The sequence below is a fragment of the Lygodium microphyllum genome, chromosome 1 (genome assembly GCF_053477565.2).
Source record: "Lygodium microphyllum isolate KBCC chromosome 1, Lygodium_microphyllum_v1.1.10, whole genome shotgun sequence".
Classification (NCBI taxonomy): Eukaryota; Viridiplantae; Streptophyta; class Polypodiopsida; order Schizaeales; family Lygodiaceae; genus Lygodium; species Lygodium microphyllum.
In genome coordinates this window covers 184015746-184304103 of record NC_141135.1, presented here as the reverse complement: position 1 = coordinate 184304103, position 288358 = coordinate 184015746, and the positions used below count along the sequence as shown (strand labels likewise).

The following is a 288358-nucleotide window of genomic DNA, read 5'->3' as shown; positions in this document are numbered from 1 at the left end:
CACAACATCCTTAAGCATGTCCCAAGTTTCAGAAATTCCTTGGTCCTTGCACCACTATTTCCACCAGAGATGGGCATCCCTTGTCAATTTCAATTTTGCAATAAAATGATATTCCATAGATTCTATCCATGTTTCTACCTTGGTTGGAGTATCCTTCCCCTTATCACATCGAATTCTAGTGGCTTATACTATTTGAGAAGACATTTCTTCTCTCGAGCTTTTGTGCTATTGAGGTTCTAAGTAACATCCTGGAAATTCAAACAATTTTCATGATCAAATATGTTAACTTGCTTAATGTGGTCACATTAATTTTGGAGAGGAAGTATATATTATTTAGTTTATCTAATGATGATAATCAAGGTTTGTACATCAAAAATAGAATTTTAATTATAGATAGAAATTGTTTCTATCTTTCGACTTATTTGTGGGTCTTGGGTAACTCAACGAATCTTATCAGTTGGAGTTGTGGCATGTACATCCATATTTTTGTATTTAGTGGGAAGGTCTAGATATCCTTCTCTATAGCTATGACCTCAAGGAAGTTACTATATGTATATCACCTGCATCACGTGTGTTCAAGGCCTATTTATAAATATCATTATTTGTGATTTTTCTTGAATAAAGCATAACCATTTTCTATTCAATACATAAATAATCCCTTTATATTACACCCTTCTATATGTAAAAAATGTATAAAATGGTATTTTAAAAATACCTCATTTTGAACCCACATGATGCATACATATATTCATGAGTAACTTACCTGAGGCTATGATGAGGGTCACTTCCTTGAATAACAAGTCTATCAATTGGGACAAACTTAGTTAGTTCTTCATATAGGTAATGATTTTGGCAATCTAGTCAACCATTAATATGAAGAATCAGATTCTATTCAAAGTCATCAAAGAGAAATAGTTCAACGAGATTTAAGCTCTCATCCATTGGATTCGCCTAAGATTGATCTTGATATAGTTGAGACGATCAACCTCAATATAACAATTTGTCCCATACCTCTCCTAATGCCATTTTGGATAGGAGGGATAGGGACCATACATGCTCTCTAAGATAGTCATAGAATTCTTTCACCATTTGTAATCCAACAAATGCATGGCGGATACACACATGACTTGAAATACGAGGAATTTCTTCTAGCTTTGTTACCCTGAAATACCTTGTTCCCACTAGTGTGTAACAAATCTAGACTTTTTAAACATTTGAAAAAAATTGCAACAAAACTTCATTTTTCAACCAAAAAAAAAAATGTAGTTCATTGCATGCTATTCTCTTTTTTTTCCTAGAGCCAAAGGCTTTATCTTGTAATATCCATGCTTTATGTGAATACTTGCTATGGCCTGTAATTTCCCCACCAATGTGGTGAAATTCATGGTAAATAAGTGAGATACACGACATATCATAATCACACATTTTAGAGATAGTGTATGTGTGTATACTGCAAAATATATAAGATACACTTAGTCATCGAGTAGGAAGTAGCTTAGCTAGAGTATGCCCACTAAGGAATATACAAAACTACGGAATGCCCTCAAGAAAATCCATCCCACCATTGTTTTCTATGTGTGGATGATATATGTCATGATTCTAACATGGCACCTGGATGGCTTGTTGGGTGGGTATGAGCCTTTTTCAAGAAAATACAATGCTCATAAAAGAGTGAGTAGCTTTAAATTTTTGTAGGAGAAGAAGAATCAATAATTTCTCTCCTCTATATCTTGAATTTGGATGCCCAACAAAGAAAGAAGATAGTGGAATTTCATGAATCTTTTTGGGACTTACTTCATTGGTTCTATGTGAGCAATAGAGCACTTTATAGAAGTTGTGCAAGAAAATGATGGCTTGATAGCTCTTCATTGTTTTAGTGATAACATCTAGCACTAGTAGTGTGACACCTAGGAAGTCTAAGTGTGCCTTAGTGATTGGTGGTGGTCAATGTAGAGGAAGATGAAACACATAAGGCCATAATAGAGATCAAGGTCATGGTGGATAGCCACAATATGGCGAATGACATTGAAAAATTCATCATGCAAATCAAGCCACTTTAGAGGTGGACATACTAGAGGACATGGTAATACCCAATAACAAGGAAGCTAGGCTAATGTAATTATTATGGTATTATTATTGATCATCATTAACTATGCAACATGCATTTGGTGATATGTATATGACTAATGAAGAGTGGTCCATTGACTTAGGGACACATAATCCTACAATGCTACATGTAGAGTGGTTTGAAGGGATGAAACTAGTGTCTCAAACATCTTTTTGTACATAGGAGATGATAGAAAATGCCACATTTCACATACAAGATGTCAATTTATTAGAGATGGAAAAAAAGAATCTTGAAGATTTCAACAAGCATGGGTCTATGGTATTGGATACATAGCATAATATGCATCTAGTAGATTGTGGTAAGAAGAGCAATTGCACATTAAGTAAGTGACACTATTCCTAACTCTCAATAGGATAATTTGGCTTTCTTCATGCTAAAATTTCTCATATAAGGAAGTGGCACAAAACTTTGGACATATGAATTTTGAATGATTTCAAATAGTGCTAGTACATAAAATGACACTAAAAGAGGCATACAATGGAGTGAAGCCCAATATTTTGCACTTGAAACTACTTGCCTAATTGTTATGTTCATATCCCTTATGAAAATAGAAAAAATCTTAGTCCAAAAGTAAATAAATCTAAGTTTGTGGGAAATGCTTTAGAGATAAAATGCTACAGACATTACAATATAGTCACAAAAGAGTGAAACAATAGGTGGGATGTAGTCTTTGATTAGTTGAGTACTCGATACAAACCTCTCATTGTTGTGTGCGATTGTCATGTTGTTATGACTAAAAATCCACATCTTAGATAGCCAAATGCTAGTAATTCATCTAGAATACAAGTAGATATATGTATGTAAAAAACAAACCCTTGATTGGATAGATTGATAGTAATCTCTCACAACTAGATTGTGGTGAGAAATCTTTGAAGTACAATTGATATTACTATCATAATTAGTCACAAATAAATGATTTTGGTGGCATAGTATGTAAGGTATCTCTCATCCAAAGATTAGAGGGGTCCTTTTTATTTGTATTAGTTAATCAAATCCCCTAGTTTGATGAGTAGCATAATGCAGACCGCCTTGTACGAACATTGGACTTAATTGAAGGTGAGAGTTCTATTCCTACTTAATAGAATATGTCAGATGGTCATTCTAATAGCAATCTAACACCCATATGAAAATAATCACTTCACAACCAATCAAAGATGAGAGTCACTAATATTGCACTTGGTTGATAGAGAAGAGTCATGTAAACTTCCACCATCTCAAGGACCAATACTCTACCATACTATGTTTCCCTAAGATAGTATTAGCTTGGGATCTATCCAAATGAAGGCATTCACAATCACTCATATCTAATCTTAACATTAATGTAGAAGGCCACCCAACTAATCAAGTCCACCCATCCATAGGATGGGGTTGCCAGGACCTCCACCCTCCTACTTCCCAACACTCAGTTGACTAAATGGCTTATTTCACCACATTGGTTTGACATATACAAACAAACTTCTTAATCAATCCATACATAGGTTTAATTGCACAATTTTGTTAGATACAACACATAAATCAAGTAATCAATGCATAAATCAAGCAATCAATGCATAAATCAAGCAATCAATGCATAAATATTCTTTAATAGCAAAATACAAACATTGACAAAACAAAATTATTGGCAACCTAGGATTTGGCCTACTTTTTCACCACTACTCTTTTAGTCCACCACTAGGTATGCCCTAAGGGATCGCACATCTTGTCCTAGTTAGTGATAAGGCAAAAAAACTTGTTGCTAACTCTTGTCGGACCTAACATTTCCTTTTTACTCCTCTAAGGGGTGTCACCACTACGGTTGGGATTTCATATCACTTGTCTTGAAATGTGAACCTATGCTATAATAATTCCCTTATGAGGCTTAGGAATTTAGTTATTGGATGGAGCCATGGTTATCATTCCTCCACTTGGGTTGTTACTTGCATCTAGAGTGGTAGTGATGGTAGAAATGATATGTCACTTTTGGGTCATGAGGCCATTAGTCATGATAACTTCAATGGCATTAGGGGATCAATCCTTGCTAACATACACTTTGAATTAGGGACAATAGTGTCACAAGGTGGTGCTTAACATCTCATGCTCCTCTCAACTCCTGCAAGTGCTCCTTGCTCAAGTAGCAATAGTGGGGGTGGGAGTACATTGTGTGTTGAGAATAGAGGAGGTGAGTTGTGTGTTGTGTGTGAAGGGTAATTGTGTGCTAGAGAGTTCAATGGTTTCTCTTAAATAGTTTTAAGGTGGTATGCTTTTCCTTTAAACATAGAGGCGTAACCCACTAAAGCAAAATGCAAAGGTAAAGTCTAAAGCTTATGGGATTTGAGAGTGAGGAAAAGCACGTTTGTTCCCTTTAAAAAATGATCCAAAGATTCAAAAATGTGTTTTTTTGCATTTGCACATAGGATAGAACTTTATACAACCACAAAAATTGATCAAGAACTCAGAATTCATATCCAATCAAAGTGTAGGAATCACATGAAGAGATCTACAATCATATCTTCTCATTTTAAGTATTTGAATAATTTCGAAAAAACCAAAACCTTAATTTCTATCTACTTTGCAATTGTGAATCTTTATCAATATGAGAAGTATAACATAACAAACAAGTTTTTTGAAATCCTTATATATTATCAATCGAGAAGCTTATTCATTGCGCAAAAAACCTTACAATATGACATCTAAAGTACCAATGTGGGTACATTACATCCACTCCTCTTGAAATAAAGTAAGATGTCCTTATCTTAATAAGATTTGGGCCATTGTCGCTAGCTCATCTAGCTAGCCTAGTATAGTAGATCTCACCTGAAGTAAGTTTTCACAACTCATTTTTCACCTCAATCTCTCTCATTTAGCTTTTTTCAAGAGAAGCATCATGTTTCTTCCTTTGCCCAAAGAATTCTCTTCCCCAACGGATGAGAGACTCATAATCACTGGTACCCAAAAGATCCTCAAAACCTTAGGTCCTAAATACGATTTAATAGATACTTAACTACAAGATCAAGAAAATTGGCAACTTGATTCACCTTCCTTATTTAAATAAGAATTTTCCCTCAAGATATTTGATCATCCAATTTTATTATTAAATTTATAATTCAGTCTTTTGTATGGTTTTTGCCTTTGATATCATATGTAAAGTACAAAAGGGGGTTCTTTTTACTAGTAGGTAATCAAATCTCCTAGTTTTGTGAGCAATATATAATCTAATCCCTCTTCCAGGACAATGTACTCAGTTGAATGTAGGAGTTCTAGTCCTACTTAATAGGAAACATTGAATAGTGACCTAATCATTAATGCCCATCTATAAGAAAAGTCACTTTGTCACCCATCACACATGAGAGTAGCTAGCACTACATTCAGTTCTTGGATATTGGGGTAGTCTTTTAAACTTCCCTGGCCTTAAGGACCAATACCTACCATACTCTATTCCCCTTAAATAGTGTTGGATTGGGTTCCATTGAATTGGAGGTGGTGATGATGTTGCTTTGCTCCTCTAATCTTAGCAATAATGTGAAAAGCCACTTGAATAATGAGGTTCACCCATCCATAGGATGGGATTGTTGAGACATCCACCCTATCACTTTCCACCCATTCACCCAAAATTCTTTAATTGTCTAAGAAATTTGTGCTACTACACTATTTTAACATTTGCAAATAGCTTCCTTATTTGATATATTACACAACATTCATTACATGATTCCTTTAAGCATGTCACATCATTAATCAATGTGTGAACATTTTTTTACTAGCAAACCATAAAGTTTTCCAATCCCACAATGGCAAAGAAAAACTAAAGTGTGCTTTTATTCATGTGTCATGCATAAGAATTCTTACATGTGGGAAAAAACGTCAAATAGTCAGGAGGATAGGCGTCCCCGTCAACTTCTCGCGTAAGGAATCCACCTTATGTATGAGCCACGGTCAACAAATAAATTTTTACAGAATCCACCGTAAAATCTCACAAAATCCACCATGACTATGCCTCCTGGCATCACGAACAAAAGAAGGGGGAGGGAATGGCCACCCTACCATTGGATGAACCCATCGGGGGCTACACCCATGTGCTTTTCTTTGATGATGTAATCATCTTTAGTTTTGTAATTACCTACAACACATTTATTGGAACATATACAACCATCTTTCTTAATTAGTCCATTGAATCACAGGTTTCTGCATGTAATTTATCTCACGAACATGCATACAATTCAAACAACCCTTGAGTAAAATAATTTTCATTATTATATTGGAAGTTTATTATAATTTCCATCTTTCTAACCTTGCAAAAGATATACAGAATTCCACGATGATATTCTGCCCACCAAGATTCCATCCTTGTAACTAGTATTTAGGGTTCTAGGATCCCATTTTGGGTCACAAAGGGGATCATCAGATTCTAAGAGTAATGCAGAAATTATGGCCAAAGTTCCCCCCCTGGCACCCACATTTCCTATTGCTCAAGGCTATCCCTACAGACTGACCTTTCGCTCTACGGAGCTGGTCTAATCCTTTCGAACCGATAAATCTTGGTCTTTCATCTCTTGCACTCAAGCTCTAACATACTCGTTCAAGAAATGGTTGCTTGCTAACTACAATTACTTTATCCACATCTACCATCACAATCTATTCAAAAGGAAAACCCTTTGTTGGCATGAATGATAATGACAATTCACAGATAAGGCAAACATAAACTCATGATTTACAACTTCAACAATTATGCAGTCTCTCTTTTCCATTGAGATCTTTTCATCATAATTGACCCCAATGAAAGTAATGAAAATAGTTCTCGTGTTAGAAGTAGCTCAAAGGGGTAAACAAATCCATATGAAATCCAAAAGGAGAGTAAGGGAGGGAGTACATATATGACAACCAAAAAAGCCAATTCAAGGTACATTAGTAGGCTGCGTATTCACCATCATGCTAGATGACACTACAAGAAATAAGGAGTCGCATTGCATCAGAAATGACTTGATCCTTATTTGAAAGTAAGATGTACTAGAACAACATATATGATAGCTATAAGAACAAAGATGTTGTCTACACATAGATTCATTACACCTATCACCACATTTGCTTACATTATTCAAAGATTCGTTAGACCTACCACCACGTTTGCTTAGTACACTATACATAGATCCATTAGACGTGTCACCACATTTTCTTACACTCAAATAGGGAATAGTTGATGAAATGAAGGGCAATTGTTTAATATAGTGGATAAACATTTAACACGTACATGCTTATGAGTAGGCCTCATGTTCTTCAAAGAAATTAAACTATGCCAAATGTGTGCCTCATGTTCTTCAAAGAAATTAAACCTTGGGATAGTTAAACTATGCCAAATGTGTGCCCATGTTGGAACTACCAAGTTAATTGGTTACGCTTATCGTGACTACCATCTTATTTGTGCAGCTCACCTCTCAAGGCTATATAATATAAGTACAACAAGGGTAAGTAAAGTTTACCGATTTGGTTGACACAGGCAAAGAGAGAGCGAGTGTTACACAAGTGAATTAGATTCCAAGATAGATTGGCTTGGACTCATAAATATAATCTTGTGTAACAAATTGACACTGACAAGACATTGAGCGAAAGTACAAAGCATCATGATATTGTATTTATTCAATGTGAAAGTGATAATCAAGTACAATGCTTTATAGAAATTGGATTTGTTCCACTCTCCTCGCTATGCATATGGGATTCATGACATCTCTTCCTGGAGCATACATCATTTGTCTATTTCTCAATAGTGGGTTGGTTTGAGGATAAGCTAGGATTGGGATAGCAAGCTGGAAAATGGCTATCCCATGTCATTATGGCTCATAGCATTTTACTAAAAGAACACCTTAGCCACTTGATTACTTAGACATATTGAAGCACATGATTACCTTATGAACTTAGGTAATATATAAGGCAAATTTTTCACGATTCTTGGACAAGAGTGTAAACACATTTACACATTGTAGATGCGTTTGTACACACACTTTTTTAAAATTTGAACTCTTCTTCAAGCTTCTATCTAGTTCTTTGAATATGATATAGCTCTCTTATAGATTAGAAACCCTTCACATTAGCAAATGTTATAGGAAAAAAGATAGCATGCAATCTATTGATTTCAGTGGGGATTAGAAGAATAAGGGTATATAGCACATGAAAGATAGTGTGGAACAAGAGGTTTTACTAATGGCTAGTAGGGTTTTGCATGTTTTCTACCTAATTAGCTATCAAGCCAAAGAAGCTTTGTAGGACCTCCATTGAGGCAACATGATGCATATAGATATCATCAAGATAAGGTTTCTTAAAAATGACATCTATGTTGGCATTGCCCAACTCTATGTGTATTCCAAGTGTGTTGCACTCGCAAAAGGAAAAGAAGTGTTTGACAAGTTCCCAGTACCAAAACACAAACTCTTGGAGTGGCTTGATCACTAGAGATAAGCAAAGCATGGACATGGTGCTGAAGCTTTGAGATGTTTTGGCAACATTTCAGAGGCAAGTGTCACTGTTTTCTACTCGCCTCCTCTTCTGTGATCATGGAGATCACCCCCACATAAGATTTTTGTGTCATCCTAAACAATCTCATTACCAGGGATTACACTTCATATTTCACAAACTCGATTCCTCTTTTGTCCATAAATTCATAAGGATCAACAAAATTGACCGCCTTATTAGAATACATACTTCAATCCCTTTCAGATTCACATAAGCAATTGGTATAAATGAGATAGCTCACCCATAGCTAAAAGATCTTGATAATCCTTTTTAGAACAGTAGAAAGGTGATGCAAAAAATTACACCACTCTAGAGTATGCATAAATGCTCTAGAACATTAGAAAGGTGATGCCAAAGACTACATGACTCCAAAGTAAGCACAAAAGCTCCAAAATAAGCCAACAAACCGATACAAAATTTAATATTGCACTTGTTGGTTGTAGCTGCCAATTGGTTGCTCTTGCAACTGCCTAGTACATACTTCAATCCAATTCAAATCACACAAGCAGCTGGTATAAATGTGATAGTTCACCCATAACTAAAAGATATTGACAATACTTTTCAAAACAACAAAAAGTTGATGCCAAAAACTATACATATCTTCAAATACATCCATGTTGAGGTATAAAATTCAGAAACATATCTTCAATGTGTTTTAGAAGAATGAAACACTGAAGAGTTGGAGAATAGATGACCTCCAAACACAAGTCTTCAGTCTTTAGGTACTTCTACAGTAAAAACATAGCAACTCCATCCTCCTCGTTGTCCATCCTCCTCATTTTGTCTATGTCATTGGTCATGGATTTCTTCCCCTTAGTCTTGCTTTTCTTAGGGAGAGGAAGGGCAAGCGACACATTATTGGGTGCCACTACACGCTTCTTTGTTCCCTGAGAGCTTGGAGGTCATTGAGGTAATGGCACAATTGCCTCATGATGATCTAGATTGTAACCTTGGGTAGAGAAGGGTTGAACCCCTAGCAGATTGTGTAGCTTGAGGTGTTGACCTTGGTAGCTTGAGAGAGAGAGAGATGCACCGATTCACATTGTCATAGAGAGAATGCACCTAATTGAGAGAGAGAGAGAGAGAGAGAGAGAGAGAGAGAGAGAGAGAGAGAGAGAGAGAGAGAGAGAGAGAGAGAGAGAGAGAGAGAGAGAGAGAGAGAGAGAGAGAGAGAGAGAGAGAGAGAGAGAGAGAGAGAGAGAGAGAGAGAGAGAGAGAGAGAGAGAGAGAGAGAGAGAGAGAGAGAGAGAGAGAGAGAGAGAGAGAGAGAGAGAGAGAGACGCCGAGACCGTTCCCATGGTCATGTGCCCCAAGGAGGTCAAGGGCTATGGCACACGCAAAGCCATCGAGGGCATCTTCCGCCCTGGTCACAGTCCTATCTCATCATTGAGGACCTCGTCACCAGTGGCGCCTTTGTCCTCGAGACTGTCGCTCTGCTTATCAGTGATGTTGGGCTCACGGTCTCACCGATGTTGTTGTGCTGTTCGACGGACAACAAGGGGCCATGCAAACGTGCACTAGAACGGCGTGAAGCTTCATGCTATGCTCAAACTAACTCAGATGGTGGAGGTGCTCATGTGGTATGGGAAGCTAACGAAAGATGTGGCTACCTCAGTGTGGCATTTTTTGGTAGATAATCAGACTTCCTTATCATGCCCAGCACAAGGATAGGTTCCCCATTCTCCAAAGAGCAGGATGTCTTTACAGCCAGCGTTCTCTTCTTGCACAGAATGCAACAACAAAGATACTTTTTGAGCTCATGGAGAGAAAGAAGAGCAACTTGTCATTGGTTTTGTAGATGTGAACACAGCAGAAGAGTTGTTGGCTATTGCTGAAAAGGTATATATAAGATTCACCATTCTTCAACAAATATCAAAGAGGAAGGAGGATCATCGCAATTCACCATTCTTCAATGTGGGACTTACATTCAAGATCTGAATGTGCAATTGCATGGTGATAGTTCCTGGTTTTATCAATGGTATGATGTGTCAACCATTTTTTGACCTGTTTTCTGTAGTTGTTTCTTCAAACAGGGCAATGTACTATTTTCTAGTTACATATATTAGCTTACATTTTACGGATCTCCCATATTTATGTCCTTATGTAGCTGAAGTACTTATAGCTAGTACAGTGGGTTTGTGGCTAACTCTCTGAATAGGCGTGCAATGTGAATGAACATTGAGACATTTAGTGCACAAGCCTAATGTCAAAGATCCAAGATCCAAGTGAATTGTCATATCAAGGGCTTTGGCCACATCAGGGTTAGTTAGTGACAACAGAAGCAGTTGGATGCAAGAGTAAATGCAAATACATTATTGAGTTTGGCAGCTAAATGTTTGAAGATTATGTCGGCTATGTCATTTGTATTCAATCCAGGGTATAAGGTGAGCCTACCATGATGGGAGATGCCATGAGTTCCATCCTGTTATTAAATCTCTTAGATTATTTAGTCTCGCACCTGAAGTGTTAGTCACATTGGACACTTTAGTTTTTAAGTCGGTTTAGGCGTTTTGGGCTGCAACAGGGCCAGTCCCAGTAGAGGCAGGAGCCACAACAACATATTTTAGTAAGCTACATGATTGAGAGGATTCAGTTAGATGCAGTAAGATTGTTGTAGGTTTAAGTTGGTTGGGCATCGGTACTGTATATCATTCTTTAATGATTCTTGTAGATTATTCAGTAAGGTAGCTGAAATGATGGTTTTTTTGCATGCAGTTTGTTTTGTATTTTTCACTTTGGACTCATATTGGACCTATGTTCTTGCAAAAACAGTTTTGCTTATTGAGCTATGTTAATATAAGTGAGCTTTTGGTGTGAACTCGATGGAGAAGGTAGGCATCTAGTGGGCATCATCATATCATGACGTGGGATACATTTTACTTCCATTTTTAATCTCCTTTGGTCATAGGAGAATTTGCATACTATGGACTTGGGTGTACTCTTGTTTGGCATAATGGAGTGCCTAGATGGGTTGATTGTTCAGGATTGTTGGATTGCTATAGTTTGTATGGGTGCTGAGTTGGTGGGTTGGCACAGCATAGTCTGGAAGTGCAAGGACAATAGTTGAGCGCCCAAGCACAAGGACCATCTAGAAGAACATCCCCAGGCGCAACAAGAGGCCAGGACACTCTGATGTCTGGCAAGCCCTTGGTCAACTCACATTTGGGGATATCCTGAAATACTTGTAAGCTTCTTCGATGTACTACTATTGCATTTTATGATCCTTGTAGTGCATTATGACAATTTTGAAGAGCCCCTCTCATGCAATTTTCTAGAACCAACAACTGCTCACATTTGGGGATATCCTAAAATCCTTGTAAGCTTCTTTGGTGCACTCTTGATGCATTTGTGATCCTTGTAGTGCATCATGACAATTTTGGAGAAGAGCATTTCTCATGCATTTTGTAGAATTACCAATTACCTTGAATGAAATAATGCCTGGAGGCATTGGAGGTCTCTAATAAGCATAGAAGTGGGGACATTGATTCACACCAAAAATCGCGCAAAAGATATGTAAGCAAGGTCATTCGCCTTCTTATGTGCAACTAGATGGTGCGAAGCTACAGAGAAAGAAGGATGCAATTCCTACTGTATATGTTGATTGCCTCCAGATTGTCGCCTCTAGATTGCTGAGTTGTGCAACCTCATCCAGAGTTTGGAACGTACCATACATCCATAAGCCTGTTGACAACAGATTATTCAAAGGCAGCACAAGTTGGTTGTATCTTTTGAGAAACTCTGCTACAATCTTCAGGCTGCCAGTGGCCAATATTAAATGAAGATCATTGTATCTTTTGAGAAACTCTACTACAATCTTCAGGCTCAAGGTGTGCCAGTGGCCAATATTAAATGAAGATCATTGTAACTTCAGTTATGCTTTTGCATGTCTTGGACATTGTGGATAAGTAATCCAATGCTTCTTCTAGCTGATTTTTGGCTCTTCATGCTATGTTTCATATAATTTCATCTATATTATAGCTAATGCTATTGAAGACTTTGTCTTATAGAGTGCTTCTTATGCTATTGAAGAGTTTGTCTTATAGAGTACTTCTTTGAGCATGCTAATGCTAATGCTAATGTCTTATGCTATTGAAGAGTTTGTCTTATAGAGTACTTCTTTGAGCACGCTTGATTTTTGAATTTAGGAACTTTGATGTCATCGAGACATGAGATGATAATTCATCTTCAATCAGCGCAGCAAAACTTGCTTGTGGTGGTTTCAATTTGCTGAGCGCTAGTGCAAACAAGTATGGCTTCCTCCTAAAGTCATGGTTTTTACTTTGAATTTTTAGATTCTCAAGTTTATATTGTTTTGGCTCAACTGTAAAACCACTTACCTGTAGATTAGTGGTGTTTTGCAACATAGAGGCAAGAACAATGGGCATCAAGAGTACACATTATCATCAAGAAATGGCTTCTCATGGCATAGTTTATGATATGGATATTGATCCATACAACAAGATAGCAGTAACTGTTGGACAGGTTGGAAGTTCTTTTCATGGAAGGTTACCACAAGTTTTATATTGAAACATGATTGGCTAATATGTTAAGTTATTTGTCTTGTATGGTTTTAGGATAAGAAGCTGAACATGCTCAATCTTGCTAGTGGGAAGTCTGTAAGATGCTTCAAACCAGAAGGAGAAGTTGGTGAGCCCATAAAAGTATGAACAATGAATTCCTTGTTTTCACCTGCTCAATTTACTGTCAGATGGTGTAAAGAACAGGGCAAAAAAGGTATGTGTGTTTTGATCTTTTACAAATGGTGCATAAGATCAAATTGATGTTGTTTTGACAAGGATTTCTGCTCTCTTCAAATAAGAAAGCTCAATATAATAAGGATTGAACCTTGTTCTTCTTAAGGTTGACCACTTGAAGATAATTGGCAAAGCCACATCTCTTTATATCTCACTTTTTCTGTCTGCAGATTTGCTACTTTTGATCTTTAAGACATTGGGTTTGTGTACAATATTTGTCATCATAGTTTCTGATGTCTTTTGCCCCTTTCTGTGGTAGGTTCGCATTGATCCTTGTGGGTCATAAGTAGTGTGATCACATTCTGATAAGAACATGCACATGTATGACATATCAGATGGAAGCATTTTATCCCTGGGGCAAGGTCATGCTGAAGTAATACCAAGGATAGCTTTCATGCCTGATTGTAAGCGACTAATATCAATAAGTTTAAGGTGGCCTTTAGAGTTGTATATATGCTGACCTTGGCTTCTTTACTATAACTTTTTCACTTGGTGATGCTAATTTATGGTTTTCAAAGAGTTCAATGGAGAGAGTTGCATATTTGTTTGGAGGCATTGGAATTATAGCAACAAGATCTACAACCAGAGGCTTGGAAGCATAAATACTTAACCAATATGAGAAAGAAATTTAAAATAGAAAAGAATCATGTTGTGTAGATCACAAATCCATGCCACAACAACCAAGTAAAGCTCAAATACCATCCTCATGTCGACATATAAGGAGGTTTTATAAGCATGATGGTTATAGATAATTTGTATCATCTTTAAGAGGATACAAAAAGGTGCAAAAGATATGTTTCCTAACACACCTTAATATAAAGAGACCAAGGCTAGTGAGGCACAATGTATATGATTCATTCAACTATGATGCTAATGTCCACAACACTAGTGGGGTGTGGATTGTGGAAAAGTATAATTTTGGGGGTAATATAGAGAAACAAGTTTCCATACTCTGATCTTATCACACCTTCATAAGGGCATGGCTAAAAATAATTAAAGTATAAGTAAACTTAGGTTTCCCACAAACACCTCCAAGAACTTTCTTGTTTTGCTTCTAAGTTAGTTGATCCCTAACCAAAATTGGGATATATGTAACTATACAAATAGCAAAGTCAATAGGTCCATTAGATATTTCACCTTGGTGTTTGGCAACTCATATTATATATATTGTCTACTTGGAATGGTATACTTCAAAAGTATACCCCTATGAGGTCCCTATTCAAGATGTTTACTTGGCCTACAATCTTGCTAGCCTTCATTACATTATACAAAAATTGAGAGAAAACAAGAATAGAAGAAATTGGAAGAGAGAAGAGAAAATCACAAAACTTTCATGATATAAGATTGGGTACATTCTTCCCCATGCATGAGTGAGCATCTCTCCTATGCATGTATTTATAAATTTGAATTAAGCTTTTGTGCTCAAAGTACATTGAAGGCATCTTTTTGTGTTCTTACTTTTCCTTTTCTTGCACAACTTGCTTTTGTGCAAATAAATCTAACATACCCAATTCTAAATAACTTTACAACAAAAAATAATATTTAAACTTATCTAATAAATATATCCAAAATAATATATCTATTATACATGTGTGCATGCAAAGTCCTTGTGTTACGAGTGCATATAAAATAGAATATTCACATTTTGTAGCATATACTTTCTAATAATATTTCCACATTGTGGCATGCATAATTTTTGAAGCATTAGAATGAGTATCCCAAAATAATAGTTCCACATAATTCCATTTAATAATCTATTCATCACAACAACACAAAACGCAATATCATTTCATCTATCTACTAAACATAATGCAACTAGTATCACATGTGCACCTCATGTAAGATGTCATGGAGCATGTGACAAATAAATAAAATCCATAAAAAATAAAAATTAAAAGAATATATTTTCATAATGAATTTTCACAAAATAACTAAAACATGGAATTGTCTTTTTCAAAAATTTCTTTGCAACAACAATAATAACAAAATTCTACTGCACAATATGATGATGATCATATTGTTTGAATTTTGAAAGGAGTATTTGATGTGTAACAAACCAAGAAGGATTAGAAAATAAGCTGTGAGTCTTTCTAATTTTCTAAAGTTGATAGAGACATTATGACAATTTAATTTTGTCTTGCTTGAGCTGGTTTGATAATTACTTTAATAAAGAAGCTTTTCTCAAGAAGGATAAAATCAGTTGCACAACCAATTATTTGATGGACAAAGCATTGCTTCGGTGGAATGTTCTTCACCATAGCATGGACTAGTCGAAGTCATGGATAAAGGATATTTCCTTCCACCTCCATTTCATATTCAATCAGTGCATAATTGGTCAAATTTATCTTCGCAAGAAGGTAATAATGTATCTATCTACACAGAAAGATTTTGACAAAGACTTTTGCTATTGTGCACACTTAAGATGTTTCCAAGAGCATGATGTAACACAAATATAAAGATGGTCTTGAATTCAATATCCAAGCTATATTGAATTCTCTTAAACTCACTTACATTCCTTTCAACAATAACTACAACTTGAAGAACCTTTTTATGCCTTATCATCCTAATTCTTTTCATGTAACAAGTAATCCAACTTCCAATCAAGAAGTGGCAATGTGCAAAGTTATGTAGACAACAATCCAAATAGTAAGGGCTAAATTCCTAAATTTTTGAATGCTTGAAAACTTGCAAATCCCTAATCATGTAAACTTGTAACCTATAATTTGAATAGCTAAAGGCTTGGCATATATGGAACAGGTCATGCAAGAAGGGTTATGGTGTGTTTGCTATAGTGCTTGCTTGGATCAATGGTTAGTATGGAGATTTTCGACTTTCGTCCTATGGAATTGTGTTCGGGGCTATTAGAGGCCAGCCATTGAATCTTTGACTTCTATATGATAATTGAGAGCGCTTTTGTAACAATCAATATACCACACAATCTTCAATGCAATACATAAACAAAGCTCATGTAACGAGACTAGTCAAGGACAATAGTTGGGCAATAACCTCTTGGAGAGCAAGAGTACTATGGTACTCTTATTGCAACAAGTGATATAAAACTTGTTTTTTTGGTCCTAACATATGCTCTTGCATTCCAAGAAGGAAATTTGATCTTCTTTTACATGGTAATTCTGTGCAAATTAATCTTCAAGTGCTCAAAGAGGAGCATACATATTGGTAAAGTTCCATGCATTTTCAATAAATTTCTTAAGGGAACTTTATAATAAAAGCACCCCCTTCATCCTCTAGTTTCTAAACTTATTTCTTCTTATCCATGTTTTTTTGATGGACTAATGTTTTCTATATTTGAAGTCTCCCCAATCATTTAGGGATTTTAGGATTATCTTCTTGTAAAACTACCATTCTCTTGGCAATAGTGGACTTTCTATTGAAGAAGAGGGGACAATTATCCTTTAAAGCGAAGAGGGATAATACGAATTAGGACTCATGTTATTGGGCTAGGTGTTTGGGGGGAAAGGATAAGGGTTTTGGCAACGAATGTGATATGTATGAATATATTTATGCAACACCCCTTTGGCTTAAGTAATTTCTTCGTGTCCCCACAATGATGAAGTAAACAAGGCAAAGAGGAGGCTAGCATCTAATCCTAGTATATGAGACATATGATGCTTTGAGAGAGAGAGAGAGAGAGAGAGAGAGAGAGAGAGAGAGAGTATGTGTATGTGCGTGCTAATATATTATATTAACTTTCGTATAATACATACATACATACATACATACATATGAATGAATAACATGATATATTTTATTATGTGATGACACTGAGATATACATATAAAGGTGTAGAGTGTAAATATTTAAAATATATCAATAATAATAATACATATTATATATTTATATGTATAATACATTAATTAAATATATAATATATAACATAACATTATCTTAACCTTTTATATATTATCTCATATAATCATATATATGTATATATTAATAATTATATACCCCTTAATAAATAATGTATATTTCTTTATTAACATTAATATTTATGTGCAAGGAATGTGTTCCTTGATGTCTAGCATTCCTTGCATGAATATATATAATTCTCTTTCTCTCTCTCTCTCTCTCTCCCCCTTTTCTTTTTATTTTCTCTCTCTTATCCTCTTTTCTTCTTCTTCTTCCCCTCTCTCTTTTTTTCTCTCCATTTTTAATTTTCTTTCGTATGTATTGACATAAACCGAGTCAATATCACCCTCTTAAATGAGATGGTAATCATTCCTCTCTCCTAATTTCTCCCCTTTTTTCCTCTTCTCTCTCCTATTTTTTTCCTCACTTTTTTCCCCCCCTCTCTCTCATTTTCTTCTTTTTTTGCTTCCTCTTCTCTTTTTCTCTCTCCTCTCTCTCCTCCCCCCTCTATTTTTCTTTCTTTCTTTCTTCCTTTATTCTCTCCCCTTTTTCTCTCTCTATCTCTCTCATTTATTCTCCCTCCCTCTTATTATTATTTTTTTCTTTTTTAAACATACGGGTCCTCTCACTCACTCACTCTCACTCGCTGGTACACACACACACACACACACACACACACTCCCCCCCGGCGCCCCACTCACATGCTGTCGATCTCCAACAGCTCAAGTTGTCGTGCTCATTGGCGCTCTTGCCTACCATCACTCTGGCCATTGCTCCTACCTGTGACCAGTCCGCCGGCCGCTGCTCTAAGACAATATCAAGGCTAGCTTTTCAATAACTAAAAATCCTAACACTAATCTAATAGAATCCGAGTAAACAATATCCTACCAAAAATGTGAGGCATAATGCCAAATAAGAATGTTTATTTGTGCACAATATCCTTATTGTGTTAGGAGTTTAAAGATTTGAGATAGGGTTCTAGATTGAGCATTATGTACAAGCATCAAAGACAAAAGAACTAGCATGCTAGATTGGCTAATATATGTTAGCACATGTTCAAAATACAGTGTTTGTCATGGACATATCTCAAAACGAGAAAATAAGAGAAGAAACTTATTGATGGGACACCCAAACATATTATGGGTTACTAACAAAAATAGGTTTAATAATGGTATTTACAAAAAAGAAAGTTCTACATATGGTGCATTGTGCAGACCCATGCACGTGTCCAATTCATAGATACATGACTTGTGTATGCACAATGCATTTGCATGTGGAAAAATGACATGTCATGTAGACATTCGCGCCCATGATGGGACACAACACTTTCTTTTTGTAATGCGATGACACATATTAGAAAAGTAATAAACAGGTAAGTAGTTTGTTCAACAAAACTAATGTACACATCAAGAGTCTATTCATGAATATTGGCCTTGGATGTTCTCTTTGCATTGGGACACAACACTTCATAGGCAAAGAAAATAATAAAAGGCCATCGGTGTACAAGTGACATATCATGCATGGAAAATTTAGTGAAAGACAAAGGGGGTCATACATCTGTATGAACTTTGCATATTTTTGTCCATGTCAATACTTGATAATTCAAAACAATCAAGAGCAATTCATGTAACAAAACTTAGAACATAAGCAAATAAAGGGGAATCTAGTGATATTGACTTTCAATGTTCATCCATGCCAAAGTGGAATTTTAATATGGTCATAGCACACTGTTTCTTGAATTCTACCTTCTATACTAGTGCAATCTATAATCCATCGGAGATATGAATCTTCTAACTTTTTATTTATTGACATGGCTCATATCTCCATAATAACACTACATTTTTCATATCTCCATAATGACACTACATTTGAGAGCTTGGAGATGTATCAAATATAAAATGTGAGAGACAATGAATGGGCTCAACCTTGTAATCATAAGCTTTTCGTTTGGTGATTCCCAAATGAAATAACATGCTGAACTTTTTTGAACCTTTTCTTTTCAGAAAATAACATGGCAACTTGAGAAGCCTTCGTTTTTAGTCATTAACCATCTCCACTTGGATCAAAATGTCATAGATCTCAAAGTGCACATGGCAATGATGAAGGTTGTTTTCACATACTTGTAACCCATTTAAATCTTTTTTCTGTGGCTATGCTACTTTGTATTCAATGTTTACATGCCCAATCCCATAGTTTCCACAACTTACCCTCTAGATATATATGTTTTTTAAGCACAAAAGAATGACATTTATTCAATTGAAGAAAATGATGTCATGAATGAAGATTTTTTTAGATTTCAATTTGATCAATAAGGTTACATCCTAAAGTACAATGAGAGAGATAAGCATCAAAATAAACATAAAGGCACCAATCTATAGAGGGTTTTTAGACTCCTTTATGAATTGAATCATGAACATCTAAGCTTTGTTACGTTTTGGATTAAAGTCTCAAATTACATGTTCCAAACCATTGGGTTTCACATTTGTGCCATATGAAAAAGGTGTGATTCTCAAAGATATTAATTACTACAACAAAACGTTTAGATATTGGGCTTATACAAATTTTGAGTAACAATGATATGTTTTACATGATTAAATGTATTGGTTCTACAACACTCAAAATTAAGGTCTCATTTGGAGGAGGATGATCATGATTGTAGAGGCGATCAACCGTTGAGACCCACGGACCGCTTATTGTTTCAAGCGTTCCAAGTCGAGCACTAATGGATACCTCTCACATAGCCGACATGCTATCCATCCCTACGAGTGTAGTGAGCTTACCTCCATGCCCAATCAAGTTGCCTCCTCTCCCGAGTACTCTGGTAGCTCCATGATCCAAGTACAAGCTTCAAGTGAACTCCATCCTCAAGCTCCACGCTCCAAGCTCCATTGCCGCGAGCTAGACAAGAGGAGAGAAGAGAAGAGAAGAAGAGAGGAGAAGATGGAGAGCTTCTCCGCCATGGTCCCTCACCCTCACACACTCACTCCCTCACACTCTCATACACTCTCTCTCAAGCACAAGCTCAAGCAAGCAAGCAAGCAAGCAAGCAAGAAGAAGAAGAAGAAGAAGAAGAAGAAGAAGAAGAAGAAGAAGAAGAGAACTACTTTTGGCCACACACAAGAATGAGCTTCTCATTCACTTTTCAACTTTATATACAAAACCCTAAATCCCTTTTGGGCAGTCATCCCCTTATTCTCTTTTTTACATGGGCAATCGTGGTCTAAGCCCTTTTTCCCATTGTTCTCATATCTTCCTAGCTTCCTTCCTACCGCCCATCTACCTTTACAAATTGCACGGGTGAGAGCCCGACGCTCTTAAAATAAATCATGGTGTGCCTTGTGCTCTTTTACAAAAGTATTGACTTGTGCTTTTTCTTGTGCGCCTTTCTCCTTGATTTAGGACTATTTTGCAGTTCTTGTGTTTCCAGATTCTTCTTTGGCACACCTTCGCCTTCCATTTCACTTTCGCCTTAGCCTTTTCTTATGCTTTGGATTTTTCAGATTTTCCACCTTATTCGTTTGAGGGTTAACATTACTCCCCTCCTAGACGAGTGCCAGTCCCATGGCACTCACCGTCGTAGGTACCAGGTTGGCATGCACCGAAGACATGGGGGAAAGGGACTGCTATGATGTGCCTTGGAGTTTTGGTGGTGTGGATGAAGGTGGTTGGTGGCACTTTGTTGGCCTAATTAGTTGGTGATAGGGTTGTTGAAGTTGGTGACAAGGCTAGTTTTTGTTGGGAGTTGTACTCATGGGTTGGCACAGGTGTTGATGTTCTGGGGAGTTTGCAGTGGGCAATGATGGGCTTGCAGGATGATAAAGGATGAGAATTCAGAGATGAGTACTGATGAAGAGCTAACGGTGCTTTCATTGGAGTTTGCAATTCCTGCAATAGAAAACCTCTCATATGTGGGCTCTCCCTAGGGTAGTGCTAGTCTTCTTATCATGCACAATATGTAGATTGATTAGCTTGGGAGACATGCCAAACTCTAAGCAAGCTGAGAGTATTGTCCTGCACTTGAGGACCCAAACGGTGTATATATTGTGGGTAGATATTATGTGAGTGCACGTGCATACTTAGATATTACATAGTTGGAAGACTGTTGGTATGTTCCTCATAGCAATGGATGGATGAAGCAAGGGTTTGATGGGGTGGAAAAAGTTGTCGATGTTGAGGAGAAGTACACTTGAAGGCTTCTCAAGACATCATTTGTGCTTTTGACAACACGATGTAGCATAAGTGAGCTCATTGATGCCTTAGCTTTGGTGGGCTGGTGGCTACGTGTAGTGGGTGATGAGTATGGTGTACTTTCCACGGTCTTTCGTGTATTGCTTACCACGATCAATTGCAATGGTACTGAGGTGGGGTGCAAAAAAGGAATCGTGCAAATGGGTCAGGGTGACATGTCTAACCATAAGGCAGGACAAGCTCCCTAGGTATGTCCTGCCCTTGCTGTGTCTTGAACAATTGTGGGGGATGTGTAAAGGGCTAGGGGACTAGGGATGGAGCCAGCCGACTAGGGTCACTGGACATACCTAATTGGAGGACCCCTAGGTGTTGTGCTATGATTATGAGTGCTTTTATTTTCCTTTTTTTTGTTATTTGTTATTTGTTATTTTATTTTCTTTTTTTTTTTTGCTCTTTTGTTTGCTTTTTTAAAACATGAATACAACCATTGCAATATGTTGAGGCTATCAGCCTTTCATTTGGATTGGAAAATGTTGAGATTCAAAGGCTGTGAAAATGGATATTACAACAATGATCGTGTTACCGGCCTCATTGCTAGGGGAGCAGTTGTTGAGATGGGGAGATACACTTGAGATTTTGCAAAACCTCTTTGTAACATGCGATGTCGGTACAATTGAGGTAATAACTACCGTGAGCCAAAATGTAGAGTTTGACCTAGAAGGAGAGAGTAGCCCTTGACTATGCTTTGGGCCATGCGATGTGGGCGGGCTGCAAGGGTGATTTTTGCTTTCGGTAGTGAGGCTTCTGTCATGGCTCTTTGTGGGGTTGGTGGTCTTGTGGTACCTTGGACATTGAATGCTTTCGTATAGAGACCTGTGTCATCCTGTATCCACCTGACAACTCGTGACGGTACATGCAAGTCATACGTTTCAACTATAGTGAACAAGTGCAATGCAAATAGACATCACTTATCTGAATCCCATGGTGTTGACTTAGATGCATATCACTTGTGCTTGATTATCTTTTTTTTTGTTAAAGGAGTGAAATATATTAAAAGTAGATATGGAAAGTTTGCACAATGGAGAAATTGCCCCTTTTAACCATATAACGACAAAAAGTCATGGCCAGATAGCACTTGGTAGGCATCTTATACAAAATATGGCTATTCTATTTGTATGAGGTGAGGCGAGTTCGGGTGACCAGGCAATTGGGGCATTGTCGGTGGGGGGTTCCTATTAGGCTAGGCAGGGGAGATATCGGCTAGGAACCAAATGGTGTAGTCCCTGGCCACTGCCATATCAAGAATGCTCTGAAATAGTTCAGTAAATTCCTTCTTATTTTTAGCTTCTCCTCTTTTTCAAGCATCTGGTGCTTGAGCATCTGGGGAAGGATTGCACGTTAGTGGTTACTATCCCCTGGGCGTTCCCTTGAGCCTTCCTCTTCTGGGCTTAGGGGAGTGTTTGGCCTGCGTCCTGGGCAATGTTGCTTTGGGCCTCATCTTGGTGCATACCTCTTTAGGGTGGGCATGTAGCATTTTGGTGGCGGAGCTTGTGCCGTATGCTCCCTTCTACAGAGGAGACCTTCTTTGTAGGCCAGCTACATGGGGTGCTCCATATTGGGTTACTGTGGAGGAACATACAATATGTGAACCAAGGGTTAGGCCTTGAGGCACGACAGAGCTATTTGCATGAAAGGGATTAAACAGTGGATTATCAAGCGCATATGATGAGGAGGGGTGAGGTGAGGCATGCAACGTTTGCTGTAGATTTGCAGCCCCCATGATGATGTTTGTCATGCCTCAAATATGGGGCGGGGATTCCAGTGGATAGTAGATCTTTGCTCATGCCAAGTTGCACAGGCTGGTTGTGATGGAGTGAGGCAAGGCTTGTCCCCAGAAAAATAGATTGAAAAGGGAAAATGCTTGTAGAAGGGGACAACAGCCCGTCTACACCCTTAGAGGTGTTGGCTAGGGCTTACATGGTGGCAATGAGGGCTGCACGCCCTTCACCTGGAGGTAGAAACAGTCACAACTTCTAGACATGTGGTGAGGGGAGGACCTGAGGAGCTCAGCCTATCAAACCCAATTTTTTCTTCTTGCGCCGACTATCATTGCTTGTGTATGTTGGTATTATTTATACACAGTCACAAAACTCATTGTTTATTTATGTACAATTTATGCATCCATGTCACTTCAAGAGGATAAAAACCATTTGTAGAACTCACGGTTATGTTGGAGTGTGACGCACACATCTAGTACTCGTGGCAGCTTACTCAATAACAATAGATATTTTGCAACATCGAGTAGCATGGTACCTTGTCCAATTCTATTCGCAACATGTAGCTCCTCCTCAGTGAGAATATTATTAACCAGAGAGTTTTCTTGGCTAGTTCCAACTAAGTCCATACCCTGAATGGTAGTCAGTACTCAAAAGGACATTGGCGCCACATAGGTTGGGTCTCTTTGAGATTGCCGTTTGGCCAATCGCTCCTCTGAAACTGTCATAATTTGGGCTCCAAGTTTGGCCATTGTAGCATAGTTTTCAAACCAACATTTTTCAAATTGACTTTGACCTTCTGATTGTCGCTTTAGTTGCTCTATCTCTAAGAGATTTGGTTGGCAAAGCACATCGTTGAATGTCACAGCTAGGTGTAAGTCATCAGCTTCCTCGTCAGAGATGAGTTGCATGTGCTTATGTAGGAGCTTGTCATAGTGCTCGTCAAGTTATTCTTGCTCTTCCCAGGATAGAGGATATGGCAAGTATTCCTCAAGTTGCTCCCTAGGGAATGTACCCATGTCTGCAAGGACATAGACACGTGCGAATATTTTGAGTTTAGCATCTGACTTAGCCAAGCACTCTATGACACTTCTATTGTTAACCCTCAAACGAACGAAGGTGGAAAATCCGAAAAAGCTAAAGCAGAAGACAAAGACAAAGGCCAAGGCAAAGAGAAACGGAAGACAAAGACGCACAAGGAGAAGAGTCCTAAATAAGGGAGAAAGGCGCACAAGGAAAAGCACAAGTCAAAACTTTTGTAAAAGAGCGCAAGCACATCATGATTTAATTCAAGGAGCGTCGGGCTCTCACCCGTGCAATTTGTAAATGTAGATGGGCGGTGGAAAGGAAGCTAGGAAGATAGAAGGACAATGGGAAAAATGGCCTAGGCTATGGCCGGCCATGTAAAATAGGGGAAAAGGGGATGACCACCCAAAAGGGATTTAGGGTTTTGTATGTAAAGTTGAAAAGTGAATGAGAAGCTTATTCTTGTGTGTGGCCAAAAGTAGCTCTCCTCTTCTTCTTCTTGTTCTTGTTCTTGCTTGCTTGAGCTTGTGCTTGAGAGAGGGAGTGTGAGAGTGTGAGGGAGTGAGTGTGTGAGGGTGAGGGACCGAGGAGGAGAAGCTCTCCATCCTCTTTTGTCTTCTTCTCTTCTATTCTCTTCTCTTGTCTTGCTCGCGGCAATGGAGCTTGGAGCTTGGAGCGGGAGGATCGAGCTTGCTTGAAGCTTGCACTTGGATCATGGAGCTATCGGAGTGCGTGGGAGAGGAGGTAACTCGAGTGGCACGGAGGTAAGCTCACTACACCCGTAGGTACGGATGGCGCGTCGGTTATGTGAGAGGTAGCCATTAGTGCTCAGCTTGGAACGCTTGAAACAATAAGTGGTCCGTGGGTCTTGGTGGTTGAGTGAAAGCTCCCACATTTTGGTTCCGTTGCCGGGACCAACGGATTCAAGCCTTGAGCACTTGCGCACTTTGAATCGAGCATTGGAGTAGGGTTTTCCCCAAACCGGTGCTTGAGGTAGATAGGTAGGAAGCGAGGGGGTTGAAGATGGTATTCGATCTCCTTGGTAAGTAGGTTTTTTGATTTTTTGAGACTTATGTTATGAGATAGAGTAGTGTAGGTATTTACTTTGTGATTTGGATGCATTTAGGATAGGAAAAAACAAAGAAAAAGAAACAAACAATAGGGTTCTCTGTTGCTGTATAACAGGCTAAAACAGGGAAATAGGGGCATAGATCCTTGGAGTGCCATTTGATTCGAACACCACAGTGGTTCCAGGCATGTTTGGCATTCCCTTGTAGTGACTTGCACCTATTTGGAAGGCGCTGGATGATTCGGCGTAGTAGACGTCAGTCTAGAGGCATCGCGTGCAACTCGCGGGCCGTCGGCCGCGTAGTTAGACCAGGCCATCCGAGTCCCAGAATCGGACCATTCCAGAACACCAGGATCGGACCAGCAAAATCGGACCAGATCATAATCGGACCATCCTGTCCGATCGGACCACTCGGACCACTCGGACCACCAACCCGTCCGATTTTTAAAATCGGACCACTCGGCCACTCGGACACTCGGACTCAGACCACTTGGACCACCCTGTCCTATCGGAGGCTCGTCCGATCGAGGAAATCGGACCACCTTGTCCGATCCGATCCTCAGAATCGGACCACTCCGAAAATCGGACCACTTTTTTGATCTGATTCCCAGAATCGGATGTGACCAAAATCGGATCACTGGGCCGATTGGACCACCGAGAATCGGACGTCCGATTCTGATAATCAGACTCCTGAAAATTGAACATCTGAGAATCGGACAAAAAACTGTCAAAATCGGATAGGTATCTAGAACACAAATTTTGACACATCTAAACCCCGAGATTGACCCCAAAGGCTACGTAGAGCTAAAGGCACATCACAGATCCATCACTGGGCTAAAATTTAGAGCACGTAGTTCAAAATTTGGCTATAAACGGTTCTCCAAATTGTGCATGGCTTTTACCGTAATGGTTCTGCCCCCTCCGCACCTCCCCCAAGTAGGTTGGAGGGAAAACACGCGTCGTGACAGGCCCTCCAAATTGGACCCTAGTGAAGTAATGGCTCTACACGAGCATGGATTCTCACTTGCAAAAGAGCAGCCAAAAGCCCATACCCGAACAAAGAGAAATAGAGACCCTAGAACATCAATGGGCCAATCTAGCCATCAAGGGCAAAAAGGCCACACCACGAGAACACAAAGACATTGTGTTCATACCATTTCTAGTCAGAGCAAAATGCAACATCAGCAAGCTACAAATGCCAAGATGACTAGACATGACACTCTTGACGAGAGATGTACCTTGAGCAACACTGCATAGGCAACCCAAGACATTGGTGGAGAATCCATGTTTGGTCATGCAAGTGGGGACTCAATGGCATCTGCTAGAAGGCTTAAATTTACAAGCCAGGACCCAGAAGATGAAGACATAGTACCGCCTGCTTATCTTAGGGTCAAACTCACCGCGAAAAGAGAGCATACTATCGATGCTCTAATTGATGAAGGAGCAGATTTTAACATCTGGACCCATGAATCATGGACCCTACTAGGCCAACCAGAGCTCACACCGACTAGTGCAACTCTTAGCCCTTATGGGGGACACCCACAAGCACTCATAGGGAAGTGCAAAATCCTTGCGACAATTGAAACAAAAAGCTTGCCTATCCTATTTCATGTTCCTCCAAATAGTGCTAGATGCGGGAAAGAAACCCTCCTAGGAAGACCCTTCAAAAGGGCAACCAAGTGTGAGGCCGACTATGTAGCACAGAGGATACACCTGACACTACTGGGTGTGAGGATAGTCACAGCCTTTAGCAAGGGTGACCTCATCAAACCTCAAGGGAAAGGCAAGGAAGGTGCTGACAAAATAGTCAAGCCTACTAACGAGAGCAAGGACTTGTTGGAAAAACTAATACAAGCACAGGTCGAATAACGAGAACTAGTGAGTGAGGCCAGGCCTGAAAAAAGAAGGTCAAGAGACAATGCCAAGGATGGGCTCTAGACTTACAAATATCATAGAAGACCCCAAAAGAAGCCCAAGCCTTATGGACGCAGGCATCGATGGAGAGTCAATGCAATGCTGCGATGGACATCCAAAGCGTTGCTACGTGCTCAAGGGTATTATGCAGGCAACTGATGGATTTGGGTACCAAAACCCCTTGTTAAACCTCCTTTGTCGATTGAAGGCCAGGACGTATCAAGAGCAAAGAAGCGTAGGAGGAGATCTAAATGAAAAACCAAGCCCCAAGTCAAAAACAGTGGAGTGACCGAGCCCCTCATGGTCAAAATCAAGAAACCCAACATGACCAATTGGAGGGTAGATCCTCAGCCTAGTGTGCTTGACGAGCAGACATCAGATGTAATCGTTGAGGATACGCAAAAGCCACTAGTGTCCAAGGAGCCTTTGATTCCCCAAGAGGATAGCAGGCATCATAGGCACAACATTGCTCATGGCAAGGTTAAATGCTCAACAAAGCAAATAGCAAAATCATCTAACAGCCATGAGCAAATCTCCAAGCCAGTGTCAAAGCCACTTAGGAGTCCCAAGTCTCCTACACCCTCTTCCCCTAAACGGACACAGGAAGCACAACACTCGTCAAGTGCAGCTACTCAATCCCAATCTCGACCTACATCAAAGCTTCCAAATGTCCAAGAGACAGGACACGACACCACCCTTAGCTCTCAACCTAAGGATGTGCCTGTGCAATCCACCGCGGCTAGATCAATGGATACTCAATCTACGCAAGTGAATGCTCTAAGGGTAACAAAAGGCACGACCACTTCTGATCTGCCTAAGGACTTGACACCGCAGTCTACCAATGGTAGCCAGTCCACTGAACTAGCCATCACTACTTTCAATTAGGGACCACAGCAGTCACAATCTTTGGCCGTGACAACACCCCTTGCGAAACGTGTCCTTAGTGGTTTATCTGTGGAGGAGGTGTCACAACCAACTTCATTGACAACTCCAGCACTTCCAAAGTTCCTAAAGCCTAGGCCGGAGGAGTTAACCACAAGGGAGTGGCTGAAGAGCTAGACTCTCCAAAAAGGGAGGCAGTTGTATCCTCACAGCCGGAAAAGGCTATTCAGCAGGCCATAACTGTGTCCCATGAGGACACACTAGAGAAGGAAAACGCTGAGACCCAACCAAGCACATCACCGGTTGGCCTAGTCCAGAATCCTGAGTCGACAAGAGATGCACCTTCACGGACCAGGAAACAAAGGAGAAAACAACGAAAATAATAGCAATTGCAGGTGGCTGTGGACCCCAAGAACATTGAGACGAAGAGCGCTGGAGAGCCGATGAATAAAGCATCGAGTCCATCCACCAATGAACCCATTAATGCCTCTCCTAATAGCGGTGAACCCTTAGACACATCCGTGTGCTCTGAAAAACCAAAGCAACCGTTGCCATCAACAGTTGTTTGCAACACTCTATCCATTGACAATAGAACTTACATTGATCAATTAAGAGTGGATACAACGCTGTCACAACAGGGTGACAAGGTCATACCAGTCACATTCGAGAAGAACCATGACAAAATAGTAGCAAAACCTCAGGAGAAACGTGAGAACCCCAAGAGCATAAGAAATCCTAGCGTTGACCAATCGTGCTCATCTAGGCCTACGCCCCCATCCATGCTAAAGCCTAAGGAAATTCTTAGAACTTTGCATGAGATAGCAATCGAGAAAGCCCTCGTTGAACATAGAAGTGTCACAGAATGCTTAATTGAGTTGGATGCTAAGCTCAAAGTGGTCGCACGTGTCTACGTCCTTGCGAACATGGGCACAATTCCCAAGGAGAAGCTTGGAGATTACTTGCCCTTTCCTCTATCCTGGGAAGAGCAAGAACATCTTGACGAGCACTATAACAAGCTCTTACATGAACGCAGGTGACTCATCTCTGATGAGGAGGCTGACGAACTGCGCTTAACCGTCACATTCAATGAAGTGCTCTGCCAACCGAATCTCGTAGATATAGAGCAACTAAAGCGACTATCTGCAGGCCAGAGTCAATTTGAGCAGCGTTGGTGCAAAAGCCGCGTTGTAATGGCCAAACTAGGGGCTCAGATCATGACAGTCTCAGAGGAGCGATTGGCCAAATGGCGGTCTCAAAGAGACCCAACCTATGTAGCACCAACTTCCCTTCAAGTGCTGACTGCCATTCGGGGTATGGACTTAGTTGGAACTAGCCAAGAGAATGCTCTGTTTGATAAGGTTCTCACTAAGAAGGAGTTACATATAGCCAGTAGACTCGGACAAGGTTCCATGCTACTCGATGTGGCAAAATATCTATCGGTATTAAGTAAGCTGCCACGAATACTAGATGCCTGTGCCACGCTCCGGTAGAACCCCGAGTTCTACACTTGGTTCTTATCCTCGTGAAGTGACATGGATTCATAAATATATATATAAATAAACACTGATTTTTGTGTTACCGTGTATAAACAATGTCAACATACACAAGTAATGATAGTCAAGCGCAGGGAGAAGAGTTGGGTCTGACAAACTAAGCTCCTCAAGTCCTCCTCTCATCACACATTTAAAAGCTATGTGACCATCCCCACCTCAAAGTGAAGGGCATGCAACCCACATTACCGTCATAGGAAGCCTTAACCAACAACTCTGATGGCGTAGATAGGGTGTAGTCCCTTTCTATACACCTTCTTCCCTTTTTGGTATATCCTTTCGAGGATATGCCCTGTCCCACTCCATGACAACCAGTCCACACAACTTAGCATAAGCCAATATCTGCTAATGACTAGAGGCAAAACGAACATCATCATGGGGGCCATCCCTCTACAACAAACACTGCATATCTCACCCCTCCCCTTCTTGTCATATGCACTTGATAAACCACACTAAAATCCCTTCCATGCGAACAGTTGTATCCTGTATCAAGGTCTAACCCTTGGTTCACACCTTGCAGGTCCCCCTACGAGGAAAACATGGAGAGCCTAGGGCAGCTGGCTTGCAAAGACGCTCTCTGCTGCCGACGGAAACATGCAGCACACGCCCCTCCGCCGGTGCGCTACGTGCCCACCCTCAAGAGGTATGCGAAGAAGTGAGACCCTAAGCGACACCATCCCAGACGAAGGCCAAAGAACCCTCGGGCCAAGAAAGTCGAGACTTGAAGCAACGTGCAGCATGTGGCAATGCCAGTGGCACAAACCCCCAACATACACTTGGGCACCAGATGCTCAAGGGCAGAAAGGGCAGCCATGGATAGGGCAGAATTTAATGAATTGTTTAAAGACATTCTAGAAACGGTAGCCTCCCGGGACTACACCATTCATGTCCCAGCCGACATGTTCCCTGCCCAGCCTCACGGGAGCCCCGCACTAGCACCGCCCCGGTCGTCTAGCCAACCGGACTCACCCCGCCTAGTACCTATCGACTAAGCCCCTATGCTGTACAAGTAGCTTGGCAAGTCATCATGACATAACTTTTTGTTTTTGATGAGTAAAGGGGCAAGATCCCCACTTGTATACACTTCCTTCACCTACCATTAATGTATGCAACCTTAACAAGTAATGGGATAGGCATCATAGCATTCTGAAAAATTATGTCTTAACATGATTGCATTGGTCCGATGTACTTAACGCAAGCGAGCATGTACTCTCACGAAGTGACAAGTTGATGCAGAATGACACAGGTCAATGTCTAGAAGCGTTTTATATCCAAGTCACCACAAGACCACCAACCCCACAAAGAACCATTATGGAGGAAGTGACAGGAATACCAATAAACAAAAGCCATGACGGAAACGCCACTGGATGAGAACCCAAGGACACCTCTACAGAAAAAGCACATATCGCCAACTGAGCATGCCCAAAGATTACCTCCTCCTTCTTGGCCAAACTCTATGTTTGGGCAGGAGCCACGCTCTCAACAAGGGGGAACGTCTCTTCATCATCCAGGATTCAATTCACACGATGCTCTGCCCTTGTCCATGCACAGCTCACTCCAAGTGCTACCTCAATTGTTCGATGTCTCACATGTTACAAAGAGGTTTGCAAAATCTCAAGTGTATCTCTTTATCTCAACAATAGTTCCTCTAGCATCAAGGCTGGTAACACAATCATCTCTGTAATATCAATTCTTCATAGCCTTTGAATCCCAACATTTCTCAATCCAAATGAAAGGCTAACAGTCTCAATGTATGGCATTGATTGTATTCACTTTTCCCACAAAAAAAAAAAACAAAAACAAAAAAAAAGGAAAAGAAACGAAAAGAAAGAGAAAGAAAGAAAGAAAGAAAGAAAGAAAAAGAAAAAGAAAAAGAAAAAAGAAAAAAAGCACACACGATCACAGCACCGCACCTAGGGGTCCTCAAATTAGGTACGCCCAGTGACCTTGGTCGGCTGGCTCCGTCCCTAATCCCCTAGCCCTTTGTATGTCCCCCACAATTGTTCTGGGCACATTAAGGGCAGGACATACCTAGGGAGCTCGCCTCGCCTATGGTTAGACCTGTCACCGTGAACCACTTGCACAATTATTTTACACTCCATCTCAATGCCATTACAATCAACAGTGGTAAGCAAGGCTTGAAAGACAATGGAAAAGTACACCATACGTTCCAAGCACTACAAGTAGCCACTAGCTAGCAACAACTAAGACATCAAGAAGCTTAATTATGCTACATTGCCTTAACAAGACCATAATGATGTCTCAAGCAATCTTCAAGTGTACTCCCTGTCTTCATTGACAAATTTTTCCATCAACTTAGCCCCTTGCTTCACTGATCCATTGCTATGCAAGGAACCAGGCCGACAGTCTTCTAACTAAGTAATATCTAAGTATGCACAAGCACTCACATAATACCTGCACCGAAGTATATACATAGTTTGGGTCCTCAAGTGCAGGACAATACTCTCAGCTTGCTTAGAGTTTAACCTGTCTCCCAAACTAATTGCACTATGTCTTGTGCACAATAGAGAAGACTACCACTATCCTTAGGGAGAGACCACATGAGAGGTTTTCAATTGCAGGTGTTGAAGACTCCAACGAAAGTGTCGTTCGCTCTTCATCAACACCCAACTCTGAATGCTTATTCCTTACCATCCGACAAGCCCGCAAAGAATCGTCATGTGCAGAATCCCCAACAAACCAACACTTGTGCTGGCCATCAATGCAATCCCCAACACAGAATAGCCCTACCATCAACTCCAACAACCTTCCACCAGCCACCTTGGCCACCAACAGGCCCCCAGGACCTTCTGCCACACCACCACCAACACTCCTCCACGGAAACCACAAGCATCCTTGTCACCCACGTCTTCGGTGCATGCTACAGCCTACTACCTATGACGATGAGTGCCATGGGACTGGCACTCATCTAGGAGGGGGGTAATGTTAACCCTCAAACGAACGAAGGTGGAAAATCCGGAAAAGCTAAAGCAGAAGACAAAGACAAAGGCCAAGGCAAAGAGAAACGGAAGACAAAGACGCACAAGGAGAAGAGTCCTATATAAGGGAGAAAGGTGCACAAGGAAAAGCGCAAGTCAAAACTTTTGTAAAAGAGCGCAAGCGCATCATGATTTAATTCGAGGAGCGTCGAGCTCTCACCCGTGCAATTTTTAAATGTAGATGGGCAGTGGAAAGGAAGTTAGGAAGATAGAAGGACAATGGGAAAAAGGGCCTAGGCTATGGCCGGCCATATAAAAAAGGGAAAAATGGGATGACACCCAAAAGGGATTTAGGGTTTTGTATATAAAGTTGAAAAGTGAATGAGAAGCTTATTCTTGTGTGTGGCCAAAAGTAGCTCTCCTCTTCTTCTTCTTGTTCTTGTTCTTGCTTGCTTGAGCTTGTGCTTGAGAGAGGGAGTGTGAGAGTGTGAGGGAGTGAGTGTGTGAGGGTGAGGGACCGAGGAGGAGAAGCTCTCCATCTTCTTTTGTCTTCTTCTCTTCTATTCTCTTCTCTTGTCTTGCTCGCGGCAATGGAGCTTGGAGCTTGGAGCGGGAGGATCGAGCTTGCTTGAAGCTTGCACTTGGATCGTGGAGTTATCGGAGTGCGCGGGAGAGGAGGTAACTCGAGTGGCACGGAGGTAAGCTCACTACACCCGTAGGTATGGATGGTGTGTCGGTTATGTGAGAGGTAGCCATTAGTGCTCGGCTTGGAACACTTGAAACAATAAGCGGTCCATGGGTATTGGCGGTTGAGTGAAAGCTCCCACATCTATGTTCCATGAAGGTTTGCTTAGTTGCTATCTCATGCAAGGTTCTGGGGGTTTCCTTAGGCTTTATCATAGCTCGGGGCTCAGGCCTAGATGAGCAAGTTTGGTTAATGCTAGCATTGCTTATGTCCTCAGGGTTTTCATGTTTCTCTTGAGGCTTTGTTGCTATTGCGTCATGGTTCTCCTAAGATGTGATTGGTATAGTTTTGTCACCTATTGTGACAGTGTTGTATCCACTCTTGATTGGTCAATGCAAGTTCTATTGTTGGTGGATTGAGTGTTGCAAGCAACAGTTGATGGTAATGGTTGCTTTGACTTATCAGAACACATGGATGCATCTGAGGTTTCATCGCTGTTAGGAGAGATGGCTATGGATTCATTGGTGGATGGACTCGATGTTTTATTCCTTGGCTCTTCAGTGCTCTTGGTATCGATCCTCTTGGCATCTACCGCCACTTGCAATTGCCGTTGTTTTCCTTTTTTTCTCCTCTTTTTCTTGGGCAATTGAGGGGTATCCTTTAAATACTTAAGACCTTGAACTAGGTCATTTGTTGATGTGCTTGGTTGGGCCTTAACATTCTCTTTTTCTAATGTGTCCTCATGGGACATAGCTGCATCTTGCTAGACACCCTCGCTAGGTTGTGAGCATAAAGTTGCCTCTCTTTTTGGAGAGTCTAGCTCTTCAGCTAATTCTCCTGTGTTTAGCCCCTCATCCAATTGCATTGGTAGTTGCTCTTGGTCAGGTGTTTGCTTTAGAATCTTGTCCTTACCCATTGGAACATGCCTCCATCGCTTCATATTAGAGCAGATGTTGTGTTTAGAGCTATTTTCTTCTTTCTCTAGGGGTTTGGGTGACTCTAACATAGAACCAGGAGACGGTTTAGGGTCTATACCATATAGACTTGGACAAAACCAACTGAAGAAGTCAAGGTTGTATTGATGGGAAGCATAGAGATATAGGATTGCAGGATCTTGAGTGAGGCAGAAGACATATGTGCTGACATCAAGAACCATGCTCCCTACTCCTAGCTTGCTAGCCACGTGTAGATCTTCTTCTAGAAGCAGTTTATCATACAAGGGATGTTTTCAGACAGTGGAAGAAAGCTGGACCTCATGGACCATTGCCAATACTCTTAATGAGGTCGGGGCACCATACGTGGGATCATGTATTGATGTCCAAAGGGCTTTCCTTTGCTCGATGAGTGTCATTAGTCGGTGGCCAATTTTTCCCCCTAAACTTTGATTGGAGTACCATTTTTGTACAAAGTTACTTCATCTTTGGTTCGTTGGTCATATGAGCCATCTCCTTGGCCAAATTTTTGAGAGATTTCTCCTTAAGCCTAGGCGTTAGGTGCTTCGGCCATGCTAGAGGTGTCAAGGATGTTGGTTGTGACACCTCTTCCACAAGTGAATTGCTAAGGACACGTTCCGCAAGAGGCATCATCACGGCCAAAGGCTGTGACTACTATGATTCCTGATTAAAAGGAGTGTTGAGATATCGAGCTCCACTCGTAATATGCCAGGGTGACCGTTGTGCATTTATGTCACTGACTTGTTAGTTGCAGATGCGGTTGGTACACCGCCCATGAATAATAGCTAGATGACAGCTATCCTTATCTACTCTAGTTCGTGGCTCAGTTAGTATGCCACCTTAGTTAGTTGAGTTTGGTTTTGAGACCCATATATAGGGTTCTTCTATTTCTCTGTATTGGGGTTCTTTTTGTCTTACACAACTAAGAAGAGGAAAACTATTTTCAGCCTCCACCTGTGTGTGTATTCCCCCATTGTGCAAGTGAGAAAGCTACAAGTGAGACTCCTTCCTTCTCGCCCACAATCTTGACATGGTATTAGAGCCTGGTTCGTGGTAAGGAGCTCAAGAAAGCAAACCAAGTTTGCGGTGTTCTGGTAAGAGGACCAATGTTGCTTTCATTTTTCGAGTTTGGGAGCAAGTCTCTACAGGTAGCACAGCCGGAAAGTGCAAGAGTGCATTGTCTCAGATTGAGATGCCCTATGCGGTGTAGCAAGAGGGCAATATATGCTGTGGGAAAGGGATTTAGGCCTTAGTTACCTTGTTTTTTTGATTCGAGGCCATTTTGGGGCCTATTTTGGAGGCAGAAGTTTTCCGCATGCACCCAAGAAAGGCCCTGTTTTTTGTTGTGCGACCATTGTTCTACAGGTCGGTGAAAAGTTACCGTAGAAATTGCATTGTATGCCTGTGCGCAGAGACATTGGGAGTTACAGAATCATCCTTGTTGCCTATTGATGCAAAATCACTAGGAAGTGACTGTGTGGTCAAATACCACTTTTGTGAGTTTTGCAGATTTGCCCTTGTGAGGCTGAAGCTGTGTTTTTTGCAGTGACAGAATTTTTTGCAGTGTTCTGTAATCGCATCTGATTCTCTTTCACAGATTGTCACTGAAAAGCTTGACAAGAACAACTTCCAAGCATGGAAGTTTAGAATGACGAATTTCCTTATGGGAAAAGGATATTGGGAATTCGTTGCAGGAAATGAAGAAGAACCAGTTCTTCCTGATGTTCCCAATCAACAACAAATGCAGGCATTTAAAGGATGGTATGAGAGAGCCAGAAAAGTTATGTACTGGCTGTCTATTAGTATTTTAGACTCTATGATTGTGCATATTCAGGATGCAAGTACGCCAAAGGAGGCATGGGATACTTTGTCAAAAATTTATAGCACAAATACGCAAGGCAAGAAAATGCAGCTCAAGCAAGAGTTGCACAATGTACAAAGAGAAAGTATGAGCATCAATGACTACCACATGAAGGTGAAGAAGATTGCAGATGCACTTGCTTCCATTGGGTCGCCAGTGGAAGATTATGATTTAGTTGCTGTGACCTTGAATGTTCTAGGAAAGGATTATGCACAGTTCTGAACATCCATTTCTGTCCGTGAAAGATTTTCTAATTTTGAGGAGTTGATTGCTCTTCTAATTTCTGAGGAGCAGAGAAATGGTGGTGCATCTTCTTCAGGAGGAACTTCAAAAGAAGCTGTCTTCTACTCAAATGCTGGAAGAGGTAGAGGCAGAGGTAGAGGAGGCCGATCTGGAGGCCGTGGTAGAAATCAAAATATGCAGCAAACTCAAGAAAACTAGTCCTATGGAGGAGGACGTGGTAACTCTAGAGGCAAGGGGAGCCAAAGAGGTCGTGGTGGATGGCAAAGAGGCCAAAATGCAAACAGCAATGTTGAATGCTACTACTGTGGTAAAATGGGTCATATGGCTAAAGACTGCTATAAAAAGCAGAATGACATCATGAATGGAAATTTGCAACAAGGGAATTATGCATCTTCTAATAGACAAGGTGATGACAGAAATGAGCATTTGTTTATGGTGCATCACATGACCAATTCTATGACAAGTGCAAAAGAAAGCAACGATGTGTGGTATGTTGACTCAGGTGCATTAAACCACATGACAGGTCATGCAGAATGGATGCAGGATGCAAGGAAAATGGAAAAACCAGGATTTGTGGAGACTGGTGATGATACTGCACAAGCTATTGTGTAGATTGGAAGAATTCCTTTGTCTATGCAGGATGGGAAAAAGAAATACCTGTCAGATGTATTTCATATCCCGAATATCACCAAGAACCTGGTTTCTGTTGGTCAAATGGTTAAGCAGGGCTTGTAGGTCAGATTTAATCCTCATGGATGCTTTGTTGAGGATATGAAAAATAAAGGTCGCTTGATAGCAAAAGGAAAGAAGAAGGACATAATGTTTACGTTGGATGTAGACATGCCTGAATTGAGTGTAGCAATGTTTGCACATGGGACCGATGTAGTTGCAGATATTGATATCTGGCATAAACTCATTGGTCATGTTAATATACAGCGACTTAAATCAATGCAAGCCCAAAATATTATTGCAAGATTGCCTAAATTCAAGGTTACAGAAATTCATAAGGTATGTGAAGCCTGTCAATTTGGCAAACATGCAAGGAAACCATTTCCTAGACATGTTCAAGAGAGTAAGAAGCCATTGGAATTAATCCACCCTGATGTGTGGACTACTAAAGCTGCATCTATTGGAGGCTGTCATTATTTTGTCACTTTTATTGATGACTATACCAGAAAATTTTGGGTGTATTTTATGAAAAAGAAAAGTGAAGTTTTTGGGCATTTCAAAACTCTTAAAGCTATGGTTGAAAAAGAAACAGGCCTGCAAATAAAATGCCTAAGGTCAGATGGAGGGGGAGAGTACCTCTCAAATGAGTTTGCAAGGTTCTTGCAGGAGCATGGTATAAAGCAACAATATTCATGTAGTCATATCCCATAGCAAAATGGAATTGCAGAAAGAAAAAACAAGCATATTGGAGAGGTATCTCGTGCCATGCTCAATGAAAAAGACCTGCCAGATTTTTACTGGGCTGAGGCAGTTGCTACAGCAGTCTACATAATGAACAAGACTCCCACTCCAGCAGTATATGGCATGACTCCAGAGGAGAGGTATACTGGTAGGAAACCAGATATTTCTCATTTGAAAATTTTTGGTTGCATTGCCTATGTTCATGTGCCAGATGAGTTGAGATCCAAGTTGGGTCCAAAAGCTGAGAAGTGCATCTTTATTGGTTACTCTCTGAAGCAGAAAGGGTATAGATGCTATAACCCTTCTACTCGTAAGTTTACAATGAGCAGAGATGTTATTTTTGATGAGATGAGTAGCTGGTATAAACTAGTAAATGTGATTGATAATGTAGATGCACAAAATGGTAATGTTGCACAGAATTCACAGCAGCAGTCATCACAAGATATTAGTGGACCTGGAGTGTCCTCTAGCAGTTGTTCACATTCTTCACCATGGACAGGCAGATTGAGATCAGGAGAATCTTCTCAAAGCAATGCAGATAGTGGTATGCAGATATCACGAAAAGAAAAAGAGAAGGTAGATCAGTCCATGTTTGATGTGAATGCAGGTCACTCTTATGTGGATGGTGAATCCAGTGGCTCAAAATAGAGCATTGATGATGAGTTGGGTATTTCTTCTGTTGTTACACTTGGAGTAAGGAAGACTAGGGATGTTTTGAGAGCATCTGGAAGTGAGCCTACTTTGCGCAGGTCTACTAGAGCTAGGTATCCTATGGATAGGCTGAAATATGATGGATTTACAACTATGCACTATGCCTATATAGTCAAAGTGATATAGGAACCAGAACCCACTTCTTTTGAGCTGCAAGCCATGGGAAAAGAAAAATGGGAGAAAGCCATGGATGAAGAAATGGGTGCCTTGGAAGCAAATGCTATATGGGAATTGGTACCTTTACCTAAAGATAAGAATGCAATTGGTTGTAAGTGGGTTTATAAGGTGAAGGTGAAGCACAATGCAGATGGTTCTGTGATGAACAGATATAAGGCAAAATTAGTAGTCAAGGGGTATGCACAAACATATGGCATTGATTATGAAGAAACATTCAGTCCGGTTGCAAGGATGGCAATCGTAAGAGCAGTCATTGCTATGGCTACATCAAAGGGATAGCCTTTACATCAGATGGATGTAAAGAATGCCTTCTTGCATGGTGATTTGCAAGAAGAGGTCTATATGGAGCAGCCACTAGGTTATATGCATGCTGTTCATCCTGAGTTTGTTTGCAGGTTGAAGAAAGCCTTGTATGGGTTGAAGCAAGCACCTAGAGCATGGTCTGATGAGATAGGACAATACTTGTCACTATTGGCTTTCAGATTTCTAAGGCAGATTTCTCACTTTATGTGAGAAAAATAGAGATGCTGCTTGTCATTTATGTTGATGATTTGATTATCACCGGTGATAGTGATGAAGATATCCTTCATGTGAAAATGCTATTGAAGTAGAAGTTTGAGATGAAGGATTTGGGAGAGCTGCGTTATTTCTTGGGCATTGAGGTGATTAGATCACCAAGTGGGATATGGCTCTTGCAGAGGCAGTATGGATTGGACATGCTATCCAAATATGGGATGACAGGATGTAAGCCTATTTCAGTTCCTTTGGAGCAGAATGTGAAGCTCAGCGCAGATGCATGTGAGCTTCTCGAAGACCCTACTATGTATAGACGCACATTATGAAGTTTGATTTATATGACTATTACCCGGCCAGATTTGAGCTATGTTGTTGGATTGGTAAGTCAATTTATGCAGGCTCCAAGGAAACCGCATTTGGATGCGGCTAGAAGCATACTCAGGTATGTGAAGTCCACATTGCAGTATGGACTATTTTATGAGACTGGGGTTTAGATATAGTTGCATGGATACACTGATGCTGATTGGGCTGGTAGTATTTCTGATAGACGATCTACCAGTGGATATGTGTTCTCTTTTGGGAGTGCTGCAGTCACTTGGAGCAGCAAGAAACAGCCTACAATTGCCTTGTCGAGCACAGAGGCTAAGTACATGGGTGTAGCAATGGCTGCATGTGAGGTAGCTTGGTTGCATAAGCTACTTTATGATATGCATCAGCCTACAGATGGGCCAGTTGTCATTTCTTGTGACAACATGAGTAGTATACACTTGGCAAATAACCCAGTCTATCATGCTAGAATAAAGCACATTGAAGTGCATTATCACTATGTGCGGGAGAGAATTTTACTAGGTCTTATTGATCTAGTTTATGTCAGCATAGAGGATCAGGTAGCTGACATATTCACGAAGGCATTGGGCGCAGAGAAGCTACGCAAGTTCAGAGACCTACTTGGTGTGTAGCAGTTGGGATTGAGCTGGAGGGGGAGTGTTGAGATATCGAGCTCCACTCGTGATATGCCAGGGTGACCGTTGTGCATTTATGTCACTGACTTGTTAGCTGCAGATGCGATTAGTACACCGCCCATAAATAATAGCTAGATGACAGCTATCCTTATCTACTCTAGTTCGTGGCTCAGTTAGTATGCCACCTTAGTTAGTTGAGTTTGGTTTTGAGACCCATATATAGGGTTCTTCTATTTCTCTATACGGGGGTTCTTTTTGGCTTACACAACTAAGAAGAGGAAAACTGTTTTCAGCCTCCACTTGTGTGTGTATTCCCCGATTGTGCAAGTGAGAAAGCTATAAGTGAGACTCCTTCCTTCTCTCCCACAATCTTGACAAGGAGTAGTAGCTAGTTCAGTGGACTAGCTACTATTGGTAGACTGCGGTGTCAAGTCCTTAGGCAGATCGAAAGTAGTCATGTCTTTTGTTGCCCTTTGAGCATTCACTTGTGCAAATCGGTGAGCTAGCCACGGTGGATTGCACAGGCATATCCCTGGGTCAAGAATTAGGGGTGTTGTCATGTCCCACACCTTGGAAATTTGGACGCTTAGATGGAGATAGAGATTGGGATTGAGCTGCTGCACTTGATGACTACTGTTGTGCTTCCTGTCTTCGTCTAGGGAAAAAGGGTGTAGGAGATTTGGGACTCCCAGGTGGACTTGGCACTGGCTGGAAGATTTGCTCATGGATGCTAGACGATTCTGTCATTTACTTTGTTGAGCAATCAACCGAATCATGTGTAGCATTGTGCATGTGGTGCTCCTTATCCTCTTGGGGAGTTAAAGGCTCCTTGGGCACTAGTGGTCTTTGTGCACACTCGATGATTATACCCAGCATTCGCTTGTTAGGCATGCTACCTTTCCAATAGTCGTGTTTTGTTTCTTGCCTCAAGACTTGGTTTTTCGTTTATATTTCCTCCTGCACTTCTTTGCTTTTGATACGGTCTGGCCTTTAGTTGATAGGGGCGGTTTAGCAAGGGGTTTTGGTACCCAAATCCATTGGTTACCTGCGTAATAACCTTGAGCACGTAGCAACACTTTGGATATCCATCACAGCATTGTACTAGATCTCCATTGATACCTTCATTTATAAGGCTTGGGATTCTTTTGTGGTCTTCTACGATATTTGTAAGTCCAAAGCCTATCCTTGGCATTGTCTCCATACCTTCCTATTTCAAGCATGGCCTTGCTCACTGGTTCTCTATGTTCAACATGCGCTTGTATCAACTCTTTCAACAAGTCCTTGCTCTCATTACTAGACTTTCTTGGTGTGTCAAAATATTCCTTGTCTATCCCTTGAGGTTTGATGAGGTCACCCTTGCTAAAGGTTGTGATTATCGTTACACCTGGTAGTGTCAAGTGTATCCTTTGCTCTACATAATCAGCCTCACACTTGGTCACCCTTTTGAAGGGTCTTCCTAGGAGGGTTTCCTTTCCACAATTTGCACTATTTGGAGGAACATGGAATAGGATAGGAAAGCTTTTAGTTTCAATAGTTACAAGGATTTTGCACTTTTCTATAAGTGCTTGTGGGTGTCCCCCGTAAGGACTAAGAGTTGCATTAGTTGGTTTGAGCTCTAATTGGCCTAGTAGGGTCCATGCTTCATAGGTCAAGATATTAAAATTTGCTCCTTCATCGATGAGAGAATTGATACTATGCTCTCTTTTTGAAGTGAGTTTGACCCTAAGATAAGCAGGCGGCATTACGTCTTCATCTTCTGGGTCTTGTCTCGTAAATTCAAGCCTTCTGATACATGCCTTTGAGTTCCCAATTGCACAACTAGATGTGGATTCTCTAGTAATGTCTTGGGTCATTTGTGCAGTGTCGTTCAAGGCGTATCTATCACCAGGACTGTCATGTCTAGTCATCCTCTCAGTTGTAGCTTGATGTCGTTCCATTCTGTTTTGACTAGATGCAGTTTGAATGCAACATATACATGTTTTTGTGGTATGGCCTTTTTTCCATTGTTGGCTAGATTGGCCCATTGAGGTTGTAGGGTCTTTGTTTATCTTTGTTCGGGTATGGGCTTTAGGTTGCTGTTTTGCAAGTGAGAATCTATGCTTGTGCAGAGCCCTAACTACACTAGGATCTAATTTGGAGGACCTGTCACGGTGTGCGTTTTCTCTTCAACCTACTTGGGGGAGGTGCGGGGTGGTAGAGTCCCCTTTGTTGCTGGGGAGGGGGGGAGGGGGGCAATCCCCCCAACCCGCAGGGCCATTATGCTAAATACCACGCGTGATTGGAAGGATCGTTTGTAGCCAAGTTTTGAACTACTTGGTCTAGATTTTAGCTGAGTGATAGATCTATGATGTGCCTTCGCCTCTATATGGTCTCTCGGTCTATACTTTCTTATTCTGGTTTATCGGTCCGATTCCCAGAATCGGAATGTTTGATTCTAGGTGGGGGTCCGTTCTTAGAGTCGGATGGTCCAAGTGGGCTAGTTTGATTTCCAAGGGTGGTCCAATTGATAGTTGGGTATGGATCCTATGGTTGGTCAACTATAGCGCGATCCGATCATTGTGCGCATCCGATTGGACAAGTGGGGTGTCTGATTGGATGATTGGGTATTCAATCAGACGGTTGGTTTGATTATCGTGCGCCCAATTTGACAAGTTTTCGATTCTGGAATGGTTTGATTTTGAAAATCGGAGTGGGTATGTTAGATCTGACAAGGCTGCTTGTCTCATTCTGTGGTCCGAGTGTCGCGATCGGATGGGTTGAGCATCCGATCGGACGGGTCGTATGTTCGATTTTCAAAATTAGACAGGGTGTCCGATCGAACCAGGTAGGGTTGTCCGAGTGGTCGGACTCTAGGGGTTGGATAGGTTGCCCGATCTTGGGAGTCGGGACATTGTGGGGGGCATTCAATTTCATCGGCCGAAATGTGTGTTGATCACTTATTTGCCGAAAAAATCCAGGATAGATGTCTCTAGTGGCTACCAAAACTTCTAGGAATCAAAGAGACGTGTGGGCCAAGGGCGTTCCATACCTGAAGCTCACTAGAAGTCCCATACGCTTTCATCGAATTGATGTAGGCCTAGACTTGCAAGCTCTCTCTTTCTCAAGCTCTCCTTAACCTTTTAAATGCAAACTAATGTCTTCCTTGTCACTCCTAGCCTCTCATTACCCTGCCCAGGTTTGCACTCACCTTAGTCTTGCTCCTCTTACCAACATTTAACCCATAATTTCATTTTTTTTCCTTCTTTTCCCTGTTTCAGCTTGTTACATAGTAGCAAAAACCTTGTTGTGCGCTCACACTATTTTGTTCCTACCCTACCTAAATGTAAACAAAAATCATAAAGAAAACACCTACACTACTCCAACTTACTTTTCCAAATCCAAAAAACCAAAAACCTACTTGCTAAGGAGATCAAATACCTCTTCAAACTCCATTGCTTCCTACCTATCTACCTCTAGCATTGGTTTGGGGAAAACCCTACTTCAATGCTTGATTCAAAGCATGCAAGCGCTCAAGGCTTGAATCCGTTGTCCTGGCAATGGAAACAAAATGTAGAGGCGATCAACTGCCAAGACCCACAGACCGCTTATTATTTCAAGTTTTCCAAGCCGAGCACTAATGGCTACCTCTCACATAGCCGACGTGCTATCCATCCCTACGAGTGTAGTGAGCTTACCTCCATGCCTGATCAAGTTGCCTCCTCTCCTGAGCACTCTGGTAGCTCCACGATCCAAGTGCGAGCTTCAAGCGAGCTCCTTGTTTGTTCGAGGGTTAACAATCATCCTCACAAAAATTGCACTCGCAATCTCATTAGCCAACAAGCATACTACAACATTTGTGTGATCACAAATTGCAAGCAATGATTGAAATTCACTAATCACTTGCTATCTTGAGGAGTTAACATTGATCATGATTTTAAAAATTTTAGATGATATAATGCATGTAAATATGTTTTAGTGGCAAACATACATCTAAGAGGAAAATTTAAGGTATTAAGGTAGGGGGCTTAGAAAAGGGTAGTAGAAATTCCTTCTTTCATTTGAAAAAAAAAAATCACATTAAATGAGCAACACTTCAACCCATGTACCCTTGACCCCTCAAACACAACCACATACAAACTAATACTAGTAGCTTGAATATTATCCATTTTTCTATCTCTTCTCTTGGAAACCTCCATAGCATATAAAGAAGAATTTAGATGACTAGCAAGTGGCTCTTCTTATGTGCATTCATCTATTGCTTATTTCCTTGCTCAAGGTATGGATACTAACTTTAACCCTCTACATGCAATGGATGGTGAGAAAGTGAAATTACAAGAAGACTTAACTATTCTCTCAAAGATCAAAAGTACTATATTCAACCCAATACTTGGTTTATGCCATAGTGGATGATAGGAAATATGTTTATGAGAAGGCTATCTCCATGCCATAGTGGATGATAGGAAATAGGCTTATGAGAAGGCTATCTCCACTATCCTCCTCTCTATAGGTTTCAAACATGTGTATTCATCCCACACCTCGATCATACTTCCTAAACACAAGGGCATGGAAGATGATAGGTAGCTAATGCCTACACAATGGATGTAAGGTCCACTAATGGGGCACTCAAATCACATAGCCCATCCTCTTTGAATGAAGTAACCCTAGTACTCCCACAATCCATGCCATTTAGCTTCACTACATCGTGGTCAAAAATAAAATCAATTAGATGGTAAATTTAACATAATGCAAATAAGATAATAATGGATTCCCATAAGAAAAACTTGTGGCCACAAGTTTAAAATTGTTCACATAGCTTCTTTTTATGATTTATTTTGCAAGTCTAGGCTCAAACCTCATCACATCTCTGCTTCCACCTTGCTTGCATGTTTTTATTATCATGTAATCATGCTCCCGTAGACTTGTTCATACCTTAAAAATGCCTTCCTTAAATTTGACACAACCATATTCTTAAAGATATTTTCTTTATTCTTAGTTCATAACAAAATGCCCCTTTCTTTTTGTACTTGATAGTGGAATGTCATATAGAATTTTGATTAAAGCTAGTATGAATCTATTCATTTGATATCAAGAAAAATGTATGTGGAAATGCTAAATCAAAAGAAGTCCAATAGGATCCATAAATATAAGTTCTTTCCCTTCATGAATGAGAAGCATTGTGACATGAGTCAAGTGCAAGTTGTATCGGATGAGGCAAGAACCTAGTTTTAAAGCTCAAAGCTCTGCAACATTATCTACTTCAATTTTGTAAATAGTGAGGAATGTGGTAGGATTTTGAAATTTATTATTAATCTATGACTATTTTAAATGATTCATGTGTAGGTCTCCTAAGGCTACAATAAATGCCATTGTCCAATACTCTAGTGTGATACTATATGGTTAAAGATCAATGGTAATTTGGGACTCCTCCATGAATGCAAAAGATCCACACATCTACTGTGAGATTATAAATTACTCCTCTAGGCTCCATCATTAATTCCCAACATACAAGGTTATAAAAGTCAAAGTCAAAGAGTTGGTCAAAGATAATTAAAGCTAACTTCAAATGAGTCAATGAAGGTCCACTAATAAGAAGAAGCAGGCTTGCATCAAAAGGAAGCTAGTTAGAAGTTTAGGAAGGTACTAACAACCATTGCAATAAAAGTTAAAAAAGTTTAGAGAAAATTTTAGGCTATAGATTGTTGTTTTTGAATGAGACAATCATGCCTCGTTGGGATTAATCTTCTTCATTTATTCATGTAGTACTTGTTTTTTAGACCTAGACACTTTAGTTCCAAGTTGAAATATATTCTCTAATCCAATAAATTTGAGTTGAGTCTTCATACTTCACTCACACAATTTATAGTTCCTCTTTTTGAATGGATTACATTTGTATTATCTACACAAAATATTTTATTCTTCATCATCTTCATCACTAAAAAGTGGATTTATAGCCATGCTTTTGTTATATGCTATAAACATTTATAATATTAGGATTTGTAATTGCAATAAGAATATGGAAACAACATGGTCATTGTGGCAAGAGACTGATTGTAATCGGTGGGAGATCTTGGGAGGTTATAGGTATGCATGGATTGAATATGCTTCGTTAGAAATTCTCTGTGAATAGCATCCATGAGAATCCTCTGACCATCTACTGCTTCCCTTAAGTATGGATACAACAAGAAGATACTAGAGAGGTGCATCTATTGAGTATCTATTACAATATCTTATAATGGATGCCATTGTCACCCACTTGCAAGGAACTACAATTCATTAATGCAAAAAATAACATTATCTAAAAAATCATGTCTCTTAGTTTGCCAACCATGGCATCCACTCAAGTCATGCAACCCTTGAGTCTAGGTGAGTGCATTTGGAAATAGAATAGGTCAAACAAAGAAACAAATAGAATGTGAAGTATATTGCACCTACAAAAGTGTTCATGGGCAAACCCCACTACAACCTTCTTGTAGAGCTGATGCAACAACATATACACACTAACCTCATGACAATGCACAAGGAGGAAGCCACAAAGGTTGGAATGGGCTAGAGAAGGGAAGAGAAGGAAAGCATAAGGAATGAGAGAGAGAAGGGGGATTAAAAGCTTGATGAGGATGCATCACCATCTCTAGGTGTCACATGCATGCCTTTGATTCCTAACTCATAAGCTATTAGATTGATCATGTGCATTGTATTGGTTCATTGGCTTGAATGGTCAATTGATTACATAGCTACGAATAGTAAAGTGCTTCTATCCTAACCATAACACTTAATAGTATGATCATGCTCATTGGATTTCGTACATGATTAGACCACTTGACTCCACCAACTCCTCTTGATCCCATGATCTCTTGATTGAATTCCCTCAAGTCAATCATCTACCATCCCTTGCTCAAATCGCTTGAGTATTCCAACTGTCACTCTTGCTTGATTCCATAATGCTCAAACCACTCTCACTTGAGCAACCACACTATACTCAAGCCAAGCATCTAAGCCATGCCACCAAGATAGACCAAATCCACTTAATAGTCAAGTACACCTATCACCACACTTGTCCATTACCTTTTGCACATTCCTCTTGAGTACACCTACCATCATATTTGGTCCAATTTACTCAAGTCTTCAAACATTCGACTATCACTCTCAGACTCGAGTTCACCTAGTCACACCTTTGAATGCCACTTGAACACTTGGTCACTACCAATGCTTGGTTCCATCACTTGATTGCCGCCCTAACACTTAAGTGATCACCATCACTCAAGGTCACAATCACTAGACCTACAAGCCACCCACTTGAGTCCTTAATAATCAAGCTCATTCACCCACACTTGAGAGTTCATAATGCTACCATGCTTGAATTGTAATACCTATTGATTGAGTCACTTGAGTTGTATCCCATGAAGCTGAAAATCGAGTACATCACTCATGTTGAGTGACATCCTTGAATTGACACTTACTTGAGCCCGCATTTGTGTCACTCAAACCAGGAGACATATCGTTTGGGCACATTATACTGCATAACCACCTTCAAGTTTGAGGACTCACACTTCACTCACAACTCACTCGAAGGCACCTTGATAGTATCATGCATGTGTTCCCTTAACAAATCACTTAGGCACATCTATTGACCCCCTTAATCACCACCCACTTAGGAGCACCACACTAGTCACTTTTCTTAGCGCATTCTTCTTAGGATAGGTGCACCCTTACACATTGAGGGATAGGCTCACCCACACTTGGGTTAGGAATTATAAATCACATAATAAGGCCAACACATGCCATCTTAGGAACTCTAATCTCCTCCCAAAAATACCCTGTTGTAGATAGGCCACATATTATCCTTCTAACACACACAAATATAGGCCACATTACCTTTTTGCTTATAATCAAAGTTAGGGTAGGGCTACTTGACCACAACACCATCCACAATTAGGGCCAACTCACCCCTTATCCATTCATTCCTTGGTCCTCTTAGATTCAATAGGTAACTGGATACCTAGACCTTAGGAAATTCATGTATCTAGGACACATCATCTTAGGGTAGAAAAATTGGACCGACACCACCTACTATTAGAATCACCCCATGAATACCATTCTTGTGTTATTCAAAAACTCAAATTTTAGGACTAACCCTAAGTTGCACTCTTAAAGACTCATGAATATCATTCCACAAAAGCAACACCCAATTGTAGTAGATTACATGTAAGTTCACCCCATAAATATTCACCTCACGCCATGAATATTCACCTCATAAAGCTTAGATTTTAGGACTAACCCTAAGTTGCACTCTTAAAGACTCATGAATATCATTCCATATAAGCAACATCCATTGCAATAGATTACACGTAAGGTCACCCCATATATATTCACCTCACCTTTAGCCAAATCATCCACCCACTTATAGGTACTCTTGAGTTAGAATAAGACTATTTATCAAAGCTGTAGTAGGATCATCATGATTCGTTCAACCTATCTAATTACCTAACCTTAAGTTTCTTGACATAGCATAAGGTAGGTGCCCACTAGGCACCAAGGTCACACACCCCCAATTTAGATCTCGTTATTCCATTAGGTGCACAAGTAAGGGTACACATAAACTTGCCTTAGTAGGGATCATTAGATGAAAACTCAATGAGGCTAAATGATGAACATGAGATGAGTGAGCAAACAAGTGATGACTAGAACTAACCATAGAGTAAGAAGACCAAAACACCCTAGAGCTAACTTACATGTCATTGAAAGGTAAGATTGTGAAAATAACAACTTGGTTTTCAAAAAGTAGAAAGCTTTAGCAAATAAGAACACATACATAGTAGAGTTGATAACTCTATATTTTTCAAATCATCAGTGGCAATTAAAACCAAACTAAAGAGTGAAAGAATTGAAAATTTGAGGTGTAAATAAACAAATTGACAAATTCAACCATACATAAATGGACCTCACAAAGGTACATGAGGTACACATGCAAAGAATTGGATTCATATCAACCTTCTAATAATGAATTGGGCTAGTAATAAGCAAAGAAGGATTAGATGCATGCATAGTGCAACAATCGATAAGTCTTGGCTCTTGATAATAGTCAACACTTAAATGAATATTTAAGGAAGCTAAGTTCACAAGCACACTGGTACCTCTCCTTATTGGATTAAGAGGGTTGTCCAACTTCTAGAATAGTAAAGACAAAAGCACAAAAATAAAAAAAGGGAAGGGGAAAATTCTTAGGAAATGTCCCATAGGACTTACACTAGTCCTTAAGCAACTTTCACATTATAGTAGACTTGGAATTAAGTAGACCAACACACACTCAATTTGGGATAATAATATCGGATATTGGTAGGAAAAATTAAAGGCAATCTTATCAAGCTCATGGATATGGACATATTAGCACAATATAAAATAGCTAAAATGCAACAAGAGATGGATGATATCAGAAGGATGTTGTTAAATAGATGCTTAGAGAGGATGGCTAATACACTATTGAATGCTGAAATGACTTGGTTTCTTGGTTGATTTTTGTTGTTTTTGAGGCCTGAATGGTTGATTTTTGATGGATTTTGAATGATGATTAGTTGTTTTGGAAGTGTTTGAGAGTGTTTTGGATGAGGTCAATTATGTTTTGGAAGCTCATGATGTTTTTCAGCAGAGATATGAGGCTCTATGATGTTTTGATAGGTTATGTTGAGGTTCTGATAGCTTCTGTTTTGTCTGTTTTTCTTTTGTGTGGAAGGATGGAGTAATGGTTGATGAAGTTTGAGGTTGTTTGAAAGATAATTGAATGATTTTTGATAGTTTGGAATGGTTTTAGTATGAGTTATGTGTGTCTGATGCTTTCTGTTGACCTTTTGTAAACCCTATGTGAGCTTATGTAGAGCCTTTGTTCCTATTTTGTTTTGTTTTGTATGCCTCTGTGTAAGTGTTTTGTGGAATGTATGTGTGAATTTGGAAATTTTTTTTAGCCTTGGAAAGAGGTAAATGTAAGTTCAAAAGAGATCAAGGAAGTGGAATAAGTAGCTATTGAAAACTCAAGAGAAGACTGGAGTGAAGTGACAATGATGAGCTATGAAGAGTCATTGTAGTGGCTTTGCTGACCTTTTATATCAGACACACCTCAAGGGCATCCATGACCAAAGAAGAATTATTGTGAGGGATTATTGAGTATTTTAGTGAGGAGATGATGTACTATTGAGAGAGAGAGAGAGAGAGAGAGAGAGAGAGAGAGAGAGAGAGAGAGAGAGAGAGAGAGAGAGAGAGAGAGAGAGAGAGAGAGAGAGAGAGAGAGAGAGAGAGAGAGAGAGAGAGAGAGAGAGAGAGAGAGAGAGAGAGAGATGGCCAAAATAATGTATTTATGAGTGAGAGATTGTGAGAGAAAGCTATGGAATCTTTGAAGATGAATCATATGTGATATTTTTCCATTCAAAGTGGAATATTATTTTGTGTTTTCCATATCTATCAAAGAATTCTATGAAGAATATGAAGAGAATGATGGATTTTGTTAAAGTTAAAACCATGGGAGAATTGTTTCTATGAAGTTGCATGAAGATTTCTTGTTCCTGGTGTTGTTTTCCTTGTTGTGATCACATAAAAGATGAAAGAGATGGTTGTTGATGATACAAAATAGACTTTCTTGTAGTAGAAACCCTGTTTCCTTGGTATTCCTTTTGGGGATCCATGTTTTTGGTGCACAGCCAAGGAAAACCGCCATCAACAAGCATCATAAGAGGCTGAAAATGAAGGAAATGGCATTGCCAAGAAGAGAAGAATTGAGATAGAGACAGAGACAGAGACAAAGATAGAAGTAGAAGTAGAAGTAGAAGCAGAGGACACAACAGAGAGTTTGTTATTCTCTTACATAGCCCCCACAGAGGTAGAAACATAATCTAAAGAGGATGAAAATGATAATGTAGAGAAAGATTATGAAAGCAGCCTAGAAGAGTGTATTCTCCTCATAGAAGGCAGAGATGAGGAAGAAGTTCCAGAAGTTCCAAAAGCCTTAGAAGTAGAAGATCCCTTTCTGCTCGATAGAATGACTATAGTATCCTTTGGATTGATCAATGAGTCATGTCATAAGCAAAGCCTTTGTAAGAAATGGATTAAGAAGAATCAGCCTTTCTTTAGTAGTGGCTCTTGTCGCCCAATGTTACCATTCCTATGAGAAGATGATGGCAATGCATCGTGCCAACAACCCCTAGTTCGGTAGCTTAAACGGAATGTAGAAGGCTCTTGTTATGTGACGTTCTTAGATGTATCCTCGAAAGACGAGTCTTTGTGCCAAGAAGTGACTCATCCCCAAACTAAACTTGAAACCGCTCTAATACCCTTTCAGCTTCCCAAGGAGCAACCTAAGACTCCACTAAAATAAGAAGTCAGTTCTAGTGGATCATTAGAAGAGGAGAATACTCCCTTTAAGGAGTCAGATCTCTACCCAAAAGCAGTCTGTAGGACATTCATCCGCAAAGTGGAAGGTGAAAAGAAACTAACCTTCGTGGATGAAAAAGGTACTAAACGTCAATTGAAGGTGGGAATTAATCTTCCAGAAGAAGAACTCTTGGTCTTGCATGACCTATTGAAGGAGAACTTGGACATGTTTGCATGGTCGGGGACAAAGATTTGAAGGGAATTGATCCCACAGTATGCCAACATCACATTGACCTAGAGCCTAATGCCAAACCTGTGAGGCAAAGACAGAGGCATATGAATCCAAATTATTCTACTTTAGTGAAAGCTAAATTAATGAAGCTCCTTGAAGCTGAGTTTATCTATCTAATGGCCAATAGTGAATGGGTTTTTCCCATTGTGGTAGTACCCGAGAAGAATGGAAACCTACGAATATGTGTGGATTTCCGAAAGCTGAATTCCAAGATGAAGAAGGATCATTTCCCTATCCTTTTCACAGACCAACTGTTGGACACAGTGGCAAGCCATGAGCTCTATTCTCTCATGGATGGATTTAGTGGATACAATGAAGTCCAAATCGTAGAAGAAGACCAATCCAAAACAACTTTCAAAATAGAATGGGGAACCTATGCTTATAGAGTGATGCTGCTTGGGCTTTGCTACTTTCCAATGATTGATGATGACTACATTCCAAAACCACTTGCATGAATTTGTTGAGGTGTACCTCCCTGACTTCTATGTCTATAGCCTAATCTGTGAGCATTGGGGACACCTAGAGCAGTGCTTTGACAAATGTCGAGAGTATGGGATTTCTCTCAACCTTGAAAAATGTATCTTTGGTGTCTTGTCAGGAGTTCTTCTAGGCCACATTGGCTCTGCACAAGGAATAACAACAGATCCTGCCAAGATTGAGAAGATTGCCACCTTAACAGCCCAACCAACCTTAAACAATTGAGGGGATTCCTTGACCATGTGGGCTATTACAGAAGGTTCATTGTGCACTTTGCAACAAAGGCAGCCCCTTTGTATAAACTCCTTAGAAAAGATGCATAGTTTACATGGATCAGTGATTGTGATGAGGCATTCAACACCCTGAAGCAATGCTTAATTGAAGCACCTATCCTGCAGCCTCTTGATTGGAGGAAAGAGTTCTATGTACACACTAATGCATCAGTTGAAGGCCTAGGTGCAGTCTTATGCCAAAAGGGACCCTAAAAGTTAGATCAACCTATCTATTATGCAAGCTGGAAAGTAACTGACAAAGAGTGAAACTACACAGTGATAGAGCTTGAGTGTCTAGCAATGGTGTTTGCCTTGGAGAAGTTGCAACACTATCTACTATCGACACACTTCAAATTCTATGTGGAACATGAAGCTTTGTCCTTCCTGATGAACAAGGCTGATGTGAAGGGAAGAATGATGAGATGGCTCCTTCTATTTCATGAGTTTGATTTTGAAGTGGTTACCAAACCCGGTCACTCTCATGTTCTGGTGGTTGATCATCTGTTGCAAAACCTTCAAAGCAATGATGAAGAAGAGTAGGATGATCCAGACCTCTCTGATGCTTCCCTCTTTCTAATTGAAATTGCTAATCTCCTGGAAACCTCATAGTATCCCCTTGGCATCTCAAGCCTTGATAAGAAGAAACTTCTGTTGGAATCAGCCCCTCTATACCCTCTTAGGTGGTGCTCTCTGTACAAGAAAGAAAAACATGAGGTCTTGAGTAGATGTGTCATATGAGAGGAGATTAAAATCATGCTGAAAACATGCCATGATGAGCCTTGTGGCAGACACTTCACAAGAGAAGCAACATGCAGAAAGGCCTTGCTTGCAAGATATTGGTGGGTGGCTGACCCTCCAAAAGGATGCCTATGACTACTGCAAATTGTGTGATGCTTGTCAATTGAATGGGAAAGCCTATCAAATGTAGAACCATGCCATTACAATCAATTCTTCCTTTAAAATTGTTCGAGAAGTGGGGAATTGACTTTGTGGGTCCATTGATCCACAACCAGAAGGAAATAAAATAGATACACCTTGGTCTGTACAGACTATGTGGTGTGAAGTCAAAGCTCTAAAGCAGGATAATGGCAACATCATGGCCTTGTTCCTATACGAGAACATCATCACCCATTTTGGCAGTCCCCTAGAGTTCATCAGTGATAGAGGTACGTACTTCCTTAATAAGATTATGGAGGAATTAACATAACTGTAAAAGATTTGCCATCATAAGTCCACACCCTATTACCCTAGAGCCAACAACCAAGTTGAAGTTACCATTCGCATCATCTACTTGATTCTGACAAGAACAATAGCTGCACATTGTTGTGATTGGGATGATCGACTTACACAAGGCCCTCTAGGCATACAAAACCTCTCATAAGGCTACTACAGGACAGACCCCTTTCCAACTGATGTATGGAATAGGAGCCATCTTTCCTATTGAATTTGAGCTACCATCTTTGTGCATGGCTATCAAAGAATACTTGGGAGATGATGAGTTTCTGTATCACCATCTCTTGCATCTGGAATGTCTTGATGAGACTTGGAGGATGGCCCTACAGTGCATGGAAGCCACGCAAGCCCATAGAAAGGCCTATCATGACAGCTTCATCAAGCAAAAGGAGTTCAAGGAAGGCGACTTAGTCCTAGCATATGATTTCCAATTTGGCAAGTTTTCAGGCTAGCTTCAACAATGCTGGATGGGCCCTTATAAGGTACTTGCTATCAACCCTAATGGCTTTGTTCAAGTTCAGACATTCAATGCTTTAGATGATCCTTTCCTGATTAATGGCTATTTCCACAAGAAGTATTACCCTCCCTTGGGATCCTAACAATCACCGTTGACAGCTTCCTCATTCCTCGCATGATGGTTGATACGGATTTACCTAATGCTCATGATATTTTTGGGCTCCATTTTATTGTTTTTTCCATGTGAATGGCCCATGTACTCGAAAATGCATTCTGACCTAATAGCCTTGTCATCCACCCTTGTCCTGACATTTTTCCTTTTTATTGCCCTCTATTCCGCTACACGGATCTTCCTATATTACTTTTTGAGTTTCATTATGTGTGCGTTTTTCTTGTTTTTCCCATGCGAACGCACTTTACCTCCCCCAAAACCACATTTCCCCTTACTTATCATGTCTGACCTCTTCCTATAGACATTTTTTGTGTTCACCTTGCTGGGTTTCGACCCCCGGATCTTTCCATATTAAATTTTCTTTCTAGTTTTGGCTGTGTTTTTATGGTTTTTTCCAAGTGAATGGGTCCATCTCTATCCAAACGGCATTTTGGATATCATACCCCTGTCCACCATGTCATTCTACACAAATTTCCTTCTTTCCACACTTTGTATTGGTGGACAGATTTTTTGAAATTAATTTTCATTTAATTTTTCATTGAAGTGGTGCTGGTTTGCTCACGAATGCCCGTGTTTCTGTCTTTTGACACACGTTGCCGCATTCATAATGCCTTCCTCCATCCCTCTGCATGATCGCACCCTCTATCATTCCTGGCAATGCAAAATTTTTTACCCCCCGCCCATGCATGTGCACGGGATAGGGGGATGTTTGTATTTATATATATATATATATATATATATATATATATATATATATATATACATATATATATATATATATATATATACATATATATATATATATATATATATATATGTATGTATATATATATATATGTATGTATATATATATATATATATGTATGTATATATATATATATATGTATGTATATATATATATATATATATGTATATATATATGTATGTATATATATATATATATATATATATATATATATATATATATATATATATGTATGTATATATATATATATATATGCATATGTATATGTAGATATATATATGTATATGTATATATATATATGCATATGTATATGTAGATATATATATGTATATGTATATATATATATATGCATATGTATATGTATATATATATATGCATATGTATATGTATATATATATATATATATGTATATATATATATATATATATATATATATATATATATATATATGTATGTATGTATATGTATATACATACATATATATATATATATATATATATAGCTATGTTAATTAAATATTTAAAAAATCAAATTTCCTCCTAACTACCCTCCCACATCTCCTCATTTCCCTCCTCTCTCTCCTATCTCTCTTTTTTTCTCTCTCTCCTCTTTCTCTCTCCCCTCTCCCTCTCCCTCTCCCTCTCCCTCTCCCTCTCCCTCTCCCTCTCCCTCTCCCTACCTCCCTCTACTCACCCCCTCTCCCTCTGCATTTGACCCCTCTCCCTCCCTCCCTCCACCTCCCTCCTTCCCCTTCCCTCTCCCCTTCTACTCCTCCCTCCCCTTCTACTCCTCTCTCCCTTCTAGCCCTCTTCCTCATCCTCCTCCTCCTCCTCTCCCTTCTTCCCCTTCCCCTACCCTTGCCCGCCCACCACTGCCACTCTGATCGTGGGGGAGGTGATGGGAGGAGGAGGTGGCCACCACCACCTCCTCCCACCCCTCACACCCCCCCAACCAAGCCCCCTTTCCCCCCAGTTACCCCAACCCACCTCCAATTGCCCCTTAGCCACTCCAATCGTGGGGGAGGTGATGGGAGGAGGAGGTGGCCACTACCACCTCCTCCCACCCCTCACATCCCCCCAACCAAGCCCCCTTTCTCCCCAGTTACCCCAACCCACCTCCAATTGCCCCTTAGCCCCCATTCCCACCCCCCCAATAATTCAACACAACTCAAAGAAAACAAAACCAAAACACACCCTCTTGAGGGCCCCCTTTCCCATCTTGCACCCTCCGGGCTCCCTTGCTGGTCCTTGGTCACTCCTCGGTCATGGTTCCGCATCCCGCCTCCATGCTGTCCATATGTGGAGTCATTTTTGTGGCTATTCGTGTGCTAGTTCGTGTGTTAGAATTTTTTGCGTGTTAGTTGCTGTTGTTCATGCCCTCCGCATGGTCGCGTACATGCGATGTTCAAGCCCTCATTCATGTGCGAGGACACGCATATGGTTTCGCTTATGCCGTGGAACTGCTGTTCACACGCTGTCATCGTGTTGGGGGTTGAAGGTCTACCACCAGGGTTTAGAGTAGAAGAAGAGTGTGGGATTCAAGGTTTGGAGAAGGAGGAAAGATTGGGGTTTGACAAGATTTGGGTTTTAGAAATGACTTAGTTGAAGAAGAAGATATCAAGCTTTTTCTGTTTATTTAGCATACATGAATGGAATGAAAGACTTTGTCTTGATCACATCAAATGCATATGGGAATAATAAGTCTTTACATTAGGGATAATCTCAGATTTAAACCAAATGCATATTCCAAATGTAAGCTCAAATGGTTTTCATTTCATGAACATGGATGGATAACAACTCCAAGAAACAAGTATTTTGATGGTAGATACAAGTACATTCAAGACATAGATCAAAAGCTCATGAAATGCACTGATAAGGCATAATTTTAACTTCAGCCCTGTTTTAAAATAGTAAATTTCAGCCCATAATCAAGCTCCAAAAGTGTACATAATCTCAAGAATAAGCTCCTCTAATCATTCACAAGTAAAGCCCTGATGTTAAGAGGTCAATTTCCTCTATTACAACCACATAGATCACTTATTTACTCATCAAAATGGACAAGAACAGTGGGATGCCCTATTTATGACTGGTTTTTTCAGTTCATAATAGCCCATACACCTTCAAAATCCTCCCCTTTACTTGCCCCAAAGTCACTCAAGTACTTGGGTACAAGATGGGTTTCATTGGATCATGAATAAGGTAAAAAAATGAGAGAAGACGTATATAAGAGCAAGTTGAATACTTTTTCTCAGGTTTTTTCCCTTTTATGGACTGTCATACCATTCATTTTTGTCATATCAAATGGACGGGTAAGAAGAGCTCTCACCTTCCTTGTTTGTATCTCCTTCTTCAGCTCTAGTTAGCCTTGAGATTGCATGCTTTGGAGCATGCACCATAGCCCACAACTCATTCTCCATCTGCCATAGGTATGCAAGTCCATTTTTTGCGCCAAAAAATGTGGGCAGCATCCTGCTTAGCTCCCACTTTTCACTTTGACCACTTAGGTCACTTATAGGTCATTTTAGTCCATTATTTCAGGTCCCACATGAACCTAGTGGACTTTTGGCACTTCTCTTGATTTCTAACCAAATTTTCCTCTTGAACCAATGTGACTTAGCTTGCAAACTGTCAATTACTTCCAACTGATCAAGTTGTGGGTTCCCATAGACTTGATTTTTTATCAATATACATGATACAACTGAAAATTGTATGACAGATACAAAAGAACTTATGAAACTAAGCGATATCTAAGTTGGTTGTTGGGTAACAATGATTGAGTTATGTATGAAAATTCCTCATATAAATCCTAGTAAAGTTCTTCTGTATTCATAAGAATTCCATGATTTATATTATGAACAATAAACTTTCTGACATTCACCCCCTCCTAACTTGGCATGTGCCATTTCACAAGATTACAGGTTAAGGAGGGTCTTCTTCTGACATCTCTTCATCTTCATCCTCTAAGTCTTCTCCATCTTGCTTGTCTTCAAGTAGATGGCTCATATCCAAGTCATCAAGCTCATAAGTAGAAGACTCTCTTCGTTTGTAGAGCTTGATACGTTTACCGGCTATTGGTACCTTAACCATGGTCCCATCCATTTCAGGCAAAGTATAAGTAGCATTATGATGTACTAATTTCACCACATATGGTCCAAACCATCACTTGGCTAACTTCCTATGAGCACTATATTGATTATCCAGACTGCTGTCATAGACAAGTACCCAATCATTCTCTTGAATAGCTCTTGGACGGAGTCGATGATGCTTCTCAAACCTCTTCTTATTCTTCAATCTTGTTGCCTTCAGCCTTTCAATGGCTGTCTTGACATCTTCTGGCCTTATTTCAAGCTGCCTTATGCGCAAGATCAGCAACTCTTCTCTATTTATGCCTTCATCCCAAGGCAAGATACTCCATGTGACAATAGACTCCTCAATAGGCATAATAGGTGGTTGCCCATATATTAGTACAACTGGCATATAACCTGTTACTGCACTATGGGTAGTTCTATCAACCCATAATGCGAATGGAAGCATTCTTGATGCCAGGAGGCATATTCCACGGTGGATTCCGTGAGGTTTTACGGTGGATTCCGTAAACTCAGATGACCGGGGCTCATACGCAAAGAGGATTCTTTGTGCGAGAAGTTGATGGGGACGCCTGTCCTTTTCGGGCGTTTCATTAATTTAGTGTGTACATGGGTGATTCCATAGCGGGTGATTCCGCAAAATGCATATTAAATTAATAAACGTTTATGAGTTTAGAGTGCGCACTCGTAATAAATTAAGGTTAGGATTTATTTCTAACCAGTTGATTTATTTATGTAGTTGAAGACTGCTAGGTATTCACTTTTGTCGGTTTAATTGTGTTATTTTACTAACGATTGTGAATGCTTCAGTTGATGTGTAGAGATAGCAGCAGTGGCGGAGGAAAGCATTGGAGTCTAGCGGGTTTTCGACCTTTGGACTATATTTTGATAGGTGCCACGCCTATATTTTGTTATGTCTATAGAGACATCGATTATTTATTATTATTTTGTATGCGCTTATGCGCCTGGATATGTTATTTCTATTTGGACATTGAGATTGGGCGTGCCAGACTCTATGGGCACCGTCCATTAGCTTTATTTTCCTATTTTTGGTAGAAAGCAAACTCAAAAGCTAAAAGCTTGTCATATTTTTGTAATTGGGCTATTATTGAGCGTGAAGATTGGAAATATACATTAAATACATGCTTTGTGAAGCGCTCACACAAGGCATGGGGGAGATTGAACCCAATTTGTCTCTTGCCTCTTGTCGTGCTTGCTTTTACATGGGTTTTTGTGCTAAAAAGTAGAGTACTTTGTTCTTGGGGACCTTCCGGGATTCACCACGTGAGCTATCTGCGTCCGATCTGCGCACCAGTGGTATCAGAGCGGAGCAGAGATCAAGGGCTTCCAATCGCTACCAATCTCGGGCGAAGGCGGAGCTCCAGGAACAAACGGCTTCTACAGTCAATCTCGTCGCGAACCGTCGATACAGGCAGACTTCTGGCGATCAAGAACCCCTGTTTCCACTGTCAGATCGTGAAGGACCAATCTCAGCAGGCGGAGGACCACTCCCTCATCTCCATGAACAAGTCGTGGATAAAACAGTAAGAAGCCATATCTATTTCTTCAAAAAGCTTAGTCTTCAAGCTTAAAAGACTTAGGAAATTAAAGAAGCTCCACAAAAATTCTCCACGAGGTATCTGAGGACGTCCGAAAAATCCGCGTCGTCATCAAACACCTCCTCTCGTCCTCCACGAATCACGCCGTTTTCAGTCGACTCTTCTTCTCTCATAAGCCTAATCTACTAAGCTTATTAAGCTTAAGCTTAATTCATTAAGCTTAAGCCACAGAATACTTTGCAAGTTACACAGGGCAGAGAAGTCGATATACTCCGGGTCCTGCGCTCCAGAAGTCAAGTTCAGTAAGTCACTTGGAATCAAGTTCTGCAAGTCGGTCTAAGTCCAGCAAGTCAACAACTCTACAAGTCTATTAAGTTTGCAACTCTGCAAGTCAGACTAAATCAAAACTGACTAGTGCTTAAAACTCATAGAAGACTTGTTCGTATACAAAAACTCTGAACTGGAAAGTTGTTCGCAGCAAGCTGTTCTACCTATCTACAAGTTTGTTGAAGTACTTTCAGCAAACGAAGATAGAAATATTGCAGAATTTCTGAAAATTGAAGAAGAAAATACCCAAAAATACATAGCCTTGTAACCCCAAATTTGAGCTACGCTCATCCCGCTAACTGATTTTGAGTGAGAAAGGTTTGTTAAGTTTTACAGGATGACTACCCCACATATGGATGATCCTATGGCTGAAGACGATCTACCCGAGCCTACCATGGAACAAAAGCTGGATCTTATCATGCTGCAATTGGAAGAAGAGCGAAGAGCTAGGCAAGCCTTGCAAGCGCAATTGACAAAGCTACAAGGAGCGTCCACTGACAAAGAAGAACCGCAAGCTGAAGATTTGATTCGCCGTACCATTGACGCCACTCTTGAAGCACAAACCATTCGCAAGGAATCCAAGATAAGTAAACGAAGTTTCAAGTTTCGCACTTTCAATGGCATAAGAGAAGGAAAGACTGTTTTATCATTCATTAGCCAGTTTGGTGACTATTTCCATGAGGAAACTTATCCCGAGAAAGATAAAATCAAGTGTGTTACTAATCATCTGATAGACAGAGCATCACTTTGGTGGACTGTAGTCCGCAAGAGCATAGAATGTCCTGCTACATGGGAAGATTTCAAGAAGAAGTTCATGCAAAATTTCCTACCACCGCAATTTCATGAGAAGGCTATCAAGCAATGGGATTTACTCCAACAGTGCGATCGTGAGCCTATTCCACAGTATACAGAGCGTTTTTGGAATGCACTCCTATAGCTACGCATTCTTGAAGACGTACCAGAGACGACACATAAGCGAAAGTATATGTCTGGACTTCTTGGACATTACTACGCTGAGGTGAATATGTTCAAGCCTGCTACCCTTGAAGACGCCATCTCCTTAGCTCACGACACTGAAGATAAGTTACGCGGAAGAGATCGACGACCACAGCCATTCCAAGCAAACGGTAATTATGGATCTAAACAATTCAATTCCAATTTCAGAAGATTTAATCCAGGTCGTTTCTCATCACCATCTTTCCGCAAGAATTGGCCTAAACCACCTACATTACCATCCACTGTCAATTCAAATCCTAAGCCTATTCCACAAGCAAATCCAAATATACCCAGACTCCCAGCCATTGCAAATAATGTGACCAAAGCCAAGCCCATCGTATGCTACAAGTGTCACCAGCCAGGGCATCTCGCAGCAAATTGTCATTTAAAGAAGCCATCAGCACATATCAACTACCTTGGAGCTATGGACGAAGACGAGCATGAGGATATGCCGGATTTCACTGAAGAAGAAGATGATCCTACTACTACTTCCGACACTTTACCAGGTATGCCTACTTCACATTCATTGTTGACTATGAAATGTATGGTGCATGGAAAAGAAAGAACTATATTGCATGATGACGGTAGTACCCATGACTTTATTTCAGCAAAATTGGTAAAGGAATTGAAATTGCATACTGTACCTACGCACTATCGCATAAAAGCTGCATTTTTAGGCACTAGGTACAATGGCACACAAGAAGTTCAAGATTTAGAAATTCAAATTGGTCCATATATTGAAAGAAGAAATTTCTTAGTTGTCCCATTACAGTGTAGCGACATTATTCTAGGAATGCCATGGAGACACCAACATAATCCCAATATAGATTATTCCACACACACAATGAATATAAATTTTCAAGGAAAATCTATTACATTATTTGGTATACATGCATCTCATATGTTTCCACTGCTTTCGCATACTCAAGCAAAACGTGCACTACGTAAGAATACTAAATCATATCTCGTTTGGGTGAATGAATTGCATGCAAAGGAAAATCATATGCACCCTAGGCATAAGGAATTTCTTGCATATTTTAAGGACTGTTTTGCAGAAGACCTACCACCAGGTTTACCTCCATCACGTCCAGAAGACCATAAGATTGACCTCATACCTGGCACACAACCACCTTGCAAAGCCCCATATAGGCACAATCAAATAGAGCAAAAAGAAATCCAGAGTCAAGTAGAAGAATTACTAAATAGAGGCTTAATTCGACCTAGCAGTTCTCCATTCGGTGCACCTGTGCTCTTAGTCAAGAAAAAGAATAATACTTATCGGATGTGTATTGACTACCGAGCATTAAACAAGATCACTGTAAAGAATAGGTATCCTATACCTAGAGTTGATGACCTTATGGACAAACTGCAAGGATCTTTTATATTTAGTAAAATTGACCTTAAGTCTGGATATCATCAGGTGAGGCTTGATAGATCCGACATATTTAAAACTGCATTCAGGACACAGTTTGGCCATTACGAATTCTTAGTCATGCCATTTGGATTAACTAATGCACCTGCCACTTTCAATAGAATGATGAACCGTATTTTTCTAAAATATCAATATTGTGTGATTGTTTTCTTTGATGATATTTTAGTGTTCAGTCAAAGTGAAAAAGAGCATTATGAGCATTTATCATTAGTTTTTCAATTACTGAAAGAAAATCAATTGTTTGCAAATCCTGACAAGTGTGAATTCTTTAAGACAGAAATAGAATATCTAGGTCATATTGTATCAAAAGAAGGAATAAAAGTTGATCCTAAGAAAATTGATGCAATATTGCATTGGCCTATTCCTAAAAATGTACAAGAATTACGCTAATTCCTTGGTCTTGCTAGTTTCTATAGGAAGTTTGTACGTAATTTCTCATTACTTGCTTTACCATTGACCAAACTTCTTAAGAAAGGCATTGTTTATCAATGGACTGAAAACCAGCAGAAATCCTTTGACTTACTCAAACGTGCATTAACCAATGCCCCTGTTCTACAATTGCCTGACTTTAACAGACCATTCTTTTTAGTTGTGACCGATGCTAGCGGATCAGGAATAGGAGCCGTGCTAATGCAAGACAACCATCCAATAGCATATTCTAGTTCTAAGCTGAAACCCTCTGAGCTTAAATATTCCACTTATGACAAGGAACTCTTAGCAGTTGTACAAGCATTAAAACAATGGAAGCATTATTTAATGGGTTCAGAATTCATGATAAAGACCGATCAGCAAAGCATTAGACATCTACTTAGCCAACCCCAAATTTTTGACCGTCATATCAAATGGGCTTCATTCATTCAAAGTTTCCATCCTATCATTCAATACCAACCTGGAAAAGAAAATGTAGTTGCTGATGCATTGAGTAGAAGACCTGCAATTCATAATATATCTATCATATCTTTTGATTCTTTGATTGCTATGAAAGACACATATCACCAGGATATTACTTTTCATTCTGATTGGCAAAAATTAGTTCAAAATAATTTCATTCCTGTTGATTCATTGTCATATAATGATGGATTCATGTTTTTTGAAAAGAGACTGTGTGTTACTATTCCATTCCGATCTTTTGTTTTGAATGAAATTCATTGTCCCCCATATCAAGGTCATAGAGGTATCATCTCTACATTACGCATGTTAACTGAAGATTTTTATTGGCCGCATATGGATGCAGATGTATCTAATTTCGTTTCTGAATGTTTGATTTGTCAAAGAATAAAGAGACATCATGGTAAACAGTATGGACTATTAATGCCTTTGTCTATTCCATCTAAACCTTGGGAACATATATCTATGGATTTCATTACTGGCTTACCAAATACTAAATCTAACCATGACATGATTTGGACAATTGTAGATAGATTTAGTAAGCAAGCATATTTCATTGCATGTAAGAAAACTTTAACAGCATCACAAGCAGCACAGTTATTTTTGAAAACTGTTTTTACTAACCATGGATTGCCGAAAGTGATTATTTCAGATAGAGATTCTAGATTTTGTAATAATTTTTGGATTACAATGTTTGCAAATCTAGGCACAAAGATTGATTTCTCATCTGCATTTCATCTAGAAACAAATGGACAAACAGAAGCCACAAATAGCACCATTCTAGATCTTTTACGTGCATACACTATCTCTAAACCTCAAACATGGGATACTCATTTACATTTATTACAGTTTGCATATAACAATACACCGCACACATCTACAAAGAAAGCACCTTTTGAAGTTATTTATGGATATAGATTATCTACACCTGTTTCATCTTTGTCTAATAGAATACAAAGTGCCCATGATATTGCTGTTATGCATAATACTATTTTTGATGAGGTAAAGGATATGATTGCTAAAGCCCAACAATCATATACCAAACAAGCCAACAAGAAAAGACAAGCCATGAATTTCAAAGTTGATGATTATGTTTGGCTTAGAATAGAAAAGCATAGACTGCAAAGTGTAGATCGACATCCAGTTGTCAAATTAGCTCCTAGATTCTACGGACCATTTAGAATCATTCATAAGATTAATGACAATGCATTCAAGTTAGAATTGCCATCTCATTGGAAAATTCATAATACATTTCATATTAGTTTATTGAGACCATTTAAAGGCCAATTACCTATCCACCCTGTCTATGAAAACCCACCTTTACTTGAAGAAGAGACTGAAATACTTGAACCAGAAGCCATTATAGACACTGACTACATGACCACTAGAACTGGCCAAAGGTATTCTAGATATCTAGTAAAATTTAAGAACCATCCTGTAGAGGAAGCACAATGGATGCACGCTAGAGACTTAAATGCTTTCCCCACTCTGTTAGCTCCACATTGAGCTAATAGCAATTGAGGTCAATTGCTATCCCACCCCGGGGGTATGATGCCAAGAGGCATATTCCACGGTGGATTCCGTGAGGTTTTACGGTGGATTCCGTAAACTCAGATGACCGGGGCTCATACGCAAAGAGGATTCTTTGTGCGAGAAGTTGATGGGGACGCCTGTCCTTTTCGGGCATTTCATTAATTTAGTGTGTACATGGGTGATTTCATAGCGGGTGATTCCGCAAAATGCATATTAAATTAATAAACGTTTATGAGTTTAGAGTGCGCACTCGTAATAAATTAAGGTTAGGATTTATTTCTAACCAGTTGATTTATTTATGTAGCTGAAGACTGCTAGGTATTCACTTTTGTCGGTTTAATTGTGTTATTTTACTAACGATTGTGAATGCTTCAGTTGATGTGTAGAGATAGCAGCAGTGGCGGAGGAAAGCATTGGAGTCTAGCGGGTTTTCGACCTTTGGACTATATTTTGATAGGCGCCACGCCTATATTTTGTTATATCTATAGAGACATCGATTATTTATTATTATTTTGTATGCGCTTATGCGCCTGGATATGTTATTTCTATTTGGACATTGAGATTGGGCGTGCCAGACTCTATGGGCGCCGTCCATTAGCTTTATTTTCCTATTTTTGGTAGAAAGCAAACTCAAAAGCTAAAAGCTTGTCATATTTTTGTAATTGGGCTATTATTGAGCATGAAGATTGGAAATATATATTAAATACATGCTTTGTGAAGCGCTCACACAAGGCATGGGGGAGATTGAACCCAATTTGTCTCTTGCCTCTTGTCGTGCTTGCTTTTACATGGGTTTTTGTGCTAAAAAGTAGAGTACTTTGTTCTTGGGGACCTTCCGGGATTCACCACGTGAGCTATCTGCGTCCGATCTGCGCACCAATTCTAGGCCATTCTCTCATATTTCCTCTACAAGATTTTGCCAATGCTTTGAGAATTGGTTGATGACCTCTTTCACTCTTACCATTGCCTTCAGGATTGTAGGCTGATGTAAGAGATAGCTTGATTCCCAATTGAGCAAAGAAATGGTGAGCCTCATCGGCATCCAATTCTCCTCTATCAACAATTACTTTGGCAACACAGCCATACCTGCAAAATACTTCTTCAAGTAAAAATCTACAAATGGCTTGAGTAGACTTTGTTGTCAAGGCTTTTTCTTCCACTTGATTTGTGAGATCTTCTCTAGCAAGTACTAGATATCTCATGTTCCAAATTCCTGTAGGCATGGTTACTAAATCAATAACCCATCTATAGTGAATGGATAAAGGGAAGGTAGGCTGAAGCCCATCTCTATGCTTAACCATAGAGTACATTTCACAAATATGACAAGACTCAACAAAATGCTCAATGTCTTTATACATGTTTTGCCACCAAAATTTCTCTTTTATTTTGGCAAAAGTGCCCCATATGCCTCTATGACCAGCCAATAGGCTTTTATGAAATTCTTGCATGACCTGTCTTTGAGTCTTCTTGTCTCCTAAGACACGAACATGCGCCCTTCCTTTCTTTTTCGCATGCCTCCAAAGGTAACCATCTTTGAGAAAAAAACCATAAGCTTTTCTCTTGATTCTCTTGAACTCTTCATTAGGCCAATCTTCCTTCTTTGTCATAGTGCTCAGAAATTGGCCAATTTTTAGCCAATCACCTGCATAATATTATTCTTTAAAGTGTGAACAAACCATAACAAAACATTGAGCATGCTGTCTTTCAGCTGCCCACTGTCCTTCTATGGTTGTTTCTTCTTTCTTTGCTGCTATAAATTTTGTTTCAGTAGCTGAACCTGTTGTACTTGCTGTAATTAATGTTGTACCTACATTTTTGACAGTTGAATCATCATTAGGTACAGTTGTACTTGCTGTTTTCAGATTTGAACCTACAATTACAACATCATTTTTAGCAAATATAGACTCTGATTCTTCCTCATCCATCATCTCTTCTTCATCCTTATATCTGGCACGCGAAAGCATGTCAGCAACTAGATTATCTCTTCCTGCAATATGTTTTAAATCAGGATTTAAGGATTTAATATAGGCTATCCATCTTAGCATAACTATGTCGGGAGTGGAGCAGTTGGCAATCATGCCCAAGAGTGGAAGACAATCTGTTTCAACTATTACATGTGCGCCCATGAAGTACTCCTGGGCACATTTCAATGCAGTTACCACTCCCCAAAGTTCTCTTTTAATTTGAGCATACCTTCTTTGACGTTCATTAAGAACCTTCGCTCCAAAGCGAATTGTATATCTGTTGCCTTCAAGGTCGTCTTGACCGACTGCCCATCCTATTCCAATAGGACTTGTGTCCACTATGAGTATGATAGGCTGTCCATTAGAGTAATTAGCCCTCTTTAAGGTGGGGGCTGAAATCAACAATTTCTTCAATTTTCGAATAGCTTGAGTATGCTCTTTTTCCCATATAAACCTTTGGCCTTTTCTTAGCAGTTGATAAAGATTTTCAGCAACATGAGCGAAATGTGGAATCCAAATAAGGTAGAAGACACATGCTCCAAGAAATCTTCTCACCTCCGAAACATTTGTGCATATTTCCCGCATTTTGCTGATAGCATCAATCTTGGTTGGAGAAGGCTTTTAGCCATATGGACCACACATATGCCCTACCACAAAAACTTCTTCGACTCCAAAAACGGATTTTGCTCCTGAAAGAGTAAGATGGACTTCTTCCCATTTAGCCAAGATTTGAGCACAATCATTAATATGATCGGAAACAAACTTGCGACATCCAAGTTCATTGAGTTCTTCATTCTTCTCATGAACTTCACATCCTTTGATCGGTATATCATCGAGGACAGGAAGAGTTAGTTGGGGAATATAATCTCTCAATACTTTATGCATGGCATTCATCATGTGAGCTACTTAATTTGTAGTTCCTTGAGGTAGAGTACACATGCGGACTAAACCAAGAGGTGTCTTCATTGTGATAATGTCTCGGCTCTCCAAAGCAAGCTGAAACTGGTCATAACTCAAATATAAATCTCCCATGGAATAAATTGCTCTGCCTGCAAAAGCCTTAGCAAATTCATCAACAATTGGCCCCGAACCAACATTTCTAATAGTGACTTTATTGACAGGCTATAAATCTTGAATGAATTGCAAAGATCCATTCTTCTTAGGCACGGTAAACCATCGGTTGGAATATGGAGCTAAAGATGGCTCCAATATTCGCATTTTTATCTTTTCATTTAAAAGCTCTAGTAACTTAGGCAAATGAGCCCTTGGTACCAGAATTGGTTTAAGATTTCAAGGAACGTGTGGGACCGTGAAAATCACCATTGGTGCCACAACACTTGGATCCACACAACCAATTTCATGTGGCTGAAATGAAAAAGCTTTTCCATATTTCTTTAATATCTGCATGAAGCTTTGCTTTTCAACTGGCAAGAGAAAAGAGTCTTCACCAATTTTTAGCTCTTGTAAACTTTCAGCTGTAAATTGGTGACCAATATCTTTGGGATCACGAAGGCTTGGCTGTTTGGATGCCCTTTCCGCCAGTCTTTCACTTTCGGGAGGTAGAGGAGTAGCCACCGGCTTGACCTTCTTGTCAAATGTCTTATATTTTGTTTCTACTCTTACCTTATCCTTGTTTGGCTGTCCAAAAAACTTCTTGATTTGCAAATTCTTGAATTATGTCATACATATCCAATGTGCATACCTATATGGACTGATTTCCAGCTTGATTTTCTGCATGAACAGCTGCATATATTTCAGCCAATGTATCATTATAAATCAGCCCATGAAATAGCCCAGTAATTTCTTCATTTTTAGCCAAAACATTAATTTGCTTAAGCTCTTGTTCCACATGACATAAATGCTTTCTTTCAGCCCTATTCATGGCTGAAAACTATTTATAATAGGCCACACTATTAGCCATAAAAACCTGCAAGTTAGCTTTTGGCATAGGCCCCTTTACATGTGGAGGCAAATTTTTATTACATGAAGCACCGCCATAGCCTCCACTTATAGCAGTTCTACCCGAAAACCCTTAAATTCTCGAGCATTAGGAGTACATGATGATCTCTCAATCGATCTCTATTCCGGTGATGATTTACACATATAGTAAAAAATTGGACAACTTTGTCATTATCCTTACTTCTTATCCAAGCATATGATGAACCATCATCAAGGGCCTTTGTCTCCAAATGAGACTCAGAAATAAAAGGTTGGTCAAGAATGATAGGATAGCTACAAGAAACTTGAACAAAGAAATGAAATTCATCTTTTACATTACCAATGGTAACTTGTACATAAGGGCATGCCGCATAGAGATCGCCAGAGGAGTTATTGGCTGCTTTCATGCGCCATCCTGGGTCCACATCTATGGGCCATCCGCCATTCTCGTAGAGACTTCTTGACATGACGTTGATTTCCGAGCCATGGTCTATAAGGGCAATGCATGGAGTCTCTTTTTCTCCAATCGTGACAATGGTTTTGGTAGTCGCCCTTGCCCAATGGGTACGGGAGTAGTGACTACTAGGAATAAAGTGAGCATCATTTTCTTCTTGCATGTTGTGAAGATGAATTTCTTTCTTATGCATGGGCTGCACTTTGGATTGAGAAGACCCCACCATAATAGCTTCTTCAATTTCTGCTTCATAGATGTCTTCATCTTTGGCTTCTATGGCTGCAATCAATTCTTTGATTGCCTCCAATCAAATCCCTTGAGTTTTCAGCTTCTCTTCATCCTGCAAATACACATGAAGTGCTTGCAAAAAAGCATGCACAGATTCTTCAGTTTCTTCACCAACATATTGTCTTTTTTGTTTAATTACATCAATTATTACATCATGAAATCCTCGCTTTGCAATTCCGAGAATTTCACCTAATGTAAATTCAAATCTACTTCCAAGAATTCTTTCTTATAGGATCCGCTTGAGATCCGTCACAGTCTCTATGTCAGACTGCAACTTGTAGCCGGGATGTTTGCCTTTTCTTTTTCCTTCTGTCTTCTTTGCTTGAGGGGCATCTCCCATATCAAGCTCTGTCGGTGGTGGATTTTCAGCAGCCTTCTGCTGATCCGGTTTACTTCTTGTCACACGTTTAGTTGGCCCGAAGAGGAGGGACCGGCAACATCTTCATCTCTTCTTCTCTTTTCTTCTACCATAGCTTCATGATTATTAATATCAGCCAACCGAGCGAAAGCTGAAAATGAATCAACTGGCTCAGTCCATCTGGTTCTTCCTCGGATGCATTGACTGGCAGTAGTAAAATCATCTTTGGTTGCCTTGCCTTGCCTTGCATCCACACTTTAGATTTGCATCAGTTTTACATGCTTTAACAATTTCATTAGTTGGTTCAATTTGTAGCCCATAGGTTGCTGCATCAACAGCTATTGTTCTTGTTGCCAAATCCTCCAGTCTTTTCTTTATGCCACCACTACCGAAATTTGGCTCAAGAGGAAGCCCGGTTTCAGTTGCATGAATTTTACCATCCTTCCAAAAGACCAATTTTTGCACTTCAGCTTCACGGAATGCACCGCACTCCCTCTTATCATGCTGTAGTCTATCACACCAGATACGTCTTTTGAAGCCTTTTCGTACGGGACTTTGGGCAGTTATCCGTCCTCTTTCTTCCACTTTCACATCAAGCCTTTCCACCTTGAAATTAATCTCCATTAGATTAAGATGGAGATCCTGCATGCTCTTAATTAACTTGTCCATGACATCCTTCTTTGGAGATGGAACATCAGGATTTCTTGGTTGCTCAGCCATAGAGACAGGAGGTCAAGAAACATGAATATGCTCCTTCATGGATTCAGTTGGTGCAGAGGTAGATCCCCATCTTAGGCGCATTTGCTCTCTTCGAGCAATCATATTAACTGCTTCAGTGACATCACTCCAAGCAGTCTTCAATCCCGTCTCAGAGTTAGGATCTTCAAGCCGATTAGCTAGCTTCTCTTGAAGGAAAGGATCCGCAGCCTTTAGAAATAATTCAATCTTCTGGCTTTCCATACCCTGTTGATCGTCACGATCTAGTTGAGCAAATTTGCTTTCAAATTCGCGGTGAAGAGCAGTGGCGGTTAGTCCCTTATTGGGCCTTTCGACCCATTCAGTGAAGACTTTCTTCATCATAAGGCCAAAATCTTCAAGAAAAAATTCTTCTCGAAGAGCCTTCTTGAAAGTGAACCATCCCGTGTCTTTTTGGAAAAGACCATGAATTTGGTCCTGGAGGCCATGCACAACCAAACGGGCAAAATATCGGCTCTAGGCATGATGAGGAACTCCAAAGAAGACCATCTTGTCGGTATAGAGGCATATAAAAGAGGACACATTTTGCCCATTAAATTGCTTGAGCTCTTGCCCAACTGCTTCCAAAGCTTTAATGGCAACAACATCATTCTGCTCTTCTTCTTGTCTCCGCTGTTGTTGCAGTTGCAACTGCTGCTGAAATTGTAATTGTTGTTGTTGGCTTTCTTGCATTAGATGTACCAACTGTTGCAAGGCATCTCCTCCCGAACTTGATGATTCTCCCATTGTACTTCCTCTTCCGGGGCTAACCTTCACGTCGGGTTCACCACTGTCGTCGTGTTGGGGGTTGGTCTACCACCAGGGTTTAGAGAAGAAGAAGAGTATGGGATTCAAGGTTTGGAGAAGGAGGAAAGATTGGGATTTGACAAGATTTGGGTTTTAGAAATGACTTAGTTGAAGAAGAAGATATCAAGATTTTTATGTTTGTTTAGCATACATGAATGGAATGAAAGACTTTGTCTTGATCACATCAAATGCATATGGAAATAATAAGTCTTTACATTAGGGATAATCTCAGATTCAAACCAAATGCATATTTCAAATGTAAGCTCAAATGGTTTTCATTTCATGAACATGGATGGATAACAACTCCAAGAAACAAGTATTTTGATGGTAGATACAAGTACATTCAAGGCATAGATCAAAAGCTCATGAAATGCACTGATAAGGCATAATTTTAACTTCAGCCCTGTTTTAAAACAGTAAATTTCAGCCCATAATCAAGCTCCAAAAGTGTACATAATCTCAAGAATAAGCTCCTCTAATCATTCGCAAGTAAAGCCCTGATGTTAAGAGATCAATTTCCTCTATTACAACCACATAGATCACTTATTTACTCATCAAAATGGACAAGAATAGTGGGCTGCCCTATTTATGACTGGTTTTTTCAGTCCATAACAGCCTATACACCTTCAAAATCCTCCCCTTTACTTGCCCCAAAGTCACTCAAGTACTTGGGTACAAGACGGGCTTCATTGGATCATGAATAAGGTAAAAGAATGAGAGAAGATGTACATAAGAGTAGGTTGAATACTTTTTCTCAGGTTTTCCCCCTTTTATGGACTATCATACCATTCATTTTCGTCATACCAAATGGACGGGTAAGAAGAGCTCTCACCTTTCTTATTTGTGTCTCCTTCTTCAGCTCCAATTAGCCTTGAGATTGCATGCTTTGGAGCATGCACCATAGCCCACAGCTCATTCTCCATCTGCCATAGGTATGCAGGCCTATTTTTTGCGCCAAAAAATGCAGGTTGCATCCTACTCAGCTCCCACTTTTCACTTTGACCACTTAGGTCACTTATAGGTCATTTTAGTCCATTATTTCAGGTCCCACATGAACCTAGTGGACTTTTGGCACTTCTCTTGATTTCTAACCAAATTTTTCTCTTGAACCAATGTGATTTAACTTGCAAACTATCAATTACTTCCAACTGATCAAGTTGTGGGTTCCCATAGTCTTAATTTTTTATCAATATACATGATACAACTGAAAATTGTATGACAGATACAAAAGAACTTATGAAACTAAGTGATATCTAAGTTGGTTGTTGGGTAACAATGACTGAGTTATGTATGAAAATTCCTCATATAAATCCTAGTAAAGTTCTTTTGTGTTCATAAGAATTCCATGATTTATATTATGAACAATAAACTTTCTGACAACATAGCCGCTTTTGGGTACCCTGATATCCCGACTTTAATTATTTTAATCCCACATTTTTACAAACTTGAAAAATCATTAAAAATTTGAAAACCTTGCAAACTTCAATGCGAATTCATTGAAAATTTGGAAAATATTAACGCAAGAATTTTAAAAAAATTCAAAAAAATCCTTGAAAATTCAAAACACTTTCCTTCATGAAAATGCACCCCCCAATAATATTAAATTTCAAAATCCGATGGCCAAATAATAAAATTCAAAAAACACTTGAAACACAAATGAAACCTTATAAAAACCCTAAAAATTCCATATCATGCCAAAAATTGTTATAACGTGTCCGCTCGTCCGCTTGTGGGACATGTCTTAGCAGCCCATCAGGAGGAGGTTCTAGAAGGCTCCGTCTGGCACTCGCAAGGAACGTCACAGGATTTGTGATCTAGGTCTTCCCGAGTCTGCCTCAAGCGGAAGTGTCCGGCCGTTCCCACTTATGATCGACCTGAAGTCAGGGTTCCTTTTCTATCAGCAAGGTCTCTAGGAAGTAGCTAGTGTCGAGCTCCAGATGAACCACTTTGCATGGGAACAATAGAGTCGAAGCGGATTCATGCTGCACTTGGTTCATGGAGAATGGGAAATGAGAGGGATGTGAAGCTCAACCTCTCTGCCATAGGGCATAGTCCCATCCCTTTCCCCTAAAACAGCATAAATCGGGATTCTAAATCTACTGATACTAGGTCGTCATAGACTCGATATCTCATCGTTTGAGAAACATTCCCAGCAGCTAACCGGGACCACCCTTCAGTAGGATGGACCCAAGTCACATCCATAGCACTTTCCTCAGTTTGCTTGAGTTATTTAATTACCTACCACATTACGTTTGACATGCAAAAGCAACTTCCTTAATTAATCGAATTAATTACAGGTTCCTTCACATAACTTAGGCACTCACACAAAAACAATATCAAGCAAGTACCTTTACCTCAAATATCTGTTCTTTATTTATCATAATCCCGGAGTACATCAAGTATCATGCCTGAAGGCTATCCCAGCAATCTACAGGATTGTTGCTCCAAGTTTCGCTCGTAGACTAGTACACGGGCCTCGAGATCCCATCTCAAGTCACATCGGCCTCTTGTGTGAGATTCGGAGGCAAGGGATTTACAACTAGAGCCTCCCTTGGCACCCAAGCGTCCTCTCGCTCCAAGCAGCACCCATGGAGAGACCTCTCGTGGTGAGTTAGGTCCATATACTTGGTGTGGCTAACAACCCCCTTGGATAGGGCCAGGCAGACAGTCGGAGGTAACTATTCTTGTCTCTCCCTCCAGGCTTCTAACCTGAAGCATTAAGTGTTTTTCCTCAAATTAGTTCCTTGAGCAAAGGAGATCAAATAATGTACCTAAGTGTACAATCACAAACATTTCGGAGGCTGTTTGTACAACCAACTGCTAAGGTGTGATTCCTTTTTCCTGGATGCTTCCAGCATTCGATCCTGTATCTTTTTTCGGGATGCTCCCAGCATCCAATCCTGGATCGTTCGAGACTTGACGAGATCCCAATAGTCTCAAACAAGATCATGCAAGCAAATGTTCTTGGTAGGTTAACTTATTTTAACTTGCTCTTCCCCTTGGGTTTTACCTTATGGTATCTTAATCTTAACCCAAAGCATTAACTGGTCAACCAAGGCAACGGACATGACTTATCCGTAACCCAACCAAGGGTCTTTTATTCTTCCAGTCTAACCAAGTTCAATTAACACACTTGGCAATGCAAGATTCTTCATCTAGGCCTTCAGGATACAGTCTAGATGCATGCGTCCCTTCCATCTCTCTTAGTGTGGTACTATGCAGAGTTTTCCAATCATCCTTACCCATCATGCACATGGTGCATTTAGTATATTTGTACGTCCTAAACGACCTTTAACTCTCTTCATACCCGGCAATGAATACTTATTCCTAATGCACCGGATCTCATATGACTTGCGTATATGAAAGTCTAGGTTTCTATCCATCGGTGCAATTGCATCTTACGAATGAAAACTAGCATTTCATGTGTTTCTTTTAATCATGATTGCGAAACATGAATTCTAAATGACTATTCATGCACTGAATTGGTTTAAAAACTATTATTTTATGTGAAATAATGCAAAAACCTTATCATTCTATGTGTGTAAAAGCTATCATTCCGTGCATATAAACTTATGCGAACTCCATACTCTACCATTTCATGCATGCAACCCATCACTTGGAGTAAACACAAAAACCTAAGGCTCATTCTTGTTCCATGCATGTAACTACCCCTTTTATTTCTTCTTCTCGAAATAATTCAAAATATGCTTAACCAATATTAGTTATAAAGCCTAGACTATTCAAAAGAACCTGGGTTTGATTCGTGATCGTAGGGGCATTTGTTGCATTGGTTGATCCGTTCGCCTCTCCCGCATTACCGGTACCAATGGTAGCTTTGGCACTTACACTTCCCGCGACTCTCTTTTTGGGAGCCATTTGCCATGCGGAGTTTGGATAGTCCTGACCTTAACGACTTCAAGTTGACAGGCTTGGGAAAGGAAAGGTCGTGAGAAGGGGTCCCTTCGCCGATGAGGGGGTGGCTTGAGAGTGGCTACTCGAACATGGCTCTCGACAATTTCTCCACTTTCCTCTTCTTGTTCTTCTACTCTTCTTCTCCTTCTCCTACTCTCTCTCTCCCTCTTCTCCCTCTTCTTCACTTCTTCTTCTCCTTCTCTCTCTCCTTCTCCTTCTCTTCTTCTCTCTCTCTCTTCTTCCTCTTCTTCTTCTTTTCCTCTTCTTCTCCTTCTCTCTCTCCCTGTCCTCTCAACACCATATTGGGGAATATGGGAATTTCTCATAAGTTTTGGACACGTGGTCAAATCTTTGGATTTGTCATAAGTTGAACACTATAACTCCAAATCAAGCGCTCTATAGCTCAATAAACTTCATTTTTCAAGCGCTTTCCAATGATAGGTCACATTATATGGTTTTTGAGAAACTTATGGGCATATTATCCGGGTGCCACCTTTTTAGTATTCAAAAAATGGGAATTGAGAGATTCCCAAACTCACTAATATTGTGTTTCTCCTCCTCTCTTTCTCTCTCTCTCTCTCTCCTTCCTCCTCTTCTTCCTCTTCTTCTTCCTTTTCTTCTTCTTCTTCTTCTTCTCCTTCTCTCTTCTCTCCTTCTTCCTCTCCTTCTTCTTCTTCCCTTCTTCTTCTCCTTCTCTCTTCTCATCACTGATCATGGGGGGGGGGGGGGGGGGAGAGGGCGCAGCTGCCAACCGTACGAGGAGGGGGGGAAGTCTTGTGACGAAAGCCCTAGGGGGGTGCAGCTGCTAGCCGATCAAGGAGGGGGGAAGTCTTTTGATGGAGCCCAGGGGGCCACTGCTGTCGCACGGAGGGGGGGGGAAGGACCAGGGCTAGAGGGGGGCGCTGTGTGCAGACGAGGGAGGGGAATGCTCTGTACCTCGACGAGGGGGGAGGCTTCTATGGACGGCCTAGGAGGGGCTGCTGCAAGCTACAACAGAGAGGGGGGCAAGGTGACGAGAAGCAGGGAGGGGGGGCGCTATGTGTACTAGGGACGGGGGGAGGGCTATGCTTTATAGGAGGGGGAGGAGGGTGGCATGGCCGCCACCCCTCCCGCCTAGGGGGCTGCATGCCCCCCTACTACTCCACTTCACTCCCTCACTCACTCTCTCTCCCCGATGTACTGTCGGTGGGGAGAGAGAGAGGGATAAAAAAATTGAACTGAGGTTAATAATTTTTTAAAAAAATTAAGGGGCAGGGAGTTCCTATGGGGGGAGGCACAGGGGGGGAGAACGGGAATATTACATCCTCTCCCCCTTAGAGGAATCAAGATGTCCTCATCTTGAGAGGACCTAGGGGTATTGTTGGTTGAGAGTATCTTCATCCATCCAGGTGGCATCCTCTTCGGGATAATCTTTCCACCGGATGAGGTATTATCTCAAGGTCCTTGACCTCAAATGCCTTTCCCTAACATCAAGGATTCTATCAGACCGTAGCTCAAGGACTCCTTGGCTAGGCATTACAATTTGTTGGTCATCAAGTTCATGATTCGGATTAGGCAGATACTTTTTCAACAGGCTAACATGGAATACATTATGAATCTTTAGGGTTGCGAGCAGCTGTAGTTTGTAAGCATTAGGTCCTAGGTACTTAGTGATCTTATAAGGTCCACAATACCTCGGACTTAGCTCCTTGTACTCTCCCAAGGACAGTGAAATCTTTTTAGGGCGTACGCGGATGAAGACTATATCTCTTTCGACGAAGGATCTGTCTTGCCATTTCAAGTCAGTGTAAGCCTTCTGTCTATCCTTGGCAGCTTGAATGTCTTGTCTTATTGACTTTCTTTGATCATCCATGTCTTCCAGCATCTACCTTGAGGCTTCTACCCTCAAAGTTGGATCCGAGAAGCTCAAAGGGGTACGAAAATCGTGCCCATACAATGCTTGAAAAGGGGTCATCTGAATACTCTGTTGGTAAGAAGCATTGTAGGCAAACTCAACCAGTGGTAAGTATTGAATCCACTTTTTGGGTTCGCGACAGCAGTATGCCCTAAGCATATCCTCAATGACTTGATTGACTCGTTTTGTTTAACCATCAGTTTGGGGATGGTAAGCTGTACTGAAATAGAGTTGAGTTCCAATAGCCTCAAAGATAACCCTCCAGAAGTGTGATGTGAAGAGAGAGTCACAATCACTAATGATTCTTCTGGGTAACCGATGCAATTTGAATATTTCCTTGATGAATAATCTTGCGATGTCTGAAGCTTTATAGTTTGTCTTGACAGGGATGAGATGTGCGACCTTGGTGAGCATATCCACTACAACCATAATAGAGTTATATCCTCCCTAAACTTGGGGTAGGCCAACAATGAAGTCCATACTAATGAACTCCCATTTCATTTGTGGAATGTCAAGTGGTTGCAATTTCCCAGGCATTTGGGCATGTTCTGCCTTAATGCATTGACAAGACAAGCATTCCGTGACATATTTGAGGACGTCACCTTTGAGCCTTTCCCAATAATAGCTCTTTCTGATTGCATTAAGGGTCTTGGCATAACTAGGATGTCCTGAGAAAGGGGAGTCATGGGCTTCCCACAGTATCTTCTGCTTGAGAGTTTGGCTTGTAGGGATACATAATCTTGTCCTAAAGTAGACAAGTCCACTACTGACAGAGAATTTTCGATACTTCGTCTGTAGCTTCGGGTCTTGATCCTTGATGGGGATCTCCCTTAGCATTTTTTGATAGACTGGGTCATGATATGCCTCTTCTTTAGCTAGCTCAAGAATCGGGTTGTTTGGCATTGATACCTTTGTGGCTAGCGACCTTGCTATTGATGGATCTTGCAAAATAAGAGAGTTTAGAAACGCCTTGCAACTGAGTGCATCGGCAACTACATTCTCTTTTCCAGGCCTATATTTGATTTCAAAATCATATTCTTCCAGCACTTCGATCCATCGACGTTGCCTCATATTGAGCTCACTCTGGGTGAAGATCCATTTAAGACTCTTGTGGTCTGTCACACTAAGGAAAATTTGTTACCTAGCAAGTAATGTCTCCAAAGTTTGACAGCATGGATGATAGCCAACAGCTCCAGGTCGTGGGTGGCATAATTCCTTTCATGGCTCTTCAATTTCCTTGAAGAATATGCTACGGGATGACCTTCTTGCATAAGTACACATCCTAAAGTAAGTACGCTAGCATCAGTTACCACTTCAACTAAGATCAGGAAGTTTCAGGATGGGTACTGATACTAAGCTTTGCTTTAGTTTGTCAAAGCTAGTCTGTTAGGCAGGAGACCATACAATTGCTGCTTTCTTCTTTAGTAGATGAGTCAGAGGTGTTGCAATCAAAGCATAATCTTTGATGAAAATCTTGTACCATCCTGTCAACCCAAGAAAACTATGTATTTCTTTGACAGAAGTTGGTGTTGGCCATTCCAGAACGTCTTTGACCATAGCTGGATCCATTGAAATCCCTTCTGCTGATACAATGAATCCCAGATATTCAATCTGTCGCTTCTTCTTCTTCTTGGCATAAAGCTTGTGTGCTCTCATTGTTTCAAGAACAATGCGAAGCTAGGTTTCATGATCTTTTTCCTGTCTAGAGTAGACTAGGGTATCGTCAAAGAAGACGAGTACGAAGTCATCAAGATAGGGCCTAAAGATATCCTGCATTAACCTGTTGAAGGTAGCAAGAGCATTCGTTAGCTCAAATGATATCACTAGGAATTCAAAGTGTCCATACCTTATGCTGAATGTAGTCTTTGGGATATATTCTTCCTTGATCCTTATCTGATAATATCCAAATCTGAGATCTATCTTAGAGAATATCTTCACTCCTTGAAGGCGGTTAAGTAATTCATATATTCTTGGAATGGGGCATTTATTTTTGATGGTTGATTGATTCAACCCTATGTAGTCAATGCATAGACGATGGAGCTCCCCATGGTGAACTGCTAGGACAAATATAGCCTTGGTCTAACAGTTTCTCGAGTTTCTCTTTTAGTTCGATAGCTTTCGGAATGGACATCTTATATGGCCTCTTTGCGACTGGTACAGCTCCTGGCACAAGTTTGATTTTGTGATCGACTTCCCTTTGAGGAGGAAGTTTTGTCAGTTCTTCAGGAAATACGTCTGCGTATTCCTTTAACCATGAAGGTTCTTCCCTAGATTCCTAATTTTGATCTAGCTTATTCAGCTTAATCAGGTAGACAGGTAGGCCCTTTCTAACACCTTTTATTATCTGCGTTGCTTTTGCCAACTGTATCTTTGGCTTACCAGCCTCACCTTGAGTTGTGACTAGTTCCCCTTCAGAATTTCGAAAGGAGACTTGGCCCTTCCCACAGTGGATGTGGGCATCATTGGGTATTAGCCAATCCATTCCAAGTAAACATTCGTGGACACCTAGTTCATTACCCTAAATCTCACTGAAGTTGGCTTCCCACCCAGTAGGAATTTCACCTTAGCAGTTTTCCTAGTACAAGTGACCTCACGACCATTTGCTAATTCCACAAGTAAAGTAGGTGCATCTATTGTGGCTATCCCTAATCTTTTTGCACAGATTGGTGAAATGAAGGAATGTGTACTGCCACAGTCAATCAGGTTTTGAAGCTTTTACCTTGATAATATGATGGAGTTTGTATCACTGAAAATCGGTGATTCGGACCCTTCTTGTGAAGAGCGGTGTGAACCATTGCCCTCTCAATGTCAACATCCATGGATGGATCCTCTTCATCATCTAGCTCTTTATTGGAAACACTGGAGGTTCTCCCTCTGACCATGACAGTGGTTCCTTGGCCATGAGTGACTTTATTTTGAGATTGCAGCCATAGAAGCCAAAGATGAAGACATTTATGAAGCAGAAGCTAAAGAAGCCATAATGGTGGGGACTTCTCAATCTAAAGTGCAGCCCATGTGTAAGAAAGAGACTCTTCTTCACAACATACAAGAAGAAAGTGTAGCTCACTTTATTCCTAGTAGTCACTATTCCCGTACCCATTGGTCAAGGGCGACTATTGAAACTGTTGTTAAAATCGATGAAAAAGAAACTCCAAGCATTGCCCTTATAGACCATGGTTCAGAAATTAATGTTATGTCAAGAAGTCTCTATGAGAATGGTGGATGGCCCATTGATGTGGACCCAGGATGGCACATGAAGGCAGCCAATAACTCTTCTGGCGATCTTTATGCAGCATGTCCTTATGTACAAGTTACTATTGGTAATGTAAAAGATGAATTTCATTTCTTTGTTCAAGATTCCTGCAGTTATCCTATCATTGTTGGACAACCATTTATTTCTGAGTCTCGTTTAGAGACAAAGGCTCTTGATGATGGTTCATCATATGCTCGGATAAGAAGCAAGGATAATGATAAAGCTGTTCAATTCCTAACTATCTGTGTTAATCACCATCGGAATAGAGATCGATTGAGAGATCATCCTGTTCCTCCCAATGCCCGAGAATTTAAGGGTTTTCGGGTAGCGCTGCTATAAGTGGAGGCTATGGCAGTGCATCATGTCACAAAAAATTACCTCCACATATGAAGCAGGCAAGGCCAAAAGCTGATTTGCAGGTTTTTTCAGCCAATGGTGTGGGCTGTTATAAACAGTTTTCAGCCATGAACAGGGCTAAAAGAAAGTACTTGAGTCATATGGAGCAAGAGCTGAAGAAAATTGATGTTTTACCTAAAGATGAAGAAATTTCAGGACTATTTTATGGGCTGAATTATAATGATACAATGGCTGAAATTTATACAGCCATTCATGCAGAAAATCAAGCTGAAAATTAGTCCATATAGGTATGTACATTGGATATGTATGACATAATTCAAGAATTTGAAGATTATGAAGCTTTTGGACAGCCAAACAAGGATGAAGTATGAGTAGAAACAAAGTGTAAAATAGTTGATAAGAAGGTCAAGCCAGTAGCTACTCCTCTACCGCCTGAAAGCAAAGGATTAGCAGAAAGGGTATCCAAACAACCAAGCCTTCGTGATCCTAAAGATATTGGTCACCAATTTACAGCAGAAAGTCTACAAAAGCTGAAAATTGGTGAAGACTCTTTTCTCTTGTCGGCTGAAAAGCAAATCTTCATGCAGATGTTAAAGAACCATGGTAAAGCCTTTTCATTTCAGCCACATGAAATTGGTTGTGTGGATCCAAGCATTGTGGCATCAATGGTAATTTTTACGGTCCCACATGTTCCTTGGAACCTTAAACCAATTCCGATTCCAAGAGCTCATTTGCCTAAGTTATTGGAACTTCTAAATGAAAAGATAAAAATGCAAATATTGGAGCCATCTTCAGCTCCATATTACAACCGATGGTTTACCGTACCTAAGAAGAATGGATCTTTACAATTCATTCAAGATTTACAACCCGTCAATAAAGTTACTATTAAAAATGTTGGATTAGGACCAATTGTGGATGAGTTTGTTGAAGCTTTTGCAGGTAGGGCAATCTATTCCATGGGTGATTTATATTCAGGCTACGATCAATTTCAACTTGCTTTGGAAAGCCGTGACATTACCACAATGAAGACGCCTCTTAGCCTAGTCTGCATGTGTACTCTACCTCAAGGGGCTACGAATTCAGTAGCTCACATGATAAATGCTATGCATAAAGTATTGAGGGACTATATTCCTCAATTGACTCTTCCTTTTCTTGATGATGTTCCAATCAACGGATGTTAAGTTCATGAGAAAAATGAAGAACTCAATGAGCTTGGATGTCGAAATTTTTTTTCTGAACATATTAATGATTGTGCTCAAATCCTGTTTAAATTAGAAGAAGTCCATCTTACTCTTTCAGGAGCTAAATCTGTTTTTGGAGTTGAAGAAGTCCTTATGGTCGGTCATATGTGTGGTCCATATGGCCGAAAGCCTTCTCCATCCAAAATAAATGCTATCAGCAAAATGCAGGAAGAATGTACAAATGTTTCAGAAGTGAGAAGATTTCTTGGCGCATGTGTCTTCTACCTTATTTGGATACCACATTTTGCCCATGTTGCTGAAAGTCTTTATCAGCTTCTAAGAAAGGGCCAAAGGTTTATATGGGAAAAATAACACACTCAGGCTATTCGGAAACTCAAGAAAATGCTAACTTCAGCCCCCACTTTAAAGAGGGCTAATTACTCTAATGGACAGCCCATTATACTCACAGTGGACACAAGTCCTATTGGAATAGGATGGGCAGTTGGTCAAGACGACCTTGAAGGAAACAAATATGTAATCCGCTTTAGAGAGATTTAAGGAGTGATAACTGCATTAAAATGTGATAGGCAGCACTTCATGGGCGCACATGTTATAGTTGAGACAGACTCCCTTCCACTCCTGGGCATGATCGCCAACAACTGTTCCACTCCTGACATTGCCATGCTAAGATGGATAGCCTATATTAAATCCTTAAATCCTGATTTGAAACATATTGCAAGTAGAGATAATCCAGTTGCTGACATGCTTTCACGTGCCAGGTATATGGATAAAGAAGAAATGATGGATGAAGAAGAATCAGAGTTTATAAATGATGCTGTTAATGCAGGTACAACAAAAACTACAGCAAGAACAACAAGTTGAGCTGTTAAAACAAATTTTACATCAGCAAGGAAGGATGAATCAACCAAAGAAGAACAATGGACAGCTAGTAAACAACATATTCAACGTTTTGTTATAGTTTGTTCACACTTTAAAGAAGAATATTATGCAGATGATTGGCTAGAAATTGGCCAATTTTTGAGCACTATGACAAAGAAGGAAGATTGGACTAATGAAGAGTTCAAGAGAATTAAGAGAAAAGCCTATGGTTTTTTTCTTAAAGATGGATACCTCTGGAGGCATGCAAAAAAGAGGAGACACTTCCGCTCGAGTAGACTCGGGAAGACCTAGATCGCAAACCCTATGACATTCCTTGTGAGTGCCAGACGGAGCCTTCTAGACCCTCCTCCCGATAGGTTGCTAAGACGTGTCCCACAAGCGAATGAGCGGACACGTTAAAGTTGGTATCAGAGCAAACCAATGGGATCTAAGATTACAAGGAAACTTAAGGGAGGAAAATAAAGGGAATAAGGGGATAGTCAGGGGAAGATGAGTGGAATAAAGCAGTGTTTTCTGTTGAAAATATTTCTTTACTCACTTATGGATGTTGGGTTGCGGAATCACGAAGCATGGAGCAAGTTCTTGGTGTTCCATGTCATGTTTATGATTGCAATATGTGCTTTGGATTATTGTCAGAGGCTAGGCATGTTGAATATTCTAGACCGCATCTATAATCCTTCACCCCTGTATGTGGAGTGAAGATAGACGGAGATCCAGGAATATACTACATAGCAGCCCACTGACTGACGTACCTTGAGACCAACTTGAAGAGAATCAAGTGGATGGGGGATTTAAAGATCGTGAAGCTGTTCATCTTTGTCGAAGCTCACGCAAACGCAACTTTGCATGTTAGCAGTCGGCAAGTCAAGCAGAACAAGTATGTCTATGAAGAAGTGACCTAGGTGATCTCTGCCGATAGGATCAAAGTGTTAGGGCACTATGAGCAGAACGGGTATCAAAGGAAGGGATACCCCAAGCTTCCTATGACTTATTGTTTCTTGAAAATCCATGACCCCACTCCATATTATTATTCCATCCCTGTAGCCGATTATAACACAATCCTATTTTCCCCAAGCTGATGTATCAATTAGCTTGTCCTACTTATCCTAAATAAATGTACTCAAGGGTTATGTCCTCATGAATGAATAAGACTTTTTACTATTGTCTATCTTGATCATAATGGTTAGCTAAGGTGTTAAGTGATTAAATCACTTTGCTAAAAGCTATGCTAGTCGTATTAACGTAATATGGGGAACGTTTGATAAGATGTTAACATAAAGAATCTTATTGTCTAGACGTAACCCCAAGCACAGGTTCCAAGTCCGACTCCTGCACTAAGTATAGCTGTGATTCAAGAGAAGAAGTTCCTTCTCAAACAAATTAAGCCACCCGAGTTTGATGGTAAGGGAAGGACTGTTCAAGCCGACGCTGAGATCGCATTGAGTCCATGGAGGACTATTTTGAGGTAGCAGGAACTGCACCTGCTAACCAAGCCATGCTCACCAAACTTAAGCTTACAGGTGAAGAGAGACTTTGGTGGAAACAGTAGTGCAGAGACCAAGTGATCTTGGAGGGGACAGTCACTTGGGATAAGCTTAAGGAAGCTGTGCGAGGGAGGTATCTGCCACCTGCCTACTACACACAAAGCATGAATGAATTCTATGACTTGAAGCAGCTAGGATTATCCCTAGAAGCATACTATTCAAAGTTCGTTTCACTCCTAAAGTATGCACCCCCAGTGGATATGGCACAACAGGTGTCAAAATTCTGCATTGGGTTGAATCCACCCATAAACACTCGATTGGAATCGGTGCACCCAATGGACCTACAAGAGGCACTCATTCGAGCTACTCCAATAATACAGGAGGTGCAGACCAAACCAAGGAACAACAGGATTTGGCCTTACAGAGATCAGAATAAGGGTATGTTTAAGGCTCAGACTAAGAGAGCGCAGGGTCAGAATCAGGGCCAAAGAAAGAAAGCTAGGGCGAATGCTGTCAATAAATTTGTTCCTACACAAAGTAATGATCGCAACCCACGTTGCTTCCATTGCAACGATCACGGATACTTCAAGAGAGAATGTCCCAAGCTTAGTAGAGGACATCGCCAAGGGCAATTCCATGTTCTTTGATTGCCTCCAATCGAATCCCTTGAGTTTTCAGCTTCTCTTCATCTTGTAAATACACATGAAGTACTTGCAAAAAAGCATGTACAGATTCTTCAGTTTCCTCACTAACATATTGTCTTTTTCGTTTAATTACATCAATTATTACATCATGAAATCCTCGTTTTGCAATATCGAGAATTTCACCTAATGTAAATTCAATTCTACTTCCAAGAATCCTTTCTTCTAGGATCCGTTTAAGATCCGTTGTGGTCTCTATGTCAGACTGCAACTTGTAACTGGGATGTTTACTTTTTCTTTTTCCTTCTGTCTTCTTTGCTTGAGGGGCATCTCCCATGTCAAATTCTGGTGGCGGTGGATTTTCAGCAGCCTTTTGTTGGTCCGGTTTACTTCTTGTTATGCGTTTAGTCGGTCCTGAAGAAGAAGGACCAGCAACATCTTCTTCTTTTCTTCTCTTTTCTTCTACCATGGCTTCTTGATTATTAATTTCAGCTAACCGAGCAAAAGCTGAAAATGAATCTACAGGCTCGGACAAACCGGTTCTCCCTCGAATACATTGATTGGCAGTGGGAATAAATCATCTTTAGTTGCCTTGCCTTGCTCCATGCATTCCAAGGCCTGCGTCCACACTTTAGATTTTGCATTAGTTTTACATGCTTTAACAATTTCATTAGTTGGCTCAATTTGCAGCCCATAAGTTGCAGCATCAACAGCTGCATAGGCCGTTCTTGTTGCCAAATCCTCCAATATTTTCTTCATGCCACCGTTGCCGAAGTTTGGCTCAAGAGGAAGCCTGGTTTCGGTTGCATGAATTTTACCATCCTTCCAAAAGACTAATTTTTGTGCTTCAGCTTCACGGAATGCACTGCACTCCCTCTTGTCATGCTGAAGGCTATCACACCAAATGCAGCGTCTTTTGAAGCCTTCTCGTGCAGGCCTTTGGGCAGTTGACCGACCCCTTTCTTCTACTTTTACATCAAGCCTTTCTACTTTAGAATTAATTTCCATTAGATTAAGATGGAGATCCTGCATGCTTTTAATTAGCTCGTCCATGACATCCTTCTTTGGTGAAGGAACATCAGAATTTCTTGGTTGCTCGGCCATAGAGATAGGAGGTCGAGAAATTGGGACAGGCTCCTTCATGGATTCAGTTGTTGCAGGGGTTGATCCCCATCTTAGGCATAATCGCTCTCTTCGAACAATCATATTAACTGCTTCAGTGACATCACTCCAAGTAGTCTTCAATCTCGACTTAGAGTCAGGGTCTTCAAGTCGGTCAGTTAATTTCTCCTGAAGAGAAGAATCTGCAGCCTTTAAAAATAATTCAATCTTTTGACTTTCCATACCTTGTTGGTCATCATCAGGATCTAGTTGGGCAAATTTGCTTTCAAATTCTCGATGAAGAGCAGTAGGGGTTAGACCCTTATTGGGCCTTTTGACCCATTCGGTGAAGACTTTCTTTGTCATAAGGCCAAAATCTTCAAGAAAAAATTCTTCTCGAAGAGCCTTCTTGAACACAGTCCATCCTGCATCTTTTTGGAAAAGACCATGAATTCGGTCCTGGAGACCATGCACAGCCAAGCGGGCAAAATAACGGCTCCAAGCATGTTGAGGAACTCCAAAGAAGACCATCTTGTCAGTGTAGAGGCGGATAAAAGAGGACACATTTTGCCCATTAAATTGCTTGAGCTCTTGTCCAACTACTTCTAAGGCTTTAATGGCAGCAGCATCAATCCGCTCTTCTTCTTGTCTCTGTTGTTGTTGCAATTGCAATTGCTGCTGAAATTGCAGCTGTTGTTGTTGGCTTTCTTGCGTTAGACGAATCAACTGTTGCAAGGCATCTCCTCCTGAACTTGATGATTCTCCCATTGGACTTCTTCTTTGGCAGCGGACCTTCACGTCGGGTTCACCATTATCGTCGCGTTAAGGGTTGAAGGTCTACCACCGGGGCTTTAGTGCAGAAGAGGAGTTTAGGATTCAAGGTTCAGGAAGGGGAAGTAGATTGGGGTTTAATAAGATCTAGGATTTAGAAATGATTTAGGTATGGAAGAAGAGTTCAAGCTTTTTCACTATGTACTTAGCATACATGAACGGAAGAAATAAGTCTATCTTGATTACATCAAATGCCTTTGGATACATACATCATATCATAAATGGTATTTTTAGATTCTTAATTCAATTATGAATATCAAATGCAAGATCTAATGGCATTTATTTCAAGTGCATAGATGGATTTCAACCCTTTGGAACATGTATTTTGTTGATAGATTCAAATGCATTCAAGACTTGGACCAAAGATACATGAAATGAATTGAAGAAGCATAATTTTAGCTTCAGCCCTGTTTTAAAATAGAAAATTCCAGCCCATAATCAAGCTCAAAATGAGCGCATAAACTCAAGAAGAAGCACTTCTGATTATTCATGAACAATGTCCTGAAGAAAAGAGGTCATTTCCTTCCATTACAACTACATAAATCCCATGTTTGCTCATAAAAATGGACCATACAGTGGGCTGCCTTGTTTATGACTGGTTATTTCAGCCCATAACAGCCCGTATACCTTCAATATCCTCACCCTTTGCTTGCCCCAAAGTCATCAAGTACTTGGGTACAAGTCGGGCTTCATTGGACCAAGAATAAGGTAGTCAAAATGATAGAAGTCGTGCATAAGAGCAGGCTGAATACTTTTCTCTCAGATTTCCCTATTTTATAGACTGTTTCAGCATGCATTTTCATTGGACCAAAGGGGCAGAGAAGTGGAGTTCTCACCATGTTTACATCTTCAGTAGTTGGGCCTGTTGATCTTCAGTTTGCATGCTCCAAATCATGCACCATAGCTCCAGCTCTCTCCAGTTTGCTTCAGACTGTGCAGCCCGCTTTTTGCGTCGAAAAATGCGGGCTGCTTCCTTCTCAGCCCCTGGTCACTTTTTGACCTACCCAAGTCACTTGCTGGTCACTTAAGTCTATTACTCCAGGTCCCATGTGGACCTAGTGGACTTTTGGCAACTTTTGGCAACTTTTGGCATTCTTCTTGGGTTCTGACCATATTTTTGCACCTGAATCAATGTGATTTATCCTGCAGACTGACAATTACTTCCAGTTGACCAAGTTGAAGGTTCCCATAGACTTATTTTTCATAAATATACATGGTATAACTGAAAATTATATGCTAAATACAAAAGAACTTGTGTAACTAAGGTGGTTATTGGACAACAATGTCTGAATTTTGTATGCAAATTCCTCATATAACTTCCAGTGAAGCTCTTCTGTGTTCATAAGAATCCCATGATTTATATTATGAGCAGTAAACTTTTTGACAACATCGGCCTCTTGTGCGGGATCCGGAGGCAAGGGATTTACAGCCAGAGCCTCCCTTGGCACCCAAGCGTCCTCCCACTCCAAGCAGCACTCACGGAGAGACCTCTCGCGGTGGGTTAGGTCCATATACCCAGTGCGGCTAACAAACCCCTTGGATAGGGCTAGGCAGATGGTCGAAGGTAATTGTTCCTAGCTCTCCCTCCAGGCTTCCAACCTGAAGCATTAAGTGTTTTTCCTTGAATTAGTTCCTTGAGCAAAGGAGATCAAATAATGTGCTTAAGTGTACAATCACAAACATTTCGAAGGCCGTTTGTACAACCAACTACTAAGGTGTGATTCCTTTTTCTCAGATGCTCCCAGCATCCGATCCTGAATCTTTTTCCCGGATGCTCCCAGCATCCAATCCTGGATCATTCGCGACTTGGCGAGATACCAATAGTCTCAAACAAGATCATGCAAGCAAATGTTCTTAGTAGGTTAACTTATTTTGACTTGCTCTTCCCCTTAGGTTTTACCTTATGGTATCTTATTAACCCTAACCCAAAGCATTAACTGGTCAACCAAGGCAACGGACATGCCTTATCCGCAACCCAACCAAGGGTCTTTTCTTCTTCCAGTCTAACCAAGTTCAGTTAACACACTTGGCAACACAAGATTGTTCATCTAGGCCTTTAGGATACAGTCTAGATGCATGCGTCCCTTCCATCTCTCTTAGTGTGGTACTATGCAGAGTTTTCCAATCATCCTTACCCATCATGCACATGGTGCATTTAGTATATTTGTACATCCTAAACGACCTTTAACTCTCTTCATACCCGACAACGAATACTTATTCCTAATGCACCGGATCGCATGTGAATTGCGCATATGAAAGTCTAGGTTTCTATTCATTGGTGCAATTGCATCTTACGAACGGAAACTAACATTTCATGTGTTTCTTTTAATAATTATTGCGAAGCATGAATTCTAAATGACTATTCATGCACTGAACTGGTTTAAAAACTATTATTTTATGTGAAATAATGCAAAAACATTATCATTCCATGTGTGTAAAAGCTATCATTCCGTGCATATAAACTTATGCGAACTCAATACTCTACCATTTCATGCATGCAACCCACCACTTGGAGTAAACACAAAAACCTAAGGCTCGTTCTTGTTCCATGCATGTAACTACCCCTTTTATTTCTTCTTCTCAAAATAATTCAAAATATGCTTAACCAATATTAGTTATAAAGCCTAGACTATTCAAAAGAACCTGGGTTTGATTCGTGATCGTAGGGGCATTTGTTGCGTTGGTTGATCCGTTCGCCTCTCCCGCATTACCGGTACCAATGGTAGCTTTGGCACTTACACTTCCTGCGACTCTATTTTTGGGAGCCATTTGCCATGTGGAATTTGGATAGTCCTGACCTTAACAGCTTCAAGTTGACAGGCTTGGGAAAGGAAAGGTCATGAGAAGGGGTCCTTCGCTGATGAGGGGGTGGCTTGAGAGTGGCTCCTCGAACACGACTCTCGACACCTTCTCCACTTTCCTCTTCTTTTTCTTCTACTCTTCCTCTCCTTCTCCTACTCTCTCTCTCCCTCTTCTCCCTCTTCTTCACTTCTTCTTCTCCGTCTCTCTCTCCTCCTCTTCTTCTCTCTCTCTCTTCTTCCTCTTCTTCTTCTTTTTCTCTTCTTCTCATTCTCTCTCTCCCTCTCCTTCTCTCCTTCTCTCTCTCTCTTCTTCCTCTTCTTCTTCTTCTTCTTCTTCCTCTTCTTCCTCTTCTTCTCTTCTTCTTCTCCTTCTCTCTTCTCTCCTTCCTCTCCTTCTTCTTCTTCCCTTCTTCTTCTTCTCCTTCTCTCTTCTCACTAATCAGGGGGGGGAGGGGGGGGGGGGGGGGCGAACGAGGAGGGGGGGAAGTCTTGTGACGGAAGCCCCAGGGGGACGCAACTGCTGGCCGATCGAGGAGGGGGGAAGTCTTCTGATGGGAGCCGAGAGGGCCGCTGTTGTCGCACGAAGGGGGGGGAAGGACCTGCCTGCAGACGAGCTGGAGGGGGGTGCTGTGTGCAGACGAGGGAGGGGGACACTCTGTACCTCGAGGGGGGGAGGCTTCTGTCGACGGCCTAGGAGGGGCTGCTGCAGGCTGCAACTGAGGGGGGGGGAGGTGACGAAGCAGGGAGGGGGGGCGCTGTGTGTACCAGGGAAGGGGGAGGGCTACGCTTTATAGGAGGGGGAGGAGGGTGGCATGGCCGCCACCCCTCCCGCCTGGGGGGCTGCATGCCCCCCCTACTACTTCACTTCACTCCCTCTCTCTCTCTCCCCGACGTACTGTCGGCGGGGAGAGAGAGAGGGATAAAAAAATTTGAACTAAGGTTAATAATTAAAAAAAAAGGGGGGGGGGGCACGGGAATATTACAATTGTGAAAAGTTACTGAAACAATTTACCAATGTTTTGAAAGTTTTTAGAATTTTGCTTAGTTGATAATGTTCATAGCAAATTCGAAAATCATTAAAATTCCTTACTTTCATGGAAATTGACCTAAAAATGGTTGAACAAGAATCAAGAAAAAGTAAAAAATTTTAAAAGACAATCATATTTATTTTTTAAATATATTTTTAGATTACTTGCATATGCTAAAATGATCGAAATTAAGTGAAAACAATTAATTAAAAGGAAAAAACCCCTTATTTTCAATGAAAAATCTTTGAAAAATGATTTTTCCAATCCAAAAATAGCTAAAAAATTTTGGGAAAATTTGAAAAAATTTATTGGACTCTGTGATGCACTTTTAATCCATATTGCTAATTTAAACTTGCACATGAGGGAGCCTGGTGCTATTTTACAAAAAATTGGAGCTACCTTTACATTTTAAAATGCACCTTTGCCTTTGTCTCAAATTTTAAGGTTGCTTTTGGTTTTTTGGCCTTTTCTCCTCTTATCCTTCTGTTGGGCCACTTTTTTTTGCTTTGCTCTGCATTTTGAAATTGTCTCAAATTTTCTTTGCTTCCTTTTTCTCTATCTTATACAAAGATTAACATTACCCCCTCCTAGTCGAGTGCTAGTTCCATGGAACTTGCAGGACTTTGTCAATGAAGACTAGGATGATTGAAGGGTGGCCATGTGAGCCAATGATGGGTCTTTTGTGAGGATTGGACATGGGAGAGAAGCATGCCAAAACTGTTGAGGTTGGAGACTAAGGGTATATTGAATGGGTGACGGGGGGCCTTTGAAGTCGATGGCTAGGCACAGGTTGTTAGCTTCACCTGAAAAAGAAAAGAGAGTGCACTACCTAGGGGTGTGCCTATCTCATCGTGTAGTGCATTGCGTCCATGCGAGTGAAGCTGGGAGTCAGGTTGAGCCTAGAGTGTTGTCCCACACTTGCGGACCTAGTTCCTATCTAGGCAAAGTATAGTGTTTGGGTGTAGCTTAGGGATACAGGTCTAATTTGCCTAACTTGAGGACCCCTAGGTGCACTGATTGTGGTACTCATCAAATGAGATGTGTTTTTCTACTTTTTCCACTTGATTTTCTTTTCTTTCCTTGCTCTTATCTTTCCTTTTTTTTTTCTCTTTTTCTTTTTCTTTCTTCTTTTTACTTTTCTTTTTTGCATTTTTTATTTTTTTAAATATACACAAGGAGCTAGTCCTCGGGTTCCTGGTTGTGAGAGGAGGAGGTTGGGGGCTTAAGGGACTTACTAAGGAAGCTCCTACTCTGTATATAGTCCTTTAGATTCATATGTACATTCAAAGGGGTTATTAACAAAAATGGATGACTACACCTAATAAATCAGCTGTCATTCATGTCCTCTAGTGCACCATGAAAAAGGATGGGAGGAGGGTGGCTCTCATCATGTGGCCATCACGCAATTATCTATGCTGGCATTTAGGTCAAAAAATAGGGATGGTAGGTGGTATTCATGAGAGGTAGGTTCTTGCTTAAGCAAAACTCTAAGTAGCCTAAGGTAGTTATAGGTTGTAATGAAAGTAGGGTTAGGGCAAGAAGAGAATTCACTAAGGAAATGGGAGATAGAGGGCCCTAGGTCATTTTCAGAGAATGTAAGGACTTTCTCTAGCTTAGTAGCATTTAAATTGTAGATTTTGGGGAAATCATAATGACCACGGATGTTAGAGTTGAAGTCCACCCCTCCCTTCTTGGATACAACATGTATGTTGGGTCATTTCTCTCATAGGATAGGGTGCTGCAAAATGACATCCATGCATCCATGTTCTTGTCCCAAATTTTCCACCTCCACTTTGGCTGTGACTCTACCCCTTTACACTCTCGAGCAGCTCCATAACTTTTTCTTCCCAATAGTCCTATGCCTTTGTCCCCCACAATGCTGGATTCTTCTCTTGTTTTGTGCTCCACCAATCTCCAAGCCTTCTACTCATGCTTATCACCTCCTCTACCACTTTAGGGTTAATACTTGGATTAGTGTGGTTGGGTATTAGAAAGTTAATTTGAAGGGCTTATACTTGTTTTCCCACTATTCCCACACTACGAGTTCCATGTTCTAGGTGTTGACAGGAAAATATTCTTCTTTTTGTGGGATGGGAGCTTCTGGGATTGCCGCTCCCTTAGTCTTCTTCATGCTTGTTCCAACATCTTCTTCCTTTTCTTCTTGACCTCAGCTTCCTTTTCCATAGTTTCATCCTGTGGTGGCACTTCCAATTGCGCTTCTGTTCTTGGAGAGGGTGGTTAGGGGACTTGCTCTTCATCTTTTTGCCCCACCTCAAAATCTTGTCCTACTTCAAGAAGTGGTATTTGCTACTTTGTATACCTTAGCAATTCCATCTCTTGAACTGTTAGTCCTACCCTTAGCAAGTACTTGTTTTTCTCTTAGTTTCTTAGCTCATTTTTGCTTTATACGCCTAGATACATAGGCCGTGCCTTATAGCCTTGCGGGTAATCTAGCTTCTTCTTTAAGGTTTCAACAACCTCCTCCTCTTCTAGATGTGTGACATCTAAAATGGTGTTGAGGAAAGCACATTGTTGTTGGGCTTCCATGCTTGTCTTTACGGCCTCTTGTCAAGAATCGCGTGGTGGGGGGAGTTGCTCAAGATGCTGCGCCGAACACACACAGAATGCACAAGGAGAAGCTCACTCAAGAGACAAGAAGAGAGATGGAGGCCAAAACGTTTTCTTCTTCTTCTTCCACACACTTTACAATGTACACAAAGTATAGATAAGATACAACATAAAGGAAAGTGGCCTACTAAGTCAAACAATACATAACCGACTACACTAGTCGACTGGCGCTATAACTATGCCACCTGTAATAGGTGTAACAACCTAAATATAATAAGTAATGAGTCAGTGGCCATGTGAGAGTCATAATGACCACCAACATGCTAAGTGTAGACATGTGGACCCATCTAACTAGGCGGTCCATCATCAATGTCCACATGTGTTGAGCTTGTCATCTCAACACTCCCCCTCAAGCTCAACTGCATCTCTACAACTCCAAGTAAGCTTCGAAACTTTTGAAGCTTCTCTGTACCCAATGCCTTTGTGAAGATGTCAGCTATCTGATCCTGTGTGCTGACATACACCAAGTCAATCTCACCTGCTAGTACCTTCTCTCTCACAAAGTGGTAGTGTACCTCAATATGTTTTGTCCTCGCATGGAACACAGGGTTCCTAGCCAACTGTATACTGCTCATGTTGTCACAATAAATGACAATTGGACCTTCCACCTGCACATTCAAATCAGCCAATAACTTTTGCAGCCATACTACCTCACATGCTGCAACAGTAGCACCTCTATACTCAGCCTCTGTACTCGACAAAGCAACTGTAGATTTCTTTTTGCTGCTCCAAGCAACTGCTGCACTACCAAGAGAGAACATGTATTCGCTGGTAGATCTTCTATCAGACATACTACTAGCCCAATCTGCATCTGTGTATCCAAACACCTGTACATCTATACCTGCCTCATAGAAAAGTCCATAATGTAATGTGGACTTCACATATCTCAATATGCATCTGACTGCATCCAAATGTGGCTTTCTAGGTACTTGCATAAACTGACTCACAAGACCAACAACGTAGCTCAAGTCTGGTCTTGTAATGGTCATGTAGATCAAACTCCCCACTATCCTCCTGAACATAGTAGGGTCTTCTATCTTATCCCCAACATCAGCACTCAACTTTACATTCTGCTCCAATGGGATTGAAAGTGGTTTGCATGCTGTCATACCATACTTGGACAACATATCCAAGCCATACTGTCTTTGGGAGAGCCATATACCATCATCACATCTGATCACCTCAATGCCAAGGAAGTATCTTAGCTCACCTAAATCCTTCATCTCAAACTTCTTCTTCAAATTGCCCTTGACTTCAGCAATCCCACTATCACTATCACCTGTAATAATCAAATCATCCACATAGATGACTATGATGACCAAACATGCATCTCCCTTTCTCACATAAAGTGAGTGATCAGCATCAGAAACATAAAAACCAATATTGACAAGATACTCTCTGATCTTGTCAGACCATGCTCTAGGTGCTTGCTTGAGCCCATAGAGTGCCTTCTTCAACCTGCACACATACGTGGGATGCTCTAAATCTTCATAACCTGCTGGCTGATCCATATACACTTCTTCTTGCAAATCACCATGCAAGAAGGCATTCTTCACATCCATTTGCTGCAACCTCCAACCTTTGGCTGCTGCCAAAGCAATCACACATCTAATAGTTGCCATCCTAGCAACTGGACTAAAGGTTTCATCATAATCTATGCCATATGTCTGGGCATAGCCTTTTACAACCAGCCTAGCTTTGTACCTGCTAATAGAACCATCTGCATTGTGCTTAATCTTATTGGCTCTAATGCAGCCATCTCCTCATCCATTACTGCATCCCAATGAGCATGACCAATAGCCTCCTCAAAACATGTGGGCTCAACATCCTCAACTAGTTTCACCATATAAGCATAATGGTGAGCTGCATAACCTTCAAAACCAAATCTTTTAACAGGGTATCTCACCTTGCTAGACCTGCGTACCACTGGATCACTCAATGGAGTCTTTGCATTAATACGTGCTCTCACCACACCTGGAGTCCTCACTGAAGGAATGCCAAGCTCATCATCCAAGCTCTCTTAGCCACTAGAGTCTCCATCAAGAACTGCATCAATGCCTTCTGACACTTTATTCTTTCCTTTGTCTTTACCTATAGTGCTACTAGATGCACCTGAAGATGTAGAGGTACTCCTTAGTCTCCCAGACCAAGGACTACCAGATGATGTCTCTGGTCCACTAAGAGTCCGTGATTCTTGCTTTTCAGCCTGCACATGAGTGTCATGATCATCATCATCATCATCATCCAATGCATCACCACTAGATGCATACCAACTGCTCATTTCATCAAAGATGACATCCATGCTCACTCTGAACTTACATGTGACAGGTTATAACAGCGATACCCTTTCTGCTCTAAAGAGTATCCAATAAAGACACACTTTTCAGCCTTTGGATCCAGTTTCTTCCGCAACTCATCTGGCACATGAACATACGCAATGCAGCCAAACACTTTCAAGTTGATACATTAGGCTTCTTGCCATTAAAACATTCTTTAGGAGTCATACCATGAACTGTAGCTATGGGGGTTCTGTTCATAATATAAACAGCAGTATGAACAGCCTCAGACCAAAAATGCTTAGGCATATTCTTTTCAGCCATCAAGGCACGTGCAACTTCTGTAATATGCATGTTTTTCCTTTCTGCAAACCCATTTTGCTGTGGGGTATATCTGCATGTGAACTGTCTCTTTATCCCATGAGACCTCAGAAAATCACTGAACTCATTCGAGAGGTACTCTCCCCCTCCATCTAATCTCAAGCACTTTACTTTCAAGCCTATTTCTCTTTCAACTGCAGCCTTGAAAGTTCTAAAGTGCTCAAACGCTTCACTCTTTTCCTTCATAAAATATACCCACAGCTTTCTAGAACAATCATCAATGAATGTGACAAAGTATGAACTGCCTGCAAGAGATACATTTTGTGTAGGCCCCCAAATGTCTGTATGCACAACATCAAGGATATTTCTGCTTACATCTCTATCATGTGAAAAGGGTTGTCTTGCCTGCTTACCAAACTGACATGCTTCGCATGCCTTATGAAATTCTGCAACTCTAAATGTAGGCAAACCTTTAACCAACCCTTTGGACTGCATTAATTTCAGCCTTTGTACATTTGCATGTCCTATGCGTTTGTGCCAAATTTCAATATCTGCATTTTCCTTTAGCATACATAGCAGCATTCATAGTAGGAATTCCAGCATCCAGAGTAAACATACGCCCAACTCTACTTCCCTTTGTAACTAACCTGCATTGTCATTGAAGTCTTCTACAAAGCAGCCCTTTGCATTAAATCTCACCTGCAGCCCTTGCTCTACCATTTGACCCACGACACAAAGTTCTTTGTAATAGATGGCACATGTAATACATCTGAAAGACTCTTTGTCTTACCATCATGCAAGAACAAGGGAACTTTTCCAACATGTGAAATTGGGTGGCATGAATCATCACCCGTCTGCACATAACCTGCAGTTTGCAAATCCTGCATCTCTCCAAACCATTCTGCATGACTGGTCATATTATTGGATGCACCTGAATCAATATACCAAACATCATCATGTGTTCCCTTTCCTATAATAGCATTCAGCATATGCTACATAACAAACTGACGTTCATTTTTGTCTTCATTCTGTCGTGAAGACGATGCATAGTTTCCTTGCTGCAACTTACCACTGCGAATATCATCTTTCTTAGCATAACATTGGGCTGGAATATGACCTGTTTTTCCACAGTAGTGACACACAATACCAGAGTTGTTAGAGCCTCTGTTCTGCCATCCACCTCTTCCTCTAAAGCTCCCCTGCCTCTAAAGTTACCACGACCTCCTGAAACCTGCATATCGCTAAATTGCCGATTCAATCTGTTTTGCTGGTTGTCACTACCATGTCTTGTAAACCTTGTGTTTACTCACTGGTAAACACCTTTGAACTTACAGATCTGAAATCTATAACCTGCGCACCCACTTTCGGTCAATACAGTCGAAGTCACAGTTACCCTGAAACTGTTGTCCGCAACCTTGCGGCTCTAAAACGGGCCCTGAAACGGCCTCAGATGCCCAAAATAATTGCGAGAAAGCCCTAAAGGGCCAATCTGCAGAATACACAATGCTCTTCGTGCACACCAAATCTCACTGCAATTTGAGATTTTTGCTCTGCCCTGCTTCCGGTGCCTCCATAGGCACTATCCAAGAGATAGAGTGGAAGAATGGGAGAGCTTCTTACCCATGGCTTGCTTGCTCGAACCTTGCTTCTTCTCCTTCACTTTAGCCTTTGAAATCAGCCTCTCTCAGTGGCGTGGCTCTGATACCATGTCAAGAATCGCGTGGTGGGGAGAGTTGCTCAAGATGCTGCGCCGAACACACACAGAATGCACAAGGAGAAGCTCACTCAAGAGACAAGAAGAGAGATGGAGGCCAAAATGTTTTCTTGCTGGTTTCTTCTTCTTCTTCCACACACTTTACAATGTACACAAAGTATAGATAAGATACAACATAAAGGACAGTGGCCTACTAAGTCAAACAATGCATAACCGACTACACTAGTCAACTGGCGCTATAACTATGCCAGCTGTAAATAGGTGTAACAACCTGAATATAATAAGTAATGAGTCAGTGGCCATGTGAGAGTCATAATGACCACCAACGTGCTAAGTGTAGACATGTGGACCCATCTAACCAGGCGGTCCATCATCAATGTCCGCATGTGTTGAGCTTGTCATCTCAACACCTCTACCCTACTCTCTACTAACACTCTATTGTCTTCAACATGGGCTAGATGGCTTGCCAGTTCTTTCACTCTTCCCTCGTTTTTGGCCACTCATTCCTTTGTCTTTTACTTCATTTTCTCTAGGCTTTCATTTTTCCTTTGTGCTAGTAGGGCCACCATTCTCAGCTCTAGCTCTTTCCATCTTTGGATTGCTTCTTCTTTCTCCTTCTCCAAGTGCTCAATTTCCCTTTCTAGCCTTCCTTGCTCTTCCAGCTCCATTAGCAACCTATGCTCCATTACCTCCATGTATCTTCAATGCTCTTTCTCTTTTTGAGTTTTTTCTACATCGATTGCTTCAAGTTTTTATGTTGCCTCTTCTATCCTCTTCAACTACTCTCTCAATTTTTCATGTTGCATGAGAATGAGCTTGTACTCCTTTGCAAGCCTATTAGTTCCTATCATTCTTCTTCGAGCTTCACTTGCTAATTGTCTTCTTCCTTCTCCTTAGCCTTGAGCTCTTCCTTCAGCTTGTAGATTTCTTTTTGGTATCCTATTATGTGGTGAGGCATTTCCAACCAAAAGGTTGCCAATGCTTCTCTTTTGGCTTCCAATTCAGCTCTACTGTTGCCTTCTTCTCCACCTTTGCTTTGTCAAGCTGTGCGAGAAGCTCTTTGATGACGTACTTGTCATAGCCCATGGATGGCGGCAGTGTTGTAGGTATGGTCATTGTCGATGCCTCTATTCTTTGCTTCTTGGGGTCTCATCTAGATTCAGCATTTGCAACTGGAAATCTCTTCATTCTAGTCATCAAAGCTCCTCTACTCAAATCCGGGGCTATTTCTTGTACCTTATTCACTAGATATAACACCTAGGCCATGAGGTTGCTTGCATCCATTGTGCTAGTGATGCCTTAGGTGGTTGTGGGAGTTATAGTTGGGGCATAAGAGTAGGCAGGATTGGATACAACACACCCTTTCCTTTGCCTTCTTTGTGTTAGGGGTCAAAGATATTCCCGTAAATTAATCCAAAACAGACATCTCTCTGATAAAGAACAGATTCAGATTGCGACTATTATTGGCCTTTCTGTCTTTGTCAGAACACATAATTGAACATCACTTCAACACATAGACCGGCTTTTCATTTCATAATTCAAATAATCGATTATACAAAATAGATAACAATTTTGAATATAGAGAGAAACATAGGCAGAGAAATCTGTTCTGTTCCTTCATAATCACGACATCATTTACAGGCTCATCTGTTTTCCTAACGTTGTCGAAGGGTTTTTGAAAGCAAAGTCGCGACCACAGAGGACCTTCACTAATTTCAGGATAGAAGATTAATCATACTAATAAGAAAGATGAGAGGATCTGTGTGCAGTAATAGATCCACCAAGCTTCCAACGAGACCTCATCTATGCAGCCATGATAAGACCAAAAGCAAGTTTTCAGTTGAGCATAGAATTCATCCTTCAATATAGGAACCTTCAGTACAAATCTGGTTATCAGCTTCAGGCAGAAATTTCAGCATTGTCTTTTCAGAGGTGGCTCCCTTCCAAGAATAAGAGGGTTGGACACGGGATGATCTAGAACCATGTATTCATTTACATTCTCCATAAGCCGACAAACTGACTTGCGGCAATGTTTGACACATCTTTCTCTTCCATGTTAACAATATTAACATATGAACAATAACCATAATCATGTGCAAGTACTACTGCATTACCTTCGCGAACATATCATCAGCAGTTGCATTCTGACTTATGAGATAATGTAACTTATCTTGGTCACATTGTTATGTGGGCATATTGCTGCTTTGTACTATTCATGGCTTTTAGAACAGCTTGTTGATTAGCTGCAGAGTTATGACAGGGTATTTTCAAGAGTTGAGTCAACACTATACATGCGACTGGCAAGTCTCCAGTTCAAATTGTCAAATATGCTGGACAACATATTTCTCCTTAGTTGGTTTCTTGCCACTCACTACTTCTAGCACTGTTGGAAGCTCATTAACCATATTAAACAAGTATTTCCTATCATTTTTGTCAATTCGTGCTGTATAGAAGGATGCAACAGAGAGAAGCCAAACATCACTGTATACTGCTACCAGCGAGAGCTAGTCCTTGCGCTCCAACCCATCTCTTGGGAAATTAATGCCTAGTACAGCAGGCCGTTTATCTCTATGAAGCACTTTTGAAAGGTTTCATCATCTTTATGAAAGCTCTCCCTTTTCCCTCGTGTGCAACCTCCAGAGAGTACAGGTGTCTGTTGCCATTTCCAGGAGAACTGGTAATATATCTTGACGAAAGACTGCACCTTGATGATGAGTGAGGGAAAAGTGTGACTACGCGACGATGGGCTGGCATCCAAGGAAGGCTATAGCCCACCTGGTCCAAAAATAAGCTCCCGAAAACGAGGAAGCACCCTTAAATGTTTGCATCATCTCTATAGTTGCGTACTGCCTCCGCTTGAAAATCAATCAGGATCACTTGCATATCTGCATCACTGTAATTTTCTGTCTCTGATGCCACCCAATAGAAATCAACATCCTCAGCTAGGGGCAGCTACTTTGAAAGGACTTTCAATATCTCAAAAAGTTCTTTTGCTGTAGGCAAGTCACATAAAAGAAGCCGATGCAAGTGCCCAGGATGAAGCAAGGCTGCATCGAGAAACTCTGGCCTCATGGTAGCAAAAAAAACAGACACACCATTAAGAGCTTCTACCTTGTCGCCTCATGTCTTCAATTGCCCCTCTTCCCCAGTGGAGCAGCAGAGCGGCAGAATACGGAGGGATTGATGCTTTCCCCTGTTTTCATAAGAATCTCTGTCAGCATGCGGGTATTGATGTAAAATCACCCTTTGAACACGTCCTCATAGTCATCGTTCTTTCTCTGGGAGACTCCCATGCGAAGGCTTCCAATTCTCACTTCGAACATCGCAGCAACGAAGCAACTAATTGCTTCCTCTTCCCTTCTCAAAATTCCTCCAGTACCCGATCAACCTGCAAACTTCTCTCCTGTTGCTGCAAACGATTTCCACGACTGAACCTTCCTCCTAAACATATACCTTTAGAATTTATTCTCTGCATGTGATTCATCACTTGTCTTTCCACACTCTATTGCAGTCGTTAAAGCAAACATTGTTCCACTCCATCCTCCCTCACGGAAAATGTAGCAACAGGTGACAACAAGAACATAGCTGAGGCATTGGTGATGGTGTCTTAATCCCTCCACTCATCGCAGTGCAGAAGCAGCACAGCTCCTCCTTGAGGCTTGCATACATGGATGACTGCATCCCTTCTTCTGTCTTCAACTCATCATTCCCCTTCAATTGTCTCCTCATGTCTTCATTTTTTTTTTCCGTCGGGCCTCTCCAATGCTTTTTCCTTCCTTTCCTTGAACTGCAGAATCTTCCCTGCTTTTCGAATCTACTTTTTCCCCCCAAAAATAGCCTTTTGCTTTTCTTCCATTTTCTATTCACAATCCCCTTCCGCTTAATCAAGCGGCTGGTCCTACACCGACCTTGTCAAACAGCCCATGTAATTATAGTGTTTAATAGTTGGACAAATACCATACTCCTTGTCCATAGATCCAAAAAACAATAGACCATAACCTCATCCTCATCCTCATCCAACTCCCCAATCAAAACTCCATGTGTATCAGTGGTAGACAATGCATGTCTTTTCCTCTTCAAAACCTCCTGAAACTCTCTTTTTGAGATGCCCAAAATCTCAGAAATAGTGAAAGTCACCTCACTGCCAAGTATCTTATCATTAAAGATTTTCTTCATGTCTGTAGATGTCTCAATATCGGACATCAATCTAAACCCTGGCTGCTTTCTCTCTCTAGGCTCTTGCATCTTTTCTCTCTTTTGAGCATCTTCCATTTGTCGATCTGGCCTTGGTCTTGAAGACGGTCCTGCAGTAGGTTGGAGTAACAAACTCACCCCCTCTAGTCTTCTTAGCTGCACTTGGATTTTCTTCATCCCTTTTACGCTTCTCCTCAACAAGTACATCTGCACCATGAGACTTAGCCAAATAAGCATAAATAGAGTACCTGTCAACAGGCGAGTCCCAACCTGTCTCTGATCTGATGCTAGAGCCTGCACTAGTCAAAACAGTTTGCTGAATTTTCCCCTTGTTTGCAGTCTCCATAGCATAAGTCCATAGCGCTGACTGAGTCTCTGATCCCTTCTCAATCTGGACTTCATATGCAGAAGCATCACCTCTAGCTGTCACATAAGAAGTACGCGCAGCCATGTCATCCACTAACTTCTTCATTCCACCTTTACCAAAGTTGGTAGCAAGTGGAGCTCTTGTCTCAGTCAACCAAATCTTACCATCTTGTCCCCAATATACCAAATTCTTCCTTCTTGCATCCTGAAAAGATTCACAATCCCTGCAATGCTGATGGTCCGTACTATCGCACCAAATATATCTCCAATCTCTCCTAGGTGCACTAGGAGCACTCCTAGGTGCAGTAGGAGCACTAGAAGAAGTAGTAGGCAGTCGAAGCAAACTGCTCCTTCAACTTTCCCACCAACTCCGCTTTGTTTGACTCCAGTGTCAAATCTGTTATGCCTTTGATTATGTCATCAAGAGAAGTAGGCACCGATGGAGCGGATGGTTTTGGAGCAGAAGGTGTAGGCATCGGTCGTGGAACAGGAGGAATAGGTGGAGTGGAAACAGTAGGCACTGGCATAGGCCAAGAAACTGGCTGAGGAGGAGAAGAAATAACAGGGATAGAAGCAGGCATAGGAGCTGATGATGGTGTAGGTGTCATGGAACCATTCTGTAGGCGAGTCTTCCATATCCTCCTCTTGGTCAAAGTCGAGACTGCATCCTGAGCATCCTGCCAATCAGTTTTAAGACCCATAGGCTTCGTGCGATCCTCAAGAAGCTCACCCAATTCTTCTCGAAGAGCAGGATCCGCAGCTTGCAAGAAAAGCTCAACTTTTTCAACATCCAATGCTCTTTGTTCAATGGCATCAAGCTGACTATACCTCTCCTCAAATTCTCGAATCAACTCCGAAGCAGCTAGACCTTTGTTTGGCATGTAGACCCACTCTCGGAATGACCGCCGAGTAGCCATACCAAAGTCCTCAAGGAATTATTCTTCTTTCAGGGACTTCTTAAAATCTTGCTAATGTGTATTTTGAATAAAAAGATCAGTCACTTTTGCCCTCAAAGCGGGTGTGACAAGACGAAGGAAGTACTTACTCATAAGTCCAGTTGGAACTCCGAAAAACCCCATCTTGATCTCATATGTCTTCAAATATGCTGAAACATTACGCCCGTCAAATAGCTTCTTCTCATTCTCAACTGCTTCAATAGCCTTAGTCGCGCTGTTTGCATTCTCCTGCTCCGAATAGAGTTGCCTTTGCTGAGACAACTGCTGTTGATGCAATTGTTGCTGCTGCTGCATAAACAATTGTGTCTGCTGATTTTGGAGCTGCATATACATGGACATATTCTGCAAAATCTGCTTTAGATCCTCTGTTGAAGTACTTGACGCAGCAGTCATTGATGGAGTTGAAGTAGACGCAGCTGGAATTGTAGAAGAGGCTGAAATAGAGGCTGAAGTATCTCCCATCCTAAAATTTCTGCGACGCTTTCACGTCAGGTTCACCAAAGATGTCGAAGGGTTTTCGAAAGCAAAGTCGCGACCATAGAGGACCTTGACTAATTTTAGGATAGAAGATTAATCATACTAATAAGAAAGATGAGAGGATCTGTGTGCAGTAATAGATCCGCCAAGCTTCCAACGAGACCTCGTCTATGCAGCAATGATAAGACCAAAAGCAAGTTTTCAGTTGAGCATAGAATTCATCCTTCAATATAGGAACCTTCAGTACAAATCTGGTTATCAGCTTTAGGTAGAAATTTCAGCATTGTCTTTTCAGAGGTGGCTCCCTTCCAAGAATAAGAGGGTTGGACACGGGATGATCTAGAACCATGTATTCATTTACATTCTCCATAAGCCGACAAACTGACTTGCGGCAATGTATGACACATCTTTCTCTTCCATGTTAGCAATATTAACATATGAACAACAGCCATAATCATGTGCAAGTACTACTGCATTACCTTCGCGAACATATCATCAGCAGTTGCATTCTGACTTATGAGATAATGTAACTTATCTTGGTCACATTGTTATGTGGGCATATTGCTGCTTTGTACTATTCATGGCTTTTAGAACAGCTTGTTGATTAGCTGTAGAGTTATGACAGGGTATTTTCAAGAGTTGAGTCAACACTATACATGCGACTGGCAAGTCTCCAGTTCAAATTGTCAAATATGCTGGACAACATATTTCTCCTTAGTTGGTTTCTTGCCACTCACTACTTCTAGCACTGTTGGAAGCTCATTAACCATATTAAACAAGTGTTTCCTATCATTTTTGTCAATTCGTGCTGTATAGAAGGATGCAACAGAGAGAAGCCAAACATCACTGTATACTGCAGTCCTTGCGCTCCAACCCATCTCTTGGGAAATTAATGCCTAGTACAACAGGCCGTTTATCTCTGTGAAGCACTTTTGAAAGGTTTCATCATCTTTATGGAAAGCTCTCCCTTTTCCCTCGTGTGCAGCCTCCAGAGAGTACAGGTGTCTGTTGCCATTTCCAGGAGAACTGGTAATATATCTTGACGAAAGACTGCACCTTGATGATGAGTGAGGGAAAAGTGTGACTACGCGACGATGGGCTGGCATCCAAGGAAGGCTATAGCCCACCTGGACCAAAAATAAGCTCCCGAAAACGAGGAAGCGCCCTTAAATGTTTGCATCATCTCTATAGTTGCGTACTGCCTCCGCTTGAAAATCAATCAGGATCACTTGCATATCTGCATCACTGTAATTTTCTGTCTGTGATGCCACCCAATAGAAATCAACATCCTCAGCTAGGGGCAGCTACTTTGAAAGGACTTTCAATATCTCAAAAAGTTCTTTTGCTGTAGGCAAGTCACATAAAAGAAGCCGATCCAAGCGCCCAGGATGAAGCAAGGTTGCATCGAGAAACTCTGGCCTCGTGGTAGCAAAAAAAACAGACACACCATTAAGAGCTTCTACCTTGTCGCCTCATGTCTTCAATTGCCCCTCTTCGCAGAGCGGCAGAATACGGAGGGATTGATGCTTTCCCCTGTTTTCATAAGACTCTCTGTCAGCATGCGGGTATTGATGTAAAATCACCCTTTGAGCACGTCCTCATAGTCATCGTTCTTTCTCTAAATCCTGCGCATCCAGGCGGCCACCTTTGGGAGACTCCCAAGCGAAGGATTCCAATTCTCACTTCGAACGTCACAGCAACGAAGCAACTAATTGCTTCCTCTTCCCTTCTCAAAATTCCTCCAGTACCCGATCAACCTGCAAACTTCTCTCCTGTTGCTGCAAACGATTTCCACGACTGAACCTTCCTCCTAAACATATACCTTTAGAATTTGTTCTCTGCATGTGATTCATCACTTGTCTTTCCACACTCTATTGCAGTCATTAAAGCAAACATTGTTCCACTCCATCCTCCCTCACGGAAAATGTAGCAACAGGGGACAACAAGAACACAGCTGAGGCATTGGTGATGGTGTCTTAATCCCTCCACTCATCGCAGTGCAGAAGCAGCACAGCTCCTCCTTGAGGCTTGCATACATGGATGACTGCATCCCTTCTTCTGTCTTCAACTCATCATTCCCCTTCAATTGTCTCCTCATGCCTTCGTTTTTTTTTTTCGTCGGGCCTCTCCAATGCTTTTTCCTTCCTTTCCTTGAACTGCAGAATCTTCCCTGCTTTTTGAATCTACTTTTTCCCCCCAAAAATAGCCTTTTGCTTTTCTTCCATTTACTATTCACAATCCCCTTCCACTTAATCAAGTGGCTGGTCTTGCACCGACCTTGTCAAACAGCCCATGTAATTATAGTGTTTAATAGTTGGACAAATACCATACTCCTTGTCCATAGATCCAAAAAACAATAGACCTTTATCTATAAAACCTGCATGAATACAGACAGTGAGAACACTAACAAAAGTGATACTATCTGGCTGAATACCTTCAATTCCATTAGTTGACCCAGATTCAGCATTGCCAAGGATACCCCGAGATTAGAGCATTCCAAGAAACAACATTTGGTATTTTATCAAACAATTCTTCTGCTTTTACGAATGCACCACACTTAGCATACATGCTCACCAATTCATTGCCTAGCACAATAGCATGAGTTTCCATTAGCCCCAGCCTCCGTCTTAGCATGTCAAACAAGTTCCAAAACAGTATGAACCTTTAGTACCTTCACTTAGTACCAAAAAGATCCACTTATTCTATATGTAAAAGTCTTATTTGCTGATTGTAATATAGTTGAAACCCATGTCCAATGGCTGACAACATCTAGACAGACACCCTCTAATTACATGTGATGATAAAAAGCAAGTGCCTTGATAAATGATCCATGTTCAACATAACCTTTTTGGTGGATTCCACATCTCGAATGCGCAGCAGTTCGACAACGTGAATAGACATACAGAAATCTCATGACTCCTCCTTCTAACTTCCCCAAAGAGACTCATAGTCTACTCATGAATTTTCACATCTGATCAAGACAAAGGTTTAAAATACCCTTTAAGACTACTAAATAGACCCCTAGGTTATGCCCTTACCCTGCCTTTGACACTGGCACACTTGGTGGATACTATTTTCCCAAAATAGTAGACATGAACCCACAAAAATCCCTTGTTTTCATTCCAGTCCTCAGAATTTTATTCCCACATTCCTAACTGTCAATTCTAATCTGCCTAAATATCAGTTAAAATTGATCAAATTGATTTCTCAATCTCTCCATTATTTTTGGTTTCCTCACCTCTTGGAACAACTTCATCAATTTTCTGAACATCTTCTACATTGACATCTATCTGAGTATAAATCACATTCACTTCCATAAACTGAATATTTAAAATAACATTCTCCTCTTGCAACAGAAGTTTGCACTTCCCCAATAGGTACAATAGCCCAATTTTCGGTCAATACACCACCCTCTGACTTTTCAGATCATAACGTGATTTGACATTTTGCATCATCAATGTTCCTTTTTATAATTGCATAGTGGCTATGGTCAACATTCACGACATCATGAAAGGATATGTGTGAAAATGAATTTGTGTCCACTCCCACCAAATTCAAATTAGCCTCTTGGAACTTATTGACCAAAAACAACTTTAGTCTAAAACCATTCACAGGTTTAGCCAACAATTTACCCTCCAAATCAACTAATTGAAATGTTCCTTGCCCTAAGTCCTTAAAAATTCTATATGGTCCCACATACCTGAGTTTTAATTTTCCAGGATACTTGCCCAATTTAGAGTTAAACATTAAGACCAAATTTCCTTGTTTGAATTTCTTCTTCTTTCAAGCATTGATTTAGCCATGCAGATCTTCTATTCTAAGTCACAGTAGCCACATAAGCACTGTGAAATCTGTCTTCATCCAAAGACATCAATTGCTCCAATCTCTGTTTAAGTGAATCCTCTTGTGTTAGTCTATTTGAAACTACCACCCTCAAAGATGGTACTATGAATTCCATTGGCACCACAACTTCCATGCCATAGACCAATCTGAATGGTGTGAGTCCTGTACTGACCTTAAAGGCTGTTCTAAATGCCCTTAGTGCTGAATTCAATTTCAAATCCCAATCCTTTCTATTTTCTAAAATAGTCATTTTAAGAAATTTAACCAAAATCTTGTTACTACTCTCAGCTAATCCATTGGCCTGTGGATGATATACTGTCGACATTTTATGGCTAATCATATGAGTTTTAGTCAGATCTTATGAGTCGACATTTTATGGCTAATCATATGATATACTGTCGACATTTTATGGCTAATCATATGAGTTAAGAAAATGAACTCCTTGATGTGATACAAGTTCACTGGGTAGCCAAATATGGTCATTATGTTATTATCAGGAAATAGGCCACATTCGCCTTATTATCCTTTAATGCAATAGCTTCTACCCATTTGGTACAATAATCTTTAGCAACCAAAATATATCTGTTTCTTGAAAGTTCTGCTACTGGCTTGAATGGACACATAAAATCCATTCCCCACTTCTCAAAAGGACCTAATGGCAAAACTGGATGCTACCTCATTCTGTCTAGATTCCTTGGATATCCATAGCTTTGACATCTATCATAGGCCTTTGCATACTGATGTGAATCTCTGATTACTGTTGGCCACCATAAACCACTCTGAAATATTTTTCTACTGGTTATGTCACCTGAAAAGTGACCTCTAGAACTTCATGTATGAGCTTTAGTTAACAATGTTGCCTACTGAGACTATCAAGAACACATCTCCTGATAATCTGATCCACTCCTCTCTTGTACAGATATCCTCCAATTACTGAATAGGTTGCACTTCTTAATACTAGCTTTCTCATGTGGTCTTTTGTCATTCCCTTAAAGAATGCACCTTCAGTAAGGTAATTAAGGATTTGTTCATACCAATCATCTGACTTGGTGGCCTAAATCTAAAATAAATCTGCATCAGACAAATAATCTAGTATCCCTTCACGAGGTTCTCATGACTCCAATCTGCTTAAATAATCAGCAATCAAGTGTTCTCTTCTAGGTCTATGCACAATGGAAAAATCAAATTCCTATAATAGCAAAATCCATCTAGCTAATCTTCTTGTTGGTTGTGGTTTGTTGACCAAGTAGATCAATGCCTGTGATCCACATGAATTATTATTGAATTTCCCAACAAATAATGCCTGAACTTTTCAGTGCAAATATAACTCCTAGGCACTCCCTTTTCTTAACATAATAATTTCTTTCCACTATTGTCATCACATTGCTTGCATAATAAACTAGTTTAAACTAGCCTTTTTGTTTTTCCTGCATTAACACAGCTCCCACTGCAATATCAGAGGCATCTCCAAACACATGGAATGGTAAACTCCAATCAAGAGGCTGCATTACACTTCGGTAAGTCATGGGACTTCTTTTCCTATTTGACTTTTTTCCCTTTTTGTTGTCCTCCTCTCTTTTCCTCCTTCAACTATCTATGACTTAGGTGGACCGGAAAGTCTCCTTTGGTGCATTTGGTATTAAGTGGTTGGGGTATCTCTGAATCGCTCTCAAAGCTTACCTCCAATTCTGAGTTGAACTCACAACCCTTGCTAGAGGATGGAGTTTCCCCTAGTGGTCATAGCTCTGAGGTCAGACTTCATCCTAAAGAGAGGTGCGACACTTCGCTGGGCTAGCCCTACTTGTTTGTAGTCCATCACACCTAAGTGATTTGGAAAAGTGCAATCACATTCAATTTTGAGGGCTCCTCTTTTAGTTGTAATTGCATTGGCTCTCTGCAGCTTGGAGTCTACCTTTATTTGTTTGATCACTCGGTTGTCACTGTCATAGTCTATCATCTCGGCCTCTTCTTTACTACTTTCAATTGAGGAATAATAGTTCTTGTACTCGTTGTCTAAATTTCTACCCTTTTACTACTCGTCATCTAGGTCTCCATTCTCAACTCTCTTTTCATCATTGATCAATGCCCAATTGTATCTAAGGTTTAGGTTGTGCACTTTGGTCCATCGCCATTTTGGTTCATCCGTGAGATCTTGGAGCACCTTGAGATTAGCAACTGGAAGACCAGCTAGCTCCCTTGTTAGTTACTCAAGAATCCCATAGATTTCAAGTTTGCTAAACAAGACATGGAAAGGAGTGGCCATTTTTTGCCTACTAGGATTTTTGGCCATCATACAAAGTGGCATTGATGGCAGGGTCTTATCCCTTGGAATCTGAGGTGCGGTGGCTTTATGGGAGTCATTCATTGTCCTTGGAGCTGCTTATAATCTTCTTCCTCATCCAAAAATAATAGGTCGATGGTGGTGAGCATGTACATCCAATCCCCTCGTCTTTGTGGCTGCGAATGTACTTTGTCAAAGTTTTGCATGAACTCCTAGCTTGGGTGTCGCCTTTCAAGATAGAGGAGATGGCATCTAAGTCAATTGGCATGGTCTTCCAAGTATCTATCTCAACTTTACTACCTTCGATCTGTTACCTAGGAATATGAGGCCATTCCCCAAGCTTAAATTACCCATGCACTCCTCATCCATGGTTGGCCTAGCAAGATGTCGTAGTCTACTCCATTCATAACAATGAAGTTCACCGAGAACTGGATGTGTGCTATATTCAAGGGCCAATCCTTCAACACTCCAAATGGATTAACTTTCATGCCATTAACCATCATAACATTAAACCTTGGGGTTTCCACCGACGAGTTACCCCAAACCTACAAAACTACATGGCTAAGTACACTAACTCCCACTCCTGTGTCTATTCACATGCAATGACTTAGGCACCAAGTTCAATGTGAACCAGAAGACTAGGCTTAGACACCATCCATAGGCAAGCTACTCAAGACTAGTAGAAAAAGAGTATAGGGTAAGACAAAAGGCAAGTGGCTGATGACCTTGTTATGACATTGTTATCGGCTCCTATAACATTCCCGATGGGGGATTTGCTTAGACAAAGCCCTTCATTATGCCGAGAATTGAAGCAATGGGTAGAGGGATCTAACAAGCTGGGAGTAGCTAATGTGCATGACCATGATGCATACTGATCTGGGCCTACACAGGTCAATTAGAGTAAGAAAGCCCATGGAATGATTGATGTATGATAACTATGTAGCACATCACTATGCATACATGGCTAAGGTCTTGTATGATATAGAGCCCAATAGTTTTGAAGATTTAGTGAGTAATGAGCATTAAGATAATGGTAGGGATGAAGAAAGTGCTACACTTATAGCAAATGATACATGGGACTTAGTGCCTTTACTAGAAGGTAAGAAAGCTATTGGCTACAAATGGATTTACAAGGTGAAGCATAAGTTTTATGGATTAGTTGAGTACTATAAGGCAAGTTTGGTTGCCAAAGGATATGTGAAAACTCATGGTATTGATTGTGAGGGGACTTTCGCTCTAGTGGCTATAGTGAGGGCTATCATAGCAATGGCTATATCAAAGGCTTGGATAATGCATCACATCGATGTTCAAAATGCCTTCTTTCATGGGGAGTTAGAAGAAGAAAAAGTTTATGTTGATGAAGATCTTGATTATGTAGATGATAATTATATTGATGATGTATGTTGGATTCATAAATCCTTATATGGGTTGAAGCAAACACCCAGGCTTGGTATGACATGATTGTAAAATACCCTATTAGCATTGAATTCCATAGAGCACAACTAATTACTCACTTTATGCATGTGAAAGTGATACATTATTGTGATCATTACCATATTATGTAGATGAATTGATTATCGTGGGTCACAATGAGACAGATATTGATCACTTGAAAAGTTTTCTCAAGGCTGAGTTTGAAATGAAGGATTTGGGAGGGTTGTGTTATTTTCTTGGTATGGAGATAATTAAGACTCAAGAGGGTGTTGAGATATGGAGCTCCACTCGTGATACGCCAGGGTGACTGTTGTGTATTTATGTCACCGACTTGTCAGTTGCAGACGCGGTTGGTACACTGCCCATGAATAATAGCTACATGATAGCTATCCTTATCTACTCTAGTTCGTGGCTCAGTTAGTATGCCACCTTAGTTAGTTGATTTTGGTTTGAGACCCATATATAGGGTTCTTCTATTTCTTTGTATTTGAGTTCTTTTGACTTACACAACTAAGAAGAGGAAAACCGTTTTCAGCCTCCACCTGTGTGTGTATTCCCCCATTGTGCAAGCAAGAAAGCTACAAGTGAGACTCCTTCCTTCTCTCCCACAATCTTGACATGGTATCAGAGCCTTGTTCGTGGTAAGGAGCTCAAGAAAGCAAGCCAAGCTCGCGGTGTTCTGGTAAGAGGAGCAATGTTGCTTTCATTTTCTGTTTTGGGAGCAGATTTCTACAGGTAGCACAGCCGGAAATTGCAAGAGTGCACTGTCTCAGGTTGAGACGCCCTTCGCGGTGAAGCCATTTTGAGGCCATTTCGGGGCCTGTTTTGGAGGCGGAAGTTTTCTGCACGCACTCAGGAAAAGGCCCAGTTTTATGCTGTGCAGCCACTGTTCTACAGGTCGGTGAAAAGTTAATGTAGAAATTGCATCGTATACCTGTGCGCAGAGACATTGGGAGTTACATAATCATCCATGTTGCCTGTTGATGCAAAATCATCACTAGGAAGTGACTGTGTGGTCAAATACCACTTTCGTCAGTTTTGCAGATTTGCCTTTGTGAGGCTGAAGCTGTGTTGTTTGCAGTGACAAAATTTTTTGCAGTGTTCTGTAATGGCGTCTGATTCTCTCTCACAGATTGTCACTGAAAAGCTTGACAAGAATAACTTCCAAGCATGGAAGTTTAGAATGACGAATTTCCTTATGGGAAAAGGATATGGGGAATTTGTTGCAGGAAATGAAGAAGAACCAGTTCTTCCTGATGTTCCCAATCAACAACAAATGCAGGCATTTAAAGCATGGCATGAGAGAGCTAGGAAAGTTATGTACTGGCTGTCTATCAGCATTTCAGACTCTATGATTGTGCATATTCAAGATGCAAGTACGCCAAAGGAGGCATGGGATACTTTGTCAAAAATGTATAGCACAAATACGCAAGCCAAGAAAATGCAGCTCAAGCAAGAGTTGCACAATGTGCAAAGAGAAAGTATGAGCATCAATGACTACCACATGAAGGTGAAGAAGATTGCAGATGCACTTGCTTCCATTGGGTCACCAGTGGAAGATGATGATTTAGTTTCTGTGACCTTGAATAGTCTAGGAAAGGATTATGCACAGTTTCGGACATCCATTTCAGTTCGTGAAAGATTTCCTGATTTTGAGGAGTTGATTGCTCTTCTAATTTCTGAGGAGCAGAGAAATGGTGGTGCATCTTCTTCAGGAGGAACTTCAAAGAAACTGTCTTCTACTCAAATGCTGGAAGAGGTAGAGGCAGAGGTAGAGGAGGCCGATTTGGAGGCCGTGGCAAAAATCAGAATATGCAGCAATCTCAAGAAAACCAGTCCTATGGAGGAGGACGTGGTAACTCTAGAGGCAGGGGGAGCCAAAGAGGTCGTGGTGGATGGCAAAGAGGCCAAAATGCAAACAGTAATGTTGAATGCTACTACTGTGGTAAAATGGGTCATATGGCTAAAGATTGCTATAAAAAGTAGAATGACATCATGAATGGAAAACTGCAACAAGGAAATTATGCATCTTCTAGTAGACAGGGTGATGACAGAAATGAGCATTTGTTTATGGTGCAGCACATGAACAATTCTGTGACAAGTGCAGAAGAAAGCAACGATGTGTGGTATGTTGACTCAGGTGCATCAAACCACATGACAGGTCATGCAGAATGGATGGAGGATGCAAGGAAAATGGAAAAACCAGGATTTGTGGAAATTGGTGATGATACTGCACATCCTATTGTGCAGATTGGAAAAATTCCTTTGTCTATGCAAGATGGGAAAAAGAAATACCTGTCCGATGTATTTCATGTCCCGAATATCACCAAGAATCGTGGACTTGCATAGCTCATCAAGTTCAAGCCAGTCGTCATTGTCCATAGTTTCAGGCTGCTCCCCGCTCAACAAGAATCTGGTTTCTGTTGGTCAAATGGTTGAGCAGGGCTTGCAGGTCAGATTTAATCCTCATGGATGCTTTGTTGAGGATATGAAAAATAAAGGTCGCTTGATAGCAAAAGGAAAGAAGAAGGGCAGAATGTTTACGTTGGATGCAGACATGTCTGAATTGAGTGCAGCAATATTTGCACATGGGACCGGTGTAGTTGCAGATATTGATATCTGGCATAAACGCATTGGTCATGTTAATGTACAGCAACTTAAATCAATGCAGGCCCAAAATATTGTTGCAGGATTGCCTAAATTCAAGGTTGCAGAAATGCATAAGGTATGTGAAGCCTGTCAGTTTGGAAAATAGGCAAGGAAACCATTTCCTAGACATGTTCAAGAGAGTAAGAAGCCATTGGAATTAATCCACTCTGATGTGTGGACTACTAAAGCTGCATCTCTTGGAGGCTGTCATTATTTTGTCACTTTTATTGATGACTATAGCAGAAAAGTTTGGGTGTATTTTATGAAGAAGAAAAGTGAAGTGTTTGGGCATTTCAAAACTCTTAAAGCTATGGTTGAAAAAGAAATAGGTCTGCAAATAAAATGCCTAAGGTCAGATGGAGGGGGAGAGTACCTCTCAAATGAGTTTGCAAGGTTCTTCCAGGAGCATGGCATAAAGCAGCAATATTCATGTAGTCATACCCCACAACAAAATGGAATTGCAGAAAGGAAAAACAGGCATATTGGAGAGGTATCTCGTGCCATGCTCAACGAAAAAGACTTGCCAGATTTTTACTGGGCTGAAGCAGTTGCTACAGCAGTCTACATAATGAACAGGACTCCCACTGCAGCAATACATGGGATGACTCTAGAGGAGAGGTATACTGGTAGGAAACCAGATATTTCTCATTTGAAAATTTTTGGTTGCATTGCCTATGTACATGTGTCAGATGAGTTGAGATCCAAGTTGGATCCAAAAGCTGAGAAGTGCATCTTTATTGGTTACTCTCTGCAGCAAAAAGGGTATAGATGCTATAACCCTTCTACTCGTAAGTTTACAGTGAGCAAAGATGTTGTTTTTTATGAGATGAGTAGCTGGTATAAACCAGTAAATGTGATTGATGATGTAGATGCACAAAATGGTAATGCTGCACAGAATTCACAGCAGCAGTCACAAAATATTAGTGGATCTAGAGCGTCCTCTAGCAGTGGTTCACATTTTTCGCCATGGACAGGCAGATTGAGATCAAGAGAGTCTTCTCAAAGTAATGCAGATAGTGGTATGCAGGTATCACGAAAAGGAAAAGAGAAGGTTGATCAGCCTATATTTGATGTGAATGCAGGTCACTCTTATGTGGATGGTGAATCCAGTGGCTCAGATGAGAGCATTGATGATGAGTTGGGTATTCCTTCTATTGTTACACCTGGAGTAAGGAAGACCAGGGATGTTTTGAGAGCACCTGGGAGTGAACCTACTTTGCGCAGGTCTACGAGAGCTAGGTATCCTGTGGATAGGCTGAAATATGATGGATTTACAACCATTCACTATGCATATATGGTCAAAGTGATACAGGAACCAGAACCCACTTCTTTTGAGCAAGCCATGGGAAAAGAAAAATGGGAGAAAGCCATGGATGAAGAAATGGATGCCTTGGAAGCAAATGCTACATGGGAATTGGTACCTTTGCCTAAAGATAAGAATGCAATTGGCTGTAAGTGGGTTTATAAGGTGAAGCACAATGCAGATGGTTCTGTGAACAGATACAAGGCAAGATTAGTAGTCAAGGGATATGCACAAATATATGGCATTGACTATGAAGAAACATTCAGTCCGGTTGCAAGGATGGCAACCGTAACAACAGTCATTGCTATGGCTACATCAAAGGGATGGTCTTTACATAAGATGGATGTAAAGAATGCCTTCTTGCATGGTGATTTGCAAGAAGAGGTCTATATGGAGCAGCCACCAGGTTATGTGCATGCTGTTCATCCTGAGTTTGTTTGCAGGTTGAAGAAAGCTTTGTATGGCTTGAAGCAAGCACCTAGAGCATGGTCTGACAAGATAGGACAGTATCTTGTCACTATTGGCTTTCAAATTTCCAAGGCAGATTTCTCACTTTATGTGAGAAAAACAGAGAAAGGTATTATGCTACTTGTCATTTATGTTGATGATTTGATTATGACAGGTGACAGTGATGAAGATATCCTTCATGTGAAAATGCTATTGAAGCAGAAGTTTGAGATGAAGGATTTGGGAGAGCTGCGTTATTTCTTGGGCATTGAGGTGATTAGATCACCAAGTGGGATACAGCTCTTGTAGAGGCAGTATGGATTGGACATGCTGTCCAAATATGGGATGACATGATGTAAGCCTATTTCAGTTCCTTTGGAGCAGAATGTGAAGCTGAGCGTAGATGCATGTGAGCTTCTGGAAGACCCTACTATGTACAGATGCATAGTAGGAAGTTTGATTTATATGACTATTACCAGGCCAGATTTGAGCTATGCTGTTGGATTGGTAAGTCAGTTTATGCAGGCTCCAAGGAAATCACATTTGGATGTGGCTAGACGCATACTCAGGTATGTGAAGTCCACATTGTAGTATGGACTATTTTATGAGACTAGGTTCAGATACAGTTGCATGGATACACTGATGCTGATTGGGCTGGTAGCATTTTTGATAGACGATCTACTAGTGGATATGTGTTCTCTTTTGGGAGTGCTGCAGTCACTTGGAGCAGCAAGAAACAGCCTACAGTTGCCTTGTCGAGCACAGAGGCCGAGTACAGGGGTGCAGCAATGGCTGCATGTGAGGTAGCTTGGTTGCATAAGCTACTTTATGATATGCATCAGCCTACAGATGGGCCAGTTGTCATTTATTGTGACAACATGAGTAGTATACACTTGGAAAATAACCCAGTCTATCATGCTAGAACAAAGCACATTGAGGTGCATTATCACTATGTGTGAGAGAGGGTTTTACTAGGTCTTATTGATCTAGTTTATGTCAGCACAGAGGATCAGGTAACTGACATATTCACGAAGGCATTGGTTGCAGAGAAGCTACGCAAGTTCAGAGACCTGCTTGGTGTGTAGGAATTGAGATTGAGCTCGAGGGGGGGTGTTGAGATATCGAGCTCCACTCGTGATACGCCAGGGTGACCGTTGTGTATTTATGTCACCGACTTGTCAGTTGCAGACGCGGTTGGTACACCACCCATGAATAATAGCTACATGATAGCTATCCTTATCTACTCTAGTTCGTGGCTCAGTTAGTATGCCACCTTAGTTAGTTGAGTTTGGTTTGAGACCCATATATAGGGTTCTTCTATTTCTTTGTACTAGACTTCTTTTTGGCTTACACAACTAAGAAGAGAAAAACTGTTTTCAACCTCCACCCTTGTGTGTATTCCCCCATTGTGCAAGCAAGAAAGCTACAAGTGAGACTCCTTCCTTCTCTCCCACAATCTTGACAGAGGGTATATGGTTGTCACAAATATAGTATGCTTTGGATATACTTAAAAAATATGGTATGGCTAATTGTAAGCCAATCTCAATGCCTCTCAATGTCAATGCTAAGCTTATTACACATGAGGGTGATGTGATCAAGGATGTTACTAGGTATAGAAAGATTGTGGGAAACCTTATTTATTTGATAATCACTAGATCAAATCTAAACAATACACTTGGTTTGGTGAGCCAATTTATGTAGTTTCCATGAAAGCCACATTTGAATGTAGTGTCCAAAGCACATTGCACTATATTAGATCTACAATTGACTATGACTTTTAATGCTATAGAGGTACCATTGGATTTGCACAATTACACATATGTAGATTAGGATAGTAATATTTTAGATATAGAAGGTCTACCAATGAAATCATGTTTCTCTTTGGGACTAGTACTATTACATGGAATATCAAGAAGCTACTTACAGTTGCATTATCTAATATTGAGATAGGGTATAGGGATGATGCACTTGACATATGTGAGAAAACTTACTTATGCAAGCTGCTTGATGATTTGGGGGGTAGGACAACAAGGCTATCATCTACTATGATAAACTTAGTGACTTGGTTTTCATTCAAGAGGGTGATATTGACTTGGTTTATTTTAATACATAGGATCAAGTTGTAGATATTTTCAGAAAGGCCTTGGAAGATCAGAAGCTTTACCATTTCAAAAATATTATTTTAGTACACCCCAAACTAGATTATTGTAAGGCTGAAAGTAACATTGTGATTAACACATTTTGTACATGATATTTATAAATAGGACTTGAATGCATGTGATATAGAGGATATATATATATAGTGAATTCCTCGAGCTATCAATAAATACTCACCATGTCAGGATATTCTAAGTTTCAAAAAACCACCATCGTCACTCAACTAAGCCCTTGACTCAACATGCCATTGAGCACATTAAACCTTCAATCTCCTGAAGGCTAGTTAAGAAATTACAATACGGGCCACGAACTTAGGAACTCTTGACAAGGAAGGGTCAATTGCATTAGGGTTGACTACAACTATGACAATTATCATAGCCATTAAGAAGGAACAAACTTGACATGACAAATGGCCATTGTTGGGTGATAGAACTAGAATTTAAATACCCTAAGGTCTAGCAAAACTATTTCAAGAAAAAATCTAGGGAAGGACCAAAAGATTATACATGGAGTGTTGCAAGTAGATACTAAGACACTCTAGATCAACCCATGTGAGTGCTAATTGATTTCCCAAGACCTAAGAGAGTAAGGATGAGCTAGGTGCAAACATGTTTAACTAATAGCTTGAGCAAAGGGGGTTAATTTATCAAATAGGAAAGTTGATGTCAAGATTATAAGCTGTTGCATTACATGTTTCTAAGTCTTGATGTTTTTGGTAAAACTTTAACATTGTAGGTGATTTGTACGAAATTAATAAAATATTATTTTACATCCACTCACATTGGTTGGAAAGGATTGAAAGCCTGTTGGTTCATCATTCACTATTAGTTAATTTTAGAAAAAAGAGATTGTTTATAGTTGAAAGAAGTGGATGTATGTGTCAAACCATTCAAAAAGGAGAGGGGGCGGGAAGTAACCAATCACAAGAAACCAAACAAGAAAATGCAACTCAGACAGGTATCCACCCTACAAGATACTAAGACCGCTTACATCTATATTCACACATCCACTATAATGCACCAGTATACTTTGTGGAAGAACCAACTGAAGAGAAACTGTACATAAATCCATATGTCACTTATGATGAAGAAGGATATCCTGTCTTAATGGTTTTTTTAACCAATTCTAGTCATATCTTTAGGTAGAAGATAGGGCAAAGCATGGGAGTAAACCCACCACAAAAATCGCTGACTTGCTCTAGGACATGTGGCAAACTCGAAAATATATAATCTAGATGTCCAAAAAGGGAACAAGAAAATAAAGATACGGTGGATTTGAGGTGTCGAGAGTGCCATGTCACACACATGTATGTTGATTTCCCGAGACAAAAACCCTCCTCTAAGCCAATAATCATACAATTAGTGCCACTTAGGCTCTTTAGTGTCGAAACACCCAATGATGAGGCCATGTTGATCCCATTAAACGTCATGAATAGGGCTTAAGCAAAACACATTGGCATTTCACTGCCCACACCTAGCAACTTGGATGCCTCATCCATAAGCAAAAAAAATCAAAAGAAAAGGAAAAAGAGAACCAAATAGAAACTAATACTAAAAGACAAACAGTGCAACAACCTTGAAAAAAGGGAAGTTCTTGATGTTGAAGCTGAGACTTCAACTCCCAAAATAAATGCAAGAGGGAGTGCTAAAGTGGGGGAATACCTGAATCCCAATAAGCAATAATTGGATGCTATTGATAAAGTGAGAAGCTAGTAAAATAGGCTCAAGCACACCTCGAGGATGCTAAATCCATCATGAACAAAGGACTGCAAGACTGGTCAACAATGAGTCTACCTACTTCTCCTACCTACATGGGACTAGAGGAAAATTGCATGCTTGATGCAACTTCTCAATGGGAGAGTAGAGCCACAGCTCAACATCAACCACATCATGATCAAGGACGACAAGACATCAATGATATGTGTACATGAGAAACTAGATGCTAGCTTAATAGCTACTCTAACCTTAATGGTGATGTCCCTACCATTGGCGATGATACTAAAACAAAGCATGTCACACATAGAATGCATTGAAAAAGTGGATCAAAGTATAGATCCCCCTAAGACAACACTAGTAACACATGCATACCTAGTTTGACTCTAAATCTCACAATAGGGGATCTACAAGTAAATGCCTTCTGGGAAGAAATCAAGTGCATGCACTACTTTCTATTGTCACATTAGGAGACTCTACTAGAAAAGGCATTATAGACATAGGAGCAAAGGTTAGCATCCTCAACCATGTGGTATTATAAGCTTGGGACAACCCACCTGTGAAAGCTACATGATTTAATGTTACATTGGCCAATGGAACAAAAGTTAGACCATTTGGTGAGTTAAAAAAGGATTGGCCTATAAATATTGCAGATGTTAGATTTTTAGTGAAATTTATTGTCATGAAGGGCGTGCCACTACGACATTTGGTTGGGTGGCCCTAGATGAGAAGCTCTTGAGTGATCAAGGATTGAGGTAAGAGCTTCACGTTCTTCAAAAGTCACACAAAAGCTATTAGGATTGAGATGGACACTTCTAAGATCTCACCCATTGACCTAGATGTCACATTTACCTTGCTAAACGGAAACATCAAACCCACACCTAGATTGGCTAACAAAATATATTCTCTATCTTGATGACAAGAAAGATTGGATGTATAACCTTGCTACCATTGACTTGCCCTTCTTTGATGATGAGTATGATTATAAGCAAGTAGATGATGGACCTAGTTGGGAGGAGAAATAAGGAAAAATGAGGAATGACTTAGACATAAAACCACCTTCAATTCTGATTTGCATTATGGAACCACACACCAAGAAAACCCTTCGCATGTCCTGCCATGTGCCTACAGCAAGTTGAAATTCATGAAGATATTAGAATTCTTGAAAGAGAAGTTGCATGATGACCCTGTCATAAACTTAAATTTTCTTAAAGAGCTGTTGAAGCCCCAACATTAGAATTGAACCAAGGTCCATGACTTGAATCTGTTGTATAATTTGACTCTCCTTGAAAGAGAAAACAACATACAAGTATCAACTTGATAGTTGGATTGCAAGATCCATGACCTTCCTAACAAGACTTGATAGCTCAGCTACCTTGTAAACATGATAACCCTAAAGTCCACAATGCATTCCACATTAGCAACAGTCACATGTGGAATTTAGTAATGCAACCTTCAGGTTGCCTCAAACTGTCATCAACCATTTTGGAGAATTGTGGAGGCATCCTTTTGGATTTTCGGTCCTAATCTTTCTATCAAATCTGAACTCATAATGTTGATGGAGGATCTTGTGTCACAATGGCATGTTCTACTAATATGCCATCAACGTATGCTGCTACCCTTGGGAAACATTTCCCACCCAAGCTATTCCCAAGGTCTCATTGATATACCAAGTGCAAAGAATCTTCTTGAACTCTTTACATACTCCTAGAGATAACTTGATCAACTCAAGAGATTCACATCATGCTTTACCTCACAAAGATAACTTGCTAAATCAAATTCATGATCGCTAGTGATAGTTCTCTTCGCCAGACCATTCTTTCTCTTGGTTGTTGAAAATCCTTTGGTGCCTCTTTCTTTACTTTTACCTTCTTCTTTGGTAGCTCTTTATTGGGATCAAATCAACTGCTTTTAATGGACTGATTTTCACATCAAGGTTGAGGACTTGCATCCCCTTATCGTCGCATTTGGGGTTTATCTTAGCAGGTTTTACATTATCTATGTCACTCTATTTAGCTTTTTGTCCTCTTGTGATAGCTCGCAAATTGGAAGCTTCTAACCCATGAGTTATTACGAGAGGTCAAAAGGGTAAAGAAGTTGACAAAGACAAGGCAAAACCTATTGAGGGAAACCCTAAGCAAGATGATAAGGGGATGCAAGTCATTAATCTTGATATGCAAGGCAGACCTCATAAAGCTGTAGATGGTAAAGATAACCCCAAGAAGGATAAGGAGTAGACATGTAATAGTAGACGCCTACCTTGAATCTCATCAAAGTGAGAGAGTTCATTTATCCTTGTCAGAGTTAGATACATTAGATGCTCCTACGAGTGAGACGTCATCAAGTGATGAATCCGACAAGGGGTTGTTTACTACAAAGTGAAGGAAGCAAAAAACAAGGCATAAAGAGAAAAAGTGCAAGGCATAAAAAAGAAAAGGCCCCCTATAAGAGATGGGCCCGAAAGAAATTTAAAAGCATGGGAACAACCACCATGAGTACAAGACGCAGCCTTGGAGGTAACAAGAAGCCAAAAGCAAGAAGGTGCACCTTTAAATATAAAGGAGCAGCCAAAACCTTTGTAAAAGAGTGCTAGACTCACTCTTGTGCAATTTGTAACCGTGAACGGGTGGTAGGACTACACTAGGAAGAGAGGAGGAAAATAGGAAAAAAGGCCTAGGCCATGTAACAAAAGGGGGATAAGGGAATGACCGCCCAAAAGAGATTTAGGGTTTTGTATATAAAGTTCAAAAAGTGAATGAGAGCTCATTCTTCGGGTATGGAAAAGTGAACTCTTCTTCTCTTCTTCTCTTCTCTTGCTTACTTGTGAGTGCTTGAGGGAGGGAGTGTGAGTGGGTGAGAGAGTGAGTGTGTGAGGGTGAGGGATCTTGGAGGTAAAGCCCTCCACCATTAAGGTAAGCTCACTACACTCATAGAGAGGGATAACGCGTCAGATATGTGAGAGGTAGCCATTAGTGCTCACTCGAAATGCTTGAACAATAAGCGATCTGTGGGTCTTAGTGGTTGACACCTTTACATTTTGGTTCCGTTGCCATACCAATGAATTCAAGCTTGAGCACTTGCGCGCTTCAAATCGAGCATCGAACTAAGAGTTTCATCCCTGAACTGGAGCTTGAGATAGATAGGAGGTTTTCGGTCTTTAATCCATGCTACAAGTAAGTATTTTTGGTTTTTGATGATTAGTTGAGTAGGAGAAATCAATTCAGTGCTTTGTTTTTGATTTTTTTCGCAATTAGAGTTCACTACTGTAAGGTTCACTGTTGTAAAATAGTCTTGAGTAGGGCAATAATGGGAAAAAAATGGGAAAAAAGAGTGCTTAGATGTCTCGGAGTCGCAAGTGGAGTGATCGGAAGGCTAAGGTACTAGCCAACAAGCGTTTAAGGCCTTCGGTAACCATGGAAAGCCTTATTTACAGTTGTGGCTTTATGAGAGAGAGAGAGAGAAGGAGAGAGAGAGGGCTTGCAGGTCACGAGTGTACGTCAGATCGATCAGAGCATATCGGAGCTTTTAACAAGATTCACGTATGGGATGCCCTTGGCTGCACGAGTGCTTGATTTCTCAAGGTTCTTGGAGGTACTAGCAACATTAGAGTGAAGATTTGTGGCAAAACACGATTGACGCGCATTTTTGGCCAGCGAAATCAAACGTTTTGTGAAGTGTCCGATTCCCAAAATTGGACTCGAATGGTCCGATTCCTAGAATCAGACTCGGACAAGCCCATCCACTCCGATTGGACATACCCATCCGATTTTGAAAATCGGACGAACTCCAAATCAAACCACCAACTCAAGCTATCCGATCGGACACCTTGTCGGATTGTGATAATCGGATTCGACCCTATCCGATTCCTAGAATCGCACACTAGTAAATCGGACGATCGATTTTCAAAATTGGACACTAATAAATCGGACATAGCCTAAGAAAGAAAATCTAGAAATTTGACCCCAACCAACAAGAAGAGTGACCCATGCCGGAAGTATTTACATACCTAGAAATCATGGATGAACAGTCTGGAATCGTGTCTAGTGCTATGGACTAGTTGTAAGACCCTAACTTGAACATGAATGAGCTGAATTGAATAGCGCAGTTGTAACGTGTCCGTTAGTATCATCCAGGACACGTCTTAGCAGTCCATCGTAAAGGATGTCTAGAAAACTCCGCCCGACACTCCCATGGAATGTTACGGGTTTTGCGATCTAGGTCTTCCTGCATCTGCCACGTAGCGGAAGTATCCTGGCCGTTCCCACTTAGGATCGACCGGAATTAGGGTTTTCCTTATTGATCATTAGCTAACAGCAACTAGCGTCAGACCCGAGCGAACTACTTTACGCAGAAACGACAGGTCCGAAGAGGATTCACGGTGCACTTGGTTCAAGGAGAATGGGAAACGAGAGGGATGCAAGGCTCAACCTCTCTGCCATAAGGCATAGTCCCATTCCGTTCCCCTAAAACAACGTAAATCGGGTAAGACGTAACTCTAGGTCATCGTTCTCGTTATTCGTTTTGATGATGATGATCATCCTGCTGTTCTTCGAGATTTTTGAGAAAAGTTCCCGGCTAACCGGGACCACCCAACCGTAGGATGGACCCATGGCCCATCCTCCGCACTTTCCTTGGTTAGATTTAGTTATGTAATTATCTAACACATTAATTTGACATATAACAATCAGCTTCTTTAATTAATCCTGTTAAGCATTGGTTCCTTCACGTAATCTTATCACGTGACATAGAAAAACAATATCAAGCAAGTTCTTTTTTTTAACATTTCATCAATTTATCTTTGAAATACAAGGAGTTCCGCCCGTAGGCTTATCCATAATCCACCCGAAGGCTATCCAGTGATTCCCAGGGATCACTATTCCAAGCTTCCGCCCGTAAACTAGTATGCGGGCCTCGAGATCCAATCTCGAGTCACGTTAGCCTCTTGTGCAGGACCCGGAAGGTGAGGGATTTACGGCGGCCAGAGCCCCCCCTGGCACCCAAGCGTCCTCCTACTCCAAGTAGAGCTCAACGGAAAGACCTCTTGCGGTGGGTTCGGTCCACGTTCCCGGCGCGGTGAACAACCCCCTTGGTTAGGGTTAGGCAAGTAGTCGGGGGTAATTGAAACTGCCTCTTCCTTCAGGCCTTTAACCTGAAGTATAGGTACTCATTTAATTTGTAATTCATAATTCAAACAGAGCCCTAAAATCTCTAGCAAGCGCAAACATTTCCATTAATCAACCGAGTTGTTTGGCAAACTGCTAAGGAAGTGTTCTTTCCTTTTGAGTGTATCAGCACTCGTTCCCAATGTGTCTTGTAAATTGGCAAGATCCTTTACATTCCGGTGTAGGGCGTACCTTATTAACCCAACTTGGTCAACCCTAAAGTTCCTTAGATATGCTAGTTTCCGGTTTACAACTTTCCTTATTTAGAAGGATATCCAAAAATACGTCCTTTTGCAAGATAACTTGCGTAGGGATCTGCCATCCTTATTGAGGGTTTTTACCCTTTCTCCTTGTGAATCAATCACAAGACTAAATGATTTCGTACTTGCTGCGCAAGTCCTGCAATGGAATAATCTGTTTTAGATCCTTTAAGCTGACGTATGTCGGGCCTAGGGTTTCTTTTTTAAGGATCTCGGGGACAGTCCTAGTTCTTTATCTTTACGAATTTTTTTGACCCTACAATAAGAAAAGTAGTCAAGTGCTTAGGGTATGAATATTTCTATGTTTAGATTGGTTTGGATAACTTTTGGAAGGTAATATTAATCATCTTGTCACAGTTTTGCTAACCTTGTGACAATTTACTTTTCAGTCAATACAGTTCAATTTAAACTTCCTTTTTCCTTGCAGATGAACTCATGCCAAATAACAAACATTTCCCTTGCTACGATGTGCAATTAGCAATTATAACTTCCTAGTAATTTGAGCAACGGAAGAAACCTTTCATGAATTTAATCATTTACAATGATTCGTTGCGAAAGGAATAAGACTAATGGTGCAAGATATAATTTCTATATCTTTAGGATTTAACTAAAATATACTACTATAGTAAATCTATAATCTTGCTCGTAATTTATAATGCTTGATGCAATTCGAAGGAAACTAAGTTCTATACATTATCATTCATTCAAATAAGCTAAACTCCTTCATTACAAATAACTCGAACAAATATATCCTATCCCTAACAATTTATTTTTGCATGATCGACTTAAAACCGAATTAAAGCCAAGAAGAAAAACCTGGTTTTGGGGTGAGATATCCACATGGATACGGGAGATGACCCTCCCGCGGCTACGCCTTGGACTTTCTTATGAGGCATTGCAATTGTAGTTTTTCGAACGTGGAAGTAGCTTTACAACTTCTCCTTAGAATTTCCACCGTCGCTCCCTTGCACCGTTTGTCAAAAGTAGTTTTTTGGAAGGCTCCCTCCTTGCATTCGGGAATTCGAAAGGGTGTTTTAGAATCTTTTACAACTAAGACCCATTGAAGCCATGGGGAAGGCTTCATGGCCTTTGTAAGCTCGCACGAACGGGAATAAAAAGGTGTGGAAAAGACACAAGGTGCAGGAGAGCTCTAAGGGAAAATAATAACCGTAAAGGTTATAAGTAAGGGTCTAAGGACCCTTAGGCAATTTAGGAGAAAAGGGGCTTATGAGGGTTTACACACGTAGGGGGGAAATGATTCCGAGGCCAATGAGGAAGGGCTAAAGGAAAATTAAAAAAAAAACACGGGGGTTGCGTTCCAACTATGGGAAGGGGTATATAATGCTTTAAACACGGGGGGTAATAAAAAGGGTTTCGTAAGGCACAAGAAGGGGGTGAAAGGGTTTTTGAAGCCCATAAGAAAGGGCTTAAAGGTTAAATCACGAGGGGGGGGGGGGTTTCAAAGCTAGGGGAAAGGGGCTTTTAGGGATTATACACGGGGGAAAAGTAATAAGACCCTTAAGGCCTTCGTGCTCTTGGGGGGAGTGACTCCAAAGTGAAGGTAAGGGGTTTTAGCACGAGGGTGAAAGGGGGCTTAAGGGTTTTTAAAACCCGGGGGAGGGGGGGGGGGAAAGGGGCTTAAGGACCCTCCTCCTTAGAAGCTTCTAAGAGCCTTAGAAGCTTCTGATGATCTATGGCCCAGCATGTGGCCGGATTGGGACGGCGGCCACTACACGCGGCGTGGCGTATGACAATAGCTACTCCTCAATTCGACGTCACTCCACTCCTCCTCTCCACTCCTCCTCTCCCTCTCATGACAGCGGCATCGAGCAAAGATTCAACGGCGTGTGCAGCTCAAGCTTCTGGACAGCAGCTCAGTGTCCACTCCTCTCTCCCATAGTGGCGCCCACTTTTTGCTTCATGGCAGCACCAGTGTGTCGACGTGCATCAGAGTGTCGATTCCCTCTCTCCACGCTCGTCTTCTCTTGTTCCATGGCAGACTCGTCTCAGCACTTTCCTCCCCCCAGCCTGCACACCCTCTCTTACAAATTAAATAGGGGAGGGGAGGGGGATCCTCCCTCTTGACGTGGCGGCATGCATGGCCATGCCATACCCGCGAGCTCCACTGAGGAGCTTCTTCTTGGTTACTATTCCCCTCCCCCTCCAGCTCGTCAGTCGGTTGGGGGGATAAGGAAGAAATTTTTTTTTTCCCCATTATCCTTAGAAAAGAAAAAATTGCTATATCATTATCCTTATTTCCTACAAGAGGTAGTCCACGCAAAGAAAAGATTTTTAGAACGTTACATTCTCTCCCCCTTAGAGGAATCGAGATGTCCTCATCTCGAGATAAATTGGGGATACTGATGGTTGAGAGTGCCTTCATCTATCCAAGTGGCATCCTCTTCGGAATAATCCTTCCACTGGACGAGGCATTCTCTTAAGGTTCTAGATCTTAACAGTCTCTCCCTAACATCTAAGATCCTATCCGGCCTTAGTTCAAGGACTCCTTGACTAGGCATTACAATTTGTTGGTCATCAAGTACATGATTAGGGTTGGGTACATATTTTTTTAATAGGCTGATATGGAATACATTGTGAACCTTTAGGTTCTCAGGGAGTTGCAATCTATAAGCATTGGGTCCTAGGCATTTGAGGATTTTGTATGGCCCACAATACCTTGGACTTAGCTTCTTGCATTCTTCTAGGGATAGAGAACTCTTTTTAGGGCATACACGAATGAAGACCATGTCTCCTTCTTCGAAGACTCTTTCTTGACGTTTCAAATCTGCGTATGCCTTTTGTCTATCCTTGGCCGCTTGTATGTCTTGTCTTATTGAATTTATTTGATCATCCATGTCTTCCAACATCTGTCTTGACGCTTCAACTCTTAGGGTTGGATCAAAAAAGTTTAGGGGACTTCGACAATCATGACCATACAATGCCTGGAAAGGGGTCATCTGAATGCTCTGCTGGTAAGACACATTGTAGGCAAATTCAACCAAAGGCAAGTATTGAATCCACCTCTTCGGCTCTCGACAGCAATATGCCCTAAGCATAGCCTCGATGATTTGATTTACTCGCTCTGTTCTGGGAATGGTAGGCGGTGCTAAAACAGAGTTGAGTCCCAATAGCTTCAAAGATAGCTCTCCAGAAGTGTGATGTGAAGAGAGAATCTCGATCACTAATGATTCTTCTAGGTATCCCATGTAGCTTGAATATCTCCTTGATAAACAATCTTGCAATGTCGGAGGCTTTATAGTTTGTCTTTACTAGAATCAGGTGTACAACCTTGGTAAGCATGTCAACCACAACCTTATTGGAATTGTATCCTCCTTGGACTTGGGGTAAGCCCACAACAAAATCCATACTGATGAATTCCCATTTCATTTGGGGAATGTCAAGCGGTTGCAGTTTCCCTGGCATCATGACATGTTCGGCTTTGATACGTTGGCAAGACAAATACTCAGTGACATATTTGAGAACGTCACCTTTAGGCCTCTCCCAATGGTAGCTCTTCCTAACTGCATTAAGAGTCTTAGCATAGCCAGGATGTCCTGTGAAAGGAGAATCATGAGCTTCCCATAATATCTTCTGCTTAAGTGACTAGCTTACTGGTATACACAGCCTTGTTCTGTAGTAGACAAGTCCATTATCAATGGAAAATTCCTGATACTTAGCTTGCAACTTCTGATTCTGCTCCTTGGTAGATATTTCCTTTATCATTGTTTGGTAGGCCAAATCATGGCATGCTTCTTCTCTAGCTAGTTCAAGTATAGGGTTGTTTGGCATAGATACTTTTGTAGCCAGAGATCTGGCCATTGATGGATTCTGCAAGATTAGGGAATTTAGGAATGCCTTGCGGCTGAGTGCATCGGCAACTACATTCTCCTTCCCTAGTCGGTACTTGATTTCAAAATCATATTCCTCCAATACTTCAATCCACCGACGTTGCCTCATGTTGAGCTCGTTCTGGGTAAAAATCCATTTGAGACTCTTATGATCGGTTACTAGAGTAATCTTGTTACCCAACAGGTAGTGTCTCCAAAGCTTTAGAGCATGGATGACAGCTAGTAATTCCAGATCATGCATGGCATAATTCTTTTCATGACTCTTCAATTTCCTTGAAGAGTATGCTACTGGATGACCTTCCTGCATAAGTACACACCCCAAGGCAAGAATGCTAGCATCAGTTACTACCTCGAACTCCTTATTGAGGTCAGGAAGTTTTAGAATAGGTGCTGATACCAAACTTTGCTTCAATTTGTCGAAGCTATTTTGTTTGGAAGTTGACCATGTAATGGAAGTCTGCTTCTTTAGTAAGTCTGTAAGAGGTGCTGCAATCAAAGCATAGTTTTTTATGAAGACCCTATACCATCCTGTCAATCCAAGAAAGCTATGTATCTCTTTGACGGATACTGGTATTGGCCATTCAAGCACATCTCTGACCTTGGCTGGGTCTACTGATATTCCTTCTGATGATACTATGAATCCCAGATATTCAATCTGACGCTTGAAGAATGCACACTTCTTCATTTTTTCATACAGCTTATGAGACCTCATTGTCTCAAGGACAATCCGAAGTTGAGGTTCATGATCTTCTTCCTGTTTAGAATAGACTAAAGTGTCATCGAAGAAGACAAACACGAAATCATCAAGATATGGTCTAAAGATATCTTGCATTAATCTATTGAAGGTGGTAGGTGCATTTGTAAGCCCGAATGACATCACCACGAACATTAGGGCCAAAAACGTTTCAAAAATGGCACTTGTAAGAAAATGATTAAGTTACTAATTAGTTGAGGTTTTAAAATAATGAACCCTCCAAATTTGGCCATTCAGACGTGATTAATGAGAGAATTTATTATTCATTTAAGAGGTTAGCCATTAAATGCCTAAGGACGTTAACTCATGTCAGAGGTCACTTTTCGGCCATTATTCTTTCATTTTGAATATTTTACTATCACGTTTCCCACCAAAATCACGCTTCTTTTTTCGCCTGCATTCATTTGAATCATCGTTCTCTCCTCTTCACTTTGTTTCTTAGTTCTTAAAGTAGATTTTACTCTGTCGTAAAATTTCTCACCAAAATCACGTCCAGCTCTTACCAGCAGCGTGCATTGGTCTCCCTTCGTCTCCCTTCGTCTCCTTTCACAAAATCTTGAGAAGGTGATCAACAATCAAAAGAGTCTCTACACAGAGGATCAATACCACTTACCGATTGAGCTATAGAGATATGGTCCTCCATGGACCTGAGATGAGATCATCTTGTTAGTTTTCAGCAAACCCAACTAGGTTGGGACATCCAAGCCGCATCTTTACTTCAACCCCTAAGATATCCATTCTGTAAGATTTTGTTTCAACTAAATCCAAGCTTTTTCTTCAATCTCTTCAATTTGATTCATAAGAAAATGGGTAAAAGAGTCCCATGGTGTTGATGCAAATTGGTAGGGATAGATATACTAAGGATAATCCTTAAGCTAATAGAATAGAAAGTGAAAATTTTCACTTTGATCTTGACACTTGAAAATAGAATATCTTCATTATACAATGTTGTAATATCAACTTTTTAGCAATGACTAATTGATAAGACAAGGATAATATATTATAATTAGAAGAAAGGGAGTACTTTGATTTTTGGGAGATAAAAATATTTACCTAGTAATAGATTAAAAATATTTATTATTCAATTTTATCTCTTAAAATATAAAAAAATTAAACAAGTAATAAATAGAAGTATTAGTGATATTGTGTATCATATCAACTTTAGGACTAAGATGATTTTATGTGTGCAGGATGCTTCGAAGAATATGAAGGATACAACTTCTTACTTAATATTAGCTCTTGGGAGTATTTTTCTCATCATACCCTCAACTATGATTAGCACTATGGGGTTTCAAGTTTCAATATCTTCAATTGTGATTCTTATTAGCACTATCAGATTTCAATACCTAAATGGTGGCTTGATGTCATGGGATGATACTACTCATGATATCATATCCTAGCAAATCTCTTAAGATCTATTCCCTTGATTTGTAAGAAGAAATAGAAAGGACTTGAATCTATTTCTTTCTCTCAGAACTCTGATTCTAAAGCACATTGATTTTATAATTGAAAGCATCACTACATTATTGATGCTTTATCCTTGTATATCTTTTTTCAAATGTAATATATCTCAATTTTGCAAAAAAAAGATCATCAAAATAATTAGTCTCCATTTCACAAAAAAAAATTACATAACTTTATTAGGCTTTGAAAAAAATTTAGAAAATTTTTAAGCTTTTTTTGAGCTCGTTTGCTATTTTAAAAATATTTTAAAGCAAAAAATGGCCTAAAAGAGACCCAAAAAATCACAAAAAAACCCAAAAATAGCATGGCCGATACAACGTGAATATGGGTAACCGAGACGCTCGGTTATCCATATTCGCGTTGTATGGGCCATGCTATTTTTGGGTGTTTTTTTGTGATTTTTTGGGTCTTTTTTAGGCTATTTTTTGCTTAAAAATATTTTTAAAAATAGCAAAAGAGCTCAAAAAAATTCTTAAAAATTTTCATGAGTTTAATAGGCTTTGAAATTTTTATAGAAATTTTTAAAGATTTTTTTGAGCTCATTTGCTATTTTTAAAAATATTTTTAAGCAAAAAAAGCCTAAAAAAGACCCCAACAAATCACAAAAAAACCACCCAAAAATAGCATGGCCGATACAACGCGAATATGGGTAAACGAGCATCTCGTTTACCCATATTCGCGTTGTATCGGCCATGCTATTTTTGGGTGGTTTTTTTGTGATTTTTGGGATATTTTTTAGGCTATTTTTTACTTAAAAATATTTTTTAAAATAGCAAATGAGCTCTAAAAAATATTTAAAATTTTCTAAAATTTTTTCAAAGCCTATTGAACTCATGGAATGTTTTTTGAATTTTTTTGATAGGTTTAAGATCTCACAAAAAATAAGTCATTACAAGGGGGGTGTACTTTGCACGCGCATGTTTACTCCTTCACGATACTGAGGGAGGAGGACCCCTACGGAGATTTTGTTGTGCCACTCTTGCACCATATCAAGTCATCCATGATATGCAGCGAAAAGTATAGTACCAAACATTATGCTTTTTGCCACGCTCGCGCCGTATGAACTGCTCCACGATACGGTGCGAATATGACCCTGCGAAAATTTGGCTTTGCTGCTGTCGCGTCATATCAACTTATCCTCACATGGTTGACTTTATGAATTTATGAATTATCCTTACATTGTTGCTGCTCATGCTCATAAGATCACCCTAATGAATAAAGATTTTAATATGATTAGCAGAATAAGGTATCGAGGATGATGTTTGCAAGAGAAAAATCGATGTACTTGGACTTGTTAATTATAAGAGAATGGGTGAGGTGTATGGACAAATGGTTATTAATGTTTCTTGCACTTCTGAGGAAGAGGACTATCTTAGCATATCTCATGAGGACAAGTCCATGCTAGTTGTAAAAATGATATTTAATTGTTAGATTCTGTCGTTTATTATTGCATAAGGTAAGGCATTTTGACTCTAAAAAATTTTAGTATATAGAATAATTGTGCTATTGATTGCAAATAACACTTCTTTATTTTTGCTATTAGCTTTAGGACATTGATTGCATCTCTTAGCCAATAAATCTCTAAAATTATGTGTATTGTTGATCCACTGTTATCAATGGATTTTTTTTTGAGATTTGGTTCGAATATAACAATGTCTTTCAAAGCTTTTGATTCCATCACAACTATCATAAATTTTTTTATTACATCGGATACACTCACCAGAGAAATTATCCTCATGAACTCTCTAAGTGGTATCCATGGCCAAGGAAGAATGTGGGTTGAATGGAATACTACTTGCTTTTTGGTTAATTATTTATTTTATTTGATTATCTATTTTAGTTACATGTTTCCATTTGCAGTGCTGGCAGGCTCCTGACTACCTTCTTGGACACCACATATGAGGATATTGTTGATCCTAGAAAACCATATAACTCTCTCTAACAAGAAGTACCATTGCAAAGTCACAAAGTCATACATATACTTATGGAAAAAGAGTGCTTTTCAAATGTCTGCAGGACAATAGATTCAAAGATACTCAAGATAGATGGAGTGAATGTAAGTCTCTTTCATATTGTTGGTTTTTTTAGGGACCCCTTTTTACCAACTTGTTACATTTTTTCTTGCAGTGCTGGCAGGCTCCTCTTCCGAAAAGTTTCTACTTAGCCAGGATACCTTCGTTCTTTGTAAATTTGTTGTTTTGAAGCAAGCCACGAAGATATGGAGGGGTACAAACCATGATAAACGTATTCTTCTTGAGATCCTTCCAGCTGTCATGGACTTTTTAATATCCTGAGATATTTTGAATTTGAAACTCTGCACCGTTACCTTGTCAGGAATCTCCCAGTTTGGAGATGAAAGACTTGGCAATGGCAAATCTTCGATATTCCCATACCTATCCGCTTTAGAGGGAACCACATACTGTGCATAATATATAAAAACCTTGCATTCACTAAAAAAAGACACAGTTTGATCGGCATAAATAATGTCTGCCAATACCTTATGAATGGCATGGAAAGTCCCACTTAGGCTTTCCACAGGTTGCCATTCAATACTTGTTGACGGAAAGATATCTACAATGACGAACCGTTTGTTAGAACTTGCATAAATGGAAAAGAATTATATACGTTATTCAACTAATAACTTACAATGTATTTGTTGGGGAACACATTCGTTTGGAGGCAAGTGCATATCCTTGGCCATGTAAACATGTTGCACCTTGACAAACCAGCCTTCGGGCATAATTTTGAAGGCAATGATACGCCCCTTCCAATGATGTTTTATATCATCTCGTTTTCTTCTTTTCACCTTATGAGAGCCCTTGCCAGATGGTGCACAGATCGGACGCAGGTAGCTCACGTAGTGAATTCCCAAAGGTCCCCAAGAACAAAGTACTCTACTTTTTAGCACAAAAACCAATGTAAAAGCAAGCACGACATGAGACAAGAGACAAATTGGGTTCAATCTCCCCCATGCCTTGTGTGAGCGCTTCACAAAGCATGTATTTAATGTATATTTCCAATCTTTATGCTCAAAAATAGCCCAATTACAAAAATATGATAAGCTTTTAGCTTTTGAGTTTGCTTTCTACCAAAAATAAGAAAATAAAGCTAATGGACGGTGCCCATAGAGTCTGGCACGCCCAATCTCAATGTCCAAATAGAAATAACATATCCAGGCGCATAAGCGCATACAAAATAATAATAAATAATCGATGTCTCTATAGACATAACAAAATATAGGCGTGGCGCCTATCAAAATATAGTCCAAAGGTCGAAAACCCGCTAGATTCCAATGCTTTCCTCCGCCACTGCTGCTATCTCTACACATCAACTGAAGCATTCACAATCGTTAGTAAAATAACACAATTAAACCGACAAAAGTGAATACCTAGCAGTCTTCAGCTACATAAATAAATCAACTGGTTAGAAATAAATCCTAACCTTAATTTATTACGAGTGCGCACTCTAAACTCATAAACGCTTATTAATTTAATATGCATTTTGCGGAATCACCCGCTATGGAATCACCCATGTACACACTAAATTAATGAAATGCCCGAAAAGGACAGGCGTCCCCATCAACTTCTCGCACAAAGAATCCTCTTTGCGTATGAGCCCCGGTCATCTAAGTTTACGGAATCCACCGTAAAACCTCACGGAATCCACCATGGAATATGCCTCCTGGCATCATACCCCCGGGGTGGGATAGCAATTGACCTCAATTGCTATTAGCTCAATGTGGAGCTAACAGAGTGGGGAAAGCATTTAGGTCTCTAGCGTGCATCCATTGTGCTTCTTCTACAGGATGGTTCTTAAATTTCACGAGATATCTAGAATACCTTCGGCCAGTTCTAGTGGTCATGTAGTCAGTGTCTATAATGGCTTCTGGTTCAAGTATTTCAGTCTCTTCTTCTAGTAAAGGTGGGTTTTCATAGACAGGGTGGATAGGTAATTGTCCTCTAAATGGTCTCAATAAACTAATATGAAATGTATTATGAATTTTCCAATGTGATGGCAGTTCTAACTTGAATGCATTGTCATTAATCTTATGAATGATTCTAAATGGTTCGTAGAATCTAGGGGTTAATTTGACAACTGGATGTCTATCTACACTTTGCAGTCTACGCTTTTCTATTCTAAGCCAAACATAATCATCAACTTTGAAATTCATGGCTTGTCTTTTCTTGTTGGCTTGTTTGGTATATGATTGTTGGGCTTTAGCAATCATATCCTTTACTTCATCAAAAATAGTGTTATGCATAACAGCAATATCATCGGCACTTTGTATTCTATTAGACAAAGATGCAACAGGTGTAGATAATCTATATCCATAGATAACTTCAAAAGGTGCTTTCTTTGTAGATGTGTGCGGTGTATTGTTATATGCAAACTATAATAAATGTAAATGAGTATCCCATGTCTGAGGTTTAGAGATAGTGTATGCACGTAAAAGATCTAGAATGGTGCTATTTGTGGCTTCTGTTTGTCCATTTGTTTCTGGATGAAATGCAGATGAGAAATCAATCTTTGTGCCTAGATTTGCAAACAGTGTAATCCAAAAATTATTACAAAATCTAGAATCTCTATCTGAAATAATCACTTTCGGCAATCCATGGTTAGTAAAAATAGTTTTCAAAAATAACTGTGCTGCTTGTGATGCTGTTAAAGTTTTCTTACATGCAATGAAATATGCTTGCTTACTAAATCTATCTACAATTGTCCAAATCATGTCATGGTTAGATTTAGTATTTGGTAAGCCAGTAATGAAATCCATAGATATATGTTCCCAAGGTTTATATGGAATAGATAAAGGCATTAATAACCCATACTGTTTACCATGATGTCTCTTTATTCTTTGACAAATCATACATTCAGAAACAAAATTAGATACATCTGCATCCATATGCGGCCAATAAAAATCTTCAGTTAACATGCGTAATGTAGAAATGATACCTCTATGACCTTGATATGGGGGACAATGAATTTCATTCAAAACAAATGATCGGAATGGAATACTAACACACAGTCTCTTTTCAAAGAACATGAATCCATCATTATATGACAATGAATCAACAGGAATGAAATTATTTTGAACTAATTTTTTCCAATCAGAATGAAAAGTAATATCCTGGTGATATGTGTCTTTCATAGCAATTAAAGAATCAAAAGATATGATAGAAATATTATGAATTGCAGGTCTTCTACTTAATGCATCGGCAACTACATTTTCTTTTCCAGGTTGGTATTGAATGATAGGATGGAAACTTTGAATGAATGAAGCCCATTTGATATGGCGGTCAGAAATTTGGGGTTGGCTAAGTAGATGTCTAATGCTTTGCTGATCGGTCTTTATCATGAATTCTGAACCCATTAAATAATGCTTCCATTGTTTCAATGCTTGTACAACTGCTAAGAGTTCCTTGTCATAAGTGGAATATTTAAGCTCAGAGGGTTTCAGCTTAGAACTAGAATATGCTATTGGATGGTTATCTTGCATTAGCATGGCTCCTATTCCTGATCCGCTAGCATCGGTCACAACTAGAAAGAATGGTCTGTTAAAATCAGGCAATTGTAGAACAGGGGCATTGGTCAATGCACGTTTGAGTAAATCAAAGGATTTCTGCTGGTTTTCAGTCCATTGATAAACAATGCCTTTCTTAAGAAGTTTGGTCAATGGTAAAGCAAGTAATGAGAAATTACGTACAAACTTCCTATAGAAACTAGCAAGACCAAGGAATGAACGTAATTCATGTACATTTTTAGGAATAGGCCAATGCAATATTGCATCAATTTTCTTAGGATCAACTTTTATTCCTTCTTTTGATACAATATGACCTAGATATTCTATTTCTGTCTTAAAGAATTCACTCTTGTCAGGATTTGCAAATAATTGATTTTCTTTCAGTAATTGAAAAACTAATGATAAATGCTCATAATGCTCTTTTTCACTTTGACTGAACACTAAAATATCATCAAAGAAAACAATCACACAATATTGATATTTTAGAAAAATACGGTTCATCATTCTATTGAAAGTAGCAGGTGCATTAGTTAATCCGAATGGCATAACTAAGAATTCGTAATGGCCAAACTGTGTCCTGAATGCAGTCTTAAATATGTCGGATCTATCTAACCTCACTTGATGATATCCAGATTTAAGGTCAATTTTACTAAATATAGAAGATCATTGCAGTTAAGGTCATCAACTCTAGGTATAGGATACCTATTCTTTATAGTGATCTTGTTTAATGCTCGGTAGTCAATACACATCCGATAAGTATTATTCTTTTTCTTGACTAAGAGCACAGGTGCACCGAATGGAGAACTGCTAGGTCGAATTAAACCTCTATTTAGTAATTCTTCTACTTGACTCTGGATTTCTTTTTGCTCTATTTGATTGTGCCTATATGGGGCTTTGCAAGGTGGTTGTGTGCCAGGTATTAGGTCAATTTTATGGTCTTCTGGATGTGATGGAGGTAAACCTGGTGGTAGGTCTTCTGCAAAACAGTCCTTAAAATATGCTAGAAATTCCTTATGCCTAGGGTGCATATGTTTTTCCTTTGCATGCAATTCATTCACCCAAATGAGATATGATTTAGTGTTCTTGCGTAGTGCACATTTTGCTTGAGTATGCGAAAGTAGTGGAAACATATGAGATGCATGCATACCAAATAATGTAATAGATTTTCCTTGAAAATTAATATTCATTGTGTGTGTGGAATAATCTATATTGGGATTATGTTGGTGTCTCCATGGCATTCCTAGAATAATGTCGCTAGACTGTAATGGGACAACTAAGAAATTTCTTCTTTCAATATATGGACCAATTTGAATTTCTAAATCTTGAACTTCTTGTGTGCCATTGTACCTAGTGCCTAAAAATGCAGCTTTTATGCGATAGTGCGTAGGTACAGTATGCAATTTCAATTCCTTTACCAATTTTGCTGAAATAAAGTCATGCGTACTACCGTCATCATGTAATATAATTCTTTCTTTTCCATGCACCATACATTTCATAGTCAACAATGAATGTAAAGTAGGCATACCTGGTAAAGTGTCGGAAGTAGTAGTAGGATCATCTTCTTCTTCAGTGAAATCTGGCATATCCTCATGCTCGTCTTCGTCCATAGCTCCAAGGTAGTTGATATGTGCTGATGGCTTCTTTGAATGACAATTTGCTGCGAGATGCCCTGGCTGGTGACACTTGTAGCATACGATGGGCTTGGCTTTGGTCACATTATTTGCAATGGCTGGGAGTCTGGGTATATTTGGATTTGCTTGTTGAATAGGCTTAGGATTTGGATTGACAGTGGATGGTAATGCAGGTGGTTTAGGCCAATTCTTGCGGAAAGATGGTGATGAAAAATGACCTGGATTAAACCTTCTGAAATTTGAATTGAATTGTTTAGATCCATAATTACCGTTTGCTTGGAATGGCTGTGGTCGTCGATCTCTTCCGCGTAACTTATCTTCAGTGTCGTGAGCTAAGGAGATGGCGTCTTCAAGGGTAGCAGGCTTGAACATATTCACCTCAGCGTAGTAATGTCCAAGAAGTCCAGACATGTACTTCTGCTTATGTGTCATCTTTGGTACGTCTTCAAGCATGCGTAGCTGTAAAAGTGCATTCCAAAAACCCTCTGTATACTGTGGTATAGGCTCACGGTCGCGTTGTTGAAGTAAATCCCATTGCTTGATAGCCTTCTCATGAAATTGCGGTGGAAGGAAATTTTGCATGAACTTCTTCTTAAAATCTTTCCATGTAGCAGGACATTCTATGCTCTTGCGGACTACAGTCCACCAAAGTGATGCTCTATCTATCAGATGATTAGTAACACACTTGATTTTATCTTTCTCAGGATAAGTTTCCTAATGGAAATAGTCATCAAACTGGCTAATGAATGATAAAACAGTCTTTCCTTCTCTTATGCCATTGAAAGTACGAAACTTGAAACTTCGTTTACTTATCTTGGATTCCTTGCGAATGGTTTGTGCTTCAAGAGTGGCGTCGATGGTACGGCGAATCAGATCTTCAGCTTGAGGTTCTTCTTTGTCAGTGGACGCTCCTTGTAGCTTTGTCAATTGCGCTTGCAAGGCTTGCCTAGCTCTTCGCTCTTCGTCCAATTGCAGCATGATAAGATCCAACTTTTGTTCCATGGTAGGCTCGGGTAAATCGTCTTCAGCCATAGGATCATCCATATGTGGGGTAGTCATCCTGTAAAACTCAACAAACCTTTCTCACTCAAAATCAGTTAGCGGGATGAGCGTAGCTCAAATTTGGGGTTACAAGGCTATGTATTTTTGGGTATTTTCTTCTTCAATTTTCAGAAATTCTGAAATATTTCTGTCTCTGTTTGCTGAAAGTACTTCAACGAACTTGCAGATAGGTAAAACAGCTTGCTGCGAACAACTTTCCAGTTCAGAGTTTTTGCAAACGAACAAGTCTTCTAGGAGTTTTAGGCAATAGTCAGTTCTGATTTAGTCTGACTTGCAAAGTTGCAGACTTAACAGACTTGCAGGGTTTTTGACGTGCTGAACTTAGCCGATTTGCAGAACTTGTAGGACTTGATTCCAAGTGACTTACTGAACTTGTCTTCTGGTGTGCGTGACCCGGAGTTTGCAGACTTATTGGCCTTCACTGACTTGCAGAGTATGGTGTGTCTTAACCTTAATTGAACTTAGTAATTAAGCTTAATAGCTTAATTGTTCACCACAGAAGCCGCCGTTTTTGATCGTGAAGGGGGGGGGGGGGCGTTTTTTGACAGCGCGGAATTTTCGGAGCTCCTCTTCTTCACCACGACTTGACGATTTGAAGCTTAGGCTTCTCTTAAGTTCTTAAGCTTTGTAATTAAGCTTTTTAATGAAGAAGATTAGAGCTTTCTCACTGTTTTATCACGAATTGATGAAGAAAATTGATGAGTGGTCCTCCGCCGACAGAGATTGGTCCTTCGCGATCTGACAGTGGAAATAGGGGTTCTTGATCACCAGAAGTCTGCCTGTATCGACGGTTCGCGACGAGATTGACTGTAGAGGCCGTTTGTTCCTGGAGCTCCGCCTTCGCCCGAGATTGGTAGCGATTGGAAGCCCTTGATCTCTGCTCTGCTCTGATACCACTGGTGCGCAGATCGGACGCAGGTAGCTCACGTAGTGAATTCCCAAAGGTCCCCAAGAACAAAGTACTCTACTTTTTAGCACAAAAACCAATGTAAAAGCAAGCACGACATGAGACAAGAGACAAATTGGGTTCAATCTCCCCCATGCCTTGTGTGAGCGCTTCACAAAGCATGTATTTAATGTATATTTCCAATCTTTATGCTCAAAAATAGCCCAATTACAAAAATATGATAAGCTTTTAGCTTTTGAGTTTGCTTTCTACCAAAAATAAGAAAATAAAGCTAATGGACGGTGCCCATAGAGTCTGGCACGCCCAATCTCAATGTCCAAATAGAAATAACATATCCAGGCGCATAAGCGCATACAAAATAATAATAAATAATCGATGTCTCTATAGACATAACAAAATATAGGCGTGGCGCCTATCAAAATATAGTCCAAAGGTCGAAAACCCGCTAGATTCCAATGCTTTCCTCCGCCACTGCTGCTATCTCTACACATCAACTGAAGCATTCACAATCGTTAGTAAAATAACACAATTAAACCGACAAAAGTGAATACCTAGCAGTCTTCAGCTACATAAATAAATCAACTGGTTAGAAATAAATCCTAACCTTAATTTATTACGAGTGCGCACTCTAAACTCATAAACGCTTATTAATTTAATATGCATTTTGCGGAATCACCCGCTATGGAATCACCCATGTACACACTAAATTAATGAAACGCCCGAAAAGGACAGGCGTCCCCATCAACTTCTCGCACAAAGAATCCTCTTTGCGTATGAGCCCCGGTCATCTAAGTTTACGGAATCCACCGTAAAACCTCACGGAATCCACCGTGGAATATGCCTCCTGGCATCACCAGATGGCAGCATGGTAACCCAATCGTTTACAGCAAAGGTTTTGGGCTCAAAATTTCCATCTGCTCCCTGGCTATAGACTGTGCAAGAGTGTATTAAACGAGAAGGGCGCCTGGAGGAAGCCATGAAAAGAATGAAAGCGTAGAGAAAGAAGCTCAAAGAGGGGTGAATGAACTAAAAAGTAGCGCCAAGAATACAAACGAGTATGTATTGGGCGCCAAAAACAATATTGAAAGATCTCCCGACTTTCAAAAAACTCATTATTAATTTCATCACATCTCTGTCACGTATTTTGTCAGATTTGTAAGTAAATAACGTCTTTGGGACTCCAAAACATGTCAGACTTTAGGGGTTTTGGCTAAAAAAGAAGAGAGAATCACGAAATCGACTCCACTATCTCTAAAAAAGAGGAAACAAGAATACCATATTCTTGCACACGTGGCGAACTCTCTTTGGCCCTTTCCTTAATCCCGTGATTAACAAAAGTGCATTTTTTGAAGCGTTTTTGGCCCTAATGCTCAAAGTGCCCATATCTTGTATTGAAGGCCGTTTTTGGAATATCTTCTTCCTTGATCCTTATCTGATAGTAACCTGACCTGAGATCAATCTTGGAGAATATCTTTGCACCTTGAAGACGATCGAGAAGCTCATCTATTCTAGGAATAGGATACTTGTTCTTGATTGTTGATTGATTCAACCCTCGGTAATCAATACATAGTCGAAGTGTCCCATCTTTCTTTTTCTGGAATAGTACTGGAGCTCCCCACAGTGAGTTGCTAGGCCGGATGTAACCCTGATCTAACAGTTGCTTGAGTTGTTCCTTCAACTCAATTGCCTACGGTATGGACATTCTATAAGGTCTCTTTGCAATTGGTGCAGCTCCAAGTACTAGCCTAATCTCATGATCTACTTCTCTTTGAGGTGGAAGTTCAATCAATTCCTCAGGGAATACGTCAGGTATTCCTTTAGCCAAGAAGGTCCTTCATGAGACTCTTGCTTTTGATCTAACTTGTTGAGTTTGATCAGGTAAACGGGTAATCCTTTTCTGACTCCTTTTATGATCGGAGATACTTTGGCTAATTGGATTCTTGGCACTCCTGCCTCACCTTGAGTTGTGACATATTCCCTTTCAGAGTTTCGAAAGGAAACTTGACCCTTTCCACAGTGGATGTGGGCGTCGTTGGGCTTTAGCCAATCCATCCCGATAAGACACTCATGGATACCTAAATTCATGACTCTGAATTTGACTGAAGTCTTTTTTCCTCCCAGAAAGAATTCCACCTTAGCAGTTTGCCTCGTACAAGTTACCTCATGACCGTTTGCCAACTCCACAAGAAGGGTAGGTGCTTCTACTGTGGTTATTCCTAAAATTTTTGCACACGCTGGTGAGATAAAGGAATGTGTACTGCCACAATCAATCAAGGTTTTGAAACCTTTACCTTGATAGTCCGACGGTGTCTAAATCACCAAGAACTGGTGATTCGGCCCTTTCTTGTGTAAAGCGGCATGGACTGTCGCTTTTTCGAATTCAGCTTCCATAGTTGGATCTTCCTCTTCTTCTTCTTCGCATCTTTGCCTATTGGCAATACAAGCGGTTCTTCCTCTTCCATGGCTAACGGCTCCTTGACCGCGGCCTGCACCTTGGAAAGGCGTTTGACGATGTCCTCCGCTGAGCTTGGGACATTGCCTCTTGAAGTGACCGGGTTCGTTGCAGTGGAAACAACGGAGGTTTCGGCCATTACTTTGAGTAGGAACAAAGTTGTTGATGTTATTTTTCCTTGCTTTCTTCCTTTTCCCTGATTATGACCTTGAACTCTCTTCATTTGAGGTCTGAATGCTCCTCTGTTCGGGTCACTATAGGACCAAGTTTTGTTACCCCTTGGTCTAGCTTGCACCTCCTGAATTATAGGCACCGCTCGAATGAGTGCATCCTGAAGATCTGATGGACACATAGATTCGAGACGGGTATTTACGGGTGGATTTAAGCGCACACAAAATTTGGACCCCTGCTGCGTCATGTCCATCTGTGGCGCATACTTTAAAAGTGAGACGAATTTAGAGTAGTATGCGTCAAGAGTGAGTCCTGAATGTTTTAGCTTGTAGACCTCATTCATTTTCTGCATACGATATGAAGGTGGTAAATATCTTCCCTACATGGCTTTCTTCAACTTCTCCCAGGTAACGGACCCCTCTGAAATCCCTTGATCCCTGCACCATTGCTTCCACCAAAGTCTGGCTTCGCCGGTGAGTTTTAACTTGGCGAGCATGGCTTGATTAGTAGGTGCAGTACCAGCTGCTTCAAAGTAATCCTCCATGGATTCAATCCAAATTTCAGCATCAGCCGGGACGAATATGCCTCTCCCGTCAAACTCGGGTGGCTTTATCTGCTTGAGGAGGAACTTCTTCTCCTGGGTCACAACAGTACTTGATGTAGGAGGCGAATTTGGAACCTGTACCTGGGGTTGTGCCTGGATAAAAGTTTTCTTAACATTATTATATGATAATCGACGTTAGCTTATCTTTCATTTTTAGTTCAGCTATCTCATAAACAATGTAGCTACTTAACTTTTTAACAACTCTTATGCACAGCCAGATATTGATAAAAAGAAGTCTTTATTTGTATTTACATGGGCATAGCCTTTTTGAATACAATGTTTCATGTGATGATAAGCCAATCATTACATTTAGTTTGGGGAGAACAACGTTGTATTGCATTTGTCTACAGGAACTGTGTAATAGTAGGGTTTTGGGTCATGGATCTTTAGGAATCGATAATTCATTGGAAGTTCAAGATACCCTTTCCGTTGGAATCCATACTTCTCATGGTGGCCCAACACTTTAATCCTGTCGGCTGGGATTACACGGGTTACTTCCTCATATACATATGAGTTCATTTCAACCCTCTGACCTTGAATATGTAAAGTCGAATTTACGTGAGCTTCCACAAAAATGAACAGCTTCACGACTTTCAAGTCTTCCAACCACTTGATCCTTTTTAGGTTGGAAGCAAACCGGTGGGCGGCTATATAGTAGATTCCTGAAGACCCCGTCCATCTTCGTTCTATGTATAAAGGTGATGGATTATAAATCTGCTCCAGGATGTTCATCATCCCAATTCTTTGTCTATAAAGCGGAGAATGCATTGCAGTCATAAACATGACCCGAAATACCAAAAATTTGTTCCATGCTCCATAACTCTACAAGACAGCATTGAAGGTAAGGAAATGTTTGGACGGCAGCAATTTCTTTACTTCATTTAATTGAGATTTTATAAAAGCAATTCCGTTATTGGTCGGCTCTAATACCAACTGTAACGTGTCCGTTAGTATCATCCAGGACACGTCTTAGCAGTCCATCGAAAAGGATGTCTAGAAAACTCCGCCCGGCACTCCTATGGAATGTTATGGGTTTTGCGATCTAGGTCTTCCCGCGTCTGCCACGTAGCGGAAGTATCCTGGCCGTTCCCACTTAAGATCGATCGGAATTAGGGTTTTCCTGATTGGTCATTAGCTAACAGCAACTAGCGTCAGACCCGAGCGAACTACTTTACGGAGAAACGCCAGGTCCGAAGCGGATTCACACTGCACTTGGTTCAAGGAGAATGGGAAACGAGAGGGATGCAAGGCTCAACCTCTCTGCCATAAGGCATAGTCCCATTCCGTTCCCCTAAAACAGCGTAAATCGGGTAAGACGTAACTTTAGGTCATCGTTCTCATTATTCGTTTTGATGATGATGATCATCCTGCTGTTCTTCGAGATTTTTGAGAAAAGTTCCCGGCTAATCGGGACCACCCAACTGTAGGACGGAGCCATGGCCCATCCTCCGCACTTTCCTCGGTTTGTTTTAGTTATGTAATTATCTAACACATTAATTTGACATATAACAATCAGCTTCTTTAATTAATCCTGTTAAGCACTGGTTCCTTCACGTAATCTTATCACGTGATATAGAAAAACAATATCAAGCAAGTTCTTTTTTTAAACATTTCATCAATTTATCTTTGAAATACAAGGAGTTCCCCCCGTAGGCTTGTCCATAATCCGCCAGAAGGCTATCCAGTGATTCCCAGGGATCACTATTCCAAGCTTCCGCCCGTAAACTAGTATGCTGGCCTCGAGATCCAATCCCGAGTCACCTTAGCCTCTTGTGCAGGACCCGGAAGTTGAGGGATTTATGGCCAGAGCCCCCCCTGGCACCCAAGCATCCTCCTACTCCAAGTAGAGCTCAACGGAAAGACCTCTCGTGGCGGGTTCGGTCCACATTCCCGGTGCGGTGAACAACCCCCTTGGTTAGGGTTAGGCAGGTAGTCGGGGGTAACTGAAACTGCCTCTTCCTTCAGGCCTTTAACCTGAAGTATAGGTACTCATTTAATTTGTAATTCATAATTCAAACAGAGCCCTAAAAGCTCTAGCAAGCACAAACATTTCCATTAATCAACCGAGTTGTTTGGCAAACTGCTAAGGAAGTGTTCTTTCCTTTTGAGTGTATTAGCACTCGTTCCCAAGGTGTCTTGTAAGTTGGCAAGATCCTTTACATTCCGGTGTAGGGCGCACCTTATTAACCCAACTTGGTCAACCCTAAAGTTCCTTAGATATGCTAGTTTCCAGTTTACAACTTTCCTTATTTAGAAGGATATCCAAAAATACGTCCTTTTGCAAGATAACTTGCGTAGGGATCTGCCATCCTTATTGAGGGTTTTTACCCTTTCTCCTTGTGAATCAATCACAAGACTAAATGATTTCGTACTTGCTGTGCAAGTCCTGCGATGGAATAATCTGTTTTAGATCCTTTAAGCTGACGTATGTCGGGCCTAGGGTTTCTTTTTTAAGGATCTCGGGGACAGCCCTAGTTCTTTATCTTTACGAATTTTTTTGACCCTACAATAAGGAAAGTAGTCAAGTGCTTAGGGTATGAATATTTCTATGTTTAGATTGGTTTGGATAACTTTTGGAAGGTAATATTAATCGTCTTGTCACAGTTTTGCTAACCTTGTGACAATTTACTTTTCAGTCAATACAGTTCAATTTAAACTTCCTTTTTCCTTGCAGATGAACTCATGCCAAATAACAAACATTTCCCTTGCTACGATGTGCAATTAGCAATGATAACTTCCTAGTAATTTGAGCAACGGAAGAAACCTTTCATGAATTTAATCATTTACAATGATTCATTGAGAAAGGAATAATACTAGTGGTGCAAGATATAATTTCTATATCTTTAGGATTTAACTAAAATATACTACTATAGTAAATGGATAATCTTGCTCGTAATTTATAATGCTTGATGCAATTCGAAGGAAACTAAGTTCTATACATTATCTTTCATTCAAATAAGCTAAACTCCTTCATTACAAATAACTCGAACAAATATATCCTATCCCTAACAATTTCTTTTTGCATGATCGACTTAAAACCGAATTAAAGCCAAGAAGAAAAACCTGGTTTTGGGGTGAGATATCCACATGGATACCGGGAGATGACCCTCCCGCGGCTACGCCTTGGACTTTCTTAGGAGGCATTGCAATTGTAGTTTTTCAAACGTGGAAGCAGCTTTACAACTTCTCCTTAGAATTTCCACCGTCGCTCCCTTGCACCGTTCGTCAAAAGTAGTTTTTTGGAAGGCTCCCTCCTTGAATTCGGGAATTCGAAAGGGTGTTTTAGAATCTTTTACAACTAAGACCCATTGAAGCCATGGGGAAGGCTTCATGGCCTTTGTAAGCTCGCACGAATGGGAATAAAAAGGTGTGGAAAAGAGACAAGGTGCAGGAGAGCTCTAAGGGAAAATAATAACCGTAAAGGTTATAAGTAAGGGTCTAAGGACCCTTAGGCAATTTAGGAGAAAAGGGGCTTATGAGGGTTTACACACGTAGGGGGGAAATGATTCCAAGGCCAATGAGGAAGGGCTAAAGGAAAATTAAAAAAAAAACACGGGGGTTGGGTTCCAACTATGGGAAGGGGTATATAATGCTTTAAACATGGGGGGTAATAAAAAGGGTTTCGTAAGGCACAAGAAGGGGGCGAAAGGGTTTTTGAAGCCCATAAGAAAGGGCTTAAAGGTTAAATCACGGGGGGGGGGTTTCAAAGCTAGGGGAAAGGGGCTTTTAGGGATTATACACGGGGGAAAAAGTAATAAGACCCTTAAGGCCTTCGTGCTCTTGGGGGGAGTGACTCCAAAGTGAAGGTAAGGGGTTTTAGCACGAGGGTGAAAGGGGGCTTAAGGGTTTTTAAAACCCGGGGGGGGAAGGGGCTTAAGGACCCTCCCCCTTAGAAGCTTCTGATGATCTATGGCCCAACATGTGGCCGGATTGGGACGGCGGCCACTACACGCGGCGTGGCGTATGACGACAGCTACTCCTCAATTCGACAGCACTCCACTCGTCCTCTCCACTCCTCCTCTCCCTCTCATGACAGCGGCATCGAGCAAAGATTCAACGGCGTGTGCAGCTCAAGCTTCTGGACAACACTTAGTGTCCACTCCTCTCTCTCATAGTGGCGCCCACTTTTTGCTTCATGGCAGCACCAGTGTGTCGACGTGCATCAGAGTGTCGATTCCCTCTCTCCATGGTCGTCTTCTCTTGTTCCATGGCAGCCCCGTCTCAGCAGTTTCCTCCCCCCAGCCTGCACACCCTCTCTCACAAATTAAATAGGGAAGGGGAGGGGGATCCTCCCTCTTGATGTGGCGGCATGCATGGCCGTGCCATACCCGCGAGCTCCACTGAGGAGCTTCTTCTTGGTTACTATTCCCCTCCCCCTCCAGCTCGTCAGTCGGCTGGGGGGATAAGGAAGAAAAAAAAAATCCCATTATCCTTAGAAAAGAAAAAATTGCTATATCATTATCCTTATTTCCTACAAGAGGTAGTCCACGTGAAGAAAAGATTTTTAGAACGTTACAGCAGTGAAAAACCCTAAAAGCCAGCGAGGATACCTAGAAACCAAACACACAATCCTGTCTAGTCGACCTATGGACAAGAGCGCTAGAGGTGTGCACACTTTGTTTTCTCATTCTCTCTAATTTCCATAACGAGGAACACATTTAAGGAAAACGAAGAGCCTGGTTGCACACAGTGCATAGAAAAGAACACACCCACACACACACACACATGCAGTGAGCATAAGTTGAGGACTAGTTGCAATTAATAAGGAATTCACTCAGACATAAAGCCTTGAACAAACCCACCAGTAGGAGGAGACCCAAGAACATAGAAGGGTGATCGAATCCCCAAAAGTAGGAACAAGCAAGGAAGACAACTAAAAAGCTAGATGCAACAAGGATATACACTATTGTAGAAGTATTTCTACTCAGACTTATCAACTTGATCAACAAATTGGAAGAATAGGAAGCCTTGGATATGGAAGAGGCAGCTCAGGCCATAGAAGCAACAAAGAACTTGACCTAGGGAATTTTTGTGAGGCCGTCTAGCAGTTAGTGAACAAATATGATACTCAAACCCAGCTATAACACAATGGTAGACTAGTAGAGGACATCATAGTGGACCTTGAGGAGGAGAGGAAGCTGGCACATAGGGCTCTGCAAGGCCTAGTCGCATACAACTAGGATCAACAAACTAGGAGCTTATGCCGGAGTATGGAAATGTGAGAGATCCAGAGAGTGCTTGCCCTAGCATGCAAAAATCTATTGGAGAGTGAGAGAGCGCTAGAAGGAGACCTCACATTGAGCGAGCTTCTGATGAAGTGGCTGCTAGATAACATGATAGTAGAGCAAAGTGTTGCAGCATTAGCAACATCGGTACTAGTGGGGTTAGGGATTAACCAAGGCTCTAAGAGCCAATCAAAAATTCTTGTGGTGGCGAAGCATCTGGAAAAATATCAAGCAAATGACAACCCGTACAGCTTTGTGGAATAGTTCAAGCGGGTCTATGAGGCCAATGGCTTCACAATCCTATTCAATAATTCCAAGCTTTTGAATTGTGCTTAGGCAACAAGGGTCAGACATGGCACACAAGTTTGGATGCTGCAAAGAATACCAAATTTTTAAACCTGGGTACTCCAATAACTTGCTAGTGCGACTCATGAATGTCAAGCAAAGAGAGAAAGAGGATATTCAAGATTATGTAACCCATGTGAGGAGCCTCTTCAAGAGAATCCCCATGGGCAAGAGACCAACGGAAATAGCAGTATCCATGGTATTCATTAACGGTATACAAAGTGAAGAGCTCTACAAAGCCTTGGCCGGCAACTCGAGCTTACAGCAAGACACATTGGCAAGGGTCTTTGAAGAAGCTATTAGAGTGGATGACCAGCTCAAGGAAAGTGGATTCAGAGGCTTAGATCGAGAATAATCTAGTGCCAAGAGTTCTGAGAGGGTCTCAACACCGAGTGAAAGAGTAGACCCAAGCATGCAAGACAAAGGGAAGGGCATTAATCCAGGACAAGAGCTAGCAAAGATTAGGATGGACATAGCCAAACTGCAAGAGATGATGAGATGACCAATGTGCCCACATATGCAATGTGTGCATTGTGGTGGAAACCACTTGCTAGTTGAGTGTTAGGACCTTAGGTCATGACCTTGTGCTAATTGTGGTAGGTTCGGCCATGACACCATGCATTGTCGATTACCTTGCAGGCTCCCATACCCACAACCTTACGGTCATCCCCACCTTGCGAATAGGCCACCAAACGTCTTTGGAAGGGGAGTCCCATTGGCTCTCTTGGCACCTAACCATGCCAAGACATCCATCCCAAGGATGGAAATAAACTCTACAGGTATCCGTAGACCACCTCAACCCTACGTGACCCACCCATCAAGTGACACTCAGTCCACGTGGATGATCCTAGTGGTGATGATCCTTATGTCAACCCATATGTGTTGTATGATGAGGAAGGCAACACTATCCTTAAGGACTATCGACCAATACCAGTGATGGGGTTAGGAAGAGGCAGAGGCAGAGGCCTTGGATCATAGACCCAAGAGCCGCAAGTCACCTAGGACACATTTCTTCACACTGCCTTGAGAGGGAGCAAGCAAACCGAGATAAGGCTAACCTGAGATGCACTGAGTGTGGAATAAATCATCTCTTTGTTGATTGCGGGCATGCAAGCCCACTGCGGCCGTTCATTCAGCTCATAGTTCCCAAGAAGGAATCGGTCTTATTGATGAGTTATTTGTGGAAAGGCTTGAACTTGTAGCTCTACAAAAAAAACCTAAGGTCAAAAGATACAAGATCAAGCTTTTAGCTAAGTTGCATGAGTAGCATGGGGTTAGTCGACCTATGATATGCTATCCTTGCCACCCTGGGTAGTCTGATAGGGTGTGATGTATATGCCCAGGACATCAGTATTATGTGGACTAAAATGACCTATCTAGTTTTAAGCTAGGAAGGCTAGCTGCTTTGGATATTACTTCTGGATTTCGTTAGGCCAAGAGGGCTCGTTGTCTGTATAGTGCAGGTGCAGTTAATGGTTTCTTGTTTGAGTCTTGTGCTAGACAGGTTTGAAGACGAGCTTGGAAGGAGCCATTGTTGCGTGGAAGCTTCTCGTGGTCCTATCCAGGTGATATCTCTCCTTTATAAGCACTGTGTTTTTATGCTATATGTGTATCTGTACTTATAGGGGAGATTTCTTTTCTTGTTGGGGACCGGCGTCCAAGGCATGAAGTCCCAGGTTTAAGTTAGTATGTCTGAGGGGGGTCTGAGTAGTCATTGCCAGGCATCGAAAGACCTGTTTTACAAGGCAGTTCTAGTGACCCTGTTCTGCTAGCCTGCTAGGCAGCCGTTCTAGGAGAACTTGTTAGTTGTGAGGCAATTAGAGAAGCATGCCAAAAGAAAAAATGATGATGATAACAACCCTAAATATCTGAAAGACAATCAATAGATCTGAAGGTGTGTAAAAAGGGGTTCTAACCCCTATAAAAATAGAAAAGAAAGGAAAGGAAAATTTATAAGTAGTTGATCATTGCCTTGCGAAGGCTTGGTAGGTTCCTGGGGACGAAGACCCGGGGCCGATGCCTTGTCTTCCTAGGGGTGGCATCTTGCTAGAAAAGAAGAAATTAAGGAAGGTTGGAGCGAAAATAAAAGTGAGCGTTAGAAAAGGATTAAGTGTCGCCTTGCGAGGGCTTGGTAGGTTCTTGGGTACCGAGACAGGATCTGAGGCCGATGCCCTGTTCTCCTTGGGTCACTACGCTCAGCTCCCTCCTTTTTACATGCCCGAGTATGGAAAAATAAAAACCCTAAAAGAAAAAATGTGCTAAAAGTAAATACTTCTTGATCAGGCTATAGGAGTCCTCGCCCTGTAGGAGCTCCTCGTTGTGTTGTCCTTAGTACGGTAGGTAGTTCAGACCACCACTTAGGGCAACCTCTTTGATAGTTCTTTTTAGTTTGGCCGTGTTGGAGCAGTCGGTTAGTGACTAGCTTCGGACCTTCTATCAGATTATGCTAGGCCTACTCCTTGTGGATGTCATGCCTTGGTTTTGTCAGGGGGTAGGGTGAGCACTGTGCTGTGTTTTGGTATGTATCTATTTTGTATCAGCTTGATGCTTCCTTTGGTTATTTTGTGCAGATCTGTTGTGGGATTCGACGGGCTGAGTCGCCCTATCCCGTGGTCGCCAATGAGAGCGAAGTTTTGAGCCCGGGATGTGCCTAAAATTTTACAAAAAATTTGGAATTTAGGGAAAAAATTATTCAACATTGAAGGCGGTGACTCCAGCTAGGACGATTTTAAGCACCAAGTGAAAGACAACTTTTAAAAGGCTCCCGAGCGACACTTGTAGATTTTTGATAATTTTTTAGACTACCATGTGGGTTGTCAAGAGTTGCTAGTCAATGCGGCATGTCAAGCCGGACGCATAGGATTTTTCAGAGCTCAAATTAGATGCCGGTTGGGGAAATGGCTACAAAATGGGCAAGATATGAAGAGGTGGACATTTGAGAGGACCAAAAGGAGTGCCCTTTGGAGCCTTGGACCCCCCCTAAAAATTTTAACCAAGAATGAAGCAAAAAACGTGGAGAGAGAATGTGGAGCATAGTGTGATCAACAACGGCCGAAAAATGCGCCTCCATGGATGGATCTTGGATTGGCAGGTTACAAACACCCTATGCAACCGATCATGGCCCCGATCTTCTCCCTCTTTGCCGGTCTTATTGCCTGTCTTCGCCCGTGAAATGGTTGTGGGAATGAAGAGATGGAAATCTAGTCTTTCGCTCTCCTCCCTTTCTCTCCCCTAAGGGGTTGTTCTTGTGTGCAAGAGGAAAATGAAGAATGGTGAAGGAAAGCTTATCCGGTTGGAATCAGATTGCTTCCGGATCAATGTAGACATGAAGATTGCTGATTGTGAAAATGCTGGACATTGAATGTTGGCAGACCCACAGTCCCGTACCAAAACCGAGATCTCGAAACACGGAGCCTAAGCAGTAATTCCATTTTTATGAAGAAAAAATGAGTTTTTATGCTATTTGCTTGATGAAACATTGTTCCCATGGGCCAATTATGCATTATGATGTTGTTTGCTATGAGTTTCAACAATTTATAATCTGAAAATTAGAAAACCATAAGTGAGATGGCTGAAATTAATGTTATAAAACCCCAAAAACATGCGTTTAAGGGATAAAAATGGGATTTTTGCAAAATAAATGGGAAATATGAGACATAATGCCTACAAAATCTGAAATTTTGCTGTTCAAGGAACCTAAGGGCCATAGCCCACAATAAATCTTAATTGCTAGTCATTTTTTATTGAAGAAAATAGAGGAAAAATACCAAAAAAGTTGAAAAATGGGTTTTAAATGGGAGAAAATTAGGAAACGGTAAAAAGAAAATTCCAAAAAATTACATGTGTGTTTGTGCAGCGTATAATGGAGGTAAAGCACAAGGTTGGCCTCGGTTTACTCTCATTTCTATGTTTCCGTTCATGTTTATCACTTTCTTTGTAAGGAAATACACATAAAATGACTCTTTCACCTATCAACGAATGCAAAACATTAAATGATAGGGTGAGAGGGGAGGTTGAGCATCAAAATATGAACTAAAATCTGGTTTATGTGTTGCATCATGCCTATAGGACGTTGTTTTAAAATAAAGAGAAAGGCAGCATGAACGTAAGGCTCGGTGTCTTTCCTCATTACATAAACGCTAGCAAGGAAATCATGAAAAGATTGGTTTTGCACGATGCACAATGCTGATTTTCTTCTGTTTGTGCACTAATCGTTTACATTATGCACTATGCACGATTCATGGTATCAACGGAAAAACTCCTGGACTGCATAGCAATTGTTTTCTTAGGAATTTGACCCACGATTGAGAGTGTAAGGTTATCCCTTGCTATAGGATAGAGGGGCGGTTTCCTAAGGGACTGTTAAGTAAGGACACATGGTATATCTCTTGGATTCGGAAATGAAGAATGGAGTGTATTCGTTTGTTTTATATGTTGAGCAGCGCATCAAGGGGCCAATCCCTGCGATGTAGGAGAGCTACAGTGGGGCCGAGGTGTTTCTACCGAGAGGTTGGCTCCATGTATGTGATTATCGTGGTATTTATTTCCAATGTGTATGGGTTCTTCCTCTGTGGAGTTTATAGAAAGGGGAACATTGGACTACAAAACTATAAACGCATAGATTAGGCTTTAGGGCAGTTTGTCCTTTAGCAGTAGATAGACGCTCCTGGTCCGCAAGGCTGTGAGGGTGTGTTTGTCTATTATGAGCATGAGGTCCGGCTAGTGCCATAGCCACTGACGGCCCATTTCAGGTCACATCACTCGACTTGGCGTCCAAGTGCGATATTAAGCAGAATTTCTAACGTGCTAAACCCTAGCTAGCACTTTGAGGTGTTCGTTGTACTAACTACTTATGCTTTTAAGAATCCGATGTGGGTTATGTCATTACAAGTGATTTAGCTAAATTGGTCTACTTGTCTTGCGACAAGAAACGATCTTTTCTTAGAGATACTAAACTTGTTCTAAAGGTGTAAATAGTCGCAAGACATCACATTATGTGTAAATATGCGATTCATTACTTCTGTGCAACTATAAGGTTTGCAATTTCCATTTCTTTTCCTTGCTAAAATCATGATGATTGACAACTTGGGGAATAACTTGCATAAAACCTACATAAATTTACATCAAGAGCTACATCTACAAGCTTTCATTTAATGCAATTGAATTTCAAGCTTTAATATGACATGCAACCTTTTCTAGATGCAACTTCGATAAATGAAGTTCATGCATGACGAATATGTGACATGCAACCTTTTCTAGATACAACTTTGATAAATGAAGTTCATGCATGACGAATATTTTAAGACTAATGTTGACTTAATTCATTCTACGGCAATGAATCCGACTTAAAATGCACGCATCTTTGCATGTAACAGGCAAGTTCATGGTTTCCTTTTCATGCCATGCAATTCTTTGGACAACATCTAACGGATGTTAATGATTTTCTCATGCGAATCACAACAAGAAAGTTATTGCCTAAATGCAATATACGCTTGTCCTTTCTTGAAAGGAAGACAAGGGTGAATTTAAACAAATTCTTCATCCTTTTAACCTATGCAATATGCATTTAGGCTTGTCACTTTGGAAATGCACAAAAAGGGCAACATGCAACTAAGCTCGTAAGATGAATAAGTAAATTACATTCATAGCTTTCCCATGAATTTTAAGCGTGCCCAAATGCGGAATTAAACTTCTAAGAACCTGGGTATGAGGACTTGCAGCGATGTCCACGTGTAAACTTGGGTTCAAGGCTCCCGCGGGTGCGCCTTGCGTCTTTGGCTTTGGAGCCATTGTTGATGTAGTGGACTTGAACTCCGCAATTTGTCCTCGCCTTTACATGATCTCCAAACTCCCTCCAAGCTTGGCAACTCGGCCTCAAAAGCCTGTCTACTTCCCCTTTGCACAGGAATCGAGGCTTATGAGTCCGGATTCTGAAACCAAGGAGGCAAGTGAAAACAAGGCTTATGGAAGCCTAACTTTAGAAGCTTCTAAAGAAGCTTCTACTTCTCAACAGGATTACATGGAGGGGGGGTAATGATTGGAGGAGAGGAGATTGACAACGAGAGGGGGAGATTATGACGATGATGATGGCGATGGAGTGGGCGACAACAGTGTGGCTGCAGACGACGGATGGCATGGCGGAATTTGCGACGGCCTGGGCGGCAGGGCACAGTAGCATCGCAATCATCCTCCCTTCCTTCTCCCAAGCTCAAGGGGAGGGGGTGGTTTTATAGTGCTAAGGGGGGGGGGGGGGGGGGGGGGGAAGGTAGCCTCCATGAGTCGGTTGCATGCCACTCCACATGCCCTCCACGTCTGAAGGAGTTCTCACACTCCCTCTCACACTCCTCTCCCCTGCCATGCATCGACTGAGGGGAGGGGATGAATAATAAAAAAAATTGCACTACTTTAATCATTTATTCATTTGCCTTCTCGTAAGGGGTGTTCTCGTGCGGCTTGAGGTTTTTAAACCTTGGCTTTATATGCACAATGCGGATGGGGATTATTATCGCGCGTGCGGGGTAAGCGTTTAACTGCCAATATTTTACGATGTGGGAGATCACTTTGGGGTGTCTTATTGCGCAGGGTGTGTGGGGTTTAAGTCCAACTTAATATTTCAAGCGGAAATATTACATTCTCTCCCCCTTAGAGGAATCGAGAAGTCCTCATCTCGAGAAGAACTGGGGGTATTGTTGGTTGAGAGTACTTTCATCCATCCAAGTGGCATCCTCTTCGAGATAATCTTTCCACTGGACGAGGTATTCTCTCAAGGTTTTGGCTCTCAAATGTCTCTCCCTAACATCTAAGATCCTATCAGGCCATAGCTTAAGGACTCCTTGGCTAGGCATTACAACTCGTTGATCATCAAGCACATGACTAGGGCTAGGTACATACTTCTTCAGTAGACTGATATGGAATACATTATGAACCTTTAGGTTCTCAGGGAGTTGAAATCTGTAAGCATTAGGTCGTAGGCACTTGAGAATCTTGTAGGGTCCACAATACCTTGGACTTAGCTTCTTGCATATACCTAAGGATAGGGAACTCTTCTTTGGGCGTACACGAATGAAGACAAACTCGAAACATTCCTTGGGAGTGCCGGGCCAGCGACGCTTAGATTTGTTTCTCGATAGACCGCTAAAAGGGTGCCTGGAAAGTCGATGGACGGGCACCTCATAGTTGTGAATCCTAATTTGAAGAGTCAATACTATCTCATGAAGGAGGTTCTTCATCATATTGAAAAGGAAAAGAAGTATCAAGAAGCTTTGTTATCAAGGAGATTCCTTTGTAGATCTAGGACATGCAAAAATCCACACAGAATTCTTGTTAAAGAAAGAGTACCAAGATATAAATCACCTATACCTTTGACTTGGCAGGTTGTGTCATCAACAAGATAAACCAATAGATGGGTTGGATGATCACTGTTTTTGCTGTGATCTCAAGGAGAATAATCTCTGGATAAATGTAGTTGTCTATTTGTAATACCATGTTCTTCATCATATTGTTTTTCCCATCAATCATCTGTAGTGTGACCATTTCTATTGCAATAATAACAATATTTGTTAGGAAACTTGAGAGGAGAAAAGTTACCACCATGATAACTCCTACATGTAGAGCATGGAAAGGGACACCTTTGAGCAAGTAAAGCTTGGTCCATTTGTTTCGATTGTGTGTCCTCTTGTGAGATCATAACTATTTCTTGATTTATGTGTCTCTGCTCATGTCGTTTTGAATATTCAATCAAAGATATACAATCTTGATCAAAATTGATCCAATCTTTGTTAATAAAGAGTTTTCCATTCTTGAAAGATAAGTCCTTCAATTACAAGGGTATTAACATGAGCCTCATTAATTGTTTGAGGCGGACATTCATAATTACCAAGAACAATATCATGCAAGTCATCATATTTAAGAATTAGAAGCATCTTTACTTTCCACTCAAGGAATCCTTATCCTTGAATGTGAGGAATAGAACGTTGTCCATAAGGATTCCGTTGATGATTATAGAATTCGACATAGCTAGCTTAGAGAATATGTACAATATAAGATCACAAAAACTGCACACTATGTACAAAATGATGAGACGAAAGAGTAGCACAACAAATTTTATGCACAAGCTATGCAATAAGGAAATACATTTAGTTTAAAAAACATACTCCAAAGAAAGAGACCCAAGATAGATGAAACATGGGCAAGAATAAAGTGAACCCAAAATATACAAGACGTGTGAGAGAAGAAATCGGTCCAACATAGACGAGAAATATGAACAACACTCAAAATGTTATCACTTTACTTTTTGGTCTAGAATGGATGACGATCTGGCTAATTTTGGCAGAAAAACTACTTATTTTCAGCATCGATCCAACAACGCAAGAGTGAGCAATCGTGATGAAACTTGTGTGTTGTAGAAGTCTGCACAAAAAGCTATTGTCCTATTTGTTTTCATGTTTCAAGTCCAGTTTACCTGAAATGACATAACTTTTGACACAAAACTCCTAATTGAGCAAGGATTTGATAGGAAGAAAGCTTGTGAGTCTTAGCACATAGTTTTCTTGAGAAAGACGTTTCCTTAAGAGTTTCCCAAATATAAAATTTTAGGGTGTCCAAGAAAAGTATATCTACAATTCAACATATTTGCAATCTAAATGATGATCGATGAGGATCAAATGAGCTTCTTCTATGCTTAAAACTCATAATATAAGATGCTCATAACATACACAATACATCAAATTTAAGCATGAAAAGGACATGAATCAATAATTGAAGATATACTCCATAGATATAATTTCTGATTATCTTCTTCAAGGAATTGGTTGTAATCAATCGTGATAGCTCTAATACCATGGAGAGATGTAGAGAGAGAAGATATGTAGAGACGTGATTAGGAGAGAAGAGACACACCATATACACTCCCAAAGACTATATCATATTGATCACAATCTACATATATATAGATGAGACCTAGTCTAGATAGGGTGAGCTATATATAGCTCTAACAAATTATAGTTTGTTGAGATGGGAAGCTCAACGCATGTAAACATATTGATGATGGACCGCCTAGCTAGATGGGTTTGTATGCACTTAACATATCGGTGGTGGTCATTATGATCCTCATATGGCCACTAACTTATCACTAATTATGTTTAGTTTATTATGCACCTACCTACAACCAGTATAGTTATAGCACCAATCAATTAGTATAGTCAATTATGCAGTGTTTGACTTAATAGCCCATTTTTCTTTATGTTATATCTTATTTATACTTTGTGTACATTGTATTGTGTATGAAAGAAGAAAAAAAAAGTACAAAAATATTTTCGTCTCGTCTCTCTTCTTGTGTTCTTGAGCGAGCTTTCTCTTGTGTATATGGTATGTATTTGGCATAGCAGTGTGACCAAAGCAAGTCTCCCCATCATGCAATTCTTGACATGTTATTAGAGAAATTCCATTGAGAGGCTAGTTTTGAAAGCTGAAGTGAAGGAGAAGAAGAAAGGATTCAAGCAAGCAAGGAACAAGCAAGAAGCTCTCCCATTCTTCCACTCTTTCTCTTGGATAGAGCTTATGGGGGCATGAAAGCTAGATTTTAGGGTGGCAAATGGGCCTAAAAATTGGGAAAAAATGTGGAATTTAGCAGAAAAATGTTCAATCACGAAAGCGGCGCCTCAACCTAGGACGATTTTAAGCGTCAAGTGCTTTAGAGGCGCCCGTGCGATACTTTCAGATTTTTAGTAATTTTTCCGTGTGCCTGTGAGAGTCAGGGAAGCTGTCGGCCAGTCCAGGATGCCGAGACGGACACCCAGAAATTTTCGGAATGCAATTCGGACACCGGACACAGGAAAAGCCGAAAAAAAGGCCAGAAATGAAGAGGTGGCCAAAGAGGACCAAAGGGGATGCCTCTTGGGACCCCCCCCTCTCAATTTTTTCGTGAGGTAGAGGAGTATGTCGACACGCTGATTAGCGCGTAGAAAATCCCGCCTCCCCCCAAAAAAAAAATCGAGATGAGATGGCTATGAAGAAGCCATAGCAATGAAGGCAATAGGTAAACACATTGATTCTTCACTTCAAATTGCCGCCATGGAATGATGGACTGTAGAGAGAGAATAGAAATCAATATTTCTCTCTCCTCCCTCTCTCTCCTCTAAGGGGCGGTGCACGCGGGAAGAAGAAAAAAGAAGAAGGAATGGCGGATGCTCGTCCGACGAAGATCGGATTGCTCCATGAATGAAGAGGGGTTGGAGACAGCAATGCGGGGTCATGTTGAGAATCAAATGCATGCTGGAAATCAGTCCTATAACCAAGAACAAAAAACCGAAACCTGAAAATAAGCGGTAATGCTATTTTTACAAAGAAAAATGTGTTTTTAATGCTATTTGCTTTATGAAACCTTGTTCATATGGGATGAAAGTTCATTATGATATTATTTTCCATGATTTTCTTGTTTCAACCTGAAAATCAGAAAATACAAGGCTACATGGCTATAATTAATATTAAAATACACGCAAAACACACGTTTTAAGGGTAAAATTGGGGTTTTGCTATATAAATGAGAAACATGATATGTCACACCAACTAAATTTGAGTTTTTGCTATCAATGAACCTAAGGGCCACAGCCCACAATCAATTTTCATTTTCTGTCATTATTTATTAAAGAAAAATAGGAAAAAATGCCCAAAAATGGGAAAAATGGGTTTAAAATTAGGGAAAAATAGCAAACGGGCTGGGGAAAAAATTTATGAAAAATTACATCGATGTTTGTACAATGTATAACGATGGCAAAGCACGAGGTTGGCCTTGGTTTTTTCCCATTTCTATGTTTTGTGCGTATTTATCGTTCTTTTAAAAGGGAAAAAACGCATAGAAACCCTATCTAACCGATCAATGATGCAAAATGCTAAGAGTTGAATGAAGAGGGGCTAAAACGCTGAAAGATAAAGAAAAGATTTGATTTATGCATTGCACTTGGCATATAGGAAACGATTTGAATAAAGAGGATTGTAGCATGAGCATATGGCTTGGTGCCTCCTTTCAACGCAACACGCACTAGTAAAATTCATGGAAGGAATGCTTTATGCACCATTCACGAGGCTGACTTTTCTTTTGTCTAAGCACGTAGTCATACACGATTTGCATTAAGCATAATAATTAAAAGGTATTAGAAAAACCTCCTGGATGCATGGCACCTGTTTTCCTTAGGTTGTGACAAACGATGAGCATGAGGGGATGTCCTAAGTTGTAGGTTAGTTGTTGGGTCCTAAGGGAAAAGTGTAGTGAGGAATGGTACATCCTGGAATGTAAAATATTGATACCTTGAGAGGAGTATGTGCAGAAGTGTGTTATATGTTTAGCAGCACATCAAAGGGCCAATCCGTGCGATGTAGGAGAGCTGTAGTGGGGCTCCGACTATTAGTCGGTGGAGTGCCTCCTATATGCGTGTGACGAGGCGTTATGCTTATGTACTTTGGGTTCTCCCTCTGACGAGTTTAAGGGAAATGTTGGATTATAAACTATAAACGCATGAATTAATCTCTAGGGCAGTTTTTCCTTTAGCATTAGATTGACGCTCCTGGTCCGCGAAGCCGTGAGGGTGTTTGTGTGTCATGAGCATGAGGTTCGGCTAGTGCCATAGCTAGTGCCGGCCCATTTTAGGTCCCATCAGTGGTGCGTCTGCCGGGAGCCGCCTATAAGTGGTGATTTTTAAATCTAGGGTTTCTAGGGACCAAAAGGAAGTTGGTTTATGTTCTCTAACAAGGATCGTCAAGTCGAAATCCAAAAAGCTGAACGTGGTGAGAGGGCTAGACGGCGGTTAGAGATTGTAAGTCGTTATTCTCCTCAAAGGAGTAGCCCGGTACGTATAAGAGGCAGTGGTCTTAGTAACCCAACTGCTCCACATAGTCTGTTAGGTGCAGGAGGAAGCGTAAGTTCTTCCTCTCCTCCACCAAGTCTACCCACTTCAAGCGGGGTGGTGAATTCACCCGTTCAAGCTCCTATTGTTAATCCGATTGTCGCCATGGCACAACCCATTGAAATTCCTACAGGGACGCCGGATTTACCAGCCTTAGGAGTTCCCTTGCCCATTTTTAATGGGTTAGCGGAAGAGGATGCAGAATTTCACATTTGTGAGTTCCAAAGATTGATGTTCAATTATTGCACCCAAGATGAGGGACATCTTATGATGTTCTTCAATATGACGTTAAAAGGAAGGGCTTCGATATGATATCACAGCATAGAGTCTAGGACCATAACCACAATTGATCAATTCTATGCAGCTTTCCGAGGAGAATATGCCCTTGAAAGAGGTGGCCAATATTGGTTGCGAGTCTTGAATGTAACACGTCAAGACCCTCATGAGAATGTGAAAGCTTATGCCAAGAAGCTCAATGAAGTATTTCGTAAGTTACAAACTTACATTCCTATTCCGCCGGCTGCCCAATTGCAATACCTTTTGCATGGGTTGGATTTTAATATCCAAGTACAATTGAGCAGTGTAGCCTTGGCAGATATAAACACCGCTATTATGCGGGCAGAGGGAGTAGAAGCACGATTACAAAGGCCTACTCCTCTTGAATGAACGTTAATGCGGGTTTAGTACCTGGAGGCAATCTACCATTGACGAATGGCAGTCAAGGGATGCCCATGACTAACCCTAATGGGAGAGGAAGTATGGTTCAGAATGTACCTTTGCTGCCAGCTCCTCCCAGTGTGACTATGCCTATGGCAAGTCAGTTGGCTCCACCAAACGTTGGAGGCCAAGTTTTGAATTCTAAAGTTGTTCCTATGAGTCAACAACCAATGCCAAATCAGATTAGGCCAATGGAACGACAGGTCGATGATCGAGGCTATGAGTCGAGTGCATCTAATGTCCTTGGCAAAGTTAAGGATATGATGAAGCATTATACCGACATGATTTCTGAACAATATCGACAAATAGCTGTGAACATTAATTTCTTGAAGAAGCAGCAGAATCTGATAGGGAGTCGATGCCCTGAAGAAGGTGGACCCTCAAGATTCAGTTGTAAGTGGTGTGGTGGACAGCATTTCCCTAGGAACTGTCCAAATGTTAAATGTGATATTTGTGGAAAGTCGGGCCATTTAGCTGCTACCTGTTGGAGCAAGATTAGTTCCCTCCAACAAGGGAGTAAACAGCCAGGTCTTGTGAATCATAGAGCGCAAGGAAATAACTTGCAGCAGAATGATGCACCAAGACAAATATTGCAGAGGGAAAAGACCACTGTAGAAGAGTTGCCACAAGGCAATGGAGTCAGCCTTATTGAGGCTATACGAGTCAATGACGCTGAAACCTCTAACTTAAGAGCCGTGACAAGAGGCCAAAAGGCTAAAGAGGTTGATAAAGATCATGCAAAACCGGTTGAGGAAAACCCTAAACAAGGGGATAAGGGGACACAAGTCCAGAGTCCTAGCATGGAAGGGGGACCGCTAAGGCCGGTTGACAAGAAAGTTGACCCTAAGAAGGATGAGGCAGTGCCAAGAAAGAAGGCAAGAGCCAAGAAATAAGCACCAAAACTGGTCCAAAGACCAAAAGAGAGGATGTTTTGGCGAGAAAAGAGAGCTTTGGCTACTTATCATGACTTTGATTTAGCAAGTTCTCTTTGTGAAGTCAAACCTGATGTGAACCTCTTGCAATTGATTAAATTATCTCCAGGAGTATGCAAGGAATTTAAGAAGATCCTACTTATTGGATATATTGTAGAACTTTTGGGCATAGCACGAGTAGGGGAAGATTGGTTTGACCATGCTGAAAAGAATTGCCCTAGGGTTCCAGCTTATGTGGATGGAATATTGGTGGAGCATGCTATTGTAGACACTGGATCCTCCGTCAATATCATGAGTTCAGAATTGATGGAGAGGTTGGGTCTAGGCATCCAAAAAGATAGCTCCACCCTTCTTAGAATGGCTGATGATAGTCTAAGACAACCAGAAGGTTGCGTTACTAGAGTCCATGTTATAGTTGCGAGTGTAGAATGTTTCTTGGACTTTAGGGTGATAAGATTTTCAGGATGTCCTAGCTATCGAGTCTTGCTAGGGAGGTCTTGGATCTTAGGAATAGATTGTCAAGTTGATATACCCGCCGGTCAAGTGGTTCTAGGGAGAGGTGTTAATCGAGTCGTAGTCGATGCTTACCCAGTGTCTCCTCAAAGTGAGAGAGCTCCTTTATCTTCTACTAAATTAGAAATAGCAGATGATCCATCTGGTAGTGAGACATCATCCAATGATGAATCTAAAGAGGGGTCCACTACAGAGGATATTTATCAGATAACTCTAAATGAGCCGATAGAGCCGCAAGATAGGATAAGAGACACGGATGTGATTGAGTTAGACCTTGGCATGCCGAATGATTCACGACCAATTAAACTAGGTTCCATGCTCACTTCAGCAGAAAGGGAGAACTATGTGTCCTTGATTCAAGAATTCCGCGATATCTTTGCTTGGAGTTATGATGAGCTGAGAGGCATTCCTCCCAGCCTAGCTGTTCATACTATTCCTGTAAAAGAAGGCAGTCGTCCTGTGCGTCAGAAAGTAAGGCGTATGCCTTTCGAACTGAGGGACGGGCTGTTTGAGGAGTTATAGAAGTTACGGGAAGCTGGGTTAATCTTTCCTATCCAGCACACAGAATGGTGGATTTTAGAGAAACAACCCATTGTCATCAGGAAGAAGAAAAACAACAAGATCCGATTATGTGTGGATTTTAGAGATCTGAATAAGTAGACAGTTAAGGATTACTACCTGTTGCCGTTTACTGACCAGATTTTGGATCAATTAGCAGGTAGGGAAATATATTCATTCATGGATTGCTTTGTGGGATACAACCAGATGGAAATTGCAGAAGAGGACAAGTTGAAAACAACTTTTATTACTATCTTTGGTACATTTGAGTACCATGTGATGGCCTTTGGTTTGTGCAATGCACCTGGATCATGGCAATGAACAGCAGACAAAACCTTTGGTGACATCTCCCTAGATGAGCTAAAAGTATTTATTGATGACCTGGGGGCAGCCACTGTGAGGGAAAGGATGTTGATTATTTTAAAAAAATGCTTTGAGCGCTGCAGACAATTTTGTATCGCTCTTAACCCATGGAAGTGTGTCTTTGGAGTGCCTTATGGGCTATTGCTAGGCCATGTGGTCAGTTCAGTGGGAATCGTAACTGACCCTGAAAAGATCAAGGTCATAGTTGCTACGAGTCCACCACGCACTCCGAAAGAGGTTCATAGCATTCTGTCGTCGATAGGGTACTATCGGAGGTTTGTAAATGCCTTGGCAGAAAAGACGTTGCCATTAACGAACTTATTATCCTTTAGCTGTCTATTTGAATGGAGCGACCCTTGTAAGGTAGCTTTTGAGGATGTGAAACAGGAGCTAGTAAAAGCACCCATTTTAACAGCACCTAAAAGAGGTGAGGTGTTCTATATATTTTCAGCAGCCACTATGCATAGTATAAGCTGCTGTTTAGCCCAAATGTGGGAGGAAAAGTGGTATCATCCGATAGCTTTTGCTAGTCGAAAATTGGGCATTTCAGAAATTAACTACACCTACATGGAGAAGTTGTGTCTTGCGATGGTCTTTGGGACTAAGAAATTCAGGCACTACATCCTCTATGAAAAGGTAGTGTTCTATACAAAGGCAGGAGGGCTTAGATTGCTTATAAACAAGCTAGAACCGCCTGATCGTTTGGCAAAGTGGTTAATCACTTTGCAGGAGTTCGATTATGAGATTAAGAGTAAGCCATCGAGGCTGTAGGGTATTGTGGAATGCCTTGTGGATTTCGGGGAGCCGAAAGAGACTTTGGCTTAAGGAAGTGATATTGAGGAAATGTTTAAAATTGATACAACTTCTATCCCATCTTGGTATGCTGCTATTACGCATTATCTATCAACAAGAGAGACTGGAGCTGGTTTGTCAAAGTCTGAAAAGAGAAAAATCAAACAACAGGCTTTGAAGTTTTCCTTGATTGCAGGGACACTATATCGACAGGGTGTTGATGATAGCTATCGCCGATGTGTGATGCCTGACGAGGTTCCTTTCATCTTGGAAGAGTGCCATGACGCTGCATGTGGAGGGCACTTCGCGGGATGGTTGATGGCGCAGAAAGCTTTACAAGATGGATATTGGTGGCTGTCCATCTTCCAAGATTCCTTTATGTGAAGAGATGTGATACCTATCAAAGACATGACAGTAGAGAGAATAGGAAACGTCCACTTACGCCTATCATGGCTATCCTTCCATTTGAGAAGTGGGGCATTGAATTTGTGGGTCCTATTACCCCATCGTCTACTACCCAAAAGAGATACATTATAGTAGCAACTAATTATTTCACAAAATGGTCAGAAGCGCGGGCGACGAGGCATGACAATTTAAAAGAGACTGCAAGTCTCCTTTTAGAGCAGATTATCTACCGTTTTGGTCCACCGAAGGAATTAGTGTCGGACTGTGGAACCCATTTTTTGAACAAAGTGATCAAAAGCTTGACTGAAGCTTGGCAAATCAAGCACAATAAAACGACCCTTTATAATCCGCAAGCAAACGGACAAGTTGAAAGTACTAATAAGCAGCTTGTGGGGATCTTGTCTAAAATAGTCTCTAAGAAGAAACGAGACTGGGACATGAAGTTGTATGTGGCAGTATGGGCATACAATACCATGTTCAAGCGAGCTACCGGCCATACTCCATTTAAATTGGTTTATGGGGAAGAGTGTGTGTTACCCCTTGAAATCGAATTGCCAACCATATGGTTTGAAATTAACCACTCTTTGGGAGACGAGGATTCTCTCTTTGAACGTTTCACGACCATAGTCCATCTGGATAAGCTGAAGCTGTAGAGCTTATTACACCAGGAGGTAGCTAAACGTCAGATGAAGCAGTTTCAGGACCTTAAAGCGAAGAAGTATACCTTTAAAAAAGGGCAATTAGTTCTATATTATGATGCACGTAGGGAGCTGTTTCCAGCAAAGCTGGAACCTAAATGGGATGGCCCCTACAAGATTGTTAGGATAGGGAAAAATAGGTCTACGGCTCTATTAGTTGATCTACAGGGAGTAGAGTTTAAAAATAAGGTTAATCTTAATAAGATTAAACCTTATTATTTCTAAGTATGCTAATATGGAGAAATGCATTGCAAGTCCATGCTGGGGCTGATGTGAGACCTGCAAAAGAGCTTAAAGTTGGTGGATGGGTCGGTTAATCCCTTATTTGGAGCACCCATATCTGGAGCAGAGATATCATCAGGGGAAACTTATCTAGTGGAGCAAAGGATACAAAGTGATTGAGCAAGGACATGGAACCTTTGTGTGGGAGATCAAAGTCTTTTTCCATCACTGCTTACGACTGTTGACAAGTATCCCTGTTGAGTTCAATGAAGGAGGCGGGATGGAGCCGTCAGTCCATCTTCTCAACATGCTAAATTTTGACTATCATAATTACGAATAGAGGAGTTCGTGATGGTAGGCTATGTAAACCCATTGTGGATGTATACACTATATTTTGACGGAGCGTCCAGGGGCCCTAATAAAAAAGGAGTGTTGGAGTAGTAATCCGAGATCCCCGACATAGAGTTATGATGAAGTTAGTTGCTTATCTCGGGGCAGGATTCACTAACAATATGGCAGAGTATAAAGCCTTGATTATGGGACTGCATATTGCCAAACAAGGTGGTATTCAGCGGTTGTTAGTAAAAGGGGATTCCCAGTTGATCCTAAATCAGCTAGATGGGACATATACAGTGCGGAATCCCATTCTTTGTATGTATCATCGGACTGCGATGACCCTACTTAAGGAGTTTGCGGATTCACTAGCAAATCTTGCTTATCAGGAAGACCTCTTCTTCAATTGTGGTCCTAGTTTGGATATTGTTATCAATGATGAAACAAGACCTGGTCGCTTGCGGGGAATGTTATCGGAGCATGCAATATATGGCAGATGATGGTTGATATGGGTGATGCAAAGAGTAGCCGAGACCAATCTACCGTTATTATCCTGGACCCATAGGCTAATTAGACAACATGTTATGCGTAAAACTCTTGCTATATATGCAGGAGGGATGGGTCATAACCTTATGCATTTAGTTTAGGGCTGGGAGCCCTGGGTTTTTCCTCCTTGGAAAGGAGTCTATTATTGTATATCTGTGTTATTTCAGGGAGGAATGTGTAGGTGTTATTCTGTTTGATCTCGTCAGGCCAAGAGGGCCAGTGTTGCGAGGTTTTGAATGTTGTATTTCGTAAGGCCAAGAGGGCCGATCAGTTTTTGTAGTAAAGTGTTTTATTTCATTAGGCCAAGAGGGCCAGTTGTCTGTTTAGTACAAGTGCGGTTAATGGTTTCTTGTTTTAGTTCTGTGCTAGACAGGTTAGAAGAAGAGCTTGGAAGGAGCCTTTGTTGCGCGGAAGCTTCTCATGGCCCTATCCAGGTGATATCTCTCCTTTATGAAGTACCATGTTTTTATGCTATATGTGTCTATGTACTTGTAGGGGATTTTCTTTTCTTGGTTGGGGACCAACGTCCAAGGCATGAAGTCCCAGGTTTAAGTTAAGTATGTTTGAGGGAGGTCTGAGTAGTCGTTGCCTCCTGTAAAGACATTGCCCATCCACATCGGAAGATCTGTTTCAGAAGGGAGTCCTAGTGACCCTGTTCTGCCAGCTTGCTAGGCAGCCGTTCTAGGAGTTCTTGTTAGTTGTGAGGCAGTTAGAGAAGACTGCCAAAAGAAAACAATGATGATGATAGAGACGAAAAAAAACCCTGAATATCTGAAAGGAAATAAATATATACAAAGGTGTGTAAAAAGGGGTTCTAACCCCTATCAAAATAGAAAAGCAAAGAAAGGAAAATTTATAAGCAGTTGATTATCGCCTTGCGAAGGCCTGGTAGGTTCCCGAGGATGAGTCACACTCGGGGCCAATGCCTTGTCTTCCTAGGGGTGGTGTCTTGCTAGAAAAGAAGAAAATAAGGAAGGTTGGAGCAAAAATAAAAGTGAGCATCAGAAAAGGATTAAGTGTCGCCTTGCGAGGGCTTGGTAGGTTCTTGGGTACAGAAACAGGACCTGAGGTCGTGCCTTGTTCTCCTTGGGTCACTACCCTCAGCTCCCTCCTTTTTACACGCCTGAGTATGAAACATAAAACCCTAAAAGAAGAAATGTGGTAAAAGAAAATACTTCTTGATCAGGCTATAGGAGTCCTCGCCTAGTAGGAACTCCTGGTTGTGTTGTCTTTAGTTAGGTAGGTAGTTCAAACCACCACTTAGGGCAACCTCTTTGATAGTTCTTTTTAGTTTAGCCGTGTTCGAGCAGTCGGTTAGTGACTAGCTTCGGACCTTCTATCAGATTATGCTAGGCCTACTCCTTGTGGATGTCATGCCTTGGTTTTGTCAGGGGGTAGGGTGAGCATTGTGTTGTATTTAATATATCTATTTTGTATCAGCTTGATGCTTCCTTTGGTTGTTTTGTGCAGACCTGTTGTGGGATTCGACAGGCTGAGTCGCCCTATCCTGTGATCGCCAATGAAAACTAGATTTTAGGGAAAAAAATGGGCCTAAAAATTGGGGAATAATGTGGAATTTAGCAGAAAAATGTTCAATCATGAAGGCGGCACCTCGACCTAGGACGATTTTAAGCGTCAAGTGCTTTAAAGGCGCCTGTGCGACACTTCCGGATTTTTAGTAATTTTTTCGTGTGCCTATGCGAGTCAGGGAAGCTGCCGGCCAGTCCAGGATGCCGAGATGGACGCCCCAAATTTTTTGGAATGCAATTCGGACACTGGATGCAGGAAAGGCCGAAAAAAAGGCTAGAAATGAAGAGGTGGCCAAAGAGGAGGACCAAAGGGGGTGCCTCTTGGGACCCCCCCTCTCAATTTTTTCGTGAGGTAGAGGAGTATGTCGATGCGCTGATCAGCGTGCAGAAAATTGATGCCCCCCCCCAAAATCGAGATGAGATGGCTATGAAGAAGCCATAGCAATGAAGGCAGCAGGAAAACACATTGATTCTTCGCTTCAAATCGCCGCCTCTCGCGCATGGAATGATGGACTGTAGAGAGAGAACAGAAATCAGTCTTTCTCTCTCCTCTCTCTCTCTCCTCTAAGGGGCGGTGCACGTGGGAAGAAGAAAGAAGAAGAAGGAATGGTGGATGCTCGTCCGCCGACGAAGATCGGATTGCTCCATGAATGAAGAGGGGCTGGAGACGACAATGTGGGGTCATGTTGAGCATCAAATGCATGCTGGAAATCAGTCCCGTAACCAAGAACAGAAAACCAAAACCCAAAAAAAAGCGGTAATGCTATTTTTACAAAGAAAAATGTGTTTTTAATGCTATTTGCTTTATGAAACCTTGTTCATATGGGATGAAAGATCATTATGATATTGTTTTCCATGATTTTCAACTGTTTCAACCTGAAAATTAGAAAATACAAGGCTACATGGCCGGAATTAATGTTAAAATACACACAAAACACGCGTTTTAAGGGTAAAATTGGGGTTTTGCTATATAAATGAGAAATATGATATCTCACACCAACTAAATTTGAGTTTTTGCTCTGTCAATGAACCTAAGGGCCACAACCCACAATCAATTTTCATTTTCAGTCATTATTTATTAAAGAAAAATAGGAAAAAATACCCACAAATGGAAAAAATGGGTTTAGAATTAGGGAAAAATAGCAAACGGGCTGGGAAAAAAAATTATGGAAAATTACATCTATGTTTGTGCAATGTATAACGATGGCAAAGCATGAGGTTGGCCTCGATTTGTCCCCATTTCTATGTTTTGTGAGTATTTATTGTTCTTTTAAAAGGGAAAAAATGCATAGAAACCCTATCTAACCGATCAATGATGCAAAATGCTAAGAGTTGAATGAAGAGGGGCTAAAACGCTGAAAGATAAAGAAAATATTTGATTTATGCATTGCACTTGGCATATAGGAAACGGTTTGAATAAAGAGGATGGTAGCATGAGCATATGGCTTGATGCCTCCTTTCAACGTAGCACACACTAGTAAAATTCATGGAAGGAATGCTTTATGTACCATTCACGAGGCTGACTTTTCTTTTGTCTGAGCACATAGTCATACACGATTTGCATTAAGCATAATAATTAAAAGGTATAAAAAAAACCTCCTGGATGCATGGCACCTGTTTTCCTTAGGTTGTGACCAACGATGAGCATGAGGGGATGTCCTAAGCTGTAGGTTAGTCGTTGGGTCCTAAGGGAAAAGTGTAGTGAGGAATGGTACATCCTGGAACGTAAAATATTGGTACCTTGAGAGGAGTATGTGCGGAAGTGTGTTATATGTTTAGCAGCGCATCAAAGGGCCAATCCCTACAATGTAGGAGAGCTGCAATGGGGCCCCGACTATTAGTCGGTGGAGTGCCTCCTATGTGTGTGTGACGAGGCATTATGCCTATGTACTTTGGGTTCTCCCTCTGAGGAGTTTAAGGGAAACGTTGGACTATAAACTATAAACGGTGAATTAAGCTCTAGGGCAGTTTGTCATTTAGCATTAGATTGACGCTCTTGGTCCGCGAGGCCGTAAAGGTGTTTGTGTGTCATGAGCATGAGGTCTGGCTAGTGCCATAGCCAGTGCCGGCCCATTTCAGGTCCCATCAGGGCATCAAAAGCAGAGTAGGGCAAACATCTCATATTGCTATGAGATTTTGTGTACAAGCAAAGAAACGTATATTCTATAGATAAGCCTTGTAAGGTTTACTCATTACTTTTTTAGCCATCTCAGGCCATTTTTGGTCCTGTTTTAGACACGCAAGGTTGTGGACAAGAATTTCAAGGTATATTGCAATATGGATTGTGCCGATCAAAAGTAGATGCAAAGGTCACAAATTTTGAATCTGTAAGTTTTAAGGTGTTTAGAGAAAGGAAACACAAGTCTTATATGCAAATGGGTTGCAAATTATATGTACTGTTGAGCAGTTGTGAAAGAGGCGGTCTGATGTGCTACCATACACGTATTGTAAAAGATTACATAATATTTACTTGTTGTTTTGTATTAATTTTGTGAAAATGATAGAGAACAATAAAATCTCCATCATTGAGAAGCTAGAAAAGAACAATCATTCATCACGAAAGTTTCATATGATAAACTTACTTATTGGAAAGACCTTTATGAGTTTGTTTCATGTGAAGAAAAGGATCCATAGCTATGTAACTCTGTGTGATTGCAAAAGAATTAATGGTGTCACGGAGCGTAGGGTTGAATATCACGATAGGGGTTTGGCAAGAAATCTAGACAAGATAAATGGAGATGTGTCTTCAAGAGAGGAGCAGATTATAGTGAATGTTTAAGGGTTCAAGAGGTACTTCACGATCAATCACAGGGTTTTGAGAGAGAGGATTGTATTGGGGTTCAAGAGCTTAGACTCTAGAGATGGTAGAGATAAGAGAAGAGATGAAGAAGAGAAGAGATGAAGGTTTCAAGCAAAGTCCTTGAAGATGTTAGCGGAGCTTCCAACTGCATGTTCTTAGCAAGGATCACAAGAGTTTTACCTCATAAGTTTTAATTCAAATCAAGCTTGTTTTCTTGACTGTAAGAGCAATCGCAAATTTTGAAGGACAATATGATGCCATGTATCATAAACAAGTCTGCATTCCATCATTCATACATGATGCCATAGCATGAATCAACTTTGCATGATTACATTCAATGTAGACTGTAAGGGATAAAAGCTTATGAGTCAATTTTAAGGCTTGTAGGGCAAAGAGACTTGCTTTAAGAGAGCTTCAAATAGAGAACTTGATAAGGATAAGATACTGCAGACAAGAAATAAAGAGATACAGTTCCTTTTAATTCAACTCTAAGCATCTATGAATGGTCTACAAACATTTCCCTTCCATAGAGACACATAATACGTACATATTTTGACAAGATGTCTTATGTACAGTAAGAAATTAATTAAAAGAATACTGTTGTAGCTATATCTCTGAATATGACTAAAACATTTAGCCCCAAATTAGCCTAAAAAACTTTTAGAATTCACCTCTACTGATAATATAAAATTCCCCTAACATGGAGTGCATAGAACATCCAAATACAAGTGTCTACTATAAGAAGTAATAGAGAAGAAAAGGGACCTACTGTCCACAAAATTGTTGTGTGGGATACCTAGTTCAAACCATATACATGGCATCTACCTTCCAAGAAGAAACTTTGATGAAGCACAAAATTCCCCTAACACGGAGTGCATAGAACATCCAAATACAAGTGTCTACCATAAGAAGTAATAGAGAAGAAAAGGGACCTGTTGTCCACAAAATTGCTGTGTGGGCTACCTAGTTCAGCCCATATACATGGCATCTACCTTTCAAAAAGACACTTTGATGAAGTACAAAATCATTCCTATAATCAAGAACATGTAACAAGCAATAGGTAGCTTGCAATAAGCATATAGAAGTAGGAGAGAAGAAGGAATTCGTGTTGCCCTTGTCAGCCTTAATATTGGCTACCTATTTCAGCCCCAAGCATGTACATAGAGCAATCAAGATGCTCTCTTGATATCCCTTCCACAATGCTTATGCAATGTCAACTAGCATCAAGCATATCAATGTCAAGTAAGATCATTGATTGATCATGAATCTTCAAGAAGAGAAAGATAAATGTTGCTATCCACAATTCTTTGTTTGGGCTGAAATGTTCAGCCCACTTTCTTCACATAAACAAGTCAAGAAGGCTTCTTGAAACTCCTCTCTTCAAGCTTCCACAATGGTCGATTATAGCAAGATTCCAAGTGCAAGAATGAGTCCTTTGTGCCAAGTTTAATCAATAAAGCAAGTAGATGAACTTCAGCCCTTCAGATTTCAGGATTGGAAGATCAATAGCAGTCTCTATTCAACTCTTAAAGGACTCAAGAGAGTGAATTTAATGTCTCTCTTGACATGGGAGATCAAACTCACCATATAGAGGAATACACAGGTTAGGCCTAGTCCTTCCTCAAGACTCATAATAGAGCTCCCTTATGTATGGGCTACTACCCTTTAAATACATAGTTCTTGCCTTGCTTGGATAGCCACAAATACTGCTCTTTCTATGCTATTGTATAAATACAAGTGCTACTTACTTGGCAAGAGATGAAGGTTCCTCCGTCCTTTACTCCCAAGCTTGAGTTGCATGGTAAAACTCCACTTTGTGTAGCACAAACATGATTCAAATCTTGCAGATCGTCTTTCCCCAACCTACGCCCTTTTTCAGTGTCAAAAATTGCATTGGCTCTCCTTGTTTACGTCTTTACTCTCTCTTACCAAAGTCTTGTTTCATATAAATCACATAAGGTACATACAATGCCATATGCTCATAAACATAGTAAACTTCTTGAGCTTAAGTGATTCTTCTTTCTAATGAACTTGTGAGTCATGTTTTTAGAGTAACTTCATCACTGACCTATGTAGTTAGGTCCTCGTCCAAGCCATATAATTGTCCATGATCATATGCAGCATGACTTGCAAAACTTGTACCAAATTTATGTAACAATGCAAGGAAGGTTAAGAGTAAGTAACCAAAATCAATCATCTTGTCAAGGACCCATGATAAATTTTGCATTTTAAGGTAGTGATTCCCCCATCTTTATTCCACCAAGCCAAATGCTAGTGGACTTAGGTTTTTAAGATTTATTGCACTAAGGCAAGTCTCCATGCAGCATATCGAGATTACAAGTGATGAAGTGATATATGTAAAGGATAAAAGTTTTTATTTTTAGACCATGGGCAAAGAAGCCCATGACAACGGTGTGAAAAGACTGGAATGCAAAATACAAAAGGGTCATATATTGGTTATCTATAGTCATTGACAACACTGTGTTGGGGTACAAAAAAATGTGGAAACTTCACATGCATCTTGGAAAATATTTGAGAATATGTTTTTAATAAACACAAAGGCACTGAAGATTCAACTAAAGAAATAGTTGAATACCTTGAAAAAAGGAAAGATGTCTATAAATGAGTATGTTTTGAAGATGAGAAGCATTGCAAATTCTTTAACAACTATTGATGGAATGCTTGATAATGATGATATTATTTCATCTACCTTAGGTGGCCTTAATAATGAGAAAGCTTGGAAATCATTTGTCACTTTTGTGTATGTATGGAAGCCATTTCCAATTTTTGATGAATTGGTCTCTCATGATCACTAAATAGATCAATATGCAAGGTGAGTCATCTAAAAGAAGTGATAAACAAGTCCAAGAATTTCACTCAAGTTCAATAAGGGAATGTGGCAAATCCTCCTCAAGAAGCTGTGGTATTGGAGGTATTGGTGATAACCAACAAAACAAGTTAAATCAATAGTTTCAATGAGATGTTGGTTTCATGAGGCTGTGGAAACATTATATTACCAATCTCATCTCCAATGACATATTTATGCACTACTTCATTCTTGTCTTTGTTGTATAGAGCATCATCTAGTAGTGGGTAGGGATTGATTGAAATAGAAGATTCTTCTTTTCTTAGTGATGGACCTAAAAACGGACCGGCACTGGCTCATGCACTAGCCGGGCCTCGTCACTACGCACAAGACAACCCCTCGGCCTCGTGGCCAGGAGCGTCTATCAAAATCTCTGCCTTCCTAAACATTGCGTTTGTAATACGTTGTAGTCCAACTGATCCTAACCCAATATTACTCCTCAAAGGGAGTCCCTTTCACATAGCCAAAAGGCTCGAATCACATACACATGGGGTTCCTCCTATGGCTGAATGCCGTCAATCCTCTGCGACTCTCCTACACCTTGGGGATTGGCCCCTCGATGCGTCGCTCAACATATAGACATTTCGCACAAAATCCACTCAAGGTACCATTTAATCGTATACAGGAATGTACCATTGTCCTTACTTCTCTTTTCCCTAGACCCCACGACTAGCCTATGGCTTAGGGTGTCCTGTCTCTCAGTCAACGTGGGTCACTGTCCTAATGAAAACAATTGCTGTGCATCCAGGATTTCCGATACCTTTTAACATTTTCATGATTTATGCATAGTGTGGATGCCACGTGCTCAAACATTTAGCAAAACAGTATCGTGCACAAGTGCAAAAACATTCTTTTAATGGTTTCCAACTACCATTCGTGCTTCGCTGCCTGGGCCTAGCACCGAGGTGATCCTCGTGCTACTAAGCTCTTAATTTTAATTATCATCCGTCCTAAATGCTATGCATGGAAATCAGCAACTTTTCCATCATCTCATGCGGCATTTAGACATATTTCAACTTCTCTACCCTTCCCCGTTTAAATATTGCATCGTTGCATAGATTTATAGGGTATTTTGACATCATTTTATGTGTAAAAAGCGGGAAAAACACACTAGAACAAGAAGGTGGAGTTGAACTGAGGCAAATCCTTATGCTTTAGTCCCCACAAACATTCACAAACATCACTCTTAATTTTCAATAATTTTCCGCACCCAGAATGCATTTTTTCTCCTATTTTTTGTGATTTTTTTTTATTTTCCTTATATTTTCCCTTATTTTCTACATTATTTAATCACTAAAAATTCAAAATAGATTATGGGCTGTGGCCCTTAGTTCCTTCTTGCAGCAAAAATGAAAATTTAGTTGGTGTTCCTATTCATTTTCCCATTTTTATGCCCAAAAACATCATTTCCCCTTGATTTTCCATATTTTACGTGTTTTAGCATATTATTTTAAACCACAAGATGCATATTTTCCTGATTTTCTGATTATGACCAGCAAGTACTCATGGAAAACAACAACATAAACAATTTCTAGCCCACATGAACGACATTTTATCAATCAAAAGCCATAAAATCTCAAATTTTCTTTGAAAATTTTGAATTACCGCTTATTTGTGTGTTTCGGGTTTCATGTCCATGGTTGCAAATCTGAAAATCAGCAGCACTTCATGTCCAGCACGATCACCAATCACCATTTCCAGCCCGTGGAGCAATCCGATCCATGCCGGACAAGCCTCCATCATTCTTTCTTCTTCCTTCTTCTTCCCACATGAACTTACCTTTAGAAGAGAGAGAGGGAGGAGAGAGAAAGACTGATTTTCTCTCTCCCTCTATAGGCTGCCATTCCCCGCGTGGTTTGAAGCGATACGGAGTGGATGATGAGTGTGGAAGCCTGGCATAATTCAATCCATGGCTTGCTTGACAAAAAAAATCTCCATTTGAGGGGGGGGGTGCGTTTTTTTTGGCAGCTGAAAACAGCCGCCGCCCCCCCTCCATCATGTTTTTTTTCGGGGGGGGGGGGTGCCAAAGGTCACCCCCCTCTCACCACACCTTTTGGAATTTCCACTTTGGCCCCTTTTTGGGCACCCCGACCGGTTTTTGGGCCACTTCCTCATACGGACTCCGATTGACGTGATGTAAATTTCTGGGCGTCCCTCTCGACATCCCGGACAGGCTTGCAGCTCCCACATCCTGTCCTGACTGACAGAAAAATTACTAAAAATCCGGACATGTCACTTGGGTGCCCGTCGACTGCTTATGCTTAAAATCATCCTAGATCGAGCCGCCGCCTTTGACGGTGAATATTTTTCCCTTGAAATTCATAATTTTTAGCTATTTTTAAGCACTTCCCGGCACCTAAATTCCGCTCTCATTGGCGACCACGGGATAGGGCGACTCAGCCCGTCGAATCCACGAACATATCTGCACATAAACAACCAAAGAAGCATCAAACTGATACAAAACAATTATATACTAAAACTCAGCACAATGCTTCCCCTACCCTTGGACAGAACCAAAGCATGATATCCACAAGGAGTAGGCCTAGCAGCATCTAATAGAAGATCCGAAGCGAGTCACTAACCAACTGCTCCAACACAGCCAAACTAAAAAGAACTGTCAAAGAGGTTGCCCTAAGTGGTAGTCTGAACTACTTACCAACTAAAGACAACACAACTAGGAGCTTCTACAAGGCGAGGACTCCTATAGCCTGATCAAAGAGTATTTTCTTTCAGTACATTTCTTCTTTTAGGGTTGCTATTGGATGAACATACTTGGGCATGTAAAAAGGAGGGAGCTGAGCGTAGTGACCCAAGGAGAACAGGGCATCGGCCTCAGGACCTGTCTCGGCACCCAAGAACCTACCAAGCCCTCGCAAGGCGACACTTAATCCTTTTCTAACGCTCACTTTTATTTTCGCTCCAACCTTCCTTGTTTTGTCATTTTTTTTCCAGCAAGAAGCCACCCTAGGAAGACAAGGTATCGGCCCCAGGTCTGATTCGTCCCCAGGAACCTACCAAGCCTTCTCAAGGCGATGATCAACTGCTTATACATTTTCATTCCTTTTCTTTTCTTTGATAGGGGTTAGAACCCCTTTTTACACTCCTTCGTATTTATATTCATCTTGTAGGATATTAGGATTTCTTGGCATCATTATGATTATCTTCTGGCAGGCTTCTCTAACTGCCTCACTACTAACAAGAACTCCTAGAACGGATGCCTAGCAGGCTAGCAGAGCAGGGCCACTAGGACGTCCTTCTAAAACAGGTCTTTCAATGCCGGACAATGTCTTTACAGGAGGCAATGACTACTCCGACCTCCCTCAAACATACTAAGCCTAAACCTGGGACTTCATACCTTGGTTGCCAGTCCCCAACAAAAATGTATCCCCTCGACAAGTACAAATACACATATAACAGGAAAGAAAGGTACTCGTAAAGGAGAAATATCACCTGGATTGGCCACAAGAATCTTCCATCGCAGCAAAGGTTCCTCCAGGCTCCACCAAAGTCCACGAACCACGAAATCTGTCCAGCACAACACTTAAAACAAAAACCCGATTAAACGCACCCGCACTAGACAAGGAAATGGCCCTCTTGGCCTAATGAAACAAAAACATGACTATGCATAACATCCTCCTGGAAACAACTATGATAGACAGCAAAGCATACTATTCCTAGGGGAACAGAGGCTCGTAGCCCTAAACTAGGTGCATTAAATTATGACCCATCCCTCGTGCGTATATCACAAGAGGTGTTCTCATCACATGTCATCTAATCAGTCTATGGGTCCAAGATAATAAAGGCAGATGAGTCTCGCTTACCCTCTGCATCACCCAGATCAACCATCGTCTGCCAAAAAGGGCATGTTCAGAAAGCATACCCCACAAACGACCAGGTCCTGTCTCCCCATCAATAGATATATCGGGACAAGGGCCACAATTAAAGAAGAGATCTTCTTCATACGCGAAATTAGCCAATGAATCGGCAAACTGATTCCAATTCCGTGGAATCAGCTGGAAAGACACTCTATCAAATCCGTCTAGCAGGGCTATGGCAGTATGATGGTACATACAAAGGATGGGGTTCCGTACTATGTATGTCCCATTGAGTTGATTTAAAACCAACTGAGAGTCCCCTTTCACCAACAACTGGCGGATACCACCCTTCTTCGCAATATTCAAACCCATAATCAGGGATTTGTATTCTTCCATATTATTGGTAAAATTCACCCCGAGATAAGCAGCTAACTTCATGACAATGCGTCGTCGGGGGTCTCGGATGACAACTCCTACACTTCCTTTTTTGCATGGACCCCTGGACACCCCATCAAAGTACAAGGTGTACGTCCATAAAGGGCTTACATATCCCGCCATCCTGAACTCTACTCGTAATTATGGTAATCGAAATTCAGCATATTCAACGGGTGGACTGTAGGCTCCATCCCTCCATCATCATTGAATTCAACAGGGATGCTCGTCAAAATTTGTAGGCAGTGATGGCAGAAGACCTTGATCTCCCAAATAAATGTCCCGCCTTCTTGCTCAGTCACCTTATATCCTTTGTTCCACCAAATGAGCTTTCCCTGATGATACCTCTGTTCTAAATATGGGTGTTCTAAATAAGGGATCTGACGACCCATCAACCTTTATCACGATTTCCTTGCAGATGTTTGATCGATCTCTCCTAGACCTGCAAGGCAGTCATAGCATTAGTGCAATAAAAAATAATAAGGTTTAATCTTATTAAGATTAACCTTATTTTTAAATTCTATCCCCTCAAGGTCAGCTAACAAAACTGTGGATTTATTCTTTCCTATCCTAACGATCCTATAGGGCCCATCCCATTTGGGCTCTAGCTTGCCTGGAAATAATTCACGTCGTGCGTCATAATACAGAACAAGCTGTCCTTTCTTGAAGGTGTATTTCTTGGCTTTGAGGTCGTGTAGCTGCTTCATTCGGCGCTTCGCCACTTCTTGGTGCAATAAGCTCTGCAACTTAAGCTCATCTAAATGTGCCAGTGTCGTCAAGCGCTCAAAAAGTGCGTCTTCATCACTCAAAGAATGATTGATGGCAAACCGAATAGTCGGCAGCTCAATCTCTAAAGGCAAGACACACTCCTCCCCATATACTAACTTGAACGGGGTATGGCCAGTGGCTCATTTGAAAGTCGTATTGTAGGCCCACACTGCCACGCATAACTTTTTATCCCAATCCCGTTTCTTTTCCGATACAATTTTGGACAAGATGCCCACAAGCTGCTTGTTGGTGCTTTCAACTTGCCCATTGGCTTGCGGATTATATGGGGTGGTCTTGTTATGCTTGATTTGCCACATCTCTGTCAAACCTTTAATCACCTTATTTAGGAAATGGGTTCCGCGGTCCGACACTAATTCTTTCGGTGGGCCAAAACGGCATATTATCTGCTCTAAAAGGAAACTAGCAGTTTCTTTAGCATCATCTTTCCTTGTTGCACGTACTTCTGACCACTTTGTGAAGTAGTCAGTTGCTACAATAATATACCTCTTTTATGTAGTCGATGACGGAGTAATAGGACCCACAAAGTCTATTCCCCACTTCTCAAATGGAAGTATCGCCATAATAGGGGTGAGTGGTCGTTTCCTATTCTCTCGACTATCATGTCGTTGACAAATATCGCATCTCTTAACATACGCAAACGCATCCTGGAAGATGGCAAGCCACCAATAACCTGCCCTTAAAGCCTTTTGTGCTGTAAGCCATCCAGCAAAATGGCCACCGCAAGCAGAATTATGGCACTCTTCCAAAATGAATGGCACCTCGTCAGGCATCACACATCGGCGATAGATGTCATCAACCCCTTGCCGATATAATGTACCTGCGATCAAGGCAAACTTTAATGCTTGCTGCTTAATTTTCCTTCTCTCAGCTTTAGATAATTCGGATCCTGCCTCTCCTGTTGATAAATAATGCGTTATTGCAGCATACCAGGAGGAAATAGATGTCGTATCTATTTTAAATAACAACTCCATGTCACTACCTTCAGCCACAGATTCTTTCGGCTCCCCAAAGTCCACAAGGCATTCCACGATGCCTTGCAACCTTGGTGGCTTACTCCTGATTTCATAATCAAATTCCTGCAAAGTGATCAACCACTTTGCTAGACGATCAGGTGGCTGTAGCTTATTCATCAATAATCGAAGTCCCTCCGCCTTCGTATAAAGCACGACTTTCTCATAGAGAATATAATGCCTGAATTTCTTAGTTCCAAAGACCATCGCTAGACACAATTTCTCCATGTAAGTATAGTTGATTTCGAATACCCCCAGCTTCCGGCTAGCAAAAGCAATCGGGTGGTACCACTTCTCTTCCCAAATTTGGGCTAAACAGTGATACTATACATGGTGGCTGCTGAGAATATATAGAACACCTCTCCTCTTTTAGGTGCTTTTAAAACGGGCGCTCTTGCTAGCTCTTGTTTCACATCCTTGAATGCTACCTTACAAGCGTCACCCCATTCAAACAAACAGCTAAAGGGCAATAAATTTGTAAGCGGCAACGTTCTTTCTGTTAAGGCGTTGATGAATCTACGGTAGTAACCAACCGAAGACAGAAAGCTATGAACTTCTTTCAGAGTACGTGGTGGACCCATGGCAACTATAACTTTAACCTTCTCGGGGTCTGTCGCAATTCCTACCGAACTGACCACATGACCCAGCAATAGCCCATAAGGTACTCCAAAAACACACTTCCGTGGGTTTAGGGCGATGCAAAATTGTCTACAGCGCTCAAAGCATTTTCTTAAAATGAGCAACTGCCTTCCTCTCACGGTGGCGGCCCCTAAGTCATCAATAAACACCTTCAACTCTTCAGGGGATATGTCACCGAATGTCTTATCTGCTGTTCGTTGCCACGAACCAGGCGCATTGCATAAACCAAAGGCCATCACATGGTACGCAAAAGTACCAAATACAGTGATAAAAGTTGTTTTCAACTTATCCTCTTCTGCAATTGCCATTTGGTTGTATCCTGCAAAGCAATCCATAAATGAATATATCTCCCTACCCTCTAATTGATCCAAAATCTGGTCAATAAATGGCAACGGGTAGTAGTCCTTAACTGTCTGCTTATTCAGCTCCCTAAAGTCTACACATAAACGTATTTGATTATTCTTCTTCTTTCTAATCACAACTGGCGAACACCATTTCGTGTGTTGCACGGGAAAAATCAAACCCGCTTTTCGAAGCTTCTGTAACTCTTCAAACAGGCCGTCCCTCAATTCGAAAGGTATACGCCTTACTTTCTGCCGTACAGGACGACTGCCCTCTTTCAACAGAATTGTATGAACAGCAAGACTAGGAGGAATGCCCCTCAATTCATCATAACTCCAGGCAAAGATATCCCAGAATTCTTGAATCAAGGCCACATAGTCCTCTTTTTCTATTGTACTGAGCATAGAACCTAATTTGATTGGCCGCGAATCATCAGGCGTACCAAGGTCTAGCTCGCTAACATCTGCATCTCTTATATGATCTTGGCAATCTATCGGCTCATTCAAAGTGATCTGATAGATATCTTCCGTGGTGGATCCCTCTTTGGACTCATCACTCGATGATGTCTCACTGGTAGATAAATCTTCTAATGTCTCCAATTCTATAGAAGATAGAGGAGCTCTCTCACTCTGCGGGGACTCAGGATAAGCATCAACCACCACACGCTGGGCACCTCTGCCGAATATTAGCCGACCGGCGGGTATATCCACTTGGCAGTCCGCTTGCAAGATCCAAGGTCATCCGAGTAATACTTGGTAACTTGGCCGGCCTGCAAAACGAATCACCCTAAAGTCCAATAGGCATTCTACATTTGCAACAGTGACATGGACCTTAGTAATGCAGCCTTCTGGCTGTCTCAAACTATCATCTGCCATTCTGAGAATTGTGGAGGTATCTTTTTGAATCGCAAGACCCAACCTTTCCATCAGTTCAGAACTCATAATGTTAACAGATGATCCCGTGTCGACAATGGCATAATCTACTAATATCCCATCGACATAGGCTGCAACCCTTGGGCAATGCTTCTCAGCATGCTCGAACCAGTCATCACCAACTCGTGCAATACCCAAAGGTTCTACGATATACCCGGTACGTAAAATCTTTCTAAATTCCTTGCATACTCCTGGGGAAAGCTTAATAAGCTGTAAAAGATTCACATCCGGCTTGACTTCGCAAAGAGAGCTCGCCAAATCGAATTCATGATAGTTTGATAGAGCTCGCTTTTCACGCCAAACCATCCGCTCTTTAGGTCGCTGAACTGGCTTTATTGCCTCTTTCTTAACTTTCACCTTCTTCTTTGGTGGTTCCTTATCGGCTTTACTTTCTACCGGCTTCAAAGGTCCCCCTTCCATGGCAGGATCCAAAACTTGCGTTCCTTTGTCACCTTGTTTAGGGTTTTTGTCGACAGGCTTATCCTTGTCGACTTCTCTACCCTTTTGACCTCTTGTAAGGACAGCTCGCAGATTAGAGGTTTCATCATCATTAACGCGTACAACCTCAATCAAACTAACCCCACTACCACTTGGTAGCTCCTCCACTGTAGTCTTTGGTCGTTGAAGTATTTGTTTAGGCCTGTCCTCTCGCTGGGAATCATTTCCTTGGGCACGATGATTAACAGGCCCTGGTTGCCGACTTCCTCACTGGAGGAAACTGATCTTACTCCAGCAAGTAGCTGCTAAATGGCCAGATTTTCCACAAATGTCACACTTAACATTTGGGCAATTTCTTGGATAGTGCTGACCACCACACCATTTGCAACTAAACCTCGACGGTGTACCCTCCTCTGGGTATCTACTTCCTATCAAATTTTGTTGTTTTTTAAGGAAGTTGACATCAACGACTATTTGTCGATACTGCTCCGTAATCATGTCGGTATAATGCTTCATCATGTCCTTAAACATTGCGAAGCACTCGACTCATAGCCTTGGTCATTACCATGTCGTTCTTGAAACTCCCTAATGTGGAGTTCTGCATCTTCCTCAACTAACCCATTAAAAATGGGTAGCGGGTAACCTAGAGCCGAAAAATCCGTCGTTCCTGCTGGAATTGCAATAGGCTGCGCCATGACGAGGATTGGATTTGCACTAGGCATAGGGGACGATGGGGTTACACCTCCCGTACTTGACATGGAGTGGCTTATAGAAGGAAGGGGAAGCACTAGAGCTTCCACCTTCTCCTAACTTACTGCTTGTGGCCCCAAGACCACTAGATCCACTCCCTCATAAGGGTTCAGCACCGCTATGCTTAGGGGAATATCTCCTTAAAATTTCAGCACGTCGCCTAGCTCTTTCCTCTCTTTCTTGCTTTTGGATTTCTGTTAGACGATGCTTATCAATAAATAACGGATCAATCTCAATATCCTTTGGCATAAACTGCTAGTTGGTTCCTAAACAACCAGGATTCGAGAACCGCCACTTTTAAGCGGCTCCCGGCAGACGCACCACTGATGGACCTAAAAATGGTCCGGCACTAGCTCATGCACTAGCCGGGCCTCGTCACTACGCACAAGACAACCCCTCGGCCTCACGGCCAAGAGCATCTATCAAAATCTCTGCCTTCTTAAACATTGCGTTTGTAATACGTTGTAGTCCAACTGATCCTAACCCAATATTACTCCTCAAAGGGAGTCCCTTTCACATAGCCAAAAGGCTTGAATCACATACACATGGGGTTCCTCCTACGGCTGAATGCCGTCAACCCTCTGCGACTCTCCTACACCTTTGGGATTGGCCCCTTGATGCGTCGCTCAACATATAGACATTTCGCACAAAATCCACTCAAGGTACCATTTAATCATATACAGGAATGTACCATTGTCCTTACTTCTCTTTTCCCTAGACCCCACGACTAGCCTATGGCTTAGGGTGTCCTGTCTCTCACTCAACGTGGGTCACTGTCCTAATGAAAACAATTGCTGTGCATCCAGGATTTCTGATACCTTTTAACATTTCCATGATTTATGCATAGTGTGGATGCCACGTACTCAAACATTTAGCAAAACAGTATCGTGCACAAGTGCAAAAACATTCTTTTAATGGTTTCCAACTACCGTTCGTGCTTCGTTGCCTGGGCCTAGCACCGAGGTGATCCTCGTGCTACTAAGCTCTTAATTTTAATTATCATCCGTCCTAAATGCTATGCATGGAAATCAGCAACTTTTCCATCATCTCACGCGGCATTTAGACATATTTCAACTTCTCTACCCTTCCCCGTTTAAATATTGCATCGTTGCATAGATTTATAGGGTATTTTGGCATCATTTTATGTGTAAAAAGCGGGAAAAACACACTAGAACAAGAAGGTGGGGTTGAACTGAGGCAAATCCTCATTCTTCAGTCCCCACAAACATTCACAAACATCACTCTTAATTTTTAATAATTTTCCGCACCCAAAATGCATTTTTTCTCCTATTTTTTGTGATTTTTCTTTATTTTTCTTGTATTTCCCCTTATTTTTTGCATTATTTAATTACTAAAAACTCAAAATAGATTATGGGCTATGGCCCTTAGTTCCTTCTTGTAGCAAAAATGAAAATTTAGTTGGTGTTCCTATTCATTTTCCCATTTTTATGCCCAAAAACATCATTTTCCCTTGATTTTTCATATTTTACGTGTTTTAGCATATTATTTTGAACCACAAGATGCATATTTTCCTGATTTTCTGATTATGACCAGCAAGTACTCATGGAAAACAGCAACATAAACAATTTCTAGCCCACATGAATGACATTTTATCAATCAAAAGCCATAAAATCTCAAATTTTCTTTGAAAATTTTGAATTACCGCTTATTTGCGTGTTTCGGGTTTCATGTCCATGGCTGCAAATCTGAAAATTAGCAGCACTTCATGTCCAGCACGATCACCAATCACCATTTCCAGCCCGTGGAGCAATCTGATCCATGCCGGACAAGCCTCCATCATTCTTTCTTCTTCCCACATGAACTTGCCTTTAGAAGAGAGAGAGGGAGGAGAGAGAAAGACTGATTTTCTCTCTCCCTCTACAAGCTGCCATTCCCCGCGTGGTTTGAAGCGATACGGAGCGGATGATGAGTGTGGAAGCCTGGCATAATTCAATCCATGGCTTGCTTGACAAAAAAAATCTCCATTTAAGGGGGGGCGCGTTTTTTTCGGCGACTGAAAACAGCCGTCGCCCCCCCTCCATCATGTTTTTTTTAAGGGGGAGGGTGCCAAAGGTCACCCCCCTCTCACCACACCTTTTGGAATTTCCACTTTGGCCCCTTTTTGGGCACCCCGGCCGGTTTTTGGGCCACTTCCTCATACAGACTCCGATTGACGTGCTATAAATTTCTGGGCGTCCCTCTCGGCATCCCGGACAGGCCTGCAACTCCCACATCCTGTCCTGACTGACAAAAAAACTACTAAAAATCCGGACGTGTCACTTGGGCGCCCGTCGACTGCTTATGCTTAAAATCGTCCTAGATCGAGCCGCCGCCTTTGACGGTGAATATTTTTCCCTTGAAATTCATAATTTTTAGCTATTTTTAAGCACTTCCCGGCACCTAAATTCCGCTCTCACTTAGTTAGAAATCCAAGCGTGTATTGTTGAGTGGCCAAAATATGGGTGATATAGACATACCATGGGGTTGCTACTTTTACTAGAAATAAAGAAGCATGAAGAAGGTTTGGATCATCCTGCTTATCATTCTCACTCTGAGGGATCTGCAATAGATGAACTATGGAGTTGCTACTTTTACTAGAAATAAAGAAGCATGAAGAAGGTTTGGATCATCCTGCTTATCATCCTCACTCTGAGGGATCTGCAATAGATGATCAACTAGTACATGGGAGCAATTGAGATTTCTAACCACTTCAAAATCAAATGCCTGGAACAAGAGTAGCCATCTCATCATGTGTCCTTTCACATCATGTTTATTCATCACAAAGAAAAATGCCTCATGATCCACATAGAGCTTGAAGTGCATTGGTAGAAGGTAATCTGGAACTTCTTCAGGGTAAACATCATTGCTATTATTGAATGGTAGAAATAGACTTGAAAGTTAAGTGCTTGAGGCTAGATGGATATGGAAAATATATCTCTAATGAATTTAGTGATTTTTTGGAGGTCTCATGTGATAAAGTTACAATTTACATGCAAGTATATTCAACAATCAAAATGGGCTTGGAAAAAGAGAAAACAAGTATATTGTAGAAGTTGAACAAGCATTGATAGTTGAAAGTACTTATTAGATGGAAACTGGCATTGGTATGGACCATTCTCAAACTAATATTTGGTCTATGCTCTTGCACTACTGTCTAAGACAACCAAGGATCTTAGTAATTCCAAATTCCAAGTCTTCTTATTCCCCATTTCCATCTTTGTCAATGTGAAACAAGTTAACATTGCACCTCTCGTTCATATCATTGCACTAAGGATAATAATGTAAATTATAACAACAACTTATCTTCATATTTTCATATACAAAGTCTATCAAATCTCCTTAAAATGTGGCCCCTCTATTTGAAAGGATTTCCAATGAGACTTCATATTTGTAATATATCATTGTTCTTTTTCATCACCAAGTTTGTGGTTGCTCTAGCTTTCTATCTTCTTAAAAATAATTATTTGTAGCAAGTGCATATAACTTTTTACTTATTATAATGGGCAAGGACCCCTAGCATTAGTTTCCCATTTCTTAAAGACATCTTACACAACAAATAAACGGAGTTTATTCATACTTCAAAATCCTCTTACCTATACTTTTACATTGCAAATATAATTTGCACCAAAAATTAAATTCCATTTGTAAGCTAGACCACATGTATCCTTCTTGCAATATCTTTTGAAGAATACATATCCCATCATGGTTTTTTAGCTCCAACACTTTGTATACCCCTAATGTATAAAAATGGCGTTTTAAAAACCCCTTATTGTGAACTCATATTATATATACATATATTCATGAGTGACCCCCCTGAGCTACATAACTGGTTTGATGCCTATTGCATCCCGATTGATTGGAGGATTGAAGCTACATATAATGCTATGATTTTGGCCTGATTTTGGGGCTAGAAATACACAGTTTATAACAGTAAATGCATGCTGAATACTCTTGGGCTGAAGCTATCGTTCATGCTTTGACATATGCCTATTGGTTCCGGATGTATGTCTTGGGTTATGCTATGATGTATTGATCATCGAGGGATGACTTTGAGCTTGTCATTGAATCCGGAGGCTTTTGAAAGCTTGATCTTATTTCAGCCCGCACTTATTGATATTGGTATATGCTTTGATAGTGATGCTTCTTGGGTTTATGCATACCCATTGCCTACGGCTTGATGCTCATGTCACGATTGATTACCCTATGCATACGTTGAGCTTGAGTGCTCATTGAAGCTCCACCTTGGATGCATTTTGGATTATCTAGAGTAGTCTTGAATGTTACTTGGCTTATCAGAGTTTGGATTGGGATGTATTTGATGTCTTACATGCTTACGGATGCTACATACGGATGCTCTACCGCCCACATGTTTGGGATGTACTATTGATGTATTGTCTTGGACTTATGTCATTGGCATTGTTTCTTGCCTTGGCTTGAGCTCTTGAGCTCGTACATATGACTTTTGTGTTAGTGGGAGCATTCTTGAATGCTTATTAGACATTGAGCAGGCAGTACTTTTGTGCATTGAGCCGTTACATGCCATTGAGCAGTTACAGACACTTGAGACTTTGGGACTTCTTATCTTTTGGGATGATACATCATATGTCTTGGTTCACTGTATGCTTATGAGCTAAGTCTCAATTTTGGATCCATATCTTTGTGAACTGACACCTACTTATGTCAAGTTTTGGTAGTGGCAGGAACACTTTGCCCCATTGACTAGGGGGTGTGCCTACTCACTGGCAGATGTTTGTATGACATACTTGGGTGTTGGATTCATGCTTATCGACCGTCATATGCTTATGCTATGCCCTCATGATTCCGACTTTGGTCTTGGCAATATCTGATTGACTTGGGATCCGATTTTGGCATTGTTAGCTCTCTTATACTGAAATCTGAAATTTATTTTAGCAAGCATATATGTATGGATTGATGATGGGACCTGAAATGGGCTGGCACTGGCTATAGAACTAGCCGGATCTCATGCTCATGAGACACAAACACCCTCACGGCCTCGCGGACCAGGAGCATCAATATAATGCTAAAGGACAAACTGCCCTAAAGCTTAATTCATGCGTTTATAGTTTATAGTCCAACGTTTTCCTTAAACTCCTCAGAGGGAGAACCCTTACACATTGGCAATGCCATGATCACATACATATGGAGGCAACCTCTCGGTAGAAACACCACGGCCCCACTGCAGCTCTCCTACATCCCAGGGATTGGCCCCTTGATGCGCTGCTAAACATATAACACAAACGAACACAAACTCCTCTCTTTCATTTCGAATCCAGGAGATATACCATGCTTTCTCACCAAACAGTCCCTTAGGAAACCGACCCTCTATCCTACGGCAAGGGATAACCTCACACTCTCAAACGTGGGTCAAATTCCTAGGAAAACAATTGCTATGCAGTCCAGGAGCTTTTCCTTTGATACCATGAACCATGCATAGTGCATAATGTGAATGTTTTAGTGCACAAACAAAAGAAAATCAGCATTGTGCATTGTGCGAAACCAATCTTTCCATGATTTCCATGCTAACGTTTATGTATTGAAACGAGGAGAGACACTGAGCCTTACGCTCATGCTACCTTTTCCTTTATTTTAAAACAACGTCCTATAGGCATGATGCAACACATAAAAAATATTTAAGATTATACTTTGACGCTCAAACTCCCCTCTCACCCTACCGTTTAATGTTTTGCATTCGTTGATAGGTGAAAGGTCGTTTTATGTGTATTTCTTTATAAAGAAAGCGATAAGCATGCACAAAAACATAGAAATGAGGGTAAACCGAGGCCAACCTCATGCTCTATCTTCATTATACATTGCAAAAACACTTATGTAATTTTTTGGAATTTTCCTTTTATCGTTTCCTAATTTTCTCCCATTTAAAACCCATTTTTCACCATTTTTTGGTATTTTTCCTCTATTTTCTTCAATAAAAAATGACTAGAAATTAAGATTGACTTTGGGATATGGCCCTTAGGTTCCTTGATAGCAAAATTTTAGGTTTTATTGGCCTTATGTCTCATATTTCCCATTTATTTTGCAAAAAAATCCGATTTTACCCCTTTAAACGCGTGTTTTATGGGTTTTATAACACTAAGTTCAACCATATCACTTATGATTTTTTATTTTCAGGGCATAAACTGATTAAACTCATAGCAAACAACATCATAATGCATAATCAGCCCATGGGAACAATGTTTCATCAATCAAATAGCATAAAAAACTCATTTTTTCTTCATAAAAATTGAATTACCGCTTAGGCTTTGTGTTTCAGGATCTCGATTTTGGTGCGGGACTGTGGGTCAGCCCTCATTCAATGTCCAGCATCTTTAAAATCAACAATCTTCATGTCTTCATCGAGCCGAAAGCAATCCGGTCCCAAGCGGACAAGCTTTCCTCCACCATTCTTCATTTTCCTCTTGCACACAAGAACAGCCCCTTAGGGGAGAGAGGGAGGAGAGAGAAAGACTAGAATTGGCTCTCTTTATTCAGGCCACCATTGGACGGGTGAAGCACGACGATAAGATCAGCAGGGAAGGAGTAGTTCGGGGGTAATGTCGATTGGGTGGGTTGCTTGCAGCCGGTCATCATGATTATCAAGAGAGAAGGTGCATTTTTCGGGTGCAAACAGGCCACGCTCCCTCCGTGTTTCTCTCACCACAATTTTGCATGCCACATTTTATGTGGCATAAGTTGTCCAATGCCCAAAGGTCACCACCCATTTGGCCAAAAATAAGTCCACCTTTTCAAATCTTACCCTTCTTGTGGCCATTTCCCCATCCGGGCTCCGATTTGAGTGCTGTAAATTTCTGGGCGTCCGGCTTGGCATCTCGCATCGGCTGGCAACTCCTGACAACCCGCATGACAGTCTGAAAAATTATCAAAAATCAAAAAAATTTGCTCGGGCGCCTTTTAAAAGTCATATTTCACTTGGTGCTTAAAATCGTCCTAGCTAGAGTTGCCGCCTTCGATGTTAGATATTTTTTTCCTAAATTCCGGATTTTTTGAAAAATTTTAGGCACATCCCAAGCTCAAAATTTCGCTCTCATTAGCGACCACGATATAAGGCGACTCAGCCTGTCGAATCCCACAACAGATCTACACAAAACAACCAAAGGAAGCATCAAGCTGATACAAAATAGATATATACTAAAAACACAGCACAATGCTCACCCTACCCCCTGACAAAACCAAGGCATGACATCCACAAGGAGTAGGCCTAGCATAATCTGATAGAAGGTCGAAAGCTAGTCACTAACCAACTGCTCCAACACGGCCAAATAAAAAGAAGTATCAAAGAGGTTGCCCTAAGTGGTGGTCTGAACTACCTTCCTAACTAAGGACAACACAACTAGGAGCTCCTACTAGGCGAGGACTCCTATAGCCTGATCAAGACATATTTTCTTTCATCACATTTCTTCTTTTAGAGTTTGATGCTTCCATACTCGGGCATGTAAAAAGGAGGGAGCTGAGCGTAGTGACCCAAGGAGAATAGGGCATCGGCCTCAGGTCTTGTCTCGGTACCCAAGAACCTACCAAGCCCTCGCAAGGTGACACTTAATCCTTTTCTGACGCTCACTTTTATTTTCGCTCCAACCTTCCTTACTTTCTTCTTTTCCAACAAGATGCCACCCCTAGGAAGACAAGGCATCGGCCCCGGGTTCTCAGCCCCGGGTCTGACTCGTCCCCAGGAACCTACCAGGCCTTCGCAAGGCGATGATCAACTGCTTAGACATTTTCCTTTCTTTCCTTTTCTATTTTTATAGGGGTTAGAACCCCTTTTTACACACCTTTGTATATATTTAGTTCTTTTAAGATATTCAGGGTTTCTTTTCCTCTATTAGCATTTTTCTTCTTCGACAGGCTTCTCTAACTGCCTCACAACTAACAAGAACTCCTAGAATGGCTGCCTAGCAGGCTGGCGGAACAGGGTCACTAGGACTCCCTTCAAAAACAGGTCTTTCGATGCCTAGCAATGTCTTGATAGGAGGCAATGACTACTCAGACCTCCCTCAGACATACCTAACCTAAACCTTGGGACTTCATGCCTTGGATGCCGGTCCCCAATAAGAAAAGAAAATCCCCTACAAGTACACAGACACATATAGCATAAAACACAGTACTCATAAAGGAAAGATATCACCCAGATAGGGCCATGAGAAGCTTCTGCGCAACAAAGGCTCCTTCCAAGCTCTTCTTTGAACATGTCTAGCACAGAACTTAAAACAAGAAACCATTAACCGTACCTGCACTAAACAGACAACTGGCCCTCTTGGCCTAATGAAATAAATCACTTCACTACAAAAAACTGATCGGCCCTCTTGGCCTAACGAAATCAACCAAAATAGCACCTACACATCCCTCCCTGAAATAGCACAGATATACAATAATATGCTCCTTTCTAAGGAGGAAAAACAGGCTCGCAGCCCTAAACTAAATGCATAAGGTTATGGCCCATCCCTCCTGCATATATAGCAAGAGGCGTACGCATAATATGTTGTCTAATCAGCCTATGGGTCTAGGATAATAATAGTAGATTGGTCTCGGCTACTCTTTGCATCACCCATATCAACTATCGTCTGCCATATATTGCATGCTCTGATAACATTCCCGACAAGCGACTGGGTCCTATGTCATCATTGATAACAATATCCAAACTAGGACCACAGTTAAAGAAGAGATCTTCTTCATAAGCAAGATTTGCCACTGAATCCGCAAACTGATTCCAATAACGTGGAATCAACTAAAAAGACACTCTCTCAAACTCCTCAAGTAGGGTCATCGCAGTTCGATGATACATACAAAGAATGGGATTCCGCACTGTGTATATCCCATCTAGCTAATTCAGGATCAACTGGGAATCCACTTTTACTAACAACCGCCAAATACCACCTTGTTTGGCAATATGCAACCCCATAATCAAGGCTTTATACTCCGCCATATTGTTAGTGAATCCTACCCCGAGATAAGCAGCTAACTTCATCGTAACTCTACGTCGGGGATCTTAGATTACTACTCCAACACTCCCTTTTTTATTAGGGCCCCTGGATGCTTCGTCCATAATGGGTTTACACAACCTGCCATCATGAACTCCTCTATTTGTAATTATGGTAATCAAAGTTTAGCATGTTGAGAGGGTGAACTGATGGCTCCATCCCACCTTCTTCATTGAACTCAACAGGGATACTTATCAACAGTCATAAGCAATGAACTGACGGCTCCATCCCACCTTCTTCATTGAACTCAATAGGGATACTTGTCAACAGTCGTAAGCAGTGATGGCAGAAGACTTTAATCTCCCACACAAAGGTTCCGTCTTCTTGCTCAATCACTTTGTATCCTTTACTCCACCAGATAAGTTTCCCCTGATGGTATCTCTACTCCAGATATGGATGCTCCAAATAAGAAATTAACCGCCCCATCAACTGGCTTTAAGCTCTTTTGCAGGTCTCAAATCAGCCCCAGTATGGACATGCAATGCATTTTTCTATATTAGCATACTTACAAATAATAAGTTTTAATCTTATTAAGATTAACCTTATTTTTAAACTCTACTCCCTGCAAATCAACTAGTAGAGCCCTAGACCTATTTTTCCCTAACCTAACAATCTTGTAGGGGCCATCCCATCTAGGTTCCAGCTTCCCTGGAAACAGCTCCCTAAGCGCATCGTAGTACAGAACTAATTGTCCTTTTTTCAAGGTATACTTCTTTGCTTTAAGGTCGTGCAACTGCTTCATCCGACATTTAGCTACCTTCTGGTGTAATAAACTCTGCAACTTCAGTTCATCCAGGTGGGCTATGGTCGTGAAACATTCAAAAAGGAAATCTTCATCTCCCAAACAGTGGTTAATTACAAACCGTATGGTTGGCAACTCGATTTCGAGGGGTAACACACACTCTTCTAATGGAGTATGGCCGGTAGCTCGCTTCAACGTGGTATTGTACGCCCATACTGCCACATACAACTTCTTGTCCCAGTCTCATTTCTTCTCAGAGACTATTTTAGACAAGATACCCACAAGTTGCTTATTAATACTTTCGACTTGTCCGTTTGCTTGCGGATTATAAGGGGTTGTTTTATTATGCTTGATTTGCCAAGCTTCAGTTAAGCTTTTGATCACTTTATTCAAAAAGTGGGTTCCACGGTCTGACACTAGTTCCTTCGGTGGACCGAAATGGCAGATAATCTGCTATAAAAGGAAACTTGCAGTCTCTTTTTCATTGTCCTGCCTTGTCGCCCACGCTTCTGACCATTTTGTAAAATAATCAGTTGCTACTATAATGTATATGTTCTGAGTAGTAGACGACGGGGTGATAGGACCCACAAAGTCAATACCCCACTTCTCAAATGGAAGGATAGCCATGATGGGCGTAAGTAGGTGTTTCCTATTCTCTCTGATGTCATGTCTTTGAGAGGTATCACATCTCTTAACATACTCAAAAGAATCTTGGAAGATGGACGACCACCAATATCCAGCTCTTAAAGCTTTCTGTGTCGTCAACCGTCCAACAACACAACAACTTGTATGGGTAGCAGCAGCAAGAAAAAAGTTTAGGTGATGGCAATCATTACTAAATCCAAAGTCTAGGTGAGAGCATATGTCTAAATTCTGAGTGCTCCTATGTAGGTGATGCTCACTCCACCATCAAGCGAGCACCTCCATGGCAGCGCCACAACGACGACATCATCGACACCTCCAGCATCAACATTTGACTTCCCATGTTGGTTATGTCTCACACAAGAAGCCTCCTTTAATTGCAAAGTGCCCTCCATATGCAGAGTCATGGCACTCTTCTAAGATAAAAGGAACCTCGTCAAGCATCACACATTGGCGGTAGATATCATCAACACCCTGCCGATATAGTGTCCCTGCGATCAAGGAAAACTTCAAAGCCTATTGTTTGATTTTCCTCTTTTCTGATTTTGATAAACCAGCTCCAGTCTCTCCTGTTGATAGATAATGCGTAATAGCAGCATACGAAGATGGAATGGAAGCTGGATCAATTTTAAACATTTCTTCAATATCACTTCCTTCAGCCACAATACCCTGCAACCTTGGTGGCTTACTCTTAATCTCATAATCGAACTCCTGCAAAGTGATTAATCACTTTGCCAAATGATCAGGCCTTTGTAGCTTGTTCATAAGCAATCTAAGCCCTTTTGCCTTCGTATAGAAAACTACCTTCTCATAGAGGATGTAGTGCCTGAATTTCTTAGTCCCAAAGACCATCGCAAGACACAACTTCTCCATGTAGGTGTAGTTAATTTCTGAAATGCCCAATTTGTGACTAGCAAAAGCTATCGGATGATACCACTTTTCCTCCCAGATTTGGGCTAAACAGCACAGCTGATACTATGCATGGTGGCTGCTGAAAATATGTAGAACACCTTGCCTCTTTAAGGTGCTTTCAGAACAGGTGCTTTTACTAGCTCTTGTTTCACATCCTCGAAAGCTACCTTACAAGGGTCGCTCCATTCAAATAGACAGCTAAAGGATAATAAATTCGTTAATGGCAACGTCCTTTCTGCCAAGGTGCTTATAAACCTCCGATAGTACCCTATCGATGACAGAAAGCTATGTACCTCTTTTGGAGTGCGTGGTGGACTCATAGCAACTATAACCTTGATCTTTTCAGGGTCAGTTGCTATTCCTACTGAAGTGACCACATGGCCTAGCAATAGCCCATAAGGCACTCTAAAGACACACTTTCGTGGATTGAGAGCGATACAAAATTGTCTGTAGCGCTCAAAGCACTTTCTTAAAATGATCAACATCCTTTCTCTTACAGTGGCTACCCCCAGGTCATCGATAAATACTTTCAACTCCTCTGGGGAGATGTCACCAAAGGTCTTGTCTGCTGTTCGTTGCCATGATCCAGGTGCATTGCACAAACCAAAGGCCATCACATGGTATGCAAAAGTACCAAAGACAGTAATAAAAGTTGTTTTCAGCTTGTCCTCTTCTGCAATTACCATCTGGTTATAACCCGCAAAGCAATCCATAAACGAATATATTTTCCTACCTACTAATTGATCCAAAATCTAGTCAATAAATGGCAACGGGTAGTAATCCTTAAGCGTCTTCTTATTCAGCTCTCTAAAATCTACGCAGAGTCGGATTTGGTTGTTTTTCTTCTTCCTGATGACAATTGGTGAACACCATTCTATGTGCTATACAGGGAAGATTAAACCAGCTTTTCTTAGCTTCTGTAACTCCTCAAACAACCCGTCCCTCAATTCAAAAGTCATATGCCTTACCTTCTGACACACATGATGACTGCCTTCTTTTACAGGAATAGTATGAATAGCCAGGCTGGGAGGAATGCCTCTCAGCTCATCATAACTCCAAGCAAAGATGTCACGGAATTCTTGAATCAAGGACACATAGTCCTCCCTTTCTATTGAACTGAGCATGGAACCTAATTTAATTGGTCGTGAATCATTCGGCTTGCCAAGGTCTAGCTCAATCACATCCGCGTCTCTTATCCTATCTTGCGGCTCTATCAGCTCATTTAGAGTTATCTGATAAATATCCTCTGTAGTGGACCCCTCTCTAGATTCATCACTGGATGGCGTCTCACTACTACCAGATGGATCATCTGCTGTTTCTAATTCAGTAGAGGATAAAGAAGCTCTCTCACTCTGAGGAGACTCAAGGTAAGCATTGACTACTACTCGATTAGCACCTCTACCTAGAACCACTCGACTGGCGGGTATATCGACTTGACAGTCTGTTTGTAAGATCCAAGGCCTGCCTAGCAAAACTCGATAGCTAGGACGTCCTGCAAATCTTATCACCCTAAAGTGCAAGAAGCATTCTACACTTGCGACGGTAACATGGACTCTAGTAATGCAACCTTCTGGTTGTCTTAGGCTATCATCAGCCATTCTAAGAAGGGTGGAGCTATCTTTTTGGATGCCTAGACCCAACCTCTCCATCAACTCTGAACTCATGATATTGACAGAGGATCCAGTGTCTACAATAGCATGTTCCACTAATATTCCATCCACATATGCTGGAACCCTAGGGCAATTCTTTTCAGCATGATCAAACCAATCTTCCCCTACTCGTGCTATTCCCAAAGGTTCTACAATATACCCAATACGCAGGATCTTCTTGAATTCCTTGCATACTTCTGGAGATAATTTAATCAACTGTAAGAGGTTTACATCTGGTTTGACCTCGTAAAGAGAACTTGCTAAATCAAGATCATGATAGGTAGCCAAGCTCTCTTTTCTCACCAAACTATCCTCTCTTTTGGTATTTGGACTAGTTTTGGTGCTTCTTTCTTAGCTCTTGCCTTCTTTCTTCCTCATCCTTCTTAGGATCGATTTTTTTGTCAACGGGCCTTAGAGGTCCACCTTCCACGCCAGGATTCTCGACTTGCGTCCCCTTATCCCCTTGCTTATGGTTTCCCTCAACCGATTTTTCCTTATCTTTGTCAACCTCTTTAGCCTTTTGGCCTCTTGTCACGGCTCTTAGATTAGAGGTTTCAGCATCATTGACTCGTACAGCCTCAATAAGGCGGACTCCATTGCCTTGTGGCAGCTCTTCTATAGTGGTCTTTCCCCTTTGCAATATTTGTCTTGGTACATCATTTTGCTGCAGGTTATTACCTTGCACTCTATGATTAACTGGACCTGGCTGTTTACTCCCTTGTTGTAGGGAACTAATATTACTCCAACAGATAGCGGCTAAGTGGCCCGACTTCCCACAAATATCGCATTTAACATTTGGATAGTTCCTAGGGAAATGATGTCCACCACACCACTTACAACTGAATCTTGAGGGTCCACCTTCTTCAGGGCATCGACTCCCTATCAGATTCTGCTGCTTCTTCAAGAAATTAACTTTGAGAGTTATTTGTCGATATTTTTCAGAAATCATGTTGGTATAATGCTTCATCATATCCTTAACTTCGCCAAGGACATTAGATGCACTCGACTCATAGCCTTGATCATCGACCCATCGTTCCATTGGCCTAACAATCTGATTTGGCATTGGTTGTTGACTCATAGGAACAACATTAGGGTTCGAAACTTGGCCTCCAACATTTGGTGGAGCCAACTGACTTGCGATAGGCATAGTCACACTAGGAGGAGCTGGCAGCAAATGTACATTTTGAACCATGCTTCCTCTCCCATTGGGGTTAGTCATAGGCATCCCTTGACTTCCATTTGTCAATGGTAGATCGCCTCTAGGTACTAGACCCGCATTAACATTTATTCGAGAGGAGTAGGCCATTTGTAATCGTGCTTCTACTCCTTCTGCCCGTGTAATGGCGGTGTCTGTATTAGCCAAAGCCATAGTGATCAATTGAACTTGAATATTGAAATCCAATCCATGCAAGAAGTATTGCAATTGGGCAGCCGGCGGAATAGGAATGTAAGTTTGTAACTTACGAAACACTTCCTTAAGCTTCTTGGCATAGGCTTTCACATTCTCATGGAGGTCTTTGTGTGTTACATTCAAGACATGCAACCAGTATTGGCCACCTCTTTCAGGGGCGGTGTCTATATCAGCCAAAGCCACACTGCTCAATTGAACTTGAATATTGAAATCCAATCCATGCAAGAAGTATTGCAATTGGGTAGCCGGCGGAATAGGAATGTAAGTTTGTAACTTACGAAACACTTCCTTAAGCTTCTTGGCATAGGCTTTCACATTCTCATGGGGGTCTTGGTGTGTTACATTCAAGACATGCAACCAGTATTGGCCACCTCTTTCAGGGGCATATTCTCCTCGGAAAGCTGCATAAAATTAATCAATTGTGGTTATGGTCCCAAACTCTATGTTGTGATATCATACTGCAGCCCTTCCTTTTAATGTCATGTTGAAGAACATCATAAGATATCCCTCATCTTGGATGCAGAAATTAAACATTATTTGGAATTCACAAATGTGAAACTCTGCATCTTCTTCAGCTAACCCATTAAAATTTGGCAAAGGAACTCCTAAAGCTGGCAAATCCGGTGTCCCTGTAGGAATTGCAATGGGTTGTGCCATGGTGACAATCGAATTAACAATAGGAGCTTGAACTGATGGATTCACACCCCCACTTGAAGTGGGTAGACTTGGTGGAAGAGAGGAATAACTTACGCTTCCTCCTGCACCTAAAGGACTATGTGGAGCAGTTGAGTTACTAAGACCACTGCCTCTTATGCATATCGGGATACTCCTTTGAGGAGAATAATGACTTACAATCTCTAACCGCCCTCTAGCTCTCTCAGCACGTTCTCCTTTTTGTATTTCAGCTTGACGGTGTTGCATTGCTGCGCATTCGAGGTGTGTAAACCACCCAAAAGTCGTGTGTGTGGTTTGATACTTTGTACATACTTAGTTGTTATGTTTGCTCTTTCATTCTATGCCGAAGACGGAGAAGAATAAGGAATTTTGGTAGACTGGTAACTTGAGATGCAATCTCATGGATCACTTTGATTGTGACCAAGGGTTCGTTTGAAAGCTGTGGCAGCATAGGAGTATTCCCAATGGGCCAAGAGATACATGCTGAGATCATCCTAAGGGGCCTAGAAAGAGACTCTATTGTTGGTGACATGCTCGTGGACATGTATGGAAAATGTGGCTTTATCAAGGAAGGACGAGAAGCATTTGAGAAATTGACTGTCCATGATGTTATATTGTGGACAATAATGCTAGATGCCTATTTTCATAATCGTGAAGGTGATATGACTATGAGATGCTATGAGGAGATGCAACATCAAGGGGTGCATGCCAATTCTATTACATATGTTATCTACTTGAAAGCTTGTGCAACCATAGGAACAGGATAAGTCGACAGAAATTTGATTGAGGTCTTCATTAAAGGAAACGACAAAGATATGGTTGTGCCAAAGAGGCTTTGATTGAGGTCTTCATTAAAGGAAACGACAAAGATATGGTTGTGCCAAAGAGGCCCATGAAAGGAACAAATTTAGATGGCTATTTTCAGGAGCCGCTTTTCTGGAAAAAAAAGGAGAGCTTTTTGAATCAAAAAGGAGGGGAATCTAATTGTGTGGGAAGAAGGAGAAAAGCAAAAAACGGGTTGGAACAAACAGAGAAGGGAAGGCTCCCGACACGCGTTGTTTTTACTGTGGCTCAGAGGATGGGAAGTAAAAAAAAACGGAGATGAAGGAAGCTACTTCATTGTTGTGACGCGGGTCATCTCAGCATTTCCTTCTGAACAATTCTCGAGGTGGAATTACGCCATTTAATCTGCTTATTTGATGTTAAGAGGGATTGGATTGAGCGAGTGGTAGGCCGTGCCTGACACTGATCTGTGTTTGTGTGGAGACGGCACTTAATACCTATCCATTGGGCGTGTGTAGCAGTAACTTCACAGAATGTGGGGTCTTTCCGAAAAAGCTTATCATGGCTCATTGCTATGGTGTAATAGCAACACGCTCTTGACCCTGTTTGTCTCACTGAGTTGCAGAGCACTCATTAATGCCAGAAGATTGCATTGATCGGCGCAAATGTGACTCTCTGTATAATGAGGGCTAGGCCTATTGCAATTGTAAAAAGAAAGGACGTGGATACTCGGCATGGACCTTCCTCTGTCAGGAGGCTGCGGTTACCCGCAGGTGCGCGAATTACACTACCCAAGCAGCTAGAAACGATGTGGTAGCTTGGAGGGATACTTGGAACATGGAACAATTGCATCTGATGCAGCTGCTAAATATGCAAGTGTAGTTTGGAGATGGACTTGGCAACCGGAGGGCGTAAGTTGTGAATGCAAGCGCATGTCTGGGGCTTCTTCCTCTTGCATCGCATCATCTGTGCTGATCTATCTTGTGATCCTTCCTGTTGCCTGCGCTCTTCCATACGGAAACTCCTAGAAAATGATTGTCTTTCAGGTCTAAACTCGACTGTAGACCATTTTATCTGTCAAAGCAATACCATACAATGGACCCCTTCTACATCATGCTACACAGTTCGACACATCTCTCTTCCTCTAAGGAAGACGTCAGGAATCAGGAGTACTTCAGCATTATATGAAAAGCTTCATAGTCATATGGGTCTGATTACTTCAACAAAGAAGATCTTTGTTAGTAGGTGGAACAGTAACGTGCTGAGTATCATTTTTGAAGGTATTTAGTTGTTTGAGCCCTGTCATTAGAACCAATACAAACAGTTATTGATCATTCTTAAGTTCTACTGGTCGAAGCTTATAATCTCCTATTTTTGGCACAAGTATCTCAACTCTACAGAGACACACATGATATATATTATTAGAATTCTTCTATGTTTTTGAAGATGATTCATTCAATACAAAGAATTCTATATGATCATGTACATGTTTGAACTTCCCAACTGTTCAATATCACAGGAAGTATTTGTTGTCATAACAGATTTGACTTCGTTCTCTTGCTTGATTTTCTATCTTGAAAGTTATCAAGGACTTCTGAAGTTGCGACATTGCTTTCGAAACCCATCGACAACGGTCCTTGTCAGAGGACATAAACCAATCTTATTTTGGTCCCTACAAACCCTAGATTCGAGAACCACCACTTGTTGGTAGCTCCCGGGAGACGCACCACTGATGGGACCTGAAATGGGTTGGCACTGGCTATAGCACTAGTCGGACCTCATGCTCATGACACACAAACACCCTCACGGCCTCGCGGACCAGGAACATCAATATAATTCTAAAGGACAAATTGCCCTAAAGCTTAATTCATGCGTTTATAGTTTATGGTCCAACATTTCCCTTAAACTCCTCAGAGGGAGAACCCTTACACATTGGCAATGCCACGATCGCATACATATGGAGGCAACCTCTCGGTAGAAACACCACGGCCCCACTACAGCTCTCCTACATCGCAGGGATTGGCCCCTTGATGCGCTGCTAAACATATAACACAAATGAACACAAACTCCTCTCTTTCATTTCGAATCCAGGAGATATACCATGCTTGCTCACCAAATAGTCCCTTAAAAAACCGACCCTCTATCCTACGGCAAGGGATAACCTCACACTCTCAAACGTGGGTCAAATTCCTAGGAAAAATATTGCTATGCAGTCCAGGAGCTTTTCCTTTGATACCATGAACCATGCATAGTGCATAATGTGAATGTTTTAGTGCGCAAACAAAAGAAAATCAGCATTGTGCATTGTGCAAAACCAATCTTTCCATGATTTCCATGCTAACGTTTATGTATTGAAACGAGGAGAGACACCGAGCCTTATGCTCATGCTTCCTTTTCCTTTATTTTAAAACAACGTTCTATAGGCATGATGCAACACATAAAAAAGATTTAAGATTATACTTTGATGCTCAAACTCCCCTCACACCCTACCGTTTAATGTTTTGCATTCGTTGATAGGTGAAAAGGTCATTTTATGTGTATTTCTTTATAAAGAAAGCGATAAACACGCACGAAAACATAGAAACGAGGGTAAACCGAGACCAACCTCGTACTCTACCTTCATTATACATTGCACAAACACTTATATAATTTTTTGGAATTTTCCTTTTATCATTTCCTAATTTTCTCCCATTTAAAACCCATTTTTCACCATCTTTTGGTATTTTTTCTCTATTTTCCTCAATAAAAAATGACTAAAAATTAAGGTTGATTGTGGGTTGTGGCCCTTAGGTTCCTTGAGAGAAAAATTTCAGGTTTTATTGGCCTTATGTCTCATATTTCCTATTTATTTTGCAAAAAAACTCCATTTTACCCCCTTAAACGCTTGTTTTACGGGTTTTATAACACTAATTTCAACCATATCACTTATGATTTTCTAATTTTTAGAGCATAAACTGATCAAACGCTTAGAAAACAACATCATAATGCATAATCAGCCCATGGAAACAATGTTTCATCAATCAAATAGCATAAAAATTCATTTTTTCTTCATAAAAATTGAATTACCGCCTAGGCTTTGTGTTTCAGGATCTCGGTTTTGGTGCGGGACTGCGGGTCAGCCCTCATTCAATGTCCAGCATCTTCAAAATCAGCAATCTTCATGCCTTCATCGATCTAGAAGCAATCCGGTCCCAACCGGACAAGCTTTCCTCCACCATTCTTCATTTTCCTCTTGCACACAAGAACAGCCCCTTAGAGGAGAGAGAGGGAGGAGAGAGAAAGATTAGAATTGGCTCTATTCATTCAAGCCACCATTTGATGGGTGAAGCACGGTGATAAGATGAGCAGGGAAGGAGTAGTTCGGGGGTAATGTCGATTGGGTGGGTTGCTTGAAGCCGGTCATCATGATCAAGAGAGAAGGTGTATTTTTCGGGCGCAAAGAGGCCACGCTCCCTCCATGTTTCTCTCACCAAGATTTTGCGTGCCACATTTCATGTGGCATAAGTTGTCCAATGCCCAAAGGTCACCACCCATTTGGCAAAAAATAAGTCCACCTTTTCAAATCTTGCCCTTCTTGTGGCCATTTCCCCGTCCAGGCTCCGATTTGAGTGCTGTAAATTTCTGGGCGTCCAGCTTGACATCCCCCATCGGCTAGAAATTCCTAACAACCTGCACGGTAGTTTGAAAAATTATCAAAAATTAACAAGTGTCGCTCGGGCGCCTTTTAAAAGTCGTATTTCACTTGGTGCTTAAAATCGTCCTAGCTGGAGCCGCCGCCTTCGATGTTAAATATTTTTCCCCTAAATTCCATATTTTTTGGCAAATTTTAGGCACATCCCGAGCTCAAAAATCCGCTCTCAACTGACATGGATTTTTCATATTGAAACACTCTGAAATGATGTGCTTTCACTAGTACATGGTGGGCAGCAGCTTTGGTTCCACTTTCCTCGCCATTTTCCCTCGATTTTGGTGATTTTTTGGTCATTTTCTGCAGTAAACAGGAAGCAGTTTTGAACTGTCTAAAGTCTTCCAGCCTGCATTATGGCGAGTTCATCCACTGATCATGCTATTTTCAACATCACTAAGCTTAATGGTACGAATTACTCTTATTGGAAGAGCCAGATTTGGCATGTATTGGTGCAGAAATCGCAGATCAAACCTTTGAGGTTAAGTGGACATCCGCCTGCAACTATGGCAGATGAGGAATGGCTTGAGCTTGATGAGTTATGCAAGTCCACTATTGTATTGTCTCTCACAGAACAAGTTCACTATAATGTCTTTGAGGAAGAACAGAGTGCATGGCAGTTGTGGAAAAAGATAAAAAATCTCTATGACAAGAAAAGTCCAACGAGTCAGATGTATTGGCTGAAGCAGCTTATGGATCTGCGCATGAAGGAGAATGTGACTATGTCTGCTCACTTGGGCCAGTTCCATGCTATACTCAAGAACTTGACTTGGCAGGACATCACTTTTGTAGAGGATATCACTCCTCTTTTCTTGCTTGGTACTCTTAATGAGTCATGGGATGTATTCCGCACTGCATTATGTGCCTCTACTGCTACCTTGAAATTATCTTCTGTGGAGAGTGCTCTTCTACAGAAAGAGGTTAACCGTAAGAATTTGGATGCCTCTCGTGTGTCTCATGCTATGACAGTTAGAGGCAGGAATGATGGATATGGAAAGCATGGCAGTGGTAGTGGCCGTGGACGGGATTCTTAAAAATCTCGGTCCAAGTCTCGTGGGAAGTCACGTAGCAGATCCAGTGGCAGGAATGCAGATATTACTTGTCACCATTGTGGAAAAAAGGGCCATATTAGGCCACAATGCCATGAATTGCACAATGAAAGGCACAAAGATAAGGGGAAAGACGAAGTGCAAGATAAGTCTTCTGATCGCAGCATAGTACCTGCAAAGTCCAGTGTTAAAATTGAAGAGATCAATGTTATGCAACCTGAGGATGTTGATGATGATGATTATATCCTTGCATCTTCTTCTAGCGCTTTGCAAATGACAGAGATACACTCTATGTATGCACAGTGTTGGCTCTTGGACTTAGGTGCATCCTTTCATTTGACACCTTGCCGAGAGTGGTTTCATTCATACCGTACTATTTCGGGTATTGTGCGCTTGGGTGATGACAGCTCTCTTGATATTGTGGGCATTGGTGATGTTAGGCTGCAGTTTCCTTCTAGTAGCACTTTTGTTATGCAGGATGTACGTCATGTACCTGCTTTGACATGCAGTCTCATGTTAGCTGGACAACTTGATGACACAGGTTATCATGTATCTTTTGAAGACTTTGCATGGAAGATCACTCGTGGCAGACTTGTGATTGCGAGAGGTTGATGGGACCTGAAATGGGCCGGCATTGGCTGTGGCACTAGCCGGACCTCATACTCATAACAGACAAACACACCCTCATGGCCTCGCGGACCAAGAGCATCAATCTGCTGGACAAACTACCCTAAAGTCTAATCTATGCATTTATAGTTTTATAGTTTTGTAGTCCAACGTTTCCCTTTCTATAAACTCCATAGAGGGAGAACCCATACACATTGGCAATAAATACCACGATAATTACACACATGGGAGGAAACCTCTCGTTAGAAACACCGCGGCCTCACTGTAGCTTTCCTACATCGTAGGGATTAGCCCCTTGATGCACTGTTCAACATATAAAACAAATAAACAAACTCCACTCTTCATTTCAAATCCAGGAGATATACCATGTTTCCTCACTTAGTGATCCCACAAGAACCGAACGTCTATCCTACAACTTAGGATGCCTTACCACACTCAACGTGGGTCATTGTCATTAAAAGCAGGTGCTATGCATCCAGGTTTTTATTCTTTGATACCATGATTGTCATGCACATGCAAAGTGAATGGTTCTAAAGTGCTTAAACATCATTTTCAAATCAGCAACACGTGCTTGTGCACAAACAGGCTTTTTAATGCATATTCTCTAATGCGTTGCAGCGATGAAAGGATAGCACCGAGATAATACTCGTGCTACTATCCTCTTAATTAACATAACACGGACTCTATGTCATGATGTGCATCAGGAAATTAGCAACAATCAACACGCAAATCACACCATTCAAACATCCCAACCCCCTACATTTAGATATTGCTTTCGTTGCACAGGTGTAGAGGTTCATTTTGTCATGTTTTGATGTATAAAAAGCGGTAAATCACAAACTTTAACAAAGAGATAGGGAAAACTGAGGCCAAACCTCATGCTTTACCACTACCACACATCCACCAACAATTCTTGTATTTTTCCTTATTTTTCCAAGATGTATTTCTATTTTTTCCCTTATTTTTCTCATTTTCTTGATTTATTTGGCAATAAAATATACTATTTTTTGGTTTTTCTTATTCCAATCACTTTAGCATACTAACATTCAAATTATCTTCCATATTCCCCCCATGGGAACACCTTTCCCCCACCCGAAACGGAAAAACTAGCATTTTGCCACTTAAAAACCGCTTTTCGGGATTATGGGAATTAAATAAAGCATGTAAATCATTACAAACTCAGAATTTTCTGATAAACAGCAATTACTCATAATGCAGACAGTACTCACACAAATTTACATCCAATAAGAACATAATTATCATCATAAACTATCAAAAATCCTTCATTTTCTTCATAAAAATGGTCATACCGTGTTTTTACGTAACCCGAGATGCCTTGAATGATTGCATAATCAGCATACAGAGCCTCCATTGCTCTCAATCCAATGCTGCACTTCAATATTCAGCATCTCCATAAATCTTTATCACCATTTCCTTCATTCTTCCACCCGGATTCCTCTTTCAAGAGAGCACACATGAACAACCCATAGGGAAGAGAGAGAGGGAGGAGAGAGAAAGAATAGATCTCGTTCTCTTCATTCAGTCCATCATTCCACGAGTGAAGGGCGGCGATATGCTTAGCCATAGAGAGAAGTCAAGGGCCAATGTCTGTCAGATGGGTTGTATTCAACCCCCATGCTTGATCCACCAAGAATGGAACGCAAATTTCAGCGCTGCCTGTTGCCATGTCTTCTTCACGCTTGCTCATGTTTTTTTTTCTTCATATTGGTTTTTTTTTTTTTGGGGGGGGGGGGGGGGGGGGGGTCAAGGCTCCCAAAGGGCACATCCCCTTTTGGCCAAACTTTGGTCCACCTTTTCGAATCTTGACCATTTGTTGGCTCCTTCTTCGTCCGGCATCCGATTCAAGCTCTGAAAAATCCTGGGCGTCCGGCTTGACATCCCGCACGGCAGTCAAAAAAATTATCAAAAATCCACAAGTGTCTCTCGGGCGCCTTTTAAAAGCCGTCTTTCACTTGGTGCTTAAAATCGTCCTAGCTACAACCGACACCTTCGATGTTAAATAATTTTCCCCTAAATTTCGGATTTTTTGGCAAATTTTAGGCACATCCCAGGCTGAAAACTCCACTCTCAGAGGTGCCAAGGCTGGCAGTCTCTACCCCTTGATTGTATCAACTTCTTCCCTTGATTATGTTTTGTCTGTGGGTTCTATCCCACATGTATCTCTTTGGCATGCCCGTTTGGGCCATATGCCTTTGAAGGAAATGAAAATGCTTTCTTGTTTGTAGTACTTTCCGCCCCTTGATTATGCATGTTTTGATTCATGTGAGCATTGTCTTTATGGCAGGCAGACTAGGTCTAGGCATAAGAAGTCTGGTAGGCCACACATGAGTGAGCCCTTGGCATTGGTACATTCGGATGTCTATGGGCCCATGCCTTGTCACTCTATGGGTGGTGCAAAGTATTTTGTTATGTTCATATATGATTTTTCACGAAAAGTTTGGGCTTACCCCATTAAGCTGAAATCTGATGTCTTGGCTGTGTTTCAGAGATGGCTTGCATTGGTTGAAATTGTACGTGCTCTTTTTCTCTTTTAGCTAGTGTCATAGTCATTCCATTACACAAGATTGTGTTTATGAGTCCAAGCTTCCATCTTGGAACCTAATTTACTTGTGTAACAGTTGTCTACTCATTGTCTATGTTAACATGAGTCTGATCTTCATCTTCTATCCACCATAGCTTCTGCCATACTCTAGATCCAACATTCTAACTTGGTATCAGAGCTCAGCTGAGCATGGACCATCTCTCCTTTTAGCTCCTCTTCATCTCAATCCAACTCTTAAATCTCCCTCTACAACCCATATCTCCACAAGGTTCCTTCTAGGCATATCCTTTTGAACTTCTTGCACTCCTCTTTGGCACCTCAATCGGTAACATTGTTGTTCCCTAGCTTCAACATTGCTAAAATTTGTCGTGTTGTTCAGAACTATGCTTGTGATGTTTGTACGGCCTGATCTCTCTCCACGCACTGGGATTCGTCCTGCGAGTTTAGGGCATTAGAAGGTTCATATATGAGCTACCTCCCACATAAATCTTGTGTCATATGATCCATTGTAGTAGTTGTAATCATTAAAAAAACTAGACCTATAGAAAACTTTAAGAGACAAACACCATAGCTATCTTACTTCAAGCTCAAAACCACTTCAATTTCTCACTCCTCTAGACTCAATGAAGCTTTTACTACTCTGTTCTAACTGAGAATTGAAGTTTCTAGCAAGAATTTTCCATCAAATTAGCAAGGAGGGGAGAAATCCAATCATCAAACTCAACATTAAGTGCTTGAAAGCATAATATCTATTGATACTTATCAAGTGTTATTTTGACACTATATTCCTTGTGTTCTTGACACAATTAAATCTTTTGCTACTCAAATCTGAGAGTTTTTTGGGTGATAATCCTTTTGTGGTCAGCGCAAAGAGCCATTGGCCCATTTCTTTTTCAGAGATAAGAAATCCAATTAATGTCCAATGAGCCCCTCTGCAACTTCTATTTCAAGTTAGATAATAGAAAAGTCAAGATTCATAATGAGCAATCCATGACATGTAAACAATGTGCTTCTCCACATATCCTTGAGATAGTGGAATCCTTGTAAATTTTTTTAAATAAAGAATGAATATAAACTTTTTTTAAACTTCTGAGTACTTTCAATTTAGATAATCTTAGTTTACTATGATCCAAGAATGCGATAATACATACTATAATTAGTCAATCGTGCTGGTTATCTAAATTACAAGCTACAGTTCTATAATCTATGCAATATTATCTTTGCATAATGATATATTGTAGCTAATCTCTTCTACTTATTTCTTAAAATTAAATATTAAATTGGATCCAATTAATTTTGAAGGTCTTTCAAATTTATTTTCTTAAAAATTTTCTATATTTTCTGTAGTTGGACTTGAATATACTCAATGATCCAAGTATATTCAAGGATATAATAATGTAGAATGAAACATTTGTCTGTATGTGTAATTTTAACGCTCACTTTAAAGTATTGAAATAAAGAAACTAAGGTAAGAGTTTTAGTTTGAAACTTTAGGGTTAAAAAAGAACATTTATTTAAAACCCTAGATATATAAAAGCTATAACTCCAAACTCATTTTCACTTTCATTCTCGCTGAAAGAAGCCTAGGAGAGAGTAGATGTGCTTAGTGCTAAATGATATATCATCACTAATGTAATGTAATTTGTAATCTTCTCTTGAAGTAATGAAAACTTATATTTGTTGGATTTGCATGCAATGTAGTTTATCATATGCATTGTTTATTATTATTTTTTACTTCAATATTACATTTATTTATCGGATTTATACGCAACACGATTCATACCCTAAATTTAATACATAGTGCTTTATCGAGTTTGTGTACAACATGTATCCGTTTGAACACATGTAATGATAACTCAAAGACATAAATAAAACAAATAACAAGCAAATAAACAAAAATAAGACGCACCAAAAAATTTGTATTCATATTCATAACATTTTACATGGGATCCATTACAACCATGGTTTTACAAAATTTCTTCAGAAGCTACATTCCATATATGTTTTGGTAGTACACCCCTATCATTGTTGATCTCGCGAGGACTATCCTTCCATTGCTAAAAGAATCTCACTATCCGCAAATCCTTATCAGTAACGATGACTCTCCTTGCATGTATTGCTACATAGATCGAGTCTTCGAACAAGTCGATGACGTAAGCTTCGGCAGCTTCTTGTAGTGTAAGGAGGGCTTGGGCAGTCCAATGATCGGGTTGTTGCAAGCGTGTTCCATCTGGGAAGTGCCTCCTACTGTTCTTAATGAGTATGCCTTCCATAATCTCACATACTAGCTTTTGGAATGGAGCCTTTGGTATCAGGAGGTGTGTGGTCTTCTGGTAATGGCGGATTTCACAAAGAGCCACTATGACTGGCTTCCATCAATGCTTTGCGATGCTATTGTGGTGGTGGTGGTGGTGGTGGTGGTGGTGAAGCTAGGGGAGGTGGCCTTTGCATAGGATTTCTAGGGGGTGTCTACGAGCTGCTTGCTTGGTGTGTGCCATGTCTTCTAGGAGAAAAAACCCAAAACTCAAAAGTGAAATCTGTAAAATGAGGTGAAACTTTAAACTTATAGCAAAACTCTCAAAAACCCTTAAACATGAATTAATGTATCCAGGCTTTGGAAAAATATGACTAGTGATTCGATTGATGTGAAAATTTACATGTGGACTCCTCTATAGTACATCAACTACCCAAAAAAAAATTGGCCTCATCAGAAGTCTTTGGGACACCTGTTGGTGTCTGGGCCCTAGATGTGAGCCTTCGGACAGGTGTCCCAGTGATTTTTGATAGGGCCAATTTTTTAATATCAATGAGTTTTTATGATGCCCGACATGTGGGTGAAGTTTCACCAGATTTTGATTTATAAAATTGATAGTTCAATCATTTTTTGAAAACACATTAATTGGATTATACTTCACTAATAAAACAGAAAAACTCACCACTGCACCGAGTGTGCACAACTACATATTAATGTGTTGTCAACCGAACTACATGAAATATTGGAAAGTTAAAAATTCACAAAAAATAAGTCATGGGTCGAATGGAATATTGCATATCGGATATAGTATTGCCAAATCGCTAAATACAATAAAGATATAGTGCATCAGCCCATGTACAACTGATCACTGATGTGTGTGTAATTGTGCATTGAATTTATCCTTAACAAAACTACTTTCAAAATTAGAAACTTAGAAATACGCACAATGCAAATCATGGTAAAATAGAATATTAAATATTAGATTTGGCATTACGAAACCATGAAATACATGGTAGATAGTGCATTGCACCAGGTACAACTAGAGCTAGGCAAAATTTAGCTCCATTTTGTAGACCACTGCTATCAAATACTTGAAGGTCTATTGGAAAGATAAACCAAGACTAAGCTCCTTACAATCTACAACCAAACCTGAGCTAAAAATATAGATCCAATTAGAGGGTAGCTTCTCAAAGCATATTGTTGACATTAAGATTAAATGCATCCTTGTTGTTGTGGATCCTACGAACAAGAACCATATCTATGGGCTTAATAGTAATACGTCCAGCATGAATAGCTAAAACTTGAGAATCACCCATTAGATCAATCAAGTAACTTTCAGCTGCTCCTTGGAGAGCAAGCAAGGCTTGGCTTGACCATCACCCCACATTCCTTGTCTGGTTCCTTGAAAAGAACTTGTGATGATGCCCTAACTATAGATCTTGCAGTATTTCTTGCAGGAACCTAGAGAATGGTGCCTTACGAATAATCAAGTTGGCACTCTTCTAGAATTTCCTTATCTCATGTAGCACACCTATGCCTAGTCTCCATCTTCGCTTCTTATGTGTTGGAGGACGGGTATTACCAGTTGGAGCACTAGTGGGAGGTGGAGCAAGTGGAGCATGTGGACAACCATTTCTAGACAATGGTGAACCATCATTATTGACAACACTAAGGCCACCAATGTTGGACACAGTAGCACCACCATTAGTAGCTGCAGTAAGGCCACTGTTGTCGGCTACCAAGAGACCTTTGTCACTCATAGTACGCTGACTAGATTTGAAAGAGTGTTGAGCTCTTGCTCTTGCAAGTGCCTTCTTGATAGGAAGATTGGAATGTGCCATGGTTGTGATAATGAAGGATAGAAAGGTGGAGGGTAGAGTAAAGAGTAATGGGAAAAAAACAAAGGAGAGACTTGACTTAAGTGGGAAAATTTTAAACTTATTGTGGTGTAAATGACTTTTAAAATTAAAAAACATAATTTGAAATCAACTTTGAAAAACATAGTGACAAACCTTCGAAATTTTAAACAAAATTTGCAAGACATCTCATGTTAAAGATAAGAGTATTGATGTGTCATATCCTGGTTTCCTATGCTCTCTAGTGGACTCTAAATGCATCAAAAGTATTATCTTTATCTAGGTCTCCATTTCTTGCCATCTCTCTCTTGGGTTGCCAACCATTCTACGTGGCATTATCTAGCTATGTTGTTTTCATATCTTGCTTTTCTCACTTCATATATTTCCCTACTTATAAATTCTGCTTGAGAGGTTTTGGACTTCTTTTCTTTATCCTCATATCGTATCTCTAATCTTGTATACCACCTTTGTAATAATTGCCTCATAGAATTGGAATCATTGACACCACCTCCATGATCAGTTGCCTTTTGAAAAGCACAACGAGCTTGCCAATGAGATCCTTCCATGCCTTGAGTTGACCATATTGCCAAACTTCATTGATCTGCAAAGTATGGACCATGTGCTTCAAGTGTATGCTACACAAGAAGAGAGATTAGAAACACAAAATAATTTGAAATGATGATAATTTTTTGTAATGGTGACAATACAAACCATGTATTGTGTTATACTATTTGTAGTCCATACCTCCACTATGGGCTTATGAAATTTAGCAACTGACTCTTTAAATGTATTGGCATCACCATCCCCAAACCTCAACTTTTGTAAGAGAGCTGCTAATCTATCTAGGTGTATCCACACTTCTGCCTTTGTAATCCTCATTTGTCCCCCGTTTCTCCAATCTAGAACAACAAGGTGCAAATTTTTCCATGCTTCATACTTCTCTGGTTGTTTTACAAGTATATTGCATTCCTCATCTCAAGGTGGAGATATAAACTTTCTAGCCTTGGGTCCACCAATTCATGGTTTACAAGGGATATTTCCACTCTTTCTTGATTTTTTCTCGTCCTTTTTTATTTCTACTTGGCCCCTATGCAATCCAACTTTAGAGAGGACTCGCTCTACCTTCTTGCATGTAGCATTAGCTTCTGACACAGGCTACATCTTGTATGAAAAGTATATATAATCATATACTTGCTTCTCAATTATTCTAACAAAAAAATGCAATGTGCAAAAAGTGAACCCTTGTTAGTGGTATTTCCAAAATAGGGCGCCAGTTTGGATCCATTGGAACTAGCATTCCATTTCTCATGACTTTTTGATCATGTGTTGGAGCGCCTTTTTGTCTTGCCTTGGCAAGCCATTCTTTCTTTCTATCTTTCCCTTTATTCCTAGTTTGCATGCAATATATGCACAGAAATTTTGCATTCACTGCATTTGATAAACCAAACATATACTTCAATGTTTTTAAATCACCCACAAGATGCCATTCAACTTGATAGTCCCCAAACCCCTCGATGTGTAAAATTGCTCCATTATTTTGGTGTTGAATAACAGTGGGTAGATTAGTGAGGTTATGAAAAACTTTAAGTACTTCGTGGTCCTCCTTTGGTACTTCAAATACTGCAAGCCACCATATTTCATTCTCTGACTATACATTGAAGTATAAGGGATGGTTTTCATTGATGTTGAGATCCAATGCTCGATTCATAAGTGTTATACTCACACGTTCAAGTTTTTGCCCCTTAATAATCTCACTCTCATCAAGTTTGAGGACAAACTTAAGCTTGCCTCTAGATTCTTCCATAGACATATTGTAGAACTTGACCATAGCAATTTGAACCCTACATACATCCAGTACAAAGTTGTTGGATGCATTCAATACAAATGCAACTTATTTGGAACCATAGTTCAATATGTGTGTATTTTCTAGATGCATTGGCTCACCAATTAGTTCTAAAACTTTCTCATTTAGTTGTTTTCGAGCATTCTTCACGTGAAATGGTTTTGGTAGAGGCATTACTCATTTAGTTTTGAAGACTTGCTTAAATCCTGTATCCAATTGTTGATAGAGCATACTATATGACTCAAAACTCATTCCCACCTTGTCACATAATCCATGAGCATTTGTAGCAATAAACAAGTTACTCACATCTCTAAGATGTTCACTTGTGACATCATCTACAATATCCTTGAATTTACGATTTTCCAATGCATTTTTTTACCATATCCTTGCTTAGGACTTTGGCAATAATATCATTGTTTGCATGAGGAAACATATTTCTCATTGTACCAGATTAAGCATATATCTGTCTATGATATTGTCCACTTCCTTTGTTTAATTGGTGAATTGGTTTAACTAACCGGATGCACTGATGTACTTCTTTGGTTTTTAAAGTGGGCCCAATCTCCAAAGTTTTGATGAGCTTTCTCTTTATGTTTTGATTTTTCTTCTCCAAGTCCATAAATTTAGACTGTAACTCCATATTTTACACATGTGTAGCCTGCATAGCATCTTCAATGACAAACAATGCTTGTTGTAGGCTCTGGTTGTCCCTATCCTTCTCAGCCAATAATCTATCCTTTTCCATCAAAGACTACATATTCCCTTGTAATCTTGTTTGCATATTTATTAAGGCTTGGTGAACCCTTGTTAATCCTTGTGTGACAAGTCTGCATGTGTATCCATACAATCCTTCATTGCCTTCACAAACAAACTTTACAAATGATGTAAGTCCTTCAAATTGTGGTGGCCTTTGAGTGACTGATCGGATGGATAAATGCACCCATCAACCCAAAGGTCCACGGTTTTTTTCCCTACATTTCTTTCTTGTTGTATCTTGTATCTTATTGCATCATCCCTTTCTACAATTCTTTTGAACATTGGTGCATATTCATCCTCCAATTGAAAGTGAATATCTCTCTTTCTCTTGGTACGTCTTGCACCTACATCATGTAAAGAAAAATAAATGCCAATTTTAACATTACACAATTACACCCCTTTGATTAATAGTAAGCTAAGGAGTCGATGCCAATTTTTTGATCAATAGCAAGAACGTCTAAATATCTAGGAGCTGCAAGTCAGCATCAATCCAGTAGCATGCAACTAATTTTGGATTGGGTCAAATCACACTATTACACCCCTTTGATTCACTATATCTGTGTCCTTTTTTACCCAGTTGGATCTTGTTTCTTTCTTTTTATTTTAGTCATGATAGACCCTAATCAACCCCTAATCTACCTATAATCTTAGCTTTTAATCTACCTCTAATCAGCATCCAATCTTATCTTTTGTTCTATCCAAAATATTCTCTCTCTCTCTCTCTCAAGAATAATTTATTAAATATATTTAAACACATTTATATAGAATCTTGGCTAGTGGAGAACAATAACATCATCTTATCTTCTACCCTGATTTACTCTCTGTCACTCTATCACTTATTTTCTTAGTTCATCTCGCACAGTCCTCTCTCTTCCCCCCTCCCTTCTCTCTCTCTCTCTCTCTCTCTCTCTCTCTCTCTCTCTCTCTCTCTCTCAATTGACACTTAAGGATTAAACAACAACTATGAAGAATAGTAATATCACAAAGATTTAAAAAATAAAGATACCTCCATTATCACTTGATTTCTTGTAGTATAGAGTGTTGAAGAGTAAGATATCTTATAGCACAATACTAGAGAGGGAGATTGCTTGTAGCAAGGTAGAGAGTGTTGTAGATAGAGGTTATCTGATTTCAGCAAATGTTATCAAGACTACTCCTGAGATTGCTTGTAGAAGGGTGTAGAGAGTGTTGTAGATAGTATTGAGTATTGCTTCAGAAGAATTTGTATGCCAGAAACCATATTCTGGAGGGAAGGAGAAGAGTACACAAATTTTCAAACAAAACTAGAGCTTTGAGAGGGAATGAAGAAATGCCCAAAAATAGGCATATACTTGTCCAAAAACAATAAAAATTTACAAGGAAACTCTCGAGTCAAAAAGGTGTCTCTAAGTAAAAAATAATCTTAAAATATGATGTATATGTTATTTTATATTATTTTTTAACTTCCGTGCTTTTAAGAAGTAGTAATTAGAATGATTCTAACATATTTTCATGTTGAAAAGTCATGAGGGCATAGAGAGACTAGCTCATCAAAATTTGGAAGTGACTTTTCTACATATATAGAAGTAACGAATGATTTCCAAGCCTTCTCATTATTAAGACCACCCAAAGTAGATGAAACTAAATCAATATCATGGGGCATTGCATCAATCAGTGTTAAATCATCTGCAATGTTTCTCACCTTTCAAAACATACTCATTGACAGACATTTTCCCTTTCTTCGAGGTGTTCAACTCTTGCTTGAGTTGAATCTTTTGTGCCTTTATATTTACTGAAAACATGTTCTCAAAAATTATCCAAGCTGCATGTGAAGTTTTTGCATTCTTGATATATCCCAGCATAGTATTATCAATGATTGTAGATAGCCAATGCATCACCTTTTTATATTTTGCATTCCATTCTTTCCATGCCTTTAGTTCATCAGTAGTCAAAGGGATACTCACCTCTAGCTCATTTTCTTCACCTAAAACAAACTTATAAAACCCCTTTCCAATGATGAAGTTTACCATACGAAACTTCCACAATGGGTAGTTGTTCTTGTCAAGCTTCTCAATGATGGGATTTCCACTATTCTCTACCATTATCACAAAAATTATATAACACAATAAGCAAGTCTTTTGCAACCTTTCACAGCAAGTGCATAGTAATACGCCAAGCAACCTTTTTCATTGATTGCTAAACAATGCATGTAATGTGCAACCTATTTGCAAATAAGTCTTATGCTTTCTTCCTAGCAAACACCTTAAAATTTACATATTGGAAATCTGCAACATGTGCACCCACTTTTGGTTGACAAAGCAAAAATCACAATATAACCTAAAACTATTGTTCACAATCTTACAGCTCTAGAATGGGGCCCCAAACATAATTAGATGCCTTAAAAAATATTGGGAAAGCCCTGAAGGGCCTATCTATAGAATATACATACACCAAATCTCACAACAATCTGAGATTCTCACTTTGCCCTGCTTCCGTGCCTCCATAGGCACCACTATGAGGAGAAAAAATGGAAGAATGAGAGAGCTTCTTACCCATTACTTACTTGCTCAAACCTTTCTTCTTCTCCTTCACTTTAGCTTTCAAAACCAGCCTCTCTCAGTGGCACTGCTCGGATACCATGTTAAGAATTGCATGGTGGGGAAACTTGCTTGAGTTGCTATGCCAAACACACACTCTATACACAAGAGGAAGATCACTCAAGAATATAAGAAGAGAGATGGAGGCCAAAATGTTTCCTTGTTGATTTCTTTCTCTTCTTCCACACACAATACAATGTACACAAAGCATAGATAAGATACAACATAAAAGTAAGTGGCCTACTAAGTCAAACAATGCATAACTGACTATACTAGTCAATTGGCACTATAGCTATGCTAGTTGTAGGTAGGTGCGACAAACTAAATATAATAAGTAATAAGTTAGTGGTCATGTGAGGATCATAATGACAATCAACGTACTAAGTGTAGACGTGTAGATCCATCTAGCCAAGCGGTCCATCATCAATGTATGCATATGTTGAGCTTGTCATCTCAACATTGCCTATCACATAATATTGGGTCACTAAAAACCTACTAGAGTCACAAGGCTATTATGAGGTTTATTACAAGATTTGGCTGACTAAACTAACCATGTGTGCCCATAGAGAATCAATTATTATATAATCGACAACTGGACTCACATTCGACACTTTTTCCAAACTTTGTACACATGGATTTAGGATTGGCCAACCCCAACATGGTTTTGCATGTATCTTAGTGGTGTCCTACATGGGAAGAACACAAGCACCTCTTCTATACAAGTCTTACAGTTCTTGATTAATTAGCATAGTAAGTCTCCTAAAATCAATTAGATCTATTGAATACTTTCTTCCTATGTATAAAATATGATCCTTAAGGACTCTTATACTATTGACAACTTACTCCACCTATGCAACTATTCAATTTTTGAAAAAATAGTACACAACTCATCATGAAGCTACAACCCAAACCTTACATCATACATTTGCAAGCCACTTTTCTAGCCTATTGATCTGGACTCTCTTTGTTGAACTTGATAACAACTTAAACTTCTATGATGGGTGGATTCTAGACCCTTCTATTGTACATAAATAATATAAATAACATTGTAAAAATCAAAAACTTTAAAAAACCTTGTTGCACACACTTGACCACCTCTCCCAAGCTGGGAAGCTTGACTCAATTTTGTAGGAGGGAGGGAGACCACTACCGATGTGACCATGAACAAAGACCAATGCCAAGGATTATGTTGACAAATGAATAACAAGAAACATATCAAAACCAACCAACAAAGCTCTCCAAACAAGTAACAATTCATGTAATGAAATGGTAAGAGGTAGGTAAGTTAAAAATTTTAATTATGTAATGATGTATGTATAGGATATTGCTATAGAGCTCTTTGGCATATGAATATGGAAGTATGCTTTGAGATTTTATGAGGTAACTCATAAATTCTTCTATGGCTTTGTAGGAATTAGAATAGTGAAGAGTCAAATCATCCTCATCAAGGGCCCTCTTAATGAATACACAAATATATTCATGACCCTATAGTGTGCCAACTTTGGTATTAAAGTGAGTATATATGAAGTGGGATACATTAAATTCTAGAGTACAAGTAGTTTAAAGAGCCTAATAGCACATCAGCCAATCACTCTAGAAATTGATAGCAAAATGTGAATTAGGCATCTACGTCAAAGTCTCATCTAGTCCCATCCATTTTACAATATGTGAAGCCACTATCTCTAGTACTAACCAAAAAAGAAAGCCTTAAAATTGAAATTTAACATAAAGAACAAAGAAAATTGGGAGACTCGGGAGACCATAAATCTTACCTTGGAAGTAATAGAAAAAACTTTGGGCATAAAGAGAAACTAAGGGAAGTATGTAAAGGCACAAGAGCTAATAGTAGTATCCTAGCAATGGAAGGGCCAAGTTGTAACCCAAAAGGGGGTGCTCTTGCCAAATGTACAGGATGAGGAGCTAAAAGTCACAACAAAAGTGCTCCATCACCTTTTCACATATAACAAGCCCACAAATAGGTAGCTCAAGGTAGCCAAGTGATTCAAGGAGGACACCATGACAAAGAATATTATAAATCAAGACTTGAATGTGTTGTGGCTAAAATGCAACGTCAAGTCTCTAGCCCACGCTCAAAAGGCCTATGAGTGAGATACAACCTCCAAATTGAATTTCATAGAGGTTAAAAACACCATTATTAATTATGGTACTACCATAGTCTCATCTCATAGCAGTCCATCTTGGCGTCATTTTAGGATCCAACACAGTATCTCACCCACCACTCAGCTTAGAAGAACATATACAGGAATTAAAAGTCTAACCAGAGTAATGAAACATAGCACCAAGAAGAAGGGGATGAGGACAAATAAGATAGGAGACTAGTGAAGAAGATCTCAAGGCTACCTAAGCTAGAATTGACAAGTGGAAAGTTGAAAAAATGACTTTCAAAGAAAGAGAAAGAAGCTTATGTGAGGATTGTCACGAAGTTAGTTGAATCATTGATGTGTCAGGAGATAGGTGCAATCTTGGATGAAAGAGGAGAGAGAATCTTTGGGAATGGTTAGGAAAAAGTAGAAGAACATGTTACTCCAACTCTCCTACTGGACATATAGGAGTAGTGGAGCAAATCCACACCTAAATGAGGCAAATGGAGCAGCTATAAGCTCAACTATCTGAGCTTATAAAGCACCAATCTTCACAAGAGACTACCATTGACATCCAAAAATAAAAGTAACATCAAGTTGAGTCCATCAAGAGCACTCATAACTATCCAAAGTGGAAAGGTAAAGTGGGTGGACAAGAGGCCATGGAGAAGATGTGCGAGGGGATTAAAAGAGGAAAATCTAAAGTATTTTGAGAGAAGCAAGAGTTGCAAGAGAAGGCTACAAGAGCCATAGGAGGAGTTTAAGAAAATTTTCATTCAAGCAGATAAGCAGGCTTCAGATTTCCAACCAAAGTAGGAAGATAAGAAAATTGCACTTTAGGGAAAGGTTGAGAAACTTGACAAGAATGAAGCAATGCTAAGAGAGGAATTTTAGAAGACAGTGCAAGATAAGAAGGACACTCTAAAGGAAGATGCTAGGTAACACACACTCAATGTCATTGAACCATTACACACCTATTATTTTAGGAGCTTCTATGCACAAAATCCATCGTCAAGCTCTCATTGAGCCGCTTACACATTGCAAGGAGTCTAAAACCATTGTAGTGATCTCCCTTGGTCCTTTGTCAAGAATGAAGCTAGCTCTTGGAAGGCTCCACAATCTAGGTATACACCCACTCTCCCTTTTCACCCTCTATAGCCTTCACATGCAAGGTGGAAGTATGAGGATAGTATGAGAGAGAACTCAAGAGAAGATATGGGGGCTTTAGAATTGGTTCTCACTCACATAGACACACACACACACACACACACACACACACTCTCTCTCTCTCTCTCTCTCTCTCTCTCTCTCTCTCTCTCTCTCTCTCAGAGACGTGTGAATAGGCTTTTCCATTCTCTTTCAACCTTTTTATACAAGTTTTAAGGGGTATGGTTTTCCCATCCCCATTGGACATCCAACCCACTTTTTAGACCAAGGACTAGTCTCTCAAAATTACATGAAAGAGTAGACAAACTCTAAGCAATGAGTAGAGAAAACATAGCAAATATGAGTACAATAGAAATTGATTTAATTTCAAACAAGCTTATATAAAGATGGCTCTCTCCACCTCTACACTTTCATTGTGAAGCTTAGATGGTGATCCAAAAAGATGATATGCGAACAACTTACGGGTAGTTGGAAGAAGTCTAACTTGGTGAAAGATACATTGATGATGGCTTTGGAGGGGTATTTCTTTTATAGGCCGGGAAGATAGTCTGGTTGTGTCATCACGTGCCTACCTAACAATTCCCTGGAAGCATGTTTTAGTGGTCCATCGGGGAACTATCCTAGATGACTTCATTTGGTACTCGCGAGAATGCACAAGGTCTATCGTCTAGGTTTCCTAGAGTCCACCCGGTAAATAGAAGCTACCATCCATCCCCATGAGGATCAACCTGCAAGCTCGGCATCCTAATTTGATAGCTGAGGTCTTGATGCATCAGCTAGCTCCATCGGAGGTGTCCCACAAGGGCTTCTTGTCCGACTAGAGCGATCGTAGTTACCCTTGGTTCATGGAGTGCAACACTTTTTTCCAGCAACTAGTTAGGATTTAGGGAACCTTAAAAAAGGAGTTCCAGCATAGCTACCACACCTTTTCCCTAAGATAATTACTGATCAAGGTTTTAAGACAGGACCCTATGTAAGTCAATGCTCCGCTCTCCCTAGTTTTTCCTAATTGACATTTCATTCAATCTCTTGAGATAAGCTCTTAGCTTACTAGGACCACCCATATGTAGGACGGATCTGTCAGGATCTTGCCCACCTCCTTCCCACAAATGATTTTCTTTAGTTTTCTATTTACTTATCACATTAAGTTATGACATATGAAAGTAGCTTCATTAATTAACCTGTTATCATAGGTTCCTTCGCGCAATTTTACGACACAACACAGAGACAAAGAAAAACAATATTCTGGAAAAACATATTTATTTATTATTTCACAAAGTTATTTACAATGATTTTTCCCTTCTGTCTATGCAGAAGATAAACCTTTGTTTACCAAAAAATCCCTTCTGTCTACACAAAAGAAAACAAATCCTCCAAGGTTTCTATCCCTTCACTAGTACCGGGGACTCCAGGATCCCATCCTGATTTGCGTGAGGGTCAGGCAGTTCCTAGGAGCGATCGAGAGATTTACGACCAAAGCCCCCCTAGCACTCCCGCCTCCTCCTGCCTAACGGACTCCTCACCGAGCGACCTCTCACTGTTGGGGCCGGTCCAAAGCTCCTCATGGCAATACAAAACAATCCCCCTTGTGAGCAGGATTCCGCATCTAGCTGTGGGGAAGGCATAGCGCGATCTTTCCTCTTATTATTCTCATTATATATTTACAATCAGATCTAACTACTGCAAGTGAAATCAATCTTTCTTGTGCAACCATCAATGCATGCACAAATGAAAAAAGAAACAACAGCAAGTGTTTTTAGCACAGGAAGTAGCCCCACCCAATTCTAGGGTTTCTCTTTTAAGGTCCCACCTTATTCTTAGGGTTTTGCTTCTTACTACTTGTAACTCTTTTTTTCACATCCACAAGTTATTTCCTGAATCTGAAGTCTATTTTATTCTTATAAAAACTTGGTATTTTTGCCCTAAAAGATAATATGGGCATTTATACCTATGGCAAGCAATTCATGCACTTCCCTGCCCTAACTTGCACTTAGCAAGATTTCAAATGCTTTTCCAAGTATGTTTAGACATTAGAATTTGTATTGACAAATTCTTATCAATGTCCAACAAGTCCCATAAACTTTCAATATTTATTTAATTTCATGATACTGATAGTTTTAAGGTTGTCGAGTATTTCATAGTTTTTTTTCCTTCAATATTCTTGATATTTTAGGTAAGGTTTTCTCGTTGATTCATACATGGGTCAACTCATAATATTGATGCTGTCGCTAATATAACCATTAATATTAACATTGTGTGTGTTTTCAGCAAGAAAATAATTTTTCTTTTATTCTACTCATATTCTATGGTTTAATCAACGATGTTTAATCATTTGTTGAACTTTCAAAGTTATCTAGAAAGATCAATTTTCATTTAGCTATTTCTCCTAAGTGCAATGCTGATTGTTTTTCTAAAAATTTTATTCTAAGAAATGTAAAAATCATAAGTCCAATTTTTCTTTCATCTCTTTCAAACATTGAATTATATTACTATACACCTAATTTATGCACGTCTGGTGTATATTTTCTTATACAATTTTTTATTGATTTAATGCATTGATTATTTCATGATATTATCTAAATGATTTTCTATAAATTATTATAAAAATCATGTGCCTCTATTTATCATTAGCAAAATGAAATAGAGATAGTCACTTTTAGGGAAAATTTACAAAATATTCTCTTCCTTAACATTGTCTATATTTTTTGAGTTATTATAATCACATGGATCATTAACAAAATAACAATAAATATCACAAAATAAACTATAATTATGGTATTTTCTTAATGATAGGCATATAATCATTTTCCAAGTGAAATATTATTTTCACTGAATAGTTAATTATTATATTACTTACATTATTTTTCTAAGCGATAGTTCATATGCATTTTCTTTAGAATGTGTTTATATTCATTTAAAGTAAAATATAGCGATAAGCTTATAAAACATTAATTTTTTCCAAACCGACGAGATGTTACCTCTATCAAGTTTGTAGTAATGGGGGTTTCACCAATTTCTACCACGTCATTTTCTCCATCAGCCGCTTTTCTTGCTTCTTTTGCTTCAAATGGGCTTTTTGAATTTTTGTGACCTTGTGGAGCAATAGATGTCAGGAAAAATTAACATGGTAGTTCACAGAGAGTTGATGGCCATCCAAAAAAATTTCGCTAGAATTTTCCTTAGCGATATGGCTGTATAGAAGGAAGGCGTAATAGGGGGTAAAGAAAATGAAAATGAGGTAGAAGAGGGGTATTTTCCTCCTTCAAGGCTCAAGCTAGAATGGAAAAGAGATGTAGAGAAAATTTTCCATCATTAGGAGGTCTTTCTTCTTGATTTCTTTGTAAAGGAGAGGGGGTGTATTTATAGTCATGAGGGGGAGCATGCAGTCGACTCATTCTTTCGGGTACTTGTCAAGAGCCAAGTAAGCTTTATAAAGAATGCATTTTGATTGCCTACCTATTGGATGGTGGCATGGGGATGATTTTAAAATGCTTTCTCTCCCTCTAGGTGTTAAAAACATCATGATTTTTTTTCTATTTAAAAAAAACGTCTTTTTTTCTTCAAAACGGCTTCATCTTGTGGTTTTTGGCCAAGTTACCTCATGACTTATCTAGTTTATAAAGTCATGCCATACTCTTTGATACTTAACTTACTCAATATCATGCTCGTTCTTACGCATTCTTTGTCTACCGATTAAGGCTTTTTCAATTTTTCTTGCCATCACAAAATCAATGTGATCTTTGATGCATTAAATGGAATCGGGAATACTAAATCAAATTTATGCAAAAAATATTATGATCAAGTTATCGTAATATTATTTACAAGGCGTCTTCACTTATTGCTGGCTGGGTTCATTGAGGTGTCTTCTCGTGTCGGATTGCAAAATTGATTTAATGTGACACTCAATATTACGTGCGGTCACTTATGTGATAACTCAATGAGTAATTGTTAAAACATTTCAAGCCCAAAATTGTTTCTTGATGTGAAGTGTTATGGCAGGAATATTACAAGTTGCCATGTCCAACCATATTATGAACGTTTCCTAGTTGGCCATGGAATATTCTAGGGAGCATTCCCTTTACCACTGGTCATGATAATTCCCACACCCCACAACTCGATACATTGTTCCTCAAATTGCTACCAACATAATTACTCTATCTAACCCAAAAGTTAGATCTATAAAGGTCACATTTTTGCCATCCAATCACATAGACCTCATTTGACATACAAATCAAGACCCATCGTGCTCACTCATAGCTTCTTCTCATAACAGGAGTCTTACAACTTAGATTTCCATTGATCATTGGTCACCTTATGACAGTGGGACATTGAGCATATCTAACACTTCTCTTCAATATCCATCCATATGTGAACTACATCCCTTGCCACATCATCTCTCAAGATGACCTCAAAGAAAATCATTTATAGGATCTTTAGTGAAGATATTGACTCCATTCTTCTTCACTGGATAGTAGACTAGATCTACTATCCCATCCTTGATCAAGTCACACACATAAGGATATTGGATCTCAATATGTTTGGTGCATAAATGGAAAATTGGATTTTTGACAATGGTGATGCATCTCTGATTATCACATCTTAGCACTATTGGATCTTCTTTCTATACTCCCATATGCCATAGGATCCCCTAAACTATACTGCTTCACATACATCAAAGCAAGCTGTCTTGTGCTCTACTGCAGTAGAAGATATTGCCATAGTTGGAAGCTTCTTACTTATCAAAGAGATAATTCATGAACCTAAATAAAAAAAATATCCACAAACTGATTTTCTAGAATCACTATCACCTATCCAATCTAAGTCATAGTTTTCCACTAAGAGCACTTTTGGAACTGTATTTGATATATGATAGTCAAGAGTTTCCTTCAATTATCTGAGTACTTGCATTCCACCTTTCCAATGACTTTCTCATGATTTGTTTGAGAACCTGCTCAAAACACCAATAGCAAAAGTGATATCTAGCCGATTGTTACACAAGTAGATAAGGCTTCCAACCAACTCTTGTACCTCCCAGTTCCTGCTATCAATGTATCCTCAATGCATTACTTCACATTGACCTCCATAGGTGTAGCTATCTCCTTACACAATATCGTGCCACTACGCTGTCGTATTACTGCGCATTCGAGGTGTGAAAACCACCCAAAAATTGTGTGTGTGATTTGATACTTTGTACATACTTAGTTGTTGTGTTTACATTTATTTTCTGTGTATGAGTATAGTGGGGAGGAGTTGGAGGCATAGTGGTGAACATGATGAGATGCTTTCAGCCTATGTTGAGCAAGGTCAAGTAGAAAGCACAACTGATGCTGGTGAACGTGTTACACGTATTCGTTCAGGACTTTGTCTTCTCCTTCTCCAGCTACATCAAAAATACCTAATGATACCAAACCTCCACATCCAGGAGTTGGAAAGAAGGAGGCCAAGCATTGAAATGTGCTATGAGAAGCATGGGCCATGGAGCACAGCTGGAGGCACTGATTTTGAAGCATATTTGTGTGCTTTTACCAATGCTGGTCATTTGGCTTGTTTAGGAGATTTAAAATGTAATATTGAGAAAAGGAAGAATACAATAGCCAGTAAATGTGACTGGTAATTTTGGGAAGCCTGCGGTATTGGATTAGATGTATTGGCTACTGGGGAAGTGACTGGAATGCCTTATGGAGCAGTGTATGCATTGGCAGTTGCTGTACATGTTGCTGCAAAAAGGTCTGGAACCATTGCTTGCCAAAATCCATCAGCACTATTGCTCGTAGACTCAGCAGAGGGGAGCCATTAACAGTAGGGTGGATTCACGGTTTGAGCTCAATGACTGAGGCTACTCCATCTGTGGCAAGACATGTTGTGGCAGGGCTGAATTACTTGATGACATTGTTCAAAGTTGCTTTCCTGTTGCTGATTGAGCTTGGAGTGTTTCCTTTAATGTGCAGGTGGTGGTTGGACATATGTACTCTAAGCCTGTGGGACGGGATTTAAGGAATACATTGTGTCAATTTCAGATTGTGGTTATTCTGTTCAGTATTTTCATGGTGACCTTTTGGTGTTGCGTTGTAACAGAAACCGATTGTGTTGTTGTGGATGATAAGGAGCTTATTCTATGGCAGGCGATATGAGGAATTCAGGAGTCTTATTAAATTTGCTCCATTGAGCTATGCCTATATTGGGCTGTGTTGGAATAGGCAAAAGTAGCTTATTCTGTGGGACGAAAAGGAAAGAAAAGGGTGGCTAAAAACAAGGGAGGGAAAAAGCAGATTCAAAAAAAAGCAAGGAAGATTCGACAGATTAAGGAAAGGAAGGAAAAAACAGAGGAGAGGATCGACGACTCGGCTGCTCCACTGGGGAAGAGGGGCAGAAAAGCTAATCTGGGGGGGAGATGTGTGCTCAAGGTGTTGCGACCGGACGATAATCGTGCCTTCACGGGTCTCAGCTCAGACGGGGCTCAGATATCAGTCAAGCAAGCCTCCCATCCATCGCTTCCTTTAGCAAGTATGTGGAGGTGATCGGCATTGCAGACAGCGATCGCTCTCTTAGGGCCGAAATTTGCACTGACTTTGGCGACAACTTTGAGTTCTCTACATACAATCAGCTTGTTCAAATGGCGAATGCAGAACACCAGCCTCTTTTCATATAAACCGAGAGAAGAACCGTCGAACTTACTAGAGTTTCTGACTTCTTGCACCATGATGTTTTCTTCCATGAAGGTTTTAGAAACACGAAAAATCTTCTTTTCTGGCACAAAATGATGTCATCCATACCGCGAAGGGCCATGTGTTTGTATAAGCGACTGATCTATGGCTCCTAACCCAAACAGCTAAAGACTGGTTTTGCTAATTCTCTTAGGAAGCAATAGTTCTGAGCATGCACAGTGCTTCTCTACTTGGGATTTTGTAGCAGGAATTCCCGATGCCACACTTTTGAGATGTTGAAGAAGACTAATCCGGATGCTGTGAGTAGTATTCAATAAGTGTTTGGTGCAATACCAAGAGTAACAGTGGAGAATATAGGTACTGGAAGTTCCTCTGTCTTACAGAAGCTTCTAGCAGTGGCTTCGATGATCCAATTGTGTCCGCTTCCACAACAGTGGGACTGATCTTGGTATAATTGGTTGGGGTGTGAAAAGAGCTACACCTGTATGCATGTCAAGTGCTGCAAATGGAAATAATGCCTTAAAGAAGCGCTCTTTGGATAACATGAAGACAGGAGGTGGCAGACAAAGGTGCTGAATGAAAAAGGTGATCAACATCGGCATGTGCGATTTGTATTATGGGTGATCGATGGCATCTGCAGCAAACCATGAAGGAAACTACCTTAATATTTAATGAGAACTTTGTGAAGAAGAAGATGAGGTTGATTAGCTCTTTATGACCTTAATTCCTTCTCCAAATATAACTACTTTGCCTTCCATTCTTTTTCCTATGCTTAGTAGAGGTAGAACTGCCCTTTCTTGTAAGCAAGGAGTCTTGAATATCTTTGGGAGAGACAGGCTACCTATTGTTCCAAAGGATATGATGAAAACCAAGTGAAGCTTCATAGGGATTCACACTACATGAAAAATTTGTTGACATGAGTTTTTGTCAAGCCATTTATTGGAAATGCTCCCAATCAGATGTAGCTGATTATATGTCTCATATTATCTGAAATTGAGCTTTCAAATTGAATATAATCTTGTTAGATTGATCTTCTATCTTGAAATTTCTCAAGGACCTCTGTGGTTGCGACTTTGTTTTCGAAAACCCTTCGACATCTTTGGTGAACCCGACGTGAAAGCGTCGCAGAAATTTCAGGATGGGAGATACTTCAGCCTCTATTTCAGCCTCTTCTACAACTCCAGCTGCGTCTACTTCATCTCCATCAATGACTGCTGCGTCAAGTACTTCAACGGAGGATCTAAAGCAGATTTTGCAGAATATGTCCATGTATATGCAGCTCCAAAATCAGCAGACACAATTGTATATGCAGCAGCAGCAACAATTGCATCAACAGCAGTTGTCACAGCAAAGGCAACTCTATTCAGAGCAGGAGAATGCAAACAGCGCGACTAAGGCTATTGAAGCAATTGAGAATGAGAAGAAGCTATTTGACGGGCATAATATTTCAGCATATTTGAAGACATATGAGATCAAGATGGGGTTTTTTGGAGTTCCTGCTGGACTTATGAGTAAGTATTTCCTTCGTCTTGTCACACCCGCTTTGAGGACAAAAGTGACTGATCTTTTTATTCAAAATACACATTGGCAAGATTTTAAGAAGGCCTTCAAAGAAGAATACTTCCTTGAGGACTTTGGTATGGCTACTCGGCGGTCATTCCGAGAGTGGGTCTACATGCCAAACAAAGGTCTAGCTGCTTCGGAGTTGACTCGAGAATTCAAAGAGAGGTATAGTCAGCTTGATGCCATTGAACAAAGAGCATTGGATGTTGAAAAAGTTGAGCTTTTCTTGCAAGCTACAGATCCTGCTCTTCAAGAAGAATTGGGTGAGCTTCTTGAGGATCGCACGAAGCCTATGGGTCTTAAAACGGGTTGGCAGGATGCTCAGGATGCAGTCTCGACTTTGACCAAGAGGAGGATATGGAAGACTCGCCTACAGAATGGTTTCATGACACCTACACCATCATCAGCTCCTATGCCTGCTTCTATCCCTGTTATTTCTTCTCCTCCTTAGCCAGTTTCTTGGCCTATGCCAGTGCCTATTGTTTCTACTCCACCTATTCCTCATGTTCCACGATCGATGCCTACACCTTCTGCTCCAAAACCATCCGCTCCATCGGTGCCTACCTCTCTTGATGACATAATCAAAGGCATCACAGATTTGACACTGGAGTTAGTCAAAGCGGAGTTGGTGGGAAAGTTGAAGGAGCAGTTTGCTTCGACTGCGCCTACTACTTCTTCTAGTGCTCCTACTGCACCTAGGAGTGCTCCTAGTGCACCACCGAGAGATCGGAGATGTATTTGGTGCAATAGTACGGACCATCAGCATTGCAAGGATTGTGAATCTTTTCAGGATGCAAGGAGGAAGAATGTGGTATATTGGGGGCAAGATGGTAAGATTTGGTTGACTGAGACAGGAGCTCCACTTGCTACCAACTTTGGTAAAGGTGGAATGAAGAAATTAGTGGATGACATGGCTGCACGTACTTCTTATGTGACAGCTAGAGGTGATGCTTCTGCATATGGAGTCCAGATTGAGAAGGGATCAGAGACTCAATCAGCACTATAGACTTATGCTATGGAGACTACAAACAAGGGAAAAATTCAGCAAACTGTTTTGACTAGTGTAGGCTCTAGCATCAGATCAGAGACAGGTTGGGACTCGCCTGTTGATAGGTACTCTATTTATGCTTATTTGGCTAAGTCTCATGGTGTAGATGTACTTGTTGAGGAGAAGCGTAAGAGGGATGAAGAAAATCCAAGTGCAGCTAAGAAGACTAGAGGGGGTGAGTTTGTTACTCCACCTACTGCAGGACCGTCTTCAAGACCAGAGCCAGATCGACAGATGGAAGATGCTCAAAAGAGAGAAAAGAGGCAAGAGCCTAGAGAGAGAAAGCAGCTAGGGTTCAGATTGATGTCCGATATTGAGACATCTACAGACATGAAGAAAATCTTTAATGATAAGATACTTGGCAGTGAGGTGACTTTCACTATTTCTGAGATTTTGGGCATCTCGAAAAGAGAGTTTCAGGAGGTTTTGAAGAGGAAAAGACATGCATTGTCTACCACTGATACACAGGGAGTTTTGATTGGGAAGTTGGATGAGGATGAGGATGAGGTTATGGTTGATAATTCTTCTGTTTTTCCGCAGGCAGAGAAGAGGGTTCAGCCTATGCATTATGCTGAAATTGATGAGCCTGTCATGATACCGTGTAGTCACTTTTCGCGGAGCCATTGGGCTAGGGCAACTACAGAGACGATGGTAAAGATTGGAGAGAAACAGGTGCCTTATGTTGCATTGGTGGATCATGGTTCAAAGATTAATCTCATAGTTCCTGGAGTTTATGAGAGTAACAGATGGCCTATGGATGTAGAGCATGGGTGTTGAGATGGCAAGCTCAACACATGTGGACATGGATGATGGACCGCCTGGTTAGATGGGTCCACACGTCTACACTTAGCACATTGGTGGTCATTATGACTCTCACATGGCCACTGACTCATTACTTATTATATTCAGGTTGTTACACCTATTTACAGCAGGCATAGTTATAGCGCCAGTCGACTAGTGTAGTCAGTTATGCATTGTTTGACTTAGTAGGCCACTTTCCTTTTATGTTGTATCTTATCTATACTTTGAGTACATTGTAAAAAGTGTGGAAGAAGAAGAAGAAGAAATTAGCAAGAAAACGTTTTGGCCTCCATCTCTCTTCTTGTCTCTTGAGTGAGCTTCTCCTTGTGCATTCTGTGTGTGTTCGGCGCAGCATCTTGAGCAACCCTCTCCACCACGCGATTCTTGACAATGGGTGGCGTATGAGAGCCGCCAATAACACTGCAGGTGATTTGTATGCTGCCTGTCCTAGTGTCAGGGTTTCTATTGGTGATGTAGAGGAGGATTGTCATTTCTTTGTGTAGGATTCATGCTCTTATCCCATAATTCTTGGTCAGCCATTCATCACAAAGATGCGCATGGAAATAAAGGTCATGGATGATGGATCTGCTTATGCACGGATTCGCAGTAAAGATGGTATGAGAGCAGTTTAGTTTATGACTGTATGTGTGAACCATGTTAGAAACAGGGATACTCTCAGAGATGCACCTTTGCCCACTGTGAGGGATTCGGGTTTTCATTAGGTACCGCCGTTTCGCGAGACGACGGTGGTACAGAGCACAGGAGATTGGAGTTCTCGCCTCCTGGCAGCGGTGTTTTCTCCTCGGTTTTGTTGGGATTTCAGCAAACAGTTCGATGAGCTATCAGAAGACTTCTAGGTTGCCTAGAGCTGCCAGACAGTATATATGCAGGAAGGAGAAAAATTTAAAAAATGCAAGAATTTTGGAGGATGATGAGCACATAGATGGGATGTATGACAGTGTGATTTGTGCAGATACGATGACAGAGATGGGAGATATGCTGAAAACTGATATGCAGAATTGTCACAGTAATGTATTAGTGTAGTCCCTGGACATGTTTCATGAAATTGCAGATTTTATGTCACAGATCGAGTCAGAGGCTGAGGTAACTCAGCAAAGAGTGTTGAGTGCTGAAGAAATTCAGCAAACAGAGTTTCCAGCTGGTTATGATCAGCTTTCAGAGAGACAGAGGGCTGAAAACTTTCAGCCAACAGAGTTTACTGCTGAAATATTTTAGCATTCAGAGTTTAGGGCTGTTTCTATGTAGTCCATAGAGCAGAGGGCTGAGGATATTCAGCCATTGGAGTGCAGAATTGCTGATTTACAGCAAGATTTATGTAATGCAGAAGAGCATAATGAAGCCAGGGTTGACACGAAATACAAAACTGTGGATAAGAAGGTGAAGCCGGTTGCTGTACCGCTTCCACCTGACAGTGATCAGCAAATAGCGAGGGCTGCTAAACAGCAAATTTTGAGGAATCCGGAGCATATTGGTCATAAATTTTCAGCAGAGACTCTTGCTGAATTGAAAATTGGAAATGGTGATTTCTTGCTACCCATAGAGAAGCAATGCTTTCAGGAGATGCTTGAGCGTCTTGGAAGGGGATTTGCTTTTTTCCCACATGAGATTGGATGTGTGAATCCTGATATAGTTGCTCCTATGGTCATTTTTACTATTCCTCATATCCCATGGAATCTCCGGCCTATTCCAGTGCCTAAAGCACACTTGCCAAAGCTGATTGTTTTATTGAATGAGAAAATCAGGATGGGAATTCTTGAGCCTTCATCTGATCAAACAGGTGGTTTACAGTTCCAAAGAAGAATGGTACTCTCCGATTTATTCAGGACATGCAGCCAGTGAACAGAGTTACTATTAGGAATGTTGGTATAGGTCCAGTTGTGGATGAGTTTGCAGAGGCATTTGTTGGACGTGCCATCTATTCTTTAGGTGATTTGTATTCAGGATATGATCAGTTTCAGCTGGCTTTGGAAAGCAGGGACATAACCACCATGAGAACTCCTATTGGGCTTGTCAGGATGTGCACCTTGCCTCAAGGTGCCACTAATTCTGTTGCGTATATGATGAATGCCATGCATAAGGTCCTTCGTGATTACATACCTCAGCTTACCATGCCTTTCTTGGATGATGTGCCCATTAAGGGGTGTGCAGAAGAAGAGAAGAATGTGAGTCTAAATGAGCAGGGATACAGATACTTTGTGGCTGATCATATTTCAGCATGTGAGAAGATTTTGGCCAGGTTAGAAGAAGTGAACTTGACACTTTCAGGGCAAAAATCTGTTTTTGGAGTGAATGAGGTTGTCATTGTTGGACATATGTGTGGATATTATGGCAGGAACCCTCACCTGATAAGGTGAATGCTATAGGCAAGATTGCGGAGTATTGTTCTACCACTTCAGAGGTACGGAGATTCATTGGACCTTGTGTGTTTTATATGATTTGGATACCTCATTTTGCACACATAGCAGATTGTTTGTATCAGCTGCTTCGAAAGGGGCAGAAATTCTATTGGGATGAGAGCCACACTAGAGCCATGCGGAAATTGAAGAAGTTATTGCAGAATGCTCCTACTCTCAGGAAAGCTGATTATAATTGTGGAAGGCCTATTGTATTGACAGTTGACACCAGTCCAATTGGCATAGGTTGGGCTGTGGGTCAAGATGATGCAGATGGAAATAGGTATGCTATTCGGTTTGGGGCGAAAGTCCTAAATGAGAGACAGAGGAGATATTCGCAAATCAAGAGGGAACTATTGGGGATTGTCACGGCTCTCAAATGTGACAAGGAGTACTTTATTGGAGCTTCAGTTGTGGTAGAGACAGATTGCTTGCCATTGATTGGTATGATCACGAGTTGCTCTACTCCGGATATAGCTATGTTGAGATGGATTGCATACATCAAGTCATTAAATCCGGAATTTAAGCACATAGCAGGGAAGGATAATCCAGTGGCAGATATGTTGTATAGAGCCAGATATGATGATGAGGAGACTCTACTTGCAGAAGAGGATGATGCAAAAATTTCAGCCACTATGGTTGATCATGTTTGTCATGTCTATGATATTGTGGCTTTCACAGAAGAACTCTATGTTGGAGATTGGTTGCAGATTGGCAGGTACCTTAGTACACTAAGCAAAAGAGATGAATGGACAGATGAAGAGTTCAAGAAGATCAGAAGGAAAGCCTATGGTTATTTTCTCAAGGACGGATTTCTTTGGAAGCATCCGAAGAAAAGAGGCGGATTACCTTTGCAGGTTGTCTGCGATAGAGAGACACAGTTACAGGTGATGAGGGAGTTTCATGAGAGTCCTTGGGCTAGTCATAGAGGAGTGTGGGCTACTTATGAGAAAATCAAGGAGAAATATTGGTGGAAAGGCATGTATAGAGATGTTTCTCACTTTGTTGAGACTTGCAAAGACTGCCAGATGTATTCGGTAGTGCGTCATCGAGATGAGCTTCATCCGACCTATCCACTATGCATTCATTATAAGTGGGTAGTTGATTTGGTTACCATGCCTATGGGTCTATGGCAGATGAGGTACATTGTTTTGGCTAGAGAGGATCTTACCAATCATGTTGAGGGCAGTTCTTTGAGAACAAAGACCACTAGTGCAGTGTGTAAGTTCTTATTGGAGGAAATTTTCTGCATGTATGGTTGTGTGGGTAAGATCACTCCGGATCATGGCGAATTGGATGCAGATCAAGCTAGGGAGTTTTTCTCTCAGCTAGGAATCAAGTTGGCTCTAACTACATCATATAATCCAGAGGGAAATGGGAAGAGTGAAAGAGGGCATCCGCCGATAGTGAAAGCATTAGCCAAAGCATGCAGAGGATGGATTGGAGAATGGCTGAGACTTTTACCATTTTCTTTGTGGGCTGATCGTACGACTCATATTGTTACCACAGGATATATGCCTGCAGTGTTGATGTATGGTCAGAAACCTGTTATGCCGACTGAAACTTGTGCTTTGACTTGGTCAGTTTTACCTTGGCAGGAGGATTTGACGAGAGAGGAGCTCTTGGCTCTTCGGATTCAACAGTTGGAGAGGAGACCTGAGGATATTCAGCTAGCTATTGACAGGTTGAAGGTTGCTAGACTAAGGAATAAGGACAGGTTTGACAGCAGGCATCGCTTGCAGCCTAGAGCAATAGAAGAGGGAGATTGGGTATTGGTCTTTGATAGCAGCCTTGAAAATCAGCATACTGCACTTCGGAAGATGGTGAAAAGATGGTTTGGGCCGTACATAGTCACACATGTCTTTGATAATGCAACATATGAGCTGACAGAATTGGATGGGACAGTGCTTAGAGTGCCTATTGCTGGAAAAAGAATCAAGTTTTTCAAGAAAAGAGATGATGAGGATTATGCATTGGAAGAATTTTCAAGAGAAGAGCAACGACAAGAAACTCCAATGGAAGAGACAGATGATATGACAGATAATCTTGTTGATCTACCGGAAATGCATAACGAAGAGATTGATCTGTTTGTGGATCTTGATGATAACGATCATGGGTAGTTGGCCCATCCGGAGGATGTGCAGGATTAGAGGGGGTGGATGTCGTATTACTGCGCATTCGAGGTGTGAAAACCACCCAAAAATTGTGTGTGTGATTTGATACTTTGTACATACTTAGTTGTTGTGTTTACATTTATTTTCTGCGTATGAGTATAGTGGGGAGGAGTTGGAGGCATAGTGGTGAACATGATGAGATGCTTTCAGCCTATGTTGAGCAAGGTCAAGTGGAAAGCACAACTGATGCTGGTGAACGTGTTACACGTATTCGTTCAGGACTTTGTCTTCTCCTTCTCCAGCTACATAAAAAATACCTAATGATACCAAACCTCCACATCCAGGAGTTGGAAAGAAGGAGGCCAAGCATTGAAACGTGCTATGAGAAGCATGGGCCATGGAGCACAGCTGGAGGCACTGATTTTGAAGCATATTTGTGTGCTTTTACCAATGCTGGTCATTTGGCTTGTTTAGGAGATTTAAAATGTAATATTGAGAAAAGGAAGAATACAATAGCCAGTAAATGTGATTGGCAATTTTGGGAAGCCTGCGGTATTGGATTAGATGTATTGGCTACTGGGGAAGTGATTGGAATGCCTTATGGAGCAGTGTATGCATTGGCAGTTGCTGTACATGTTGCTGCAAAAAGGTCTGGAACCATTGCTTGCCAAAATCCATCAGCACTATTGCTCGTAGACTCAGCAGAGGGGAGCCATTGACAGTAGGGCGGATTCACGGTTTGAGCTCAATGACTGAGGCTGCTCCATCTGTGGCAAGACATGTTGTGGCAGGGCTGAATTACTTGATGACATTGTTCAAAGTTTCTTTCCTGTTGCTGATTGAGCTTGGAGTGTTTCCTTTGATGTGCGGGTGGTGGTTGGACATATGTACTCTAAGCCTGTGGGACGGGACTTAAGGAACACATTGTGTCAATTTCATATTGTGGTTATTCTGTTCAGTATTTTCATGGTGACCTTTTGGTGTTGCGTTGTAACAGAAACCGATTGTGTTGTTGTGGATGATAAGGAGCTTATTCTATGGCAGGCGATATGAGGAATTCAGGAGTCTTATTAAATTTGCTCCATTGAGCTATGCCTATATTGGGCTGTGTTGGAATAGGCAAAAGTAGCTTATTCTGTGGGACGAAAAGGAAAGAAAAGGGTGGCTAAAAACAAGGGAGGGAAAAAGCAGATTCAAAAAAAAGCAAGGAAGATTCGACAGATTAAGGAAAGGAAGGAAAAAACAGAGGAGAGGATCGACGACTCGGCTGCTCCACTGGGGAAGAGGGGCAGATAAGCTAATCTGGGGGGAAGATGCATGCTCAAGGTGTTGCGACCGGATGGTAACGGCACCTTCATGGGTCTCAGCTCAGACGGGGCTCAGATATCAGTCAAGCAAGCCTCCCCTCCATCCCTTCCTTTAGTGAGTATGTGGAGGTGATCGGCATTGCAGACAACGATCGCTCTCTTAGGGCCGAAATTTGCACTGACTTTGGCGACAACTTTGAGTTCTCTACATACAATCAGCTTGTTCAAATGGCGAATGCAGAACACCAGCCTCTTTTCATATAAACCGAAAGAAGAACCGTCGAACTTACTGGAGTTTCTGACTTCTTGCACCATGATGTTTTCTTCCATGAAGGTTTTAGAAACACGGAAAATCTGCTTTTCTGGCACAGAATGATGTCATCCATACCGCGAAGGGCCATGTGTTTGTATAAGCGACTGATCTATGGCTCCTAACCCAAACAGCTAAAGACTGGTTTTGCTAATTCTCTTGGGAAGCAATAGTTCTGAGCATGCACAGTGCTTCACTACTTGGGATTTTGTAGCAGGAACTCCCGATGCCACACTTTTGAGACGTTGAAGAAGACTAATCCGGATGCTGTGAGTAGTATTCAATAAGTGTTTGGTGCAACAGCAAGAGTAACAGTGGAGAATATAGGTACTGGAAGTTCCTCTGTCTTACAGAAGCTTCTAGCAGTGGCTTCGATGATGCAATTGTGTCCGCTTCCACAACAGTGGGACTGATCTTGGTATAATTGGTTGGGGTGTGAAAAGAGCTACACCTGTATGCATGTCAAGTGCTGCAAATGGAAATAATGCCTTAAAGAAGCGCTCTTTGGATAACACGAAGACAGGAGGTGGCAGACAAAGGTGCTGAATGAAAAAGGTGATCAACATCGGCATGTGCGATTTGTATTATGGGTGATCGATGGCATTTGCAGCAAACCACGAAGGAAACTACCTTAATGTTTAATGAGAACTTTGTGAAGAAGAAGATGAGGTTGATTAGCTCTTTATGGCCTTAATTCCTTCTCCAAATATAACTACTTTGCCTTCCATTCTTTTTCCTATGCTTAGTAGAGGTAGAACTGCCCTTTCTTGTAAGCAAGGAGTCTTGAATATCTTTGGGAGAGACAGGCTACCTATTGTTCCAAAGGATATGATGAAAACCAAGTGAAGCTTCATAGGGATTCACACTACATGAAAAATTTGTTGACGTGAGTTTTTGTCAAGCCATTTATTGGAAATGCTCCCAATCAGATCTAGCTGATTATATGTCTCATATTATCTGAAATTGAGCTTTCAAATTGAATATAATCTTGTTAGATTGATCTTCTATCTTGAAATTTCTCAAGGACCTCTGTGGTTGCGACTTTGTTTTCGAAAACCCTTCGACAACGCAGACGCGGTGTGAAAAACTCTGGAGTGTATCATCATCCTACTTTTTTATTGATCAAGAGAGTCAATGACATTTGAGTCATTAGTCCTAGTGTGGGTAGCATGGATGGTCCAAAAATACTAGGCTTTTGGACAATTTTAGCCTATTTTAGACATGGTGGATTTTATTTATTGTAAATATTTGAAAAATCTAGAAAAACTTCTAGATTAGGATGGTATGCACAAAGCAAGTTACTTTTTTAGCCACTTTTGAGAATTCTCATAAAAAAGAAAGATTGGCAAAATCGTGTGTGTCACGATCGCAGTTGACAGCCACAAAATAGCATTTTGAACTAGAAGAAGAAGAAGAAGTGAACTCGAATATCCTAGACCAGGTATCCTGGAGTTTTAGCCCCACTTTTGAAGTCAATGGAGCCATCAGATTTAGGTTTTGATTAGCAAAGAGGAAGCTGTTGTTTTGATGCATGTTTTTGGTCTACGAGGGAGCTCTAGGAGATCTAATGCTTGGAGATTACTTCTGAGTAGTGCCAAACAAGGGATTTTAGGTTTTGACAATACATATTGATTCAATTCATTGTGCTTTATTGTGTTTACCTCTTGTTTATTCTTTTTCTTCTCTTCCATCTCCTATCTCTACTTCCTTCTACCTCTAATCCCTAGTGGATATGACCTTTCAATAAAACATTGGTGAACCTGACCTGAAAGGTCTTCAGAAGAAGGAAAGACAAGATGAGAGAACCTTTGAACACAATCTCCAATGATGTTTTGTAGCAATTGGTGCAGAATATGAATATGCTTATGCAGGTACAACAACAACAATAGGTGATGTAGGCTTTTGCTCAAACAGAAAGTGTTGTGATGAATGTTATGCAAATAGTTGCGCATGAGATGAAGTTATTCAATGGCAAGAATGTATCTGTATATGCACATACCTATGCTCAAAAGATGGAATTCTTTGGAGTGTCTCAACTTGCATGGAGTTAGTATTTTGTTCGGATCACTGTACATGAACTAAAAGTGCAAATTATTGAATTGTATATGCAGGATAGTGATTAGGTAGCTTTCAAGAATACACTCATGGAAGAATTTTACATTGAAAATAGCAGTTTGATTATGCAAGACTTTTCAGGAGTGGGTTTTACAACCCAATAAGGGTCTTGTGGCTACAAAATTGTTAAGAGTATTTGAAAGTCAATTTGAGTAGTTAGATCTTGTAGAATAATAAGCTCTTGCAAGTTAGAAAATTGAATTGTTTCTACAAGTAGTAGATCCTGAGCTTCAAGAGAAGCTTGATGATTTTTTAGAGGATCAGAGTATAGAGACATGTCCTAAAACAGAGTGAAGACATGTCAAGGAAGTTGTTATTGCACTTGTGAAAAAGTGTAGAAGAAGAGAAATATTGCATGCCTCTAGCTTGTCCCACTATTATGGGCAAAATAGTTTTGATGTATCTGGTAAGCCACCCTGTTCTATTGCTAGCTTGATGTTCTCGCTATTATGGGCATTAGATGAATTATTCAAAGGCATGTGGGATCTTCAATTGAAGGTTGCAAAATTGGATGAAAAAGGACAAGAGGAAAAGGGACGGGCAGTAGCCCCTAAGCTAGGAAAAAGATGTATGTGGTGTGATAGTTTGCAGCATGAGAGAAAGGATTGTGCTGCCTATCAGGAGGCCTTGGCACGAAAACTCATAAGTCCATGGCTACACTTTTCCAAGGCTCATTAGAATAGGTAATGGCTTCAGAAGATCAGGTGGTTTATGCATATCATACTTTGCTTTTTGGCTTATCTTGCACTCGCGGACATATCTTTCAATGTCAACTCTAAGAGTGGGCCAAAAGAAATATATTTCCAATGCTTGAGTAGTGGGTAGAATACCCTTATGTCTATCATATGGAGATTGATGTGCTTCATTCATTACCTTGTGTTGCAATGGTAATTCTACACAAATATCTTGATGATGATAAAAATAACCATCTCGAATCGAGTAAGATGTAATTGACTGACCTAAGTTAAGCTGATCCCATATGGTTGAGAAGTCAGAATCAGTTGCATACATTTTGGGTAAATCCATGAACTCGTTATGGTTGGTAAACAATTGTGATTTCATTCACTCGAGGTTGCCACCATGATAAAGCATCCAGTACCACATTCTTAGTTCCAAATGTGTGAAGGATTTGAAAGTGAAACATAGATGAGAAATTTACCTGATGCATCTGTTTCTCTAAGAGCTTATTCTAAGTGAGGAAGTATCTTAGACTTTGGTGATCTATTTTAATAAAAAAATCTACACCAAGTAAATAGTGTTTCCATACTTGAAGAGCATATACCACCACCATAAGCTCTTTCTCATATAGTAGAGCATGTAGCTCATGATCCTTCAGGTGTCGGCTCTCAAATGCTACTACATGATGCTCTTGGTTAAGCATAGCTCGAATGCAATCCCCACAAGCATCGCAATGAACTTCAAAAGGTTTTTGAAGATCCAAAACTATGAGAATTGGTTCTTGAGTCACAAGAAACTTAATTCTTTCAAAGGCTTGTAGTTGCCTTGATCCCTAGTGAAAAGGCATTCACTTCTTAGTAAGGTCATGTAAAAATGATGCAACATATGAAAAGCCTCATATGAACCTCCTGTAGTATAAACATAGGCCGAAGAAACTTCTAACTTCATGTACAGATATAGGTGTAGGCCATTCAACAATGGCTCAATCTTCTCAGGATCCATTCTCACTAGATTGTGAGAAACAATAAGGCCCAACTAATGAAATTCTGAAAGAAAAAAATCACTCTTCTTAGCATTGACTTGTAGTCTATGCTTGTGAAGCTCTTGAAAAACAATAGATAGATGTTTTCTATGCTCTTCTTCAGACCATGAAAATATTAGAATGTCATCAAAGAAGACACCTATGAACTTTGAGTGAGGTATGAAAATTCTCTCCATCATTTAATTGAATGTGGCGGGTGCATTAGTCTAACCAAATGGCATGATTAAGAACTCATATAGTCCAAACATTGTATGAAAAGATATCTTATGAACATCTTCGAATGCTATCCATATCTGGTGATAGCCGCTCTTGAGATCAATGCTACTAAAGATACTAGCCCCTTGCAACTTATCCAAGATATCATCTATCCTTGGGATAGGAAAACGATTCTTGATTGTGATCTTGTTCAAAGATCTGTAGTCTATGCACATATAGAAATAACTATCTTTCTTTTGAACAAGTAAGACTAGAGAGCAGTATGGAGATGAGCTACGTTGAACTAACCCTTTTTCCAATAGTTGATTTACTTGTTTTATGATCTCCTCTTGCTGACTTGCACTTACTCGGTAAGGCAGTTGGTTAGGTGGTGAATTGCCTGGGATAAGATCAATTGTGTGATCTCTCAAGTGCTTAGGAGGTAACTCTCCTAGGAATGAATCACCAAAACAATCTTCATATTGTTTAACAAATTCATGTCTAGCTCGATCAATTAAAGAGAGGGGTTCTTTTAAATTCTAAGATTTAGAAGCATTAGTTGGTATTGTGTGTTCATTAGAGGCATCAAGTGCCCTTCTTTTGACTCTCTCACAAAAATCATGTATGCAGAAATACCTTTCTTCATTTCTTTAGAAATGCTAACATGACTGTGACATGACTAACCATTGGCACAACATCAGCAATGCATACTATGTTCCGACCCTTGAATTGAAATGCAAGGGCCTTCTTCACAAAATCGGGAAGAGGTCCAATCTTCTAATGCCAAGGCATACCTAAGATAACATCATAATTACCAATGAGTACAAGTAGAAAAGATTCTTGGTCACGGTAATCCCCAATTCTAAGATTCAACTTTCCCTGGATAGGAGTAGAATAGGTGGTAAGATCCAATTGGTTTTTCCAATCAATCCGCTGGAATTTGTAGCCTTTCAAAAGTATCTGTTAACATAAAATTATCCGTGGACCCTGGATCAAAGAGTATCAAAACTCGTTGATTGTTGAGTCTCCCCCAACCATTTAAGAGTTGTCTCTTCTTCTCATTTGAATGAGTGTTACCTTGCACATCCGGAATAGATATTGAGGATGGCGGAAGAGGATCTTCAATCACATTGTCTTCCTTCCTTTTGTCAGGAAAATTAGGCTTCATATGACCTAACTCACCACAAAGAAAGCACCTTCCTTCCTCTTTGTACTTTTGTATCTCAGAGGTGAGAGATACTTGCTCTTCTTCTTGTTACCCTCTCACTTTGAATATTGGTCATGGCTAGAGGTAGGTCTTCTTTGATTAGTCTTGAACACCATATTGGGGAATATGGGAATTTCCCATAAGTTTGGGACACATGGTCAAATCTTTGGATTTGTCATAACTTGAACACTATAACTCCAAATTGAGCGCTCTATAGCTCAATAGATTCCATTTTTTAAGTGATTTCCAATGATAGGTCACATCATATGGTTTTGAGAAACTTATGGGCCTATTATCTGGGTGCCACCTTTTTGGTATTCAAAAAATGGGAATTGGGAGATTCCCAAGCTCACTAATATTGTGTTCTTGTCTCTTGGTTGATCATAGAGCTGCTCTTGTCTAGCTCTATAAGAACTCATCTCCAACTTTCAAGATGTAACATGTGCATGCAAACTTTCAGCTATGATGGCAGACTCCATCATGCGAGATAATGTTTCATGTGGATACAACTTCATGGTTCTGTGTAAATGAGGGAGTAGGCCAGCTTCAAACTTTCTTTTCTTCTCTTCATCATTGATCTCCATGAAATGAGTAACCTTGAGAAGAGTATACCAAAACTTGTCCACATAACTAGTGACCTTCTCATGCTCTTTCTGACCTAGCCAATTTCACTCCTTCTTGACATCGTTCTCAAAATTAAGAGGCAAAAGTGAGCAAAAAACTTCTTTTTGAACTTTTCCCAAGTCGTAGGTTTCCTTCCCTCCAAAATGAGATTCAACCACCAATTGCTAGTGGTGTCTTTCAAGTGCATGCCTACAAGCGTGAGCTTGGACTTTTCTGAGAAATTACCATTAAAAAAAGTAACTTCAAATTGCCTGACAATGGCTAACACCTTAGCAGGATCTCTCTTACCAGAGTAAGAGTCAAACTTTCTGTCCTTATCCCCAAACTTGAAATTCTGTCTCCTTAAGCTTGCTCCTCTTATGGTCCCTCTTTGTTTGTTTGCGGATTGCATGAGACTTAGAACCAAGAGAGTAGGAACTAGAAGATGAGGAGGAGGACGAGGAACTTGAGTAATTAGGGGAGTAGCTGGTTTCTGAGGGTGATGAATTCCTCCTTATCCACCTCACTTGAGGTGAGGTCTTTTTACTTTTCTCAACCCGAAAGTCCTTCTTCCTTCTTCTATGAAGCTTCTCAGTAATTGGATGCTTTGCACCTTCACCATCAATTGGTGCAATGGTGTTTTCTCTAGTATCACCATCTTTTGGAGGATCCAGTGCTTCATAGGTAACTTCTTTCCTTGCCCTTAAGCTGTCAATCAATTGATATACATCAGGAATCTCTAACAAGCTACGATACTCTGTCAATTGAGCTTGTAATTTCTCACTTGTAGGCACTTTAAAGATGTAGAGAGAAAGAGAGATAGATAGAGAGATCGACAACACACTAGGCACTAGAAGATGGGCAAGTCCCCCCTTGTGGAGTTTAATTATTGACAAGGAGCAAGCTTCTTTGTTACACATAACCTAGTTCTTAACTTCTATATCTTGGGAACAAGACCACAGTTCCTTGCACTGGCTAACACTTGCACAACTTGGAAGTTTCCACCTTTTGATCCTTCTTGAGTCTCTCCTTCTCTCCTACACAATGTGTGTAGGGATCTCCTCTTGGAGCTTGATTTCAGAAAAGCTTCTGCAACACTTGTACCTTCTCTCCTACAAAATATGTATAGGGAACTCCTCTTGGAGCTTGATTTCAGAGCTTCTGCAGCACTTGCACCTTTTCTTCTCCTCTTGGAACTTGATTTCAGTAGAGCTTCTACAGTACTTGCACCTTCTCTTCTCCTCTTGGATGCACGCAAAGTGAAGCTTCCTTCACCTCCTCCACACCCAAGGAGTTCCTTCCTTTTATAGGCTCCAAGAGCTTCTCTTCTTGGAGAGAGACTTGAGTGCCAAGATTGGAAAGGTTGATCTTCATGCAAGATGTGGTTGTTCTAGGACCTACTCTGCAACACCAATTTTGGAATATCTCTCTATGCACTACTCGGATGGAAAAATGTCCCAAAAAAATTTTGTAGAACTTGCCATTTCTGATAACCCTCTTGGGTTGTTTTTAGAGATCGACTTTTTGTCGCGAGATATTTTAAAAATGGATTCACCATGTCTATTTTAAGAAAAGTAGCTTTTTAAACTCTACTCTTAACTTATGGTCCATGCAACCACCTTGAGCCATAGATAAGGAGAGTTCATTAGATTGCCTTGGGCCTCAACCTTAAGATTGACTTCCACACAAAATTTTGTGTCATCTTAGACCTTAGAAAGGGAAAATCGCCTCTCTTCTCACTTCTAGAGGATCACATCTCTCGTCTTTCTTAGTGAGAGAATTACCTCTCTCGTCTTTCTTAGGGAAATAATTACTTCTCTCCTTAATTCATTAAGAGAGAAAAGACCTTAAACCTTAACTTGTAAGGGAGAGGATGACCCCAAATGAATGCAATGCTCACTACACACAACTAAACATTCCTAAGCATCACCGGATGCACACATAAATACATATACACAATGCTAATGCACTTTCTCTTCTTAGAACTCAATCCATCTTCATTTATGTGTAACTCATTGGTTCTTATGTACACTCTTACACTTGGTAGACACTTCTTTCCCCCTTAATAACTTATTGTGTGTACCAAATATCCCTGCCACAGTGCTTTGATCACCCCATTAAGTGATGCACTAGGAATACTGGTCTCTAAATGGTCTAATGGCCATGCTAGATCATCATCGATACTTAAAGAAAAGTGAGTCATTAATTTATTGACATAAATTTACTAAATAAAGAATGCTAATAAGCAATCAATTTTGTGATAGACACCTATAATAAGAAGATCATTCACATATAAGAAAATCGCTATAAATTTTTTGCCATCCTTGTAAAGATATAAGTTAGCATCTGAGGCACATATTTTGAAATTAAAGCCTTAAAAATTCTTATCTATATGTTGGTACCATGCTGTAGGGATTTTGTTTCAGCCGACACAATACCTTCTTTAGCTTACTAACTTTATTCTCAAAATGGGGGGCCTCAAACCCTAGTGGCTAAGCCACATACACCTCCTCCTTTAGGTCTCCATTTAAGAACATTGAGTTAACATCCATTTGGTAGATTGGCCACTTTTTATGAGTGACCATTGTAAGTATTATGTGAATAGTGGTCCTTCTAACATTTAGACTAAATGGTTCTTGAAAATCAAATTCTTCAACCTATGAAATTTTGACTTTATACTTTTCTAAGCTACTATCAATCTTGTGCTTTATGTTCCAAAACCATTTGGTGCCAATAATCTTCATCTTTTTTGGCCAATCCACTAGCTTCCAAGTAACATTCTTCATTATTTTGTCATAGTCATCTTGCATAGCTATTCTCCATGTTGGATCAGCAAAGTGCTTCTTCCAAGTTGGTTGGCTCCCTTACTTCTCTTATAATCTCAAGTGACAAGGCCATGTTGACTATGTGTAAGAAAAAGCCTTTCTTGCTCCTCTATTCTCAGAGACCTCCTTGGTCCATTTTCCTTTTTCTCAATTGTGATGGACATAGGATTCATGTGATCATGGAACTAATTTACCCATCACAATAACGGCTTTTCCAATGGCTTGATTATAGAATGGTGAATTTTTTTCTCATCATTCGAATATGATGCTTCCTTCTTCTTGAGAGTAGCGACAGCTCTTGGGATAGGTTCATAGTGAACTACTTCTTTATTGGATGATAAAGTGAAAGAACTTATATTCTCCTCCTCCACTATATGTGATTGCTCCTTGAAAACTGCATTACAGATCGCTATAAACTTCTTTGCCTCTTGGTCATACAATTTGTAAGTTTTTTTCTCATCACTATAACCCAAGAAAACACATTTTGTGCTTTTTAGATTTAACTTCTCTTATCCTTTGGAAGATGTGTAAACATTCACTTTCAAATGTACTAAAATGTGAGATCAATAGTTTCTTATCAAAATAGCTTCATGAGGATTTTTGCCCTTAAAAGCCTTTGTGTAACTCCAATTGAGAATGTAGACTATAGTGTTAATAGCTTCTTCCCAAAATTGGTTAGGCAATCCCTTACTCTTATGCATGCACCTTGCAATTTCCATAATGGTATGATTATTGCATTCAATAATGCACTTCTTCTAAGGTGTATGAGAGGTGATGTCAATTGATGCTTAATCTCTTTGCTCTTGCAAAAGTTTTCATTTAACTCCATTAAGTTGAACTCACCACCACTATATGCTCTAAACTTTTCCATACTTTGCCCTATTTCATTCTCAACAAGTTTTGGCCATTCTTTAAACTAACCAAAAGTTTAACCTTATCACAAAGGAAGTATACCAATATATTTCTACTATAGTCATTGATAATCAACATAAAATAAGACGATACTCCCAAGTCTTGTGTAGGCATTCTACCACAAAAGTGAGCATGCACCAACTCTAGAGGATCCTTTGCTTTATTCTTTCTTTCTTGTGAAAATGTCTTTCTTTTGCTGACTTTCCATCACATAAGCTTCACATGGTTTCTTCATTTCAATTATTATAGGTAGATGAGCAACCATACCTTACTTATGCACCTCCTTTAACACTGCAAAATCAATGTGACCAAATCTTTCATGCCAAAGTTTACTTTTTCCCACACTAGCGGTGGTTGAAAGAGCACTTAGCTCATATAGGTTGTTCCTTCTTTCTCCTTTGCTAACAAATTTTCTAATACTATCGATGATTTATATACATATCTTAGTAAACCTCACCTCATGGCCAAGATTTATTATAGAAGCAACTAATGAGAAATTTCTCTTAACCACTAGAACATACAACACATTTGAAAGATTTTTGAGTTCACTATTTATAGTAAAAGTTGAAATTTTAATTGTGCCATTAGTAGGGCATTTTCCATCATTCCTCATTCTTATTAATCATGTGATAGGAGGCACCACTATCCAATACCCATGAGTCAATAGTAGATATTTCTTACATCGAGGAACACACTTGCTCAATGGTCACTATGAATAACTCCAACTCTAATTTAGTCCTATTGGTTGTCTCCTTCCCTTTAGTCTTTATAGTGCCATTCTTTTCATTTGCCTTCTTAACACAACAATCTATGATTTTATATATTTTCTTCTTATAGTAGAAACACACTACTTGAAACTTTTTCTTACCACCCTTATTCTTCTTGACACCACTAGTAGAGGAATCACCTTTGTCTTTCGCATTAGTAGAGAATGCAACATCTCCACTCTACGGCTAGCTTGTCAGGCTTTAAGCCGTAACTCCTCCTTGTTAGTATACAAAATTTCTCAAAAATAAAAGTTTGGGATATTGCTTGAGTGTTTAGGCCAATTACCAATCCATCACTCTTTGGTGAACAAATCCAAAGACACCTCCAATCTAGCTCCTTACTAGTCTTTTGTATCCCAGTGATAGGTATCTCCTCATATAGATTTTTGATTCAAGTGGTAAATGGTTCAAATGTCTCTTCTTTGGCAAAATTTTGTGCAATTGGTTGATTCTCTAAGTTATAAATTCTTATTTAATTTCACATTCCATATTGACTCCTCAGTACGTTCCAAGCCTTTGATGCCTTGGTTGTATGTCGAATCAAGGTTAAAACACTATGAGAATAGCTGGTAACTAAGGTACACAATGCATCTGTGTTCCTTAATTTCCAATCTTAGAGAGATTTTTCATTTGGAGGAACACTCAAATTTGATGGGTTGTGGTTCTGGGTCAGTCCTAAGCATCGTCTCCAGAAGCTCATAAGTATCGAGGGTAGTTGTGATTTTAAACTTCCACAAAGTGTAGTTTGTACTATCTAACTTGTCTTCACTAAATGTTTGTGGATGAATCTTTAGTGTTTGAATTATCAATATAGCAACACCACCAATTAATGCACCAGTATCAGTACCTAATGTAGTAGACAATGTTTCTCCTCTTTATTGTTGAAGCCCTTGCCTCTCACATACTCTTCACTCCTTAGAGCCCCCAGTTTTTGATACCATGTAGAAATTACATGGTATAGCAAATAGAATCTGAGAAAGGAGTAGAAAACACATAGTAAATATGAGTAGAATAGAAACTACTATCATTTCAAGAAAATTGATACAAAGATGTCTCTATCCACCTGTGATGTGCTTCCACTATGAAGCAATCTAGATAGATGATAGACAAAGAGCTTAAGGGTAGCTAGAAGAATTATGACTAGGTGAAAGATAGATTAACAATGGCTTTGAAGGGGTCTTCCTTTTATAGCCCAAGAAGGTAGTCTAGTTGGCATGTCAAACCGTATTATGAATCTCTCCTAGTTGGCTAGGGAATATTTCCTTTATCATCAGGCAGCATGATAACTCCTAAATCCCACAAATTAATGCATTGTGCCTTGAGTTGCTACCAACATAACTTCTCTATCTAACCCAAATACTAGATTCCCAAAGGTCAAATTTTGTTATTCAATCATATAGACCTCATTTGACATACAAGTCAAGATCCAACCACTATGCTCACTCATGGCTTCTCCACATAATGGGGGCCTTACAACTTAGAGCACCATGGATCATTTGTAGCACGTCATGAGGGTGAAGCATTGAGTTGTCATGACACCACAAATAGATCTTCCTAATTTACCACCTTTTGATGACTTCATAGTAGGGACCATTGTAGAGAAAATTTCCAAACAAAAAGACATTTATGATGCTATGGTAAAAGAGCTTACGATAAAATCCTAAAAGCTATCAAAATATTCCATTTTTCTTAAGCTCATGGAGAATGAGGAGGAGGATAACATGGAAAAGAAGTTAGAGGAGAAACTTCAAAGGTATATGGCTTATGAAGAGTCAAGCAAGACAATAAATTTTTATTTTCAAGATTGAGTAGATCAATAAATCCAAGCAGCCCTTACTCCTGCAAATAGTCTAAGTACTTATTCAGGCGTTTGGACACATAACAGAGAAGTGGGCCCTCCAAGTGGATAATGATGCCTTGAAAGTATCCTATTAGATCCAGGGGATGCAAGTAGATATCTCACTAGCAATCAATAAAAAGCCTAGACAAGATAGCTATAAAGGAAGTACCTACTCCTGGAGCAAGAGAAAGAAACATGGAATGCACTTATCTCCTCCAATAAGCTCGAGTGAGTACATCTATTTCTATGTCCTTATCCCCACCAACATGGTAGTGAGTATTATGAAAAGGAGCATGGGAGGTACAACTTCCCAAACATCCTAAATGCAAGGGCCCTTGAGAAGAAGAAGATCTACCTATTCTAGCCCTTTGACCTTATTCCCTCTTTCATACATTTTGTAAATAAGTTCATGAATGGTCTGGACCCTTCCTTCACTATGACATGCAATTATCTATGTCTCCTTGTCATATTACTCAAATAGCCCATAACAGCCTACAAGGATAGATTATCATCACTCTTGTTTGACATAAATACTAAAATTAATCACGTGGATATGATACAACTTTGCCTTTGGGTCTTATTACTAAGCTCTTAATAGATATGGTAGATAGTAGGTTTGCTAATGTACACATACCCATTCTCTCTAGGGTCACACCTGTAGTTATATCGCCCCTTAGAAGATGTTAACCCTCAAACGAGCAAGGTGAAAAAGTTGGAAAATCTAAAGTAGAAGACAAGGCCAAAGAAAAAGTGTAATAGAAGACGAAGGCGCCCCAAGAAGAATTTGGAAACACAAGAGTGCAGAAAAGTCCTAAATCAAGGAAAAAGACGCATGAGAAAAAGAGCGAGTCTATACTATTGTAAAAAAGCACAAGGTACACCATGATTTATTTTAAGAGTGCCGGGATCTCACCCATGCAATTTTTAAATGTAGACGAGCAGTGGAAAGGAAGCTAAGAAGATAGGAGGACAATGGGAAAAAGGGCCTAGGCCATGTAAAAAAGGAGATAAGGGGATGACTGCCCAAAATGGATTTAGGGTTTTGTATATAAAGTTGAATGGGAAGCTCATTCTTGTGTGTGGCCAAAAGGAGCTCTCTTCTTCTTCTTCTTCTTCTTATTGCTTGCTTGAGCTTACACTTGAGAGAGGGAGTGAGTTTGTGAGGGTGAGGGACCAAGGAGGAGAAGCTCTCCATCTTCTCCTCTCTTCTTCTCTACTCTTCTCTTCTCTTGTCTTGCTCGCGACAATGGAGCTTGGAGCGTGGAGCTTGAGGATGGAGCTTGCTTGAAGCTTGCACTTGGATCGTGGAGTTACCGGAGTGCACGGGAGAGGACGTAACTTGATCAGCATGGAGGTAAGCTCACTACACCCGTAGATATGGATGGTGCATTCGCTATGTTAGAGGTAGCCATTAGTGCTCAGCTTAGAATGCTTGAAATAATAAGTGGTCCATGGGTCTTGGCGGTTGAGCGAAAGATCCCACATTTTAGTTCCATTGCTGGGACCAACGGATTCAATCCTTCAGTACTTGCGCACTTCGAATCGAGCATCGAAGTAGGGTTTTCCCCAAACCGATGCTTGAGGTAGATATGTAGGAAGCTTGGGAGTTTGAAGAGGTATTTGATCTCCTTAGCAAGTAGGTTTTTGATTTTTCATATTTGGATGAGCATGTTGGAGTAGTGTAGGTGATTGCTTTGTGATTTGTATGCATTAGGGTAGGAAAAAACAAAGAGAAAGAAGAAAAATAAACATTGGGGTTTCTGCTATCATAATAGGGCAAGAGGGTTTGATTCATTTTCTGATTTCCATTTTGGAGTTTATTGACTATTCCATGTATATACAACTCTTCCCCTCCATCCATGGCTTTGATCTGGAGGTGTGTGTGACAGGCCATGACCTAAATCCTGTGATTCGAGTGACTTATCATTGTGCCAGTCAAAGTCGCATCGCGTTCGACCATTCTGAGTGACGACGATTCTGGGGCAAGTCCTAGAATCGGCCCTCGGTCCACTACCACTTGGACCACTTGACTCAAACCACTCAACTCGAACGCATTGAAATTTGGCTATTAGCCCACTCAACTCAAACACCCACCGCTTGGCCCGTCCGAATCGACCATTTGGACCAATTTGATATTTGGCCCTTGGCCCACCAGCTGGCTCGGCCCACCTGACTTGGCCCTCTGCCCACTTGGCAACTCGGCCCTCGGACAACCACACTCGGACTGGCCAAATTTAGCATTGAGACCAGTTACATTCGACCCTTTCTCATTCGGCCCTTGGTCCTCAAACAAGCTGAATCGGGCATTCGGCCCCTACAATTCGAACCTGTTGGGCGAATTTGGATTTTTTAAAATTTTAACCTGTAGACCCTAAAACGGACTGAGAGACCATATAGAGCCGAAACCATATCATAGATCGATCACTGGGCTGAAATCTAGAGCAAGTAGTTCAAAAATTTGCTATGAATGGTCCTTCAAATCGCACATGGCATTTACCGTAACGGCCCTACGGGCTAGGATGGACTGCCCCCCAGACCCTCGCAGAGGGGGCTCCTCTGCACCTCCCCCAAGTAGGTTGGAGAGAAAATGCGTGTCATGACAGGTCCTCCAAATTAGATCCTAGTGTAGTCGTAGCTCTACACAAGCTCGCACCTGCAAGAGAGCAACCAAAAGCCCATAGCCGAACAAAGACAAACAGAGACCCTAGAACCTCGATGGGCCAATCTAGCCAACAAGGGAAAAAGGACTGCACTGCAAAAACATGTATGTGTTGCATTCGGACTGCATCTAGTCAAAGCAAAAATCAACAATATCAAGCTACAACTGCGAGGATGACTAGATATGACAGTCTTGATGATAGATGCTCCTTAAATAGCACTACATAGACGATCCAAGACATCAGTGGAGAATCCACATTTGGTCGTGTAGTTGGGGCCTCAAGGGCATTTGTCAGAAGGCTTAAATTTACAAGCCAAGACCCGGAAGACAAAGACATAGTACCACCTGCTTATCTTAGGGTCAAACTCACCGCAAAAAGAGAGCACACTATCAATGCTCTGATCAATGAAGGAGCATATTTTAATATCTTGACCTATGAAGCATGCGGACTCTAGTAGGCCAACCAAAGCTCACACCGACTAATGCAACTCTTAGTCCTTATGGGGGACACTCACAAGCACTTATAGGGAAGTGCAAAATCCTCGCAACAATTGAAACCGAGAGCTTGCCTATATTATTTCATGTTCCTCAAAATAATGCTAATTGTGGAAAGAAAACCCTCCTAGGAAGACCCTTCAAAAGGGTGACCAAGTGTGAGGCCGATTATTTAGCACAGAGGATACACTTGACACTTCTAGGTGTGAGGATTGTCACAATCTTTAGCAAGGTTGGCCTCATCAAACCTTGAGGGAAATGCAAGGAAAGTGCTGACATAATAGTCAAGCCTGTTAACAAGAGCAAGGACTTGTTGAAAGAGTTGGTACAAGCATAGGTTGAACAACAAGAACTAGTGAGTGAGGCCATGCTTGAAAAAAGAAGGTTAGGAGACAATGCTGCCAAGGATAGGCTTTGGACTTAAAAATATCGTAGAAGACCCCAAAAGAAGCCCAAGCCTTACAGACGAAGGCATTGATGGAGAGCCAATACAATGCCAAGATGGATATCCAAAGCGTTGCTATATACTCAAGGGTATTACACAGGTAACCAATGGATTTGGATACCAAAACCCCCTCCTAAATCTCCTCTATTTGCTGAAGGCCAGATCATATCAAGAGCAAAGAAGCATAGGAGGAGATCTAAATGAAAAACCAAGTCTCGAGTCAAAGACATGGGAGTGACCAAGACCCTCATGGTCGGAATCAAGAAACCAACCGAGACTATTCGAAGGGTAGAACCTCAGCCTAGCGTGTGCGACGAATAGATATTAGATGTAATCATTGAGGGTAAGAAAAATCCACTAGTATCGGAGGAGCCTTTGATTTCCCAAGAGGATAACAGGCATCATAAGCACAACATTGCTCATGGCAAGGTTAAATGCTCAACAAAGCAAATGGCAAAATCATCTAACATCCACGAGCAAATGTTCCAACCAATGTCAAAGCCAATTAGGAGTCCCAAGTCTCCTACACCCTCTTTCCCTAAACGGACACAAGAAGCACAACAACAGTCGTCAAGTGCAGCTACTCAATCCCAATCTCTATCTCTAGCTAAGCTTCCAAACGTGCGAGAGGTGGAACATGACACCACCCATGGCTCTCAAACTAAGGATATGCTTGTGCAACCCACCATGGCTAGATCAATTGAGGCTTGATCTGCACAAGTGAATGCTCAAAGGGCAACAAAAGACACAACCACTTACGATCTGCCTAAGGACCTGACACTACAATCTACTAACAGTAGCCAGTCCACTGAACTAGCTGCTACTACTTCCAATCAGGGATCACAGCAGTCACAGTCTTTGGTTGTGACGACACCCCTTGCTGAATACATCCTTAGCAATTCACCCATGGAAGAGGTGTCACAACCAACATCCTTGATGCCTCCAACACTTTCAAAGCACCTAAAGCCTAGGCTTAAGGAGAAATCTCTCAAAGAGGTGGCCAAGGAGAGGATGCATCTGACCAATCAACCTAGCAAGGTTGTTCAGCAAGTTGCAACTAAGTCCCATGAGAGCACACCAGAGAAAGAGAGTGCTAAGGCCCAACCAAGCACATCAACGATTAACCTAGTTTAGGCTCCTGATTCCTTGAGGGAGACACCGCAATTGTCCAAGAAAAAGAGGAAAAAACAAGGAAAACAATGGTAGTTGCAAGTGGTGGTAGACCCCAAGAAGATTGAGACCAAGAGTGTCGAAGAGCTGAGAAATAAAGCATCAAGTCCATCCACCAATGAACCCATTGATGTCTCTCCTAATAGCAGTGAAACCTCAAACACATCCATGTGTTCTGATTACATTTTATTTCTCGTGAAAGAAATGAAGGGGTTAGCTACGTGCATGGAACACGGATGAGCCTTAGGCGCTAGGCTGCTGGAATCATTTTTGAGATCCTCTACATAACAACCATCAAATGTGAACCAAACTTGCAATACGTGTTCTACCATCTAACAAAAAAAAATCAAACTTTTTGTAATATTTGGTACTGTATGCACCAAGTATTTAGTTTTGCCATCTTGCATACTCAAATGAATATTTTCAACATGTATAATGGGGTGAGTTGTATCATCCCCTGTCTCCACATATCCTAGAGACTCTAGACTGTGCATCTTTCTAAACCACTCCATGAGAAATCATGTGGTTAGAGGCACATGAAAATATACATACCATATATTATTATTTGATGCACCATTAGTAGTAGTGTTTGTAAAGTGATGCATAACAAACAACTATTCACTTTTATCATCGTTCTTTTTGCTACTGCATGTATAGTCTCCTTGCTGCTCTTTTCCATTTCTCATTTCAACTTTCCTTTTGAAGTAATTTTTAGAAATGTGACCTTTTTGGCCACAATGCAAACATTCTCTATTATCATCAAAATTCTATAGCCTATTAGAATCTGCAACTTTTCCTCTTTGGCTCCCCTTTTCTCAAGATTGTTCTCCTTTATTTTGTTGTGCATCATAACCCTGATCACAAATATCACTTTAGCCTCTACCATGACCTCTAACTCTACTAGTAGAGTAAAATACATTTTTAAACTTGTTTTTTTTTTAGAAAAAGAGGAATCCAAGCCAAGGTTGTTCTTCCCAATAGTATTAGCATAGAAATCAAGGATATCATCTCTCATATTCATAGATGACCTGAAGCTCTTATATTCATATCCAAGTTCATCTAAGAATTCATGAAAAATATTATCATTATCAACTACCACATTGATGGAACCAAGAGCTTCCAAAATACTCTTGATCTTCAAGGCATAATCATTAATGGATAGGTTCCCTCTTTTCACTTAGTTCTTTGAGCTGTAGCTTTCTGGCCTTTGTATTTATTTTGGATAGTCTTTTCCCAATTCTTACATATAATAATGGGGTCTTAGATTCCTACAAATATCCCATCATGCTATCTATAACATTGATAGATAGCCAATACATGATTTTACTCTATGTCTCCTAATCTTTCTTAGTCTTTAACTATTTTGCAATTGCATTTCGTGTAGGAACTTCAAGTGGTATTGCCATGTCTCCTTCAATGTAATTCCAAATACCTTTGCCCTTCATGAGATTTGTCATCATAAACTTCCATGAAGGATAATTATTCTTATCAAGCTTCTCAATGATAACATTGTTGAAGTTATTAGACATTTAAACAAAATAGAAAACCTTGTAAGAACCTACAGTTTGCAAGCAAGTTGATATACCAGGGATACCACAACTAGATATGTAGCCTTTTCATTGACTGCATAATAATAACTGTAATCTACAATCTATATGCAAATGCCTTTTTTTATATGCAACCTTGTAAATACTTGAAACCTTACAAATTCAAAAGCTATAACATGTATATGTGTAAATGGAATATACAATTGAAATCACAATACACCAATGAACTACTGTCCAAACCACTTGCAGGTCTAGAAAGAAGATCAAAATGATCTTAGATGCCAAAAATCACAGTGGAAAAGCCCTAAAGGACATATGTGCAGTATATACACTGTTTTTCTTGCTCACCAAGTTTCACTACAATTGGAGATTACAGCCTTGCCAATCTCTCAAGAGCCTCTTGCGGCTATAACCTAAGGCAAATCAAGCAAGGTCGAAGAGCTTCTTACTTGTTTCTTGCTTGCTTTATTTCATGCTTTGACACCTTCATCTTAGCCTTCCATTGATCTCGGCGTAGCCGTGGGATGACTTTGATACCATGAAAGAAGACAAGAGGGGAGAGAGGTGAAGCACTCAAGAGCACAGACACATAAAAGTAATGGAAACTTGAGAACATAGAGAGATAGGGCTGAAATCTTTTTCTTATTCTTTCTTCTTCTTCCACACAAAGAACTAAGTCTACAACATGATAAAAGACTAATATAAAAGTAAACAACATATGTACATGTGGTCACTTAGTGTGATCGCACTAACGAAAGAAAAGGTGGAACAATGAATATGCCATAACTAAGGATGGACTACATGGGTGTAGTCCACCCATGTAGTCCATCCTTAAAATCCTTGACTTTTTCTAAAATTGCAATCAAAGGTTCTTGTTTGGAGAATAGCTATAGGAGCTACTCTTATAGTCCATATGATATGTACTATCAAAATGCTCTCTATAAGAGCTTTAGGAAGCACAAAACCTATCAAGATTGTGGGAGAGAAGGAAGGAGTCTCACTTGTAGCTTTCTTGCTTGCACAATGGGGGAATACACACAGAGGTGGAGGCTGAAAACAGTTTTTCTCTTCTTAGTTGTGTAAGCCAAAAAGAACTCTCATACAAAGAAATAGAAGAACCCTATATATGGGTCTCAAACCAAACTCAACTAACTAAGGTGGCATACTAACTGAGCCACGAACTAGAGTAGATAAGGATAGCTATCATCTAGCTATTATTCATGGGCGGTGTACCAACCGCATCTGAACTGACAAGTCGGTGACATAAATGCACAACGGTCACCCTGGCATATCAGGAGTGGAGCTCGATATCTCAACACTCCCCCTCGAGCTCAATCCCAATTCCTACACACCAAGCAAGTCTCTGAACTTGCACAGCTTCTCTGCGCCCAATGCCTTTGTGAATATGTCAGCTACCTGATCCTCTGTGCTGACATAAACTAGATCAATAAGACCTAGTAAAACCCTCTCCCGCACATAGTGATAATCCACCTCAATGTGCTTTGTTCTAGCATGATAGACTGGGTTATTTGCCAAGTGTATACTACTCATGTTGTCACAATAAATGACAACTGGACCATCTGTAGGCTGATACATATCATAAAGTAGCTTATGCAACCAAGCTACCTCACATGCAGCCATTGCTGCACCCCTGTACTCAGCCTCTGTGCTGGACAAGGCAACTGTAGGCTGTTTCTTGCTGCTCCAAGTGACTGCAGCACTCCCAAAAGAGGACACATATCTACTAGTAGATCGTCTATCAGAAATGCTACCAGCCCAATCAGCATCAGTGTATCCATGCAACTGTATCTGAACCCCAGTCTCATAAAATAGTCTATACTGCAATGTGGACTTCACATACCTGAGTATGCGTCTAGCCGCATCCAAATGCGGTTTCCTTGGAGCCTGCATAAACTGACTTACCAATCCAAAACATAGCTCAAATCTGGCCTGGTAATAGTCATATAAATCAAGCTTCCTACTATGCGTCTATATATAGTAGGGTCTTCCAGAAGCTCACCTGCATCTGCGCTCAGCTTTACATTCTGCTCCAAAGGAACGGAAATAGGCTTACAGCCTGTCATCCCATATTTGGACAGCATGTCAAATCCATACTGCCTCTGCAAGAGCTGTATCCCACTTGGTGATCTAATCACCTCAATGCCCAAGAAATAAGGCAGCTCTCCCAAATCCTTCATCTCAAACTTCTGCTTCAATAGCATTTTCACATGAAGGATATCTTCATCACTGTCACCTGTCATAATCAAATCATCAACATAAATGACAAGTAGCATAATACCTTTCTCTGTTTTTCTCACATAAAGTGAGAAATCTGCCTTGGAAATCTGAAAGCCAATAGTGACAAGATACTGTCCTATCTTGTCAACAAGATACTGTCCTATCTTGTCAGACCATGCTCTAGGTGCTTGCTTCAAGCCATACAAGGCTTTCTTCAACCTGCAAACAAACTCAGGATGAACAGCATGCACATAACCTGGTGGCTGCTCCATATAGACCTCTTCTTGCAAATCACCATGCAAGAAGGCATTCTTTACATCCATCTAATGTAAAGACCATTCCTTTGATGCAGCCATAGCAAAGACTGCTCTTACGGTGCCATCCTTGCAACCGGACTGAATGTTTCTTCATAGTCAATGCCATATGTTTGTGCATACCCCTTGACTACTAATCTTGCCTTGTATCTGTTCACAGAACCATCTGCATTGTGCTTCACCTTATAAACCCACTTATAGCCAATTGCATTCTTACCTTTAGGCAAAGGTACCAATTCCCATGTAGCATTTGCTTCCAAGGCATCCATTTCTTCATCCATGGCTTTCTCCCATTTTTCTTTTCCCATGGCTTGCTCAAAAGAAGTGGATTCTGGTTCCTGTATCACCTTGACCATATATGCATAGTGAATGGCTGTAAATCCATCATATTTCAACCTATCCACACGATACCTAACTCTGGTAGACCTGCGCAAAGTAGGTTCACTCCCAGGTGCTCTCAAACCATCCCTGGTCTTCCTTACTCCAGGTGTAACAATAGAAGGAATACCCAACTCATCATCAATGCTCTGTTCTAAGCCACTGGATTCACCATCCACATAAGAGTGACCTGCATTCACATCAAACATGGGCTGATCTACCTTCTCTTTTCCTTTTCGTGATACCTACATACCACTATCTGCATTGCTTTGAGAAGATTCTCCTGATCTCAATCTGCCTATCCATGGCGAAGAATGTGAACCACTGCTAGAGGATGCTCCAGGTCCACTAATATTTTGTGACTGCTGCTGTGAATTCTGTGCAGCATTACCATTTTGTGCATCTACATCATCAATCACATTTACTGGTTTATACCAGCTACTCATCTCATAAAAAACAACATCTCTGCTCACTGTAAACTTACGAGTAGAAGGGTTATAGTATCTATATCCTTTTTGCTGCAGAGAGTAACCAATAAAGATGCACTTCTCAGCTTTTGGATCCAACTTGGATCTCAACTCATCTGGCACATGTACATAGGCAATGCAACCAAAAATTTTCAAATGAGAAATATCTGGTTTTCTACCAGTATACCTCTCCTCTGGAGTCATCCCATGTATTGCTGTAGTGGGAGTCCTGTTCATTATATAGACTGCTGTAGCAACTGCTTCAGCCCAGTAAAAATCTGGCAAGTCTTTTTCGTTGAGCATGGCACGAGATACCTCTCCAATATGCCTATTTTTCCTTTCTGCAATTCCATTTTGTTGTGGGGTATGACTACATGAATATTGCTGCTTTATGCCATGCTCCCGCAAGAACCTTCCAAACTCATTTGAGAGGTACTCTCCCCCTCCATCTGACCTTAGGCATTTTATTTGCAGGCCTGTTTCTTTTTCAACCATAGCTTTAAGAGTTTTGAAATGCCCAAAAACTTCACTTTTCTTTTTCATAAAATACACCCAAACTTTTCTGCTACAGTCATCAATAAAAGTGACAAAATAATGACAGCCTCCAAGAGATGCAGCTTTAGTAGTCCATACATCAGAGTGCATTAATTCCAATGGCTTCCTACTCTCTTGAACATGTCTAGGAAATGGTTTCCTTGCCTGTTTTCCAAACTGACAGGCTTCACATACCTTATGCATTTCTGCAACCTTGAATTTAGGAAATCCTGCAACAATATTTTGGGCCTGCATTGATTTAAGTCGCTGTACATTAACATGACCAATGCGTTTATGCCAGATATCAATATCTGCAACTACACTGGTCCCATATGCAAACATTGCTGCACTCAATTCAGACATGTCTGCATCCAATGTAAACATTCTGCCCTTCTTCTTTCCTTTTGCTATCAAGCGACCTTTATTTTTCATATCCTCAACAAAGCATCCATGAGGATTAAATCTGACCTGCAAGCCCTGCTCAACCATTTGACCAACAGAAACCAGATTCTTGGTGATATTCGGGACATGAAATACATCGGACATGTATTTCTTTTTCCCATCCTGCATAGATAAAGGATTTTTTTCAATCTGCACAATAGGATGTGCAGTATCATCACCAGTCTCCACAAATCCTGGTTTTTCCATTTTCCTTGCATCCTCCATCCATTCTGCATGACCTGTCATGTGGTTTGATGCACCTGAGTCAACATACCATACATCATTGCTTTCTTCTGCACTTGTCACAGAATTGTTCATATGCTGCACCATAAACAAATGCTCATTTCTGTCATCACCCTGTCTACTAGAAGATGCATAATTCCCTTGTTGCAGTTTTCCATTCATGATGTCATTCTGCTTTTTATAGCGGTCTTTAGCCATATGACCCATTTTACCACAGTAGTAGCATTCAACATTGCTGTTTGCATTTTGCCCTCTTTGCCATCCACCACGACCTCTTTGGCTCCCCCTGCCTCTAGAGTTACCACGTCCTCCTCCATAGGACTGGTTTTCTTGAGTTTGCTGCATATTTTGATTTCTACCACGGCCTCCAAATCGGCCTCCTCTACCTCTGCCTCTACCTCTTCCAGCATTTGAGTAGAAGACAGTTTCTTTGGAAGTTCCTCCTGAAGAAGATGCACCACCATTTCTCTGCTCCTCAGAAATTATAAGAACAATCAACTCCTCAAAATCAGGAAATCTTTCACGAACTGAAATGGATATCCGAAACTGTGCATAATCCTTTCCTAGACCATTCAAGGTCACAGAAACTAAATCATCATCTTCCACTGGCGACCCAATGGAAGCAAGTGCATCTGCAATCTTCTTCACTTTCATGTGGTAGTCATTGATGCTCATACTTTCTCTTTGCACATTATGCAACTCTTGCTTGAGCTGCATTTTCCTGGCTTGCGTATTTGTGCTATACATTTTTGACAAAGTATCCCATGCCTCCTTTGGCGTACTTGCATCCTGAATATGCACAATCATAGAGTCTAAAATACTGATAGACAGCCAGTACATAACTTTCCTGGCTCTCTCATGCCATGCTTTAAATGCCTGCATTTGCTGTTGATCGGGAACATCAAGAAGAACTGGTTCTTCTTCATTTCTTGCAACAAATTCCCAATATCCTTTTCCCATAAGGAAATTCGTCATTCTAAACTTCCATGCCTGGAAGTTGTTCTTGTCAAGATTTTCAGTTACAATCTGTGAAAGAGAATCAGACGCCATTACAGAACACTGCAAAAAATTCTGTCACTGCAAAAACTCAGCTTCACCCTCACAAGGGCAAATCTGCAAAACTGGCGAAAGTGGTATTTGACCACACAGTCACTTCCTAGTGACTATTTTTCATAAACAGGAACCAATGATGATTCTGAAACTCCCAATGTCTCTACGCACAAGCATACGATGCAATTTCTATAGTAACTTTTCACCGACCTGTAGAACAGTGGTCGCACAGCATAAAACAGGGCCTTTTCCGCTTGTAGCTTTCTTGCTTGCACAATGGGGGAATACACACAGAGGTGGAGGCTGAAAACAGTTTTCCTCTTCTTAGTTGTGTAAGCCAAAAAGAACTCTCATACAAAGAAATAGAAGAACCCTATATATGGGTCTCAAACCAAACTCAACTAACTAAGGTGGCATACTAAGTGAGCCACGAACTAGAGTAGATAAGGATAGCTATCATCTAGCTATTATTCATGGGCGGTGTACCAACCGCATCTACAACAACTGACAAGTCGGTGACATAAATGCACAACGGTCACCCTGGCATATCAGGAGTGGAGCTCGATATCTCAACAAAACCAACTTATCTTTCAAGCAGCTGAGAAGGAATAAAGCTAGGGATAGATTACATTGGCTAAGTTGGCTCGCTAATACCATGATTTTGTATTTTGATCATAAATTACTTTTCAATATTTATTTATTTTCAAAATTAAGATTAACAAAAAAATTGTATTATTTTTAGATACACTTGTCACCACCCTAAGGATGCATATTTGATTTAATTTTGTGAATTATCAAGTCAATTTTTACTCCAAAGTAATTAACTTGAACAATGATTGAGATACTTAAGCTTGCACAAAGCGTGGCTCAATTCTCTGGAAATGATGAATGAAACACCTTACTCTACAAAGGCAAATTCTCAATTCTCAAGTACTTTGAATGAGCTAGCAAGAAATTGAGAATGGAGCTTGTTAGTACTATTAATTACTAGTCTCTTCAATACGTCTATCATGCACCAACTTAACAAAAGACAACCCCTTGGACCCCATCATTTGTATGACCACTAATGGTATGGATTTAGACTTAGGAGTGTTTATTTATTGTTTGTATGATTGTTGATGGGGCTAATTTGACCAAAAAAATCATGTTCATTTGTGGATATCCTATGATGAGAATTGGAAAGGTTGACTGATGTAGTGATGATGCCTTTTCCATTTTGTTGACTGAAGAGTTGGTATTTAGACCATCAATTTTACCTTTTTTAGATCCTTTCTCAAATTTTTACAATTGATTCTACATTAAATCTCTTATTGAACATGGATGAGGGTGGGGGAAAGAGTTGGTCATGGAAACATTATTCCCCTTGCACATCAAAGGAGGAGTACAACACAAAAGGAATGTAAGGATGTGGTAGGCACTAGATGCAACAAAATGTGGAGCTTCTGGATTTTTCATTGTCAATTCCATAGTCGGCTAGCTCTACCAACTCAATGTCATACTGGTTATTACTGTCAAATTACTTAGCAATATTCAATATTACCAATTTGGAAAGGGTCAAATTTGAGTACCAATAGTACTAATTGTAATTCTACAGTATCCAAGCTACTAACCCATAGTATTATACTGCCCTTGGTAGTAAACCATTGGATAAAACATGATTTTTTAAATTCAATGCACAATATGTATTAAAATTGAAAGTATCTATAACAAATATCATTCAACATTGGATGGTTCTTAGCTAGAAATTAAAAAAATATATCATTTTGAACATAATTTTTTTTGGATAGCTTAACAATTATGTAGAGATGTAGAGAGAGAAGATATGTAGAGACATGATAGGGAGAGAAGAGACACACCATATACACTCCCAAAGACTACATCATATTGATCACAATCTACATATATATAGGTGAGACCTAGTCTAGATAGGGTGAGCTATATATAGCTCCAACACACCCACTCAAACAAAGGTCTCTAACTATGAATGAAAAAACCATAAGGGAGCACAAGAAAAAAACTTGAGCTCCTATATACAAATGTACAAACATGATCAAGAAGGATTATTGTGTGCATGTAAAGTGAATCCGTGCATGTGAAATGAAACTAAATATGTATATACAAAGATGACCAAGAGGTGTAAGGTGTATGTGCATATATGAAGTGTATGGTGCCTACAAGGAGTATGTACCATGGCACTACAATATCATAGTAGATTAATTCCCAAAGATTGAAGTTGAGACAACTACAAGTTTCGAGCAGAGCAGAGTGAATCTTACTTCATTGAGTCCTTTGGTGAATGTATCTGCAATCATCTGATCACTTGGACAATGTTCAATCATGATCTTTTCTTTCTTTACTTCATATCAAACATAATGATAATGCACTGCAATATGTTTAGACTTGTTATGTTGAACATAGTCTTTAGCAAGACTAATAGCACTTTGGTTGTCATATCAAAGTGGTGTGCTAGAAAGAGGAGGATGGCCAATATCTAATAGAACATGTCGAAGCCATACTAACTCTCAAGCTTCTTAAGATACAGCTACATATTCAACCTCTATAGTGGAAACAACAATACAACATTGTTTCTTGTTAGTCCAAGAAACAAGAAAACCATTGATAAAGAAACAATTTCCACTTGTAAAGTGCATAGATAAGTGAGAGCTTGCCCAATCTGCATGTGTATAACCCAAAAGTTGAAGTAATGTAGAGAATCAGAGTTTTGTTGGCATCAATAAACCAACTCAAAATATTTAATGCATTTCAAATACTTCAAAACTCATTTAACTGCAGTCCAATGTTTCAGACATGGAGAACTAAGATGTTGTTCAAGAAAATTGCAGCAAAAAGAATGTTAGGGCGAGAATTTAAGCCAACAAATTAAAGACATCCAACAAGATTAGCATAAGGTTGATGTAATGCGAATTGTCCATCATTCTACAGAAAGTGAGAGTTTTTGGTAGATCTCATATGACAAGGAGTACTAGCAGGATGTGCAGAACCCAAACCAAACTTGTGAATAATATCTTCAATGAAATTTTTTTGATACAGTAATAAAACACCCTTTTCTTGATAGCCTTGAATTTGAATACCAAGACATGAGTGCATGTATCTAAGATCGACCATGTCAAATGCAAAAGATAAAACCTTCTTTACTTGTTGAATGAAGTTGAGATTGTTAGAAACAAGCATGGTATCATCCACATATAGAGCAATAATAACAAAATTATCATTACAGTGCTTGACATAAGTTATGATTTGAAGAACAAGAGATAAAACCTTGTTTTGTAAGAAAGAGATCAATCTTTTGATACAAAGCTCTTGAAGATTGTTTGAGACCATTGAGTGCCCAATGAATTATGCAATCAAGATTTTCATTATGTTTGACTACAAATCCCTTTCTTTAAATCACCATTAAGAAAAGTAGTTCTCACATCCATTTGTTGAACCTCCAAATCAAACTCAATAGCAAAAACTAACAATGACTCAAATACTGGTAATACGAACAACAGGCCGTGAGAAAGTTTCTTGATAATCAGCTCATGTAATTTGTGAAAAACCTTTGGCAACTAGCCTTGCTTTGAATTTTTCAAATGTTCCATCTGCATTTGTTTTAGTCTTCTAAACCCACTTACATTCAATATTAGTACGTCTAGGTGGTAACTCAATTAGAACCCATGTACCTTTAGATAGAAGAGATTCATACTCAGCTTCCATGGCCTCCTGCCATTGTTCCTTCTGTGGGGATAACATGACATCACTAGAAGAGACAGGGTCTTCACAAATATTGAGAGCATTCTCAATAATATCAACATCATAAACATGACAAGTACCATGCTCAATATCAATTGGAAGATCAACATAAAGATCAAAGTCAAGGTCATCATAAGCAATGATAGGTGCGGGTTGTTGTAATATTTCCACACAATAAAAGTTAGTTGGTTAGTTTAAAAGTTAGTTAGTCAATTAATAAGTTAGTAAGATTACTAACTAAAGAATAACTAAGATAAAAACTAACTAATATTAATTATTAATATTTTTTATTTAATTTAAAATATTTTATTTAGAAAAATCAAGAGTCGTAAATTCGATATTTTTCTCGGATTGGCAAGGACCGTAGCCACCCTTCACGTAAATTACAATGTGAATGAGACTTATGAGTTATATTAATCACTAGGTTAATGTGTATAGTTGGATGGTCCAAAAATATTAGATTTTGGGCAAAGCTAGTATATTTTAGATATTTTAGATATTATCCTAAAAAAAGATATGGAGATTTTTAGAACTTGATGTCATTTAAAAGGAAAGACAAGTGATATTTTAGTTAATTTGGAGATTGTATAAAACAAAAAAAATAAAGAGAGGATTTGCGAAATCGCGCGTGCCGGTATTTTTAAAATACCATTTTTATATACATAAGGGTGCAATATAAAAGGGTTATTTACATATTGAATAGAAAATGATTATGTTTTATTCAAGAAAAAATCACAAATAAAGATATTTGTAAATAGGCCTTGAATGCACATGATGTAGAGGATATGCATATAGTAACTTCCTCGAGGAATTGGGCAACATCTAGTTTGCTAGCAATATATGATTTTTGCTCAGGGTCCAAACATTCCTTTGCATCCTTGTCATTTGCGACCTCATCCAAAAGACAAAAGCTAGAATATTTTAGACCCTCTATTCATCATATTTGATAGGATATTTAACAAGATTATACACAATGAATGTCAGATACTTTTGGCATTAGCCTACATTTCCTAGAATGACTTGAACAAAACAAATATGGTGCACAAAACCCGCCAAGAGAATGAGATGTACACTTTCTTGAAAACAAAGCATATTCTGAAGGTGAGCTCCCAATAGGTATATGAACATAATCCTTTGCATCCTTTTCAACCACAGGAAATGCAAGACCTTCAAACTTAGCAAAATCCTCCAAAAATACTTATTGCAAGAGTTCAAGACATGGTCAATATCCTTGTCAGGGTTGAAAATATCATTTGCAATTCCATAATAAGATAACTCCATGCCATTCTGAAGAAGAAAGTCTAGGAGCCTTTCTGAGGGAGAACCCTCTATGATCTAAGGCAATCCAGGAACCCTCAATGGTGACTTGCCTTTGATTGGAGACTTCCTAGGCATTCCCACACTTGGTGCTAAAGAAGGGGAAGAAGCAGTGGGAATTTCAGGGGAGAAGGCAGGACAACTAGAGGCCCCTGACCCTGAAGACAATCTTCTTATTTTCCTATTAGAGGTAACCACCTCTTGGGATCATGCAAAATCCTTTGGTTCAAATATGAGTGGAAGCACAATACGGCGTGAAAAGGTTCACTCAACCACACGAGCAATGCCTCTTCACTTCGTATTGGGGGATCCACCATACAACATGAAAGGATGATTCCCCTAAGAATGAGGAAGCCCACTTGCTTTTAGTATCAAGGAGTGCACGATACATTGCAAATCTATAGATCTGATGACATTTTAAAACAATTGTTACTTGCTATTGTTAAAAAGTAGAAAAACACGATACAATACAAGAACAAATGTAGAGAAGCAGGAGAAGCTCAAATCTAGCTAGGCCTGATAATTTTCTTTAAAAATTATACACGCCTAATTATATGTATATATAGACCAGGACAGGGATTTGCCACATGGACAGCCACATCAACAGCCATGTGGATGGCCATCAAAAACCCTAGCTAGTTATACAATGCCATGTGTGCATGTGCAACCTCTTGCACTACCAATGCACTTCCACCATCGGGCCATATTGATTAATCCGGTTTAGAGCTGTGCTTTCTAGGATTCAAGCCAGCAATACTGTGTGAATATGTCTAGTGCATTATCTCGATTTGATCTATTCATGTCGTATTTGAACTTCCTTCATGCATCTTGTCTGATATTAAGCTATAATGTCTTTGCACCGTGTCAAACTTGGAAGTAGACAACCTTCGATCTAGAGATATGGCGAGAGTAGACAACCTTCAATCTGCCACTCGAGTGTGTTTGTGTCGTATCTATCATTGTGTCGAACGAGTCATTGTCCACAAATACAGTGCGAATGCATGGCACCCGATCTATTGCTCCTTTCCCTTTGCACTGCATTTGCTATTCATCTCTCTATTTATTTGTAGATATGGTGTTGTTACGCGAGCGGTGATCAAGAGCAAGCCTCACTCATGACCCAATAACGAGACGTTAAGGAGTGCCGGTTGGGGTAACTAACTTTGTTAAATGCACAACACAACTCCAAAAAATTTAAACATTCAACAAATACCACAAGACACACACGAAACAAAAAAACACAGAATGCCTCTTGTAGCTCAAACAACTAAAAACCCAAATCCACATAGAGCATCACACAACCTTCCAACAATTTTAAAAACTCCAACACTTTGCACAAAAGGTCAAAAGGTAACCTTTGAAGATAAATTCAACATCACGGAAATTTCATACCTTGATAACCTTGGGCCGACACTTAGTGCTTTGACATCCAAAATTCTCTGAATTCACAAGTTAGCACATCAAGAGTTCACACTGTCGCATGTGACCCTCCTCTCTCCTCACTCACAAGATACAATTGGAATTGAGGGGGAATGCCCTTTGCTCTTCTCTTCCTCATCCATATATGGTTTTCACAAGTTCTCTCACATACATTATGCTTTTTGCTTTCAGCTTTTGGCTTTATAAAAAGGCTTAAGGCTTTTATGATTTTGGCTTCTGCTTTACATTATTTTCGTTTTTTATGCCCTATGCCTATTTGCAACTTGTTTGGATCATAACTTCGTCATATGAACTCCGAATATAGTCATCGGGGTACTCAAAATGATCAGAACATACCTGGTCGACAAGCCATTGCCAAGCACAATTGCAAAAAAGTATCAAAAATAGAAAAAAAAATCGTAAATAGCACCATTTTTCTCCATCTTTTATCTTGGATGGCTTATTCCCTTCCTTGGCCTATTGTTCTTGTAATTGCACACACTTTCAACACACATGTCCTCTTTTTCTTCAAGAAATACTTTTTGACGATGTAAAACTTACGACCTTTTCCTTTTATCCTTGAGTCTTCAAAATAAAAATTCTCTAGATATGAACCTGTTTTTTATGCAGTGTGCCCTAGCAAGAATATGGTTTTTTTTAATGAACTCCATGCCCAATCATTCATGATTTGAAAAAATATGCAATTTTGGATCTTGGTATGCAACCAATCAATCGATGCTATACACAAAAATAATGTATGCATTGAAGAAATTGTGCCTAGCCTATCTACATGTGATCGTGTGTCATGCATAATGCAAACAAAGTTCCCTGTTAAGAATTAATCCTTAACCTCACCTCTCAACTCTCACCAAAAGAAATATCAATCTTCACTCTACCCACCCAAAATCTCACAATCTCTAAAGAAATGATGGCCCTCAAGATGTTGACGAGATAAGAACAACCCATCTCACAATTAGTGGCTTCCTTCATGACCCTCTAACTCTCCCAACCACCTTACACACTCAACCAAAGGTTCCTAAGTTTGTGAGGAATATCCCAAATATCATGCATGCAAGAAATGTGTGTGCTCAATGAAGGTGCTCTCTCATGTGTGTGTGCATCTAAGATTTATTGCATATAACTGCAGCGGGCCTCATACCATGCTAGTGCTCAACAATGGTGCAAAATGTGAATAATCTCAACCCCTGGCATGGAAGTATTTGAAGAATTCAGGAGATGACCCCTAAGTGTGGTATATCAAACAAGTGCAACATGAAGTGCTCATGAACCCATAATCCTCGTGATGTGCAAGAGTCTTGATGAGAAAACATACCTTGTTCCACAATGTTTGGCAGCTTCTAACAAACCCCAGCTTCAACCTATCCAAAAAAATGCCAAGCTCAACCGAGGCTATCAAGGCTTCACACTCAACAAACCAAATAGAATGACAAAAAAAAATCCTACACCATACAAACACAGAAAATCCAACTACAAAACTACAAAGAAATTAGTCACGTAAACAACTAAGCTAGCAAAAATCAAACCTAACTATAGTTTGACTAGGGGTTTTCAGTTTTCAAAAAAACGCTTGACAGCGTGAATGAATCACCTTCCATCTTGGGCTTCCCTCTCTTTGCGTTGTATCTATTGTCACTTTTGATTTGTGTTTTAAGTTTCTAATTTGTATCATTTTCCAACAGGTGATGGCCAAGACAAAGCAGTTTGCAAGGAAGGTATATATAGATAACAAGGATAGTGAGGAAGAGCCAAGGCCATCAGTGGATCGTCAAGCTTTCCCTCCTGAGATCCCCCCTACCCCTAGTTTCCCTCAATCTCCTACCATGCAATCAAAGCAATGCAGAGACTGTGTGTTCTCCCCCTATCCATAGTAAGATTCATTCTATTGACAACCAACCGTGTGACCTTGCTGGATAGTCCTCTCCTACAACTGCCAGGTATCCAACTTCCAAGAGCCCTTATTCAGCAAATAGAGCAACCTGGACCCTCTTATGCCCATGGAGAAGAGCTTCCAATCCTAATAGAAAGAGAAAGTCTAGATTTTATTATGTTCACAAAAGTTTTAGTGAGATAAGGAAGGCACAAAGAGCTACACAGCATGTCATTCCAAAGACAACTTTTATTAGAGTTTTCAACGACATTTCTTATAGATTATCAGGGGTATCCCCACTGAAGTTGGCATATAAAAGAAATGGAAACTTGCAACCATTCATTGTCTTCAAGAGGTAGCTGAAGACTTTGTTATTCATTTTATGAACAATGCTTACATTGTTGTTGCTCATGCTCGTGGGGTGACTTTGATGAACAAATACTTTAGTATGGTCAACAGCATCAAGTATAGGTTCGACAAGGTATTGAGGCCCTTTTCCACTACTGAAAAATCCTTTGAGATCCTTAAAGTTCCACCAAAATTTTCTAGGAGAGAAAAAGGGCCAGTGATTGAGGAGGTGACACATTTATACCCAGCAAAAAGATTGCATCCCAACAAGAACAACCACAAGAGGTTATAGAGTCAGAGGATGAAGTTTGCAAGAGGAAAATCATTGTCATTGGCCCTATCAATTTGAAGAGAATGGGGAAGGTATACAGGAAAATGGTTGTGAATGTCTTTTACACTTCTTCAGAAGAGGACTATCTAAGTATATCTCTTGAGGACAAATCCATACTTGTTAAGAAAGATACTCAATTTTTTGATTTTGTAGTCTTTTGTTGCATAAGGTAAGGTATTTACTATATTGAATGATGGTATTATTCATTGCAAATAACATTCTTTTTTTTTGTGATTGGTTTTAGGGCGTTGATTGCTTCTCTCAAGGAAGAAATCTCTAAAACTATATTTATTGTTGATCCACTGTTATCAGTAGAATTGTTTTCAAGATTTGGTTCAAACATAGAAAAAATTTTCAAAACGTTTGATTCAATCACAAACTACCTTTTTTTTTTCCCTCATGTCGAAAGGTATGCAATTTTGCAAAGGGCTTAATGTATACTCCTTTCTTGTATTCATTTCTCACTAACATTTCATTTTGCAGAGGACATTGGAGCCTCATATATATTGATATTCTCACTAGAGAAATTATCCTTGTGAAGTCTCTTACTGGTATCCACTGCCAAAAAAAAAAGTGCATTGAATGGAATAATTCTTGCTTTTTGGTTTATTGTTTATTTTATTTTATTGTCTATTTTAGTAACATGTTTCCATTTATAGTGTTGGCAAGCTTGTGGCTACCTTTTTGGACACCAAATATGAGGATATTGTTGATCCTCAAAAATCGTATAGCTTTCTCCAACAAATATACCCCTGTGTCCAAGTCAAATTCTTCTAGCAACCAAAGAAAAAAGCCATTGTAAGGAGATTAGATATCTTTGTAGAAAGTGATGAAGAAGTTACAAAGCTAAAGAAGACAAATAGATGCAAATGGAAACAAGAAGGAATCTTTATTGTTATTTTGCACCCTTGTATATTTTCACTTTAATTTTGTAACTCTTGATTCAATGAAAAGATTTTTATCATATATAAATATAATCAATGTTTTCATATTTATGGTTGGAAGCTTACAATTGTGGGAGGCAAGCAACTCATATAAGAGAAACAACATTCAGCTATTTTTCCAATTGTTTTACCAATTACTTTGAACTTATATTCAGGGGATGTACTATATAGCAGCTGCAAGGCATCCCTTACATCTTTAAGACTCCAATTGGAAGTGATGTTTACCTCCTTTTCTATAACTTGCACCTTAAGTTTGAAGGGTGTGCAATATGTATCAAAATCCAAGGGGATCCAAATGCCTAGTTTAAGTTTGTATATTCTATAATCAAAGCCTAAAGCAAGAGTTTTCCGTACAATATCATAACACAGAGACAAGGATTGGGGGCATACAATACACCTCATGGTGTCACCCTTATGGTCAATCTCTCTAGATTTCCAAAGCCTTCCTATAATGTTATCTAGTTTTGCTTCTGCAAAATTTCTACTTATCCAATATACTTTTTTTCTTTGTAAATTTGTTATTTTGAAGTAGCCCATAAATATATGTAAGGGTATAAACCATGATAGGCATATTCTTTTTGAGATCCTTCCAACTATCATGGACTTTTGAATATCTTGAAATAGTTTGAATTTAAAACTATGCATCATTGCCTCGTTAGGAACCTCCCAAATTAGAGATGAGAGACTTGGCAATGGCAAATCCTCAATATGTCCCTATGTACCCTCTCTAGAGAGAACCACGTATTGTGCACAATATAAAAAAATTCTTCTCTCACCAAATGAACCAACGGTCTCATCAGCATAGATAATGTCTGCAAATATCTTATGAATCGCATTGAAAGTTCCACTCAAGCTCTCCACAGGTTACCATTCAGTACTTGTTGACGAAAATATATCTATAACCAAGAATTTGATATTAATACTTGCTTAAATGAAAAAAACATCACATATGTTATCAAATTAAGACTTACGATGTGTATGCTGGCAAACATGTTCGTTTGGAGGCAAGTGCATATCCTTGGCCATGTAGACATGTTACACTTTGACAAACCACCCTTTATGTGTAATTTTGAAAGCAATGATACGTCCCTTTCAGTGATGTTTTATATCCTCTATTTTTCTTCTTTTCACCTTGTGAGAGCCCTTATAAGAGGGTAGCATGGTAACCCAATTGTTTATGCAAAAGGTTTTGAGCTCCCAATTTTCGACAACTCCTAGGAAGGTTGCTTATCTTGTCAAAATATTAACAATTTAAACCAGATTTTCACCAAAAATCCTTATAATAATAATTATCCTACATTGAATTTTAGGATGATAAATTTATTGAAGGGCAAAGTCATTTGGAATTACGTTGAAGAAAACATAGCAATGACAACCGAAGTCCCTCAATGAAATGCTAATACATAACAAATAAAGGCTAAGGATTGGGAGTAGACATATAGTAAATTGATATATTGGCTATCGATGGATGTCATAGATAGTATGATGGGATATTTGCTATAATTTGAAATCCCCACTATTGCTTGGAAGAATTTGGCAAGGTTATTTGAGGTCAACACAAAGGCCAAAAAGCTAGAACTCAAGTTAGAGGTAAATCAAGTTAAAAGACAAATTTTATTTATCAATAACTACACACTAAAGATGAAGAGTATTTTGAAAGCTCTTGGGTTTATCATTGTAGCAATTGATGATAATGTTATTGTGTGAGTATGCATAAATGGAATTGGAGATGAGTACAAGAGTTTCAAGTCATCTATGAATACTAGGGATGATATCCTTGACTTTGTAGATTTGATGTATATACTAATGCTTGAGGAGAAGAGCCTTGTCTTGGATTCTTCTTCTTCTCAAAGTAAGGGAAAGTTTGAATAGATGCTTTACTTTAATACTAGAGATGCAAGTTATGGGCTGAGGCCAAGGTGGTGGTCATGGTCAAAATTATGATGCACAACAAAATATGTGAGGGACAATCCCAAGGAAGGAGGAACCAATTAGAGCAAGTTACAATCCCAAGGAAGGAGGAACCAATTAGAGAAAGTTACAAGTTTTAACCAACCACAGAATTCTACTGATAGTTGGGAATGTTGGCATTATGGTAAGAAAGGACACATTTTTAATACATGTTTCAAACAAAAGTTTGAAATTAGAAATGGAAAAAAGTAGCAAGGTAATTATGCTCCCACTAGCAAAAACAATAATGACAAAAATGAGTAGCTCTTTTTCATGCAATATTTTCTAAGAATACCCTATTTGTTGATGGTTCATGTAACCTCTATGGTATGTAGACTCAAGTGTCTCTCAATGGTGCACGTAAACGCGTGTAGTGAGCGTCAGAAGGTCCCCAAGAACAAAAGAACTCTACTTTTTGCACACAAATCAATGTAGAAAGCTTGCACGACATGAACAAGAGACCAATTGGGTGCAATCTCCCCCCATGCCTTGTGTGAACGCTCCACAAAGCATGTATTTCATATATTAATTATCTTCAAGCTCAAATAATAGCCCAAATTACAAAATAGCACACTTTAGCTTTTGAGTTTGCTTTTGTGCCAAATAGAAATAAAGCTAATGGGCACCCAAGAAGTCAGGCGTACCCAAATACAATGTCCAAATACAAATATCTAAATCGTGCGCCCATGCGCATACAAAAATAATAAATAAATATCAAACGCCTTGATAAATAGGCACGACAAAATATAGGCGCCATGCCTAAGGTATGCGCCCATCAAAATATTGACGATAACTTGAATACACACTATCCTCCAATGCTTTCCACTGCCAGCGCTGCTATCTCTACACATCAACTGAAGCATTCACAATCGTTAGTAAAATAATACAATTAAACCGGCAAAAGTGAATACCTAGCACTCTTCAGCTACATAAATAAATTGGTTAGAAATCAATCCTAACCTTAATTTATCACGAGTGCGCACTCTAAACTCATAAATGTTTATTAATTAAAATATGTATTTTGCGGAATCACCCGCTATGGAATCACCCATGTACACACTAAATTAACAAAACGCCTGAAAACGATAGGCATCCCCATCGACTTCTCGCACAAAGAATCCACTTTGTGTATGAGCCTCGGTAATAAAAGTTTACGGAATCCATCGTAAAACCTCACGGAATGCACCACGGCACGGAATGCACTGTGGCACGGAATCCACCATGTAATATACCTCCTGGCATCAGTCATTGCATCAATCATTGCCTCCATCTCAGGCTTCAAGATGGGAGGAAGGTCCAAAAGGCTAACTATCTCCTCTAGTATTGAGGTTGTAGACTGAGTTGTGCCTTCCAAGTGGTGGATTGGCTCATGCACTCCATCCATCACACACCCACGAACTCTTCCAATTGGCCACAATATGTGCATTCCCCCTTTGAAAAGAGAGGGGGAGAGATGTGCAATGTAGAGTGGACAACATCGGATATGGAGGCTCAACCATATTTTATGTTCATCTTCTTCTTTCTTCTTTCTTTCATTCTCCCAGTCTACTACAAGTGGTATCCTCAAAGTGATAGATACCCTCAACTTAAGGACACTTTACATATGCTTCTACTTTAGATACATATAACCATAAAATATAACTTAGAATATGCCATATTTATCAACATTCCCACTCAAGCTCAAAATGAGCTTGCACACATAAGACTCCAAGTGCACTCCTAAAGTACTCAAACTTATCTTTACCTAATGCTTTGGTAAATATATCAGCAACTTGGTCATTTATTTTCACATGGACCAAGTCAATCTCTCCATCAATGACGTTTTCTCTAATGAAGTGATAGTGCACTTCTATGTGCTTTATCCTTGCATGGTAGACTGGGTTCTTTGCCAACATAATGCTGCTAACATTGTCACAATACATAATGATTCCACCATCAATCTCTATCCCCATGTCATATAAAATCAATCTTAACCATGTATGCTCACTTGTTGCCAATGTAATGCATCTATACTCTGCTTCAGTGCTTGATAGAGCAAATGTAGGTTGCTTCTTATTGCTCCAACTTACCATGGCTGAAACAAATGAGAATGCATAACCACTTGTAGATCTTCTATCCATAGAGCTACCTGCCTAGTCTGCATCTCAGTATCCAAACAATGTAGACTTGATTCTTTTTTCATGAAAAAAGCCATATCCAACTGTCTTCTTCACATACCTAAGAACTCTTCTCACTACATCCAAATGTGATTTGCATGGTTTTTGCATAAATTGACTTACCAAACCGATAGCATAACTCAAGTCTGGTCTTGTAATAGTCAAGTAGATAAGACTACCAACCATATTTCTGAACATTGTGACATCCTCAACATAAGGTCCATCATCCATCAGCTTAACATTTTGATCCAATGGTGTATCAACCAACTTGCATCCTGTCATGCTATATTTTTCCAACATCTCCAATGCATATTGCCTTTGTGTCAACCATATACCATGAGGGATGTCAATAACTTCAATACCCAAGAAGTATCTCAACAAACCAATGTCCTTTATATCAAACTCTTTATGTAACCCATGGTTGACTTCAGCAATCTCCTTCTCAAGTGTAGATGTAATAATGAGATCATCAATATAGATGACAACAACAACCATACCATCTTCTATATGTCTCACGTAAAATGAATAATCATCAGCTTTGCTCTGCTGAAATCCCATACTGCATAAGAATTTTTTGATTCTATCACACCATGCTCTTGGTGCTTGCTTCAGCCCATATAAAGCTTTCTTCAACTTGCATACATAATGTGGGTATTTTGGATCTACATATCCTTGATCCATGTACACTTTCTCTTCTAAATTCCCATTCAAGAATGCAATTTTCACATCCATTTGATACAATTTCCAACCATATATAGAAGCCAAAGCAATCACTAATCTCACTGTAATCATCTTTGCCACTGGACTGAATGTTTCTTCATAGTCCAAACCATAAGTTTGTGTATATCCTTTTGCAACCAACCTTGCTTTATACCTCTCAAGGGAACCATCTGACGTACACTTGTCCTTATAAACCCATTTACATCCAATGGATTTCTCTCCATGAGGAAATTTCACCAAATCCCAAGTCTTGTTTTTCCTTAGTGCATCCATCTCTTCATCCATTGCTTGTCTCCACTCTTTTCTCTCTACTGCTTCTTCAAAGCAAGTAGGCTCCACATGTTATACATAAGAAACCATGTATGCATAATGCATCTTCATGAACCCATTATAAGTCAATCTATCAATTGGATACATTACCCTTTCTGACCTCAATTGAGGTGCACTACCATGTGTCTCAACTGATCTAGTGTGTGGTGGAACATAATTTCCTGCACTTCTAGTACTAGGTTTTTTAACATGCGGAATTCCATTCTCATAATCTATAGACTCATTTTCTGAACTTTTAATCATAGGTTTCTTTCCTTTCCCAACTTCTACACTCTTTTGTGAACTTCTCAACATACCAATCCATGGACTGTAATTGCCACTACTTTCCACATTCTCTTGAGGTCCTGAAGCATCTTCCACATGCTAATTTTCAGCCTTGTTGTTTGCTAAAAATTTCCTTCCATAGCCATCATCATCATTGCTTTCATAGGAATCAACATCCACTGTAATTTTGGGCTTGTATCATGATTCATATTCACTGAATTTGACATTCCTACTTATGTATACTTCCTTACTGGATCATAGCAGTTGTATCCCTTCTTCTCATCAGGATATCCAAGGAAAATGCATTTTATAGCCTTTGGTTTCATCTTCTTTCTCAAATTATCCTGAACATGAACATAACAAACACATCCAAATACTCTAAATATGCAATAGTGGGTGTCGTGCCATACATTTTCTCATATGGTGACATATTATGAGTCAAGGTTGTAGGTGTTCTATTCATAATGTGAACTGCAGTATGCATTGCTTTTTCCCAATATGACAATGGCATGTTCATTAGGTTCATCATTGCCCTTGCAACCTCTACAATGATCTGATTCTTCCTTTCAGTCACACCATTTTGCTGAGGTGTGTACCTGCATGTTAATTTCCTTTTGATACCATGATCTCTTAAGGAATCACAAAAATAATATGACATGCACTCTCCACCATTATCTAACCTCAAACAGTTTTTGTAGCATCCAAACTACTTTTGAGCCATAGATTTAAATTCCAAAAACTTTTCAAATGCTTTACTTTTATGCTGCATAAAGTATACCCAAGTCATTATGCTAAAATCATCAATGAAGGTGATATAGAATCTACATCTTCCACTCATGAAAACATTCTGACATGGGCCCCAAATATCTGAGTATACCATTTCCAAAGGATAGTTGCTTATTCTCCCCCTCTTTGGAAATGGCAATTTGGACTGCTTGTTGCCAAATTGACAAGCCTCACATACATTATCAAATTTCACATATCCAAAATGCGGTAGACCACGGACTATCTGTCTTGATTGCATTTGGTTAAATGTTTGCAAATTGACATGACCAATCCTTCTATGCCATAATTCAACATCCTTATCTTGCCCATGTCCTTTCTCAACATAGATAGAGTTTTGAATCATTGGAGTATCTGCATCCAAAGCAAATAATCTCCCTTTCTTTCTACCATGAGCAATCACCCTGCCAGGTCATCCATTATGCAACTCCTCAATGAAAAATCCAAACTTATTGAATCTCACCTGCAATCCCTGATCTGTCATTTGACCAACCGATGCTAAGTTCTTAGTTATTGTGGGTACATAAAGTACATCACCAAGCCTATTCTCAATCCCATCTTTAGTAACAAGTGGCACACTACCAATATGAGTAATTTTATGTAAAGTATCATCACTAGTGGTAACATTTTCCTCATTCTACATCTGCTCCTTGCTATCAAACTACTCAGCATGATGAGTCATGTGGTTTGCAACTCTTGAATCCAAAAATCAGTCATTCTCACGAGGAGAGTGAGTCATGCTCCAAAGCACATGCTCCATAGCAAATAGGTAACCTCTAGGCGATCCACCTCTAGGTCCATAACCTGTACCACCATACGTTCCTGCATAGTGGCCATATTGGATCCTTCCACGACCCCTAGACATGGCATTATATTTGTGATAATAATCTCTCTCAAAATGACCAAAGTGCCCACAATAATAACAAGTGCCGTCTCTCTTTGAAGGACTAGACCGTTCTCTACCTCTAGTGAAAGATCTCCCCTACCTCTATGCATGAAGTCAGCACGACCAAAGTTACCTCTTCCACAAGCAAAACCATAATTACCATGACCAAGTGAAGAGCCTCTAGCTCTAGATGAGCTACCACGACCTCTCTGGTGATAGAAAAAACTGTCTCCACCTGCATTTTTTCCATTGCTAGATGCATTCAATCACAACTTGATTTCTTCTGTAAGTAGCAATCCAATAAGTTCCTCAAAGCTAGACATAGAGACTTCTCTAACTCAAATAGAGGTATCCAAAGATTTGAAAGCTAGTCCAAGTCATTGATACTAAATCATCATCATCAACAGGTGCATTAATGGATGCAAGGTCTTCTGCAATTTGCTTGATTTCTACCACATAGTCACTAATATTGGGATTGCCTCTCCATGCACCATGTAATCTCTACTTGACTTATATTTTATGAGCCTCTGTACATGTTCCATACATTTTTTCTATGATTTCCCATGCCTCCTTACAAGTACTTGCCTTTTTTATATGAGGAATCAAGGCTTCTGAAATACATATGGAGATCCAATGCAAACCTTCCTATTCTTCCCCGTCCAATCCTTGTACGCTTTATTTTACTCTTCAGTTGGGTTTTTAGGAACTTTTGGACATTCATCATCACCTATTACGAGATCCCATAGACCTCTACCAAAAAATTCTCCATCTTGTAAGACCAAACACTATAATTGTCTTTAGTCAATTTGTTTCCCACAATCTGAGTGATCTATGCCATGTCAAACATTATGGCTACTTCAAATTCATAAAAACCAGCAATACAAAGTGTCCACAAATAGTATTCAGCAGTGTGCCCCAATCTAGAACATCAATGGTCCAATCCAAGATTAAAAAACATAAAAAATAGCCCAAAAATGCATGTAAAAATGGCTTCCAGCAATATGATTGTCATAAATGTGTCCAAAAACTTTCATATACATCCATTCATCATGCCAACATGTCATATGTTCAATTTCCAACAAGAAACATCCAAATCGGATCCCAAATGATGTCCATATGACCCAAAATGCATCAAAAACTGGGTCTAAAATTGACCATTTTTCCTGCAATTTTTATGCAGTTCAAGCTAGAAGTACATATCAAGCTAAAGCTACAAAAAAAATTTCCAAAATTTTTTGAGTAAAAATTGGCCTCCAAATAGCGTCTTGTAAGTTTCATAGAAACTGCCCTTGACTTCTATACATTCCCAGAATAGATGTTGAGTAGATTCTTCATGATGTTCAGACAACATGCATCTGTGAGATTCTGCCAATGTTTTATCAATAGTGAATATGGTGAAAAATGGACATAATTCTTAATATGTCCATATGGCTAGCATGACTTGGTTATTTTCGATAATAGGTGTTCTACAAACTTAGCATTCGGAAGAGATGGAGAAAAAAAAAGCCTTGTAACAAATGGCAAGAGACCTTGATTGCGAGGAGTGATTATTGAACCTAAGATAATCACCAATCTGCCACATCTGTTTGTTGATGTCTTATGCCTTCTTGCCACATTTGACAGTCATTGATATTGCTCATCCTATCCGCACTCCCTTAAAAATTTGACCATCCTGACCTGAACAAAGATGCTTCTCTGGTTGTGAAAGACCAGATAGAGAAAGATGAAGTCGATAGTGAGGCAGGGAAAGTAACCAATACAATTGAACTTGAGGCATGAATCAAGCCCTTCAAAAAATGAAAAAATGCTAGCATCTACCAATCGTGCTAACAAAAAACTCTATCAAGTGAACACAGAGTATTGACAATAACACAAATGTTGGATCATGGTTTTGTACAAGAGCTAGAGGAGTTCAGTCTGGTCTCCAGCACATTCCAGCATGATGGGAAGATCCCTTGCAAGTTTACATACGAAGGCCAAGGTGCCCACAAGGGTGAGTCCCCTCCTATCGAGTGGTATGGCTTCCTTGAGGGTACTCAGAGCCTTGCCCTCATCGTCGAAGACCTGGATGCACTTGACCCGGATGAGCCATCATCCCTTGGACTCACTGGGTGGTTGTTAACATCCCACAAACTTTGAAAGGCCTCTCTGCTAATTTTGCAACCAATAATGTGGATGAGAATAGTGAATACACAGAGATCCAAGAGGGCATGAATGACTTTTAGGTTCTAGGTTACAGAGGCCCTCATCCCCCAGTAGGCGTGCACCACTACGAATTCCAGCTCTATGCTCTGATACCAATTGAAAAGAGAGGGGGAGAGATGCACAACAAAGAGTGGACAACATCGGATATGGAGGCTCAACCATATTTCATGTTCATCTTCTTATTTCTTCATTCTTCCATTCTCCCAGTCTACTACAAGTGGTATCCTTAAAGTGATTGATACCCTCAACTTAAGGACACTTTACATATGCTTCTACTTTAGGTACACACAACCATAAAATATGACTTAGGATATGTCATATCTATCAAAACCCTCGGGATGAGGCGCCACCTCCTTGTATAAATTTTACGGACATGTCTAATGTTTGCATATGATATTCAATTAGTTTGTGAATGTAAGGCATGGTTGATACACACTTTTCTTACCGTTTGTTCAAAGTCTGAGATCACCTAATCAATGATCTCCAATGGTAACTCGTCGAAGTATCATACATGTTCTATTAAAAAGCAATGTTTTTTAAAATTACCAGCTTGCATTTAGAGCGAGGACATAGGACATATTGATTAAGATACGCCTTGCAATCTTGGACAACATGACCATCATTGTTTTCCATTTGGTCTTCATTATGACAAACAATAAGTTTTTGTTCTCTTTCTCTTTTTCTTTTTTTATTTGCCTCCCTTCATCCTTCCTTTCTTCTCTCTCCCCCTCTCTTTCTATAAATGTTTCTTTATCTCCCCCATCTTCCCTTCCCATTCTCACTTCTTCTCTCTTTTCCTTTCCCGCCCTTCTTTTCTCTATGTCTTTCTCTTGTTTCCTCTCCACTCGCACTCGACGCATCTCATTAAAATAAAAATCAAAGATAGAAAATTAAAAAAACTCATAAAACAAGTCATTTAAAGACTCTCTCTCCCCACCCCTCTTCATGCCTCTCTTCCCTCTCTACCATTCTCTTTCTATCATTTTGTTCTCTCTAATTCTCTCGTTCTTTTCGTTTTCCTCTCTCTTTATCTTGCTCTCTATTTGTTATTTTCTCTATCTCTCTTTTTCTCCCCTTCACTTTCTAGCTCTCTCTTTTTTTTCCACTCTCATTCCTCTCTTTACTTCACCCTTTTATCCACTTCTCCCTTCACTCTATGTTTCATATTCTCTCCCCCCTCAGATTCTTTCTCTCTTTCTCTTTCTTTGTTGCCTCTCTCTTTGTTTCTCTCACTCATTCTCCTCTCTCCCTCCCTCCCTTTCTCTCGCTCTTTCTCCCTTTCTTTGTTATCTTTTATATTCTCTCTCTCTCTCTCTCTCTCTCTCTCTCTCTCTCTCTCTCTATTTCTCTCTCAATGCATTTCATTCTCAAAAAAAATAAACAAAAGAAAAGAAAAAGGCTCAAGAACAAACCAAGAAGAGGCAATGTACCTACCACAAAGGCTCGAGGATGGATTCTTTGTCTCCTCTTTGTGACGCCCCCTCTTTCTCCTTCGTGCACTTCTCCCTCTTCTTCACATATGGCAAAGCCGGCGGTGGTGGTGGTGAGAAGCTCTCCTTCTCTCTCTTTCTCACTTCCTCTCCCTCTCCCTCCTAGAGCCATGATCCCTCTTGCTGTCTCTCAAAATTCTTTGCCCATTCCCTTGTAGTGATTGTAAGTGGATCTACAAAATTAATAATAATGTAGATATTAGTAGATATAAGGCTAGACTAATTGCAAAAGGCTATGCTCAAACATATGGCATAGATAATGGAGAGAAATTCAGTCTATTTGCCAGGATGGTAATTTTTAGACGTGCAATTGCTTTGGCAACAGCTAAAGGTTGGATTTTGCAACAACTAGATGTCAAGAATATCTTTTTGCATGGTGAATTGTAAGAAGAGGTGTATATGGAGCAACCAACATGTTATGAGGGTTTAGAGAATCCCACATATGTGTGAAGATACTCTATGGGTTGAAGCAAGTGCCCAAAGCATGGTTTAACAAGTTTGGAGAGTATCTTACCAACATTAGCTTTTATGTTTCAAATGTTGATCACTCACATTATGTGAGAAAGGGAGATGCAAGCTTGGTCATTATAGTTATCTATGTGGATGACTTGATTATTACAAGTAACAATGATAGTGGGATTATTGAAGTCAAGGAACTTTTAAAAATGAAGTTTAAGATAAAAGATTTGAGTGAGCTGAGATACTTTCTTAGTATTAAAGTGATTAGATGTGATGATGGTATATGGTTGTTCCAAAGGCAATATGGCTTAGGTATGTTGTCCAAGTATGGTATGCCATCATGTAAGACTCTTTCAATGCCATTGGAGAAAAATGTAAAGCTCAATTCCAATGTTGGGGATGATATAGAAGACTTGACTATGTTAAAGAGGATAGAAGGGAGTCTTTTTACATGACTATCACAAGGCCAAACTATGATGTTAGTCTTATTAATCACTTTATGCAGACACGTAGAAAGCCTCATTTGGATGTAGTTAGATGCATATTTAGATATGTGAAATACACTTCAAATTATGGACTTATTTATGAGGCATGTAAGAATATACATGTGTTTAGATATGCAGATAGAGATTGGGTTGATAGCATGTTTGATAGAAGATCTACCAATGGATTCATATTTTCCCTTGGTAGTACAATACTTAAGTGGAGTAGTAAAAAGTAGCCTAAAGTTGCTTTATCAAGTATAAAGGATGAGTATAGAGATGCTACAATGGTAGCATATGAGGTGGTATGGCTACAAAAGTTATTGGGTGATTTTGATGTATAGAAAGATAGTCTAGTTGTCATTCACTGTGACAACATGAGCAACATACAACTATGGAGAGGTTGGGATTAGAAAAAAAAAAGATACCTCCACAATTCTCCAAATGGCTGATGACACTTTAAGACAACCTAAAGTTTGAATTACTTGAGTCCATGTGACCATTGGCAATGTGAGATGCATTTTGGACTTTATAGTCTTTAGGTTTGTAGGGAAATCTAGCTATTAAGTATTGCTAGTAGGCATGCCATGCATCTTACAAGCAAACTATCAAGTTGATATACCTACTAAACGGTTGATCTTTGGTAGAGGTGCTAGATATGTAGTAGTAGATGCCTACTGTGAATCTCCTCAAAGTGAGAGAGTTCCTTTATTCTCGTCATAGTTAGATATGTTAGATACTCCATCTGCTAATGAGTTGTCATTAAGTGACGAATCTAACGAGGGGTCCACTATAGAGGATATCTATCGAGTAACTTTGAATGAGCTAATAAAAGCTTAGGAGAGGATTCTAGATGCAGATATAATTGAGTTAGACCTTGGGATGCTGAATGATTCTAGTATAAGAGAATGGGCAAATAGCAACGGCAGTTTTTGACAAAAAATAACTGCATGGCTAACAATGTCATGAAATGTGACACTATTAGTGTTAGAAGATAGGCATAGGAACCCACTATAAGCAAGGGAGTATGAGGGCAGATGGTTGTGAATAGCCTTAGGGGCAGGGAAAACCCTAACCCTAGCTTGGCAGAGGCTATATAACCAGCCTATGGGTCACTATCAAGTGTGAGATAGAGTGTCCCCAAGTTGTACCTTGAGTAACTTATTAAACAAGAATTTGTTCTTGTACTTTGAGCCTCTTTCTCCCTCTTGTGCACACATTCCAATGCTGCAACTCTACTTTTAAACATGGTATCACAGCCTCCTCTGATCCCCTCAGCTTCCTATACCCTCCACCTCACTAAGTGCATAAGATTGTCCATCATCTTCATCTTTTACCTCTTGCCTCCATAGCCAACCCAGACCCACCTATGATGGAGGACTCACGGAGAATGAAGGAAGAGGTTTCATCTCATGGTTCCTTCTGAGGAACTCTTTAGCAACTCAAGGCAACTCAGCCTGGCACAACAAAGGCTGAGATTAGTTGACATGGTGGATGACATTGCAGAAATCGTAGATCTGGCGCAGTTTTCACAGGTGACCTGATTCGAGTTGAGCTTTGTCTGGTATAGGGTGCAATAATGGTGGCTATCTTAGGGCTATTGTAGCCCCTATAGAGGACTATACTCACCTAAGAGGGTTTGTACTGATTCATCTCCTACAGCCTGCAATGATCAAAACCCTAACTGTGGGTCTCTGACAGCCATAGCCAGGAGCTTCAAGCTTCATTCATTTTCAAAATTTTTCAATGTTTGGTCATCAACATTGATTTTAATCACTTATTCAACTCTTATAGAGTGTGTTATTAATTTGGGAATCTCATTTCAGAATTTTCTCTACTCGAAGAGTCAACATCAAGCTCATTAAGACCCGACATTTACCATCTCTAGCAACATGAGCTACAGATGAGTGCTGTAAGCACTAGGGCACTTTGTTTAAATCATCATTGTTGCTAATACCTACACAATCTAAATGCTTTTATCAAGAAATGAAAACAAATAAGTGCTCTGCTTAAAATTGTAAGGCTATGTGTACAATTATAAACACATAGACCATCATACACTAGAAGTGTATTGCATATCTTGAGTGACTTTGTTTGAAGTATACTGGTCAATGAAATCAAAAGGATGAGTGTCATTGTACTCTCCTCGGAATCATTAGCAACAAGCATTGAGATCATAAACCAACCTTGTCCAACACAAGCTTCATCCACTAAGCCATACCACAAGGAGGAGCCTGAAGGTCTAGTCTAGGTTTACTTTATTAAAACCTAAAAAGACTATTAAACCTCGGATGAAGATTGCACAGTCATACCTTGAAATATTACATCTGTATGATTTTCAGCCTTTCTCCTCATTGCAACTTTGATTTCAATCATTTTATTTGCTTCCGCTTTCAGTGGAAAATTTGTAAGGGACTAAACACTGCCCTTGTCCTAACAAGTGGTAAGACCTTCCCAATGGCCACAACATATGCTGATGTTCGTCCTCAAATTTGAAAGTCTGATGGCAAAAATTTCCACCCATGGCAGGTACTTATAAAGTACAAAATGATGGAGAGAGGGTATTGGCCTCTCATTCAAGGCATTAGAGTTATAAACTATGCAAATATGGTTGATATAGAGGATGACCAACGTGCCCAAGGAATCATAATGTTACACTTAGATGAGTCCCTGATTCATCATATTGATCAATTAAACACTGCTAAAGAAAAATGGGATGAGCTTGAAAAGCTCTATGGAGCCACTAGTAAAAATACTAAAATCTTCCTTAAAATTGAATTCTTTAGCTTGGAATATAGATCAGGAGAAGATTTGGGAAAATTCATCTCTCACGTGAAGGGGCTTATGGCACAGCTTGCCTCTGTACAAGCTCCAATACATGAAGAAGATGCTATTGCTATTCTCCTAAAAGCTGTAAAACAGGTGTGTCCTACTCTTGTAACCACTCTCACCAACATTCCAGATCCTACATTGGCAAGTACCATTCAATCCTCTTTGGATGAAAAAAAGAGAAACCATAAAGAAAGTAACAACAATCAGGCATCTTCAACTTCCCGTGATCAAGTATTGGTACATACAGCTCTCACTACATGTTCTTTCTATAAGAAAAAATTACATATTGTAAACAAATGTTGGAAGAAGTATCTTGAGAAAATGAAATGTAACAAATGTAAGAAGACAGGGCATATCACTAGTAAATGCCCCAACACTCCTGATGTACCCAAAGAATTGGTGGCCAACTATGCCTCCAATCCATCTGAAGATCGACTGTTTTTACTCTTTAAATCATCTAACTAAAACACTCTTGTAAGCTTGATTTATAAAGGCATCCCAGGAAAGGGGGGGGACATCTTGCATGCCTTGTAATCTAATTTCACCCTGGCATTAAAGGGGGGTGTTAGAAGATAGGCACAGGAACCCACTATAAGCAAGGGAGTATGAGGGTAGATGGATGTGAATAGCCTTAGGGGCAGGGGAAACCCTAACCCTAGCTTGGCAGAGGCTATATAAATAGCCCATGGGTCACTATCAAGTGTGAGATAGAGTGTACCCAAGTTGTACCTTGAGCAACTTATTAAACAATAATTTGTTCTTGTACTTTGAGCCTCTTTCTCCCTCTTGTGCACACATTCCAATGCCGCAACTCCGCTTTCAAACAATTAGCAATGCTAATAGTGACATCGTTTTGAGAAAACAAAAGTGCCAAAAACCCGAGTGGAGCATTTGTTGCTAATATTTTCAAGAGAGAGTGAAAGAGAGAGTGAGAGAGATCGTGGCCCGAAGAGGTAGAGGAAGAGGAAGAGGGAAAGAGATAGGAGAGCTTCTCACCACCAATGCCATATGCAAAGAAGAGGGAGAATTGCAAAAGGGCAAAAGAAGGGACATCGCGAAAAGGAGACAAAGAATCCATCCTTGGGCCTTTGTGATAGGTACATTGTCTCTTCTTGCTTTGTTCTTGTGTTTTCTTCTTCTTTTTTATTTTTCTTTGTAATGAGATGCATTGAGAGAGAAAGAGAGGAAAGGAGAGAGGGAGAAGAAGGAAGGAAAAGGAAGAGAGAATGAGAGAGAGAAAAAAGATGAAAGATAACAAAGAAACAAAGAGAGAGAGAGAGAGAGAGAGAGAGGGAGGGAGAGAGGAGAATGAGTGAGAGAAACAACAAGGGGGGAGAGAAACAAAGAGAGAGGCAACAAAGAAAGAGAAAGAGAGAAAGAAAGAGAGAGGGAGAGAAAGAGAAAACAAAAAATAGAGAGCGAGAGAGAGGGAGAGATAAAAACAAAAATAGTGAGAGAATTAGAGAGAACAAAATGATAGAAAAATAAAGAGAGAGGGGGAAGAGAGACATGAAGAGGGGTGGGGAGAGAGGGTCTTTCAATGTCTTGTTTAATGATTTTTTAATTTTCTATCTTTGATTTTGATTTTAATGAGATGCATCAAGTTGTGCGAATGGACAGGAAAAGAGAGAAAGACATAAAGAAAAGAAGGGAGGGAAAGGAAAAGAGAGAAGAAGAAAGAGTGGGGAGGGAAGATCATTGAATAAAGTTATAGTAGCCTCGATGGAATCTTTGAAGATTAAACACAACAAAACCACCCCATATAATCCTCAAGCCAATAGTCAAAAGTTGAGTTGAGAGTACAAATAAATAGCTGGTTGGAATATTATCCAAGATAGTATTAGAAAGTAAGCACTGTTGAAGGGGTTTTAGTCGAAACATCATATCCACTAGAGATGAGAGATAGAAGAAAGTATAGAATAAGAGATAGACGAGAAGATAAAAAATAGAAAAGAGGTACACAAGTTAAAGACAAAGCACAATGAATCAAAGCATTATGTATTGATAGAATCTGAAATTCCTTGTCTAGCACTACTCAAAAGCAATCTCCAATCATTTGATCTCCTGGAGCTCCCTTATAGACCAAAAACGTGCATCAAACAATTGCTTCTTCTTTGCTGCCCAGACCACAAATCTTATGGTTTTGTTGGCTCCAAAATGGGGGTAAAACGCCATGACATTTGGTTAGAATTCTTCGAGATCACTCCTTCTTCTTCCCATTCAAAGTGTTGTTTGCTGCCTGTAAACTGTGATTGCACATCGCACGATTTTGAAAACCCTTCTTTCTTCATGAGATCTCCTAAAACTGGCTAAAAAAGAAACTTACTTTTTACATACCACCCTATTCTAGAAGTTTCCATATATTTTTAGGATATTTGTAAAGAAACACATAAAAAATAGGCTAAATTTGTCCAAAAATTTAGTACTTTTGAACCATCCATAGTATGGATATTGGCACTAATGACTAAGATGACATTGAGTCTGTAGATCAATAAGAAAGTCGGATGACGATGCGCTCTAGGCTTTTCAAACTATGTCCACGTAGTGACACGACATCCACTCCCTCTGAGCCTACACATCCTTCAAAATTTGCCATTGATACACCACCTGGGTCAAACACCCATAGTGTCAACTTGTCACTTATCATGCACATAAGAAGGCATTCCCCTGGATCCTGGATCAAAATACTCAATATCTACATTACTCTTGAAACATACCTAGTATCCCCTCTAGAGCCCTAAGGCCTTGGGTGTGTATCATACACTAGAGGCTATTGAATCTCTATATACATGCTATCAATGCACCCATCAGCAAATACATAGCAATATGCTTGCTCTTTCAAAGTCCAATGCATAGAAATCTACTTATACTGACAATTGTATATCATATCAAACATAAACCAACTCTCACTTGTATCCAACACATGTTGACAATCACCAAAATAGTAAAGCAGTCCATATCTTGAAGCATCTTTGAATTGCCTACCAAGGCCTCTGATAAAGCATCCAAAACATTCTTTATTTGCGGAGCATCACATCTAACATTTGCTAAAGGCATATCCTCGAGCTCATGAATTGTCTCAGAAATGCTAATTTTATCTTGCAAATCATATGCATCCAACACTTCACTAATCTCCCTCTAAGTCCCTGCATCAAGTAAAACATGATCTTCGTAAACCTCTTCAGATGCATTAAGAAAATCTATAGATGCAATGGTTGACTCTTCCACTACATGATCTTCCAAGGCATCCGTAGCTATCTCAATATCAAATTGCAACTTATATCCCAATTGTTTGTTGTCTTACTTACTATCATGTTTCTTCTTCTACCCAATCTCCTCCATAACATGCTCGAGAGGTGACTGATTTGCAACTTTAGGAGGATCCATACTTCTTCTTTTCACTCTCTTAGGTATCCTTGCATTATCTCCATCTCTCTTCTATTTCTCTTTCACAAGTACATCTGTGTTTTGCCCTTTTGCTAAATATGCATCCACCACATATGCATCTATCGGTGATTTTGGACCACTTATGTCACAAATGTTTTACCCTGCATGAGATATTTCACTATAAAAAACTTTCCTCTTTTCATTTGTATGCAAATCATGTGTCCATATTATAGCAACCATCACTTGCCTAGGCATTCTATCCAACTATAAACTAAAAGTAGAAGCATGTACAACCCCATAAAAATTTTGGACAACCATGCATTTCAACAACTTTTGCATACCTTCCTTTCCAAAATTCAAAGCAAGAGGCAATCCCATTTCTTGTGCATGGATCTTACCATATTTCCAAAAGATGAGATGTCAT

General features: G+C 40.2%; 1 protein-coding gene across 1 annotated transcript; it reads right to left on the bottom strand.

Annotated features, from left to right (window-relative positions):
* Positions 1-104913: 104913 nt before the first annotated feature.
* LOC148042062 (uncharacterized) lies at positions 104914-107915 on the bottom strand. The gene is made up of 5 exons (XM_087662330.1): positions 107574-107915; positions 106986-107037; positions 106074-106124; positions 105496-105557; positions 104914-105006 (listed from the first exon to the last, which is right to left on the bottom strand). Exons 1-5 carry the CDS (start codon positions 107913-107915, stop codon positions 104914-104916), a joined length of 600 nt encoding a protein of 199 aa, XP_087518456.1.
* Between the last annotated feature and the right edge of the window lie 180443 nt (positions 107916-288358).

Bases quoted from the DNA above. Each gene is read 5' to 3' on its own strand.
- LOC148042062 (XM_087662330.1), bottom strand. From the start codon at position 107,915: ATGTCGACAGTATATCATCCACAGGCCAATGGATTAGCTGAGAGTAGT. The intron at 105,558-106,073 runs GTATTTGTCCAA...GTATATGTTTAG, and splicing joins ATCTATGGACAAGGAGTATG to GAGGAAGGTTCAGTCGTGGA. The intron at 105,007-105,495 runs GTACTGGAGGAA...GTGGCATCACAG, and splicing joins GAAGTTTGCAGGTTGATCGG to ACAGAAAATTACAGTGATGC.